This window comes from Sarcophilus harrisii, chromosome 1 (assembly GCF_902635505.1).
Source record: "Sarcophilus harrisii chromosome 1, mSarHar1.11, whole genome shotgun sequence".
NCBI classification, from domain to species: domain Eukaryota; kingdom Metazoa; phylum Chordata; class Mammalia; order Dasyuromorphia; family Dasyuridae; genus Sarcophilus; species Sarcophilus harrisii.
Window position 1 is genome coordinate 130,327,395 of NC_045426.1, and position 242,376 is coordinate 130,569,770.

The following is a 242,376-nucleotide window of genomic DNA, read 5'->3' on the forward strand; positions in this document are numbered from 1 at the left end:
TGTAGAAGGTCATCAGCCTCATTTTTTTCTTCTAGAGTCATCTGCAGAAGCTGAGTAAATTATAATAAAAGAAAGCTGTTGCTACCATTGTTCAATTTGATCTGACTCTGAGACCCCATTTGGGGTTTTCCTGGCAAAGAAACTGGAGTAGTTTGCCATATCCTCCTCCAGCTCATTTTACAGATGAGAAAACTTGAGGGGAAAAGGGTTCAGTGACTTGCTCAGGGTCATTCAGCTACTAAGTATCTGATGCTAAATTTGAACTCATAAAGGTAAGTCTTCCTGATAAAGAAGATGAAGAATTCAGAGAGACACAGAAATATCTGCATGAATTGATAGTTAAGAAAATAGAAAACAGAAAACAGTATGCACAGTGGCTACAAAAATATTACAGCTCCAAAATGCTACTGGACTAAATTAAAAGGCAAATGACTAATTTTAAGTCCAAAGAACAGATGATAAAACATACTTCTCTCCTTTCAAGGTGTTGAGTGTAGGAGTGGACTGGTGAAAGAAGAGAGAGGAAGTCAGACAGAAAGGGATCATGAGTGCAGGTTGTTGCATCTAGTGTCAAGATAGATTTGTTGGAATGAAGGTGGCCTGGCTGTACCAGATCTAAAATTATATTATAAAGCAGCAGTTACCAAAACCATTTGGTATTGGCTAAGAAATAGACTAGTTGATCAGTGGAATAGGTTAGGTTCAAAGGATAAAACAGTCAATAATTTTAATAATCTAGTGTTTGACAAACCCAAGGACCCCAGCTTTGGGGATAAGAACTCACTGTTTGGCAAAAATTGCTGGGAAAATTGGAAATTAATATGGCAGAAAATAGGCATTGACCCACACTTAACGCCATACGTGAAGATAAGGTCAAAATGGCTTCATGACCTAGGCATAAAGAATGAGATTATAAATAAATTAGAAGAACATAGGATAGTCTACCTCTCAGACCTGTGGAAGAGGAAGGAATTTGTGACCAAAGAGGAACTAGAGATCATTATTGATCACAAAATAGAAAATTTTGATTATATCAAATTGAAAAGTTTTTGTATAAACAAAACTAATGCAGACAAGATTAGAAGGGAAGAAATAAACTGGGAAAACATTTTACAGTCAAAGGTTCTGATAAAGGCCTCATTTCCAAAATATATAGAGACTTGACTCTAATTTATAAGAAATCAAGCCATTCTCCAATTGATAAATGGTCAAAGGATATGAACAGACAATTCTCAGACAAAGAAATTGAAACTATTTCTAGCCATGTGAAAAGATGCTCCAAGTCATTATTAATCAGAGAAATGCAAATTAAGTCAACTCTGAGATACTCCTACACACCTGTGGCTAGAATGACAGGGAAAGATAATGCAGAATGTTGGAGGGGATGTGGGAAAATTGGGACACTGATACATTGTTGGTGGAATTGTGAATACATCCAACTATTCTGGAGAGCAATTTGGAACTATGCTCAAAAAGTTATCAAACTGTGCATACCCTTTGATCCAGCAGTGTTTCTCCTGGGCTTATATCCCAAAGAGATCATAAAGAAGGGAAAGGGACCTGTATGTGCACGAATGTTTGTGGCAGCCCTCTTTGTAGTGGCTAGAAACTGGAAACTGAGTGGATGCCCATCAGTTGGAGAATGGCTGAATAAATTGTGGTATATGAATATTATGGAATATTATTATTGTTCTGTAAGAAATGACCAGCAGGAGGATTTCAGAAAGGCCTGGAGAGACTTACACGAACTGATGCTGAGTGAAATGAGCAGGACCAGGAGATCATTATATACTTCAACAACAATACTATATGATGATCAATTCTGATGGATGTGGCCCTCTTCAACAATGAGATGATCCAAATCAGTTCCAATAGAGCAGTAATGAATTGAACCAGCTACACTCAGCGAAAAAACTCTCGGAGATGACTATGAATCACTACATAGAATTCCCAATCCCTCTATTTTTGTCCGCCTGCATTTTTTATTTCCTTCACAGGCTAATTGTACAATATTTCAGAGTCAGATTCTTTTTGTACAGCAACATAACTGTATGGACATGTATACATATATTGTATTTAATTTATACTTTAACATATTTAACATGTATTGGTCAACCTGCCATCTGGGGTAAGGGGGGGAAAGTTGGAACAAAGGGTTTTGCATTTGTCAATGCTGAAAAATTACCCATGCATATATCTTGTAAATAAAAATCTATAATAAAAAAAAAAGATTTGTTGGTTTTATTAACTGTTTTTCTTGATTACAGGATTACAAGACAAAGTTAACCAGATAATGACTGGTATTAAAAACCACAAAAGAATAAATTAGACAAACAAAATCTTTGATGTTTCTTCATCTTTTCTCTTTGTGCAAGTGAATATGTGTGTTTTGTGTTTTAGAATATAAATAAATGCTTGCCCTGGCTCTGTTTCTACTGTTTGCTTTATTCCTATTGTTTGTTTTAAGATTATGGAAATTACCTGTACTTACTACTTAAGGGACTAATGTGATTGATTTTGGGGCATCTAACTTTCAATGGAGACTAAATGCATTTAAGTGTAACTGGAATCAAAAAAAATAAAAGGATAACGTCCTCTAATATAAAAGTTAGACATCAACATTTGACCCAAAGCTAAAAGATTAAATCCTGATATTTCTAGTCCTGATTTGATTACTTTTCTCTGTCTTATGTTATTATAACTATAGATAACCAACCTTTCCTTTAAACATTATGTTTAAGCTGAGGGTGGTGTGTTTGACCTTGGGAGTTTTGAGATATGATAGGAGAATTAAAATTGATCAGGTGTCTACACTGGCACCCCGGAAGTAAGCAGGGGCTATTAAAAGAGAAGTGAACTGGCCATTGTTGGAAATAGAAAAGGTCAAAACTTTTATGCTGATCATCTTCATAATAGTAATAATAATAACTGACATTTATATGCTGTTTACCATAAACCAGGAACTGTGCTAAGTATTTTGTAATTATTATCTTCTCTGAAATAGGTATTGTTATTATCACCATTTTATAGTTGAGGAAACTGAGGCAGACTGTGAAGATCGCGTATTTTAAAATCAGTCGGAGTCAGGAATTCAGGTTAGGGGAAAATCGTCAGTCTTTATTCTCAGTGAAGAAGGATCAGAGGTGTAAGAGAATTGGCAATAGCAATGTGTGCAGCTGAGTCAAGAAGCTAGCTCGACCAGCAGCCACACAACCAGCAGCTTGGAGTCTCGAACCCAGGCCCAATCTCTCCCAGCTTCTCTTCCTGTCTCTCTCTTTGCCTCTACCCACCAAAATCGTCATTTCCTATACAACACATCAGGACTTGCACGGAGAGTGGCCAGGGACCATTCTTTATCCAATCATGTATATTAATAGAGTATAGCCCAATTACTATTTAGCCTCACGTACTTGGGACCTCAGTGCATCAACTCAAACCTCAGCCCATTACATCTCCCACTTTCTTTTATTTTAGAACACAGCTGGTCATGCCATCCCTGACTCCTCAGGGAGGTCAGAGCCCCCAAAGAGAGGTGATCACACCCTCCCTAACTTCTCAGGGAAGGAGGTGAAAGCACTGAAAAGGAGGTGATCACAGCCTCCCTGACTTCTCAGGAAAGGCGGTGAAAGCACTAAAAAGGAGATGATCACGCCCTCCCTGATATCTCAGGAAGGGAGATGAAAAGCACCAAAGGGAAGTGGGGGTTGCTAGCGGGTTTCTGGGCTGAAGGGTCTTATTATGCACAAACCCATCAGCATGGGAGGTATTACACAAGCACATAGCAATAATGCAGAGGCTATTAGGGATGAGTCTCCCCACAATCAGTGCAGGCTCAATGTGGTGTAACAAACATGAATTGTACACGCAAGTAGCGGAATAGCAAACAATATGAATCAACATGGTGTTGGAAAAGATCACCAGAAGTCCTAGAAGGAGGGTATGTAAACAACAGTCACACATACACCTTCTTCAGCAGCCAAGAGATAGTCCAAATCCAATCTATTGTCCATTGCTTCACATGTCAGGGAATCCAATGATCCCCCTGAGTTTTTGAAGTCCTGCAAAAGTCTTTTTATGTGTTAGGGAATCCAATGATTCCAGCAGATTTTGAAGTGTTGTAACAGTCTTATCATTTCTCAGAGAATCCAATGATTCCTGAGAGTTTTCAAGTCCTATGTCTCAGAGAATCCAATGATTCCTGAGGGTTTTCAAATCCTATGTCTCAGGGAATCCAATGATTCCTGAGGGTTTTCAAGTCCAACAATCTTTGATGTCCATGAGTCAAACGCCATAACTGCCACGCTCTTTCAATGGTGAGCACAATCAGCAACAGAACCACCCGATATTTCTTGGGTCTTCTCCTTTGTTTCAAGGGTCTGCTCCGTCTCTCTGCGATGGACAAGGCGAATATGGCTCGTTGGCACCCATCTGATTCCTTCTCCACCTGTAGAGATACAAGCAAACCCTCTCCCCAAAGCAGTTAGCCTATCTGGTCCTTTCCATTCACCACTTTCTGGGTCTCTCCACATCACCTGGCGATTATCTAAAGATAGTGGAGCTGCTCGCACTGGACACTGACCTTCCGGTGGGTTATAAAACCTGTCTGCCGGAGCCAGTGCATCTTTGTCAAAAATCAAGAAGTTAATAGTATAAAGAGCTAGATTTAGAAGTTCTCTAGGGTTACCTGTGGCTCCCCCTTTCTTTTGTTTTTGGAGGAGCGTCTTAATATCTCTGTTTCTCCTCTCCACTATTGCCTGTCCTTGAGGATTAAAAGGTATGCCCGTGGTGTGTAAAATCTTATACTGTGCACAAAAGTGTGCAAAATGTTTTGAAGTATAAGCAGGACCATTGTCTGTTTTTATTGCTTGTGGCACACCCATAATGGCAAATGCTTGTGTGAGGAATTCAGTGACCACTCGGGCTGTCTCTTTTGCTGCTGGCATTGCAAAAGTGAATCCCGAAAAGGTGTCTACCACAACGTGGATGAAAGACAGACGACCAAAAGATTTATAATGGGTCACATCCATTTGCCAGATTTCATTGGGTCTCAAACCACGAGGGTTCTTCCCTGGAGGCAGTGTAGGAGCGTGGAAAGGAAGGCAAGCCGTACAGGCTTTTACTATGCTCCTAGCTTCCTCTCTTGTTATTCCAAATTGTAAACGTAAAGCTCAAGCAGCCTGATGATATTTAGAATGAGATGCCTGGGCTTCTTGGAACAAAGGGGTATTGACCAACATAGTTAGAAGGCTATCTGCCTTTGAATTGCCATCAAATATGGGACCTGGAAGTCCACTATGAGAATGGACATGTAATATATAGATCTTACCTGGATGTTTTCTCACTTGTTCTTGAAGTTTCTTAAAGAGCTGATATATATTAGAGGCTGCAAATTTTATTTGGGCTGTGGCAATTCTTTGTACCACACCTACTGAATAGGCCGAATCAGATATTATATTTATGTCTCCTGGATAATAAGTAAGAGCTAGAATGATCGCGTACAATTCATTCTGCTGAGTGGACTGAAAAGGAGTTCTGACTACTCTCTTTATAGTTAGATCATGAGAGTACAGCACATTTTAGCCAAAAAAAAAAAAAAAAAGATTACTGGTTTAGTTTTTAAGAAAATAAGTTCCTTGTTTGTCTATTAACAATACTCACCCAAGTTCCTGGTCACTGGAGACTTCTTCAGTCCTTGGTTCCCACTGTTGGGCGCCAAATGTGAAGATCGCGTATTTTTAAATCAGCAGGAGACAGGAATTCAGGTTAGGGGAAAATCGTAGTCTTTATTCTCAGTGAAGAAGGAATGGAGGTGGAAGAGAATCGGCGATAGCAATGTGTGTAGCTGAGTCAAGAAGCTAGCTAGACCAGCAGCCACAAGACCAGCAGCCAGGAGTATCAAACGCAGGCCCAATCTCCCCTGCTTCTCTTCCTGTCTCTCTCTGCCTCCACCCACCAAAATCGTCATTTCCTATACAACACATCAGGACTTGCACGGAGAGTGGGCAGGGACCATTCTTTATCCAATCATGTGTATTAATAGAGTATAGCCCAATTACTATTTAGCCTCATGTACTTGGGACCTCAGTGCATCAACTCAAACCTCAGCCCATTACATATATATATAAGTCCTGGTAAACTTTTAAAAATAAAAATTTTAAAAATAAAACTTTTTAGCCCTAAGCTGAAATTAGTAGAATTTGCTATTAGAGATAAAATCTCTTGGGATTGTAATTAATATTCTTTAGAGTTTTGAATTTGATTGCCTGATCATTGTCAGTAACCCACCATTTGAGAGAAATGCTGTAAGTTACTCAGAGGAATACCTTCCTGAACTGTCATGGGTGGACATCTTATCTAAGCAAGAGTTGGGAGAATAACTTTAGCCTCTGCTCAAGATGGGATCCTTCTGACTCAGTTTCCCGGTTCTGTTTCTATTTCCGACCTGGTTATTCCTGGGTCTGGCTCTGAGGTGGAATTGTTACTGCATGATTGATTGTTAAACAGAGCTAAAAATGCTTTATCCTGTCATGTATGTGCTCTCAAGCTGAAGCCTGAAAGACCTGTTTTGATGTTATTGTAATCATGACCCTGCTTTTTCCTCTTATAGCAAATTTCTATAATCAGAGCAAATGGTCAGTAGAAACTATGAGCTCTGTATCCCAGGGAATACAATGGTTTTCTACCTTAGATTTTAAAAATGTTTTCTTTTACATACCATTGCAAAAAGACTCACAATTTCTTTTTGTGCTATAAGGGGATAAATCAAGGGGAACATAACCCCTACCAATTAACATGGGCAATTTTGTCCATAACATGGAGGTAGCTCAGGGCTTCCAGGACAGCTTCCACATACTTAGACAAACACTGGTTATCCAGGATGTAAATGATGTCTTGATCTATAGTCCAACCTGAGAGGTTTCTTCCACTTCACGCATCAAAACTCTAAACTTCCATGCCTCCCCGCCCCAGGGCTATGAAGTTTCTTTGTTTATAGGCTCATATTGCCAATCAGTCTGTTAAGTATTTGGACCATGTAACTAATTACCACCTCCCTTTTGTTCACAGTGGAGAGGAAGCAATCCTCAAAGAAACAGCTGTACACTTTCCTGGACCTGGCTGGATTTTGTATACCTAACTTTGGCTATTGCCAAGCCCCTCTGATTTTATTCTAGGCCCTGACACAATTCCCCTCAAATGGAGGCTTTTAAGACTTTTTAAGACCCTGAAAGCTAAACCAGTCAATTCCCCAGCCTTAGCCCTACCTAAAGCTTTTTATTCTGAATGAAAGACAGGACCAGGTCCTAGGGCTCAAGATTCAGTCCCTGGGATTCTATCTTAGACTCCTTGCTTACTTCTCAAAGAAATGTGGTGTGCTACCTTAGAATAGTGGCTGCCACAGCCCTTATTCTAGGAGTTGGAGTTCCAACCTCCCACCAGGTTCAGAGCATTTTTGCCCTCACAGAATTTTAGAATTGGGGAAAGGAATGACAGTGAATATTTATGTGATTCCAAATATGCTTTTCATATTTTGCACATCATGGGGCTATATGAAAAGAAAGGGGACTTTTGAAAGAAAAAAAAAAACTCTTCTATTAAGTATGCAAGGGAAATTCTACAATTATTAGAAGCTGTTCATGGACCTAGAGAGGTTTCTGTGTGTTTTGTAAAGGACACCAGAAGAGGGATTCACTTCAGGCCAAGGCAAACAGGAAGCAGCACAGGTGGCTGAATCTGCAAGCCTGTTACTTTCTGCAAACAGGCTTGCAGATTCAGCCATGTGTGCTGCTGCCTGTTTGCCTCTGACCATGGCACCTTTAATTCCCCAGCTCCCCAACTCCTACACTCTTTCATAGCTCCCAGAAACAAGCCCTTGCTTAAAAAAAGGGCGGGGGGGAATATACCCTTTTCCCTTCCAGGTGGTTTCAAAAATCTTCAGACCAAGTTCCAATCCCAGAGGCCAGCCAGTGGAAACTTCTCCTTGGTCTATACCAAGCTCCTCACTTGGGAAAAAATGCTCTCCAAACCCTTGTGAAACCTATTTTCACTGTTCACAAGCTAGGAGTCTATCAGTTGTGCCCACTTTGTGCCCAAGTAAATCCTGAAAGGACTGTTAAACTCCACACCCCACCCCACTCTGCCCCAGTCCTGCAGCCTATCTGGAGGAAGGGTACATATTAGGGAAAGACTGGAAGATAGATTTTACACATGCCCCCTCTCAGGGACTTCAAACTGCTTTTGATTTCTGTTGACACCTTTATTAATTAGGTTAAAGCCTTCCCTTCTAAGACTGAAAAGGCTCAGAAGTTTTTGCAAAAGGAGATCAAATCAATTTAAGATTAATTACTATCTACACTTGCATGTCATTCCTCTCTAACCAATGTTTAATGCCTTTTAAACACTATGGTGCTTGCACCCTAGACCACCTGAGCATTCTTTTCACTGTGTATAATGCTACTATTCTACCCATTACCCCTACTCCTTTGAGGAGACAAAAGTAGTGATCTGGGGGAAATGTTCTTTGGTATTCATCCTAGGAAAAGCTGTCTAGATGAAAGACATTCATGATAGCCTTGTCTATTCCCCCAGTCTTCCTTGGGATGGGTTTCCTGGTTACTTGTACCTAATAACCCCCATACTAATTTCACTTTTAATTATTCTTTTGTTGCTCATATTTGGCTCCTGTATTTTTAACCTACTTGTGAGATTTGTTTCCTCCATACTCCAAGCTGTTAACTTCCAACTATTTGTTCATCCTGAATACCATCAGCTAATGGATTCTAACACTCAGCATCCCCCTGAATGCTGCTGCTGCCATCTTCAAGTTACGTGTTTCCCCTCCTCAGCTTAGATCCCACTAGGGAAGGACAGCTCTACACCCCTTATCAGCATGAAGCAGCTCCAGAAAATGAGATCTTCAACCCAAAATTAATTTGGGGTTCAAATGCTTGAGAGGGGAAAATGATGGAATATAGCTTCTAGGGGAGACAGCAGTATAGGAGATCCCCCTAAACTTAAGCTACTTCTGTTATAACAATTTGTCAATGATTTTAATGTCTTATGGCTTTAGAATCAGTAATCCCAATATCGTTCCCCCCCTCCCCCACCTTAGAGTGCTATTGTTTTAACAATCTGTCTGTCAGTGATTATAAAAGTCTTCTGGCCTAGGAATATAATAAGATTTCTTTCCTCAGGCTTTAGGGAAGATATATTATGAGCCTGAGACCCTCTAATCTTACAGTGTTACTGTTCTGACAATTTATTTATCAATGATTCTAAAGTCTTCCTAGATCTGCTAGTGAGTGATAACCAAATTCCTGAGACCACTCCTCAGTTCTGACTCTAGACCATAAAATTAACATACCAATGATGTGAAGTTCTGAATAAATTTGTCTCTATGCTCCTGGTTCCTTGTTAAATTCTTTTGGAACTTAGCCCCCTTCAATGGGTGTTACAATTACAATAAACTTTGCCCCTTGACTTGGATCTGGGTTCAAGCCTGCAAATTATTTTGAGACACATTGCAACACCAGTTTGTGACCCCAATCTTTTGGGGCCCCTTCTGAACCTTAACAGTTGGGGCCTTCCAATTTAAATGATCCAGATTTACGTGAGGCTTTGCTGAATCATCCACTATATTTTCTCAATTTCTACAACAGAATATTTAAGATGTAGCCCTACAATTCTCCACATTATTTCAATACATTGATGACCTTCTAGCATTACCAACCCATGCAGCATGTATACAAGAAACTATCATTTTATTCATAGCTTTAACAGTGAAAGAACACAAAATCTCTCTTATCAAATTTCAGTTTCGTCAACCACAGGTTGAATATTTTAACACTATTTTAAGGGAAGGATGTCTGAAACTTGCCTTTAAATATATTTAGGCTTTTTTGAAAATGCCAAAACTATTGGAAAAGTACAGTATTCCCTTTGGGTGCAGCTGGTTTCAGCCAACAGTAGATACCAGCTGGGGTGAATTTTTCCTTCCTTTTGTAATTCTCATTGCTGAAGACTGAATAACATTAAATAGACAAAGGACTTAAGTAATTCTGTCACTTTAAAAGTTTCCTACTCTTTGTGCCCATCTTTGGTCTTCCATACTACAAAGATTTTGTTATCATTTGTTCATGAATCCAAAGGTGTGTACTCAAGAGTTCTATGTCAACATTTTGGGTTGGTTTTCTATCCCCTAGCCTACTACACAATCTAGCTGAATACTGTTCTTTGAAAAGTTATGGGATGTGTTTGGGAAATTGCTGTAGCTGCTTTAGTTGAAAAGGTTCAGAATTTAATCTTAGAAGATAAACTCATAGGTAAGGTCCCATATAGAATAACTGTTTTTATTGTTTCAGAAAAATATTCAATATTTTTCTAATCAAAGGCTTCCACAGTATAAACTTGCTGTGGAAGTATAAACTTCCACAGTATAAACTATTACAAAGGGGGAATAGTATTTGAAAATGAGCAGTCTGAATGCTCTAACTCTCTCAACCCTGTAATGTCTTACACATTAGATGATAAAACCTCAGGACCAGCGTGATTGCAAACAAATCCCCTAAATTGAAACTATTAGACCTGATCTTTCTAGCATCCCCCTGACTTATATTTCTAGCATTCCCCTGTTATGTTTTCCATGTGAATGGCTCCTCAAGAATTATTGATGGACATCAAAAGAATAGTTATGGTGTGATTTTTGACTTTGAAGTAATAAAAGCTTTGCCCTAACAATCTTCAATTGGTACCCAAAGAACTGAATTGGTAGCCCTTCCTAGAGGTTGTAGTACCTTGGCTAAAGGCTCCTTTGCTAGCATTTATGTTGATTCTATACTTTTGGAAATTATCATACTTTTATGAAACAACTTTGGGAACAGTTTTCTAACCTCTAAAGGTTAGTAAATTGCTTTTAGGTCTTCATTTTTCTGATTCCTTGATAGTTTGTTGTTTCTTGAAGCTATTTTTTTGTCATGCTCTTTTATGTCCATAAAAGGGAGAGAAAGATACTGTATCAAAAGGGAATGCAATATTATATAGATGCTGTTGCCAGAGTAGCTGCCCTTCAAACATTACCCTGTTCCCTCAACCTGAATCAGTTAATCCCTAATCTTGTCTTCAATTCCGTAGATATCCCCTCTGAACTTACTTTTTGGACTAAAGTTGTTGAGCAGATATATCTTTCCACTCATTTATTGATGTTCAGATAGTTCAGCAATCACAGGGTATCCCAGCAATGATAGTTCATGCAAACCTCTGTTGGACACTTCACCTTCAGGTCTTCCAGTCCCTGTAACAATCTTAATCAGCCTTTCTTCTTACCCCTTACTCATTGACAGCCCATCTATAAAACTTCCATCATCAGATGATGAAAGTTGTCTCTCAAATGCCTATTTGAGATTATTGTGGGAAGTGGTCCCAGTCATTGAAGAGTACTGTTGATTGTATATGATGATCTCACTAACCACAAGAGAGGAACCCCTATGGTTGACCTATCCTTAATGATAGGGAGGCTGGCTAGTGTTAATTCTAAATACAGGAATTTGCCTACTTAACAATCATGCTTCCTACATTGTTATTAGAGAAGTGGAGGGTTCCTTGTACAGACTCCTCTTTGGAAGCAGGACTTCACTGGGGTATCTGTACTAATCAAGAATAGTCTCTTCATGGGGAGACTTTTTGCCAGTGGAACCCTGGAAATGTTGTGGGAAATTATGACGAATAGCATAAATATCCCCTTCCCACACTCTAACCAACAATTGTTCCAGACAGACATGGCTATGTGGACATAGAGCAATAGACCTACCTGATTCTCTCTATAGGTGGACTATGCAATCTGAGGAATAACCACACCCAACATTCATAAAGTTATATATCTAACACTTCTATGGAGACCAATCTAGAACTGAGCTTCAGTTAAATTATCCACAACCTTACCTTAAAGGATTCTTCCCTCATTATGAAGCAAAATTGACATCCTTCATGTTGCTGTTCAGTTATTTCAATAATGTCTGACCCTTTGTGACTCTATTTGATGCTTTATTGGCAAAGACACTGGTGTGGTTTGCCATTTCCTTCTCCAGCTCATTTCACAGATGAGCAAACTGAGATAAGCAGAGTCAAGTGACTTGCTCAGAGTCACAAAGCTAGGAAGAATCTGATTATGGATCTGAACTCAGATCTTCCTGAAACAAGACTTAGTACTACAAGCTCTATTCACTGAGCTATCAGCTACCTCGTGTTCAGTCATTTCAATCAGATCCAATCCTTCATTATCCCATTTACCCTATTGATCCTTCAACTTACTGATCTTTATTGAGATTCATGAATGAATACATCAGCAATATTGAATTATTATTAACAGAACTGACCGGTGGGACAATTAAGATTGCTAATGAATCATATGACCATTAAATATTTACTAGCCAGCCAAGGAAGTGTCTGTACCTTCACTGGGGCTGAATATTGCACCTTTTCATCTGATCAGACTTTGAATATTATCTACCATCTGAATGGAATTGAAAAGTTAGTGTCAGAATTTTTGTTTTTCAGTTGTATTCAACTCTTCTTGATCCCCTTTGGAGTTTTCTTGGTAAAAACACTGGGGTGGTTTGCTATTTCCTTCTCTGGCTTATTCTACAGATAAGGAAACTAAAACATATAGGGTTAAATCACTTATCCAGGGTCATACAGTTAGTGTCTGAGGCCAGATTTCAACTTAGGTCTTCTTGACTTTAGGCCCAACACGCTATTCACTGCATCATCCAGTCATCCCCAAAATCAGAAGTAGAATAAAATAAGCATGAAGGGATAATTCACTGGGACATATGGGTTTTGTTGCCAGGATCAGATTGGATTAAGGAAGCTTTGAAAACTCTGTTCCTCATGATGTTAATAATAGATATTGTATTAATTTTATTCTGCTATTATTTACAATGTTTCCCAATCTTTGCCTTTGGAAATTTCTTCCAAAAAATATAGGATGGATTCCCAAGAAGTAATTGATAAAATATATAAGAATACCATGGGTGTAATCTAATATCAAAATGAGGGGCGGTGATAAAAAAAAAAAGTCTGTGATGTGAAAGAAACTCTGACTCAGAGTCCTTGCCACAACTATGATAAGAACAGGACACAACCTCTGTCACAGTGACTGAGCACTGAGGTTGAGAAGCAAATCACAGCTCTCATTCTGACCATCTGGCAGGAGTCTTTATCTTCTTCTTTCAGATAAATGTGCAATACACACATATACATATTTAAATATATATAATACATATATATCCATATGTATGTCTTTATTTCCTGATTTCTGTAAAATTTCATTTCTCTATGTAGCTTATACATTCACATGCTTTGAGTTTGTTTATGGGGCTCTCTAATTTTTCATCCACATGGAAGAGTGTTCTGACACACAGACCTCGTCTCTTCTAGTTCCTATGACAACTTCAACCAACATTTATTCCCACTCCTTACCCACTCAGTAGCCCATCAGTAGAACCGCCATCATCAGAAGATGAAGGCAAGCTCTCAAATCTCTATTTGAGATTATTATGGGAAGTGGCCTCTATCATTTAAGAGAACTCGTGAGTGTGTACTATGTTCCCAATAACCAAAACAGGGGAACCTTTATGATTGCTTAATGATAGGGTCATTTGGCTAGAGATAACCTTAAATCCTGGAATTTAACCACTTACAATCACACTTTCTATACTGCCATTAGAGGAGAAGTGAAGGGCTCTTTGTGTCTACTCCTCTCTGGAAAAAAAGGATTTTACTGGGTTATCTTTGCTGAGTATAGAGCAGATTAATTGAGAGTAGTCCCTGCATGGGGAGACCTTTGCCAATAGAAACCTGGAAATGTTGTGGGAAATTATGAAAAATAACATTATAAATAGCCCCCTCTAATCTTATCTAGCAGCATTATCACATTTATATATGAATTTGGTGAAGATCAATGCTATGCAGAAACTGTATTAATAAATACAATTTCACTCTCCCCAGAACTCAAGTAGAGTGGTGAATGTGTGCATCCAAGATAAAGGAAGGAGGAAATGTTTGTCCTTTTTTTAAATTACCATATCTTCAAAAAAAAAAAGTTAATTGATGTCAATTGTTTAAATTGTGGTTAATGATAGGGAAAACATACTGAAATGGGGGCTTGAATTAATAACAGTATAGAAGGGAGTGTGATAAATTCATCCAAAGGTCCATTAACTAAGTGTTGCTACCAATCACTGAATCAATAATGAATAGATAGTTATTTGTGAATTTTGTTTGCATTCAGTGGATTTGTGACCAAATGAGACAGAAAGCATTACAGGATGTAAAATGGGTAATCTTGATTATATCAAATTGAAAGACTTTTACATAAATAGGACCAAGTGCTGCCAAGATTATAAGGAAATCAGGAAACTGGGGGAAATTTTTTTGTAGGAAGTTTTTCTGAAAAAGGCCTCATTTCTCAAATATGTAAAGAACTGAGTCAATTTTTTAGAAATAACTTTTTATTGACAGAACCCATGCCAAGGTAATTTTTTACAACATTATCCCTTGCACTCACTTCTGTTCCGATTTTTCCCCTCTCTCCCTCCATCCCCTCCCCCAGATCGCAAGTAGTCCTACACATGTTAAATAGGTTACAGTATATCTTAGATACAATATATGTGTGCAGAACCGAACAGTTCTCTTGTTGCTCAGGGAGAATTGGATTCAGAAGGTATAAATAACCCGGGAAGAAAAGCAAAAATGCAAGCAGTTTACATTCATTTTTTAGTGTTCTTTCTTTGGATGTAGCTGCTTCTGTCCATCCTTGATCAATTGAAACTGAGTTAGATCTTCTCTTTGTCAAAGAAATCCATTTCCATTAGAATGCATCCTCATACAGTATCGTTGTTGACGTATATAATGATCTCCTGGTTCTGCTCATTTCACTCAGCATCAGTTCATGTAAGTCTCACCAATCCTCTCTGTATTCATCCTGCTGGTCATTTCTTATAGAACAATGATATTCCATAACATTCATATACCACAATTTACTTAACCATTCTCCAATTGATAAATGGTCAAAGGATATGAACAGACAATTCTCAGATGAAGAAATTAAAACTATTTCTAGTCATATGAAAATATGCTCCAAATCATTATTAATCAGAGAAATGCAAATTAAGACAACTCTGAGATACCACTACACACCTGTCAGATTGGCTAGAATGACAGGGAAAGATAATGCAGAATGTTGGAGGGGATGTGGGAAAACAGGGACACTGATACATTGTTGGTGGAATTGTGAACACATCCAGCCATTCTGGAGAACGATTTGGAACTATGCTCAAAAAGTTATTAAACTGTGCATACCCTTTGATCCAGCAGTGTTTCTACTGGGCTTATACCCCAACGAGATAGTAAAGAAGGGAGAGGGACCTGTATATGCCAAAATGTTTGTGGCAGTCCTATTTGTAGTGGCTAGAAGCTGGAAAATGAATGGATGCCCATTAATTAGAGAATGGTTGAACTTAGTCAATTCTATGAGAATGTAAGTGATTCTCTAACTGATAAATAGTCAAATGATATGCACAGAAAGTTTTCAAAGAAATCAAAGCTCTCTATATAGAATTACATAAAAATGCTCTAAATCACTCTTGATTAGAGAAATGAAAATTAAAACAACTCTGAAGTACCACCTTGTACCTAGCAAATTAGCTAATATGATAGAAAAGAGTCAAAAAATGTTGGAGGAGATGTGAAAAAATCAGGACACTAATGCATTGTTAGTAGAATTGTGAACAAAAATTGTGCATACCCTTTGACCAGCAATGAAAATATTCATAGCAGCAATTTTTATGGTGGCAAAGAATTCAAAAATGAAGAGATACCCATTAATTGGGGAATAGTTGAACAAGTTGTAGTATAGGATTATACTATTGTGCTTTAAGAAATAATGAGGGTTTCTGAAAAATCTAGAAAGACACATATAAACTGATACAAAGTGAAGAGAGCAGAACCAGGAAAACATTTTACACAGTAACAGCAATATTTCTGAAAATTATCAACTGTGTAAGACTTAAACAGTCTGTTTAAAACAGTGATCTAAGACAATTCCAAAGAACCCATGATGAAAAATGCTATCCATCTCTAGAAAGAAAACTGGTTAAATCTGAATGCAGATTGAAGCATACTTTTAAAAACTTTATTATTTTATTTTGCTTGGGTTTTCTTTTGCAATATGGCTAATATGAAAATATGTTTTGCATGACTTCACATCTTGAGTCAAAACCAATTTTCTTGCCTTTTTCAAGGAAGAGGGAGTGACAGGAGGGGAAAATTTGGAACTCAAAAAAATTTTTTAAATGATTGTTAATATTTTTACCAATAATTAAGAAATACCTAATGAAATAAATAATAATATTTTAAAAAGTGGTTGGCTAAGTAATCCCCATAGGAAAAAACAAATCAATAAAAGGGCATAGTGCCCTCAGACTATAATATTATTATTTATTCTGAACAAGCACTTAAAATTGACAATCTGGAGGCTAGAATTGAATAGAAGGAAGTCATGTGGGTCTCATTTGGAAAATGGTGCATCACTATCAATAATCCTATGCTATTCCCTGCTAAGGGGATATTATTTTTCAACACCAATATTTTCTCGTGCTGTTCTATAGCAATGAGTCAGAGAATATCACAATCACAGAAAACTCAAAGCTGAGGGAGATACAAAGAGCAATGAAATAACATATTAAACCAATGATGACAAATGATATGGTAGATATCATTAAGGATGTCTGTATCTGGAAAGAACATGGTTCATTAATGTAGTGAGCACTGGGAAAAGAAAAGACAGCAATAATATAAGCCCAGTAGCCACAAAATGTTAAAAACAAAACAAAACCCTAACTAGGAATATTTAACATGTGGTCCATGAATATTGGATTGGGGAGGGGAGAAGAGTTACATCTTTATTTCCAGTAACATCTAACTAAAATTTAGCATGTCTTTCAATTATGAATATGTACAAGAAAACATTCTTCTATGAAGAGGTGCATAGGTTTCACCAGATTGCCAAAGGAGTCCATGACAGAAAAGAGATTGTTAAAGACCACATATGGAAGGAGGGATCCTGTACATTGGACAATTTGTCCACTCTGAATGGAAGAACATGAACAAGAATGTCCCTAGACAAGAAAACATACACAGATTGTATTTTTGTCATAGATTACATGGGAGAGAGTATATGCTTTATTGACATCACAGACACATCAAAATGTATTGCTTAAGAAAACTCCAAATGCCAGCAAGTCTTAAGTTAAATCACTATAGAGATTTATTTAAAGAATTTGGGGGAACTATATTACTATGTTATTCTGACCATTTTAGGAATACTCTCAACCCCCCCCCCCACACACACACACACTTTTTGCCTAGTTTGACAATACACAGGCAAGTATTTGTTGAGCATCTACAATAGTATTAAAACAAGAAAATACACCACTATTTTTCCTGTTTTCCCCAAAGATCTTACTTTTTGTTTAGAGGTCAAGACAGCTTCTTGATTCCAAAAAATTATAAGGATTGTGTTAAATAATTGAATTATTAAACTGAGGAAAGAATGAACAACACTACAGAATTCTTCAACTTCCTGGTTATTATTATTCCTGGCACCATATAGGTGCCAGACATGTCCCAACCAGCAATTTCACAACAGCCTCCTCCCGACTGCCAAGAAAAATTGGGCTTTGGGGATTTTAGCTTTATGTAATCGCTCCTCATCCTGCGTAAGGATAATATATAATCTGTGCAAATGCAATTGAGATGAAATGTCTTGAAACAAATAATAATTATAGTAATAAGGGAAATAAAAATACACAGATTCTTTTCTTAATACAATTCATCTCTAATTTTTGTTGGAGATTATCAAGAAAACAAAAATTATTAGAAATTTCTATAACTGCAAATCTTTTTCCAGAAAGCAACCAGATTGCTGGCTAGGAAGTTAGCATCAGAGTCAAGGATACCTAGACACAGTTCTTACCTTTTGACACAAACCTGGGACCTAGAGCAGGTGACAACTTTCTAAACAACTCTCTAATGTTATAAATTGAAGAACAGTTTTATATAGAAGAAAGATAGCATGAACAAAGAAATGAAGACAGGAGATGACAAACTATGATGAGTAATGGAGAGTAATCCAATTTTATTGAAGTACCAGAATAAGAGAAAGGAAGCAGCAGAATGAGTCAAAATTGATACATTGATAAAATTTGTGAATGCTTGAATTCCAGTCAGGTATTTGGGCTTTATTTTTTTGAATGGATGAAAAACATTATTATTTAAAACATATCATTATATAGTTATATGTTATATTAAACATAATATTATTATAAAAACTTAAATACTTACTACTTTGCTATAATTCCACTCATTGATCCAGATCTGCTCTTTGAAACCACATAAAATAGTCAATTTAATCTCTTCCCCATGATAGCCTTTCAAATATTTTTGGGGGAAAAAGTGATGATACCCTGTCAACTGCTTTTTTTTTTCTTTTGGAGGCATTTGGGGTTAAATAACTTGTCCAGGATCAGTAAATGTCTGAGATCAAATTTGAACTCAGGCCCTCCTGATTCCAGAATCAATGTTCCACTCACTGTTCCAACTTGGTGTCCCTCAACTGTTTCTTGAATAATACAGCTTTCAAATCCCTCACCATCCTTATTGTCTGATTCTCATGACACTCTTGCTCATCAATGTCCTTTAAAATTTTTTCAAAATTATTTTAATTGATTAATTAATTAATATTTTCCCCAGTTACATTCGAAACAATTTTTTACATTTGTTTTTAAGATTTTTGAGTTCTAAATTCTCTCCCTTATCCCCACCCACAATTAAGAAAACACATGTGAAGTTATGCAAAACAATTCCATAAAAATCAAGTTGTGAAAAAAATATTGATCACTCTAATGAAAATAAAAACCTTCAGGAAAAAATCAATTAAAAAGAAAGAGAATGCTTCAATCTGTATTCAAACACAATCTGGGCTTGGAGAAGATTTTTCATTATAAATCCTTCAGACTAGTTGTGAATGATTGTACTACCCAGAATAATAAAGTCATTTTACAGCTGGTCATCCCAGCCATTGCTATTACTTTATATACAACATATTTCACTTTTTTCATGGAGGACTTTTCATCCTTTTCAGTTTTTTTTCCCTGAGAGCATCCTGCTCATCATTTCCCAGAAAACAACCCTATTCCATCATAAGCATGTATCACAGTTTCTTAAGCCACTCCCCAATTGATGGGCATTCCCTCAATTTTTTTTTTTTTTTTTTTTGGTCCTCAGAAGAGAGCTGCTATGAATATTTTTTGTACATATAGGTCATTTTCCTTTTTTTCTTTTCTGTATTTTCCAAATCTCTTTTAGTATTCATGCCTAGTAGTGATGTTGTTAGGTCAAAGGACATGAATGAATTTGCAGCCCTTTAGGCACAGATCATATCTTTTAATCATTTATCAATTGGGGAACACTTATTTTTTATAAATTTGACTCAGTTCTCTTTATGTTTGAGCAATTAGGTCTTATCAGAGAAACCTGCATGAAATTTTTTTTTACAATTACTATTGCTGATTCTCCCCATTTATTCTTCCTCCTCTTACCTCGGCCCTCCTCAAAAGTGTTTTGCTACTGAGCACTCCCTTCCCAATACCCTCTCTTTTATCACCCTCTCTCTCTTTCCATATCCAATTCCCCTCAAATTTTCCTGCAGGGTAAGATAGATTTCTATACCCCTATTGACTATGTATGTTATTTCCTATTTAAGCCAGTTCTGATGAGAGTAAAAGTCACTCATTCACCATTTCCTCCCCCTCTTCCCCTCCATTGTAAAAGCTTTTTCTTGCCTCTTTTTTATGGCAGATAACTTGAACCATTCCACTTCTCCCTTTCCCTTTCTCCCAATACATTCCTCTCTTATCCCTTAATTTAATCATTTTTTTAAAAAGATATCTTTTCATATTCATCTCATACCTCTGTCTGTATATACTCATTTTAAGTGCCATAATAATGAGAATATTCTAATGAGCCATTTGTATCATCCTGTATTGGGGCTTTATTAAGAAGGAAGTAAAGAATTAGGGAGTGATGAAGATTTTTAAGCAAGTCATTTACATAATTAGAGGAAAATTAATCTGTCAGAAATGATTGATATGTACTGGGATAGTGACAAACTGAAGGTGGGGTCATTGCTTAAAAAGCTATTGCATTAATAGGGGAGAGGTAACGGGAATATGAACTACAAGTATTGAAAAGGCAGATGTTTTAAGGACTTGATCAACAGAAATTGAGAACTTAATGGATGTGGAAAAAAGAATAATGGGAAAAGAGGGGCCAAAGATGACTGTAGTTTGTAAGTATAGGGTAATTCAGAGAATTGTTACTAAAAATCTAGAAGTGAGGAACAGCAAGTTTTGTAAGGAAATGTTGAGTCCAGTTTTAACCATGTTAAGTTTGAAGTAAATATGTCAGGTAGACAGTTGGAAGTGTGGAAATGGAGAGCAGCTAAAAAATTGGGACTCCTATGCATGGAATGGGGAGGCAATAGAAATAGAGATTTCTAGGAGAGCCAGTACTGTTGCTGGTGGTGGTGGGTGGTGGTGATTGTTCACCCTTCATTCGAAGAGGACCAATGACAACATAAGGGTGATGTCTTTATGAATGCTTGAAAATTGTAGTTAAGGCAGAGCTTTGAAAAGTCAACAGCCTCATTTTCGCCTCAAATTATTTAATTTCAGTGGCAAGACAAAAATCAAGACAACTGGTGATAGCCCAGGTGATCTTGACCAGTTTAAATTAGGTCTTTCCCAGGTCTCAGTTTATCTGAAACAGTTCCTACTCAGTGACTGAGGTCTAGGTAAGAACTGAGACAAAAGATGTTCCAAAAGAAAAAGGAGAAAATATAACTCAGATTTCACACTTAGTGGATACCCACACTTATCAAACAATCAACTGCTTAAGTACAGAATAAGAAAGGTTATGGCACATAACAGTTCATTTCAAAAAGACTAGGGATAAATCACTACTGATTAGATGAACTGATGTTGATAAAACAAGCAGAACCAGGAATTGTACACAACAACAGCAAGAATGTGCGATGATCAACTATGAAAGATTTGGTTCTTCTCAGTAGTTCAGTGATCCAAAGCAATCCCAATAGGCTTTGGACAGAAAATGCCATCTGCGTCCAGAAAAAGAACTAAAGAGGCTGAAGGTACACCAACACATGCTATGCTTATTTCTTTTTTCTGTTTTTTTTTTTAATCTCTCCAATGGTTTTTCCTTTTGTTCTGATTTTTCTCTCCCAACATGATTCATAAAACAATGTGTATTAAGAATAAATTAATTCACTACAATGAAAAAAAAAAGAAAAGGAAAAGCTAAAAAAAAAAGGTTTTAAGATAGCACCTCTCTAGTATCGTAACTCTTCTATCTATATAGCTGTATTTGTCCTCTTTTAGATATCAAATAAATTTTCTGAGATCACTGTTCTACTCAAAAAAAAAGAGAAAAAGATGAAAAATATGTTCAATTTCAAAATTCATTTTGAGTTAAGAGTATGAAATGGCAGGCAAAAAAGTTTGCAAAAATAGTGTGTTAAGAGAGGAATAGTGTCCAGGACTAAAATGTTGATGGTAATCTGTTTTAGGTAAAACATTTCTAGAGGCTTATATTTAGTTTACGGGCTGGTAGGTGGGGCAGTGGCTAAAGTGCTGAGTTTGTAGTCAAGAAGATCTGAATTCAAATTTAGCTTTGCTAAGCACTTTACAAATATTATCTTATCCACACAGCAACTCTGGGAGGTATTTTTGTGTATTATGTGCAATCATATAAAGACATACTTTCATATTAATAATGTTCTGAAAAAGGAACATTCCAAAAGAAAAACAAGTTGTAATACATGAAAATAATGGGATGTTGCTTTTTTTTAAATGATGAAAAAAATGAAGTGAAAAATAGTATGGTTCATGTGCATTCAGACACCATCAATTCTTTCTCTGAAGGTGGATGGTATTTTTTAATCATGAGTCCTTTAGAATTACCTTGGATAAAGCTAAGTTATTCATAACTGAATTTCGTATAATATTACTGCTATTAAGTTCAAATACTGTTATTAAGTTTTCTCTCCTGGTTCTGCTCACTTCACTTTGCGTCAGTTCAGGTAAATCTTCCCAGACTTTTCTGAAATCAGGTAGCTCATCATTTCTTATAATACAATAGTATTGCATTACAATCATATACCACAACTTATTCAGTCATTCCCTATTAATGGGCATCCCTTCAGTTTCCCATTTTTTTGCCACCATGAAAAAAGTAGCTATAAATTTTGGGGGTAGGTAATATTATATTTATTTGTAGAATGAGAAAATTGAGGCAGATACTGCTCAAACAATAAACAGAGTCACACAGTTAGTAAGTTATTAGGTAGGGTTTGAATTCAGGTGTGCTTGACTCCAGGTTTAACATTCTACTAATCACCTGGGGGATGAGGAGAGTGCTGGAGAGCCCAGTCACAGAATTTCAGAGTAGAAAATTGACCTTACAAGCTATGTATCAATAGGAATTCCCTTGACAATATGCTCCCAGGATAATTCAATCTTTATTTAAGAGGAGATTCCTGTTCAGGTACTACTGAATCCAAAACAGTTTTTGAGGGACCTTCCAGATAAGGTTCTCAGATTCTGTGAAATGTTTGAGACATAGAAACAAGAGGACAATTGTTTCATAAAAGTTTGAGAAATGGAAGCTTCAAATACTTTTAAATATAACAAATTGTAAAGTTTCCTTTGGATGGAATATATAATCCATAAGTGTTTATGGAGTACCTAGCAAAGTGTTGTGCCTTAAAAAGCTCCTCTAAGCCGATTTCTGAAATGGCTGCAGTGTGAATATACATAAAGATTGCATTATTCTCCTGAAGGTAACATTTTAAGTTGGCTATTCAACAGGGATTGTTGTGAGAAGTGTTTTGTACATCTTCAAGCACCATGGCAATATTATTATATAATAGGTGGGAATGGATTTGGAGAGATTCTTCCTGTCTTTTTGTTGTTGTTGTTGTTGTTGTAATATCTCAAAGTCTGATCCTGTTCTTAAGTCCTCTTAGACTCTTAAGATTTGGAGTTAATGCTCATCCCCAGAGGCATGGAAATATGGCACAGTTGTGAACTGAAGATAGATGGGAAGGTGGGACTGAAAAAGATCCCAAAAAACAAGTAAAGAGGATACTCAGAAGAGACTATGCAGGGCTCCCTTCCCCAGAGGCCTGAGAGACAATGCTCACAGCGAGAAAAACCCAAATTCTAGCAGTCAATGTGAGTCCCAAGTTAATGTTATTCCTTATAAAAGAGTCTTAAACTATCAACAAAGATAATTAGGTCAGGTGAGAATCTGGCCCATCATTTAGGTATAATTGGCAGAAGGAACAAGCGAACTAATTGAAACCAGGAACTAGAATTATTCTCAGATGTCCCACTTGCTTAGCCTGCCACAAGTATGCCATTTAACTATTCTGAGCCTCGGTTTCCTCATAAATAACTTGAGGGAGTTAAACTAGATGAACTCTATTCAGATTCTTCATACTACTGAGTCTTTTAGACGAATATCCCTAAACTATCATTCAACGATTGGAAGGAAATTTGACTTTTCAGTTCTTGAAATTGCGCGTAGCTGAGCAAAGCGGTCCCTGAGATATAGAACAGTGGAATTTCCGTGCGTATGGGCTATTTCTAGCAATTTATCCAAGCCCATTTCTCATAATCTTAATTTAGAACAAGAAATCCTTTTTCTTGAGCTTCCCTAGCTACTGAGGATAATGGCTGGGAATTCTAAGATCCATCTCTCTTCTCCTTCCCGTCTCTTTCTCTTGTTACTCCTTAGAAGAGAGGAGGTTGTTCCAAAGGCGCACGTTTCTGTTTGAATTCTGTTAAGGGATTTCTGAAGTTTGCGTTTCAGTCCCCAAATTGTGGTGAGGAGACAACTTGTACAGAGAAAGCCACAAGAGGTCTAGGAGGTACTTATCCTGTCTTTTTTAGGTCCATTCCGGTCTCTAGAGTTATGAGAAAGGAGCTGGGGCAGAGAAGGACCCAAGAGGCGGGGAGGGTGGAGGGTGGGAGCCGGCTATTAGCTCAAGCTGTGAAAACATTTTCTAAGGGGCCTAGAAGTCTTAGATTTTAATTTTTCTTTCTCTTCTTCCTCCTCTTATCACGTACACCACCCACTTTTTCCTCCTTTTGCCAACCTTTCTTTCCCTCTATCCTTCGCTGGAATGGAAAACCCGAGAGGATAAATGCGCTTTCTGCGTAAGGGCCATTCCTCCCAGCTGTTCTCTCGAAGAGTGAAAGCGACCGAATTCCTTTGGGTTTCCAGGAGTACCAAGGGTCCGGGAGCGAGACGGGAAATTGCAAAAGTTCTCCCGCCTCTCTCCTCTTCCTATTCCCTCCCTTAATCCCCCCCCCCCCCCCCCCCCCCCCCCCCCCCCCCCCCCCCCTCACCTCCCCGACTTTTCCAGTAACTCCAGCCCCCGCCCCGGCCCTAAGTTTCTGACTGATTCATAGCCCGGACTCACAGTGGTGGGGGCTAGGGCAGCTTCCCAGAGCAAGCCTCTGGCCGTGCTATCTTGGCGCCTTTCACTGTCCGCTCCACTTGCTTCCTCCGGGAGACTAAGAGCGAATCTTCCTCCCAAGCCGCCGCGGCATCTCTGCCCCTTTTAGCAGCCGAGCTCCAGGACCGAGACGTAAGTGCTGTACTACTGGGATTGCTTCCTGGTCCTGGGACAGTAAGTCTTCCTCTTCCTCCTGCTCCTCTACCCTTTCTTTCATTTAATCTCAGTAGGGGATCCCCGCTTCTCCTGGCCGCAAGTTTTCTTCCCTTTCCCAGGTTGGGCCTGTAGCTCTCAAGGAGCCAAAGTCGGGGAAAAGATGACAACTTTTAATATATTTACCACTTCGAGTCTGACTGTTACTAAAGAGTACAACAGATCCTAGCAACCCTTCCAGGTGCTTTTTTCTGTGCATTGTTTCTTCCAAAGTTGACTAAAGAGTTTCAAGTTACAACCTGTTTTCACTTTGGAACTCTCAGAATTGGAAGAAACCTCAGAAGTCAGGTACATGCCGAGTAAAAATTCCTGCTAAACAAACCTGACGAAAGGCCATCTAACCTTGGCTTGTTGTGTTTTTCATTGGATGAGGATTCTAGGAAGAATTAACGATTGTAATTTATACTTTCATTTTGGAACCTCATCTTATCTCATTATTCCTACTCATCTGAGAAAGATCTTAGGGTGCATCTAGAGCTAACCCTCCCATTTTACAGGCGTGGAAGCTGAGAGTCACAAAAGTTCACAGTGGTTGGCCCAAGGATTACAAAGATAATAAAGAGAATTGGGACCTCATTCCAAATCCAGCGATCTTTGTACTCTTTTTCTGCTTAGTCTTTTCCCCTGTGGGACTTTTTGAAGTGCAGATGTCAAAATGATTTTTGTTTTGCTGTTGAGTTGTTTTTCTATCTTTCTTGTCCGACTCTTGCTTGACCCCATTTGGGATTTTCTTGGCAAAGATATAACCCTGTAGAAGTTCAATTATCAGAAACTACACCCCAGTTTCAATCTCTGCATTGACATCCATCCTTTCCCCTGCCTTCTGGGAAAGATCAGAAACTTGCAGATAGAATCCTAGATCGTTTGGGAATGAAAGGGAAGGTTATATATAAAATTCCCTCATTAAAGATGAAGAAACTACTACTTTAAAAGCTACTATATTGCATATTCATAAAATGAACTATAGTTCATATTAGTTTCTACTTTATTCATTTTGGATGCTTTAGTGTCTATCTGGAGAGGAATTTTTATTATGTGTGTTCCAAAGAGCACTTTCCATCTTGCTTGGATATCACACAAAGACTGTCTATTCTCTCTCCCTTTCTCTCTCTCTCTCTCTTTTCTCTCTTCTCTCTCTCTTTTCTCTCTCTCTCTCTCTCTCTCTATCTCACTCTCTCTCTCTTCTCTTCTCTCTCTCTCTTCTCTTCTCTCTTTCTCTCTCTCTCTTTTCTCTCTCTCACTCCTCTTCTCTCTCCTCTTTTCTCTCTCTGTTTCTCTCTGTTTCTCTTTCTCTCTCTGTCTTGTCTCTGTCTCTGTCTCTTTTTCTCTCTAGAATTAAATATGAATTGTAAATTTGCATTATATGTATATATATGCAGTTATGAATTTCTTATATGTAGAAAGGTTTTCATATGAATATAGGTTACATTTTCTCAATTTTTTTTTTAGATTTAATCAGCCCGTCCTTGCCACTCTTCCTAGTGGATTCCAAATTCCCAGACTTTGGAGCATCCTTTGGAGGCATCATCATTACATTTCTAACCTTGAAAGTATTGTGTGACTACTTTAATTTGGGAACAGCTGACCTAGAAACTTATTAGACTAGATAGTCTTATTTACTTTCCTAATTTTGATAGGCTCCACCCATAAAATCATCTAATCTTTTTCTTTTTTTCTCAAGTTGTAAATATAAAGCTGATGGATCCAGCATCCAAAGCTGTTTGTTTTTGTTTCTTGTTTGTTTGCTTTTAGGATCAGAGCACTATAAGACTACCTAAAAAAATACATTTGGTAACTTGAGTTGTTGGTTTGTTCTTCTAATCACTTTCTTCTTAGAGCTCATCAAATTCAATTCAAATTAATGTAATTGAACAAGCTTTATTAAATGTCCTCCATACATACTAGGTTCTTCTAATAGAAGTCAATTAGTCAATAAACATTTAACATACTAAATGTCAGATACTGGGATAAGCGCTAAGGAGATAAAGAAAAGCTTAAAAAAAAAAAAAAAAAAGATTTCTGCCCTCAAAGAGCTCACAATCTAAAGGAAGAAACAATATGCAGACAAATATATACAAACAAGTTATATACAAGATAAAAAAGGAAATAATTAATGGAAGGAATGTACTAGAATTAAGAAGATGAAGAAGGCTTCTTAATAAAAGGTAGAATTTTAATTGGACCTTAAAAGAAACTAGGAGGCAGAGATGAGGAGGGAGAATGCTCCAGGCATGGGGAATAGATAGAAGAAAATGTCTAGAAATGGAGGATCATGTTTGTGGAACTTTAGGGAAGCCAGTGTCTAGCTGAACAGTAAGATGTAAAATACTGAAAAGCTAAAGCTTTGAAGAGCTTTGAATGCCAAACAGGGTTTTGTAATTGATCCCAGAGATCATAAGATGCCGATGAAATTTATTTGAGGGAGAGGGATGATGATCAGACCTGTGCTTTAGGAAAATCACTTTGGTGGCTGAATGCTAGAGTGAGGGGAGATTTAAAGTATAATCAATCCAAAGGTTATTGCAATAGTACAGGCTTGAGGAGATGGAAGGTAGTGACAGTGAAATGGAAGAGAAGGAAACAATTTCAGCCCCATCAAAACCCACTGGGGCAAAGTAACATAAATACAAAATATATACAAAATAATTTGGTTTGGTGAGTGTATGAATAATAACCACCAGAGATCAAAAATTTAAGCAATAATCAGAAGGTCTACAGAGGGTACTCAGTCCCAATAGACTGAGTACCCTCTGTAGTAACCAGGAGAGGCAGATAGAAGTGTCAGAGAGGTTAGTGATACAGACCATAGAGTAGAATTAATTACTAGCTCTCAATCCACTGACCTGCATTCAAATTCTGCTTCTTGTGCTCACTGTGTGATCCTGGTAAAAATCACTTAACTTCCCTCAAGTTTAGTTTCCTCATGTGAAAAATGAGAATGTTAGATTAGAAGGTCTCAGTAACCCCTTCCTGTGGCTGATCTGTGTTCTCTGCTGTATGATTAAAAACCAAAACCAACCAAACAAAAATTTATAGCAATGTGCTAGTAAGTTTAACAACCGACTCTGGGGGAGAGCTATCTACATAACATGCTTATAATTTTAACCTGTATTATTAACATTTTCTCCATTTTTAAAGTCATGGTAATAATAATACCCAATAAATCACAGTCTACTATATAATGTTTACTGATTCCTGAGGTATAAATGCTCAAATTGAGCATTTAATAATTGGCTTTCACAAATCAATAGGAGCTAGTTTTAGCTTTCCTCTTCTATAGAATCTTTTGTATTTCATATTATATGTTTTACTTTTGTTTGTTCTTTAACCACAACCCAATTATCCTTATTTCATCATTATTTATTTTTCTCATTTTTTATTTCATTTATTTGTTTACTTAAAATTCATTTATTAATAACATTTATTTTTTATTTATTATTATCCTCATTTTATAATTTAGAAAACTGAAGCATAAAGATGTTAGGATGCCTAATCTAAAGTCTCAGATAGGTGATAGTGAAACTAGAACTCAGGATTCCTCAATTGATAATATGTTGATATTATGATTATATGATATATATACACACATAATACAATTGATAATATGTTTCCAGGCTTTTGTGTTTGTCCAATGATTCTCTTTTCATGGGTAAGGGGAGAAATGGAGAACATAATTATTTTGTAAGGGAACTTAGTGATAATTTGATTTGTCAAAGAGAAAGATTGGGAGATCTTTGCCTTATGAAAACAGGGCTAGGGGTGTCTTGACTACAAAGAGAAGGAAGTACAAGCTCTGGCCTTCTCCCTTCTTTACAGGAATTGTAAGCTTGGGCTTATCTCTTCCCAATAGGAGGAAGTGTTTCCTAGTATTAAAACCTTTTATCATGGGGGAAATGTGTGTTGAAACTATAAACCTGTTCCAAGTCATACCATGGGAACAAATTTCTACCAGTGCCAAGTTTTTTTTTTTTTTTTTTTTTTTTGTCATTCACTATTATTAGCTGAATATTCCATTGTCACAACAAGGTGATGAAAAAGAGAGAATTTGATTTCTTTCCCACTTCATAGGTGATTGTTTTTTTCATATCTTTTCATCTTATAAGAATGGAGTTGTTGAGATAAGAAAACTTTTCTATCCCACTAAGAGTGACAGAAGCCTTGTTACTTAAATTCAATTTCAATCAATGTTGATTTAGTTTCAATCAACTAGTTAGTAATAGACTTTAGTAAACTCAGTTTAAAAAAAAAAGTCCTGAAGCTGGAGTGATATATATTACACAACAATCCTGTTCAACTAGTTTGAGGAAAGTGCGTCATGTCACAGAGGTCTTCTATAGAGATGTCAGATTCACAGATTAAAAAGAATTGGGAAATGTTTAACAAAATAAAAATACAGTACAATGTAGATAATGCCAATTTATGATTTTCTGAGTCAATAGTCAGGGCTCTCTCACTGCTGGGTTTGCTGCACCACGTAAGATAGAAAACTAGTTAATACTCAAAATTATTTCAGAGATTGAAATAAGGGTGCCATTCTAGCAAAATCTCCAAAGAGAAATCATGTAGGAGGGAGGGGGAAGAAGTAAGCCCTGGCTTTGGCTTTGACCCAGGTTTCATTCCTTGGATGGAGAAGGATCTGTAAACTTCAGAAGGTCCAGCAGATTTTTGGACTTACTTCAGTGTCCTAGTGGCTTGTTTGGGTCAGCTGTTGGCACTGTCTAACACAGGCACTAAAGATAGACCATGTACCACTCTCCCCAAAGAACCCTGCAAAGAAGCTACCCCAAGAAGCTAAAGGAGAAAAGCATTTCTTAGCACTAGGAGCTAACTGTTATTGGTATTAGTATTATTTATGTTCTTGTTCATTTCTCAGGCTTAGATTGATCTCTGTCACTAACTGTTATGGTTCTAGAAGTGGTATCTTTTTGGCACTATGGCACAGTCTTTCTCTGTTTGGTTCACAAACTACCTCTTTCTTCCTTCTTCACCAATCAGCTCACTCTGCTCAGGTTGAGTGTTCTTTTGCATTCCTTGTAAGGGTCACCATGCCCCATTTTCAGTAATTCATTAGAACATGAATTGACATGTAAAAGATGTCTTGATGTGGGTGATTCATTATTACAGTTTAGATAAAAATAAAGACCTAAATATATTATGCACAAGATTTTTATTGTTCACTATGAATTTCCTGATTATTGCTGTCACTAAGAAACATAAGAAAAAAGCTAATGTCCTACTTGTATTCTGTAATTTACCTAAAGATATGAGCCCTTCAAAAATTCATTGTAAATTAGGGCTTCAGAAAGTGATTGAAATCTGATTGCCAACCCTCTCAGAGGATGAGAGAATACTTAATAGAGTTGAAGTGATGATAATTAAAGAGAAATTTTTGCAGATAAATAACTTAAAAGAAAAAGCAGTAAGAAATTCAAGAAACAGCTACAAATATTAATAGGCTTCTCTGAACCTTCGAGCATAATGTTACTGCATAGTAGAATCAGAGGTCCAAGTCAGGATTTTTCTTAGGGAAGTTTCCATGTTCCCTGGAAAACAAACATATAAAAGCAATAAAGCCTTAGAGCAGTGGCAAATGCCTGAAGTAGAGAAAAGAGCTAGATTTTATTAGGAAGTCTTAAAGGTTTAGCACCAGGAATCAGCCAAAGTTATAAAAGTTTAAATTACTCAGCAAGAATGACAGACAAGAAAAGTGTTTTTGGCAACAATGTTGGTGTTGACAGGACACCTCAATTGTGTACTTTGATTAAGTTTAGATTTAGAATAAAGAAGCCCCGAATTTAAATCCTTCTTCAGATGCTTCCTAGCTGTGTGATCCTGGACAAGTCACTTGGCTTCTCCAAATTTTGGTTTTGTCGCTTGCAAAATGGGGATGGCAATAGCACCTACCCTAGAGGATTATTGTGTGGACCAAATAAGATAATACATGTAAAGCACTTTGTAAGCATTGAAGTGCTGTATCATTGTTATTAAATATGTACCAATTTCATCTATAACTATCTAATTAAAGGGGGAAAGACCCTTAAAGTTTGTATTTGGTGGAGTCTCATTGAAAGACTAATAGGGAGAAGAACAGTAAAACTAAGGGAATAAGTAATTCAAATGGAGAAAAGTCTGCAGGGCAATAGTATCTTCCCAAGACCAAAGGAACCCTATTGGTTGTTATTCAGTCATGAATAGTTTTCATAACCCCATTTGGGGTTTTCTTGGTAGAGATTCTCTAGTGGTTTGCCATTTCCTTCTCCAGTTCATTTTACAGATGAGGAAACTGAGGCACACAGATTTAAGTGACTTTTCTAAGGCCATAAAAAGGCCTTGTCCAAGCAGCCCAAAAAAGAATGGAAAAAAAGAATAGTAAATAATCAACTCCGTCCAGTTTCTACATTTCACAACATTGAAAAGTTCAGGGTTTTTTGTATGGATCAAGAATTCAGGTGTGAACAGATAACCCATTGATGTATATTTTATTTTTATCAATGCTAAGTTGGATAATGCTTGGCAGAGTTGGGTAACAGTACTGGTGAATTATTAATTCAGTGTTGGCCAAGAAAGACCAATATAAATGTCCACAGATACCATGATACCCAAATTATATTCTTATCCATAAAAAAAATGAGAGCTATTTTGTGATTCTCAGAGAATTGATTTGTAATCATGTATAACGGAGACTTTGGGAATACCTATTATCTGAAGGTATAGCCTTAGTTTGTGTGTATATACACATACACATACAGCAAGATGTCTTTATCTCCTTTATATTTAGATGATTGGCAATTGAAGACAAATGCATTATGATGGAAGAGCTAAAATAATACAAACAATAAAGCAAGGAGTTGACTCTTAAGTGACATACCTGGGTCACACAGAAAGTGTCTGAAGCAGGATTTGAATTCAGTTCTTTCTGACTCAGTATCAAATTACCTCGTTACCTAGTCAGGAAGGTTTTCCTGACATCACATGGAAATGTAGCTCTTTGTAATTTCTTATGTTGTTCTTGATTCTGTTCCCTAGAGCCAAATAGAACTAATTTTCTTCTTGACATTCTTTTAAATATTTGAAGGCAGTTCTTTTCCCCAAAAAAAATATTGTCATCCCCAAGCTAAATAGCTCCATTTCCTTCAAATGCTTGTTATTTGACATGAATTAAAGATCCTTTACTTTTGGTTATCTTTGTATGGACATTTTCCTGTTGTACAGAGTTTAGAGAGGAGATATTACTTAAAGACAACATCAGTTTGGCTGGAATTTACATAAAGAAGAATAATTTGCAATGTTCCTGAAAAGAGACATTGGAATCAAATTGTGAAGGACTTTAAATTCCAAACAGAGGAGTTAATAATTCTAACCTAGAAGCAGTAGGGAGCACTGAAGCTTTATGAATAGGGGAGTGACCTGGTCAGATCTGAGTTTTAAGGAAATCTCTTTGGCATTCACTATTGTACTAAAAATACTAGCTATAGAAATAAGATAAGAAAAAGATATTGAAGGAATAAGCATAAGCAACAAGGAAACAAGACTATCATTTTTTGCAGATGAATAAAAAAACTAATCAAAATGGTAGGAATTTCAGTGATATAAAATAAACCTACCTGGATCAGCATCAGCATTTCTGTATGCATATTACTAACAAAAGCCAGCAGTAAGGGAAAAAAAGAGAAAATTCATTTAAAATAACTACAGACAATAGAAAATATATGGGACTCTATCTACCAAGTCTATAAAATGCTTTTCACATATCAAGGTGTATCTAAATAACTAGAGAAATATAAATTGTTCATAAGTAGACCACGATAGACATTATTAATTTACTTACTCAATATCATACTAATTAAATTACCAAATAATTTCTTGTAGAACTGGGAAATTAATATAGAGAAATAGAATATCAAAAGTTTCAATGAAAAAAATTGGGAAGGAAGGGTTGTTAGCAATAGCAGATTTCAAACCTCAAAGCTGTAATTGTGAAAACAACTTAATTAAGAAAGAAAGATTGAAATGAGACGATTCAGATTAGTTCCAATGATCTCGTGATGAAAAGAGAAATCTACAAGCAGAAAGAGGAGTGTGGGAACTGAGTGTGGACAACAATATAGTATTTTCATTCTTTTTATTATTTCTTTCTTTCTCATGTTTTTCCTTTTTGATCTGATTTTTTTCTTGTGCAGTATGATATTTGTGGAAATACATATAGAAGAAATGCACATGCTTAACATATATTGGATTATTTGCTATCTAGGGGAAGGGGTAAAGGGAAGGGAGGGAAAAAAAATTAGAACACAAGATTTTGTAAGAGTGAATGTTGAAAATTATCCATGCATATGTTTTGAAAATAAAAAGATTTAATAAAAAATATTAACTGCTCATGGAAAAGCCAAGCTAATGTAATAAAAATAAAAATTCTAAAAAAAATTTTTTTAAAGAAAGAAAGATTGATTAGTAGAACAGATTAAGCACACAGCTTTTCAGGAGCAAATGAACACAATAATTTGTGTTGTTAAACCCAGAGATCCCACTTATTGGGGCAAGATATCACTATTTGACAGAAACTATTGGGAAAACTGGGAAATAGTCTGTCAGAAACTAGGCATAGAGCAACATCTCACAGTGTAACTAGAAAAGCTGAAAATGAATACATGATTCGGAAATAAAGGGTGATATTATAAACCAATTAGTGGAGCATGGGAGAAATCACTTTTCAGATTCTGAGTGATGGATTAAAGTGGGGGTGGTTTGATCACCTGGCCTGTGATAGCACCAGTGCCATGCTGAGTCAGCTAGATTGCCACATTTTCCCTCATTGTGGTAGTTGGTGGGGATGTCTGCCCTCTATTCTACAAGATTCCTCTCTGAACAATGGCTATGAAGGTTGCCCCTGATGCAGAGCTGGTAGTCTGGGATTGGGGTTCTGTCACTTCCAGGCTTTCTGTGTCTATCTCCCTGTTGGTGGCAAGTGGACAGCAGTCATTGCTCAAGGTAATTAGGAAGGTGGCCCTTCCTCCAGCAGATTTCTCTGTTCCACAGTAGCATTAGGGGCTGAGCTGAAGCATTCTGGTGGATTCAGAAAGACTACTTAGCAGACTACTATAGTAGCCCATGTGATTTGTTGATAAAGATCTAAACTAGAATTGTTGTATGAGGTGGAGGAAAGGAAGATACAAAGGATGTTGAGACAGAATTGACAAGATTTGTCAATTAAATATGAACGGTTGTGATGCGAAAGTGTGAGAGCATAGAGTTATCAAATCAATTCAATTAAACTCAAGAGATTTTTTTCAATGCCTTCTATATGAGCACGTTAAACACTGGAGATGAAAAAATAAAATGAAAGACTGTTCACACAGAGTATCAGGAATGAGCTCCTCTAAGTACCTGAGTTGTATTTTGCAAGCAGTCAATATTTTATGAGATGACAATTAAAAGGGAGAACATTCCAGCCTTGGGTCATAGCCATATACTCTTAAGGTTAGACTAGACAGATTGTGAAAAGTCTCAGAGGAGTTTGTGTTTTGTTTTTAAAAAAAAAATAATAGAGAACCACTGAAGTTTCTTGAAAATGAGAGTGACCTAATAGGATCTATGTTGAACCATAGTAAATTGGCAGCTGGCCAATCTGGGTAAATGGCAGGATGGTGATACAGATAACATAAAGAGGGAAATTAAGAGGTGAAGTGGATTTAAGGGGAAAGATGAGAAAGAGAGAATATGGGAGGTGGAAAGAAGAAAAGGAGAGAAGGGGAAAGGAGTAGGGAAGCAGGAAGGGGAAGAAAAGGGAGAGAGAAACTGAGGCTTCAAGGTGAATTTCATTCATCAGGGATCAGTTCTACTAAGAAAGGCTAGATCAAAAGCATATGTCCTCGGAGAACAGCCCTGTTCTTTGGACTAGCATAATTTTAATGTATCAATGCTGTGTCATTGAACTGGTTTTGAAAAGTTTCATACCACACCTACTCTTTTGGAAGTAAGTGATTATCATCATTATATTCCTCATGGGAATGAGTTCAGAAAATTTGGGGAAAAAACATCTATTAGGACTGAATGCAAATGAAGATTTAGAAAAAGGCATTTAAAAATTTTATTACTTTTTTGTACTTGTTCTATAGATTATGCCTGGAGCTTTGTTTTTCATTAAATTAATTATGATATTATAATTAATTATATATGTAATTAATATTAAATTTAACATCTTCTGGAATTATTCTTTTTTGAGGGGAAGAGTATCTTTTATCATTACTCACTAAATTTCCACTTCCCCTTCTCTTCTCAAAGTTCTCAACTATAAAAAACAAATAGAATCAAGCAAAACAAATCCACATATTGATTATATTTAAAAATCAAAATCTAATTTTATACTTCTAGTCCATCTCCTATTCCTGAAGATGAGAAACATGATTCACTATCTGTCTTATGGTAATGTGATTGGTCACTATGTGATTGGTCACTATATGTCCAATCCCTCTCCCTGGGACTTCTTTGGAGCATATTCTATGTAGTGTTGTCATTGCTTCAGAACATATGTACAACATAGTGATTTCTTGAGTATAGTTCCAAACTGTTTTCCAAATGTTTGAATTATTTAGAGCTTCACCAATCATGCATCAGTATTCCTGCCCTCCACCATTTCTCCAATAATTTATATCTATCTGTCTGATGGGTATGGGTTGGAAACTTAGAATTACTTTAATTTTAATTTATATCATTATTAGTGATTTGAAAGATATTGTCAAACAATTGGTAGTTTGCATTTCTTCATAATGAGCCTCTGGGCACATAATCTAAACTTCTTTGGGGAGTGATAATTTCCAGTCCTCCCAGGACAACTGACTATTTTTCCCTTCAGGTTTCTTTCATATAGCCCTATGGGCAAGTCTAGTAGGTCTCACCTCAGGGTTGATTCCTTAATAGATTCAGCTATTATTTCTCCCATTTCCTCTGACCTCTGCTATGGACTACCTGCTGAGGACACCTCTGATGGCTCTTCCAATCTTTCAAGCTTACAAGGCCATAATCTAGTCCATTTCAATGGCTATTGATTCCTAAGCAACATTAGAATTTCTGGTGTGAGGACTTTCCAAGCCCTTTTCTAAGCTACTCAACCACTTTTCATGTCTACTTGTCATTTAACTCTCATTGTGACTCCAAGAAACTGTAGCATTTGTAGCAGCCACACCGAGTAAAACTAACTGGGCAGATGGGCTAAATCAGGTTGTAGGTGGGAGTATGTCTTCCCAAGCACATGAAGGCTTCCTCCAGTGTAATGAACCAATAAGAATAATATGTTCCAGCGACTATGAAGATAGCTGAAACAGGCTCTGTGAAGTGCTTAGAGATTTGTCATGCATTGAAGATGCCAAGGTCATCCACTGCCATCAACAGTCATCTTGACTTTGAGATTGATGCCTTTGTGGAATTCTGACTCACTTATATGCAATTCATCCTGGAATCCAGACATCACCCATGATGTCACGGGTCCTCTTAGGAAAAGAAGCAACAATTAACATTCACCTAAAATTTTTAAAAAGAGCAAAATCAAAGAAATAGAAACCATGTACTCAGGGACACATGGTAGCCAGGGGGAGATAAGGCAGCTTTGCTCCTCCCTCAACTGGAACCTTCCAACAGTTGTCCTCACTGGAAATCCACTAGGGGAAAAAAAAACGAGAGATAAGCTTGAATCTTTAGTATGCATAATAAATTCTTTCTGAATACCAGTTAAAAGATTGTACCACATGTGATACTTACACATGCTCGAAGTTGGAGGAAGGAATTGTCCTTTACAAATTCATGGAAGTAGGATCACTAGGCAGGAATCAGATGGCATAGTTCTTATGCTTCAAGGACTACCATCAATCATCGCTTTTTCATTTGAAAACTGTTCATATCCATTGACTTTTTACTTACCTATTGGAATAACACTTGCTTATACATACACATATACACACACATAGTAATTCCCTAGATGTTTTTAATATTAAACCTTTATCAGAAATATTTGCTGCAAAGATTTTTTTCTCAGTCAACTTCACTTCCATTTTGCTTGTGTAAAAGCATTTAAAATTTTTACATAATTGGAATTAGCCATTTAATCTATAATCATCTCTATTTCCTGTTTAGCTAAGAATCCTCCCCCTATTTATGGTTGTGAAAAGTATCCCCTTCCCTTCCTGCAATCTCCTTATTGAGACTTAGCTTATGTGATGTGGTACTTTTGAGGACATGAAAGTCTCAAGATTTGTAGTTTCTGCTCTGTGCCTAGAAATAGGAGGAAACAAAAAGATAGAGTGTGCAGGCAGTAGCTGGAGGTGAAGAACTCCCTCTCACCTTGTCCTTCTCCTGCAAATCACATAACTGCTCCAGGGTGAGAAAGAAATTTGAAGAAAGGATTAATCTTACTTTTATAAACCATGGGTAAAGGCTAGTTCTTTTAATAAGATTTAATAATACTCTTTTACTCTTAATTGTTATTTATCTCTCTGCCTATCACATGGAACCATGTATGTCTTAGTACTATCTAGAACTAGCTCCCAAGACATGATTGTTAAATTTTCAATAGGAGCATTTATATTTCAGAAATTGGCAAACTACAAATCAGGACTTGATTTGTTATTTTATTGATGGCCCAGACTTAAGAGAGTGATAGAAAAAATGTTAATAATGCATATTAAATTTTAAAAGTGCGTCAGGTTTATGTTTTTGTTTTTGTTTTGGAGAACTAATTGTTAAACATTTACCAGGACACTCCTACATAGTGCTCATCAGAGAGTAATTCTCTGCGTTCTCTCAGCAAGATGTCAATCTGGTAAAGGTACATGACCTATAATTTCATCAAGGGAAGTTATCAGTTAATTAGGAGCTCCTCTTGCACTAATAAATATAAGATCTATACCAAATAAATACAAAGCAATTGGAAATAGGGAGTTAACAACTAGGAAAATTAGGAAAGAGCTCTTATAGAGCTGACCCTTGAACTGAGCCTTGAAGAGTGCTAAGGGTCCCCAGAGCTGAAAGTGATTCTCACTCAGTGGGAAAGGGGAGTACAAGTCCTGGAATCAGAAAGTCTTCTTAGAAATTATTGTCTATAAAGTACTCCTTTCCCCATTTCCTACCTCTCCCCTCCCCCCGACCTTACCTTAAAAGACAAGAAACTAGGAATAACACAGTGTAATAGAGACAGGAATGGACTTGTAGCCAGGAGACCTGGGTTTGATTATTGTTCTACCACTTACTAGTTCTTTACCTCTCAAGACTTCCATCTCCTGCCTGTAGAATGGAAGAATTGAATTTGATGACCTACAAGGTCCCTTTTAGATGCTACATCTAAGTCTGTAATCTGTCTAAAATATAAAAAGTGGTCTTAAAGAATGGAAACCCTTGTTTTTTAGTAAACAATGCTTATTTGTTATATGTAATATCCTGAGGTATGGAGGGGACAAAAAGTCTTTTAACTTAGCCTTTTAAAATCCGTTGATTTTACATTTAACTTTTTTGAGGTTATTCTCCAATCCTTTCACATCAGTCACTCAATAAGAGTGTAAGCACCTATCACATGCTAGACACATTGTCTAGTGTTGGAATACAAAGAAAAATAAGGAGTTCACATTCTAATGGGGAAAAGAAAATGGAAACAATTATGTACAAACAAGCTATATCCAGAATAAAATGAAGAGTCAACAGTAGGCTAGCACTAGCATTAAGAGGGATCAAGAAAAGTTTCTTTTAAAAGGTAGGATTTTAGCTGGGTTTGGAAGGAAATTAGGGAGGCATAGGTTAGTGAAAATGCCTTTGAAGTGAAGTGTGTTTGAGTAACTGCAAGTTAGTCATGTCACTTGATTGAAGAATTTGATGGTGATGACAGTGAAAGATGGGGGAGAAGGATGAAAGAATACTGCTAAGAGTTCTCTCTATAGTAGCAAAGAATTGGAAAATGAAAAGATCATCAACTAAGGAAAGGCTGAACAAGTTATGGTATATGAATGTGATAGAATAATATTGTGTTATAAGAGAGGAAAAAAGGTTTTTTCAGAAAAACTGGGGAAGCTTGTTTGAACTGATGCAAAGTGAAGTGAGTAGAACCAGGAGAGCAATTTATTTGATAATGATATTGCAAAGACAATAAACTCTTAAAGACTTCGAAATTGTGGTCAACAAAATGGCCAATCATAATTCTAAAGGACTCGTGATGAAACAATTTACCACCAAACAGAGAAGGGATGAATTCAGAGTGCAAGTTTAAGCACCTCTCCTCTCCTCTCCCTCCCTCTCTCCCTCAGTTTCTCCCTTCCTCTTTCCCTTCCTTTGTTCCTTCCTTCCCTCCTTCCTTCCTTCCCTCTGTCTCTCTTGCTCCTCCCCCTCTTTTTCCCTGCTTCTATTTCTCCTTGCATAATGCAAGAAATTTTTTTGTTTTTTTAAAAATGCATTTTGTGTGTGTGTGTGTGTGAGAGAGAGAGAGAGAGAGAGAGAGAGAGAGAGAGAAAGAGAGAGAGAGAGAGAGAGAGAGAGAGAGAGAGAAAGAGAAAGGAAAAGAAAGAGAATAGTTAATAATAAAATAAAGTTGATTTTTTTTTTCAAAAAGCTGCAAAAGTAAGAAGGGAGCAGGTTTTGAAGAGGTTTTAATGACAAATAGGATTTTATATTTAATCTTAGAGGTATATGGAAGCCACTAGAGTTTCAAAATCTAAAATACTCCCTTTGCCTCTTTTTAAATCACTTCCCTTCACCAGCTTTGGCTCTTTTAGGACAAAAAGGTCAAGGAGGGGCAGTGTGTGTGGGGGAAGACTACTGGTTCTGGAGCCAGAAAACTAGGATTCAAATCCCACTTCTACTCAGGCTTGGGGTTGGTCACAACATTCCTGCCCACAGATTTCCTTATCTGTGGAATGAGGAGGTTGAATTAGATGGTCTGTGAGGTCCCTTCTAGATATGTAATCCTATGAAAATGCCTCTACTTTTATCCTTTCCACTAAAATAAAAGTTTTTCCTTTTTTCAAAATTTGTCTTTTTCAGGTAGAAAAATAACCAATGGCTCTCTTCCTGACTCTTTGGACAGTATTTCTGTTGGCACTGATGCATTTTAGTACATGTAAAAGTACAGGTAAGGACATGAAATGAAGATTTAACTTTAAAAAATGTGAAAGGTATTACGATCAAAAGGCAAATACAGGAAATTTGGTACCTAAAACAGATTGTTTATTGTAAATTTTTTTTCAGTTCTGTCACATTATTTTTGTTGGCTTTAAAAAAAAGTCTGAGATCATTATGGTTCACTTTCGAAATTCTCTCATGAGGATGGACAGATTCTATCACAGAGTTTGCTTCACCTTGAATCCATCTGCTTCTTACCTCTTTCTCTTCAATGATGTCATTCTATTGAGTTGCAACTTTTTTCATATATTACTCATTGGTATTGTCAGTAATCATAATTATTGTCCTTAGAGGTAATGTTTGTAATGAGCTTTATGTTTGTATGGAAAGTGTAGATAGATGATAGATAGATTTACATACATACACACATACACACAGAGAGAGGGGGAGAGGATGTGAGAGAGAGAGAGAGAGAGATGGAGGGAGGGAGGAAAAGAAGAGAAGGAGGAATGGAGGAAAGGAGGGAAAGAAGAAAGAAGGAAAAGAAGAAAAAAGCAAGGAAGGGAAAAGGAAATAAAGAAGAGGGAGAGAAGAAGAAAGGGAGAGGGAGGGAGGGAGGGAGAGTAGAAAGGAGGAAGAGAAAAAGGAAAGGAGGGAGGGAGAAAAAGAGGGAGGGAATGGGAGGGAGGGAGACAGGAAAGAACGAAAAGAGGGAGAGAAAGAGAGGGAGAAAGGGAAGGAGGGAGAGAGGAAAGAAGGGAGAGAGAGTGAGAGGAAAGAAGGGAGGGAGGGAGAGAGATCATTGTTTTGATCCTCACCATCCTAGGAGTTAAGATAAATAGTACAAATGGCATCAAAGTAAATTAGTTTTAGAGCTGGGAGAGAACTTAGAATTCATTTAGACCCATTCTTTTTTTTAATTTCATTTTCCCCAACCTCTTTTTTCCCCCCCCAACTTTCCTTTTTTTTAATTGATGCACTTCCAATTTTATTGCTGCGTTTCGTTTTTACATGACATTTACAGATTTCCTCACAATTCATGAGAGCTCGCTTGTAATAAATTAAAAATCATAAATAACACTAATAAAAATAGCTTTATCTGGAAATGCATGTAACATTTCAAATCTGCACCACTCCCCCAATTTCTCCATAAAAAAGGAAATGAACAGAATTTTCTCCTCCTCCCATTTTGTATCCCATTGAAGATGAAAACATCATATAACAAAAAATTGAGGCATACTCAAACAAAACAAAGTCCTTCAGTGATTACACACAAACATACACATATACACATACATATACATAAATGTGGGTCTCACCCTGCACCCTAAATCTAACACCTTTATATAAGGGATAGTATGTGTCATTGGTAGTTCTCTGGAATCAGGAATGGACATTGTGTTGAACAAGTTTTTACACTTTTCAAAGTCATCTTTTACAATGTTGTTACATAGATTGATCTAATTCTAGTCATTTCATTTTTCATACTTATATTGAAAATTTCCTCAGAATTGCTCATTTTCTTGTATTGGAATTATAAATAATTCTTCTAGTTCTGTGCGCTACACTTTGCATCCCTTCCCTTAAATCTTTCCAAATCCTTTTGAAGTCATCTTTTCCTCATTTTTTACAGCATAATTTCACAGAGGAAAAAAACTAGGCCCAGTGAGGTTTATAGTGAGTTGTCTGAGGTTACAGTCTTTCCACTATAGCAATTCTCATACTCATTTTATGGACGAGGAAACTAAGAATTAAGGAAGTAAAATTGAAGTAAAAAGAAAGGCACCATATGAAGTGATAATATAGAAATCTAAAGCAAATTTGAGAGCTGTGAAGCCTGAGATCATTGTTAATCCATCCACCCTGACTCCAATTTCTGAGACTATCTTGATTAGCAGATCTTTAGACAACTAAACTATTCCCTGGACCTAGCCCTAGTCCCTTCTCTTCCAAGAGACTTTAAAAGTCACCCCCCCAAAAAAAATCATATAGCTTAACTAATTAAGATTCTGCCTTATTTAGTCAATTTTTGTTGAGCCCATGAGCTATTTCACGTAATAAGTGGCAAACCTTTGTTACCTGTGATATACCTATGATATCTGACTTGATTGTTTCATGTCAAATGAATTATTATGTTCCCCCAAATCTGATTCAGAGCATTAGAGCATTGAAACGATTTCCTACCTCTAATCATATAGGCTTGGAAGGGCCAATTATCATCAAGTCTAGCAGTTTCCAATACAGAAGATTCTGAAAAAAAGAAAGGGAAGTTGGGAGAGGAAGGGTGTAGAGGTAAGGCAGACAGGTGAAAGGTGAAAAATGTGGGGGGGAGAAAAGAGGAGGAAGGTGAGTAGAATCAAGAGAGTTTGTCAAACAAACAAAAAAAAAAAAAAAAAGTTGGGTCCAGGAAACCTTATGTTGGACTGTAATCCAACATAATCCAGCATCCAAACAGTAATTGTGATCATCTATTTCTTTATTGAAGTTATCACTATCTAGTTTCCAATTCCTAAATGTAGCTGAAAAGTTCATATAAGAACTTTCTTGAATAGTTTTGATACCTGAAACATTCAAGAGGATCACATATTAGACCAATACTAATTATCAACTGTTAACATACATGTACAGTACTGCCCTGGCCATATATGCTACGACTAACTGTGAACATAGGAATCTAATCCAGGGTCCAGCTTGGGTATCTGTGTGATAATATTATGGGTGGAGAAAATGATTACTCCATGTTTGAGGTGTGGAGTTAAGTGTATCTCCTTTCTCAAACTCTCCCCAACTACTTAACATTTTTTCCTTAATAAGTTTATTATATTTTAGTTTATTTCTGATTGACCTGTGCAAATCATTCAATCATAAAACTATTAAAATACAAAAAAGTATCATTTTCTGAATGCAGCCCATCTTTAGATAAGCTATCTTTGCTCTAGAACAGAATTTTTTATTTATTTGTTTGTTTGAAATTTCACCTTTTCCATGCCTTCCTTCCTACTGGAAATTCTCAGCTTCAGTAATAATTGACACCTTCTATTCTGAGGGATCCTAAGTTAAAACCTAATTAGATGCTTCTGCTAGAGACCTCACATGTTTTTATTATCCTCTTGTCTTCATTATGTCTTCCTTCCATTAGGACTTAAAATGGGTATTTTCTCAGGACCAAATGATGAAATGTATTTATTCTAGAATACCTTCTTGCTTAAAATGCCCTTCTTAACTAATGCTTGCTGAATGAAAAACACTATGGAGAACGAAATGGGGTTGAACCCTCATTTCTAGTAGTTCTAGTAGTTCCTGAGACATCCCAGGGTTTAGCCCCTTGTCAGGAAGTCATTCTGTTATGTAAGCTTGAAAATACTTGTCTGCTAGCCTCTGATTAGCTTTAGGAGAAATTTGAGCACCACAGTATTCTGGCTTTATTTTTCACTGGTCATGCTGACCATGAAACTCTGAGGGGAGGGGAAATGTGGTTCTCCACTACTGCACAAGGGAAGAGTTTCTTCATTTTTGTAGAGAGGCCACTACTTGAATTTTAATTGCAATTTTGGTAGACAAGTTTTTTTTTGGCATGATGCCTGGGTTTTGTGAGAGGATGAGTGCTAGAATGTGGACTTAGCCAAAAAATTAGAGACTTCTTTCCAGTGAAAGCCCTCCTTTGTACTAACCAATCTCTTTCTTCAGCACCAGTCACAAGTCTGAGGATTCATAGATATTTGTCTGACTGAAAATTTTATAGGATAAAAGCATTTGGTTTTTAAAACATTAAGTTGGTATTTATGGTCAGATCATTGAAGTTTAGATAGGCTGCTTTTATAAAAATCATTAGCCTATCCAGTTACTGGTTTTCTTTAGGAAAAGAAATCTTTCTTTCAAGAAAGGGTAATATGTAACTGTACTACAGCATCTTGACTGATGGAGCTGTAAGGTTTTAAAGAATATTTTTGATCATGTTATTTTATAAGAAATTTTTTTTAATTTTTGCATTGCTTGGTATTGGACACATACCTGAAATAAATCTGATTGCTCAATGATTCAAGACAATTCCAAAAGATTCATCATGGAAAATGCTGTCCTCATCCAGAAGATGAATTATGGAGTCTAAATAGAGATGAAAAAAATTGTGTTTTCACTATTTGTTTTTTCTTCCTCATGGTTTTTCCCTTTTGCTCTTTTGGTTCTTTCATAACATGATTAATGTGGAAATATGGTTGAAATGATTGCACATGTATAACCTTTATCAGATTGCTTGCTGTCTTGGAAAGAGTAGAGGGAGGGAAAGGAAGGAGAAAAATTTGAAACTCAAAAACTTACAAAACTGAATGTTGAAGATTATCTTTATATGTGATTGGAGAAAAATAAAATACTATTTAGTGAAAAATAAATTTATTAAAAAGTAGTAGTAAAAAAGATAAATTTAATTGCTTTTTCTTCTTTTTTGAAAGTTTCAGTGCATTGTTTCCTTGATAGCCTTAAGCTGCACGTACACTCCACTAAATTTGTAAAGAAGAGAATACTAAATTTCTAAACAAGAAAACAAGTAAAATATTTTAAACAACTTTTATAAATGAGGTTTAACACAGTATACACTAGGCTGGGCTTAGCAGTTTCAGTTCAAATTTATTATACATACTATCAGTCACTGTTCCCTCCCCCTTTTCAATTTTCTTTCATATATTGTCTTCCTTCATTAGATTGCAAGTTCCTTAAGGTCAGGGACTGCCTTTTTTTTCTTTTCTTTTTTTTTTTTTTTTTTTTTTTTTTTTTTGTATTTCCAGGACTCAGCACAGTGTCTTCTAATACATGGTTGACACTCAATAAATATTTATTGATTAACTGATTGACTTAGCTTTTGCCAAATCACTGAATGAGTCTCCACCATGCTGTTCTTCTGATCCATTATAAATTCAATTATTATACTTCTGAAGTAAAAATTGGGACATGTGGTCTGCTAAAGGATATTAATGAAGGTATAGTGTAAAGATCATTAGGTTTGGGATCCAGGGACTTTAAATATTTGAAGATTTGTCTTAAGGTGGTAGTAGTTGTTTTTTGTCCTTTGTTCTCAAAGAGGACCATCGCATCAGGGAAGTGATACCATAAAATTCAAGGGAATTGGATTTAAATGAGGGAGGGCTATGTGAGGTCACCTGCCTCATTTTCCCCCTCAGAGCCATCTGGATCCAATGGGCAGATATAGATCAGGATGACCGGAGATGGCCCTAGAAGCAGTGAGAAGTCTCTTAAAGCTGAGGTTTTTAGGGGTTTCATTCTGACTGAGGTTGCATCCATCCAGTGATTAAGGATAGGTAACTATTAAGAGGCGTTAAGCTTATTCTTTTTGGTCCCAAGGGAAAGAGCTAGAAACAATAAGTGGAAGTAAGGAAAACTTATGGATAGGTTATCCTGATAGTGAGCTCTTCTTCATGCTATATCTTTAGGCAACAGCTAAATACCCACTTATTGGTGTTGCTGTAGAGGGAATTTCTATATAAGTACAGTTGAACTATGTGGAATGTCTCTTGTAGAGCTAAAATTCTGTGATACAATGGCTGATTGATGAGCCTGTCTTGAATGGATGTATGGAAAAGACATTGGTCAGCATTTGAAATCCAGCATTTCTGAAATAATCTTTCCTCCTAAACTTGCTCCTCCTTTAAAATTTCCTCATGTTGAAGATGACACTATCCACAATCTCAGATTCACCCTTGCCTCTTTTGTCTTCTTCACCTTTCCTATTCTTGTCAATTATATTTCTAGGATATGGCACAGTGCATAGAGTACTGGATCTGTAGTCAGTATGGGAAAGACTTGAGGCTGTTTTCTAGTCACTCTTCTATCCTACTAGATGGATGAGAAGAACACAATTTCAATCCCATTTTTAACATTTACTCCCTTAAGTAAGTTGCATAGCTTTCCAGGCTTCAGCTTCCTCAACAATAGAAACTGGATTGGATGAATTCTAAAATCCATTTCACCTAGGTCCTATGATTGCCTATAGCAATTATAATGGTGCCATACCTCTTGATCTTCCAGTCTTTTATGATTTTCTAGTGATTTTATATGCATTAGTTTCATTTCCCCAAGCAGAGCACTTTTTCTTATATCTCCCACAATCCTTAGATAAGTGCTGGATGCTTAGGAGATTATTAGTAACTTTTTCATTGATCAAAATGTTTAAGTCTGATGCAGTAATTTTGTTGACATTTAAAAGCTTCTTGGACTATTATAATTGGAAAGAGACATATTAGTCCAATCTAATCCAACCTCTTTGGCTTATAGATAAGGAAGTGGAAGGATTAGTGTTTAAAGAAGTTAGTAAGTTGCAGAACTGGGGTTCAAATCCAGTCCCTTTGACTACAAATCCCATGCTCTTTTCACCAAACTACCCATCTTGGAAAGTGTCATTTTTTTATAACCCCTTTTTTAAAAAACCTGTAAAGTACTAACTTTTAACAACAACAACAAAAGAATTTCCAATTTTTTTCTTCTTAAAGTATGATAGTATTAACAACTGCACTTTCCTAATAACTAGTTTTTCTTGCTCCAAATTTCCAAATCAACTGGAATTTGCCCCAAATATATCGTTTTGAGAAGTCTCACTGTTTTTCAGTTTTAAGAACTAAGCAATTATTTCTTGTAAGAAAGAATAATAACTAAAGTGAATAGTTTAATCTTGCAATAAATGGACAATTTAATTTGTGCAACTATTTATATATGCCTAACTAATGATATTTTCCATAATTCAATTCTGTCTTTCAGAATCATCTGATTATTTAGTATTTCCTATTGAATCTCTTAATACTTTTATTCGCTCTAATGAACAGTGCTTGGATATAGAATGGACTGTAAACCCGCATGCTTATACTTTGAATTTAAAAATGATTTTCCAAATAGATATCAGAAGAACTACATTTTCCAACATTGTTGAGAATGTAAGTATTTTTAAATGGTATTTTTTTTCTCTCAGGCGGGGGTGGGGGGGGAGAGGGGGAGAAACACTCCGATATGTTTTGTACAATTTCTATTTATGTTGATATTTTCACTATAAATAAAACCATGGAATGAAGGAAGTTTCAGCTAAATGGAAGGATGACTCAGATTCTCTTGACAGAAAAAAATTAAAGAGTTGGCAGATTTTATCTTATCTTATAGTACTTAAAGACAACAAGAACTGTCTCTTTAGATGCTTGATTATTTTCTCTTGCAGTGCTCATCACCAATATTTGTTCAAACAAACAAATCAAAAACCCTAACTAGTAAGAAGGGAATTGCAATTTAAATATCAACGTTTGTTACAGGTAATAAAGAAATAGAGAAATTCCAATAAGAACTTAAAAAGGGTGCTTCAGATAAATTCAACATGTGCATTGTTAAGAGATGGTTTATGGATAAGGGAAAAGATCTTTGGGAAAACACAGAGAAGAAGAAAAGATAGTAGGACAAACATTGTCTTGATTTTTATAAGAAGGGAGATGGTGGAGTTTGTAAGTTATGAACCTGTGATCTTGACTTCTGTTATGGCAAAATTCTTGAAGACTTAAAGTTCTATAAAGGCACAAAGGAATAGGTAGTGAATATTAAAAAGAAAGAAAGAAAGAAAGAAAAAGCACAGATAACAGAGATCTAGCATATAAATACTAATAACAAATTGTGACTTAATTTGCTTTTTTATGGCATAACTAAACTGGCAGAATTGGGGATGCAGTAGATATTATTTATTTATCTAAAATTTGGCAAACTATTTAAAAGGAATTTATATAATCTTATTGAGAATGAGGAAAGATATAGGTTCAGTGATAGTTCAGTTAACTGGGCTCAAAACTGATTGAATTGAATCAAGTCAGTATGCATTTTTTAAGTACCCATTATGTGCCAGGCACAATGTTAAGTGCCAAAAACATAAAGAACAGGAAAAGAAAGGGCTGTTGAAATAATACAGACTTGGGGAAGGATGAGAGCTGGCACCATTGTGATGGTCATCATTCTAATGATCCTTCTTTGGACATGCCCTTATTAAATCTTCCATCTTCTGACAGGATAGTGTCCCAACTTACATGTTGGCCCATCAGAAATCATCATTTCTATACATTTATCATAACACAACAGAAATGTTTCTGAAATTCTGAAACTGAATTTTAATGAATTTAATAATTTAGGTACATAAAAGAATCTTGCATATAAAGAAGTGCTGTGGCAAATCCCTTTAATTTACTTGTGTAAATCCTAGTTTATTTATTACATTTTCTTCAAGTGAGCTACACTTGATCCTGACTTAATCCCAGTGCAGTAAGGATTTTTGATGAAATTTGGGTAAATTTAATTTCCTAGAAATTGAATGCTTTTTTTTCTCAGCCTTTATTTTATCATCAGTAAATAACCATGAAATCAACTCCTACAGAGAAATTATTATTTTTCAAATTACTAGATGAGATGCTAAAGCACTTACCTGTTTACTTTCTGAATTTATTTCTTGGAAAATATTGGCCTTAAAAATAGATGTTATGCCAGAGATTGATTTGGGATTGCTAAAAAGCACTATGCAATTTCCCAGATGTGACCTAGCCCAATTTCTCCTATTATCTAATTCTGGCCTAACTCTATTGTCCCTTTATAGATATATATGCAACCTAAATTATTTTCATTAACTATTTAAGAATATTTTTAAAACTATTTTATTGTTTGAAATAAAGGGAAGAAATTATTTAGTAAACCAGGATTATCCATATGATTAATTCAGGTTATTCAAGCTGTCTTCCAACATTCTTCCTAAGTTACATAGACAATGTTGTTGTACAAGAAATGTTCTATTTTCATAGTTGACTTGACAGCAATGAGCTCTCCATACTTCCATTCCCACGTTATTAGTTTCAGCAAATCACATCATTTTAAAGCTGGAAGTGGCCTTGGTGGCCATCTATTGCAATCCTAAAAAAATAAATCTCCACTACAACATATCTACTAAGTGGTTATATAGCCCCTTCTTAGAAACCTCTAATGAAATGGAATCTACTACCTTTTCATTCCACTTTTGGACAAAATTAACTGTTGGAAAGTTTTTCCATAGATCATTTTAAAATTTTCCCCTTTGCAACTTTCATCCCTTACTCCTGGTTCTGCTGTAGGGAGCAAACAGAACAAATTTAAATCCTTTTTCTACAGGACAGTCCATCAAATATTTAAACATGGCTATGTGTCCCCTATCCATAATTTTCTTTCCTCTGAACAAAATGTTTCTGGTTTCTTCTCACCCATCTTTATGTGAAATGGACTCAAATCTCTTCACAATTCAGGTTGCTTTTTTCTCCAGAAACTCTTTAGCTTATTGATTTTGTTCCTAAATTATAGGATCCTTTATTTATCGTGCTATTAAAGCAAATCCTAAATTGTTGAGTGTTTTCTGGAGTTGAGAATTCAGGACTAATACAAGATCTCATTACTATATTCTTCTGAAATTTATTTTCCATGAAGAGAAGTTGTCATGTATTCTGATTTTCAAAAACAAAATTTTCAGACTTTGTATCCTACATAGGCAGCAGCATAACTTTATGAATAGAGAACTGGCTCCGAGTATGAATAGGACTTACCTACTATAGACAAGTTGTGATCTGTATTGATGGAGGAGTTTCTACCCTAATAGTTCTGTTATTTTAAAGTCACAGATTCTTTTGTGTTTTGTTTTCTTTTGTGGTTTTTTTTTTTATATGAAGGTTGACTTCCTTGGATCCTGTCACTTTGATATCTTGGATTCATTCTAAGACATTAATTTTAATGAAATGTATCTGAAACCCTTTATTATTTTTGAACAACCACAGTTATTTTCTAAAATATCCTACCCTTTCATATCCACATAATTGTAAATTAAAATTAAGAGAAGCAGGACCCATATGAAATCATTAGTTTTATTTCAGTTGAGGAAGTTCTACCTATACAGGAAGGCACTTGAGCTGTGGGATGATCAAATAGGCAGCTACTGCCACAGATAACCCTAATGAGAGTATTGGGTTCTCTCCCATTCTGAAGCAATGAATGGATAGTAGATAAAATCAGGGATAAATGAGATCTCTGTGCTAGTGTTCTTTTTAGTTTTTTTTTTATTCATTTTATTCCTTTTTAAAATGTTATTTTTCAATGAACAAATATTTAGTTTTTTCTCCTCATATCCTTCCCACTATAGCTTAAAAGAAAAAAAAAAAAGCCCTTATAACAAATATGCATAGTCAAGCAAAATAATTTCCTACACTGTCCATGTCCAAAAATAAATGTCGCATACTGAATCTTAAGTTTATTATCACTCTCAGAAAGCAAGTAACCTGCTTCATGTTGGTTCTTTGAAATGCCTATTGGCTATTACACTGATCAAAATTCTTAAGTCTTTCAAGGTCATTTGTCTTTTCAGTGGTGTTGTTGTAGTATAAATTGTTAGCCTGATTCTACTCATATTATTCTGCATCAATTCATACAAATCTTTTCTGGCAAGTAAACCCAATAAACTTAAATTGAGGTACATACGCTGAACAAAATCCATTTATTTACAGTGATATTTACAATTATTGACAAAGTGAGTCAGACTGGCTATCACAGTTTGGCCAGCAGCCCCAATGAGAACAGGAAGGATCCTTTTTATTAACATATAGGAGTAGGGAGGATCTGGGTAGTTGGAGAACATTATTATTGATTACACTGAAAAAAAAAAATAGGTTGGCATTCAGATGTGACTAATCACACTCCTCTCTGACAATTAAGACATGTTCATTGCTTTATGAGAGTCATCTGCCTCTTGTAATTTTTGTTAGGACTTCTGATGTAGGTTATATACATGCACAATCTTTTAAACATAAATCTAATTTGGACTAAGAAAGATGACATTTCTGAGTTTAGGCAGAAACTAACAATTATAAAATACATCATTAAATCAATTATGTTGCAAAATCAATACATTGAAAATCATTAGTAATATAAATTTTTATCTTTTCACACCCAGGTTTCTCTGAGACCATTCCTTTTATTATTTCTTACAGCCCCAAAGTATTCTATTACATTCCTATACTACCATATGTTTAGCCATTCCCCAACTGATGAGCATTCCTCTTAGTTTTCTGTTCTTTGCCCCTACAAAAAGAACTTCTAGGTTGATTTCAGAAATCCTGGAAAGACTTACATGAACTGATGCTAAGTGAAGTGAGTAGAATCAGAAAAAACACTGTACACAATAACAGCAAGATAATGTGGTGAACAACTACAACAGACTTATCTCTTCTCAGCAATTCGGTGATCCAAGACAATTCCAATAGACTTTGAAAGGAAAATGCTATCTATATCCAGAGAAAGAAATATGGAGACTAAATGCAGATCATACTATTTTCATCAATTTTTTTGTTTTTTTTTCTCGTTAATATCCCCTTTTGTTCTGATTTTTCTTTTACAATATCACTAATATGGAAATATGTTTAAAAGATTGTACATGCTATGGCTTATGTCAGATTGCTTGCTGTCTTGGGGAGGGGGAGGTCAGGAAGGGAAAAAGAAAAATATTTAGAAGTCAAAATTGAATGTTGAAAACTATATTTACATCTTTACTAATTGGAAAAAGTCAAATGTTGTTAAGTAGCAGTGGAGGACAGAACTGCTATAATTATTTTGGTTCATAAGGTTCTTTTTTCTCTCTCTTGACTCTCAATGGTGTGTAGACTTAGTAGCAATATCACTGGCCCAAAGGGTATATAGTTTAATAGTGCCTAATAGTGCCTACTCTGTACTATGCTAAGTTATGAGAACTAAAAAAAAAATAGCACAAGGTAGTCTCAGCTCTTAAGGAGCTCATAACTTCACAAGGAAGACAACATTCAAACAGCAGTGCATGTATGAATATGTTCAGTATGTATATGTATGTGGCTGTGTCAGGTGTCCTGTGGAAATGACTTGTACCTTGACCTGCTCTGTAATCTGTCAAAGATCCCTACCATGAAAGTACTTTATATATTGGGAGATGATAACTCTCACAAATTCAGCAAACATCTATGTCCTGTATAGCACTTTCTTAGATTCTTAAGCATATTTGTGTTAGAAAGACAATCAGTAGCCACAGGATTCTGACTGTTAACAAATTGGAATGGATTTAGAATGAGATAGCCTAAATTGTTTTTTAACCTGTCATAATATTCTTATAGACTGGATTGGCTGACATCCTGCTAGTGTCAATCTTGGATTTGTGATTTCTCTCAGCTCTGAATTTTTCCTCCTCACAATCAAGAAGGGAACTAGTCAGTCCTCCAGTGGCTGAATAAATTGTTATATGAATATTATGGAATATTATTGTTCTGTAAGAAATGACCAGCAAGATGATTTCAGAAAGACCTGGAGAGACTTACATGAACTGATGCTGAGTTTGCTAAGATGATCAACAAAAGCTTTTATATGTATTTTCCAATCCAGCAGTATTTTGTAGTGGTTAAGATATTTTGTCATTCAGTATAGATTTTTTTATTCCAGCTCAGGTTTGGTTCAGAAGTCTACTGTTTTGACATTCATTCTCTATTTCTTTATTTTTCAGAAAAATTATACCACAACTTTGATACCTAATGAAACTCTGCAATGGTGTTGGCATTCAGCACTACCTTTAGAATGTACTTCCCATTTGGTGAGAATCAGAAGTATGGTAGATGATGAAAGATTCCCAGAGTTTAAGTTTTGGAGTTCCTGGAGCTCATGGTGGAAATCTGAAGGTAAGAAGAAAAAGGCTTTTAAAACATGTCTCTTGATATTAAATGATCCATAGCCAGATGAGTGTACAAACTAATAACTCTAGAGGTTTCCATGAATCAAAGATCTAGAGCTAGAAGGGATCTCTCTCTCTCTCTTTTTTTTTTTTTTTTTTTGATGAGTATAACTGAGGACAACGGAAAATAATTAATTTGTCCAAATTCATATATATAGGAAACATAAAAAATACGATGTGAACCCAATTAATCACTTAAGCCCTCTAATCCTCAGTTACCTCATGAAGTCGTTAGGAAAACACTTTATAAGCTGTACCACATAAAAGTGGATTGTTAGCTTTGATATTTCTGTTTTAATTTTTGCCATTATTACTATTCTTTCTGTGCTGTTAGTAAGAAGGCTCCAAAAGCTTACCTATATCCATATCTTTCATCCACCAATAAAACCATTTCTTTAGATTATGGTCATTGATTTCTAGGAGAATTAAAATTTGAGTGCTTTCTGGGAAGAACAAAGCACTAATCCATTAATACTCCATCAGGATTAGTTTATCAAATGAACTCATTTCAGAAAATAAGATCTTTAAGGAACAGAAGTCCAGTCATATACACATTGAAAGGACAACGTGTTTGGAGTTTTTGAAAAAGTCTGATAGATAGGCTAATCGTCTAGAAGTATAGGAAACTCAGCCAGGAGCAGGCTAGAAAGAGGGCTTGAGCAGCATGAAGATATCAGTTCTGATTATTCAGAGCCAGAGACATGCTTAACCTTCTTCACACTTTCCTAGAGCCCAGCCCTCCACAGTTGTGTCCCAGTAGCCACAGTAGAAACTTGAGATTTTTTTTTTGTCATTATAATGACACTAGTATAATTAATGCAATTATGTAATAGCTTTCATAACTTAGTTTTCCAGGGTTTTTTCCCTTCACACAATTTAAATAAACACCATCCTTTCCCCTAAAGAGTAGCTTGCTTCTTATAAATAGGAAATAGCTGGACTAGAAAGGAAATGATAGTTTTAGGTTGCTATGTCATTTTTTGAGGAATATCTAGTTAATGAGGGCAATTATCATATAGTTTCAAAAATCTTTTTAAAAAAATTATGGTTTTTCATTTGTCTTTTTCCCAACCTCTATTTCTTTGCAGAGGTGTGTTGTTCATGGATATAGAACAGCATATATATCACATTTTTGATATATCAAGTAATAATTTTGCTGATTCCCTCTCCTCCCCAAAAATCCTTTTTTGTAAGGTATAGTTCTTTGACAAGGAAAAAGGACAGGAATACAGTGGGAAATCTAGATGATGATGTAACAACAAAAGATAAAATAAACATCTATTGAAAGTTATACTAAACTTATTTGATTCAAATAAACTGATATTTTAAAGCTATGGGATCCTGGGACTTCCTTTAAAGTATTGTACTGAAGTGCCCCTACAGCTATAGCTTCAAGTTATCTTTGTCCAACTCTTCTTGTCTCAGTTATGTGCCTTTAAAAATAGTGAACATCAACTTCTCCAGATTTCTTTAGGGATTCTGGCAGGCTGGATTATAGTTGGATGCTTGGTGCTGCTTGCTATTTCATCTCCATGACATATAGTAAAGCATCATAACCAGACTTGGGATCTCAGAGGGTTTGGGTTTGAGTCCTGGCTTTGACATTTTACTAGTGGTAATGCTGGACAAGTTATTTTTCCTCTCTGAGTCTCATACTGAGAATGGAAGTAATAATTTGTACTCTCTACCCCACGGGGTGGTCGTGGGGACAACATCCGTATTGCAATTTTAAAGAGTTTTAGAAAGAAATGTGGACTATCATTATTATTACACAATATGCATGAGATTCTGACTTGATTTTTTGCTGTGTCTTGTAGGGAAGGACTCCTCGGGCCAATATCACATTTTTCCTGTTGATAAAATATATGTTGAAGAAGATTCCAATGTCACCTTTTGCTGCATTTCCAGGACAGATAATGAGAAAGTAGACTTTTCATATGAAGAAAGATATAGTCAGAGAACAAAACTGAGCCCCCGTACAACAATGTTTGAAGTGAATAATGTTTCCTTTGTTAGGAGGGGAGGATCAAATGCCTTCTGTAAGTTTAATTCTGACAATTCAAACATTCAAGGAGTTGTCGTATATATAACAGGTAAGGACTTGGACTTTAATTGTATTTCTTTTTTTTTTTCCTGAGGCAATTGGGGGTAAGTGACTTGCCTGGGGTCACAAGCTAGGACATGTTAAGTGTCTGAGGCCAGATTTGAATTCAGATCCTCCTGACTTCAGGGCAGGTACTATTCCACCTATCTGCCTCTTTTCAATGAAATGTATTTATTACCTCTATTTTTCCAAAGAGAAAAGCATATGTGTGTGTGTGTTTCTGTATATACATTTGTACATACCTATATTATATGTGTATGTCATATCATCCATGTGAAGAACTCACTTGTAGTTGAGCAGACTTGTATGTCCGTCCCTCCCCAGCTTGCAAGACAAAATCAGAATATGGTATAAAATCCAGAGGTACAACATTCCAATTCTTAATGATTTTCTTTAGCTGACAAAAACATTTACATCCTTATATAGAAACCCACAGAAAATAAACTAAGTGAACTTAATCTTAAGAAATGCTTACCTCCTCCTCCTCCTTCTCTTCCTCTTCCTCATTCTTCTCCTCCTCTTCCTCACCATCACCACCATCATCTTCCTCTTTCTCCTTCTCCTGCTGCTGTCACTACTGCTTCTATTCCCGTCCCCCTTCCCTTGGAGCAATCTATCCTGATACCTCTTTTGTGGAGTGGTGACTGAGGATACTTCTGGACTTGCCATGACCAATGAAAAGTCTAAGGAAAGAGTCAAGACTGAAAATAATAACCACATTAATTTGAAGGTGATAGGGCAACTTGAATCAGTGTGCAATTTAAAATTAAGAGACACATACCATTGAGTAAACTACTGAAAACATATCGTGAATGACAGGCTTTGTCAATGAGGCAGATCAGATTCCATTTGATGGACAACCAATCAATGAAACAGACACCCCTGCACAATTGGAAATGGAGGATGAAGATACAGTTGATGTATTCCCTAATCAGACAAGGGGCATTTACTAAAAAGACAACCTGCAACTCTTCTCCAGAACTGTGCTCCCAAGGAAAACAATACATTCGTAATTAGAAAACCAAGATTTGGTTCATCCACATCCTGGATACTGCAGTATAGTTTTCTCTCTTCTTTGATTCCCTTCCCCTATTCTTTTATCATACATAAAGTAACTGGTGTATGTGCACAGGCATAATGCATATTTTTTTAAACTAAATGGCCAAAGGTTTGTTTTGGTCAACATCAAATAGAGATGGGGAGGGAAAAACAAACTGATTCTGTGAAAATATCCCTTTCATTCAACTTTTATCTTTATATTCCAGTAAGTTATTTTGCTCTCACTGTTTAACAATAACAAAAAAAGACTCACCCAAAAATCCTTGCATACCTTATTTGATTGGATAATTTCAATGTTTTTCTTTTATCATTCAGTTGCACCATACTCGCTCCTTTCAATAAAGATCCTGTCCCCACCTTCACTAGCCAATATGATAAAAAGAATTGGGGTTGAAGTTGGGTCTTCAGCACTATCTTCCCCAAAAACCATATGGTATACAAGGCTTGATGAGAGGGCTGGGAAGGTATGACTTGGAAAAGGGTCCAGAATTCACTTAGAGGCTTTGCTGAAAAGAGAGGAAGAGAGTGAATGCTTTCTATATTTGTTCTGTTTATGCATTTTCTTATAAGCCTTCTTCATCTTTTCTTAGTTTCTTGTCTTTTACTATACCTGCTTCCATTGCTACTGGAAGAAAAGAATTCATAGATAGTACATCAGGCCAGGAAGTAGATAGCATGAGTACCCTGGCTGCTGCCCAGGCTCAAGAGCATTACCAGGAAGATAAACTGAATTCCCTGAGAAACTCCCTGGTGAATTATGGAAGGTACAAGAGGATATATAGGATTAATTAATGTTGGGTGGACGGAGTTAGTTCCCTTAGGCTTCCTAGGGGTATATGGAAACCTCAACAGAATATATCCCTGGCTGCCCTGCCTTGAGTGTCTGACATGCTCCTGCTATTCTGTTGCTGCATCTACTCCCACGGCCAGAATCCTTCTTCTTCCCCCACCCCTCTTTCCAGTACTACTTCCTAGTCCCATCCCTCTATACACCAATATTCTTACTTTAAAAACACTATGGGAAATGAATTATGTTATGACATCATTTTGAACAGTATTCCATGAAAATTTTCATTTCAAACCTCATATTTATTTCTTTCCTAATAGACACATTAAAAAATTCTTTATTGGTTTTACAGACACATTATCAATCTGTCATTAACATCTGTTGCTCATGGCTACCCTTATACATTTTTATTGTTTTGTTCCTTCATTCTGCTATTCCTTGCTGGAAGACCTTCATTTCCTAGGACCCACATGTGGCTTTATGTTGGGTTGCTGGACTACATTCAACTTTTATAACTCTTTTCAATTCCTTACCTGACAAGGGACTGTTATCAGCCCTGGGGTTGTGTGTTTCCTGGAACAGGTGAGGAAATGTGCCTCACCATCACAACTGAAAAAACCTAGATAGATACACATCTGTATCTATGGAGATATATATCCATAGATACAGATGTGTATCTATATATGTGTGTGTGTATGTATGTATGTATGTATATCTATATCTATCAAGATCTAGATCTATATCTATCTATATCTATATCTATATCTATATCTATATCTATATATATATATATATACACACACACACACACACAGAAGCCCATAGAAATATGTATAGAGAGACAGAGAGAGACAGAGACAGAGACAGAGAAATAGATTAAATCAGTGAAGAATCATAAAGTTCTCTTCCAAAGTTTCACAGTCTATGGAGGTAGCATGTGTTTGTTTTGGGATTTCACCAAGGTTATTTAGATTCAGCCATACTAGAAAGATTAAAAACATGCCTGTTTTCTGGGAACCAGCCTAACCAAATGTAGAGAGGTCTGTCATCAGTGGGCTGGCTCCTTAGGGATGAATTTTTTGGCCATGGTAGAGAAAGAAAGGAAGGAAAAATACATAGTATTTTTATTATTAACTGTATACTTATATACTAATTCTATAATGTGTTTATTAATATATATTTATTATATCTCTACAACATAAATATATATTATTATAATATTAATTGCCTAATATAGTATTCATTTACCAAATGCAATGCCTGTATGATCTCCTTTGTTCTTCATAACAACTGTGTGAGGTAGATAAGACAGATGATATCTTCCCATTTTACAGAGGACAAAACTGAGGGCTAGAGAAATTAAATGATACGCCTAAGATCATGTACCCATGAGAGCACAGAGCTAGGACTCTAAGGCAGGTCTTAGTGGCTGCTTCTTGTCACAGCTCAGGATAGTCATCCCTATTTTCTACCTAGAGAGTTGTCATAGGAATATGATAGTGATTGGAACTGGAAGGGCAGGTGATATGAATAAATACCTAATCACCCTGAATTCCAAGAGGCTGATCTGTTGTTATTCAACTTCAGGGAAACTTAGTGCCTAAATCTGTAGATACTGTATCATTACTAACACAATGTTTATATCCTCTGTGTTTAAACTTCGTTTTGTCAACAGCTTTTGTTTGTGCTCATAGGAGTAATAGAAGAGCCCAAGAATTTTTCTTGTCAAACTCGGGATTTACAGACCTTGAACTGTACGTGGGATCCAGGAAGAGATACATTTTTCCCAGAGAAATTTATTCCAACCAACTACAGCTTATTTGAATGGCAAGTCATGTCTTCTGATCGAAGTTTGGTAGTATTCTAGCCTTCTCTATACAGGATGCAGAGCTAAGCGGAGAGCTTCCCTGAGATGTTACAGAAAGCTGACACAAATATGCCAAATTGCCAGCCTCTGAAGGGTTACTGGTTTGTTCTGGCAAAGTTTATTAAAAGTTTTATTAAATCTAATGAATAGAAAGAAAAGCTGCAAATCCAAGGGAGAATCCAATCTAATTCACGACTTGGGTCTACCTAATTTCCTACTTTTCTTATACTGGCATGATATTTATAATTAATTATAGAACCCTCTAAAATCTATGAAGTACTTTGTAACTATGTCTCATTTGATTCTCAAAAGAATCTTGTGGGATTAGTACCACACACATTTCCATTTTTGCTAATGATAAAAATGGGATTGTAGAAATTAAGTCATTTTCCCAAGGTCACAATTGTGTGATCTGGAACTCAAATCCAGGTCTTATTCCAAGTCTGGTGATCTTTATGAAAGTTACAAAATTCTTTGGCCAACAGAAATTAATGGAAATTCTAACAAACCACAAAGAAGAAATGGGAGCACCTTATTGTAAAATAACTATTAGTTATATCGTGCTTTAAGATTTACAAGCTGCTTTACAATGATCTTATTTGATCCTCACAACAGCCAAGTGCTATTATTATCCTTATTTTATAGAAGAGGAAACTGAGACAGAGGTTAAGAGATTTAAATCCAGACCTTCCTGACTCCAGACTCCAGTGCTCTATCTAGTGTACCACATCATGGTTTCTGTAAAAAAAAAAATATATAAAATGTACCCAAAAATTGTTTAAAATTTTATTTTTATTCTCATAATTTTCGGTGGGGGAACAACTGGACATCAGCCCTTGTTCAATTTGGAACATTCTGGATATGCTCCTTAGGCAGGAACAGGTCTGCTTCAACCAAAATTATATTATTGTAATTATTTGTTTGTTTGTTTGTTTTAAAGGTTTTCCCAGAAAAAGGTCAACTGTGTTCACAGAAATTGGTGTACTTGGCAACTAACCTCTGACATACAGGACATGTATAACTTCACACTGACAGCTGAAAATGAAGTAAGAAAGAGAAGAGTGGACATTCTCTTTAATGTAACCCAACAAGGTAAAAATATGAATACAGCAAAGTCAACTGTATAATTTCTCTCCCCAAATCTTTATCCAACATGTAACATGTTCTTGCTCATACTCTTACTGCATTGTATACAAACACACACATATACATATCCAACATGTAACATGTTCTTACTCATACTCTTACTGCATTGTATACAAACACACACATATACATAGATACATACACATTCACACACACATATACCCATGTACTCATACAATACATGCACACATATATACACAATACACACATATATACACATGTACAATACACAAGGACACACATACTGCTCATATACATCTATGAATATACACATACACATACAAATATATGTACAATGTATGCATGCACACAAGGCATGCCTATGAATACATGCATTGTATGCAGACATACATGCACATATTCTCATACACATATATTCATGCACATATACACAATACATATATACACATACACATTTAAGTATATATACACATATCTATATATACACATATACATACATATACATGTATAGTCATAAATCTGCAAAATACATATATGCACACCTATATATACATACATATATATTTGTGTACAACTATCCACATTACATATAATACATATGCACACATATACACAGAGGCATATATATAACACATATTAACATACATATACACAGTACATATGCATATATATATATATATACATACACTATATAAGCATACATATATATACTAATACACATACATGTATATCTAAATATAGACATATATACACACACATACAAACCACATGCTGATATATGAACACATACATATATAGTCATATACCTATACACATAGATACATACACATATATGTTCATGTACACACATACCTATATGTACATATACACACTGTGCACATATACATAATACATTTAAACACACAAATATACATACTGCACACAATGCACCATGCACATATACACAAATACATGTATATACACACATATTTAATTAAGCACTTGTATAAACATATACACAGTATGCATATATAATACATGTAAGTATACACATGCATATATACATATATATACACACACATCCATGCATAAACACACATATACAACATTTATATACTCAAATAGATTTCTTTACATACACACACACACACACACACACATTCATTTCTCCAGGACCTAAGGCAAGGTGAAAGAGGCATTGACTCTACCATTAGAGGTGTAGAAGGTCACAGTCAGTGGGAGAACTCTGGGTGAAGTATAAGACCCTTCAGCCCAGAGGGAATCTGCTAACAATGTCTGATTTGGCTCCCCATCTCCCCTAAGAGCTCTCACCCTTCCTGAGAAGTCAAGGGGCAGTGATAAATGTTGTGATTGAAGCAGAGTGATACCAGGTGGAAGAGTGATACCAGGAGGCAATCTACATACAAAAGCAAGTTGTTTATGTGGCCCCACATATGCAGTACATGCTTAGCGCATGCCCAGTGTTGTTTTGGTTACATGAGGGCATTAGGGTATATAAAGGGGGAAGACCTTGGAATAAACAGACTCCATATTTCACCATCCTTGGGAGTCTCATCTCATCACTCCTCCACTGAGGGTATGTTTTGCCATCCCAACTTGGGGGTCCAGAGAGCAGGACACAACAAGAGCACCTATTTTTCATCTATTCCGTTCTGTTTTTTACTTATGTAGTTCTGGACAAATCATTTAATTTTTCTGGACTACTGTTCATTCCCTCAAATTTAAAATGAGAAAGGAGTTTGAACTAGACTGTGAGATATGCCTTCCAGCTCTAGTGCTATGAATGATTCTATGATAAGGTTTCTCTTAAATCAAGTTTTAATGTTAGCAATCCTCCATTACTTAATAACATTTTCCTCTCACTGGAGAATTAGAAGCAACAATCCTCCCCTACTTACAATCTTCTCTTCCTGCTCAGTTATCATGTTATTTTGATTTGCCAAATGACTTCCCTATATGTATTGTACCTTAATCATGCCATAGTTATTATGGAAAACTTATTTTTTTAGGGAGGAGAGAAGGGAAGATGTTTTCCAAAAAGAAGATATTACATACCTAGTGTCATTTTCTTATTTGGATGGAGATATTTGACTAGTTTTTGTGCTAAAATAACCAAAAGTTAAGTCAGTCAAGTCAAGAAATATTTGCTGAATACTTTGTGTGAGGAACAGCTCTTATTGCTAATTTAGAGAATTTTTTTAAAATATGGCTATTAATATCTTCAATTTCTTCCTCTGAAAATTGCCTGTTTATATCCTTTGACCAATTAGAGAATGGATCTTTTTCCTGTAAATTTGATTTAGTTCTTTATAAATAAAACCTTTGTCGAGAAACTTGTAAAGATTTTTTTTATCCAAATTTCCTGCTTTTCTTCTAGCATTGATTTTGTTTGTGCAAAATCTGTCTAATCAAAATTACCTATTTTACCTCCCATGAACCTTTCAGCTCTTGTTTGGTCATTAATCCTTCCCTTTTCCATTGATCTAACAGATAATTTTTTCATGTGTCTCTAATCTGGCTATATTGGTCACCTTCATGTCCAAATCATCTACCCATTTTGAGCTTATATTGGTCTCCATATGAGATATTGGTCTCTACCTAATTTCTGTCATACTACTTTCTAATTTTCTCAAGAATTTTTATTGAATAGAGAATTCTTGCCCCAATAGTTAAAATTTTTGGGTTTATCAGCATTAACCTACTTTGCTCATTTATTTGCTTTTTAAAAATTGTATGTCTAATCTATTCCACTGATCAGCACCTTTATTTCTTACCCAGTATCAAATTGTCTTGATGATTACAGCTTTGTCCTATACTCTGATACTGCTATATACACTTCCTTCTGATTTTTCTTAAGATAGCTTTCTAGCCACTATATCAAATGAATGTTTTAATCTACTTTTACCAGAATTTGTAGGAATTTGTTTTTTTATTTAAAGAACACATTTTTGATCTATATTCGTTTTTTTTACTCCCTTAACAGTTCAACCACAGCTTGTTGGTGAAATATCTATTAAACATGTAAGTGAAACAGAGGCAACACTGAAATGGAAAATTATTCCCAATCAAAAAAGACTCAGTTTTTTGTGTCAGATTGAAGTCTATCATGATGGAAAAGTAATACAGGTAAAAAAAATGGTCCTTGGCTTATGGAATTGAGCTGTTGAAAGTTATTTAGATTTTTCTTCTTGACTTCTGGCATCAAAGGGCATATGATGTATTGGGATCTCCACATTAATTTCTTATTGTTGAGAGATTTCAGTTCAAATCAAGATAGGTCTGGTCAGAATTAAATGGGAATTTTTGCGTCAAGGTCATGGATCAGAAAATGTCTATGGGCCAAAGGGAATAAAAAAAAAGGCACTTCATTTCTTTACAGATGTACAGGGCAAGATATTGATCTATGGAAAAAAGATTGAGATTTTGGAAACTTTGGGGGATGGTGAAGACAAGGTGAAGGGGAAACTCACTCCAAGATGACATCTGGAAGCTTTCTATTATAATAGTTATGATGCCTGTGGCTGTGGGAAGCTGAATGTTTATCACAGAAACTCTTTATCATTTCTTCTTTGATTCTCCAGTACAACACTTCCAGGTCTCAATTTACTTTAAGAGAACTACAACCTTATACAGCATATTCAACTCAAGTACGTTGCTGCACTGCCAACCACTTTTGGAAATGGAGCGAATGGAAAAGCAAAAACTTCACCACAAAAGAAGATGGTAAGTTTGATCCACTGCATGCAGCCCCAAGACATTTGTTGTTTGAGACTTGTCTGCAGGCTCATGGTACTGCCTAAAACTTGAGTAATTAGTGGAAATCATCAGGGTTTTGTGTTCCACTTGGCATACTTCTAAAAACATTTCCTGTATCAAATACATAATTTTTTAAACTTGGGGGGAGGAAGGTGTTAGTGTATGGACCTGTAATTCCATTGGTGAAAGGAATCCCCCAATGAGAAAATATCTTCAATCAATTCAGATCTATTAATTCAGAGCTATTGAAAACGGGGATAGCAAAGTAAACTGTACAATCTTTCTCTTCAAATCTTTACCAATATGTAATATGTTTGCACTCTTTCTCTGTCTCTGTCCTCCTCCCATTTCTCTGTCTTTTTTAATCTGTCTCCATCCTTTTCTCTCTCTTTCCCTCCTTCTCTCTCTCCTTCCTCTCTCCCTCTTTCCTTCCTCCCCCCATCTCTTCCTCAATCTCTCTCTGCCTCTGTCCTCCCTCCTTTGTCTGTCTTCCTCAATCTCTCTCTGTCTTTCTCTATGTGTTAGGATTATTACAAGGTGCTAAGTAAGTGGAATTGAGGAGTCAGTGGTTAAATCTAGTTTAGCATTGATTTAATCCTACAACAAATAATGGTTTCCTAGTGATATAATGATTGGTATATACTCAGTGTACAGCATATAAGCAAGAAGCTCTCACAGCCAGACGTACAAGCCCACTAGAAGCTCTCAGAGCCTCACCTAGGATTCAGTTGAGGAGATTCAAAAGCCAGAGAAGACAGCTTAAGCTCTCGGAAACAAGACTGCAGAAGGCCTCTAAGAAAAACTAGCCGAGCCCCAAGTGAAGGAGATAAGACTTTGAAGGAGACAATAAAGGATTTGGACTTTAACTCTTGGCTACATTTGGGGTGATTACTCTGAACTGAAATGAAGGCTGCCTACAGAAGCCTCCCAAGAAACCTGTCCCAGAGAACATTACATTTTAGAGAAGAATATTACATCTATGTCTCTATGTAGTTGTGCCTATCTGTCTGTCTCTGCCATTTCTGTTGCCAAAAGATGCCTGTGGCTTTGAGAAGTTGAATCATATCCTGGGTCACATAGTCAGCATGAGTCAGGCAGGACTTGAAGCCAGGTCTTGACTGTGTGGATGGTTCTCTAGGCATTGTGCAAGGTGAATTATTAATTCATCTTTATATAACATTTTGAGGCTTACAAAACTTTTGCCTTATAACAGAGATAAGCAGCATGAACTTATTCTACCCAAATAATCATAGAATCAAAGATCTTACATCTTGATCTTGACCTTAGCCTCTCAGATAAGGCAGAGTATTTCCATTTTACAGATGTGGCTTAGAAAAAAGTAATTAGTGGCTTACTTAAGGTCATGCAGGTTAGTCTGTATCCTAAAGGGGAAGCAAATCTTGAAAATCCTTTCTCCTAGTGCCATATATTAGAAACATTGACAGAAGAAAGAAGATTATTTTTTCAGGCTGATGGATCTCTTGATTTTCTGTCACAGGAGATCATTTTATGAGAGGATCCAAATCAATTCCAATTGATCATTAATGAATAGAACCAGCTACACCCAGCAAAAGAACACTGGGAAATGAGTGTGGACCATAACATAGCATTTACACTCTGTTATTGTTTGCTTTCATTTTTGTTTTTCTTTCCAGGTTATTTTCATATTCTTCCTAAATCCAACAAGATAATTGTATAAATATATATACATATAGTATTTAACATATATTTTAACATATTTAATATGTATGGGACAACCTGCCATCTAGAGGAGGGGGTGGAGGGAAGGAGGGGAAAAGTTGGAACAGAAGTTTTTGTAAGGGTCAATGTTGAAAAATTACCCATGCATATGTTTTGTCAAAAAGAAAACTATATCAAAAAAGATATCATTTTATTAGAAGATTATTGAGCCGCTTACAAAGTACTAAGCAAAATAAAGAACTTATAATTGAATGTTTTTTTCTTTCATTTAATTTTTTTAAAATTTCAAATGGACATAGATTTCATTTTTGTTTTCTGAGTACTTTACAGATGTATGCTCTGAGGGTTATAAGTTCAAAAGTGAAACCCAAACTGGAGATTTTGTTTGGAGTTAAAAGAATTTATTTCTCATGTTTAAGTGGTCAGTCACAGATAAAGTAGTTTTTGTTTTTTAATGCCAATTTAACTGGGAATTTTGGGCAATTTGGACAGGGATTCAGATAACAAGAGAGGGAAACTTTTCAGCTCTGACATCTCCTAGCTCACCATCAAGTATCTGTATAGCATCTTTCAGGTTAATAGGTACCTTTTGTACTTTTAGAAATCAGGCAAAAGAATCATGGTGGCCTCCTACCCTTGGAAATTCTGGAATTAAGAGAATTTACCTGGCTTACTTTCTATAGATTATCCTATCCAACAAATGTAATTTCATTCAATAAATATTAAGAATCTACTGTGATCAAAGCATTGTGCAGGGTTCTAGGAATACAAAAGCAAAAACAAAGCAGTCCTTACTTTAATAGAATTTACATCCTTTCTTCTAAAGAAAAAAAAATTATTGATGTCTTTTGTTTTTACCCCACTATCTTTCCAGATATACACACCCTCATATCTCATCACTTCTCCCTCCACCCCAATTGAATCCTTTCTCATAAGAAAAAAAAATACAAAATAAAAAAATATTCTGCCCTCCTCTCTTCCCTCTTTTTGAGGAGAAGGAAGTGTTTAGGACGCTAGGACCATTATTGGTTTTCCATTCATTCATCATGAGTTCATCTTTTTCTAGTGATTTTTTTCATTTTCATTGTTGTAGTCAATATTTATGTTCTCCCATTTCTTTTTATTTCACTCTGTGTTACTTGATATACATCTTCCCCTGTTTCTATGAATTCTATATATTTGTTAATTCTCGCTACACTTAATATTTCATTACAGTGATTTCTCTACTTTGTTTTGACATTACCTAATGTCAGTTGAGATTATATAGTATAAATTTCTATAGTTATATAGTATAGCATAGTTATATAATATAAATTTTAATGAATTCATTTAGAATGTTGTTGTTTATTTTCCCTTCCTCCTTCAGTGTTCAGCGACACACATAGATGAACAGAGAAATTGGTTGGTAAGAGGTTGGGCAAAAGTTTCTTTTCTGAACTGGAGACAACTGAATGTCTTGCTATGAGTTCTTGGCATGGCCTGAAACCTTTTCTTTGGTTCATTTTAGTGCCCTCAGGGGCTCTTGATGTCTGGAGAATTGTGGAACCAGTTTCAATGGGATATAATGTGAAAATATTCTGGAAGGTGAGTTTTTTTGGACTCAGGTTTCCAAATGCTTTCTGTATAGCTTCCCCTAAATGTTCCATGACTACTCTAAGATTTGCATATCTGAAATTTATTTCATCATTTCTCCCTAAAACCTGTTCCTTTTCCCAACTTTTCTATTTATTATTAAAAGCATCCCCATTTCCCCCCAAATGCTTATAATTCCAGTGACTTCTTTGATTTCCTACTTCATCTTCACCCCTGCAACATTCAATCACTTACCAAGTTCTTTTTCCTCAGTATCCTTCACATTTGTTCCCTCCTTACTATTTTCACTGCTTCTACTCTAGATATCCTCCTAATATGCCTGGACTGTTGCAATAGTTTCCTGACAGTTCTCTCATTCTAGTTATTTGTCTCCTTCATGTCATCCTAGATTAAGCTTCCAGATGCCCAGTTTTGATTGTTTCATTTTCCCAATTCATTGTGGTCCAGGGGAAAGAGTGCAGAATGTGGGACAGTTGTCCTGGGGTCAAATCTCAGCTCTATTCCTTACTACCTTTATGATCTTGGGCAACTCATTCTCCTTTGTGAGCCTTAGTTACTCATTCACAAAATGAGGGCATTAGACAAGATGATCTCTAACAAATCTCCTCCACCTCTAGATCTATGATCCTATTTATAATATTTCCTTGCTAAAAGCAGCATATTTAAGGTTTTTTATTTTAAATATGATTTTAAATTTAAATATCAAATTTTTTTATAAGGACAAGATATTTAAAGATATGTTGGGGGTAAGAAGATCAAAGAAGGTTAACCTTATTGTTTAAGAGTAGATGAAATGATAATAGACAGTGAAAAAAGACAAAACCATTCAATAATGATTTCTTTGTCAAGGAGGATGACATCAGAAAGGAAAGATAAATGAAGAGATAAGAGGACATAACTAAACTTTCAATAAGTTTAAATCCTTCAGTTCATATAAACTACATGCCAGAGTTCTGAAAGAACTGGGAGATATGGCAGCTGAATTGCGACTGGTAATCTTTGAAAAGTCTTGGAAGAGGGAGAAAATGGAAAAGATGTTGTTGTTTTTAAAAGAGAGAGAGAGAAGAAATGTTTACAATATTGGCAAGTGAACTTGATTTTAAATGCTGGCAAAATTAAACAAAAGTAGAATTTGTGAATATTTAGAAAAAAGAACATCAATCAGTAAGAGTCAGAGTATCTTTTTTTTCCCTTCCAAATGCAAGTTGAATGATAGAAAAGAATAAGTCCATAGTGCAGAAGAATAATGATTAATTATCAGAAGAATCTTATAAAGAGAATAAAGCAAAATCTTCTTTATCTTTTGCTTTAATTAATGTATATTGCTTTCATTGACAATAAGGATGGCTATAAAGGAGTGAATATGTATTCAAATTGTTGTGTGAATTTTCAAAATGTGCTGTGAATTTACCAAAAAAAAAAAAAAAATCCACACAACTAAGTAAGTTCCTGAAAAGGCAAAAATAACTCAGACGATTTTAAGCTAGGAATCTTATTCAAACTCATTCATACCTATAATTTATAAGAAAGAGATATATTTTGTGAACCTGGAACAGAGAAATCCAATCCAAGATTATCTAAATATCTATCTTTATTCTTTTTAATAATATTTTACTTTCTCCAATTACATGTTAAAACAATTTTTAACATTTTAAAAATAGTTTTGAATTCCAAATTATATCCTTCTCTTTCTTCCCTCCTCCCCCTTCCCTGAAATAGTAAACAATCTAATATATATAGATATACCTATGCAATCATGTGAAATATTTCTATTTTTATCATTTTGTACAAGAAGATTCAGACATAAAAAATGAAAGAAATAAAGTGAAAATAGTATATTTTTGTCTGTATTCAGACAATATCAATTCTTTCTCTGGAGGGAGATAGTTTGTTTCAACATGAATCCTTTGGGATTATCTTGGATCATTATATTGCTGAGTATAGCTAAGTCATTCACAATTCTTTATAGTATAATATTGTTGTTATTGTATATAATGTTTTCCTGATTCTGCTCATTTCATTTTGCTTCAGTTCATATGTCTTTCCAGATTTTTCTGAAATCGTCCTTTTTTTCATTTCTTGTAGCACAATAATATTTCATCACAATTATATACCACAGCCTGTTCAGCCATTCTCCAACTGATGGATATCCCCTCAATTTCTGATTCTTAATCACCACAAAAAGAACTGCTATAAATATTTTTGTTTAAGTATATCCTTTCCTTTTTAAAAAAAATCTCTTTGAGATATAAACTTAGCGGTGATATTGCTGTATGAAAGGGTATGCAGAGTTTCATAGCCCTTTGGACATAGCTCCCATATTGCACTCCAGAATGGTTGGATCAGTTTACAACTCCAACAAATTAGTATCCCAATTTTCTCAACATTCTCTCCAAAATTTATTATTTTCCTTTTTTGTCATAGTAGTCTGATAGGTATAAGATGGTACAGAGTTGTTTTAATTTGCATTTCTCTAATAAGTGTTATTTTAGAAGATTTTTTCATATAACTATAGATAGTTGTGGTTTCTTTGTACAAAAACTGCCTGTTCATATCTTTTGACCATTTGTCAGCTGGGGAATCATTTGTATTTTTATAAATTTGACTCAGTTCTCTACATATTTAAGAAATGAGATCTTTATCAGAAATACTTGCTCAAAAAATTTTTCCCCAATTTTCTGCTCTCCTAATTTTGGTTATATTTGGTTTTGTTTATGAAAAAACTTTTTAATTTTATATAATCAAAATTTCTCCTTTATATTTCATAATAATATCTATCTCTTGTTTGATCCTAAATTCTTAACTTATTCATAAATCTAACAGGTATACTATTCCATGCTGTTCTAATTTGTTTATGTGTCATCTTTTATATGTAAATCATATACCTATTTTGATCTTATTTTGGTATATGATATGAAATGTTGGTCTATACCTAGTTTCTCTAGTTTTTCCAGAAGTTTTTGTCAGATAATGAGTTTTTGTCCCCAAAGCTTGAATCTTTGAGTTTATCATATACTATTACTATGGTCATTTAGTACTGTGTGTTGATACTTAATCTATTCCACTGATCCACTATTCCATCTCTTAGCCAATACCAGATTGTTTTGATAATTATATCTTGTATATAATGATACAGTTTGAGATCTGGTACAGCTAGATTACCTTTCTTCAAGGTAATCTTGACGATTTTTTTCCACTGAGATTGCCTTGATATTCTTGTCCTTTTGTTCTTCCAAGTGAATTTTATTGTTATTTTTAGAGTCAGAGCATCTTAATCAAGAGTAAGTCATGACAAACTAATTTCATTTCCTTTTTTGACAGGGATGCTATCATGGAAAGATTGCAGAAGTAGTTTACCTGGGTTTTAGCCAAGGATTTCTCATATTCTTTTATATTAGTTTTGTGGATGATATTGAAAGATGTAAGCTAAATGTCCACTTGGATAGAGTGGAATACCCAGGAATCAATTTTCTTTGAACTCCTGTGCTGTTAAACATTTCTATCAGTGACTTGGTTGGAGACATAGATTATATTCTTATCAAATTTGCAGATGAAGGATAGTTGGCAGGGCTAGTGAACATAGTAGATGGCAATTAAAACTTTTTTTGATAAGATAGAATGGGGGGATATGACTAATAAGATGAAATAAAATGGGGATAAATTTGAAGACCTACACAGTTCCAATTTCAGGATAGGAGGGAATAGTCAACTAGAGAGCAGTTTTGCTAAAAAGTTTAAAGTCTATAGTAATCTGCAATTTCAATAGGAGTAAATAAAGGAAATGGTATCCCCAAAGCCCAAAATCTTAGTCTACATTGAGGGAGAATCATGTACAAAATAAAAGACGTAATAGTCTCACTTCTGAAAGCTTCCTCTTAGTAAAGACATTAACAAACTGGAACACTCTCAGAAGACAGTGACCTAAATAGTGACTAGGAAGCCATGTAGAATTGATTGAGAACTTAGAATCTTTAACCTACTAAAAAGAGAGTTTGGGAAAGGGCTGATATGGAGAGGAAGGGAGGTGGTGGTAAAGAGACAGGAGAGCTGTCTTCAAGTACTTGAAAGGCTGCCACAAAAAGGAAAAATTAGGAAATGATTAAGGGGCTGAAATTAAAAAAAAAAATGAATAAGGAACTATAGAGTCAATTAAGTTCAATGTAAGGAAATACTTCCCAGCAATTAGAATTATTTTGAAGTAAAATGGGCCATCTTGGGTGGTATGGTGAATTTTCCTTTCCTTTTTTAAAGTCTAGTACAAACCTTAGGGTACCATCTCTAGTCATCTTGATCTATATTTGGCCACTAGACCCAGATGGCTCTGGAGGGGGAAGGGAAGATGGTGATTTTGCACAGCCTTCTCTCTCTTAAATCCAATTCACTTGCAAGTCATGACATCTCCTTTCTGATGTAATGGTCCTCTTCTGGAGCAAAGGACAAATAACAATAAATCTTAATAATTGGAGCTTCCAAGAAGTATAAATTTCTATTGGTGAAAAAAAGAAATTCTCAATAACTCCTGCCAGCATTTTCTGTTACAATAAAAAATTGGAAATAAGGTGGGTATACATCAACTAAAGAATGTGTGAAAAGTTATGAAACAGGAATGCAATAGAATAGTCATGGGTAGTAAAAAAAAAAAAAAAAAAAAAGCCAGAATTCAGAGAATCATGGGAAGATATATATGAACTAAAGGAAAATAAAATAAGTAGGACCAGATGAACAATATATACAACAGTGAAAATGAAAAGTTCATAAAAGAATTTAAACTCTGAGTTTTCAGTTGCTCAGATGATGGTAATGGAGACTAGATAATGAAATGTTTCATGGGGAACCAGGAAGGCAGAAGGCTGCACATATTTTTAGAATGTGGTCAGTGACAAGGGATGTTTTGGGTGTGGATGGGTATATTCAGAAATGAGAGGATTATAAAAAAAACATTTAATCACTTATGGAAAAGCAAAAATGTGCCTTATTTTCTCCAGGGCCAGGTCTGCTGTGCCTAGGACTATAAGGATAGGATGTTTGAGGTTTTTATTTACATTGGAGTATCCAGAATTCTGCTTTAGGTACCTGAAGTTTAGAGGTCAGAAGGTACTGGTCACTTTTGTATTCCTTCAACAGTACAAGAGTCAGCATCTAGTCAGCAATAATTTGTAATTATTCTTTTTTCTAGGTCAATATAATACTTAATTTTTTCTGGATACATTTTAGCCTCAACTCTAGCTCTTTTGATTGTTGATAGTATTCCAGAACTTGCAGTTTTTTATTATAGTCACTGATAGGTCCTGTGCAATTCTAATTGTACCTCCAACATATTTGAATTTGCTTTATTGTTGTTGTGGTGGTGGTAGTGGTTATTGTTGTGGTTTGTAAAATTTTCTCTTTGAACTGGGGGTTTCAAAATTTGGCAATATTGTTCCTTTATGTTTTACTTATAAGATCTCTTTGAGGTGGTGATTGGTAGATTTTTTTTTTCTATTTATACTTTTTCCTCTTGTTTGATCACTTCAGGACTGTTGTGTTTTGTTTTTATTTTTGGCAAGGCAATTGGGATTGAGTAACTTGCCCAAGATCATACAGCTATTATTGTCAAGTGTCTGCGGCTAGTTTTGAATTCAGGTCCTTTTGACTTTGGGGCTAATGGTCTATCCATTACACCACTTAACTGTCTCAGGACTATTTTCTTTATTATCTTTTTTCTTGCATTATTGTGTCAAGTATTTTGGGGGGGATCATAAATTTCAGATAGATCACTTATTCTTATGTTTTGCTCTTGGTCTGTTCTTCATATCTGTTGTTTTTCTTATAATCTCACATTCTATTCTATTTTTTCATTCTTTATATTTTGTTTTATTGTATCTTGGTCTCTAAAACTTCACTGGCTTCTCTTTGCCCAACTCTAATTTAAAAAAAAAGTCATTTTTATTCTTTAAGACTTGGGATCTCCTTTTGAAATGGAAGGGATAACAGAGACCCACTAATCCAATTCCCTCATTTTGAAGATTAAGAAACCAAGGCCTCCCCCCCCCAAAAAAAAAAGGTGAAACTATGTTCCAGGATTATAGTGTGCCAGGACACAAATTACCTTTTTTGATTCCAAGTCCAGTACTCCCAGTTCTCCTGGTTTTTACTTGACTGCCCATTCTCAGATCAAAATAAGTGACATGATTAATTTAGAAAATCATGCTCTCAATAGTCACAATAACCATGACAATATAAATAGAAAGAACAACGAAAGAGCAAAACTAAACACTATGACTGAGTTAGACCATGGAATATAAGTGAGAGAATATATCTTTATTCATTGCAGAGATGGGGAATGATCAATATGGAGTATTGTATTGCATGTACTGTCAGGTTCTGTCAATATATTGATTAGTTTTGCTATACTGATTCTTTTCCCTATTTAAAAAAAACAAACTTTGTTTATAAGATATACTTGCTAGGTAGATAGGAGAAGATATTTTCAAAAACAATGTAAAGTAAAAACATAAGTATCAATAAAAATCATAATCACACACATATGTATGTATATATGTGATTTGGAAATATTAGAAATCTCTAGGGAGGAAAAAAAATCTTAGGCATGGCCTATAGAGTGAAGACTATTCTAAAATGTTTCTCAATATTTCTTTTCAGCCTCTACCAACATTTCAAGCTAATGGAAAAATCCAAAATTATATCATAGTTATGAAAACACTGGGGGAAGTGCATAGGGAGGACATTTTCTTTTCTGAATCAGACAGTAATAGCACTGAAAAAATTATTGACCAACAGTCCTATGAGATTAGTGTTGCAGCCTTCAATAGTGTTGGATCTTCTACCCCTTCAGTCATCGTGGTCTCTGGAGATACTGAAAACAGTAAGTATATATCCTTTAAAAAAAAATCTCACAGGAAATTATGATGCTATCCTCTGTCTTTTGATTTTTACATAAAATGTTCTTTCCAACTTAAGAGATAAAAGAAACTGTTGTTAGTTGCTTCTCTAACAACAATAAAAAGTTGTTAATTGCTTCTTATCTTGGGGAATCTTTTTATGGGTAGCGGGTTCAATTTTAATTTCATTTGGAAGCCATACAAAGCACTGTGTAAGGCCCTGGAATGGAATAGCACAAAGTCTTTGCCCTCAAAGGACTTTTACTTTAGTAAAACATATACATATACAAACATATATATATAGCAACTCTCATACTTATTGCCAGTGCTCCCTCCTCTTCTTCTCCTCCCCTCCCACGCTTCATCACTGGCTCTGCTGTAACTCTTTTCCCCTCAACCTCCATCAAACATGCTGATCAAAGTTGGAATAGGGGGAGAAGGCTACTCTAAATCACAACCCTCGGGATCCTTGAAAATAACTATATCTACAAATGCTATAGTTCATGAGCCTCCAGTGGTATATTTCCTGTTTAAAAAATATAGTCACAAGTACTCAGTTAACCTTTATCAAAACATTTGTTGAAAATGAAAAGATATAACATTAATATAATCTTGTGCCTATAATTCCAATCCCATTTTTCTATCTGTTGACAGTGTCCTTCAGGAGAGTGGGCACACATTAAAAACATCAGAGTAGTAAAGCACACATGTAAGAAATATATCTAGCCAGCATAATTTAAAATTATGGTAAACTTCAGTATCCACTTTTTATCTTGGGAAGTATCCATAAAAGTTCCTCAGTGGATGTGATTTCAGCATGAAACAGATAGTTCCACTGTTGAGCTGGACTTAATTTACAAGTTGATCCACTGGACTATTTCTCTGATATTCTAAATTTAGACTGTCACTTCCAGTTTCAAACTTAGGTGATATCTTTTGCTGAAGTAGTATTATATTCTTTTAGGAAAAGGTAGTGACCCTCACCCTAAACTTGACAAAATCCTCCTCAATTCTGTGCCTTTGACAAAATACTTCTCTTCTCAGCAATAATAGGTAGAAAATAAGGAAAGTATCTTCTGTTCTTCACTTCTCAGCAGATGACAATAAAATGGAAAAATTTAGCATTTATTGGGTGATTACAAAGTGCCAGAAACCGTACTTTAACATAGCTTACAAATACAAGGGGGAAAAAAGATCTTACTTTTTTTTTTTTTAAGATCTTACTTTTAAGGAATTTATAATGATGAAAGACAATACATAAAAGAGATCTGGGAAGGGGACGGTACGTATACAAGGAAATGCAAAAGTTCAGAATCATTAATGAACAAAAAGTAGAAGCAAACATGGTTGGTCTAGTGTTTCCTGAAATGATGATTCTGGGCAAGAAAGAACTTATCAATCAGAAGGAGGTGTCTGTAGGGGAAGAGACCTCAGCAAGTTATGAAGACTATGGGTTTAGGGGGAAAAAAAGTCCAGAGGATTAGGAGGAGAGCAGAGAAAAGAGTAAACATAGATAGCCTGAACATTTCCTGAAAGAGAGAACATTAGCCTTACTTTGAAAGTCAATTGGAATCTACTTGGCCCCAAATGACAGTGTGACGAGATAGTTACAACAATTCTTTGATAGATTCTAAAGTCTGTTGTTTTGTTTTTTGTTTTTTTAAATCTTTCTATCTCCCTACTTTATCAACTGGGTTTCTTATGCCCAAGACCTCAATAGATATAATTAATAACCAAATTTTCATTTTCTGATTTTGTCTTCAGAGCCAAGCACAACAAATCTAATCTTTCAAAGGGGCCCACTGTTGATTCTTTTTTATGGGAAATTAATTCTGGCTCTGTCCTCAATCTTTCTAGCTTGAGGAAAACCAATTATAAAACTTCTTCCTCATCACATAACACCAATCCTTCAGTCTCTCATAGTCAGAAGGAAGCTCACCAAACCTTCACATTTTGAATTAGCAATAGAAAGAAATATTACATGTGCTCAACTGACTGAGCCCGTCAGTGCCTCATTGTCTATTACATTATAACTAAGGGGTTATAAAGATGCCTTCTGGTCCTTTACAGTTTTAGAGCTTTAAATCCAGCTTTGAGTGCTTATTAGCTGTGTGATCTTGAGCAAGTCACTTAACTGATATTTGTTAATTTTTCTCCAATAAAAAAATGGAGAGTTAGTTAATTAGAGTTAGGAAGGGTTGTTGAAAGGGTCAAATAGGATAATATTTGTAAAATACTTAGCACAGTGCCTGGCACATAATACATATTATATAAATGCTAGCCCTCTGTATACGTTTATAATCTTCATATATAAACATTTAGCTTCAAATATGGACATATATCACAATAGTCTCTAATTCACTGTACTACCTATACATTAATTTGTAAAATGGCATATAGATATCTGATGCCATAAATATCAGTTCTGCCCTTCTTCCTAGTTATCTTTTGTGAATTACCAAATATAGCTATTGTTCTTCTTTCCATGTCATGCCTTTCTTACCTGACTTGGTAACTTTCCCCTTTCAATTTGAAGCTCCTCCTGATCGGATTAGCAAATCTCTCTGGCAGGTATATTCTCACCCCCAAAGTCTATATTCTTGTATTTTAAACCATGGTCCAGAATACCACATCCTCTCCTCCACTGAGTTCAAATTTAGCCTCAAACACTTAGCACTTACTGGCTGTGTGACCCTCAGCAAATCAATTATGAAGAAGAAGAAGGAGAAAGAGGGGATGGAGAAAGGAAAGAGAAAAGGGAGGTTTTACACATGAGACCTAGAGAGGTTAAGTGATCTTCTGTTAGTCAATCAATATTTATTAAGTACTTATTATGTACTATTATGTGCTAAATGCTGAGGATACATCATGAGGCAAAATACAATCTTGGTCCTCAGGGAACTCGTGACTTAATTGGGGAAAAAACAAGCAAATGAATATGTACAAATTATATATATATATATATATATAAAAAATATGAAAATTTGTAGAGGGCCACAGATAGTAGGGGAACTCTGGGGAAGGAATAAGACCCTTCAGCCCAGAGGGAACCTGCTAATAATATCTGGTTCCACTCCCCATCTTCCCTAAGGTCTCTCAGCCTTCCTGAGAAGTCAGGGGATGGTGACAACCTGTGTTGTGATTAAAGCAGAGGGATACCAGGTGGAAGAGTGATACCAGGTGGCAAACTACATACAATAGCAAGTAGTTTATGTGGTCCCATGTGTACAGTATATACTTAGTGCATGTGCAGTATTGTTTGGTTACATAAGGGTATAAGGGTATATAAGGGTGAAAGAACTTGGAATAAATGGACTCCATATTTTAATCATCCTTGAGAGTCTCACCTCATCACTCCTCCACTAAAATGGTATGTTTTTTCACCCCGGCATGGGGACTCTAGAAAGCACAGTATGTTTTGTCACCCCAACTTGGGGGCTCTAGAAAGCAGGGCACAACAAAGATTAGGAAATGATTAAGAGATTAGGAAATGATTAAGAGAGGGAAACCACTAGTTAAGAGAAATTGAGATGATTTCCTAAAAGATGAGGTTTTAGATGGGACTTTTGGAAAAGAATGGTAGAGATGAAGATCTTTTCCCAAGATCATCATTATCATCATCTTCAACATTGTATCATCTTCATTAATATAGCAATTTGAAGTTTGTAAAACACTTTACAAAGGTCTCATTTTACTTCACATGATCCTGAGAGATGTGTCATTATTATCTCCATTTTACAGATGAGGAAATTAAAGAAACGAAGTTACGTAACTTGCCTAGAGTCATAAAGCTGATAAGTGTCTAAGGCTTAATTTGAATTCAGCTCTTTCTGATTCCAGGTTCAGAGCTCTACCATTAACTTCCCACATTCCTCACATAGTTAGGAAGGAGAAAGGTGGCATTCAGCCTCAGTTACTTTTTTTTTTATTATTATAGCTTTTTATTGACAGAACATATGCATGGGTAGTTTTTCAACATTGTTCCCTGCAATCACTTCTGTTCCAGCTTTTCCTTTCCTTCCCTCCACCCCCTTCCCTAGATGGCAGGCAGTCTCATAAATGTTAAACATGTTAAAGTATATCTTAAATACAATATATGTCTACATATTTATACAGTTCTCTTGTTGCACAAGAAAAATCGGACTTAGAAAAGTAAAAATAACTTGGGGAGAAAAACAAAAATGCAAGCAGTCCACATTCATTTCCCAGTGTTCTTTCTCTGGGTGTAGATCAATTCATCACTGATCAGTTGGAACTGACTTGGATCTTCTCTTTGTCGAAGAGGTCCACTTCCATCAGAATACATCCTCATATAGTATTGTTGTTGAAGTATGTAATGATCTCCTGGTCATGCTCATTTCACTCAGCATCAGTTCGTGTAAGTCTCTCCAGGCCTCTCTGTATTCATCCTGCTGGTCATTTCTTACAGAACAATATTTCATAACATTCATATACCACAATTTACTCAACCATTCTCCAATTGGTGGGCATCCATTCATTTTCCAGTTTCTAGTCACTACAAAAAGCAGCTTCAGATACTTTAATTCCAAATCCACTCTTTTCATTACATCTTCTAAGTCACCAGTTCACTTCCCAAACTTTCCTCTCTTCTGAACTCCATCTGCAGTTGTAGAAGTGAAAAGGGATATCTGAAGATCGTTAATGACTCTCTATGGGTAAGCTATTCAGTAAGGGAAAGAAGTACCCAAAAGTTGAGGAAGTCATTACTAACCCTCTTAATACACCCTGCCCACAATACATCTCTATACTAGGGCCTTTGTCTACATTAGAAACTCCTCTCCCTTCTTACATGTTCCTAGAACTTTTTTAGGCAAATTACTTTACTTCTCTAGGTCTAATTACCTCATCTTCTTCCCTTTACTTTAGCCCCATCACATTTTACCTTATTGTTGTGTTAGAATTTGTTGTTATCATCATTCAATCATGTCTGATTCTTTGTGAAACCATTTGGAGTTTTCTTGGCAAAGATATTAAAATGATTTGTCATTTATTTCTCTAGCTCACTTTTTACAGATGAGGAAACTGAGTCAAACAAGGTCAAGTGACTTGCTGATGGTCTATACAGCTTGTGAGAGTTGGAGGCCAAATTTGAGTTCAAGAATCTTTGTGACTCTAGGCCCAGGGCTTTGTCCACTGTGCCACCTACCTGCTCCCATTTTATCTTATATTGTGCTTTTTGTGTATACATGCCATGTTTTCCTATTCCCACTGTATTTATAAGCTTGAAGGGAAAGACTTTTGTCATTTTCCATCTTTGTATCCCCACTACCATCTCAGTGCCTTACACAAAATTAACACTGAATGTTTGTTAAATTGAGTATTTCTACTTGGAGATGAAATTATATTTTAAAAGTTCATTTTCTGGAGGTTAAAATGTACAGTTCATTTAAATCGAGCAATGTTTTCTTCTAGGTGCACAAAACATAACAGAAGAGAGAGTTAATGGCACAAATGATGGAATATATCTGTCTTGGAAACCTGACCCAGCAAAAGCTGAAGGCTATATTGTAGATTGGTGTAACTATCCCCAGGATGCAGTCTGTGATTTCCAGTGGAGAAAATTCGGTCCCAATACCACCAGTGCAATCATCAGATCCGGTAAAGACAACCTTAAGATTAATTAATGTCTTGACTAGATGACCTTCCCTTGCTAAGCCCATTAGACCAGAACTTCTGAACTGCATTCTAGGCACCTTGGTTTGGCTTTCAGCTCAGTGAATGATGAGAGTTTGATGTTCACAATATCTTATTTTAGGGAATTGCATATATTTTCACTTCTCTGAAAGTGGACCTCTCATTGGAAACACTTGGGCTGAATCTTGGGCTTTGTTTCTATAGAACCCCATGAGATTCCTCAGGTAGAATATAGTATATGTAGATCCTATTTAAAATACACTTAATTCTTTATAATGAGGTGTGTCCATCTATATAGATTTAAGGGGGCACTGGTGTTGCTACTGTCCTGCTTTAGGTATATTATTTTGAGTTGCCTCTTTGGAATGGCAATCATATTAGATTGTAAATTCTTCTTCAATATGACCCATTTAATATATATAAGTATCTGTCATTTGATTTCTGTAAATCCGATGTTGAAAAATTGTCCTATATCAACTTTAAATTCCCTTCTTTCCTTCCTTTTTTCCTGTAGGGAAATAAGGTACCATTGCAAGTAGTTATAATGCACAATATTATTTCATGAGTACATTACAGTTACAAGAACAAAATGCCCTGTGTGGTTGAGAGAATGGGGTGATAACCAACTGAGGGATCAAGGTTTTTTTTTTCTTGGAGTAGGTTTTGAGGAATGGGTCAGAACTTAATAGGAAGAAAGGAGAAAATTCCAGGCAATAGGAACAGCCCAAGCAAAGGCATAATCAGGAAAAAAAAATAAATTAGGGAGGGGTTATTTGCTTGATAAAACAATCCAACATAGAATGAATTAAAAGAGAAAATTATTTTAGTGTATTTTAACTATGATTCCATTTTCAAAAGAATCTCATTACACACTTTTTAGGAACATTTATTGTTTAAAGCAAAATACACTTATGTAACATTTACTTGTTATAAGTGCTTTGTGCTTGCTTGGGATTGATTTCACATTAATTTTCACAATGCCTTCTCACTTCCAGCTCCATGAACACAATGTCTGGAAACTTATTCTAAAGGCTAGTAGGACAGATGGGGGAAAAAAAACTTAGTATATGTCCTCAAGGAATGTGGAGGGATACCTCTGTGTGTGTGTGTGTGTGTGTGTGTGTGTGTGTGTGTGTGTGAGAGAGAGAGAGAGAGAGAGAGAGAGAGAGAGACAGAGAGAGAGAGAGAGAGAGAGAGAGAGAGAGAGAGAGAGAGAAGAGACAGAGAAACAGAGAAAGACAAGGACAGAGACAGAGACACAGAAAGAGCGGTACCCTGTGCCCTGTGCTAAACAGTCAGATGCGAAAGGCTTGGTACTTGGATAAGATGCTCCTCTGGTCCAGGAGAAGATATGAAGGAAGGCCTAATTACCTTGGAAATGGAGGGCCTGAGAGCATATCTAGATAAAGGACACTGAAAGAGGTAAACCACAAAGTATGAAAACTAAATGCTTTACCAAACTGGACTAAAATACCCTAAACTAAACCAAACTAAAATAAATATCTCTATTAATTTTTCAGTAATAATGAAAATGCTATGACTATCATTAACAAATCTCCCTCTGCATCCACAGCTGCCTTTCAGCCTGGAGTGAGATACAATTTTAGAATTTATGGACTGTCCACAAAACATGAAGCTTATTTACTAGAGAAAAAAACAGGATATACTCAGGAGCTGGGTAAGTTAATATTGCTTGTGTGATTAACATATTCAGAATGGATCATCTGGAAATGAAAGATTTCAACCTTTAAACCATCCTTGTCTCATTTCCCCAGCAACCCAATAATATTATTTTTCAAAGTGTTGCCAGTTCATATTGGTAAGATCCTAACTGTCATGGGTCCACATTTTACAGCTATTAAAATCAGCCATGTTAACTGGTTACATTAATTTCATAGAACAGTTAGGTGGTACAGTGAAAATAGAGCCCTGAGTCTGTAATCAGGAAGTTAAATCCAAAACCAGCCTCAGATAATTCGTAACTGCATGACTAGACAAGTCACTTATCTGTAAATTGGGGATAATAGTATAGCACTTATAGGTGGCTAATTGGTACAGTGGATAGAGCACTGGGCCTAGAGTCAGGAAGACCTGAGTTCAAATCCATTCTCAGACACTTACTTATATACATGACCCTAGGTCACTCTATTTGCCTCAGTTTACTCATCTGTAAAATGAGCTGAACAATGAAATGGTAAATCAATTCAGTTTTTTTGTTGTTGTTGTTTTTTGCCAAGAAAATTCCAAATGCGATCATGAGGAGTAGATTATAACTGAAGAAACTGAGCAACAACAATCACTGCCAGACCAAAAGACCCTCATCCTTTCCACATCCATTGTCTAATTTCATACTGTTACTTCCTAGAATATTCCTTCCCTCCTATATGAGCAATATCACCTCCACAAAACAATATGATATAGTGAGGAAAACACTAGACTTGAGCTTATTAAGTTGATGTGGTTACCAACTGAAGGATCAGGGAGCCATTCCTGGAGTAGGCAATTTCTTCATTTTCCTATTTGTAAAATGAAGAGGTTGAACCAGAAGAAGAATCTCTTAAGGAGCCTCTTCTACCTCTAAATCCTGTTTGTAATTCCTCTTCTCTACAGCTGCCTCTCACTTATTTTTGGCATAGATTCTTACATATAGATGCATCAAGGTCTAGTTGTCGGTAGAAACAGTATAGTAGATAGACTTCTGAAACAAAAGCATCAACAAGACTTGGTTTCAAATCCTGACTCAGATACTTATTAGCTGCAAAACTGTGGCCAAGTCATTTCACTTCTTTCAGCCTCAGCTTCTTCATCAGTAAAGTGGAGGTAAATAGCACAACTTCACAAGAAAGGATGTGCATATAGGAGTTAACAACCTTTGAAGTATTATTTATTTTAATTTTGTTTAAAACTTCATTAAGTTTGGTCATGTAAGATTTTCTTTATTTTAATTTCATTTTGTTCACAATTTTGTTTTTGTTCATTTAAGATGAGTAGAATGAAAGCATTCTGGAAATTAAAAACAAAAAGAAAGAAACTTTTTCCCCCAATTTCTTTTCCTAGCACTTGATTGCAAACCAATTGTGACTGTTGAGAATTTGGCTTCTACGTCATTGACCTTGAATTGGAAGGATAATTGCATTGATGAACCCCAGTATGGCTTCTTTAATGGGTACCACATTTATATGAAATCTGAAGTGGGAGGATCCTGTGACCAAGAGACAGAAAAGCAAAATTTTTCAGGTAACACTTACTTAGACATGGAAAAGTTATCTCTTCCTTTTTAAATATATGAAAGATATTTGTCAATTTAGAATGTGATTTTTGACAGGTAGTTTATCTTTGTTCTTGAGTAAATTAAGTAAATTGTCTTTACAATGTTTGTTTTTCTCTTTCTGCTTACTTCATTCTGTATCACTTTGTACACATTTCCCCACTTTTCTCTGAAACCATCCTGTACATCATTTCTTACATGCAATAGCATCTCATTACCATATTTTGTTCTGTTCTAATCCAACTGAGAGACACTAAGTTTCCAGTTCTTTGCCACCACCTGCTTTAACCATGATTTCAGAGACCATGATGAGAAAGATACAATAGATTCAACATGCAGAATGGAAAATCAATTTTTAGACATGGGATTTTTTTTTTTTGCTTAACTATGCATATTTGATTATAAAGTTGCTTTTGATAGGGGGAAAGAGAAAATGAATTCTTCTTAATTGAAAAGAAATACAAAGGATAAAAAAAAATTGTTAAATTATAGTGTAAACAAAGTTACACTGAGGATGTTTAATTAATTTTAAAAAACAACTAGTTTCTACTTTTAGAACCATTTGTACATTATCTCCGTATGCACACAAATAAAATAGTAGTAAGTGAACCTCATCTACTCACTAAAGCAGATCAAAGCAGGAATAGTGCTGACCTTATTAATGGGAAAGTAGAGGGAAAGTATACAAATCCCTTTTTGTGAAATTAATCAAAATCCTGTCAAAAACCACGTCTGAAGTAAAAACTATTTTAGCTCTTCAGACTCCTTCCTATTCCCAGAATCATATTGGACACACTAAACTCATTCTTTTTTTTTTTCTCCTGGGGATGATAATAGCCTCTGATTGAGAGAGTTGTTGTGAAGATCAAAGAGATATTTATAAAACAAAACAAAACAAAAAACCAAAAACCTACTTAACACAGTAGGGAGCTAGAAAATGAAGTAGATTGAGTGCCTGATATGAAATCAGGAAGACTCAGATACCTAGTTGTGTAACCTTGGACAAGTCACTTAACCCTGCTTGCCTCAGTTTCCCCATCTGTAAAATCAGCTGGAGAAGGAAGTGGCAAACCACTCCAGTATTTTATCAAGAAAACTCAAAAATGGAGTCATGAAGAGTCAGGCTTGCTTGAAAAGTGATTGAACAACAACAAACCTTAACATGGGGCTTGTCACAAAGGAAGCAGTATATAAATTCTTATTTCTTTCCCTTCCCTTTCTGAAGCTGCCAGATGCTTGTGTGTGTGTGTGTGTGTGTGTGTGTGTGGTGTGTGTGTGTGTGTGTGTCTGCCTGTCTGTTTGTTATATCCTTTACCTGAAATAATAAAAATCTGACCTGTGGGAGGGAGTTAGAGGGGAATGGTGAAAGAATGACTTTTAGGAAAATCCTAAGGGAAATATAAATTTTAAGAATGAAAAAAAATTTAAGACACATGTGAGATTGTTAACTGCCTAGGCCATTCCTTCAAATCATGAAAAACAATGCACAAGTTAACTCTTATCTCTTATTTTTTTTTACAAAATAATTTTTAATTGATGTCTTCTGTTTTCTCCTTAGTTTATAGAGAACTGATAATTTTCTTTTCTTTTTCAAGATAATATAATAGTCTGTAAATACACAGTTCCGGATACAAAACAAAAGACTTTCAATGTGAAAAAATTACAGCCAAAGTCAACATACAACTTTGAAGTTAAAGCTTACACGGGCGGTGGAGATAGCCTTGGAAGTTTTATAAAGGTCACAACCGGAACCCCTGAAAACTGTGAGTTAGAAAAATCAAAAACTCAGTAAAGAAGGGAGTTGGTCCTTCCTCTGTTTATTCCTCAGTACTTGATATGGATTTCTCCTTTGCCTCCATCAGTTCTTTTCTTTGAATTATCCCTTTTGGGTATGTGTTGTTCCTCTTCCTTATTCAACCCCATTTCCTCTTTTCCTCCTCTTTAACTTTTCTTCTTCCTCCACCTCTGCCTCCTTCTAATATATACTCCCACATAGCAGAAACTATTTTATGGGTTTTGTTGTCTTTTTTGTTTGTTTGTTTGTTTATTTTTGTATCCCTAGCCTTAAACATAGTATCTTGAAATGGGTTAGGAGCTTAAATATTCATTGAAGTTAATTTCCATTTAACATTCAACTATTCATTCAAACATTTTTAGACAGTAAGTACAAATCACTGAGAATACAAAGCTGAAAAATTATACAATCTTTGCCCTTAAAGAATTTATAATCTAGTAGGACAATCCCACATGCATGGAAATATATTTCAAGGAAGAGTGTGTAAGGAAGGTCAGAGTAGCTCAAGAAATAGAATAAATCATGAAAAGCTTGACAGAGGAGGTGAGATGTGAAGTAGGCCTTGAAAGAAGAGAAAGATTTCCACATGGGAAGATAGGGTTGTAAGGTCACTGAGGGTGGTGTGGAGTAGGGATGGGGATTTTCTTTCAGGCATGAAAAAGGGGAATAAGAATAGGGGATAAATTAAGCAGAGAGAATTGAAAGAAGGCAAAATAAAAACAGGTAAGCATTTTTTTAAAATCTCCATCCAAGTTTCCAGTGACATAAGGAAAAAAAAAAAAAACACTTGTCTAGAGTCTAGCAAATTGAATAAGAAAATGAGCAGAGGATTATCTGTCCACTTGTCTGATAACTGGATCATTGGATATGAACAATTCGCTTACTTTTCTAGAATAATTCTAAATTATTTTCTAGAACAAATGAACCAAACTGCAGTTTTATTAAGTATATTAATATGCTGATCTTTCTATAGTCTTTCCAACACTCTTACTTCCCATTTTTTTCCTAATTTAAGGGGCTATTTAATTTTCATTTCTCTTATTATTAGCAATTTGGTATATTTTAAAAAATATAGCTGCCCAGGGTTTATAAGTTTATTATATTATTCATATCCTTTGACCTCTTATCTCTCTATTGAATAAAGTGGTGTTTTTTTAAAGGTAATGTGTAAAGAATATCAATATTGATGAAGAAAATATTGGAAAGGGAAAAAATTAAATTTCTGCCATGGATAAAGTCTGAGGATTAATAAACTTTATTTTCCACATGCAGATTTATTTTTAATATTGAGCTTATGGTAGAAGTAAAAGTTATTCACTGAAAAATTATTCTTCTTTCTTTAGCCAATTTAATAATGACTATACTATTTCCAATGGCCTTCTTTTCTCTGCTGCTCATCATCGGATTGAACTTGAAAATTCAGTGGTAAGTGTTATGAAACTTTTAGAGAGGGGTATGCCTTATTAAAACAAGAAAAAGTCAGTTAGAATTCAATTGAAAACCATTGAATTTTCTAGGAGGAAAAAACAGAAGAGGAAAGAGAGAAAGAAGCTACAGACTTGATTATTCAACTAAGTTTTTAGTACTATTTTTAGTATACATGAATGAAGAGAAAAAGATAATTTTTTTGTTTAAAATTATTTCATATGGAAATGTTTTTATATATTGATAATTTAATGTCACTTTTATTGTTTTTCTAGGGTGAAGGAGAAATGCTTCCCTGATATTCCAGATCCTTACAAGAGCAGTGTCTTGTCACTGATGAAATTCAAGGTGAAAAACAGTGAAAAAGTACTACATAATGAATGTGGAAGAAGGGAGCCTAGCAATACTAGATACTGCAAAACAATAATCATATCAAAACAATTTTATGTAGGCTAATAAATAGAGGGGGAGCTCAGTGGAACAGTTAGATATACATTTTACAGATGAGCAAATGAATTTAGTGATTGATAAAACAAAGATTAAGTTTTGGGATAGGGCCATGCTATTCAACAAAAACTATTGGGAAAACTGGGAAGCAGATTGAAAGGAATTACCTTATAAATCAACATTTCATACTGTTTACCAAGAAAAGCTCTAAATGGGGAGCTGGATTAGACATAAGGGTCATATCACAGACATTTGTGAGAAAAAGGAAATTAACTGTCAGAGCTATCTATGGATAGTGGGGAGAATTCATGACCTAACAAAATATATACACATATATAATTACACATACATAGTTCCATTCTGAAATATATTATGTAGACATATATCCATATATGCACATATATACATGCATGGCATGTATACATACATATATTTATATTTGACATGACCAATGCAAAATTTGTTTTATTTATTATTATATATTTGTATGTTTTGATTTTTTTTTGTTACTTTCTCAAAGGAAAGGGGGAGAAAGCAAATTTTTGTTCATTGAAAAAATTAATTTTAAAAATGTTAAAAATAGACTTTTGAGAGGGACAAATATCAAGAATAGTAAAATGGTACTGTCCATCTTTACTCCCAAGTAGGAAACTAAAAATGAACAGTTTAAAGTAGTTTGAATTCTTTGCTTTTAAACCATCATCTTCAGTTGGTTACATTTGCCTTCTTTAGCAGTTATTTTCTTAATTTTTTTCCCCAGGGAAATATTCACCAGGCCACACTGAACACCAGTGACTGTATTCCTGACGCCATTGAAGTTGTGAACAAGTCAGAAATAAGTAAAATGCAGGGATCGAGGACATTACTTATGGGGAATGAGATCACCAAACCTGCCTATCTCTACCTCCTTCCAACAGGAAAAGATGCCTTGGACTCTCAAACCTGCATCTGTTTTGAGAATTTCACTTATCGTCAAGATGCATCTGACTCTGATTCTTCTAGACAAATTCAGATGATACCCACTGACCCCACGAGATCTGTGGGGCCTGCTGAGCATTTACTAAATGCAGAAAAAGACTACATTGGATCATTGGACAATATTCCTGCTGGAGAAGCCAGTTTGAATTATGTATCCCAGTTGGCTCCAACTGGGGCCATATCTGGAGACAAAGGCAGTACTTCATCTAATCTTGAAGCAGCACCCTGCTCAGAATATAAAATGCAAATGGTGATGTCCACAGGCTTGGCCCTGTCTCTTCTTCCAGAAGACGACAGACCCATCTCAGTTACCTCTTTAGATCAGCTTGAAAAACCATGCTAACCAGTATACAAATTTTATATCTTCATGCTGCATGATATTAAGAGTTTCAAATTCTCAGTGTTTATGGGCTGGAAGCATGTTTGTTACTGAAATCATTGTTCAGTCAGGCACAGGGGCCTAGGACTGCATGCAAAAGGACTCCAATAGGGCCATGGAAATCCTATTGAGCTTTTTGGCCAGAAGGACATTTTGAACATTCTTCTGCTTACCTTGGAAAAAAGGCTGAACTTAGAAACAATATACAAGGGAGGTTATTTACTATGCTGTCTCTTCATATAATAAAACTAATTTTCAAATAGGTACTTTATCTTTCAATTTTTAAAAAGGTTGATTTTAAGATTGGCATTTCAGAACCTTCAAACTTCATTTCTGAGAGAAACTTTTTCCACTGAGTGAGCCCTACACTTAGTACTTTAGAAACAAAAGGATTATACTTGGATGCTCATTTTATAAATTGAATCTCAAGGCAAAAAATTTTAGCATACAACTTGGTGGGCATTCATTCTGGCTAGGTACTTTGGGAAGAGTTTTTGAGGAATCTTGGAATTGATGTTTTGGAACATGTATTGAAGTGATCTGAAGATGATGTGGCTGCATGTACACCTGAAGGGAATGAAAACTAAAGTGACTATAACAAGCTGTAGGACATTGACACTTTCTACCATCAGAGGCCCTTCTACTTTCTTTCAATAATTTGGCTTTATTTTTTCCTACTGAGTTTTTTCCCTAAAATATGCCATTCTTCATCACTAACTATTCTTTTTCCATCAAGAATATCTCATTATATGAGATAATTTGTCTTATATTTCTTCCCCCTTTTCCTCTCCCAAGTGTATCCTGCTTCTCTTTCCATTTCCTTCTTTAAGATCATCAAGCTTTAATACAACTATTTCCTGAGCTCATCTAATTGGACTCCTTTTAGGCTCCATAAAAGATCATCATATATAATTTTCTTGTATCTGAATCTGAGTACTTTATCATTTAGTCCTTTATCATTGTTCATTCATGTTCATTTTAAATGTTTCTCATCAAGAATGCTTAGCAGATCTCTATTTCATTGAAGATCCATTTCTTCCCTGTAAAATTATACTCATTTTTCCTGGTTGTTATTCTTGATTGTAAGCCCATATCCTCTTACTTCTTTATATACTTTTCCACTTCTAGCATAGATAATCCACTTTATGCTGATAGCTAAATAATGTGTGATCTTGACTACAGCTGCTTGGTACTTGAATTACTTCTTCCAGCTGCTTGCAACACTTTTTTTTAATTTGCACTAAAGGCTTTTCATTTTGGTTATATTTCCCAGATATTTTCATTTTAAGGTTTCTTTCAGAAGGTAAATTCTTCCAATTTCTACTTTGTCCTCAGGTTTTAAGAGATCTGGACAATTTTAAGTTTCTTAAAATAGGATGTCTAGGTCCTTTGGTCATGGCATTGAAAAGCCAGTAATTCTTAATTTTTTTCACTAATCTGTTGTAAACAACATTTGGTTTTGGGATGAGATGCCTTATATTTCTTTTATTATTTCCCCCCAACTTTTTGTCTTTTGAGTATTTCTTATTGCCTCATGAAATCAATGATTTCTGTTTAAGTTTTCAGAGAGTTTGTTGTTTGGGAAAGGTTTTGTAATTCATATCAAGTTGTCAAATAGTTTTCCAACTCTTTCATTAATTCTCATTTCCTCCAATTTTTTAAGTACTTCCCCTTTATACAAAGATTTATTTTTAAGATTTTGCTTCTGTTTTTCTAGGAATTCTAGTTGCATCTACACTTAAGCTGTATTTTTTCTGACACATTGCTTAAGGATGTTCTGGAGTCATTCTCTTCTGCATCTGGGTGTTGGAGAATCTGTGTTACCAAAAATAGCCAGTTAGGGTAGGATTCTTTTTGTTTTTCCATTCTTCCTGACTTCAGATTTGATATTAGGGCTGAGCTTGGCCACATTTCTTGAGGGAAGATGATCCTATTGCTTTCTTGATATATTGTGTATTGTTATTCCAGATCTCAGGGACAGGCTAGTGACCTGCAAACTTTCAGCATTCCACAAGTGGCCTGATTACAGATGTCTGATTGTCAACCCTTTAGTCTGAGCTCTGCAAGTTTCTGTCCTGGGTTTGTATCTATGCAAAAGTAAACTTCCAGACTCTGCCCATTTTAATGCCAGCTGGAAAGTTCTGTTGACTCAGAGAAGCAGAAGGCTTCCCTTTAATCTAGGGATTTCCCATTATTCTTCCACAGGCTGGGCTAGACACTGCTAGAGGATTTCATTGTCTCCTAGTAAACTACACTATTTCTTTGTATAAACTACCCTTTCTTCTTTTTAAATGTGATTTTCAAAAGGCTAGCTACATTATCATGATTTTTCACACAAAGTGGCATCTTAATTGCAACACACTTTCAACTTTGTGTTGGAATTCAATATAAAAATGATTTGATCCACAGAAGTTTGCTTCATGGTGAACTTTTCCATATATATTAAAGCAACAAACCAGTATTGGAACAGTACTGAAATGTTAAATCACCAGCCTCCCTTTCCCCAAATTGTTAAATCAAGTTATTTATACATAATCACAAAGCTAATTCTTCTATTAAAATTTTTTGTTTGGATTTACACTATAAAATTGGAACATAACTTATGCTATAAAGTTGTTACAATTAGTCTTAAAAATAATATTGCAATATTTTATTGATCAAAATGAGTTGAATTCCAGGCAGTTTTTCTTGTAATATTTTCACCAAAAAAGCCATCCAAGAACAAAAAGGAATGATAAAATTTTCAAAAGGAAAAAACACTAGGAATATTACTTGTTTTTAAAAGAGAGTGTTGCTTCATCCAAAAGGTGAAGTTCCTGCAGTTCCCATGCCCAAGTGATCACAGATATCTAGGAAAGACTGAGTTTTTTTCAAAATTATTACCAAAAAAAAAAAAAAAAAAAGCTTTCGGGAGAAAAATGCTAAATGTCACAACTACATGTTACTGATACCTATTACTGACGTAGATATCAATTTGTGGCTTGGGAAAAAATACTTTTGTCTGGTAGTAGTTGTTTAAGAAGCATTATAATCCAATTCAATTCTTTTAAGTTATACCTATAGTCATTTCCATTTCTTAAATTAAAAGAAAACAGTACCACTTTAAAAATTTTAAGTACATTTTATTAACAACATATCCCTTTGATAAGATTACGTTTCAGGAGGCTTTTAATGCCCAGAGACATAAACTGTACACACTATACAAAAACCACCAAAAAAAAATCAAGGTGGGCAAAACCATTTGGGAACAAACCTCTTTGTTTAAATTATACACAGCTCAATGAAATATTCTTACAGAAAATATATAAATACTTTTTCTTTCTATGTTACAGGTATACAATATAAATCAGATTTCAATGTCTGTTCAGTGACCTACAAACACTAGAACCTCCAAATATGTAGCAGCGTATTACTAAATTAAAAAACAAGGAAAAAAAAAAAAAAAAAAAAAAAAAAAAGAAAAACCGCATGGGGAGGGAGAATAAGTCTGAGATTTTCACAATCCCTTCCCACTCTTTAAAACAATTAATTTACACCAATCTCTTACAATAGAGCTTTAGGGTTACTGACAGACCAGTATTGCAACATTTTTTCAACTACATAGATGAAATGTTTTTCCTTCCCCCCACTTCGCCAGACTTTGCATTTTGTGCTAAATCAACCTATTCAGTGGCAAAATTGCAAGTTAAACTTTTTGGCATAAATTACATTTCTCAAATTAAATAGGTATTTTACAAAGGAAGTCAAGCAAAATGTGCAATTTATGCATGCTGTGGCATAGCTATCAATCTATCTACTTTATAAAAATAGTCCAAAGGAAAAAAGTCCATGTTTCACAAACAGACTTATTGTGAATGAATAGAATTCCCTGGAAACCAGGAATTTAAAAACAAAGGAAATTATTTGTGGCAATGTTTAAATGTTCCAATTATTTGTTTTCATAAGCCTAACTATTTGATTTCTCTGGTATATACTAATAAGGAAACCTCACTGTAGTGAAATCAAAGTGTTTATTTAACAATGCATTTTGTATATATGGAAAGATGGGAGTGAAATTCATATGACTGGAGATCATCTAACTTACATCATGGAAGATCTTTTCAATAACAAATATTCTTTCATTCCAAAAAGCTAATTTTCATTAAAATTTCTCTCATACAATTGATTTAAGAAATTCACTTTTTCCATGTTCATGTAATAACGGATTGTGCATCAAAAACAGAATTGGAAGCATTCAATACTTCACATTATCTCTCAGGGAAAAACCTTTTCCAAGGAAGTTTCCTAAGGCTATTCTTAAAGCAGGCTAATTTACAAAGCTTTTGTTATATAAATTAGCATGCAACAACTGCAGATCTGTTAGATTAAAAAAAAAAGTGTTAAATTTGTATTTATTGCTTAATGATATGTGCTTTAAGGTATGCAAAATGTATCTTTTGAATGTTACTGAACAAAATTTTGCATTAAGTAGCAGTAGGTAATTCTACATATGTTTCCCCATCATAGCTGAACACTTTGCTATAATTACCCCGCCCTGAAAAATTAGTCAAGCTAAAGAAATGTAAATTAATAAAGCTTTTGCTTGTCAAGAATTGATCCATTTATCTGGTATACACATCTTTCTTTCTGAGGGTATTTTATTTAACAGTGCATAAGTGGCCTACAAACCTATTTTTAATGCATATATTCTTTTTATCTTAGAGAATTTTACTGCACAAACAATATTTATAAGAACTTTGGGGGTGGAGACTAGAGATGGGGTTTATCTCTGCCTCTTGTATCCACCTAAACATAGATAACAAAAATGTCAATGTTAAGAACTTTCAGATTATTATGAAAGCTCTGTATCTGATTTCCTTATTTATAACTATCTAAATAGGATCTAATTACAAGACGTTGATTAATTGCTCTTGAAACAAATTTTGCAATTGGAAATGACAATTCACTTTACAATATTAGAAATTCACAGTTTATAACCTGCCAAAATTCCTCCCAATTTTTTCAACAATTCGTTCTATTAGTGAGCAATACAATTTTATCTGAACTAAAATTTATTCTAAAAATTCCATATCTTGAAAAACTAGAGTACTGACATTATTCTTGTAATCTATATTCTGTTAATATCAACTAAGTGATTTTCTCAAATATTATTTATTACCACTGACACCACTCCTAACCTTTTCAACTACGATTTTATTTTTTTAAACATCTACATCAAGCACTTGGCATATGCATTTTCCATCATAAAAGGCTACCTTTGATATCAGTTCTCAAAGTTCTCAAATTAAAAGCCCACCAATGAATCCAAGTGTTAACCAAAGAGCACAGTGATTTTTCTAAGTACAGACAGTTTATTCCCTTAGAACCTCAACGATAACCAGAGAACTACATGGTTTTCTCCAAACTAAATGCTATAGATAAAAACGACAGTTTAAATTTCTTATCGAATACTGGTCAAAAACTGTTTAGGTCACTAAATTATGCTTTAACTTCTGGGAAGAAAAAACAAACATGAGTTAATGGTTTAATTCATGAGGGCTTAAACCACAAATTTTATAGTCTATTCTAACTGAGGTAGTTTGAAACTACTGTCTAAAGCATATGAATCCCATTTTGGGGAGGATCACTACATTATTTCCTTTGGAGTTTTTAACCACTATTTGGTCTAATATTTCTGACAATTGGTTCTTTGGAGAATTAAATTTAATCTTTCAAGCCCAAAGACCAAGTCAACAGGCAAGTTTTTAAAGTACTGTCAAATATGTTACAGAAACTCTTCGGGCTAGTGATAAATGAAAAGTTGAACCAAATTATTTCTGCTTTTCCTTCAATTGGATTTTATGAGAGAAACTCAAGCCAAATTCTAGAAGAAGCAGTTGTAATCCTGCAGCTTTTCTGTTCTGATGTAAGTTGCTATACAGTGCACACAAAAACAATTCATTGAAGTGCAGTCCAAGAAGTGTTATATAGTGAGATGAAGTATTTCATCCCAACAAAACTTTCAGTGCCAGTAAATAAAATAAAATAGTTGTCCAACTGGGAAATTACAGGTGGGATTTACTTTCTAGTTCAAAGGGCTATTTACATACATCTCAAAGAACAAATCGCTTAAAATCAGGATCTTCAATATATGAGGCAGCCATGAATTAATGTCACAACTGTCAAAGCTGACAGTTATTTTAAAAAAATGATAAAAACTGAATGGTCTTCAAAAAAAAGTGTCCTAATTCAGTCCAGCTGGATATTTTTTATATAACATATGTATATGTGTGTGTGTGTGTGTATATACATATATATATATATATATATATATATCAAAAATGATAATTCCTTTCAATCACAAGCATTCTAATGAAGATTTTCGTGCTATTTTATATACAAATTTGCATATATGTAGTTAATTCCTGTAAAGACTTCCAGGTATCTTTAGATACATTAAAAAGTTTTTTTTTTTTTTTTTAAGGAAAAAAAAAAAAAAACCCTGCCCTCATCAACTTAGCAAGATCACTAATAATGTAATAAAGTCAATTACTTTATTCTTAACTCATCTATCACTGCATTTAATTGTGCAAAAAAATTTCAGAAAGAATACTGGTATAAAAATTAAAGTACTGCTGCTTCAAAATTTGGTATTTAAGGCTTTTCACTACAATTTTTATTGTAAGTCTCATTAATTAAAGCAACATTTAAGGAAATATGGCTCTGCTTTTCCCATGGAATGTGGAAATATTCTACAAACCCAGTCTTCTCACAAGATTCAGAAATAATTTTCTTACATTTTTACACTGAAGTCAAATGTCAATAAATAATACTTGTTCAATTTCCCACTGAGAAAAATGGCATGTTAAGAATATGAAAATGAACAGAAATATGTAAAGACCAAATGACTTTATTTCAACTTAATTAAAATTAACTCTTGATTTAATTGGGAATTGTAGTGAAAAACCTTAACTGATTCATATAACCTATAATACATTGCAACGAAATCTGAGAGACTGAAAATCAAAATAACCATTTGCAATTATAGTAATATTAAAATAAGTTAAAAGTCCCAGGTCTCTGAGGCTCTTCTTTCAGTCTGAGGTTACAAACCTCTCAAGTAGTGTTACAAACATTAAGAAAAATGTAGAAGGTCCAAAGTTAACTCCCAAACACCAGCTGTTATAGCACATCCCAGTGTGGAAGATGTAGCCTTGAGAATTGTGGATTCCTGGTATATATGAGTTAGTTAACAAACAAGGCATCTTTCTATTTACTCTAAGAAGAATTCAGAATCACCCCTGTAAAAGGGTGATTCTTCATACTATCTTATTATTGTTCAACTCTCATTATGTTTTTAAAAATTAAAAAAAAAAATCTGTATAGGTGTTCAGTGCTTGGCTCTCGCATACATTTGGTTGGTAAATTTAATTCATAAAACTGGTAATGAATGATATCCCCAAAAGATATATATGGGGAAGAAAGTTTCTGCTGGGGAAAAAGAATCTGCAGTTCATACTGTTCATGTACCAGGAACTACTGGAACAAGCTACAGGAGATGCTCCTGTCTTTGTTGTCCAGTTAGTGAGGTTTTTCTGAGGATTTCAGTAAGTCCAAAGAGATACACCATATTAAGATGAGGTCAGGATTCAGCTGATGTATCAATTATAGGTTGCTTTGGTGGAGTTGATAAGACAGCCTCTGCTTCTTCATGCATCTAGAAACAAAATAATAAACCATTAATAATTTCTGGTGTAATATTGCCAGACGGGGAATTTGTATACTGGGGGGAAGCCTGAAGGGTCCCACATGTAGAAGGAAAATGATGCAATGACAGCTGACTACACATTTTTAAGCACCTGATGTGAAAAAAAAAAATCTAATAACCCCTGTGGTATGTACATCCTAGGCATGACTGATACATTCAAAAGGTCACTGTTCAAAAAAAGAACAGTGCATATCAAAAAGGTTCTAGTTCCTTTTATCCTCCTGAGTGTAAAACAGTGGTACCTGTCATTCTCTGGACAGAAAAGTTAAAACTATTTATCATGTCTGATGTTTTGCCTCTTAGGGACCAAAACCACTAGCTGAAAAATTGTGAGGATGGTAACACTAATTAACAGATGTACTTTTTGTGCATATTACTGATGATTTGTATTATTATCAATAAACCTTACAAGCTTTGTTTCTATTCCTTGAGATCAAATAGTGGACTACCAGCTTCCAAGTTTGCATCTAGAAAGAAAGTGAAAAAAAAATCCCTATTTTCAGTACTTCCCCAAATTACTTTGTATTATCTTATCTATTAACAAACTGTATCCCTTTCCCCAAATATAAGTTCCCTGAGAATAAGAACTATTTTGTTTTGGTCTTTGCCCAGTGTTTAGCACAGTATTTTACAACAGCAGGCAATTAATAAATGCCCAGTTTATTTAATTGAACATTTAAGAACTTTTATTCATTGTCAGCACTGATAAAGTACAACTTCTACTTCTCCTTACTTGTAAAAACTGTACATCTTGAAATAACTCCTGTATAAATCTGCGAGATGGCAGTCGAAAAGTACAGTGTGATAACAAATAGGAGACCTCAGAGTAGAGACATATGTCATCAAATGCTTGAGGAAACTTCTCTTTAATTCTAAAATGAAAGAAAAGATTTGTTAAAAGAGAAAAATATCAATTTATCATGACACCTTTTAAAATAAATAGTTCCTAATTATAAAGAATTTTTCAAATATAAATACCAGTCATTGATTAAATACTGACTATGGGATTAATTTTTTAAATTAATTAATTTTAACAGGAAAAGAGACCTCTCAGATTTTTTTAATGAGGAAAAAAATTACATTCAAACTTAACATTGTTCTTAAACCACTTTAGTTATCTTCTTAAATAGACTAACATCCTAAAAGAAAAAATTAAACATAATGATGAAACTTCTTTGAATTTCCTACTTTTCATGCAGCATGAGGTGATTTTGCCTTGGATAAAAGTTTTCTAAAAGTTTTACAAACAAGTGGAAGGGGAATTAAATTTAATCTATCAAAAATTTTGTAAAGCAATTAAATTTTTTTATTACTTCTTCTTGAAGCCAGGAAAAATTGTAAAAGCAGAACAAATACTATAGGTGAATTTAGTTTGCATTTTAATTTACTCACGTCAAAAGTCCTGTTTCATGACCTTTAGTTCCTACTGAACTACTCAAGTTGATAACTAATCTTAGCACTTCTTTTCGAAGAAGTATACGGCACATCGGTGTATCATCTGGAATTGACTTGACTCCTGAAATAAAAATTATTTTTTTAAGGGTAAAGTTTAATGTATTTTCCCCTTTGGGAAAAGTAAGCTATTATGAATCACAGTTGTATTCAGAATCATTTAATTGCCTCAGAGTGTTTCTTAATACTAATAAATTCTACAAAATCAATTAATATTCATCTGGCACAAAAATCTTTATAATTATGCAACCCTCTTCCCCCCCAAAAAAGAGTGAAAATATAATGGCTGCAAAAGTTTAGTATACTCATCAACAATTCAAACATTTAAATATCTATCATGTAAAAAGCACCACCAGGTGGTGGAAGTATAAAGAATTTTTTAAATTGATAATTCTTGATCTCAAAGAGAAATGCTAATATACAAGAAAGAAAGAGCTTTAAAGGATAGGCTCATGAAAGCATCATAACCAAGAAGCAATGAAGTTTTTTTTAAACTAGGAAGTAATATAGTTAGCTTTCTACTTTAGGAAGATTATTTTGGCTACTATATGAAGAATGGATAAAGTGGAGAAAGACTAAAGATAGTGAGAGCAGTTAGTTTATCATATTACATTACATTACATTATATTATATTATATTATATTACATTACATTATATTAAAATATTACAAGAGATCTTAAAGGTTTGAACCAGTGTGATACATCAAGAGGAGATTGAATAAAAAACATCTTACAGATGTAGAATGAACTGGACATGTCAAATGATCAGATGTAAGGAAGAGTTACCTCAAAGGAATAACCATAAAGTAACTTAAGTAACTCAAAAAACCTGACATCAAGAATGAAGACAGATTTAAAATTTTGCATAGTACTTCTCATACAAATGCTGTATATAATTACTTATTAAAATATAAAGTTGCTTTAATGCTTTTTTTTCTCCTCATGGCTCTGCAACTTACCTAGTACCAGTTCTGTACTCTTGGTGCTACTGGCTGAACCCTGGGATACAGCATCACTGCATCCTGAAATCCCAGAAAACTTTGAAGAAACGACATCAAGGTGATTGTGGATGCTCTGCCCACACCAATCAGAATATGGGATGTCTGAAAAGTCTGAAGAAAACAAACTACTAATTTAATTGAAGAAACTTTAGGATTTAGTCACTAAATCAAAGTTGACTAAAAGGCATAGTTCTTGATCTAAAGCAGCTTATAATTGAATGAAGGAAAAAGGAAACAAATATTCAAATCATGAATATTAGAACATCAGGTGACATATAATTTATATACCAATTACCTCTTAAAAAATTTAACTAAATCCAAATTTTGAAAAGTAAGTTGTTTCATCATGGATGTATATTAAAATGCTCTATGACTGTATGTCTAACTTTTTACTACATGGTAGCCACAAACACTACTCATAGCTAATTTACACAAGAAATTTATCTTTTCCATAAGATTATTTCTAAGGGTTTGGTTTGCTTTTAGTTCTTTCCATTTTTAACAAACACACTCTGAAGATCTGAAGAGCAAATGTAGATGATATAACTTACTTATCGAAAACTTACTTCTCAGATATTAAATGTTTAATAATTTACAAACTCCATTTCATGATAAATATACTTTAAGACAATTGGTATAAGGTTTTGCAAAAGTGAATGTTGAAAACTATCTTTGGATGTATTTGGAAAAATAAAATACTCTTAATTTAAAAGAAAAAAAGACAATTAGTGTAAATGTGAGCTAAATGAACTGAGGGAGTATCATTTTTTTAGATATGCATTATTGTACTGCATAAGCATTTTCCTGAGCTATTATTTGATTGAAGGCAAACTTTCTCTGCTCCTCCCTCCCAATAAAAATCAATTAAAAGCCATGAATGTCATTTATCCATTTCCTACTATCAACAAGGCACTTAGGAAATGAGAGGCCTTATGGAGTAGTAGATAATTAGCATAAGCTCTAGGAAAACCTGGATTTCATTATGATCCCCTCTCTAAAATGAAATATTTCAGAAAGTTGCTTTATCACATCCCCCATGTCCTGTAGAAAAGGAAATTTTAAACTGAGAGTTTCCTACACGGTGAAAGCATAAGTTAAAATGAAACAAAACCAAATTCATACAAGACAATGTGTTAGCTAGGAATACAAAGTTGACTAAAAGGCATAGTTCTTGATCTAAAGCAGCTTATAATTGAATGAAGGAAAAAGGAAACATAAATATTCAAATCATGAATATTAGAACATTAGGTGACATGTAATTTATATACCAATTACCTCTTAAAAAATTTAACTAAATCCAAATTTTGAAAAGTAAGTTGTTTCATCATGGATGTATATTAAAATGCTCTATGACTGTATGCCTAACTTTTTACTACATGGTAGCCATGAACACTTTAGTTTTAAGTTCTACCTTACTTTTTGGGAATACCTCTATATGGCTTCTGAGACTATTCAATCACTATAGAGAGTTTTAAGATTTGAAAACAGAGATCTCATTTCCCAAATGTATACTAAAGATCTTGCCAAATTTTTATTACGCTATTTTTTATGAAATGATTCCCTTTCTTCCTTAGTTCTGTTGTGAATGACAAGATTAACACAAATTTGTAAGTTTACAGTAATATTAAGAGGGAGTTTAAAAGTATGGATACCACCATTTAAAAATAATGTGATTTATTGAATTATGAGAGAAAAAGTCATTGAAAAACTTGTTCCTATTTCATGTCTTAGAGAAATAGCTTTTACTTCAGAGAGCTCCCGAACCTGAACAGAAACTAACCTGTGTGAGTATAGGTTGAGTCCACTTGGTTATTGTGTTGGTAACCCAGAATCTGGATACAGACACAATAAAGACAATTATCATCTGTGTGCTCTTGTAGTCCTGTGTCTTCTGTATTTTCTAAAAATTGAGAAGCATCTGAATGGCTTGTATTCATTATTTCGGTGAGACTAATCTGCTGTCGGAGCATCTGAAATGGACTTTTTATAAGGTCTCCAGTACCAGATGGAAGACCTACTCAGAGGCAAAAATAAAACACAAGGAAAAAATGACATGAGAACTAAAAAGCATTTTGGTACAAACAAAGCTTCTTTCCAAGTATCAATATTTCCAAGGCATTTCAAGTATTACTTTTTAAAGAAGGAAACTGACTTGTTTGCTTCAACATATTTGTTTGCAAATATACAGAATATTTGTTTACAAAACTCTGTGAATAAGCATTATAAATTTGCAATTAAGGTGACATAGAAAGAAAAATTCCTAAAATTATCAAAAGCTTATCCCTCAAAAAAATTTTACATTTGAAACATGTGATTATAAATTATAATATGATATCTATCAAAAGTTATGAATAGAATAAATAATACTTATTACCTCCTGAATCAGGTAATACTCTCACAACACGATCATCACATGGAGGTACAGTTTTCTTCTGAAAATAAGGAATATCCTTTACCTAAAATTTTGAAATAAAATCATGGGAACTGTCTCCAGAAAGAAAATAACTTCTCAAAACAAATGATACTTTAAAAAGTTGCTTATTAGCACACAAGTCTACAATGTAAACATTTAAAAGAATATCATTCATAGTTATAGCTTTTCAAATTTAAAAGGGACCTCCACTATCATCTAGTTTTAATTAGTATAGAACAAAATTTCCCTCAACTTCATACATGAAATCTGGCCATCAAGCTTCTATTTGAATAGCTCTTTAATTCCCAAAGTATCCTATTCCAAGCAAGAATGGATCTAATGGGTAAGAGTATAGTGTTAAAATTGCAAAGTATTTTAGAGAACATCAAATTCAATTTCCTCACTTTCCAGAACTTGAGTTCCAAAGAGACAAAGGTATTTGACTAAGTGCTCAAAGGCTGTAAAGTGCAGATCAAAAATGCTAATTCTAGTCCTCTCACATCTGAAGCTATGTTCTTTCTGGGTGTCATTCTACTTCCTCTATTCATAAAGCTGACAATAGCAACCAAAATTCTTACATTCTATGAATTTTGACTGGCTACTGGAAAAAAATTATGCCTGCTCTAATATGAGAAGGCGCAGGTAAGATGATAGAATTCATGGCACTTGTGAAATCCTTAACCCAGTGTTACCCAAAGAAGCACTGGGAACTTCTGGATGTCTTAATAATAATAAAAAAAATAAACAAACACACAACTCCCCCAAAACAGTAAAGAATTTACATCAGACTAAAAAGCAGTAAGAATACAAAAGGAAAAAGAATATGCTATGGTTTGAGAGGATAAGTAAAAAGATATCCCAGAGGCACGGTGAAAGTATATTATAATGTATATGTGTGTATGTGTGTGTATGTATGTATGTATATATATTTTATATATATATTTATTTATATATATATATATATATATATATATATATATATATATATATATATATACATACATACATATATATATATATAAAATAGGACTTTTACCTGAAAATTCCTTTCATCATATAATTTAAAATGATAATTACAAAAAAATCAATATTATACTTCAACAACAATACTAGATGATGACCAGTTCTGATGGATCAGGCCATCCTCAGCAACGAGATCAACCAAATCATTTCTAATGGAGCAGTAATGAACTGAGCTAGCTATGCCCAGAAAAATAACTCTGGGAGATGACTAAAAACCATTACATTAAATTCCCAATCCCTATATTTATGCACACATGCATTTTTGATTTCCTTCACAAGCTAATTGTACAATAATTCAGAGTCTGATTCTTTTTGTACAGCAAAATAATGTTTTGGTCATGTATACTTATTGTGTATCTAAGTTATATTTTAATATATTTAACATCTACTGGTCATCCTGCCATCTAGGGGAGGGGGTGGGGGGAGGTAAGAGGTGAAAAATTGGAACAAGAGGTTTGGCAATTGTTAATGCTGTAAAGTTACCCATGTATAAATCCTGTAAATAAAAGGCTATTAAAAAAAAAAAATCAATATTGATTGCAGTGCTATTTCTTAAAGGAAAAAAATACATTTATGAATATACCTGGAATATTTCGTTGATGTCCACGGGAAGAGCAAGTCCAATGTAATCATCTGAGCTACCATAAGTAGCATTGGACACCATGGACCTAACTGAGGAGGAGCGTTGCAGTGTGTTTTGATTAATAGGACTTAATAGATCTTCTTTATCTAATGAAGCATAACTTAAAGCTTTCATGAACCTAAAATACCATGAAGAATAAAAAACCACTGAATTAGTCTATCATCTTAAATACACAAAGGAATTTGTACTTTTGTCCAAGTTTAACAAAAGATGTAAGAGGAAATGTAAAAATCTATCAATCAAACTACTTGAGGTAGTTAAACAACACTAGATATTTCTAGTGTTTTATTTTTACAGATTAGCTACTTTATGATACGCTTATTTATAGTATTATTAGTATTTATTAAATATCCCAATAAGCTACCTAAAATAGCCTTAAGTGATATCAAAACATAGGTAATCATATTTCATGACAATAAAGTTTTTACAAGTGCAGAGAACTAGATAATTCCCAGCTGCCAAATACTACTTTTACCTTTAATTCTTGAAACCTCTCAAAAGTCAGAATTGTAGTCTGGGGCCACACATCACTAGCACATAAAACAAAGTAATTTAAGAGACTGTTTGGGGGTTCATAGATCTAAGGACACTTCTACCAATAACTGTATAAAACACAACATTTATGAATAAGAACAATTACTTTCTAATAACTATCATTGTTATACCACTTTAAGGTTTTCAAAGTTTTACAAACATTATCCTATCCTCACAACAATCTTGAGAAGTAGTATTATTCTCATTTTTTCAATAAAGTAATTGAAACAGACAAAGGTTGAATGAATGATTTTTCCAGGATCATTCAACTACTAAGTGTTTTGAATCTGGATTTCTCAGGTCTTCTTTACACTAGGCGTAGTGCTCTATTCACTGAATTACCTGGGTGTCTTAAAATCTTTTAATTATTTTCTCACAAAATTTCTAGCATAGTAGAAGTCAATTAAAATTTTTCATGATTTATAAGAGCTAGTTCATTAATAATACAATTAAAAGTCCAATTCAATAAACATATATTAAGAACCAACTATATGAAAGGTACCATAACAGGTGCTAAGAATAAATGAGCAAATTTTAAAAACAGTCCCTACTCTCAAAGAGCTTACAGTCTAACAGAGGCAAATGATGTCTGCAAAGACAAGTCTGAGTAAAGTTGTCCAGAACCTCAAAATACGGAAAGATCTTCCAATCTCAGTGATCTTCCACTTAATTCAACCTACATCCAAACAATATTCTTTACCACATATGTAATAAATCTTCTGGATACCAAAATGGAAAGAAAGCAAATCAAAGCAATTGGTTATATTTATATTTTTTCTGCCTTTGCAAGGGGCTCAAAACTCTAACACTAAGTTTATTTTGCAACATCATTATAGCTCATATTTATATAGCATTTTATATTGTTGACTCAGAGTTTTAGATTTTCATAACAACTCTGAGAAATAGTATTACTCCTCACAAACAGAAAACAGAGGCTGAGATGTAACATGATGTGCAAAATCTACCATTTACAAAATAGCAGAACTAGGATTTAAATCTAAAGTTTTCTGAATCAAGGAATAAAAAGATGCTTTCTCTTACCCTACTCTAACCTCTAAACCAAGGTTTCTTTCACACATGATCCCTTTTAGCTTGAGAAATTTTTATGGGACCCCGGGTATACAAGTATATATAAAACAGGTATACAAATTGGTATACACATAATTTTTTTTTTACCACTTCTTAAAGATTAAAGCAAATTTGCATACTAATGAGATGGATATAATTATTTATTTTTACATTAAAAAATCAAATCTTGGCAGACTATTTGATCCCTTTTACTGTTGCCAAATTTTTTGATACCCACAGTCAGTTATGTAACCATCCATGGGGTTATGACCTACAGTTTAAGAAGCTTTGCTCTAGTTTACTTCTTACTCTGATACTTCAAAAGATCATTGATTTCAACTAATTGGATATTCCCCTCCATTTATCTTAAAATAAGTTGGATTAATCAGAATATTTTATCACCTGGTAGCCTACATTCTATCACTTATTTAAGCTAATAAACTAGGACAATGCTCAAATTTGGTGGGATCAGAGCTTATGATCTACTGGGAGAGTCTCCAAAATATTCATGCCACAATGAAGCACTGGTATGAGACATCATTGCAGGCATCTATGATTTTATCTAATAATGCAGACTAAATCTTTCCATGCCTTAGTAAAAAAGCAACTGAGACAGAGGAAAAATTCAAACAAGGTACTCTGGGAGAATATATATACTCTTAGTTAGGTGAATCCACGACAGCTACATAGAGGGGCTGGCATTTGAGGTAAGCCTTCAAGGAAGATAAGAAAACTGCAAGGCAAAGAGGAGGACAAATTACATTAAAGGGTTAGGACTATGGCTTACAAAAATTTATGTAGGCATTAAGTTCAAGAAGAACTAGAAGATTAGTTTGCTGGAATGTATAATAGACAGAGGATATATACAAAATAAAACTGGTTAAGTAGGTAAGAGGAACTAGAAAGCGAAGGACCTTCAGTGTGAAACTAAGGATTTCATTCCTCCCCCACCCCCCAAGGTTTAACAAGTTAGTGATCATTTTTTTTAAAATGGGAAGATAACTATGGATTGGCAAGGCTTCATCAAAAATAAGTCTTGCCAGACTTACCTTTTTTTTTTTTTGAGAGGCTTGTTAAACTGTCATAACAGGGAAATGCAGTAGATATAATACTTTCATTTTTATAAAGCATTTGATAAAGTATTGTATGCTATTTTTGTAGAAAAAAATAGGAAAATATTACAATTAGGGAGACTAAGAACTAAATAGCTTAGACCCAAAAGTATATATCCAAGGTCAAATAAAAATTTCTTGGGCTAAAAAAGGTAATGAGTAGAAAAAGTTTAAATAGCCCTGGCCTAGAGATTAGAGTGGGGAAAGAGAAAAGACCTTTCTTGATGCCAGCAAATGTGTAGTTTTAAGTCCTAGTTCAGTTGTTTTTAAGTGGCACAAGTCATGTTACCTCTTCTCAATAAAGTTCATCAAAAGTTGAGGCTCGAAACTTTCCTTCCTGTGGTCTGTAATGCCTCATTATATTGTATGATATTTTTTAATCAATGATTTAGATAAAGATATAATTGGCATGCTTATCAAATTTGCAGGTGATGCAAAATGGCAGAGAGGGACTACTTATACAATTCATGTCAGATACAACATGCAAATATTTTGATAGATTAAAATATTGAGGTGCATCTAGTGAGACGGAAGTTAATAATCTTACATTTGGATTTAAAAGATTAGATTTCACAAGTACAGTATGAGGAGTGTGTGACTAGATAGCAATTAGTTGGGAAAAAATGTGAGAGATTATAAGTGGTCTACTAAGTTTAATTATGAGCCAACTATGTGATATGGCAGAAAGGAAAAGGAAAAGGAAGGGAGGGAGGGAAGAAGGAAAAAATATGTACTGAGAGGCATAGTGTCTAGGATTAAGGAGTGAAAGTCTTACTATATTCTACCCTGATCATTACTGAATTTCATTCATTTTTAAGAAAAACACTAAGTGACAAAATATATAAATACATATTAGGAGGCTGAACATTTTTTTCAAAAAATAATTTATCATTTATATATAATACTGTAAAGGTTTGCAAAGTGCTTTACAAGCATCTCATTCCCATTTTGTAGATAATGAAACAGAGGCAGAGAGAAGGTAAGTGTAATTTGCTCAGGTCACATGGCTAGCATCTGAGAATGGATCTGATCTTGGGTATTCCTGACTCAAGGCCCAGAACATTACTCACTGTGCCATATAGTTGGTATAATTTATAATTTGTCACCTTTAGTGAATTGTACATTGATACCACTTGCCCATTTACCTATTAGGAACTAAAAGATGCCTTTGTAAAATTTTAACAGTTTTTCATATACTTTAGATGTCAAGATTAATCTGCCATACTTATAGTCTTATTTCAATCTATTATTTTCCTTTGATTATATTATGTAGATTTTTTTCTTTTAAAATAAGCATATTTACATTGTTTCTAATGATTTCTTCTATTTAAGAGTAAAGTTCTTCATTTCCCCTACAAAACTAAACTAACATTATTCCATTTTCTCTCGTTTTTGATATAGTTTCATTTAGATGAAGTTCACTGATTATGAATCGAAATCCATTTTCTACTATACTACAGATTTGCTTAAAAAACAACAAGAAAAACCTCCTCCCTGGTTATTTTAATAGGTTTATCAACATCAAAAGTATATATACATACTTGGTTGGATATCTGTTATCTTTATTCTGTTAACATATTTTTTTTGGTAGCCCAAAACCACATAGTTTTGATGCATATCACTTTGTAACATTTTTAATTCTAGAAGTACAAATCCACTTTCATCAAAAAACATTTTTTTCCTATACCATCTGTATGTCATTTAAATAACTAAATTAATTTAGGAAGCAGGATCCTTTCATCCAATCCATTTAAACATTATGTCCTTACAATTATTTACATCTTCCTTCATTTAATCATTATAGTTTTACAATAAACTTATAAATGTCATATATATGTATATACTAACATGTGTATGTGTGTGTGTATATATATATGCATATGTACACACACACATATACACATACACATAGGTTAATTGGCTGAGTATCTGATGATTTTTGTTGTCAATATACTTTCATTTATATTATGTCATCTTGGTCTTTATTTCTAGTATGTAAGAATAAGCCTAATTTTTGTGGGTTCATCTTGTATCCAGAAACCTTTCTGGATTCATCTACTGCTTTCAACTTATAATTTTCAACCAACTAATAATCAGATAATTTAAGACAGCATTTAATATGACAGTACCAACACTGTTCTCTTATCTGTGTCCCTTTATGAATGTCCTTTTGTTTTTGATATTTGAATTTTCTAGATATGCTATCAAGAAATCTGCAAAGAATAATCTGACCTATTTTCAATCAATATAATTCACCTGTTGTCTTTTTATTGTTTTATTCTGCTTAATAGTACTCCTAACATGATGGTAAAAAGAAATGGTGAATGTGAGGAACATTTATAAGAATGTTTCTACTATATATCATATAAGCTATTAACTTTAAGATAGATGATTTGCAATGGATTGAGATAAAATCCTTCCATTTTTATTCCTTTTACTGTTTTTTGATACAAATCAATGTTGGAAAAGTCTTTCCCCACTTTAAACATATTGTAAAATTTTTAGTTTATTTATATATTATAACATCGATTTCCCAACATTAAAGCTGCACACCTGCTATAAATTATATTTTGCTTGATTAATTTTTCCCACTTATAATACTTTTTTAATAATTATATGTATAATTTTCATTGATTTCATTAATTTTAATTAAAAATTAATTTTATTAATGATTTTAAAAATATATTGCTGTACTGTTAATACTAAAATTTTTTAAAAGTATTTTTGTACTTACAAATCAGGGAAAGGAATCTATAATTATTTTATGTTATCTTTTGCCAAGTTTAAAATAAACATTATGCATTTCTTATGAGAAGCAGAATCAAACAGCAGATACAATAAAAGCTTTCAGATCAGTAAGATATGGTTCAAATAGCTACATGTGATAGAGTGGCTGATTTTCTTAACTTTTGAATGCTTCAGCCAATTTTTCAACAACCTAAATTAGATCTAGGTGTAAGGAAATGCATAATAGGATTTCCTTAAACCAACAAAATCACAAGTTCAGAGCTCTTTCCCTTTCCACATTAAGATATATATTTTACAAAAGTATTTATTGTATATTATTGATCCTTATTTTATAGTTGAGAAAAACCAAGGCAAACAGTGCTTAAGTGACTTGCCTAAAGTCACCCAACCGCCTGAGGATACATTTGAATTCAAATCTTGATTCCAAGCCTAGGAATACTTGCCTATTATGAATATATAACTAACTACTATGCCATCTAGCTGCTTCTTTCTTTATATCTAAGCATTATTTCTTCCTGGAAAGTATTAATTCATTTTGAAATTGTCCCTTTGCTTGTATTTTTTACCGTAAGTTAAATCACTTACATTTTGCTCTACTTTTACTGATGCAGTCATTTGATGATGTAACTCTAGTTCTAAGCACTACTTTGGTTGTATCTCGTAGGTTTTTAAAATACAGCATTATTGTTATGTTTTAAATATTTTGATTTTTTTCATTAATCAACTATGGGGGTATGGTAGACTAAGTCTCCCTATTTCACTTAGGTTAAATTTACTACAACAGCCATTATAGGTGTAATCCAAATACTGACTGAAATGGGAGCTTTCGTTTGTCCATTCTTAGGCTGCCTAGTGGCATCCTGCCCTGGGTTTCCCACATTGGTACAGGGCTTATTACAAATATCTAATAGACTTTAGTCCTATTGCAATGATCTACCAAACTTATTATCTAATTAGAGAGATGCACCACCATCTCCAGCCACTTCTAATTTTATTTTAAGGATTTATTTTATTTATTAATTAATTGATTTTTAAAATGGAAAATGCCTAGAATCCCAATATGAGATAAGATAAAGAGATAAAGTGTAATTCTCTTATTTATGCAAAATTATTTAGTGAATGAATTTTGTGACATCTATTTTGGCTACTCAAAGACCTTTTTCACTTGGCTCCCAGCATTAAGTTCTATGTAAACACAAGGTATGTCACAATTATTAATATTTGAACAGTGCCTTAGAGCTTACAAAATATTTTCATCTACTTAGTTCTATTGTGTAGATGAATAAACAGAGACTAATAACTTTTAACATTCATATAATTAACTGTGTTAAGAAACAAAGTTTTCTTAAACTCTGTAGTCTTTTCACTTTTGTGATACTGCTTATCTAATTATGGCTTTATTGAAAGTGAACTATTTGGTATTAAAGGAGGAAAATTACCAAAAACAAAACAAAACTAGTGATGTCAATATCAGAATGAGACACGTTTCAGTAAAAAATATAAAGCCATATAGAAAAGGGTTTATAATTAAAAACCATTTGATTCCCCAAACAAAAAAGCAGCCAGAGCCAAAGACATCATGTTATTAAATTTAAAGCAACATTTATTAAGCATTTATTATATGTAAGTCAGTGCTAGGTCTGAGGATAAAAAGTCTATGACTTCAAGAATTTAACAGCCCACTGGCAGGCATATATTATATAAAAAGATATGTATAATACAAGGAGGAAGTAAAGAGAACAAAAGTGAGTTCAGATAAAAATGTTCTAAAAAAATTTAAAGAGGAAAAGAAAACTAACAAGCAGGGGGGAAATCAGGAAAAGTTCCCAGAAAAAAAGTAAAGCCTGAAGTATCATTGTGGAGAAAGACAAAGAATATGAAATTCTGTGTATGTGCGTGCGTGCGTGTGTGTATGTGTGTGTGTGTGTATAATTAAATTCTAATTAGGACACTTAAATTTCAACTAACTTGATATAAATGCTAAGTATTATCAATATCTTAAATTTATTCTTAAGATGAATATACTACAAAGAGAAGGGGCAATTTCTTCAATTTTCATTGTTTCTCCTGAATAACTACAGGTGCTTAAAACAAATAGAAAATACCACTAATATTCCTACTGAAACTATTTTTTTTTTTTTAAAAAGAGGTCAACTTTTTGGGCCTTAAAATTGACCTACCTGAAAAGGTTGTTTGTTATTGTAGGTCTTAAGCTCCTGATTCCCCCGACATGCTTCTTTTTAAAATCGATCCTTGCAGAAGCGAGAAATAAATAAAAAAAAAAAAGCTTGTGACTTATGTGTCCTAGCAAAGTATGTATGTTTATTTTCAGGGCCTACAAGGAGTTTCTCTCCCCCCCTTGCAGCTGCAAGAATCAATTTCAAATCATATCAGACAATCAGGAGCTTATAACCTATCACAATAAATAATAATTCATTTATGGGCCTAAGTAGATATAAAACCTTTCCAAAACATCAAACTATAGTTTAAATATCTTAACCTGAACTATAATTGTTAACTTAAAAAATGTTTTCTTACCTGCTTGGTGTTAACCTTGAATCCAGGCTACCAGTCTTCATGGTAATGGTGTCAGTAAAAAGCACATCTTTAGCTGGAGATGCCAAAGCTTCAGAGTGAGATAAAGATGGATGCATTCTTTGCTGTTGCAATCTTTTCAATGTAGCATAACCAAAGGCATCTCTAGAACTTGTATAGCTAAAGTTATAATCTGCTAGACTTTTGATTGTAGCAACAGAAGGGGCTTTAAGGGACTGTGCTCTACGAGGAAGTGTATGAGAAGAACCTGGTGGCACCAGGGACACAGAGTTTGATTTTGAAAGAGGCAGATGATTGGACTGTGGTGTTGAACAGTGGCTCGTTTTAACAGTTTTGGTACTTACCACCGTACTCAAACTTCCACAGTCTGTGTCCATTGTTGTAGCATCCACACCTACTGTCTCTCTTGAAGGACTTGAGCTCATTGAACTTATACCACTTGTTGTAGTATCTGTATTGAAACTTTGGCTACGTATCTTCATATGTGAGCTTGTAGAGTTGTCAACAACTAATCTTTCTCTGCTTGTGTTTTCCCTATGATTTTCTGTACCAAGACTTTTTGTAAATTTTAGATCATTTTCTCCAATACTAGGTGTGCTACCAGCATCTTCAATCTGCTTTGTTCCAACAAAAGAAGTTTCTAATCTTAATGTTTTCTGAACTTTAGAAATGGATGAGAAATCGTCACTATGATTAAAGTCAATACTGGACGGCTCTGTAACTGTTCGGTTTCGCCTAATGCCAGATTTATTTTCAGATGTCAGTTTGCCCCCTTTTGGATCACTGCTACTACGATGTTTTTTATTAGGTAGAGTAAGGGAATTTAAGATGCGATTTTTCACAAGTCTACTAGAGGCAAAAAAGGGGAATGGATTTTTATCCTTTATGGGTCCAGTGCGATCATAAAATGTTTGCTCTGCATCCTCATTGATATCAAGGAAAAACGTACTAGTAGAGCTGCTGCCAAATCGGTCGTCCTCCATAATAAACATACCTAAAATGAAAAGTTCCATATTATTAAATACATCTAAAAATAAAAAAATATTCACTCTGTAAATTTTAATGATCTAAAAGGCTGGTGTGTCTCATGAAGAATTTACAACAGTTAGTAGTGCTTCTGTATATCAGTAATATTTTCACAAGACAAGATGACACTAGGGAGGAACAGATTAATATGACACAAAATATAACACACACCAGAGCTGAAACCGGAACTAGATTTTCCTGATCCTATGCTCAGAAAACATACAGATCATAAAAAGAATAGAAGATTGGTGATTGAGGGATCTGTGCCATGTGTGAACCTTTAGCAAACTTGCACATTGTAAATTTTAACATTAATGTCACTCAGGAATTTGTAGCTAAATTGTAGGGGTGCCTTTACTTAATCCTAATTACACTTTACTCCCCAGACTAATAGGAACTACCATAATACATAAAGTCCATCTGTTTTGTAGGTGGAAGTAGGAAGTAACAGAGGAAGAAAACAACAAAATAATGTGCCAAAAAAGCAGAAGCTAGAAAGGTATTCAAACCAGCTCCATACTATATCCTATAATGCTTCACCCAATTAAGCCCAAAGCAGTAGCAACAGCAACCAAGTAAAGGAAAAGATGTGAGAGGGCAGTGAAAACAATAATTGATGCTAAATTCCTATAGTGTATAGGCAGAATACTAAAAAAGCTTACCCCATGATAGTCAAGACTCTACAGTTTACTCTTGAAACAATAATGGTGGGGAATATGCAGATAGATTTTCACACGGACTATGGATAAAAACCTATGGAATGAATTCCTTGAATACTTTCCTTTGTGCTCAAATAACCCTGACTTGTAGGCAACTTAAAGAATTCATTTCTTATCATTCTCTATGCCCAAGTTCTCAACTTGGAAGGAAGCACAGGTTAAAAGCAAAATATATTATGATTTAAGAGGAAGGGAAAGGAAAATGGGGTATGCGCTCTTTTGGAAAATGCTATTAAAAAATTCTGGAGGAATTTGAAGATATTCCCAGAGTAATGAGAAAACGCCTGGTTATTGTGTTTGCATTGTCTAGAGTAGAGTTTCTTGGTGTGTCACGAAATCCAATGGTTTCATAAGATACTATAAGATACTTTCTCAGAATAATATTTTTAATAGATTAAACAAAATACATAGGGTTATGAAAGCAACCAATTATGTTGAAATATAGTTATTTTAAAAATGTTTTTTAAAGTTCATGGACTACATGCTAAAAACCCCGGTTCTGTAGTAAGGGGATGTGAAATTTTTAATAAGATGTTGCTGCTAATAAGAAATTACATATCTCAGAAAGATTACACCAGTTGCCTTAAAATGAAAATATTTTCATGATTAAGAACAAAACTATCAAAAAAAGTTAAAAATTTTGCGTGCAAATGATAATTTTAACTTTATTTAATTGAACCATAATGATGCTTACTTGATGGTGCAGATTCACTTTCACTATTATGTCTAGAACTGGTGGACTCAGAATTTAGACTTAGAGTGCTTGGAATAGAAGAAAGTTCATTGCAGAGTTGCTCCATGTCATCTGGAACTACCGGCCATGGTTGTTTTCGACTGTGTCTCACAGCATCCCAATTGTGATATTTTAGAATATCACATCCTTGTTTAGTTTTGGCTATCAGACCAAGCACATAGACACAGGTTCTGTATAGATTATGATGCAAAAATACGAAATATTTTTTTAGAACCAACAATTTAAATGAAAAAGGAATTTTCCATAAATAAACAATTATTCTGTTTATATCTCCCTTTAAAAAGCCATTGGACATAAAAGTCCTGAAATAAGCTATATTTTAGAGCTACTTGAATTTTCCCATCCCTTTACTAGATATCAGGACCAATCCTATGTTGCTTCTTCTATTTTGGCTTATGTGATCATGCGAGGAAAAAGGAAAATGTTTCATGAATCATTACATTCCTGGCTACATGCATGTGTGTATGCATATATGCATGTATGCGTGCGTGTGTGTGTGTATGCATGTGCATGCATGCTTTTGCTATCACCCATAAAGATTTTCTAGTTCTAAAATCGTTTTAGAGATGTGAACTATTGTTGAAGATGATCAAGGGAAAAATAACGTTAAAGATGTATGCAAAAGTACAAAAAAAAATCAAACTACTCAAAAATTACAAATGGTGGTACTATCTAAAGCTACTTTCATCTTGAATCTTGGATAAGAATAGGTCCAGGCACTGCACTAATAGTATGTGAGAAATCTCTTTAAATTTTGAGACTCTTGTTTAATCTCTCTTCCGTCTTGCCCCTAACAAGTTATGTACCAGCACCTCTTCTAGAAGAATTACCAACTCTCACTACAATATTCTTAACATACTTATCCCCATCATTCAAGAGATAACAAGGATTTAAATATGTGTATCACAGGTATTAGAGTTCTACTGTTAATTACCTAGGTCACACAATTCTACCAAAAATACATTGAAAATATAATTTCATAAAGAAAATTTATATTAAAGGGGTAGCTAGATGGTGCAGTGGATAGAGCACCAGCCCTGGAGCCAGGAGGACCTGAGTTCAAATCTGACCTCAGACATTTGACACTTTCTACCTGTGTGACCCTGGACAAGTCACTTAACCCCAATTGCCTCAGCAAAACAAAATAAAGAAAAGGAAAAAGAAATTTTATACTAAAGCTACTTAAATCAATAAATAAGTAGATGTATTTTTATATAAGTAAAATATAAAATTGTATAATTTACATAATAGTTATATATATATATATGTGATAAACATAAAATAATTTTAAAATATATAATTTTATAAAACATAAAAACAGATCCATCAAAAATGACTTGAGATGAAAAATAAGGAATAAAAAAATCAGTATCTCCCAAACAAGTTAAGATTTCATTTCTTGCATAAAAAAATCACAAACATATTTATTTAAAATATACCTACATATGTGTAACTTAAATAATTCTAGGATCACAATAATAAAATCAAAATATTTCTTAGAAAAGTCTATTATATTTAAGCATTGATACATTTACAATAAATTTTTAAAATTTTATTCAACTGTTGTTGAATAATATATAAATATATGAAGCCCTCTTAAATAAGTTAAAATTTAACATAGAAATATATAACATATAAATAAGTTAAAATTTTAAAAATAGACATTAGAACTCAGTTACTAACATCTGTATCTGAAGTTAATTTTAATGTAATAAGCTATTCTTTAAAAAGACTGAATAATACTCAATAAGTAGGACTTGTACTTGATTACTAAAGTTTACAATGAGTTAACCAAACCTCTAATTTGGTCACTTCTATTATGGGGTTGAGACCAAGGATACAGAGATTGATACAAAACAAATTTGGGGAAAATGTAACTCCCCCAACTAGATCAGTTTGATTCAACATTTTCTCTACTATATTAAAAGTACTGCTATAAACTGGGGAATATGACAACAAATGTCAGTTTAAGGAGTTATCTTAAAATACCTCTACCTATTATGACAATAGAGAGAAACAGAAAGATATAAAGGTAGAGTATGATGAGGGCAGGGCATAGGTTCAGACAAAGAGCTCCTGGAAAATCTGAGGAAGCAGGGAACATTTTTATCTATATCTGTGAAAGGAAGAGTGAACATATCATCAAGGTCAGCTTCTAGAAAAAAGCAGCACCTGAACTGAGTCTTAAAAAAGAGAAAAACTTCAAAGATAGAGATGTGGGAAAAGGACATTCAAGACATGGAAGCAAGTGAGCAAATGTAGGAGATAGGAAAGTTTGAGGTAGTAGTCTTCAAACATTTTTGATCATGCACTAGTATTAGTTTAAAAAAAAAAAGGCTGAGAATGTATCCACAATCTGTAAGTATTTATAAATTACATATATGTGTGTGTATATATGTATTACCATACACATTAATTTTAGAATGAAGACAAAAGAAAATTTAAAATACTTTAGAAATAATTTTTTAATTTTATTTCTTCCCATGTCCCCAAAATCCTCATAAATATATTCTACTTTGGAGATGACTATTTTAGAGGCCAGTTAATAGCCCTGTTTTGCTGGAATGATAAATGTATGAAGTAATGTGAAGAAAGGTTAGAAAGTTAGACTAGAGTTATGTTATAGAGGGCTTGATATACCAAGCAAAGAAGTTTTTACCCTAGAAGATTGATTCAATGAATCACTACTGAACATGGCAGAATAAGTTCCTTTATTGATCCAGTAAGCATTTATTAAGGGATTATTATATGCCAACGATGTCATTTTAGTCATCTTTGAAAATGAAGGATGACAACAACAACAATTATATGCCAGGCACTATTCTAAGTGCCTAAGATATAAAATAGTCACTACCCTTAAAGAAAAATCAAGTATTGGGGGGAGAGGGGGAAAGGGAGTAGAGAGAAGGTGTGAGGAATTTAGGGGGAAGAAAAGTAACAGGAAAGGAACAGTACACAACAGAAACACAGATAAATGAATACAAGATATACTTATATACATAGAATGAATTTAAAGTTGAGGGGCAAAGGGAGTAGAATAGTAACTGGGGGAATAAGAATGAGTCTTGAAAAAAAGTACTTTAAGAAGTGGAAGAAAGAAATATATTCTAAGTATGACCAAAACTTTTACTAAAGCATAGAGTCTAAAGTTGGAACATCACATAAGAGGAGGATGGTCAATGTGCTGAAACTACAGAACATGTAAAGGCAAGTCATAATGAATGATAAAAATGAGAAAAGAGATTTGAGACAAGCTATTGAAATAATGTATTTTTTAAAAATAATAAGATGGTAGTTGTGGGAATGGAGAGAATGGAATTAAACAGAACTAGTGGAAATAGAATTGACAAAACCTAGCAAATAATTTGATATGAGGTATAGGAAAGAGGGAAGACAATGGATTAACTGCTAAATTGTAAACCAAGACTAGAAGCCCTTCATGAAATTATGGTCAAACCTGTATTGACCATAGGTCAATCTTTCTTTTACTTCGATACTTTACTTGTATCTGTGTAAAAAATGAATTGGACTAGGAAGAGACCAGAATGGAATTAAATTTGTGATTTCTCTTAAGCAAGTTTCTTTATTTATTTGACGTCAATTTGTTGAGATTTATAGTAATTCTTAGGAATCAAGAGACAGAAATATTGGTCCCTGGCAAGTCTATTCCCTGTGAGACCTGAAGCAAGCCATTTCATTTCACTGGGTCTCAGTTTCCTTATTATTAAACAAGAAAGTTAGAATAAATATTTTCTAATGAAAGTCATAATCTAAACTGTTCTTTTTATCACAAAAGATCTGTAAGACAGAGAGTAACTTCTTGGTCAACATTTTAGTTATAGTAGTTATGAAATTATGGGTCAAATATTTTTGAGGTTTATAATCTAATGATCAAAGTATTTTATGCTAAAGAAACACAAGAATTGCTGTTAAAAAAAATACATACCCTCTAATAGAGAGAACCTCACAATGCTGTGCTAATGCCATTATATCTGGAATTACATTCTCTTCCTGAAGCAAGTTAAGACCCCAGTTTGATGAGCCGATATTACCCTAGAATTAAAAAAATTACAATAAATTCTTTTACTATTAGATAAAATTACAAAACATAGAGGCTTTTCAATAAATTTGGGGAAACAGAAAGATATAAAATAAATCCTTTTCTATAAGATAAGTGCAACAAACTCCTGATGACAAAGGAATTAAAACAAACATAAAAAAGTTTTTCCCGGGCAAAACCAGTCTTCAAAAAAGATTATTGTGAAAGGGTCTGCTTTTCAGAATGAACATAACAATTAAATTAATGGAGGCAGTTTGTCTTGAAAAATTAAGCCTGATAACAGAAATTCCACTGAGATCTATAAGAAAACATACTATTAAAAGAAAAAGGTAAAGAATTTAGAAAATGGCAAAGCTATCATATATTTATCACATTCTAATTAAGTACTAACCAAGGCCCAAAGGGCTGCTTTCAGCTGCTTTACTCCTTCCCACTTATCCAACATTGGTGAACGAATAGTGTAACTGAGATCTGGAACAACACTCTAGATAAGGAAATAAGGAAAAACACTTAATAACAATATATTCAACTTCCTTTATTGCTCTTAACTCCCAATTTTAAATTATGAGCTAGATTACATAAACAATATTAATAAAAAATAAGTTTTTCAAATTCCAAATATCAAAGTTTAAAAGCTTGTATTTATGAATTCTTTTTAATTTGTAGTGTTCTTTTTCACAACTACTTCACAAATTCCTCTTACTTTCATCCCATTCTCTTCCCTTTTCTTGTGTTGTCTCTTTATGGCCTAGTATTTCAAAACAGCCTTGTTATGCACGCATGCTGTCATATATTTTACTATTAATCTATAAAGCACAAACAATCATCTAAACAGAGGTTGGCCTAGTCATGAAAGAAATCACATGTGCCTAACTCTATATATTCATATAAATTTGTGTATATACATAAACACATACACATACACGATAAATTTCTGCACGATACACTCATATTTCTGTTTTGTTCTTAAGTTTAGGCAATGTATTTATCTTGTAAAGACTGAAAATTGTTATTATAATGTATGCATATACAAAATATGTCTATACATGTATGTACACATGTACATACATACATATTTAAAGAGATGCAGGGGGAATTTGTAGGGGTAGGACAATGGACAGGATTAGGCCTTGGAATCAAGAAAGTACACTCTGCTCTCAGAGACTATATGGCTGTGTCATCCTGGGAAAATTTAACTATTTAATTAAGGGCTCCCAGGAAACTCTACAAGATTATATGATGTAGAGGATAGAGATGCCTATATTGGCAGAATGAATTACTCAGGGATTCTGTACATTCCAATGAAAACTCCGAACCTAACTTTATCTGTATCTATTACTATATCTATATTAAGACTGAGATAAGTATACTGCAAACAGTGAAATGTAGAAATGTATTAAAACCCATACTATCAATGTTTTTCATCAATCATGAAAGATCTAACTATACCACTGGGTTTACTGCTACTTTATGTTCTTTTCTAAATACATCTTCACAAATCCATGTTTTAAAATTCAGCCATGCTCCATAAACTAATCTGAAAGATAATTAAAATTTTACTGTACCTCCAACAAATGACAGCCTGTTTTGTGATGCACCAGTTGTCCATAAAGGTGTATGGGCAGGTAGACATGTGGTCGCTGTAATCTAATACAAAAATGTTTTTGGGAAACCTATGTGATTCATTCTAAGTATGTTCAAATTAAAAATATTACTGATATTATTAGTCAAAGAAAATCAGACATTTGCTTAATAATTTTTACATTTAATGCACAATTAAACAAGATTAGATGGATAGAAATATAATCAGAACAAAATGTAGCTTATTACTATTTAAATTTAGCTATTGATGCATGAATTATTTCTATAAGTACCTTTGGTTACTTCGACGAACATAATTATCACCATCTACTGGTTTGCGATAGGTTGTAAGTGCTTCATTAAGCTGTTCCTCAATTAATTCAACATATTTTGAATTGTATTCCTAAAGGATAACACAGTATTAGTACTCCACAATGTCAACAGAAAAGACTACAGGAAGTCAAGTACTTAAAACACTTGAAAAATTCATACAAATATGTAAAAAATTTCCCATTTGTTCATGATTTTTAAATGCCTATATGCTTCTGTGTGGTGCTCATTTGTAAATTTTTAAAGATATTGTAAAGGGTTCCTGTGCAACAAAAGAATTGTTTGGTTCTGCACACATATATTGTATCTAGGATACACTGTGACATATTTAACATGTATATAACTGTTTGCCATCTGGGGGAGAGGATGGAGGGGAGGAATGGAAAAGCTGGAACAGAAGTGAGTGCAAGGGATAATGTTGTAAAAAATTACTCTGGCATGGGTTCTGTCAATAAAAAGTTATAATTATTAAGATAAAATACTCAATACATAAAAAAAAAAAGATATTCTAAAGGGAAAACAGAAAAAGTAAATTAACTGACCCTAGAAGAAATCCAAAATTTTAAAAATTTCTTCAATCTGCTGCACAAAAATCTCTATCCTATTTTTCATGCCTAAGTAAAAATTTCTTTATCATAAGAGCCTTATGTAAATTTTGTCAACATTGCTGTATTTGCTTTATTGGGTTTCTCACTTCCTTAGTTTAGAGGAGGTATTTATGTATTTTTGGCATAAAACAGCCATATAATGCTACAGAATGCAAAAATCCATAAAAAAACCCCTCTAGAATATAATGATTTTAATATTCAATAAGACCTGAAGTTTTTATGAGGAATGTCTACATCCCTGCTGACTATAAAGAACAAGAAAAATTATCTCTGTAAGAATATGTATTTTTGCACCTCATTCAGAAAACTGGAGTTATGGAAATTTAATATCAATTTCATAGATAAGTATAAAATAATTTATTGTGGCATGAAATGCAATGTTAATAGTAACACATGACACAGATTGTTTAAAGCCTTCTAACTATATCTAAATTTGTAACTTCCTACCTCCAAAATTCTCAACTGTTTATCTTCTCATTTAATTAAACATTACCTTTTGCCATTTTTCCATTTGCTTTGTTACATAACCCCTCTCATTTAGATAAGAAAACCCCTTCGGAATGGATAGAAATCTATAAAATAGAAGAAATTAAAAATTCAATACCCAGAATCTGTAAAGTGCTACCTTTAATGGATATGTCTTCCATAACTAAGAAACGGAGGATTCTTCCATTTTTACAGTACCTTTAATCATAAGATACTTTAAAAATTCTTTACACACAGATAAATAAAACTATAGTCATATTATTTAACAGTTGGAATTGACCTTGGAAATTAATTAATTAAATCATATCATTTTCCAGATGAGGTCATTGATATTTAAAGCATCTAAATGATTCATTTAAAAGCATACAGGTACAGTCATAAAACCAAATTTCCTACCTAGAATTCTATTTAGTACAATCTAACAAAACCTTCTTTGATATATATGAGACTACATAATAAGAAAAATAAAATATAAGAAAGTAAAAATAAAAAATAAAAATAAGGAATACATGAAGATAGAAAGCATTTTAAAACTTAAAGAGTATCCAAAATCTTGAAATATGTTCTCTTTGCAAAATATGGAGGACAACTTGCTAAGGGAAATGGCATATTTTATTATACACATTCTATAAGGAGCAATAGAGTTGATGAAAGTGAGAAAAGCAAACCAATAAAAACAAGAAAAAACCCCAAATCCAAGAAAATAAAACCTTTGCTTAATGTTTACCTAAGAAGGAGAAGCAGACCTTTGTCTCCAAGATGAGATAAAGCTGGTTTCATCTGGATGAGAGCATGAAGATTGGCCTAAAAAGATACAGAAAAATTATCAATTGGTCAAAAACTCCAATTACCAATAATTAGCTTAATCAATCATTCACTCAAATTGAAAAATAAATTTAGTTATAAAATAATCTCATTATTTTAAAAGTGAAGAATTTTTTTTTCATTCACACCAAAGTATTTCATAACTAAAAGAAAATATATTCACCTTGTCTTCACATGCTTCATCTAAGATATCAAGAGCTTCCGAGGAAATAGTTTTATTTTTATCATGAAGTTGAGTCACTAATAATTCAATGCCCCAGTTACTGAAGAACTCTACATTAGCTCTTAACAGTACCCTTAAATGTTTTGTTGCATACAGCCTACAGCCCTGTAAAAAAAGAAAAAAACCGAAGAATTTATTAAATATGCTTGTCTTTCTTCAAGATTCCAACTTTTCATATCATTTTAATAAGAAGTACCTTATCCCTTTGTCACTGTGCTCATCTCCTACGCTGAAATATTTTTGTTGTGGCATGAAACACAATGTTAATTATAGGAATCATGTCAAGACAAAAAAACCACACACACAAAAAGTGTCAAGAATGATTATCATTTGTTAAGAAGATATTTTATCCTCCATATCATGTGTCAAATGAAGTAAATTAAGACCTCTTTGGATATAGGTCTTATTATTGCTTCATCCAGGTATAATAGTAAATGCAGAAGATACAAAGTCAAATAAAGAAGTCCATGTGCTTAGAGAACTTAAGATTTTATTCAATGACAAAATGTGTGTAAACACACACAAATACAAAATAATTTGAGGAGGGAGGGCATTAAGAGTTGAATCAGGAAAAGAAACTTCTTGTAAAAGGAAGCACTTGAGCTGAACTCTAAAAATAAGTTAGAATTTTTAAAAGACAGAAGAGAGGAATGAGTACATTCTAGACATAGAGGGTAGCTATTGAAAAGAGAAGAAAACAGGAACTGAAGTATTCATTACATATTAGGAACTATAGTGCAGATATTGGTTCAGATGTGTTAGAAGTACGAAAAAGGAATGTACAAGTTACTAAGGTGACCATAACTACTAACCAGTATTTCCAAATTATTTCAAATTTATTGTTTTAGGCTGGTCATAAAATGTATGTTTCTTTGCTATGTTACACTCACATCAGTAGCTGCAGTTAGGATTTTGGAAAGGATAACTCTGGCCAATCCATCTCTGCTATAGTCCAAACTTGAAACTGTCAGTTTCAATAAGTGATCTTGGTTTTTCAAGGAACAAAGATTAAGAAGACTAGGGAGAAAGTAAGAAAAATAAAGATGTTAGCATCGATTTTGTATATGAAAAAGAATAATGCACAACAGGAAACTGAAATATCAAAGAATCATTATTTCTATTTAATTTTTGTATTTTTTAAATGTTTAAGTGACCAGATATACATTTTAACCAAACACAAAAGCAAAAGTTTTTTTTTAAACTTAGAATAAAAACCAAGTTTGATTATAAGAAAAAATAAACTGTAGGATACTTACCACTGAAATACACTGCATTTTTCTAGCATTTTAACTCCATGAGGATGACAGGAAAGTGTTCCAATAAATAAAAAGTAGTGTTGACTAAGGGTACTCAGTAAACCATTATTCTGAAGGCTTCGTTCAGGTTTCATTCCAGATGAGGAACTAAGCCACTGAACAATATCTTTTACTAGTTCTTCTAAGTATCCTTGCCCATCCTAAAGAAAAGAGAAATAATGAAAAGGGAAAATTTTAGTAAGTTAAATAAGGCTCTTTGATACTAATGTAGATGATAAGATCAAGGGTATGAGGTGGGGTAGAGGAGGTCCTAGAAAGTAGAAGACAAGGGTCCTTGAGAAAGTATCAAAATGTACACTGAAGTCCCCCTATTATGACCTGGGAAAAAAAGCAAAACTATGTACAAGCCAGGGTTTGAAGAAATAAGTAGATAACAGCTACCAGAACCATGTCTGCATGATAAATATGGATAGAATGAACCTCAAATGAGAGCCTAGAAGCCTAAGTGGGAAAGCAATGACTCTTCCAACTCTCTCAGTGCTATAAATGAATCAGTTTTGGGGAGAAAGAGAAGCTGAAAGTATAACCTGTGTTGGAATAAGTGGCCCAGTCTCAGTGTAAGAAGATAGAAAGAATGAGAAAAGAAAAGATTTAAGATAAAAGCAAGTTTGTTCTCATGAAGCAGACACTGAAGAAAGCACAGTGGAAGGGGTAGGAAACTTTAGAAGAGTACATGGGGTGGGATGGGGTGGGGTGGGTTACTTAGTTAAAGGAAAAGGGAATAAAAAAAGCCAGGTATTAAGGGACAGAGAATGGAGTGAGGATGGGCAAGCTGTTTAGAATTACGGGCATAGGGTAGGTATGTTTATCATGGAGGATTGAGTTCTTGTGGGAATGATGATAATCCTAGAGGTTCAGTCTCTGGATGGAGGACTCCCAGGGTATGTGTAGCTAGAAGCTGAGGGGAGAAGAGGAAAGGATTAGATAACTGGTGAAGATGGACCTACAAGGAACTACAGAGAGTGCTGAGAGGGATCAATGGTCAGTGCAAGAAGACTAGAACACTAAGAAGCTACCTTCTCAGGAAGGCATTCACCTTACTGGAAAGATTCATGCTTAGGTTAAACACTCTAAAACTAAAAACAATCCCTGACCATAAGGAGTTAATATTTAAATGGGGAGAAGAACAAAAGTCATTTCCATTTCTAATCAAGAATGAAAAGATTATTTACTACATAAAAAAATGATTTTATAGTAATGCCGTATTACTGAAAAGAAGAAGAAATCAGAGTGCCAGAGGTGAATCCAATAGGTATTATCTTTTCAATGAGAGTTAATGGGGGAATCTACATTACCTCTGTCAATATGCATAGTTATAAAACTTTCTCTACTCCTGCCTTTAGATTGTTTCCCTGGCTTCTGGTGATATGAGAAGACAAGCAGGAATGAAAATTAATAAAGGACAAAGTGATGGAAGATATTTCATGTAGGGGAAGTACCAGAAAATTCTTCACAAACAGGCTCCAGATTTCAAAGCAAGTTAAAAGTTGGCAAATTGAATGCTATAGCCACAGAATCCAGCCACTGTACAAAATCTTGTAGGAATCATCAGATTTTGGTTTATACAGAAAACAGAAATTTTTATAGTTTATATTTTTCTAATATTCCCTAAACTTGATTCTGAATAACTATATTAAAACCAATGTTTTCCTTATTCTTGCAAAGCATAATCATTTGATTTGATGAATATTGATAAGAAAAATATTTCTCACCTCTTCAGACTCAAGAAGAAATTCTGTAAACTGGCAACCCACAACTGTGAGTTGCTTGGCCTTGGCAAAATCCAGATCCAAATTGGCATATAGTTTGCTGCTGGGCTTGTAAAAATAGAGTAATCGTCGTACAAACCTAAGATTAAGATTAGAAAGTTAGAATTTTCTCACAATAGAATAATCATTCTAAATCTAAAATAATTTGTAGTGCATAAAAAGGCCATGTTGATAGAAGATATGAGACCAAATCCTATTTTTACACTACTTACTGGGAAAAATCATTGAGTTCTCTTAGCTTACTCCTTTCCTTTCCTTTCACTGTAGAGGGTGAAGAACAGGGATTCCCAATTATAGCCATGAGGGCCAAATCTGGCCTGTCTCCTATTTTGTATGGCCCATGAACTAAAAATGGACCACTATGAATAAAATCTTGAGAAGGGAATACACTGGATCAATATTTCTACTTTACTAAGATACCTTTGGTATAATTCCTAAAAAGTAATTTACAAAATCAGACACTTCAGTGGCCAATCACTAACCTTTACATGAAGACCTGAAAAAGAGGGAAAATTTAGCAAAGAAATAATTCTACTCTTGGATATAGAGCTATTATTATGTATTATTGGGAATTTTTTCCTTACATCAAGCCTAAAAAGTCTTCCTAAAATTTCTAACCAGTACTAGTTTTGCCATCCAGACTAGAATAAATTAAGACACTCTTTCATAAAACAATCCCTTTAAATACTTAAGGATAGTCATCACCTGTTCCTTGAAATCTTTTTTTAAACTAAATAAAGACACTCAGTTCTTTCAAATATACTTTATAAAGTTTCAGGACCTTCTTGATTACCCTACCATGGACAACTTTTAGCTCATAAGTATATACCAACATCTTTTCTAATTTATAGCACCTTCAACTAGGGCAATGTAAAACTGAATTCATTTTGTGAACTGCCAAATAAAACTGTGTTCACAGTACACCACCTCCCTACCTCTATATACCTTTTGCCCTTATGATCGTCATTTCTAAATTAGGCAAGTCTTTCTCATTTTGTATTTGTGAAAATGATTTTCTGAACCCAAGTGTAAAGAGATTTATCCCTAATTCATCAGATAAATATCAGCTCAATATTCTAAAGTCTGTCAATATCTTTTAAAATCCTTACTGTTGACCAATATCAATTATTCCTATGCGCTTTTTTGGTCCAGCTGCAATTTGATGGATGCAACATCTATTTACTTATTCGGGTTATTGATAAAAACGTTAAGTAGTATAGTTCAGGCTAAATCAGAATTGGAGTATGTCTAGGTTGTAGAAGACCTGTAAAATCATTTGGTCTTGACCCTGGCAAGGCAACTGCAGGCGCAACAACCTCCTACTGCTTGAAGTCTTTAAGTTGACAATTTTTTTTATGGCCTGTGAATAATCATAAATACCTAAATGATCCTTGGCACCATAAAGGCTCCCACCCTGCTCTAACCAGTAGTACTGTAACCTAAGAATTTTATGACAAAATACATGAAAGAAACTACAAAGTTGAAAAGGACTTGGCTAGGGGGAAAAAAAAAAAAAAAAAAACAGGCGTTATAAAACAGTGGATGAGGCTAGATAGATGAGGGAGCAATTACTGGGGGTCTTAGATGTCAATATTCCTATCTAGTATAAAAGATGTTTTTCCTATGATTCTATAAAATCATGTCATGTGTAACACTAAGCAAGTTTCAAAATTCTGATTTCTTAGTTTCCATGATTAACAAATTAGCAAAACACAAAACAAAACAAAAGAAGTGAATTTGAAATAATTCAATTTGATGATTACTATAATTTATTTTATCAAAGATAAGCACAAAGGTCATAATGCTTGACTTAAAGAGTCATTAAGACCTGAGTTCGCAACTCATCTCTGAAACTCATCATCTGTGTGACCCTGGGAAAATCACTTAATCTTAAGCAATTTCTTAGAGCTTACCTAAATTATAGAGGTTGTGACACTCACTGATAAGAATTTCAATACTGAGAATTCCCTACACAAAAAATTACAGATGCTTAAAATATTTTGTTAATGCTACATCTTGTTGTCAGCTTGTCATCAAATGTCACTTTTTTTTTACAGAAGAGAGATCAATGTCTTAGTTTATAGGACAGGATTCTGAATTGAAGTACATGTATGTGCATGTTTTGTGTATATACAAATTTTTTTTAAATCATTGTTTTGTCAGTACAATGTTATTACACATATTTCTCAGATTTAACTATCATCAGAACCATAGGGAGTGTTTGTTAAGTGAAGTAATGGATAAATAAAGCTAGGAGTCAGGGAGAATCAAGAACAAATGCTCCCTCTGACACTTCCTATTCGTGTTACCCTGTCAAAGCCACTATACCTCTCTCTCAAACTCTCACTTGTAGAAAGAAAATAATACCAGCACCTAGCTTCTAGAGAATAAATAAAAAGCTTTGCAAATTTTAAAGAAATGTTAACTCATATTATTTTTATTATAATTAACCAAAAATGTAAATGACATGGATGTCTCATATATATCAATCATCACTAAAACAGGGTAGAAAATCTAAATTATTAAAAAAAAAGTTTTTCTATGAAAGAAAACCTTACAAATATCAAATTTTCCCTATACCAAAATGACTTAAATTAACTGAATTTTAGCATTTCTCATGAGAAAAATTTTATGTTCTGTCAATGGAATGATTTAGATGAGGGGCTCCTAACCTCTGTCCTGAAAATCTAAGACTTCCCACAATTACCAGGCTTGTTCTTTAGGAAATAAGGAGATTGGCCCTTGGGCTTAGGGGCAGGGAAGAAGGATAGAGCAAAGGACTAGGTGGTTAAGGATTGCCTACAAAACACTTAAGGGGAGAATAAAATGAAATTCCTGGGGCAGGTTAAAAACCATCACCAGCTTTGATAGAATAGAGGAAATCAGGCTGAAAATAATCTAGCAAATCATTATAAAAATTAATAATAGACACTGAGTGCCTGTTATCATTGTGTCATGCCAGTCTACACTACTCTGTGAGCATGAGAAATTCAGAATTAGTGAATTATTAAACTGATTAATCTGCAGCAAAACTGAAATAAAAATCATATATTTTCAAAAGATAAGAAATTTCCTGAATTTTAAAAAAGTTTACATGAAGCATATACATCACAGCCTATTTATGAACTTAAAAACACACAAAAAACCCCAACCCACTATGTCCAAATTAATGAATTTATCTATTCCAATTAAAATATTATTTTCATCAGTGTGGAGAACTTCTACATAATGATACTACAAAAAAGAGATTTGTCTGTAAATTAATTTTAGAGAGTTGCCTGGAGCATTCAGACATTGACTTACCCATGGCCACACAGACCTACACATTTCCTAATATTAAAAAATATATATATAAGTTGTATATGACATTCAATGACTAATTTTAACAACTATATGGTAATATTTCCTAAGTAGTGAATTTATGTAATTCTTACATACCTGTGTAACTGTTCATCCTTATAGTTTCTTAGATTTATATTTGGCCACTAGAAAAAAGATAATCGATTATGTAGAAACTGTCTTTCAAACCAGCAATTCCTAAATATTTATGGAGGCATTAAAAACCAACAATCAAAAATAGGATGTGAAGCAATAAGAAATATGTACTTAAACCCATTTCATCAAATCATAAAGTACTTGTCCTACCTTAAGAATGGTGCCTATGAGATTCCAATTCCATTCAAGATTCTCTTTATGATGAAGAACTTGGCTGTCTCTAAGATTAGTCATGAGAGCTTCCTCTGTATCCTGAACCATTATTTTAAAAAATGGCAAGAAAAATTATTTTGCAGTAAATTAGATACACACAAAATTAAAAACCAAATTTGCAATGCATCCTCCCCACCAAAAAAAGTTTATCATTTAAGAATATAAATCAATAATAGATATCAAAGTGGCATCTAAAACTATTAAAGTTGAAAATAACATTAAGAAAATGACAATTATGCAAATGAAAATATTTTAAAAATAAAATTACATATGTCATTTGAATCAAGAAATATCACAAGTCAAAATCACTTAAATTTAGGCTTCACATAAATACCTTCAAAACAAAAATATCTTTCTGAACTCGGAGGTATTGATCCCTTTTTTGGTGTGATGCCATCGCTTTCTGAACAATATGATCTAAATGAAGACTATAAGGCTTAGGCCCTCGTTTCTTCATCTCATGAAAGCGTTTTAAGCAGTTCAGAGCAGCACTGGCTCGTCTAGTAAAGAAAAAAAAATCTGTAGTTATTACTATGACAAAGCATAAATTTAGTTTAAGTTGTTACTATGGTAAATCAGACTACAGCTTATAGAATTCTAATTCAAGAAATAGTGATGGGGCCACATTTTACTTTGGATTTCTATTCAAAAGTCACTAATATTAACTCTATAGATTTTTCCAAAAAAAGTAATGCAATTGGGCTACAAAATTTATTAGCAATCTGGCTAACACTTTCAGTCCTAAAAATGTAAAATACTCTTGGAAGAGTAAGAGGTGATAGATGTGAAACTAAACAAGAAAGGAGACATAAAAGTGCAATACTGATTGCCAGAGCACAGTCATTTAAAATTTTTAAAATATGGATGAGGAGAGGATAAATGAAGCTAAATTGAAATGACTCTTAATTCCCTATGGTGAATCTATACCAAACCAAGAAAAAGCCCACTTTCCCCCCTTTTAACCTTAACTCTTTCTCTCCTCCTGATCCAAGTTTTAAGCATTATAACTGTAGTGATAGTGCAACTTTCTTTTTAATTTTTTCTCAGTTTTGCAAACTTTCTATGCCTATTTAGATACTGAAAATTTACAGAGCTGTGTGTATCTATAATACAATTTTGATTTCATGTTTACAATGTTTAAAATGATATACTTAAAAAAAATCAAATTCTCCACTATTACTTATTTTTTAAAAATTATGATTGTTGAAAATAAATTCTTTTTTTTTCAAGAATGCCCCCTAAACAACTCATAGCAAAAGAATAATAAAGAATCCTGATGTGATTTTACTGTCATATCAATTATATAATCTACAAGAGAAATACTGTTTTTGTATTTTGTCAAGGCTTTTTTCTTATACGCACTAAAAATTGTCATAAATACTGTATTTGTGAACTTAAAATAATTATAATGAAATTTACATGTGCTAAATATCTTTGAAGGTCTTGTACAGCTAATACTTACAGTCTTTTTTCCTTAGGTATGTCAAAGGATGCTGCCATATTCATTAGCGTTGGTAAACAGTGCAAATGATGGCTATGTGAATGAGGAAGGATTGTATTTGCCTAAAAACAAATACCACATGAATATACCATAAATTCCTAAATTCTGAAATGCTGATTTCAATTCTTAAATGATCTGTAACTTTATCAGTGTTGGGGTAATTCCCTCTACTAATGCAGATTGCAACGCTTCTATACCTTAAAATAATATTTTATCATCTAATGTGGCTGAAAAATAAAATTACCTCGCAGCCAGGCGTTTAAAGAAGAGCTTCTACAAAACCATCGAAGCTAGTTTTCAGACAATAGACATAATCAGGCAAGAAGCACCTGTATCTGAAACCTTTCCTGCTTGGGAAGACCTGCCAAAGTTGTGCTTAAGAATCCAAGGTTATTTCCATGCCAAGATGAGATATCTTGAGTAGGATTTCAGTGGAGGATATGTGTATATACAAATATGCATATGAAAAATAAATATATTTATACCTATATTACATCAAATAAGTCGTGTATAGCTCAATATTCATAGGTCTAATTTAATGTAGTTTTAAAAGTGACATTCAATTGAATTCAAATTTTTTATCTTCTTTAAAAACTTCTTACCTGAGTACGTATGAGTCTGATATCATTGGCCCTAACTTATTCTAAATCATACTCTCTAAATAAAAATTTTAAACAATTCTTAAAGTTTGAATAGAAATCTAAATATACATTTAATGAGAATTTGATTTGGCTTGTCTTTTGGAAATACCCACTGGGGAAATAAGACAAAATAATAAAAGTTTAAGGGTGTATTCTTACTATAGGAAGTCCTAGGTCAGATTTCAAATCAAAGTCAGACTTCAAAGCCTACAACTCCTTAGTGAAGTAGCAAAAATATCTAATCAATAATTACAGGGGATAAAGGAAGTCAAAATGAGTTATTCTTTAGTTGTTCATTAATTTGCAATTACTCATATTTTACTTGCCAATATATTACAAAAAGACTCTTGGCCTATTTTATCTTCACCCATAAAGTATGCCTTTTTTTGCTTTTACTTATCCCTTCCAGGTATACTAATCTTATTCATTTTTACCCTTTCCCTCCCCTATTATCTTAGTTAATTTGAGCAAGTTCTATTAGTTTATCACTTTTGTATCCTGAACACTCAACAGAGAACTTACATAGTATATGTTGAACTACTATTGACTTTAAATGTCAGTCTGTTAAACTAAATTTAAACTCTAATAACAGACATCAATAGTAGAGAGAATCAGTCTTCATGGGAGAAATAGAGCTTACATAAAACAGTCCCCCAGTTATAGATGTTGCTAACACAGCAAGAAAGGCAAAACAAAAATTTTCCCAAACATAAAATATACATATATTTCTAAGTAAAACAAGATAATTTTGTATGAATTTCTTTACACACAGTAGTAGTCTGACCACAAGAGTTTTCTGCTACATTTTAACTAGGTAACTGCTACATGTGATTTCTTAGCTTTGGGAATGGGAAGTTAGGAGAAAAGTAAAGATTTGAATGGCTATGATATTGAATGGCTAGGGAATATCAATCTATACAATGAGTATAAGACTAACATCCAAATGTTTGTTAATCTAAAAAGTATGGACCATAATAATTTGTGAATTATTGGTGCAAGTCACCAATGCAACATGTAACTGATGTCGAAGAATGTTTTTAAGAACTGTTAAGGCTGAAAAATCCAACACCTTTCCAGTCAATGATGACCCTCTCTGAATTTATGTAATGAAGTCTTCTGAAGGCAAACAAATCTAAGTCTGTCCCTGATTCCACTCTTGCAAGGGGGGGGGGGGGGGGGGTTTCCAGCTTGATAGGCTCTGCCAGAATTTATGCTCTGCTGGCATTATGTTTGAGAACCCAGGGATACTTCCACGATAAAAGAAGAAATAAGAAAGACTTCAGTTAAGCATATGTAGTAGGTCACTACACAGTGACATATAAAGTATCAAGAGATGTCCCTCCCTCCAATAATTATAAGGAAAATTCATTCTAAATACAGTTATTAATAAAGTCATGAACGTAATTAAATAATATACTGAATTCATAAGACACTAAACTCACCATATGTAAAAGTTCTCCTAACAGGATTGTAGCTCTAATTGAGACATGGTCATCACTGCTTGTTATTACTTCAACCAAACCCTTTAGGGAAAAAAAAAATGCTGTAATATCTCAGGCTAATTTTACCTAATATAATTTGATGGTACATAATCTTAATTGGTCTTTTTAGTCACTCTTGAGAAATCCTTCTCTCATATTCTTACTGGTCTTCAGTAAGTCATGAGCAGCACATTTCATCAGTGTAAATAAACCCAGGGAAATTTTTTTTAAGGCAAACTTATTGAATAAAGCAATTATTTTTATTTAAAAATTAAGGAACTAAAATTTAACTTACCTTAAAAAAAAAAAACTAAATTTTCTAATAAAAACATGAGCTTTAAAATGAAACACAGTATTACAAGTCATAGGAAAACTGACTGTAGGACTTTAAGCCTTTAATCTCCTTTGTTACTTCAGTCTAAAAAAAGCTATCAGACTATAGAATCCTTCTGTGTAAATATGACTATATTATTACTCATTTTAAATTTCAAACTCTTTTCCTAGAATTAAAGACTCTCACTATTTGTTATCATTAGGTTGCTTTCTCATTATTTTCTTATACATATGTCAATTACCAAATCAAAAAATTTCATAAGAGGTCCTACACGTTGCATCTTTTGTATTCTTTCATCTAAAATATCCTCCTTCTCAGTTCCTCTGTACCCTTTTACAATTTTTACATTCTTTTACAGTTCATCTCAAATGACACTCCTTCACAAAACTTATCTTGATCTCCCACAGTCTATGATGATTTCTCACCTTCTCGGACTTCACAAGGTAATTTGTTTGCAATTCCTTAGGATGTTATTAAGGAAAATTCTGTATTGTAGTTATTTGTGTTTTGCAGATCCCTACCAACACGATAAGTTCTTTGAAGGTAGAATTGTATATCATATCTAGCACAGTGTTGTACACAAAATAAGTATTTAATGAATATGTTTTCAATTGAATTAATTTTTATGTAATTTATAGAGTTCTTTTAGCCCATTTGATACTTCCTTATAACAATTTTATGAGTTAAACTAAGAAAGAATTATTTAATTCTTACTATCTAGAAAATGAAAATGAGTCTTTTCACTCCTAATCCAGTGTTCTAATATTGACTCTCATTTTTATACATCAAGTAAATTTTGCTGTTTTGAAGAAATCATCTAAAAAAAAAGATGAATCCTGAAATATAATTTGTAATAGTTTTACTTACCTCTAAAAGTCCATTAGTAATGAAAGCAGAAAGTACCAGTGCCAAATAATTATCCATGAGGTCTGGTCTAGAAACAAATTAACACAAAAAAATTTTTAATGGATTTTCATTGTTATTGTTTTAGGGAAAAACACTAATTCTAATAAAAACATAACAATCTCCTGTCACTAAATTCTACCTGGATCTGGCTCGATGGGGGAGAATAGTTTTAGCTTCAGCTGCTACAAAGCCATCTGAAAGTCTCCAACAATCTTGGAATCTACTTGGATCTAAAAACAATGAAAATTAATTAAGAATAAAGAAATATACCAACCACAGCTTAAAAAAAAACGACTACCACAAAACTCATCCTCACTTTTGGTAATATTCTATTATATTCAAAAGAAATCTGGAAGATTATCAGAAAAAATAGAGTCAGAGAAAAGCTAAAAAAAAAAAATATATATATATATATATATATATGTATTTATATCACTTGTTAAAAACAGACATTTGATGAATACTTAAATAAAAAAGTATTTATAATGGATATGTTTAGATAAATATTGATTATTTAGAGTTTAATAATACAGTTTGAAAACTCTGAACTTAGATCTCTTATGTTTCTCCACTGCCTCCTTTAATCAGGATTTTATAATTAGAAAGTACCTTAGATAATATCAATTTTAAATCCAACTTCAGGACAAAATTCCTTTATAGAATTCATCTAAGAGTTATTAAGTAACTGTCTGAATATCTTAATTGCTTAGAATTCTACCTCACAAAGCAGGTCATACCTTTGGGGATGTTGTTAATTGTTAGGAAGCTCTTCTTTATATTAAACTTCAATCTCTCTCTCTCTCTCTCTCCCTCTCCCTCTCCCTCTCTTTCTCTCTCCTCTCTCTCTCTTCTCTCTCTCCTCTCTCTTTCTCTGTAATTTGTAGCTAAGACCCTGTTTTGCCTTTTCAAGTTAAATAAAATGAAATAAAGTATCTCTTCCTATTTAAAATGTTTAATCTTCTCACTTATGCCTCCTTGCTTTTCCAGCTTCCTGCAAGTATAAACTAAATACCACCTTATCCAGAAAGCTTTTCCTGATACCTTAATGCATTCCCACTGTCAACTATTTCTCCTTTAGTCTGCAGATAGCTTGTTTGTACCTAGTTGTTTACATATTGTCTTCCTATTATCAGACTGTGAGCCCACTGAGAGCAAAAGCTATCTTCTTCTTTAGTACTTAGCACAGAATCAGGCACTCAAAAGATAACTTGTTTCATTCTAAATTCCCTCAAAGCTAAATATTCAGTTTTTTCAATATGATAGGATATAACAACACACAAATAACATTGTTTCAAGTTTTTCTCTCCAGAGAATACATAGAGAAAGCTGGGCACACTATGGTTTGTCAAATTCACAATAAAGATAGTATTCAGAACTGAAAACAACATTCCAACACTGTACTCTCTAGAAATACTATTACAAAGTATTCCAACACTAAATGAATTTAACCTAAAAGCCAGATGGCCTGTAGTTACCTAAGTCGTGTGTGTGTGTGTGTGTGTGTGTGTGTGTTCATTTAAAAAAAAAATCTGAGCTATTTTTTAAAATTTTATTTTCAATTCCAAATTTTCGCCTCTTCTCCCTAACCTCTACTCATTGGAAAGAATGGATTAACAAAAAATCAACTTATATATGTACAGTTTTGCTCTTCAGACATCTCCTCACCTCACTCCCCATTCCAAATAAAACAAGAAAAAAATGAAGAAATAAATGTTTCAATCTGCACTGACTTCAATTGCTCCGTCTAGAGAAAGTAGTTTTCACAAGTCCTTTAGAATTGTGACTGGTCAGTGAACTGATTAGTTACTAAGTCCTTTAAAGTTGATTATCTTTACATCTCCTGGTTCTGCTCACTTTAATTTTGCATCAGTTTATCTAAGTATTCTTTGTTTTCCTGAAATCAAACCCTTTATCAATTCAGCATAATAGTATTTCATCATATTAACTTATAATAAGTTTTTTAGCCATTCCCCAATTGAAAATGCTTTCACTGTCCAACTGTTGTTGCCTTCACAAAAAAAGCTGCTACAAATAGTTTTATACACATGGCTCTTTCTCTACTTTCTTTGATCTCTTTGGAATATAGATCTAGTATCAAAGGATCAAAGAATATGCACAATTTAATACATTTTGGGATATATTTCAAAATTATTTCTTGGTAATTTTTCATATGAATTTTTTCCAGCCACATCTTTCCCTATTTTGATTTATAAAATAGAAGTGGTAAGACTTGATTTTTCCTTTCTTTATCTTTTTTCATTTCAAAAGTCAATTAAAACAAGTGTGTTAAGAAAATATACAGAGAAAATTAAAATTCCTTAATCTCAGGTACTGATTGATGGTGCTATTAAAAAGTTTTCTCTCTACAGTGAAATATTTAGACATTATTTCTGGATTTCTAGAAAAACAAAAGTAATTAAAAGTTTTAAAATGAATTACAGTTTTTCATTTCAATCTGATCATTCTTTCTCTTCCTAACTATAAAAAGGAATAAATCGGACATCATTATGTCCCCTCCCACCTGTGTGGGAAATAGTCATCCTCATACACATGGGGTTAATCTGGGTTCTGGAAATCAATAATTAAGAGATCTTAAGTTTTTCTGGCTCCTAGGGAATTTTGAAGGGAACCCTAACTATATCCGAAGCAATTATAATTTAAAATTAATAATGATAATACCACAAAGCAACTGCAATTTTTGTCATGTACAAATTTTGAAAGACTTCATATAAAACATTTAGATATTTAAGTAAAAATTTTTAGAATAGAATTTATCTGCTTATCTGAGATATGTAATATAATGAGATATGTAATGAAAATAATAGAACATATTATGATGTTTTTTGTTAGGAAGATTAATATTTTCAAAAAGAAAAAGAATTTAAACTATAGTTATCTCTATATTTTTTCCCATCTTGATTTTGCTTTATCATGTACCAGCATTTAAAACTTAATAATTTTTTTAAAGATATAGTTTTGATATGTCATGTGGCAACATAAGAAATTAAATGGGAGTTTTACAGAAGCTGCAGATGACACGCAAAGTTCAGTAGACAACACAGAAAGTTGAGAAACTTAGAAATGCATAAAATGTATATATAATATTGTGTAATATCAACATATCTTTTTAAAATAATATTTTTAATACCACAATAATTCAGATTTTTTTCCCTGGTATTAAGTGAGAGTCAAAAAATTTTAGGTGTACTTTCCAGATCAGGGAGGCATTGCACCCTATGATGTGGAATTGATAACATAAAATGACAGTTTCTAGCAGGAAAAAGATGAGTCAATCAATGAATGCATCTTGTTCTCAATACCTACCTACACTGAGCAGTGCTTCAATGAACTCTTCAGTCACAACAGGTAGAGGCAGACGAAATATATCATAAAGAACTTCAAGCAGACCCCGCTGTAAGTATTAAAAGACAATGTCACATTTATGTAGCTTTTCATTTCATTCCAATAGTCTCGTGATGTAGATGGTAGAACTATTTTCCAGAAGAGGAAAATGAGGCTTAGAAGAGTTAAATTCCTATGCCCAGTTAGAAAGCATAAAACCTGGGACCCAAGACATCTGATTTCAAGTCTAATGCCCTCTCTCCAATACTATGTGTAAAACCTTCATTTAACAAGAAATGTGTACCTTTATTGATTTTTAAATCTCTGGTATATTCTTGCTAAAAGGAAATTATAAAAACCATTGGGCCTATATATAGTTTTTATTTGAGAGGAAAAGCAGACACAGGGAAACCAAGGGGAGAGGGGATAATAGAAAAACTGGAGTACAGCATAATAGCTACAATGAAAGCCTGATTATTCTCTCCTATAGTTATGAAGCTTGGAAAGAATCAAAGAAGGATTTAGTAATAAGCTATATAGTAGTGAGCTGATTTTGTAAGCAAGAGGACATAATACAGCTTTGGTACATTATAGGTGAGGCTGCCTTTTTTCCTGTAGGATGATTACAGACAAATTAGTAAGAATGAGAGACTTTGAAAATGAGTGTCAAGGAAATAAAACAAATGAAATTTCCTACCTGACCAAAACTATCAGACATCTTGATCTCAATGGAGCCTAACCAATCTATCAGTCAATATATATAATGTTATAATCTATAGCAATAAAGAATGCAGGACCATTACCAGTAGAGTTCCTCTAAATCTTGATTTTTTTCCACTAAAACTTACTAAAGCACAAAGTAAAGAGAAGGCTAGTCTCCAAAAGAATACTGAAAACACAATGTACTTTCAGTGATCAATCTTTTGTTCACAATCTTTTTCTTTCTTTAAAATAAAACTAGAGATTTCATTTCATCTGTGTGAGGTGATCCCATTGAGAAGCTTCTTCCTCTTCTAATGTAGACCAAAGCCTTCAGTACAAGATCCAGTCTTAGAGAATTGGTTGGGCACTGAGAATAATCTGATGATGAAAATGATGAAAAAACTACTGTGTCAGATATAGAATTTAAGCCTTCCTTAAATCCAAGGTTACCTCTCTTTCTATCATGCTATACTCTCTTGAACTCACTCTTCCTTTCTATTTGCCTATCTTCTTTTGTCTCAGTTTTTTTGTTCTTTGTACAGTTACTATTTCTACTTCTATTCATCTCCAACCCAACATGCTTTTTGCTCTTTCTTGCTTCAATCAAAAGAATAAGAAGGAAAACATATCTAAAATATTTACAAAATTTGTAAATAAAAAAATTGAGAGGGGGAAGGGCACAACAGGTCTAGACTTGTCTTTTCCTTGCTCTAAAGATTTCTTACCATTTTAGAAATCTATCTGAGGGTTCTGACAGGCAAAGTAATTGTCCATCTTCTTACAGAGCTGGAATGAATCAGTGGCAAAAACATTAACTGAGTGGTCCCTAATGCCTCTCATTATGTTTCTAAGTGTGTCCTGTGATTTGAGTGTGCCTTGTAATTCAGTATATTTTTATTAATCTTAATTTAAAAAAAAATCATAAACACTAATAGTATTTTTGAGAATGGCACTTTACAATAGGACATTTTTCTTTAAAGGAAAAAGCAAGCAAATAAAACTGGATGGCACAGTGAATAAAGTGCCAGACTTGTAATCAAGAAGACCTGAGTTCAAATCAGGCCTTAGACTCTAGGTGTGACCCTGAGCAAGTTATTTAACCCTATTTGCCCCAATTTTTTTCTTATCTGTAAAACTGAACTAGAGAAGGATATGACAAACCACTCCTGTATCTTTGCCAAGAAAACCCAAAATGGGTCATAACGAGATGGACATGACTGAAAAAAATAATAGCAACAAAAGTGTTGATGCATATTACAAAATACTAACTATATATATATATATATATATATATAGAAGTACAAAATGTATAAACACAAAACCATAGAATCTTAGCAGTGGGAAGGACCTAAGCAATGATCAAGTTCTACCCCATCGTTTTAAAGATGAGGAAAGTAGGTCTATCATGATCATTTGCTTTCTCAGGGTCATGTAACTAGTAAATACAGCCTAAAACTGGAAAGCAGCTATCCTGATTTCCATCCTTCTGTTTTCTACTACACTAAAATGTGTTAAGAAATACTATCTTTCTTATTTTCAAAGTCTCTATTTTGACTGAAGGGGGCAGCAAGGAACCACGTATTTGATTTAGAATCAGAAGACTTGAGTTTGTATCCTAATTCTTGTCTTTTAATACCAGGTTGGCCTTTAGCAGGAGCTCAGAAAAGAGCTCTTGTTTCCCTGTCTGAAAGAGGCAGTTATATTAGATGACTTCTAAAAATCCTTCATAAATTTACGGTACTATCCTCGATCCTTGTCAAGAAGAGAGGTGTGGCTAAAATGTCAAGAAAAAACAACCACTCAAAGTATTTTACCTACCCGTATTTCCATATTTGGTATACAAAGTACCCCAATTAGAGACTGGATCCCAGAGTTGCCAGGCTTACATAAACTAATTATACCTGTAAGAAAAACATTAATACTTACTGCAATCAAATACTTCAATGAACAAGTAAGACCTGTAAAAATTTGGCTGTAGTCAAAATTTTAAAATTTAAATATCATAGTGGTATAAAGATTAACATTTTTCACTGATTACAAATAACTTCTGTATTGATAAGGTTATAAAATTATTTTAATTTTTTTATTGTTTTCAAACTCAAATTATATATATGTTATTTTAAATACTTAATCATTATGGCTACTATTAAATGATTTTCTGAGGGAATAAAAATCCCAAAGAGAACAGAAAGCTTCTCTCCTTTTTTTTTAAGTGTACATTTATTTTTGTTGAGCAATTCCCAATTAAATTTTTAACTTTATAAAATAGGTTTTTGATATTTTCAGTTTCTTCTATCACCAGAGTACCCTATATAGTCTTAAAAGACCCTTACGTATCTCAGACAGTCGTCATATGACATAGATTATTTGTAAGAAGAGCCCCTCCCCCCCAAAAAAAAGGTAAGCACAATTGATCAGTACATTGAAAAAGTCTGAAAATGTGCAATATCTAAGATCTGTGGACTTTCCACCTCCCAAAGGGTAGAGTTCAGGGAGTTCTCCTATTTCTTTATTAAAGTCCCACTTGATCTTAATACTTTTCTTACATTTACTTTTGATTTTTTGGTCTCATTGTTCTTTTCATTTCCATTTCTATTGACTTCACTTTGCACCTATTTAAATAGATCTTTCCATGCTTTACGGTATTCATCACATATCAAATTTCTTACAGCACAGTAATATTCTATTACTTTGTTTACTGCCACAATTTGCTTAGCCATTCACTAATTGAAGGGCATCTATTTTGTTTCCAATTCTTAACTGACAAAATTTGCTGCTATAAATATTTTGAATGTCTGGAGATTTTTTTTTTTCTTATCAATGGCTTCTTTGGGGTATATATATATTAATGGACTCTTTGGTTCAAAGGGCATGGACATTTTAATAACTTTATTTATTTGTTTGTTTTTTATTTATTATGTTCCAAACTACTTTCCAAAATGGTTATACCATTTCACAGCTCCACCAATAATGTATTATTATTTTGCCTAAATTTCTACAACCTTTCCAATATAGTTGTCATTTTTGCATGTGAAGAGAAACCTTAGGGATTGTTTTGATTTGTGAATACTTTGCATTTCCTTTATTGAGAAGTTTGTTCATTTCTTTTGACCATTTATATACTGGGGATTGGCTGTTTGTCATACATATATACATTGTTTAAGTATCTCCTATCATTGAAATATGATTCGAAGATCTTCCCCCCCATTCATTCACTTCCATTCTTGTCCTAAATGCCACCAGTCTCCTTTTAATAGACCCAAAATACTAAATATTAATGCTATCTGGAATCTGAATGAGAAAATTAAGCTCAGCACTTGTCTTTAAATGGGGAAGGAAAAGAAGGAGTTATATGTAACAAGAAGATTCTGAAATTTGAAAGGAATTTTTAAGTCATAATTCTTGAGGGGAGAAAGAAGGAACTTACCTGCCCATGATCGGAATGTTGCTACTATTCCCATTTTACTAGCTAGGAACCGTGCTTCTCGGTCTTCTCTATTAAGAAACAGAGTATTTAGGAATCAAAGTGGTGAAAATGGTAAAGTTTAAAGCTCTTGAGTATGACATATAGAAATGTATATATACATTTTTTAGGGGGGGGGGAAGGGAAGTACCCAGACTTGTGATTCTATCAGTCTCCTCTGTACATTTATCTTCCATACAGTACTCCCTTTATGTAGAGTACTCATGACTCTGTTCTGGGCTCTCCCTTCTTTTTATCAAGGTGATCTTATGACTTCTTATTGATTCAGTGATCATCTGTATGCAAACTATCACCTGATGCCAAAATCTAAATGTCTGTAGAATATCTCTTTTGAAACTCATTTCCATAACACTAACTTCCTAGATATTTCACATACATCACAAACTCAACCTATATAAACTTACCTTTTTCTCTTGTTTCTCTATTTCTGTTGAGAGTATCACCCGTTTTCTGGTCACCCAGATTCCCTACTTAGGGATCATCTTCAACTCTTTCTTTCCTTTTGCCCCTCATATCTAATAAGTTGCCAAGTTTTACTGATTCTACTTTTTTAACATCTCCTAAATCCATCACTTTTTCTCTCCTTCCACAACCATCCTGTTCCTCAACCCTCATCACCCACCATCCAGAATTCATAGCTTCCTAATAAGCATTTCGGTATAGTCTATCTCTACTCTAATCCATCCTCATAGTGCTATGTTTGTTTAGCTCACTTTTACTACTTGAACCTGAGATCTCCATTCCAAGCTCAACTCACTGCCTGCTCCAAAAAAAGCTTATTCCCAGGCTGTCAGTGAATTTTCACCCAGTAACAGGGTAGATATATACTGCATGTATCTGTGAACATATTGCATCCCTCCAGTAATACTTAAGTGCCCTTATAATGGTGATTTTTTCACTTTTGTATTGCTATCACATGTATGTCGAAAAGAAACTCATTTTGAGAAAATTAACACACTCTCATCTTTAAAGAGTTCCCAGAGCACTGAAAGGTTAAGGGGCTTGCTGAAGTCACATATGTCACTGAGTGACTGTCACATTTATAGGAGGCCTTTCCTGGTCCCCTATACCTTTCCCATAAGGTGACCTCACACATGCTTTGTACTGCTTTTGTACATTGTTCCATATGTACATGCCATCCCCCTTGATGGAAAATAAGCTTTTTAAAGGACAGGAACTGTTTCACTTTTGTCTTTGGATTTGCAGGGTCTAAACAGTTCCTAGCATAGGTAAGTACATAATAAATGTCTGCTAATTAAGGGAGGTATTTGAACCTAAGTCTTCCTGACTTGAAACAAGTATTTACTCTGTAAAAGCAATTTTCATTTGCTTTCCCAACCCTAGTTTTTCTTTTACTCTCAATCCTTTATTTTTTAAAATAAATTGTACAAATCAAATACTGTAAAGTTATTCCCATTTTACCCCATATTCATTAATAAAAAAAAGAAACTTAAAATCTTAAATCTTAATTTATAATTCCTGAAGTTTTAATGCCCTCAATTAGAGATCTAATATTTGAATGTCTTATCAAGAATAAGTTCATGTTACATTTCTATTAAAAAAAAAATTAGTTAAAAAAAGGGTACACAGTCCATTATATCCCTTTTAAATTTCAGGAGAATCCAAGAGACTCCTGACAATATGAATTTTGAAAATTTAAAAATAAAATAAAAAAACATGCTGTGAGACATCTGGCACTTACTTGAGCTGTCCTTCTGCTGTGTCTGGATTATGCCTATAGTGAAAATCTGTATATGGTGCTAAGATTCTCTAAAAATGAAGAAGAGTATTTGTTATGGTCATGTTATATTTATAACCAATAAGCTACATTCACTTTCACTTCTTCAATTATATTCCAAGAGAATTTGTTTAAATATTTAAACTAGGGTAATATTAATAAATTAAAACCACTGCTAAACAAAGAATAATCCTGGGGGAAAGTTTAGTTTATTTATTTATTTTTTTTAATTTTAAAACAGGACTTTTTTATTTAAGTGGGAACACAAAAAGTATAGGTAGCAACATTCAAGACAGGTTGAACAGACAGAAGTCCAGATAAAATGAATGTATATGCTAATCAAGTTTGTGTCTACCAAGATTAAAAACACACCTTTGACCAAAAGGAGACCAAATGTTTTGAATAAAACAATGAGTCAGTATTACTGAAGTTTTAGGATCACAAAACTATTGATATAGAAGGAACATTCAGAGTCATGAAATCTAAGATTATTACTTTGTAAATGAGAAAACTGAGGTCGAGTCAAATGACTCGATAAAAGATCATATAGGTAAATAAAAATAACAGGGCCAAGTTTTGAACCCAAATCTTTTCATTCAGATAAGAACACTCTTTCCACTTAGTACACTGTTAATATGTAAGGAAAGAAGTGAATTTTTGTAAATAGTGAGACTCATTTATGTGTTAGGGTAAATTATTCTGGTTTCAGCAGTGATAAGAAATAGAACTCATATATACTCATTTTTATTTCCATATTTTCCTCCCTTTGGAAGGGGATGAATTTATTACTTCTTTCTTCATTACTATTCTTCTCTACTTCAGATTCACACGATCTCATAAGAACCTTCCACTTTCCTCCCAAAATATAAGCAAATCTAACCAAAGGTAAAAAATTTACTGTAAACTTTAACACACTGATAACCTGTGGCCTGACTATGTGCAAAAATAATTAAACAGTTTACTATCTCTCCAATTTCAAAATTAAAATCTTGTTCCAAATAAGATTTTTTTTTTAAATTTCACTTGTAAAACATCACAGATTTTAGTTTATACCCAGAGGATTCTTTTAAACAATGAATGCAGAATTTATTTTTAAGGAGAATGGCTGTGATTCAGCAGATACGAGTGGGGAATCAAAGGGTCTTGGGTTTAAATACTGGTTCTGCTACTTCCTGCATGTGGAAAACTTGGGCTAGCAACAGACCAAGTTCTTTGTAGATCTAAATCTATGATTTTGTAATCCTATTAATTCATGATAAAAAGCTAATAACATCAGTTTCATAAAAATCAAAATATCCAAAGATATCCAATAGTCATAATGAATTAATAAATTTAATATAATCAGGATATCAGATTAATCCAACAATATTCTCATATATAAGATCCTTCATTAGGGCTAAGGATCACCACTGATTATTTGAAAATTTATCAACACTGTTGTTATTTATCACTTTAACCATCCTCTACTAATCACTAAGTCACTCTTTGATTGTGTCTCTAATTTAAAGTAAAGAATCTAAAATATAGTAAATGATAAAAAATATGTATATACAAAAGTCTATTTTGTTTCACCTTTGCTTTAACTTTATCTACTTGAACTCAGGACTTGGAGTAAATACTCCACATAATTGACCTCACTGTTTCAGATGAACTGGGAGAAAGCCTCACTAAATTAATGAAAAACATAAATACCACTAATAAAAAATTTACAGCTTTAGCTGCTAACAAAGGATTTCATAGAGGAGGACTTCTTAATCTGCCTTAATAAATTTATAAATGGGATTATTTAGTCCTTTTTTCATTGAAAGAATCGTGTTAACCTTCAGATCAACACAAATAATATAAATCCCTAAGAAAACAAAATGAACAGGGTTTAATTATACAATAAATATTAGTGAGTGTGACAAAGATATTGTGTTCTGAAAAATTTCAAATTAATAACATCAATGTATAAAATTGAAAAAAAGGAAAAAAGTGTACCTCTAATTCTACATCTGCTCGAACATACTGTCGGGTCTTTGGATGATTTAAAAGGTGCAAAACTGTAGTAATAAGGGCCTCATTTATTCGACTTAATTGGCAATCAATCACATTTTTTAGGATGGTACTTAGTCCACCTCGGAGAGCTACCACCTCCGGATTCTGAAGAGCTAAAGGAAAAGAAATAAAACTTTTAAGTAAAATAAAAAATAAATTGTACTAGAAAAAAAAACAAACTCTCAAAGGATGTAATTAATAAAAAAAGCAATTATAATTACACAGAGTATGTAACAAGATGGGTGATTTAAAAACAAAGACCTTTTTGCTGCTCGGTGATACTAAAGTGGATTGCACATAAATTTATAAAGATTATTTGAAACTTGTAAATTACAATTTGAATATTCAATAATAATATTAATATTTATGTGAGACAACAAAAGAGACATTTTAGACAAAAATGGAAATTATTTTCCTTCAATACATGATCTAAGATTTAATAAATCATTACATATGAGGTGTGACTATAAAGTAATGCTAGTGATTTAACATACCAGAGGTTTGTTACAAATCAAAGAGGTTTGTCCCCTTCAAAGTCATTACCTTGGAAGGCTATACATTTATTCCAATGCTGCAGGCCACTGCTCAAAGCATTTTTAACTCCTCTTTTGGAATTGCCTTCAGAGCCTTCATCACATTCTTTTGAATATTTTCAATGGTGACAAATTTTCATCCTTTTGGGGTGGATTTGATTTTTGGAAACAGCCAAGAGTCACTTGGAGCCATGTCTGGTAAATAAGGTGGGTGGATTAAGCTGAGTAATACTATTTGGGGGTCAAAATCTTTTTTCACAGAAAATTTGCTGTAAATCAGAATATAGTCATGGTGAAGAGGCCAAACACTGTGCCACAATTCACCCCTTATACACTGCAAAGAATTTGTGAAAAGTTTCAATGTTTCTCTACATGAAACTTTCAATAACTGATGCTGTCATCATGAACAATGCTTTATAATATGTCTCAAGAATTTTCCAAAATATAGTAATATTTGTTCTAGGTTATATTACATTAGCCCTTCCATTTTTCTGTGAATTTCCACATTTGTGACTAAAGGGAGTAAAAAGTATTCAGATTAAGATGACAATTAAATATACCTTAGACACATTTATACTTGCACAGAAGGCAGCAAACTTTTAGAAAAAACAGATAAAATAAAATATTTTAGCCACTTAATTCTAGTTGTGAAAAGTTCATAAGGGCAGAAGGGAAGAAGGAAAAAGAAAAATTTATCCTGTTTTAATTTCAATTTAATCTGGAAAAGCATGGTATTAGAATACATAGTTCTGGAAAATTTCCTCAAAAAAGGAGGAAACTTAGTTGCCTCTAGTTCTAATAACTTATGTAAGTGACCAAGTCCCAGCAATGCTTAATCATCAATATGAATTTCAACAGAAAAAAAGAGACTAATGTACAAAATAAGCATTAAATCAGACCTGTACGAGTTCTATAAAAGATTCAACTGACAAAAATTGTAAGATCAGAGATCTAGAGTTCAAAGGGACCAGTGAAGCAGTCTAATCTTCTATTTAAACTCAGAAAGGTTTGAATTTAAGTCATCTGACTCCAAAATCAATTTTCTCTCTACTGTACCTCACAACCTCCTTAGACATCCTTCAGAAGGATTACCATGTAAATAAATATGAAATAATACCACTTAGAATTTATATCTTCTTATACAGCTTTCAATGGGATTTCACACAGATCATCTCATTCTATCTTTATAAGAATTCTTATGATGAAGGCAAGATAGTATAGTCTACATTTTTTAATAAATGAGGAAATCCAGATTGAGAGGTTATCATTTGACCCAGGTGATTTAGATGATTTAGTAACAGTAATCAGAACTAATACCTAGATACTCTGGTCTTCTGCTTGAGATGCCATTACCTTTTTAAAAAATGATCAAGAGCAAACAATTTCTATTGGATAAAAGAGTTAATATTTTGAACTTTATGTCTGAAAGTTGTTTCTATGAATTGGTCACCAAACTCTCCTGACACTGATTAGAAAAAGTGGCATATCATTCCCTTACCTCTTGAAATACTAAGAGTTACAAGTGATTTGTTATTCAAAAAAGTGGAGCTAAGGTTTATAGGAGCTCACTTGTCATTGAAAGAACTATAAATAACAAATTGAGCAAATGGTTTTAGATATAAGCCTAAGAACATATAAATTCATTTGTCAAAATGAGCAAAATCAATATTTTCATATATGTATGATCCTGTAATTTAGCATAATAGGACACACTTATAACATATAGCAAGGTTATACAAGGGAAGCAATACACAGCAATGCAAAAAAAAAATCAAAATTTTCATTCATGGCTATGATATGCTGACAAGCTTGGATCCCAGGAAAATTGGTTATTTTCACAGTAGATTTTGATGCTTTGTTTCTGGGTCATACCAAAAAGACATATGATCAGCAGTTATTAATTTTAAAATGTTATTTTATTTAACTTTCCTTAAAAGAATAAAGTGAGTCCACTCTTGCAGTGCCTGTTGTCTTCCAAACTGAATGGCACAATCTTCACAGAAATTTTCCTTGTTTCCTGATGTGTGAATCTTTTTCTTCACTGAATTTTAACTCTTCAGCCATAATTCTCACAGTTTAATCCTCAGTATCAATCAGGCTTTTCTTGGTATTTTTTAACATTTTCATTTAATTCTGTGGGTTAACTGATGACCAAGTCAGGCATTATTATTATTATCTTCACTACCTTCTTTGAATATTCTGGGTAAGTCAAGAACTCTTGATCTTGATCTTATTTTATTTCAGGTTTTTTTTTAAGTATCAAATGTCTTACAAAATTTTTAATACCATACAAAATTTTACATTTATTCTTTGCTTCATATAATTAGCACTCGTTCTATGTTCTTCACAACCAAGCAGCTCAAGATCAATGGATTTTTGAAATGTTACTAGTTCAAGATCAAACAAAAGTCCTTGTCGTGATAATTCCTTTTTTTTGCTTCCACTAATAATATCATAAGCCATCTTCATTACTTTATAGTCACCCTTCATAAGACAATGCAAAGAACTAGTAATTATTTTCCCCCATTCCTTTAATCTTACTTCTCTGTTTCCTATTTTTATCAATTTATGGGTATATTAAATATTATTAGTTTTCTCTTTTAACTTAGCCAACTGAGTGTTCATCATCATATTGCAAGTCAATAGAATTTATTTAATATTGAAATTAAATATGAGCTTGGATATATTTATCAATATCTTACTTCAGGAAAAGTACCTGATCTACTGATGAATAACTATTCTATTTCATCAATCACAGCCTCTTACCATTACTTTTTATATATTATTAGTGCAATGACTAAAGAATTTATTTTTTAAATGACTGAGAAATATGAAATACTTTAGAAAGAATTACACTTGTATTTTCTTTGTAGATAATTCTTACCTAGTTCACAGATAATGGCAATACATGCTCGAACCATTCTATCTCTTTCCTGAAGGCCATCATTTCCAACAGCTATCAATGAATTGGCAACAGAGCTGGGAAACAGGGAAGCATTCACAGTAATCATCTGCACAGACGATAGAGGACAGGGAGGAAAGAAAGTCAGAAAATGGAATTAATTCCTCATTATCATATTTTAAGATTTAAGTAATAACACACTCAAATCTTATTGCAATCCTTCAAAGATGCATGTTAAGAATATGTTTGTGTCCTCTGTCTCAACAAGGACTTCAAAAAAGGATAAAAATGGTAACTAGTGAATGCTTTAACAATGTAGAACTGAACAGAATCTTTTCCTTAGATAAAATGTCTCAATTCTTCATTTCAATTTTTTTTCTTTTCTTTTTTATTAATAGCCTTTTATTTACAGGTTATATGTATGGGTAACTTTACAGCATTGACAATTGCCAAACCTCTTGTTCCAATTTTCCCCCACCATTCTCCCACCCCCTCTCCCAGATGGCAGGATGACCAGTAGATGTTAAATATATTAAAACATAAATTAGATACACAATAAGTATACATGACCAAACTGTTATTTTGCTGTACAAAAAGAATCAGACTCTGAAATATTGTACAATTAGCCTGTGAAGGAAATCAAAAATGCAGGTGGGCAAAAATATAGGGATTGGGAATTCAATGTAATGGTTTTTAGTCATCTCCCAGAATTCTTTCGCAAGGCATAGCTGGTTCAGTTCATTACTGCTCCACTGGAACTGATTTGGTTCATCTCATTGCTGAGGATAGCCAGGTCCATCAGAACTGGTCATCATATAGTATTGTTGTTGAAGTATATAATGATCTCCTGGTCTTGCTCATTTCACTCAACATGAGTTCATGTATGTCTCTCTAGGCCTTTCTGAAATCATCCTGCTGGTCATTTCTTACTGAACAATAATAATATTCCATAATATTCATATACCACAATTTATTCAGCCATTCTCCAATTGATGGGCATCCACTCAGTTTCCAGTTTCTGGCCACTACAAAGAGGGCTGCCACAAACACTCATGCACATACAAGTCCCTTTCCCTTCTTAATGATCTCTTTGGGATATAAGCCCAGTACTAACACTGTTGGATCAAAGAGTTTGATAATTTTTTGAGCATAGTTCCAAACTGCTCTCCAGAATGGTTGGATGTATTCACAATTCCACCAACAATGTATTAGTGTCCCTGTTTTCCCACATCCCCTCCAACATTCCGCATTGTCTTTCCCTGTCATTCTAGCCAGTCTGACAGGTATGTAGTGGTATCTCAGAGTTGTCTTAATTTGCATTTCTCTGATTAATAATGACTTGGAGAATCTTTTCATATGACTAGAAATAGTTTCAATTTCTTCATCTGAGAATTGTCTGTTCATATCCTTTGACTATTTATCAATTGGAGAATGGCTTGATTTCTTATAAATTAGAGTCAATTCTCTATATATTTTGGAAATGAGGCCTTTATCAGAACCTTTAACTGTAAAAATATTTTCCCAGTTTATTGCTTTTTTTTTTCTTTTCAAAAAGAATTTCTTCAGCTCTACTATATGTCTAGAACTATATTTGGCTTAAGTACATACATATACATAATATTTGTTTATATAAATACTATTCATGGATGGACTACAGGAAGAAATTTTCCAAGATTATGTATTTAAGGGGATTTATTTTATACTGAGCATATTGTTATACAGCAGAAAATTTAACATAGCTTTGTAGGACTTATAGCGAAGGTTTCCTTAGAGACAATTTAATATAATTTCCTCATTCTTTTAATAGATGACAAAATCAAAATCAGGATAGGTAAAGGAACTTGCTCAAGATTATAGAGATGAGGCAGGATTTTGTTGATTCCTTTTTCTTCTTATCCACTAAAAACTGTTGCTTCTTATTTATGCTTTCTCCATTGTTAATTAGTCTGTTTCCACAAATTTAACTACCAGGCAGCATACAATATAATTTCTTTTAAATCACATTTACCACCTATTGGATATTTCCTCCTAGATAGCTCACCAGCACCTTAAATAAATATCACAAGTACCTCCTGTCACCCCCAACCCAAATCCCAATCCCATTTGGATTCTCATTTTGTGTTAATAGGATAATCATCTTCACTTATTCAAGCTTGAAACATTGTTTTGACATTTCCCTTCTTTCCTGATTGAACTGCCATTCAATTAGTTGTTAAGATCTATTGATTCTAACTCCATAATATTTCTTAAAACTATGTCCTATTTTGTTTCTACTGCCAAGACCTTAATTCAAGCTTTTTATTATTTTTTTAAAATCTCTTTTCTGGACTATTTCAATAGTCTTCAAACTAAATACTTGGTAAAGTTTGTTTCTATGAAATCTATTCTACAAATTATTGCCAGAATATTTTCTTAAAACAGATCTCTGACTAATAACCAACATAAAACTAGAACTTAATGTAATCTAACTACATTAGTGTAGCCAGTCAAAAAAACTTCTGCACTTCTCTTTTTTGTTGCATATCAATTCCTTTATCCTTTATGACTCTCATTCCCCATCTTTATTCTAATCTCTTAAGATTCCTAACCTATTCCCTCCTTCCACGTGAGAAAGCCTTATTAAATATTTTACTGAAAAAGCCAAGACCACTTCTTGTGAGTCCTGTTTTATCCATAATTTTACATTCCACATAACTACACCACCTCATTTTATATTCTCTTTACATGTACTCTAATCTCAGAGTAAGAAGTAGCAATTATCCTTGCAAATGAAAACCTTTCTAATTGAACCAAGCATTGTCAAATTTATTTTATCCTTTTAAAATCTGACTTGACCCTACCATTTCTGAAAGGTACTCTTCTATATCTCTCTTTCCTTTTACAGTCAAATTCCCAGAAAAAAAAAAAAAAACAGAGTTTATATATAGATTGATATATAAAAATATACTTTCTATATAAACTATCTCCATTTTCCACTCATCAATATCTTCCATTCTTCAATAACTTGAAATCTGGATTACAATATATCAATTAATTCAAGGTTAGCAATGATCTATTAATTACTGATTTCTAAGATTTTATTTCAGTCTTTATCCTCTTTGACCTTGCTGTAACATTTATGACCTTTTCTCAATCCTTGTTCTTCTTGACTTCTCTGAAAGTTCTGACCCAGACTTGTCCTTAATATTCACTTTCTCTCCAGATTTTTTGAGAGACAGCTCTTTCCTGGTTTTCTTTCCTACTTCCTAGTTATATCTTAGTTTCCTTTAATTGGATCACTTCTTCTAAGTTTGATTCACTCATTAAGATGATGGGAGACAGCTAGACATAGTAAAATAAGCACTGAATTTAAAGTCAGAGGCCTTTGATTCAAATTCCAGTTTCACAATTAATTGTGTAACCTTGGGCAAGTCATTTAATTTTTCTGGGCCTTAATTCTCTCCTGCAAAATTGGGGAGTTGGCCAAGAAAACATTTTGATTTTAAATCTACAGTCCTATGTCTATTCAGAAATCTCTTGCTCCTTCTTAGTAAGTTTATTTCACTTGTCTATACCACTCTATATGATTTATTACTAAAAACTTAAGCCTCCATTCTTTCTTTCTTTTTTTTTTTTAAAAGGCACCTGGCTCAGGCTTCTTCTCCACCCCTACTACCACATTAAATCTTAGAGATTTTACATGATGTCCCCTCAAATACTGTGGCCTCCTAATTCCATCAATATCCTTAACTCCTGTGAACCACGTCATTCCATCTCAGCTATCTGACTGCTGATTTCTTCCTGTTCTCCTTTAATATCATTATAATCTTTTTAAAAAATCTCAACTAATCCTTCCATTTTTTCTCAAACTTTTAAAAATTGATTTTTCTCTTTTACTACTATGCGTTCTTTTAAGGTTCATGCTATTCATATCTACCATCCAATCAAAATTTTGGTGGCTGTTATTCAATAGACCCCAAGGTCCTTCTTTTTCCTCACTGAATTTGCTCACTTGATCCATGCTAGAAGAATTCAACATATATATTGATTCTCTCTCAAATACGCTAACCATTCAGTTCTCCAAACCTAGTTACCATGCCTGCTCTACCTTACCTCAGTCTCAGACATAAAGATACTCATACCCCTTTATCTTGTTATCACCCACAAATACACCATTCATGTGCAGGAATTCTGAAATTCTCTTTTAGACCATAATATATTGAATTTTCATCTTTCCTTAGCTCACACTATTCTTTATCTGTATTGTGACTTCCAACCTCTTAATCTCTTCCAGACTATCTCTCCTCTCCTTACCATCGTCACTCTCTGGTGAAATATTTCAACTATAAACAGTTCTCTCTCTTTAGTTCCTAGCCCCCCTCAACTTTTTTCAGTTATACCTAGAGTCTTAGCTTTGAATCACTCCCACCACTCGCCCTCTCATTATTATACACATGCAGCTGAATGAAGGTGAAGAAAATAAAATCTGAGTGGGTACACCATAAATTTATATTATATAACCTCAAATGGGTTCTTAATGCTGCCAGGCAATTCTACCATACCTCCCTTATCAACTAAATAACCCAATCTCCACAACAGCTTTTTTTTTAATTAAAGCTTTTTTATTTTCAAAACATATGCATGGATAATTTTTCAACATTGACCCTGGCAAAACCTTATGTTCCAAATTCCCCCCCTCCCCTAGAAGTCAAGTAATCCAATATATGTTAAACATATTAAAAATGTATGTTAAATCCAATATATGCATACATTATTTATACAATTATCTTGCACAAGAAAAATCAGATCAAAAAGGGAAAGAAAATAAGAAAATAAAATGCAAACAAACAATAACAAAGAGTGAAAATGCTATTTTGTGATCCACAAGCAGTTCCTACAGTCTTTTCTCTGGGTGTAGATGACTCCCTTCATCACAAGATCATTGAGATTGGCCTGAATCATCTCATTTTTGAAAAGAGCCACATCCTTTAGAACTGATTACTGTATAATGCTGTTGCCATGTACAGTGCCCTCCTGCTTCTGCTTATTTCACTTAGTATCAGTTCATATAAGTCTCTCCAGGCCTCTCTGAAATCATCCTCCTGATTGTTTCTTATAGAACAATAATATTCCATAACATTCATATACCATAATTTATTCAGCCATTCCCCAGTTGATGGGCATCATCCACCCAGTTTCTTGCTACTACAAAAAGGGCTACCACAAACATTTTTGCACATGTGGGTCTCTTTCTCTCCTTTAAGATCACAATTTCTTTTCTAAATCTTTTCATCCTTTATCAAACTTCCTATGGCTCCTGCTCTCTGCAATTCTCTCTTCTCATCTCCTATCATTCAGGTGCCTTCTGCTAACTCTTTCCTCTAGTCATTTCACATTTGAAGTAGCTTTATTCTTTACCAAGGCTAATCTTAATCCCTCTACTTGTTCAAGTGATCCCATTCCAGTTCTCATTCCAATATTACCCATTCAATCATAGGCATTATTATTTTCAATCTCTCCTACTGCTTACAAACATGCCCATGTCTCCCCTATCTTAAAACAAAAACAAAGAAACAAACCCTTCTTTGACTCACACCTGGTAACTATCACTCTATATCTCTTCATGCCTTTGTAGCTAAATTCAAAGGAGTCAGGTATCTCCACTTTCCACCTGTCATTCTCCTCTCAATCTCTTACAATTTGGTTTCTGACCTTGTCATTTCACTGAAACTGTTCTCTACAAAGTTAGTTGCCACTATGTTGCCACATACAGTGGCCTTTTCTCAATCTTCATTCTCTTTGACCTCTTTGCAGTCTTTGACAATGATGATCATTTTTTTCCTCCTAGATATTCTCTTATCTCTAGGATTTCAAGTTACCATTTCCTTTGGGTTTTCCTCATACCTATTTGAACCCTCCTTTGTCCCTTTGCTAGATCCTCCTCCAGAGCACAACTTCTATCCACAGGTATACCTCAGAGTTATGTTCCAGATCTTCTCTTTTCCTTTTATACTACTTCATCCAGTGATTTTTATCAGCTTCCAGGGATTTAATTACCATCTCTATTCTGACGACTCTCAATCTACTGTTCTTGCTTCAGTCTCTCAACTGGCCTGCTATTGGAATCTTTACAAACTGTTAAGCCATTGGAGTTGATAGAGACAATAATTATCTAATTTGGCATGGTTCAATATGATTGATTTGATCTTAGAAGGAGATATTTTGGCCCAGAACTTGAAACAAGGTACTAAGTACAACTGATAGAAACGATGCTTGTGTTCACACCTTTAGAGAGCTCATAAGTAAGTACTCAATGGAGTTCACCCGTTTGGGAGATTTCAGGGTTTAGAAAGAGATATCTGAATTCACACCTCCCTTAGGGCTAGAGAGCATGCTGGGAGATATCCCATAATCTCACTCTCGGAGAAGTAGCATAAATACAGCTCCAGTGAGCCACTCAAGAGTTACTTGGGAACATTGACTGGGGTCGGAGAGGAGCACTCTGGGAGGAAGTCCACAAGCCCTATCTTCGAGCCAAGAGATTCACTGCATCTTCCAACTTGGTGCTGGCTGGAGGCTGAAGAAAGCAGAGGCAGAAGCCAAGGACAAAGCTGCAAGATCTCTTGGAACCAAGCATTCAGATAGGCCTGAGATAACTGGGCTATATTGAAGGATACAATAAAAGCTCTGAACTTTTATCACCTGGCTGTGTTTTGGAAAAGAAACACCAACAAGCCTGCAATCTTGAATTTCCAACTGTTTAACATTTTAAAATGGATGCCCAGTAGACACCATAAACTCAATGTACCCAAAACACAACTCATTATCTTTGTCTCTGAACCCTTTCTCACTCCTACCTTCTAGGTAGAGGATAACACAATCCTCCTCACAGTCTTTCAGGCTCAAACAATCTAGAATCATCTTAGATTCATCATATCTCTCACTTCCCACACTTACGTCTCTCAATTCACCTTTGAAACATCTCTTTAATCCTCCCCCCTTGTCTCCTCTGACATTGCCATCATCTAGTGCAAGCCCTCATCACTTCACAGACTTGATTATTGCAACAGTCTATTGGTGAGTCGTCCTACCTCCAGTCTCTCCCCACTCCAATCCATTCATTCTCCATTAAACCATTAAAGTGATTTTTCATAAAACACAGATCTGATCACATCCCATATTCATATCCTTTTGTCTCCAAGAGTAAATATAAAATGCTCTGCTTGTCCTTCAAAGTCTTTCAGGACTTGGATACTTCCTACTTCTTATGATTCCCCAATATATACTCTCTGATACAGAGGCACTGGCCTCCTGGCTATTCCATGAATAACAAACTCCATCTTTTGGTTCTGGGCATTTTTTCTCATCGGGCCCCATTACTTGAACACTCTCCCCTACTTAGGTCCAATTTCTCTAGCCTCATTAAGTTCTTGTTAAAATCTGATCTTTTATAAGAAGTCTTTTCAGTTAATTATTTCTTATTTCTCCTGTACATAATGTACTTTGTATATATCTGTTTGCATGTTATCAAATTTCCTTCCTTGCCCCCACATTAGACTATAAGCTCCTTAAGGAGAATGACTCTCTTTTGCTTCTTTTGTCTTATCATAGGACTTTATCATAGTGCCTGGAACATAGCATGCAGGTAATAAATTTATTTTGATTGATCGACTATTAAACTCCTAGAAATAATGCTCTCTACTCTTTATTGTTTTCAGGTCTTCAGACTTCCAATCACACACACATTCTACAGATGGTACCTAAAAATACCTTAAATGCTAAATCTAAAGACTCTTTCTCAGTTCTCATCTTTTTTGAACCTCAACAGCTTTTGACACAATTGATTTATTTCCTCCTCCTAGATACTCTATCCTACCTGTCTGAAAACTCAAGTATCTTTTGCTGCTCTTCCAAGGCTCTTCTCTCTCTCTGTTCTACCCCTCAATGTCATCTGTGAATACAGACAGTCCTCAAATTTGGACCTCATTTTTCTCTTCAGCCATAACCCAAAAGAATTCATTGCTTGTAGGACATGATCACCTATTCTTTCCATTTTTCATTCTTGGTATGGCCTCACTTTGTCTCTCTATAATCCTAAACCTACCTCTGGTCATTCCAAATATAACTGCCATTTACCCTGGCATCTGTTTCCCTCTCCAATTGTTGTTCCTGCCTTAACAGTTCTCATGGCTCACCCATACAGCTGCTGTCTCGGCTCTTACTTGTGTGAACAAAGGGATCTCCAACTCAACAACCCCAAAGCAAAGATCATCACTTCTGCCCTTCTCCCTTCCCCTCCCCGCACCCCCCCTCTCCCCCGCCTCCGCCCATTCTTCCCTTCCATACTTTTCGCTTAGACACTACAATCTTTCTGGTTGCCCATGGCTGTAACGTTAGAATCATCCTTAATCCTTCCTTCTCTATTAACAACTACATCTTGTCTGTTTTTCTCCTGCTACAGTGTTTTTCACACTCTCCATCTCCTGATGTATTATAACCTTGTAATTGGGTCTCTCTGCTTTCAGTTTCTCTCCTCTCCAAAGCATTCTAAACAGTTGCCAAAATAATCTTCATTAAGTACAGATCAGATCATGTTACTCTATGAAAAAAAACTTTCAATGGTTTCCTATTACCTCTTGGCTCTAATAAAGTTTTCCAGCATGACAGACACAGCTTTTATATTATCATAAAAATATAATGATTTGGTTAGTAGTGGGAGAAGGTAGGAGTGGGAAAGCAGTATAGCACTATGATCCCATCAATGTAGAGAACAAGTGTGGAAATTCCTGTCACATTTTAGTACGAGAGAAAACTATTTTAATGAAAAAGTGAGGAAATAAAAATGCACCAACACTAATGCACTGTTTGGTGAAGCTGTGAACTGATCCAACCATTTTGTAGAGCAATCCAACTCCACGTATTCTTTGATCCAGCAATATGATTGCCAGATCTGTATCTTAAAGAGATTCTAAACAGGGAAAAGAACCTTTTTACACAAAAATGCAATTGTTTTGTAGGGGTAAAAAATTAGAAATTGAAGGGATAACTCTCAATTGGGGAATAGCTCAACAAGTTGTGTCATATAATTATAATGAAATACTGTTGTGCTATAAGAAATGAAAAACAGAATGATTTCAGAAAAGCCTAGAAAGGCTTACATGAACTGATAGAGTGAAGTGAACAGAATCAGGAGAACAATGCACATAGTAATAGAAATGTTATATAATGAACAACTTAACTGTTCTCAGCATTACAGCAATCTAAGGCAAAACCAAAAATGCTATCCACCTTCAGAGAAAGAATTAGTAGAATCTGAATAAACTGAAACACATTATTTTTTACTTTCTTTTGTTTTCTTGCTTTGTTCAAGTTTTGTTCCACAAAATGACTAACAGGGAAATGTTTTATATGACCAAAGACATATAATCTGTATCAGTTTGCTTGTTATCTCAGGGAGAAGGAAGAGGACAGAGACAGAATTTGGAACTCAAAACTAAAAAAACACAGTGCATGTTAAAATTTGTTTTATATGTAATTTGGAAAAAATATTTTTAAAAAACTCTATAAAAAAGAAAGCATGATATGACTAGGTGGATTAAGTGAGATAAATTTCTGATTTATACTTATGATTTCATTGATATTTTTATAAACAGATTAATATTGAAGATATATTTATCATTAAAAATGCATTGGAAAATTAATGAACTTTAAATAAGGAAGCAGTAATTATAAAAAAAATTCTTACCTTCATCAAAAATGGATAATTAATTATCCCCAAACTACTCTATGTTTAATATAAGACATATGAGACATACTTTCATTATTTCCTAAAAGGGATGTGAGTATCTTAAAGGCAAGGACCGGTTTTGCCTTCCTATGTATCCCCAAAACTTAGCACACTGTCTGGTACTTTGCTTATATGCTTAATAAATGCTTAATGCTTAATAATATGCTGTGTTGGGGAAAAAATGCATCAAGACAGTTGTCATACCTTTCTGACTAATCGAAGTGCTTGCGTCCTCTCTACCTCGTTGCTCTGCTGTATGTCAATGCACCTATGCAGGATATTAATAAGCAAAATTCCGATTAGATAATATTCTTTTTTTATATGCAAACTAGTTTTATAATGAAATTGCTATAAATACAATGTCAATATGGTATTTACCCAAAGGAAAAGAATATTTTTTTAACTGAGCTTTTAGGTATCCAAGAAATATTTTCATAATGTTTAATTGGTTAATATTTATATCTCCAATGAAAAATATTTATTTTGAAATATATATTTTCTTATGAAAAAAAAAAACAACAGAAAAAGACAAAAAATTCATAGAAACACAATTACAGACATGTCAACAGAATTAGTTGTGAAATGAAATTGGGTGTTAACAGAAACTTTTCCAACCTGGTCCAACTTCAAGGTCATAGAATGCTACATTTGAAATATTCTAAAATTAAAAAAAAATACTTTGTTTCCCTGAAGTAGTTTGCTCTAGAATATTAATGTAGACCAAGTTTAATAAAAGGGAGTATATATATTCTGGCCATTAGAACTGTCTATCCCTATGTGATGCAAACCCTAAATTTTAATTTAGTTTATCTACCTTGACATAATTTGGAAAATCTTACTCAAATAAATTATTTCTTCAACCCAATTTCAGTTAAACTATTTTTACACATTTTAAAGCTTCTTATATGAAAGCAAAATGCTGCCTTATAAAGAATATAAAATGTAAATAATCTAAAACTATATATATATATATATATATATAAACATTCTTACATGACAGTCTAAGTATATTTGCTGTATGTAAACATGCTTTTATAGTTTTTTATTATTTCAAATGAACAATTAATGGATTTTTCGAACCAAGAAATAATTTCTCTAAAAGTTTCTTTGTGTACATATTCTATTGTTAAAGAAGTACAAAACAAAAAAGGCAACTATAGAAAATTACCTAGCTATTAAATAATCCACTTTCAACTTTAGCACCTTCTGCAGAATACTTGAGTCTCGGATGAGATATCGAAGGGCTCGTAATCCTGCTGCTCGTACTTCTTTTGCTTCATTCAGTAAAGCTAATCGCAAACTGATGAAAACAAAACAAAACAAAATCCACATTCTTATCTATATTTAGCATATATAAAATACCACATTGATACTTTGAATTAACTTTCATTTCTCATAATCTGGAAAAGAAATTTTCAAATCTCAAAACTCCAAATATATGTCAAATATCAGATAAGGTGCTTGATTTTTATACATAACCATAACCTATTTTTGAATTTCATACTTCATCTACATGTATAAAATAAAATTATTTAATTTTTAAATAAATTTAATTTATTTAATTATTTAATTTAAATTTAATTTAATTAAATTTATTTAATTTTATATTTAATCAATTCAATATCTTAATATGTTAAGTTTATAATGTCAGTACTTTAAAAATGCATAAACTTCAAAATGTTTAATTATAATTCAGAAAAGATTTCAAGGAACTTACCATATTATGATATGCTCATAATTAAAACCTAGCTTTTCTTCACTGTGGCCAATATTACAAAGAAGCTGTCAAGAAAAAAAATCCTTTAAATATTAGGTCATATTCATATAGCATTTTAATCTTTATATTATACTTTTCTTAAAATAATCCAATAGGACAGACTGTTTTGGAAAGAATACCCCTTTTCAAAGGTGATTAAATTGAGGTTCAGGAAATTCATATCACTTTGTAAGAAACATACAGCTCTCTGTAAGAGAGCTATTTGAACCCAGCCTTTCTAAATTCAATTCTCTGTGTCTCAAAGAGACCCACAACAAAACATACAAAATAAAAAGTTAGTTGTATCTACATTCAGGATAAATACATAAAATTTAGTGAAATTCATTTGGTTTAAATTTAATCTACAAAAGGGTTTAGTTTAAAAATCTACAAAAGCCAAATATTTTAATGCAATTAACATTTTTCCTTCATAAAATTTTAGGGAAATAACAACTTTACAAATGTACTCTAATGTTCTCATAACTAAACTATCATCATTACCAAAAAAAAAAAAAAAAATCTTTTTCAAAGTTTTAATTTAATCTGAATTTTGTAGTATTTCATTAAATAAGAATTTCAAGTGCCTACTACATGTGAGGCACATATGAGACAGATAAAATACAAAAAGTTCATGCCCTCAAAAGACATATTCTTTTACCAATGATTATTTTATTTTGTAAGCATAGAAGTTCCTTGAATTGTTACTAGTACCTTATTGCAACAGAATTAGAAGAAATATATTTTATTCAATAACATTTATTAAATATATTTGGTAAGGTATCATAATGATTTAATGCCAAAAAGTAATTTTTGCCTCTGTAAGTTCATAAATTGTATCAATACTAGATAATCTAACAATAGACAACTACAACCTATATAGCAAGATAAGAAAATGATTGAGTGAGGTGTCGTTAAGCAAAGCAATCAGGAACTACAAGTTCACTATCATTTGTGAAGAATTTGAAGATCTATTATTTAAGGACAAGGGGATGGAGTACTGGGTTCAGAGTAGAAAGGCCTTGGTCCTTCATGATAATGAAGAATCAAATGTAATCTTATGAAGCATAATATAGTTTATGCTAAGCAGATAAATAGATATGGTGCTTTTAAATGTCTGAGAAAATCAGAACCACAATCTAATTTATGACTTGCAGAATTTTCCTTCATAAACTTCTTTCCAGATAAACCCCATCTGGTAAAAAAGAAAAGTTTTTTTGACAGAATAAAATTTAGTGGAGTTATGACATAGTTATGACTATGACAACACATATCACTCAATATCAAAAGAGTCCATGAAATGTTATCAGATTTTCATCATAGGAAAACTTGTAGAAATTAAAACTATCCTCTAACTTTATAAGTAAGGTTTAGATGTTTCACAAGGTCAATATATCCCATACTTTTTAGTTGACACTACTTAATTTTTGTGAATGTGTGAATGAAACGTCTTATAAATCAGCCATGTAGAATTCTTAAAACTTCATGATGAATAAATTAAACTAAAGATTTAGAGAGATTACATTTTATATTGGGGTAAACATTTGTCAGCAAAAGTTGGTGACTAAACGCTAGACACGAATAAGTGGAGTATAAAGTTTGTTTAAAATTTTTTCTGTTCCCTTTTCCCCTTCGTTATATCTAGTCTCTTCCTTGGGGATATTTTTCTTCCCACAAAACAACAAAAAAACGGTAGCAGCATTTTATCTGGAGAACCACAGTGCAGCTACACAGGATTAAAAGTAATGATTAAATTTTTAAAAAAAAGATATTTTAGTTTTTCTAGAACTTTAGAGGTTAACTCTGGTTAACTGAAAGGTCCTGGTTGACTGAAATTTACTCTACTACTAGTAGTAGAATTCTACTACTACTAGTTTTCAAAGAATAGAAACATAACAAGGCAAAAGAAATATTAAATAAATTAAATTGAATTTTTATCTTAAGTAATTAAGACAATTAAGAATTTTAACAACACTCCAGGATCATATATTAGAGAAAGAAGAACAGCAAAGATTGTTGCACATGACAAGCAATTTTGTGAGGAAAGACTTTTTTCTGGAGTGAAGCATACAAATAAGATTGGGATACAATGGTTTTCCCATGTCATAAAATCACTTTAAATCTCTTAAAATATCTTTCAAATCTATTCAAATGTTATGTCTTGGATAAAAGATACTAATACTAGCATTTTTTTTTCCTATAAGGCACTGAATCTAGATCTGTAGCAACTGTTAAAATGAACAGTAGAAAAATCAATGTATATGAAATTAAACAAGTCATACCAAGCTCTAGCTTAAAATGAAAATTGAGGAAAAAAATTTCTCAAAGAAAAGTTACAACTTTAGATGCAAAAACAAAAAGCTAACTTCTCTAAATGACGCTAATTCATGGGATTTTATATATTCAAGGTAAGAAAACTAATCTCTCTTTCTCAGCCCTTCTTATTTCATTTGCTTGATATAGAGAAATGCTTCCTGTCATTAACAGAAAGCAAATATATAAAAGGACACGCCCATAGTAAAGCAAAATTACTTTTTTTTTTTTAGTAGGGAAAGGGGAAGTTGAAATAAGTTTTTAGGAACTTAATTTTAAAAATTTATATTTGTGAATAATACCAAATTCTGTCTGTGTGTTTGATTTTGAAAGTTTGTTCCATATAAGATAGACTTTCTTTGCTGTTTATCATTTGCTACCTTTATGAATTGTTAGGTACAGAAAATTTATGCTTAATATGGATTTCAATACAAGGTTCCTAGTGCCACCTGGTGGTAATATACTACAATCATAGGAAAGGTTTCTAAGTGAAAATACTCAAAATCTGAAGTAAAAAACAAAAATCAACTGTTTTATTATTCAAATGCACTATGTGGGACATATATACAAACTTTGGTATTTATTTATAAATTTCTCTAACAGACAAGTGTAATTCTCTAAAATTGTGTCTGTACTATTTTAATAATCTTATAATGTCTTTTATGGCATGAGTTTTTAATATAAAAATGATTTAAAAATAAGATTCTTTTGGATGCACTTAAAATGAAAACAAGTGATTGAAAGATTTCAAAGAAAATAGAACATGTTAACAAAGTGAAAAGTTTCACAAGATTAAAAAATTGTTCTAACATAGAGAATTTAAAATATTTTAATAGAGTATGAAAGACTATTTCTACCAACAGTTACACATTACTTTATCTATAAAAATGATGTCAGAAGACAGTTATGGGTGTGTGACATTCATGTGATTAAAGAATCAGATCATTAGACTCTTCTAGCTATACCTTAGAAGAAACCTTAATTCTTAAGATATAATTCATTAAATTTTAACTGTAAGGATCAAGTATGTTAACTCCATTAACTAAATGTATACACAATAAAAGTGGAGATTTTCTCCACTTGTCATTTCTATTACTTATTTATATTAATGTGTGGGGAAAAAAAGTTAGCTAAAACAAATCTTAGTTTTAATATTATTTTTAAATTTCCTACATAATTTAAATTCCCTACATAAAGTTGCTCCATTAAAAGCATCCCATTTATGCAATAACATACTTAATTCATTATCATAAAGTCCTACTTTATTGTCAGAGATCCTTCCAATAACATGGAACCCCAAAATCAGCCAAGGTCCCAATCTTGATACCCAATTTAAACCTGTTTCTCAAGTGAGTTGCTAAACATCAGAGACATTTAAATATTTAAACAGTTCATTTATAAAAAGCATATAACTGCTTAATTTCAAGGCAAAAGAAAACTGAGGGGAAGAAAATTCTCAAGTTAAAAAAAAACTTTTGTTTTAGTATGACTTCTACAAATCCAAAGTCTTTTAAACTCTTTCCATGTACAATAGGGATAGAAGGAGCACAATGGTAGTGCTTTCACTCTCAAGCTCTAGTTAAAAGTTTTCTCTTGTCTTCAGATTGCACTAACATCCTCTTGCTCTGGGAAGACAGATTATAACTTCCAAGTTCTGGTCTTTAAACACACCACACACACACACACACACACACACATACATGCACGTGTGCAGAAATATCCAAAGCCACCTGGGAAATATTTTTGTAGCATTCCAAATAAAAGTGAGGCCAACCTATTGACTGTCAGAACTCTCTTTCTTGATATTATCCGCTCTTAAGACTTGAATTATCTCTATGCAAATGACTCCTGGATATATATCCAGTTTTGTATGGCCAGCTTCCTACCAGACATTTCCAAGCATTGACCCAAAAATCTTGACAATCTAAAAAAAGAACTTATCTTCCCCCTCCCTCTCAAAACCCACTTCACTTTCTAATTTCCCTATTTCTGTAAAAGGTACCACTAGTGTTTTAGTCACTCAGGTTTGTAACCCCTCTCTATAGTCAATTAGTTGCCACATCTCAAATCTGCCATATTTCTCTCATCAGTTTTTTCCACTCACAGAGCCCAATCCAAGCTGACATCCATCACCTTTCATTAAAACAACATCCTCCAAAACAGTCTTCAGGTCTTCAAACTCCATCCTCAATCTAAAGAACTATTCCTAAGCAATATTCCTAAAGTAAAGCTTGACCATTTCACTTTCCTATTCAACAACTCCCTAATTCCCTCTACAATCAAATATAAACTCCTTGTTTTGGCATATAAAATCCTTTTACACTGGCCCCAATTTACCTTTTAAGACAAAATACACAGTACCTCCTTTTATATACCCTATGTTCTAGTCAAATAGGTCTTAGACACAACATTCTATCTCCCAACTCAGTCTTTATGCCAAATCTGCTCCACTAGCTAGAGAACCCTCATTCATTTCCACCTCTTAGAACCCCTAGTTTCTCAAAATAAAGTGACACCTACTCCTCTGATCACTAGTGTGTTGCTCCCTTAAAAAAAGCTACCTTATATATTTTGTATAGATTTTAGATATATGCATGTACATGTATACACACTATAATATTCATTCTCTCTCCCGACTTCTACAAAAGAATATAACCTTAAAAGGTTTAAAGTTTCTGTTTTTGCATATCTAGCATCCAACCTGTTGGCACACAGAATGTACTTAATAATGCTTATTGGCTGACTTATAAGTCAGCTTTACAAACTTATAATACAGTATCCTGGTTATTAAACCTAGTTATTTTCTTGGTTTCCTTTTTAAAATAATTATTTATTTTCAAATGTGTGCTTTAAGATCTTGTCAACTTGGTAACAAATTGTTATGTGACATAGCAACTTAAGTCTCACCCACAAGGCCCAACTTTTAAAAATATCATATATGGAAGTTGAAAGAGGTTGTGTGACTTCCCAGTGAATTTTGGTTAAACATATATATTTAGAAAGGTTTCATCTCTTCAAATTATGCTAGCTTCTCAAAGTATATTTACAAGGAAAAGCCCTTAAATTCATTTTACTTTTCTTGGAGATTATCTCAAGTACCGAGTACCGGCCTAATAAGATCCCTTAAGGGATCCACATGGGTACTAGAATATGGTTTCTGGAACATTTCTGTATTTGGCATTACATTTTCCTAAGGTTCCTCAAAATTATCCTAGATCGCAGGATTTAGGGTAAAAGACTAAGCCCTATAGTTAGGCAAACCATTTCACTGTCAATCTAACAAAATTAGGGGCAGCCCAGCATTCTGAAATCACCAAGTTTCATTATCAGTATTTAGCCTCTTTATAGAATGTGATATAGAGATGAAATTAAACAACTATTCCAACAACTGACTAATAGAATTTTAAGATGGTCAATAGCAAAAAAAAAAAAAAAAAAAGGTTAGAAAATGTTTCATAAGTATCACTAACAAATCAGACAAGGAATAAATTCCAAGGGTCTTACCTTAGTAAAGTTATTCAGATGACCTAGCTTTCTCATATTTGATACTCCTTGCAATTTGGCCACATTTTGAAGAATTTCCCTTAAGTTATCATAAGGCTCTGTACAAAAGAAGAAGCAATTGAAAAAAATTTTATATATTTTCCTAGTTACAAAATACAGTATTTGCATTATCTATAAAACAACTTCTATACAACATTTTCCTAATCACAAATCCTTTGAAATCCAGCCAAAATGGCCTCCTCTCTGTTTCTCATATGTGATCTTCCATTTCTAATCTGTCTTTTATGCTAAAATGCCCAACCACATCATTAAGTTTTTTTCCTATCTCCAAATAAACAATTGCTACTGCTCTGCTTTGGAATTAACCATCTTATATTTAATTGCATTGTTCTTTATTTTTAATATACTTACATATGTACTTTTTGTGTCCTCTATTCAAACGCAAATACTCTAAAAGAAGGGACTTTCATTTTTTGCACATATGGCACATAATAGATGCTCAATGAATAGTGAAATGATATCTACACCTATACCACAATTTGTTAAATCACTTTTCAGTACACAGATAACCATTTTGCATTCAGTTCTTGGTAATCACACAAAGTGCTGTGACCAGTATTTTAACCTTTCTTTTTGTGACATATACCAAGTAATGGGGTATTATCTAGGTCAAATGATGTGAAGAGTATTATACAACTAATTCACAATTCCAAACTGTTTTACAGAATGGCTAGATTCCTAGATCCACCATTTTATTACTGATTGTTTCTTCCTTTTGTTCTATTTGCCAATATTTTACAAGTATAAAGTAATAACCTCAAAATTCTTTTAATTTGGATTTCTTTTGGATATTTGGAGAATTCTCCATATTGTTGCTATAGTTTGTAATTCTTTTAAAAACTGTTCATATTTTAACCACTTATTCATGAGAAGAGGTCTAGGAAACTTTTTTTTTTTTGGGTCAAAGGCCATTTGGATATTTATAACATGATTCCTGAATCATGAAAAATTATCAACTTATAGAATTTAAGTAGTAGGGAACAGTTGTTATATCATCACTGCCTGTGGTTGCCTTAGCAAATGTTTTCATAGGCTTCATACAGCCTGCTGGCCATGTTCCCCACCTCTGCACTAACATTCTAGTTAACCTTTTGCACTAACAAGCTAGTATTATATGTTAAGTATTGTAGGTAAAAAACAGTATCATTGATGTAGGAAAATTTGAGGCAGGAAAAAAAAAACTTTCTAGAGGGATGGGATCAAGGAACTTCAGAGAGATAATTCTAAGGAAATTTTTCTATTTTCTCTTCTAGAAACTCTTAAACTCTTTAGATTTCTGCTTAAAATGTAGAAACCCACGCCCTGTCACTGAAGTTTACAACAGTTAAATTACTAAGGTTTTAGATAATCACACCTTAAGGGCATTACAGACATTTACTCTATTATTTACAAATGAATTCATAATAAAGTTCATTTAAAACATAACTAATGAGCATATGTAATCTAAGAGGGTGTACTGATTCTAAGTACAGAATGATTACATCATGATTTCTATAACCTCTATTAATAACACAGTATCATGTATTACTTAAAACAAAAACACACTAAAATGTTACTCACACAACTTGCAGATGATTTAATTACAAGTCTTTTCATTTCATATTTTACATTTTTTCCACCTCAGATGAACCATCTAGCATTATTCCTTTTTATTTGCTGATTCAATTTCATCCATCCTCAATCTGTCCCTCCCAAAATATGTGGCTTGTACAAAATAAGACTAAGACTACAGCCTAGCTTATAATCAAAATCTTTGTACAATTGACAAGCAAAGTTGTGAATAATAACAATAGATCCCAGGAAATAGGAAGACAGGAAGCATATACTTCAGTATTTTTCCTAAAACGATCAATGCCCATCTTGATAGCCAGCATTAGTTATTATTGTGAGACAAGTCCAGAGATTACATGTGTTTTTTAGATTATATAAATATGTAAGTGAGCATTTGGAGGCAAAAATCTATCAGTGGTTGAAATATTTTAAATTTAAAAACAGCCACTTGGAACTGCTGAAATTATAAACAATAGAGAAGCAGGAAGGAAATAATGGTACACACTTCCTACATGCTGTAAAGATTGAGGAGGCAAGCAATAAAGGAGGCAATGGTGATAAAAATGAACAAAATTTTAGTTATTTAAAAAATTGGTCAAAGTAATTAAAAGCAATATATAAACATCAGCTATAATACTATAATTTTGTATACCTATTTTTTTTAAAGATAGTTTACTTTAGGGGTGTTAGCCTATGCTATAGACATTCTCAGTTAATACTGACAGCTTTCCTTAATTCTTGTGATTGTTATAATCAAATCTATTCCAGCATTTGAAGTCAATAAATTTAACAAACATACTTTTTATCCTAGTGATTCCTAACCACTTTATATTTGTAACATTTCCTTTAAAAAAAAAAAAAAGGAAATGAAAAAAGGTGGCACAATGAATAAAGTGCTGGACTTGAAATAATGAAGACACATTCTAATTGTACCATAGATACTTAATAACTCAAGGACCCTGGGCAAGTCACTTAACTTCTGTTTGGACCTCACTTTCCTTATTTGTAAAGTGAGGATAAATAGTACTTGCCTTCCAGAGTGGTTGTGAGGATGAAGAAATATGTGCTTTGCAAACCTTATAACTCATTCATTTTCATTGTCATTTTCTCTCTCTCCCCCATATATATGATACCTATTATAGTTGTTGTTAATATTACCAAAATTGAAAGGAATTCAAATTACTTTTTTGGACTTTAATAACTGCTAATATATCCCATCAATTAGGCTATTATCAAAAAGTCCAAGTGTATTTAAAGGTGAAGCAATATGATACGAGAAGGAAAAAGATTCAAGAGATGAGAACAGGGCAAAGTTACAATGATTCACCAAATAGTCAAGAAGGGAAAGGGAAGAGGAGAATGGAGGTTACTGCAGAGGTGACAGCCTGAGAGAAAATTAAAGGGTCTGGGGATTGGAAATGTGAAAAAAAAAAAAAGTGTATGGAGTTGCAATCAGAGGAAGAGGTGGAATGAAAATAAATTGTGGCCAGAGAAGGGCATTTTAGAGGTCATGTAAAAGGAATTGGTGTTTTGGGATGGTGATAAGATCAAGGGTAGGATAATCATTGTTGTTTTTTTGAAATGGGCTGGACAAATAGGTCATGGGAAATTAGTGAACTGAGAAACTGAAGGTAAGGGTGTATGAGGAACTATCAATATGTATGCTGAAGTCTCCTACTATGAAGATAGAAATTGAGGAGAGAAACTAAGTCAAGCACTGAACTCATTGAGGGAAGAAAGGAAGTGCCATATAGGTCAGTAAACAACAGCTACCAGGATTTTGACTGAGTGACAAATAGAGGCTGAGTGAACCACAAAAGAGGAAAGACTGCTGCTAAGTATTGGTAGAAAAAGAAATTCAAAGTGGCAATGAGAAGTAAGGAGTATCCAACTTCTCCATCTCAATTAGAGTTACTGATCAGGCAGAAATGAGTGAAAGTGTATGTACTCACTATTTCAAAGTCAGACTCTTTATACAGCAAAATAACTGTTTGGACATGTATACATATATTGCATTTAACTTACACTTTAACATATTTAACATGTATTGGTCAACCTACCATATGGGGAAGGGGTGGGGGGAAGGAGGGAAAAAGTTGGAACAAAAGGATTTGCAATTGTTAATGATGAAAAATTACCTATGCATATATCTTGTAAAAAGAAGAAAGAAAGAAAGATGCATGTGCACAATGCTGGAAAGGGAGTCTATGTCATCCAGGTGGAAACCAGTTCTAAGTGACAGGAAAAAGTGAGAAAGTTAACAATTTAAGATGATAGTAAGTTTATAACTTAGAATAAGCATTCCAAAAAGCAGTTTTTGAGATGAGTTAGCTTTAGTGTAGGTCACTAGGAGGGTGGTTGAGGGGAATGGTACTAAGAAATTGGGCAGTGAGAAATAAAAAACATGATTTGAACAATGATAGCCAGGGTTCAGAATAAGCATGATGGAGAGGGTATAACTAGAATGGGGAGATCAGGATGGGGAGGGTATAATTGGACAGAATTTATAAATCATTAAAGAAAGATTATATTGCATCTCTTGTCATACCAATTGTCAGTTTTCAAACTAGTTGATAATAAAGAGTGTGTATGACTGACACAATACAAAGAAAATAAAAAATGAAATGTGCTCATCCTTTTTTTTTTTTTGGCTGATGCAATTGGGGTTAAATGACTTGCTCAGGGTCACACAGCTAGGAAGTGTTAAGTGTTTGAGGCCAAATTTGAACTCAGGTCCTCCTGACTTCAGGGCTGGTGTTCTATCCACTGCCCCATCCAGCTGCCCCTGTGCTCTTGTCTTTTGTTACAATTTTTTTTTTTAGGGACCTCTGTATTTTTTCATGGGAGAGTATTTCTGAAATGTTGGTATACAAGGAATTACCCTGTTACATCATATTATCACACATGATAGTAAAATCCATTAACACAAGAGTTTGAATAGTTACTTAGAATATAAAAGATAATTCTTACCAGTTCACATTACAAAATGCTGTATTGTTTATGTATATCTTAAAAGTATTAGCATTTTAAACTTATAAAAATGTCAACATATGTTACAAAGTTTTTCAAATTAATTATTCTATAATTTCTGTAAAACCTAAGACATTTATCAGACGATCTCTGTAACATCAACAGCTATAAGCAAACAATTTCTATAGAAAAAGTACATATAATGTTAAATGTCAGATTCTTGTCATGATCATAAATACACTAGGAAAAAATGGATTTTAAAATGGAGATTCTTCTTTAACCCCGGTAAACATAACCATAATATTCTATATTCATGTAGCATATAGAAAAAAAAAGAAGTGTAAAACTAATAAGGCAGTACGGTACTGAGCAAATTTGGGAGAACAAAGAGTAGAAAAAACATGGGAGAATCAGCCCCAGTATCAAACAGGTTCTGAATATTAGCTTAATGGAATACAACTTTTTTTACATATTGTATTCTATTACAAAGTAAAGAATCACATTACCATTCTCCATCAACTGCAAAAATAGTAGAATTTTTAATGCTTTATCTCACATCTTTCCTCTAGGCCTTTGGATCTTTTTTGTAAATTGCTTTAATATAGTAGTTTAGATACTCATATCAAATGTTATGGATAATAAATAAATAATAAACAAATATTTATAGTTGAAAAGGGATATGCAAGTTGAAAAATAATACTATTTGACAGAAGCAAAAGAAAAATAAATAGAAGAACTTACAGATGGTTCTTCCATCTCTTCCATACCATTCTCCCACTTAAGCTATTAATAATTAATAGCAGATAGGAACTTAAGAAAGGACTTATTTATATTAGTCTACGCAGAGAACTGTGTAGAAATTTACAAAATATGTTATCATAGGACATCCATCAAGCCACAGAAAATTTTTTATCACACAGTTCATTGTTTTTTGATGACACAATAGGATTTTCCAACAGTGAAACATTATTAGAAATACAGCACCAAAGCTTAAAGACATTTTTAGAAGATCATGAAATAACTATTAGGAACTATTACTTTACAAAACTTACAATCACTGGTTGTACTACAATTTCTTATGTCTTAATCTATTATATTTTATAACTGTACTTGCATAACCATTAAGTTTCCACAGTTCCCTAATTAGGAGTCTATTATTACAAGTGGAAAAGGTTGTTCATATTTAAAGACAAAGGAACTCGACAAAATAACTCAGTAGCTGTGTTTTGGAATATTTAGGCTATTAGTTCTGGTGTATTTATATTAATAATACTATTTAAAAGCTTTTTGTATAATTTATGTAGCATTTTTTGTCACTTAAATGCTTTTCTGAAGGGTTAACAATGACAATCAACATTTATATAATACTCTAAGATTTGTAAAGTTCTTTATATACTTCATCTCAATTAACCCCACAACAACTTTCCAAAAAGGATTCTACAAGTGTCATTGATTATATTTTACAAAAGAAACCCTATGCTGCTGCTGCTGCTGCTGAAATCATTATCTAATTCAAATCTCTCTGCTCCCCTCCAGTCCTATACCTCCAATTGTCTATTAGGTGTAACAGACTGATGTCTCCTAGAAGTCTTAAATACCAAGTATGCATGTAGAGTTTAAGATATCTATGGAATTATCTAGTTTAAGATGTCCAATGGAGATAGATCAAAGGTTAGGATAAGATATCTTCACAGTCATCTGCATAGTGATAATGAGTCCATGGGAGTTGATGAGATCATTAAAAAATGAGAAAGAAAAAGAAAAAAGTATAGATAGAAAAGAGAACTAAAGACAAAGCATTGTGGAACACCCCCACAACAACAGGAACTTTTAAAACCAGGAAAGAACAATGTCTTAAAAATCTTGAGAGAAGAGAGTATCAATGACAAAACGGTGATTGACTGCAGTGAAGTCAAAAAGGATGAGGTTGGAGAAAAGACCATAAGATTTAGCAATGAAGAGAACATTTAGAGAAAGTGAGAAGAGGGTGAGAGAAAAAGAAGTGGAGGTACCAATTGCTGGCAGTCTTCTCAAGGGATTTAGCCACAAAAGGTGGGAGAGAAAGATAATAAATCAAGTGAGTATTATTTGAGGATGAGATGAAAGGAAGACATGGGCGTGTTTACAGACAGCAGAGAAGCAGATAAAATAGGGATGACAGAAGGGCCAGTATGCTGGAAAAGATGAATTAGAATATGATCACCTGTGCATGCAGAGGACTTTCCCTTAGCAAGAAGGGAAGCACCTCTTAATGTGAGAGGGTAAAAAAAGAGATAGTTCAATAATAAGAGGGAGGGGAGAAGGGAGGACGCGCCCAAGAGCATGGTTTCTTGGCAAATGGCCTCAATTTTTTCAGTAAAATCTAAGATAAAGTTCTGTGAAAGGCTTGATTGAGAAGGGATGAAAAATTTGAAAAAGCAATTATTCTTCTCAGTAGGATAATTAATCAGAGATTTGTAAAAGAACTGCTTTGCTATAATGATACAGCAATGAAATTATGTAACATATTTGTAGTGGAGGCAGTCAGCATGATTTCATGATTTATTAGTTTCAACTTTGGAAGAAGTATCCACATCAATGAAATCATTGAGCCACTGAAATTAAGACATTTGGGTATCTTGGGAGGATAATATTTTATAAAATGAAAGTTAAAATATAATTTTTGCAACAACAAATAATGAAAGAGGCATAGGTTTTAAAATTCTGGTACTTTCCTGGACAATAAGATGGCTAATACCTAAACAATTACACTAGTAATATCTGCAGAATGAGACTAGAGGGCAAAAGGCTCAGTGTCATTTTAGAAAATAACAATTACGGAATAGTGAACAACAACAACCTGAATTCCAATTTCCTACAGTTCAAAACACAAAAAAATACAAACCGATGAAAAAAAGTTGTAAATTAATAGCATCAATTTGAACTGCTACTGAAATGCAGCATGGGATCAGTGCAGAATAAAGTTTTACAACAAAAATAAATAATTTTTATATTCTTGAATAAGGACTATTATAGTTAGCTCAGCATAAATCAGGGAAATAAGGGGGAAAGAACTACAGAGGCCTCAAAAAACTACAATGTGCCATCAAATAACTATTTTGTGAAGCTGACAATTTAACTTCATAATTAAACATAATTAACTTCAATAATTAAATGGATAATTGAAACAAGTGGCATTTCAATCTAAAATGTTTTAAACCCTCAAACAGGTGAAAAATTCAAATATTCTACACTACCACCTCATTTGTTTTTGAATTTAGTTTTATCTCTCATTACAAAAGATTGTTAGTTAACTGACTTACGTTTACATGTTAAAAACAAAAATATGATATAAAACATTTCAAGAAAGATGGTAAGAAATTATTTTCTCCTTGAAATAGGCAACACTCACTTGACATACCAAAATTAACTTAAAACATGCTCCATTTACATCACTCCCTGAAGAGTGAGGTATTTCAAAAAGCAGAACAAAAAGGGGAAGGTCAAATAAATTTAGTTTAGGTGTAGGAGAAATCACTCAAATTCCCAAATCAGAATTTTGACTTTTTTATGCAAACTTCACATGAAATTTAAACTCCTTTAGAAGAGGGATTATCTTTTGACTCCTTTCATGTCCCCAAAGCTTAGTACCATTTTTGACACATAAGAGGAACTTAATAAAAAAATAAAATAAAATAAAAAATTAAATTAAAAAAATGATGATTATTTGTTTCAATATTACACAGGCAGGTAGGTGGAACAGAAGAGAAGGGATCTGGAATTCAGGAAGAAGAGATTTCTCTTCCTGAATGCAAATTTGGCCTTTTATTAGCAATGTGATCCTGGGCAAGTCACTTAACTTTGTTAGCCTAGATTTTCTTATCTATAAGTTAGAGGAGAAAATGGCAAAACACACAATTATCTCCTCCAAGAAAGCCAATTGAGGTCACTGGGAATCAGACATAATTGAAATGACTGAATATTAACAGTACATAGCACAGTGCCTCAAGCTCTTAATAAATGACTTCAGATAACAATATGCATGTATGCCTGAATAAAAATAACAGGTAGAGTAGTCTGACCCTACACTAAATGACTCCACACTAGGAATGATTTTCCTTCTTTTAAGTGTCAGCCTCTTTTCAAGGATTCTAAATTATTGTTCAACTGTAATAAAGAGTAAATCTGTTTTTTTGTTTTGTTTTTCTTAAAAAACTGAAGCAGAAGCTCACAACAAAGAATTCTACTTCTTGAGAGAGGATTCTAAGAGCATAGTGGAACAGGTCAGAAAATTCCAAGGTCTCCAGATCTCTCCCACAAACAAGATAAAACAGCACCCCAGAGCAAACATAAAAGTGTAAAAATAAACAAGAGTTGGGGAAGAACAGTGGTCCTTGGATAATTACAGAAGATCTAAAGAAAGACACAAGGATGAGGTCTGGACCATGCAAAGTATGACTAGCTCCCCTGAAACAGTGGGCAGATAACCTTGGAGCTGGCTGGATTGGGAGGTGCCTTGACTCCAGCAGAAGGAATTTTCACATTCAGGACAGTATGGTAAGTCTATGTCTATGTCTGGGCAAAAGTTGGACCCCTGCTGACAAGGGACACTGGCCCAGCTGTGCGGTAGAGACATGGCTCTGGGTGAGAAGAAACCATCACATGTCCAATAATGCAGAAGCATTCGGGCAGGGACACTGTTGGCTGTAAGATCTTAGAAGAGAGCTCAAGAGTTCCCTAAGGCGAGAAGCACCATCCTGCTCTACCTCAGGACCAGAGGCGATTACAATAACAAAACTTGCTATGAGAGAAAGAGAGAGAGAACACACAGGCAAAGGAGAAAAAAATCCTACCAATGAAAATTATTATGGGAATAGAGAAGACTGTGGTTTGTCTTCAGAGGAGCATACTGCAGCAAAAAAAGCCTCTCCTACCCCAAAGAGTAATGTCAAATGGTTACTTGCCCAAAAAGAATTCACAAAACTCAAAAAAGACTTTAAAAATCAAATGAGAGAAATTGAGGAAAAATTAAGGAAATATATAAGAACATTAAGAAAAACAAGATTATGAAAAGAAGTCAACAAACTGGAAAAGAAGATCCAGAATCTTAAAAGAAGAAAAAAAACTTAAAAATTAAAATTGGCCAAGCAAAGCCAGCAAAGACTTGAGACTAAGAAATAATAAAATAAAATGTGAGGTAGGAAAAGATTTGATGAAGTTAGAAAAATATAAGACATGAACTTAAGATGGCAAACAAGCATTTTACATAGATGTAGTTATGTATATATGTATATATGATTATAGATATCTATGTGTATTTATATGTATATGCAAACATATACATATATGTGTGTATATTTCCTTACTTCATTTAAGCTTGGAGGGCAGGGAAGCAAATAGAATAAAATGTGTATAGCTGATGAATGGGACCACGTGAAGATTTCTCAAAAAATCTACGAAATGGAGCAGATCAGACCCTAGGTCTAAGTTTCAGGAAGTTGCGTGACCCACAGGAAATAGAGAGCATTGCTATTATTGGTCAATGGTTACTTCATTTCAGTCACCTAATGAACCCAAGTCTTTTGCTATTTAACGTATTCAACATTTCTGGCTCACCAGGTCAGGTACAATGCTGAGATGGGAGCTGAAAGACTGTGTCTGCCCAGTTAGTGTGCTTGGACCTCTCCTTGCAAAGACTGAATAAATACTGCCTGTTTGTATCAGAAGATGCCTCAGAATAGTCAGTTTGGGTAAGGTCTAGCACCCTTCCCACATACACAATATGTAGTATTTATTATATAGGCTTTCTTGAAATGGAAATTTATTGCTTTGCATTTTGAATCCTCATGTTCTGCTATATATAATTTTTTTCCTACTTTGTATTTAAGTTTTAAATAAGGAGAAACAAACAAAAAAAAAAGAATTCTACTTCCTCTTCTGTGTATATTAAAATGTTTGATTGTTAATAAAAATAATTTAAGATGAAGGTTATAAAAATAATTTTAAAAATTATATTCCCCCCATCAAAAGAGGAAACCAGATAACCACAGTAGCTTAATTTTATAAACAATTATAAGCCATCTTATGATCTAAAGATAGCCAAAAAAATAAACTTCCTCCTACTGTGGAGCATTGGCAAAGAACACTGAGCAAGAGAAGAACACTGAGCAAGAGACCTGCATTCCAATCCTAGCTCTGTCAATACCTGGCTATTCATCTTGCACAAATCATTTATTTAATCTATATGAGTCTTCAGTTTCTTCCTCTGTAGGAGTTTCCTTTGCCAAGGAAATCACCTCTTTATGTAAGACAGGTGAAGACAGTTATATAAAATGAGTAAGGAATGAAATAGTTTGACTAAATTACCTTTAAGGTCACTTTCAACTCTAAAATGTATGAAATGGTAAAACAAACAAAACAAAAGAAAACAAAAACAACACTTCTTTCTTTTTAGGAGATAGATGTGGGACTACAGGTACTTTATGTCAAATACATTGTCTAAAATGAATGTTAAATGCACTATCAACCCCTAACTTTATATCTGAGATTTTAAGGATAAGCTTTTGAACGTCCTGACCTGACCGCCCAGTTGTTTATAAAGAGCAGATGTTGAAAATGACTAATGAAAAAAACAAAAATTATCAATAAAAATTTTCAAGCAAAAAATTAAAAGTTCTATGATTACAAGGTTGTTTTTAAGTCATCCATTCAATGAGCCTCAGACATACTATAGCCATTAACCAACATTAAGTTTAGTTGCAGGAGTCTGATACCCCACCCTAAAGGCAAAGAAACTTAAATGTATGACCATCAATAAGAATATAGGCAAACCTTTGTTACTTTGACTCCATAAATAAGATTTTTTTTTTCTTAAATCAGGACCAGTGATTTCATAGTTACAGTGAGGAATTTCCCTCCAGTAATGCAAATTTACAACAGTTCTCTGAAGTATAGTCTGGGACTTTGCCTGGGGCACAATGAGGTTAAATTGACAAAGTAAATCAAAAGTAAAATGTAAACCCAGGTCATCTGGATTAAGAGAGTACTTTTCTATCCATTTTCCCCACACTGTTTCAGGAATAATAAAAATTATAAATCTAACAGCCAAAATCTTAAGATTTAGAGACTAACAAGGTTCTCTGAGAAGCCAGACTTTATTTCTTCGGTTGTTTGAGTCATGTCTGACTCTGTGATCCCAGTTAGGGTTTTCTTAGTAAAGGTACTAGAGTGGTTTGCCATTTCCTTTTCCAGCTCAATTTACAGATGAAAAAACTAAGGCTACCGGTTAAACTAATAGTTAAGTGACTTACCCATGGTCACACAGTTATTATTTGTCAGAGGTCAGATTTTGAACTTAGGAAGACAAGTCTTCCTGACTCCAGGCCCCATGCTTTATCCGCTGAACCACAAAGCTCTCTCATTGAGCGCTAATACTGTCATTTGTAGTTCTATATAGTAACTATTGACTTGGTGGGGCTGACGTTTTGTTGCATTCAATATTGCTGGAAATAAAGTCAATTATCTACAATAATTGGAACATCTATAGCAGAAATTGATAGTTATCTTTCTTTTGTAAAGGAATTTGCCCAATTCTTATATAAAGGAGGAAAGGGAAATTAATGAATGACCACTCAATAATGCCATGAAGTTTATTCATTTTAAATATTTATGACCCAAGATTTTAGTCAGCATGGATATAAAAGGTCACACAACCATACATCTCCAGATTACTCTTTATCCTTTTAAAATTTTATTAGCTTTATAAAGGCAAAGGAAATAGACTGTTGGATAGTGATAGTCATGGGGGGTGGGGAAAGAGTCTCAATCATTGCTGGCAAGGTTCTTCCCAGAGTCGTCCTTAATAGGCCGATCCTATACCTACACACTTGCCTGAGAGCCAGTGTGGCTTCAGAGGGGGTGGAGAACAGTTGAAATATAATGTTTATTGCCTAACAATTCCAGAAGAAATGACAGGAGCAGAATGGAAGTCTGTGTACAACAATTGTAGATTTGACCAAGGCCTTTGATACTTTCAGTACTAATTATGGGTTCTGGACAATGGATAATACTCTTGAGTTTTCTCAGTCACCAATGTTGTGAAACAAGGCTGTGTGCTTGCTCCCATGTTTTTTAGCATGATGTTGTCAAAGGCGTTCAATGAGGACAAACATGGAATCAAAATCAAATACCACACTGATGGTAAATTCTTCAACTTGAAAAGGCTATAAGCCAAAACTAAAATGGAGTGTTAGTGCCCGATTTTTTGTTTGCAGATGATTGTACATGTAATGCAGCCTCCAAAACTGAGATGCAATAAACTAAAGATTGCTTCTCTGCTGTTTGTGATAATTTTGGCCTAACAATCAACACCAAGAAAACAGGTTTTCCATCAGCCAGCAGGACACCATACATATGTGGGATCATCAGTTACAGTAAATGGTGAAGTTTTGAATGCTGTGGATAAGTTCACTTATGTTGCAATATACTTTCCAGAGATAACCACATTGATAATAAGACTGACACACGCATTGCCAAAACTAGCTCAGTGTTTGGGAGGCTCCAAAATAAAGTACAGGAGAGGAGAGATGTTAGACTGACTAACAAACTGAAGTTTACAGATCCATTGTATTGCTCTCATTGCTGTATGCCTGTGAAACCTGGCCATGTTCCAGGGCCATGCCAGGAAACTGAAATACTTCCATTTGAATTGTCTTAGGAAGATTCTGAAGATCACCTGACAGGATAAGAGACCAGACACACTGAGGTACTTTCTCAAACTAAACTGCCAAGCATTCCAATAATACACATAAACAATTTATAAAGAGTTGTGGAGAACAAAAAATTTGAGAATTCCTGTTTTAATACATAACTTGGCTAGTCACAAAATGTATTATTGTCACTGCACAGAGTTTTATTTGTTGTACCCTCATGCATGTTTGCTCTAGATGGCTGCATACTTGACCTATTTCTCCTCTTTTTTGACTCATATACAAGGCTACTTACAACGTAATATCCCATTAATGCAACATTCATTTGGCATTTCATCTTCTCAGAAGACAAAGTAAGGATCTTTTCTACTTCGTGTACCTTTTGGAAGTAGTTAGTACTCTACTGTCTTGTTTTCTGATACACAAAGGTATCAAAATTCTGAGAGCTTCTTATAGTCTCTTATTAATGAGGTTTCTCTTTAATTCCATAGCTAATCTTTTACTTGGTGGCACACATTGATGGCTTTCAACTCTTCCTAATTACAATATGAATGATCTATATTACACTCTCCTTATGAGCTTAAAAGTATTTCTACTTTACATCTGTGTATAAATTTAAGCCTAAAATTACTGATGATTTCTCTCTAACTTTAGCAAACCTGAATAAGACATATTAACATTTTGAACAATGCAAAAAAGAAATAGGGCATAGTATTGGAAGTCAGTAATACAGTCCAAAATCTAACCTTTTAGCTATGTGACCCTGGGCAAGTCACTTACCCTCCTTGTGCCTCTGTAAAACAAAGGGGTTGGACTGAAGTCCTCTAAGATTCATTCTGGAGCTAAACCCTGATCCTATGTAAATGTACAATAGTAATAGAAATGTGATATTATTTCAGTGGTTCTAAGACGAATGTTCCTGATAAGATTAGAAATACAATGGAAGGAGCATTAACTCTGAAGCCACAGGACTTGAATTCAAATCCTACCTCTGAAGCTATTTATGTGACCTTGGATGACCTCCTAAGCCTCAGTTTCCATATCTGTAAAATTATGGAGTTGGACTAGCTAGCCCAAAAAGTTCTTTCTAAATCTGTGATCCTGTTCTTCTCAGTGAGTATGATTATCATCTCAGTGATTAGTCATTTGCTGTAATTGTAAGTGTAAGGATGACTGGATAGTAAGATCTGCATTTTGAGATAAAAGATTTCCAATTGTCAATATAGGAAAAGAAACATAGAATTCATAGGGATAAAAAGCAAATGTGCTGTCAATAGTAAAGGCTCAGCCTACATTACACATCACTAAATCAGGGGGTAAAATCACCTTGATTTTACATCATTCTGAAGTGACTTGGCAGTCTTAAAGAGAGCAATAGCACAGTATATAGGAGAAGGGGACAGGGAGAGGTAAGGATTAGCAGTCTAAAGTCAAGCAGACAAGAAATTTTAAGATAGCTTTTAATGACTCATTATAGTAGTTTAGGAAGGGCCAAGAATGGCACAGGAAACCAAGTGAAACCAGAATCAAAGAAACAAATGGAAAAGGGTTAAGGCAAAAGCACTTACAAAGGTAAGAATGGAACACATGGAAAGTTAGGGTATTGTGAAAAGAGAGGGGAAAAGTTAAAGATATTGTTATTATTCACAATAACAGTAATAATAATAATGTGAAAGGCTTAGTAACTGATCAATATGATGATCTATCATAACTCCAAAGGTTCCAAAGTGATATAAAGTACTATCTACTTGTAAAGAGAGAACTGATGGACTCAGGGTATAGGCTGAAGTTTCTCCCCCTCTCCCCATTTCTTTACTTTTCATGCTTTGGGGGGAATGAAAAGAGGGAGAACATGGCTTATGAAGAAATGTTTTGCATGATTTCATATGTATAATGAGTACCATTTTTCTTGTCTTCTCAATAGGTGGGGAAGAAAATGCAGGGAAAGGATGTGAAACTGAAAAAAATAAAGAAAAACAATAATGATAATAATCATTTTATATGACACTTTTAATGTATGCAAATCCTTTACATATGTTATCTCATTTGAGCCTCATAAAACAACTCTGGGAGAGTAGGACTTATTATTAATCTCATTTTACATATGAGGAAACTGAAGCATTCTTCTAGAGGCAATATCGAATATCATCCATAAGATGGTGAGATTGTTTACTTATATTTGTGGATGATCTTAAACAAGAAGAAAGGGAAAGCTCACTACAGATAACAGAAAACCAGTCTAGTATTCACAGAATATAGAAGAATATCCTTAAAATAGTTGAAGAATAGTAGATTGGGAGACCCCAATTCTAATCCAGTTTATACTATAATTAGTGGTTTAAATTTAGGCAAATCATTAATTCCCTCTGGATCTCAGTTTCCTCATCTCTAAAATAAACTGAACTAGATGAGCTCTAAGGTTCTTCTGTTCTAAAATCCTATGGTTACAATCAGAAATTAAAGAAGAGAATGGAAAAAAGAATCAGTGCTAAAGATAACAGTCTGACTTTCAGAATTTAAATGGAACTAATTATATCTATAATAGTAACAAGTCAAGGAACACTCACAGAGAATTCACAAGAGAGAAAAACACAAATAAGGAAACAACAAAATTTACTACTAATAATTAATGTTCTGCCTAAAAATTATTACTCATTTTACTGGTAAAAATTAAGTAAAAACAACAAAATTCAATGCTGGCAGAGCTTAGACTAAATCAATATGCATATATTACTGCTGCAAAATAAAACGTGTAGTCTTACAGAAAGAAATCAAGACATGCAAAGAGACAAAACTAAGTCTTAATAATCCCATTGTTAGAAACAGAAACTACCAAAATCAACTTAATTACTCAAAAGAGTCTGGGCACAACCAGACATGTGATTTGTCAAAATATACAATTAGCCACCCCCCTCCCCCCAAAAAAAATAACAAGTGCAGGTTAGATACAGAAATATGGAAAGATTTATTAAAAATAAAACAAAAACTAAGGGGAAAAATCAGGACAGGAATACCATACCTATTCTACTCACATTCATGAGAAGTTTTGGAATTGGAAGACCAAAATTAAAGTCCTATCTCTCACACTCACTAGTAGACCATGGGGGCAATCACTTAACCTTTTAGTGCCCAAATAGCTCATGCACATTAGGTGATGTAGAAATACCTGTCCATCTTCCCCCTAGTTTTCACCCTAAGAGTATACCAATCAAGAAATTACAGGTCTAGCCAGAGACATAAAATTGAAAGGTTCAAGAAAAAAATATAGAGTTCATTATTGGCAAGATGGCAATGCCATGTAAACTTTATCTTAAAGTTGATTAAGAACAATTTTTAAAAATTAATTGAAGACTCTAAAGCTGGTTTACCTAAAACAGAAGAATAAAAGTAAATTTGGAGATAAAGAAAACACAAAAATAAGTAGGCTACCAAAGAGCTTTGATCCAAGAGGAAGAGGTTTAATCTGAAAAGTTTACATAAAGTGAACAATATGTGCCTGTATGTTGGGTGGGAGGGGGAAAGAGACCATAAGTTTTTTAACAGAGAAGCTATGTGGTCCAAATGCCAATAAAGGAAGATCATTTTACATTAGCTTTTTGGATTAATACTTTAATAATCCTGCTATCTAACTAATGCTGGTACTCATACTAGTTATGTAGATGAAAACACATCTAAGACCATTCTTTTTATTCAAATATTATCAATATAGTCTCATCAAATCTTTGCAAGGGGCTGGACACTCACCTGCAGGATAATGTTCCTCTATTTCTCTAGACACTGTTTGGATACCAATGAAACACAAAGATGGTCTAACAATTATCCATCTCAACCTTCTTTTTTTGATCATACCTCTAGGATATCCTTAATGACATTTCTTTATGTGGTCCTTGGTTGATAATTGTGTTGCAGACTACTCATACCTATTACAGACATCTTTGGAGTAACCCACAATTTTAGTTCTCTGGCTACAACAAAAATATTCAACAACTTATGGTCATATTGTATCACCAGAAGTACATAATTGTTTTAAAAAAAAATGGCTTTTTTTTTTCAGGGAGATGCTTAACACTACATCATGTAATTTCCCAAAGGCCTTCTGCCTTCTCTTACTTCTATTATTTGTGCTTGGATATACACATGATATACTAACTCAATGGATAGCTCATTAAATTTTTCTGTGAGGATTTGCAGATCAAACTTTTTAGGAAACAAAGGGTCTCTTAAGGAAATCGCTTAAAACAATTGAGTTACTTTTAAAACATTTTGGGCTTGATGCAATCAATATAATATCATCCAAAAACATGATAGAGTACCTCTTCACTGAGAATAAATCCCCTTCCATTTGTATTATATAAATATACCATGATAATGGAGAACACCTTTGGCATATATTTCTCCTTTATTTATGTTTTGGTTGCTATTAATGACTAAACAGTTGAACAAAAAACCTCTCTGTGAGAACTTTCAAGGAATGTTATATAATTCTAGCTTATGTATGGAAGAAATCCCATTTGGCACAAAGTTCTAATAAGACAGCATTGTGCTCTACCAAATCAAATAATTGCTTATACTCAGAAAAAAAAAAAAGCAGTGAGAGCATGCTCAGTTGTCTGACTGTCCAGATGTAATTAACTGTAGTTTTACTTACAAAAAGCTACCTGTTCTCTTTTCACACCTTTATCTCATCTAATACAATCCCTTAATTATTCTTATAAAAACCGAAGAAATGGAATAGGAGGCCATTAAGTCAAGTTATTAATAATTCTTCATTTACCTTTTTTCTTTAAGTTTAAAGTCCATTATTTTTTTTTAAACATTTAATATTCTCTTCCCTTTTAAGAGACCCACTTCCTCAATTCTTTCAAAATTCTGTCATCTTGATGATACCAAGACAACAGTATAACTAATTAAATTAGAAGAAAGGAAAGAAGTCAAGGACGACTCACAAGTTATGGGCCTAGATACCACAAATGGACATATATAATAAGTGTTGTATAAATGTTTGTTGACCAATAGAGCTGATATTCATTTCTTTATATACATTCAGATAAAACTTTCATTAGGTGACAATTAATTAGTTTTGACATAATGATCCTTTCACTGTTCAGTAGTGTCAGCTTTTCTGAAGTTCATAGATGTTTGAATAAAAAAGCAATTTAAACAAAGCTGGAATCTTTATAATAGTGAATTAAGTTAGGTGGAAGAAAAGAATTGATTTTCATCCTCTTGACTATCATATTTGAGAGAGTAAAGCAAACCTAAAGGACAGAGATTTGTTAATGCTTTTGTTCAAAACTCAAAATGTATTTTTTTAAGAGTTAAAAATAAAAATTTGGGGGGGAAAAAAAACAAAAAACAAAAACTGTCTTCTAAATCATTGACCTCTGATGCTTTTCCCATCTTTTGTTTTCTTTGATGTCATTTCTACTTCTTGGAATAGCAAATCTGAGATTCTGAGGTTGAGTCTTAAATGTAGTAGATTCATAGAAAGTGATAATGAAAAGAGATTATCAAATTCTTTAGAGATCCTTTCCTTTTACCTGATTTTTCCTTCACTGCTTCTTGGTGTTTACAAAACAAAGCTGCTCAGAATCTTCCTATTTTGTACAAAATAAATTTTGTACAAAAAAATCTTTTGTACAAAAGATAATAGGAGGGAGACCACAAACAAACTTAAACATAACATAACGTAACAAACTACTCAGACAACTTGAATATGAATTTGCATGTATGTGAAGATATTTTTTTAAAAGGTGATAGAAATTTGGTGACTTCTTTAATGTGTGGTGAGAACAACAACAAAAAAAAAGGATAGTATGGTGGCTATATTATCTCTGTGGTAATGATGGAAAAAAGAAGATTATTTAAGAAAAATGAGAAGTTTAATTTAATTACATAAACTTTGGCATACTGATAAGACGCTCAGAACACAGAAATTATTGAAATTTTTTTATTCTAGAAATAGATTTTTAGAACTTGTTGAATGAATAGGATATATGTGTGAAAAACAACTTAGGTGATCCAGCTATCCTCATTAAATAATTACATGTTTTGTTCATCTTACCCAAAGTAGTAAGAGAAAGCTGGTTAGGTCAGGACTTATACAAATATCTGCTAATTCCCTTGTTCTCTCTTACTTTTCATTTCCTATATAATTCCACCAAAAGTTTTTTTTGTTAATTTTATTCTCCCACTTTTATTTTTTCCTTTTTAGCAGCTTGTGTCATAAAACGACTGTGCCTAATAGCCAGAAAATTTTTATTTTTTCAGAAAAGCTTTTTAAATTAACATGGTAATAAATTTTCTTTTCTCCACCATTAGATTGTAAATAATAGAATAACATAATGTATATAACTGAAAGAGGCCTTAGTTACGATTCAAAAATTAAGGAACTGAAGCCCTGAGCCATTAAATAACTAGGAACAGTCACTTCCCTTAATATCACAACAAAATTTCTCTCTTCACATTAACTGTGGTCACCTTTTCCAAGGTTAAGATTTAACCCAAAAAAGTTCCCAAGGTAGTACAATAGATGGAGCACTAGCCTGGAACCAAGAAGATCAGTCCAAATCTGACCTTAATCTCTTTATCTCGATTTGCCTGTTTCATCATCTGTAAAATGGTACCTCCCTCCCTAAGAATGTTACGAGGATCAAATGAAATTTGCAAAGTGCTTAGCACACAGCCTGGCACACTATAAACATTATTATTTAATCTCAATGATGTTGGGTCACTGAGGAATAGAGCAAGCCTGATTTTCTGAATTATAAAATATTTTTTAAATAAATACAATTACCAAACATATAAGGTAACCCACATGAAATTTAACATTTTGCTGTGTACGAGATGTCTTTAGAGAAAATATTTTAGTGAAAACATAAAAATAAGCAGAATGATTGCTCATAATATAAAAAGAAACAAAACTCTTTTAAAAGAATAAAGGTACACTGAGCATGAATGATCAGTATATTCATGTAGATACACATTCCCAATGATATAAAAAGCAATCCATCTGACTTGGCTCTTTTCAACAATGAGGTGATTCAAGGCAATTCCAATAGACTTATACTGGAAAGAGCCATCCACATCCAGAAAGAGAACTATGGAGACTGAATGTGAATTAAAACATAGTATTTTCATCTTTTTTGTTGATGGTGATTTGCTTGTTGCTTTTTCCTATTTTTTTTTCTTTTGAGCTAATTTTTCTTACACAGCCATGACGAATATAGAAATATGTTTAGAAGAACTGCACACATTTAACCTACATTGGATTGCTTGCTGTCTAGGAGACAGAGAAGGAGGGAGCAGGGAGGAAAATCTGGAAGGTTTTACATAGCTAAATGTTGAAAATTATTTTTGCATGTATTTGGAAAAATAAAAAGCTGCTTTAAAAAAAAAAAAAAAAAAGCAATCCATCTATGTATGATTCTTGCCCATCTCTGGTCCAACCCACTGAAACTCTTGTCCTTGTCTTCTTATAAATCATGAATAGATGCCTACTCAGTATGCTGTGGCTCTTCCTTTCAATCTCTTGACATCATAGGAATACCAACAACAGACTGTCCATCTATTATCCTTCATCATGGCTCCATGACAGGCACACCTCCTTTTTCCATTAAACATCTCCTTACTGATACCTCTCATACTCCTTTCTGAACATAATCAGCTATTTGTGATAATCTTTGGTCTATCTATACTCAATATATCTCTCCATTATGCTCTGCCCCTGTCATTCAACAAGTGAACCAAGAGTTTTATTGAATATAGACAGCAATAGACATCATTTGCAGTCAAAATGCATCACACAAAACTAGTAGCATTAAAGAGAATTTTATTTCAAGGAGAATCTTAATAATAATTGAAAACTTTGTGTACTTTCCCATTTTTCTACAAATCAAAACAGTATCTATCTCCAAGGTCTGTCCAAGATATATTTTCTGATGATACCCTTATATGGTATCCATCCAATTACATACCACAGTTTAGTCAACAGCATTCTTCGTGTGCTTAGTTTTCCCTGTGTAGACAGTTAAACTTAAATATAGAAACAGCACATCATTCACAGGATCTCAGTACACATAGACCCTCTTTCATCAGGATTCTACTATAAACATCATTCAAGACAATGGCAAATATCTTTGATAAGCATACAAATTACTTTTTATTGTCTCTTTTGATTATAATAATCAGGATTATTGAATGAAGTCAACTCTATTGTTTTATTTCTTAAGATATCTCATAATTTAACCATAAGCATGAAAGAGACCCTTTGTTGAGAACAGTAAGGCTGAATTTTGTTCTATTTGATAATATATTTTTTAATAAACAATAAGTACAAAAGGAATTATGTTCTCTGATTCTTTAAATCAACTGTTTAACTTTAAAGATGTGATGAGATACATGGTTATTATCAGAGAAAATCTGCTTATTCCTCTCACATTTTTCAAAGACATCTTTGTTATTTCTATAAAAAATTCACAGAAACAAAAAAGCAATCATGTGGATCAGTAGTTATTAATAGTTTCTTCAACTTTAAAAACTAATTAGTAATAATGTCTGATCTTTCAGATACAAGTTTATCCCTCCAATGAACTAAAAATTGTAGTACCCCTAGAACACAGCCTCCTCTGTTTATACTTCAGCTGGTCCAGATGCTTTTTCCATTTTTTTGTGCCATTTCTATTTCTATATACATTATTGCAACAAAGAATATGAAGTTAATAGTACTATAAATCATAGTTCCATTATCAGTGATAGAAGAAATCATTAATTAAAGAAATCTTGACATATCTTTTCTTTTTTACATGTCCTCCTTTCAATTTTATCCTTACTTTCATGATGATCCAAATATAATTGAGTCTCACACCAAATTTCCCACAATTTTATTCCCTCCAATATTCTTGCTGTTTTATAAGGCAAAGCAGATCATAATCTTCCATCATCCTCCAATATAAGATTTTACAGGTGATTTTATATTTTGAACAGAATCACAGGATTTTTAGAGTTGGAAGAGACCTGATGGGACCAAAGTAACCTATGCCTAAAAAAGAAATCCCCACTATAATATACAAAACAAGTGGTTATCAAGCCTCTGCTTGAAAGACCTCAAAATAGGGGGGAAACCTACAATCACTTGGGATAGTTCATTCAACTTCTGGACATTATTTGTTAGGAAATTTTTCTTGATAGTAAACCTTAATTTGCCTCTGCATTTCCTACTCTTGGTTCTGTCTTCTGAAGACACTTAAGAGTCAAGTCTAATTTCACTTCTGAATGACAGCCTTTCAAATTCTCAAAGAAAGAATTCTGGGAAAATGGTACAACAGGTCAGAAAATTGCAAGCTCTCCAGATTTCCTTCACCTCAGGATGAACATCAAGTGGTAAAAATAAACAAGAGTTAGGACAGAATAGTAGTCCTCCTGGGACAACTGGAGAAGATCTGAAGAAAGACACCAAAGACCACAGTTTGGTTTGAGTGATGCATAAACATCTGCAGGCTAGCTCACCTGAAAAACAGCAAGCTTAAGCACAGGAGATAGCTGGCTTAGGAGGTAGTTTCTGCCTTAGCCACAGAACTTTCAAATTTCGGGGGAGGGGGGAAGGGGGAGAGGAGGAGAAAGGGGGAGAGATTAAATACTATGAGAACAAGGTAGTGGGTAGAAATAACATAGAAGACTCAGGAGGCTTAGGAATAGGGTGAGAAGAATGAGGAAAATAAACAAGTGATTATAACTTAGAATGTGAATTGGTTTATCTCAAAAAATGGAAACATAAGATTGAAAATTGTAGTGTGTGTGTGTGTGTGTGCGTGCACTATGGCAAAGGAAATGATGAGCTGGTACAGTTAGAAAAATATGGGAAAACAATACAAATAGAAATAAGCATAGCATGGCCTTACATATATGCATGTATATATGTATGCATGTTATAGATATCTATGTACATGTTTGTGTATATCCTTGCTTAAATAAATTGCATTCCTTGAGGGATGGGGAACAAAAGGGGAAAAATATAAAGTAAAAAGGGCACAGAAGTTAGCAGAACTAGATTATTTATACAGTAACAAGATTACTTGATGATCAATTGTAATGAACTTGGCTCTTCCCAACAATGTGGTGATTCAAGGCAATTTAATAAAACTTGGGATGGAAAATGCCAATCACATCCAGAGATCAAATATGGATCAAAGCAAAGTATTTTCATCTTTTTGTTTGTTTTCTTTCTCGTGTTTTCAGGGGAGGGAAAGTGCGTAGAAAGGAATAACAATAACAAAAAAAAAAAAAAAAAAAAGCCCTACAAGGAAGTAAAGATGGACAGTTATAAACACAATGTATAGTATTCATTAAATAATATATATGTATTTATATATATATAACATGTAGTATATAATACATATAATATACACATTTATTATATAAATGGCATATATATATATATTCCATTTCTTGAAATGGAAATTTATTGCTTTATATTTTGAATCATCTCATGTGCTGCTATGCACATGGCAATTCTATTTCCCTTTTCTTATTTTGTATTTCAGTTTTAAATTAATTAAAAAAGTTAAAAAAATTTAAAAAATTAAAAATTTTTTTTTTTTTTTGAAATTTGAAGATAGCAATCAAGTCAAGACATTTATTAAGGGCTTGCTGTGTAACAGGCCCTCAAGCTAAAATTTTAAGGAGATAAGTAAAAAACTATGTACAAACAAAATAAACATTTCTCAACATTTGTACACACATATATAATTTTCAAGCATTCTTGATTTTATTAGTGACTTTATTTTCATTACTTGTTGGCAATAGGTTATTTGCAGCAATACATAGTAAAGGGGGGAAAAAATGATCTTGTTTACTCTACCTTTTAATGCGTTCTCTGAAAAATAAAGAAGCAAAGAAAGAAAGAAAGAAAGTTCCCTGTACTTGAATTGCATATTTTCATTTTTTATTTTTTTATTTTTTTTATTTAATAGCCTTTTATTTACAGGATATATACATGGGTAACTTTACAGCAAGAATTGCATATTTTCACTGTTTGCCTTTAAAAATCAAGTTCCATGTTGCAATTATTTCCCCAAAGAGTAGTGCATAAATCTCATGGGATCCTTTGAACAAGAACATTATAAAAATATATCTCACTGTCACACTGAACTTTTATAAAAGTGGATTAAGACACAGAAATTACAATTATATTTTTTAAAAGGCAAAGTCTAAATAGAATCTTTACAAATTGTAATACAATAAGATTATAATCAATACTGGGATCATAAGACTATAATTTAGAAAAGATATTTGTTAAGCACCTAGTAAATATGTCAGATATAATTATGTGTTAGGAATAAAATATAAGAAAAAGGAAAGAGCCCCTGACCTCATGGCAAAGAGAAAACAGAGAGAAAAAGATACTTAAAAAGGAGCCAAAAAGGAGTAAGGGAAGGTATAAATTTGGGGGACATGGCAGAAAATTAGTCTAGAAAGCAGGAGGCTAAACTGAGTTAAAAAAGTATTTCAGCAATTTAAAGTTTACCGGTTTTGATGGTTACAAAAACCTAACCCCATATTTCCCATAGATTTAATATATCAACCTTTGTATTTCTGACTTCCACAAGTTTTCCAGGAATTTTACCCCCAAGAAAAGTGAGGATTGACTGGATATATTCAGAATAAATGGGAGATAATAAAAATTTTAGTCTTCTTTTTTTCTGGTCTCAAGTCTTTTATTTTTCTAATGAAGCCCTTACTCCTTCTGTACTTTGTCTAAAATTCTAATCCTCAAGCCTTTTGTCTCCTGAAATAGTACCTAACTTGAACTAAGTCCATCTTAGTAAAAGTAATTGGAATTTATGCTTGCATTTAAGATTTGCAAAACACTTTAAATACATTCTCATTTAATTCTGTGAGAGATATTATACAGGCATTATCCCCATTTTACAGATGAAAAATTTCAGTAGAGAGGAGAAGACTCTCATTAAGTGAGAAAAAGCCTCGGACTCTGGGACAGGTAAACTAAAATAAGTTGTCAGGAAAGAGAAACCAGTATTAGCATTATACATTTTAAATGTCTCAGATGTCTGAGAAAACTAAGTTTTTATAGCCTACCCATTCTACTATTACTACTCCTCCAACTCATTGATGGTACGTACCTTCCACTGTGCCCTCTTAGAATACCTTAAAAATGTCCTTCCTTCATTTTGAACCTCAAGCTCTCATTGTTCCTTTCATCTTCTAGCCACCTTTCATCTTTGGGTTCCCCCACATTACACTACATTCTGACCATCCTCTCAAGTACTGGCTTCATTTCCTTTCATACCACTTCTCTTCTCCATCTTCATCCTCTCTTACCCCACCCCCCAAAACATTCATACAACGAACCTATAAAGAATAGTCAGAATATTCGCTTCCCAGTGCCCACTAATTGTTACTAGGGTATGATCCCTGAACAACCTCTTATTTTTTCAAGTTGACTATTAAAAATACATCACCCAAATCAGATTATAGTAACTACTGTCTGTTAGCACTCCAATCACCCAAACTCTCTCAAGAAATTCAGGACCTGGGCTTACTATCTTCCCCAATACTCGATCTCTGACCTTTATATTAAAGGACTTCAATATTCATGCTGATGTTCCTTCAAACAGCCTAATCTCCTGAATCTCAATTTCCACAAGTTTCATGATATATTACTCCAATGAACTTCAGCCATACATAATGATAAGTCTTGCCCTGCTTAGATCCTGTCATCATCCATAAATAACCCCTTTCTATGACAGTATTGTCCAGGCCCTGCTATTAGCATCTGCCATGGGCAGCTCTTTCCCAACACAGGCTATGGTGCACAGGGCTGTCAGGTTGCAGGGCAGTTCCCACAAGCCGATGTGGCTGTGACATATAATCTCCTGGTTCCCAAAATAGGAGCACTGGAAGGTGCTCCTATTGAGCACCAATGTGTTGAGAGAGCCCTGAGCAGTGGAGGAAATGAGATCATAGCTTCCACCTCCATATCCAGCCTCCCCACCCCACTCAAGCTTAGCTATGGGGGGTGGGGGTGGGGGGGTGGAGGGAGAAGAGTATAAAGGTGGTGGTTCCTCTCAGAAAGTGAAGGTCAAAAAGCAGCTGGGATGACTTGTTTCTCCACAGCTGAAAGCCCCATTTGCTTGCTCCTTTGGACAACTGGGTGGAGAGAAATGGTTAGGCTATAAACTGGAGATATACTCCTTATGAGAAAAATTCATTTTATATTCATTTTCTCCACTTGTGCCTTCTGAAACCAATTAACAATGAGTAGCAAGATATCACTAACTCTTTTTGTGGTGACAGAGAATTGGAATGTAATTGTGCTATAAGAATGACAAGCAGGTATATATTAAAAAAAAAAAAAACCCTGAAAAAACTTATATGAACTGATGAAAGTGGAGTAGAACCAGGAGAACACTGTTCATAGTCATAAAAATACTTTACTATGATCAACTGTGAATGACTTAGTTAACTTTAGCAACACAATTCCAAAGGACTCATCATGATGAAAAATTCTATCCACCTCCTGACAATGAACTTATGGAATCTGAATGCAGACCAAAGCATACTATTTTTCACTTTCTGTTTTTTGCAGGTTTTTTTTATCCTTTGGGTCTGTATACTCACATTCACAATATGACTAATATAAATCTGTTCTGCAGGATGAACATGTATAATCAATAATAAATTGTTTACTGTCTCAGGGAAGGAGATAAGGGAAGGAGAGAGAAAATTTGAAACTCAAATTTTCTTTAAAAAATGAATGTTAAAAAATATCTTTATGTAACTGAGGAAAAAATAAAAATTCTATTAAAAATATAAAGCATCATTAAAAAGTTTAAGCATGTACAAATTTTTTTAAAGTTAGATGAAGATAAAGTATCAAACATGAGTAGCCAGCAATGTCTAGAAGAATAAAAGCATCAGCAAGAAGAATAAAAAATAAATCATCCATGCTAATTACTATAATTAAGGCCTAGAAAATATTTATTCCAATAGTCACTAAACACAATAAAACAACAACAAAAATCATTTAAAGTAAAATTATATCGATCATTACATTGCCTACATTTGTTTATTCAAACATCAATTAAGTCTGTTCCATTCACTACCCAATGTGGTTGGTCTCTGGCAAGTATCATCACAATGCCTCAGCTTCTTTATCTTTAAAAAGACAGTAGGGGGGCAGCTAGGTGGTGCAGTGGATAGAGCACCGGCCCTGAAGTCAGGAGTACCTAAGTTCAAATCTGGCCTCAGACACTTAACATTGCCTAGCTATGTGACCCCGGACAAGTCACTTAACCCCAATTGCCTCAGCCAAAAAAAAAAAAAAAAAAAATACAGTAGGATTACAAAACCCCTAATGTTCTTTCTAGCTATGAATCTACTACACAGACACAAAAGAATTATTATTCGAGGATTATAAAAAAACTATAAATGAATGCAACTGTAATATTGTATTAAAATACGGGGAAAAAAAGCAGGTCAGCCATGTGGTAAAGTGAAAATAGTATAAAATGTTCCTAATCTATAAAATCACAGTATGTACGATTGTTCCTAGAAGGGATCTAGAAATTATTTGATATAACCCTTTCACTTGTGCACTGGACACAGAGAAAGAATTTAAACACAAGTATCCTTATATCCAGCTCAGTATTCTTTCTGTTGTACCATACTGCCCAACAAGTTTAGCAAAATTTAGGGTTACAGCAACATTTCAAACCATTCACTACAGTAAGTTCCAAAAAGATATATTCTCCAAGATATAAAATGTCATGTCATATAAATTAGAAACAAGAGATCCTTTTCCCAACCAAAAATGTGAGAATATTTTTTTTTAACAAAGCCAGGATCACAGTATAACAAGAATAAGAAAACAAAAACAGATGAGTTCAATTACATAAAATGAAAAGCTTTTGCACACTCAATGCAATATGAATTAAAAAACAAAGTTAAATGGAAAAAAAATTTAACTATGGGGAATATTTGCAGCAGTTTTCTGATAAAGTAGGATTCAAGATAATCTTGAATTGATATAAATAAGAGCAATCCCCCAGATAAATGTTCAATTATGAAAAAATGATTTTCAAAAGAAACAAAAGTTGTCAACAATTATATTCAAAAAATGCTCCAAAATGACTGAAAAATTAAAGTTAAATTAACTTTGAAGTTCCACTTTGTACTCATCAGATTGACACATTTATTGAAAGATGAAAATGGCATTGTTGGGAGGAGTTATGAGAAGAATGCCACACTAATGCACTGTTGGGGAGCTGTGAATTTTTCCAACCATTCTGGAAAGCAATTTAAAATTTTATCTTGCCAATGCCACTACCAAGCACATAGCCCAAAGAGGAAAAAAAATGAAGGAGAGAATGCTCTTGTAGTGGCAGTTGTTACTGTACTAAAGAAGTAGCCACTAAGTGAATGTCTTTCGACTGAAAATTATCTAAATAAATCATAGCACCTAAATATAATAGAATATTACTGTGTCATAAGAAATGATGGTTTAGAGAAACTTGTAAACACGTGTACAAACTTCTTTAATAGTAATTTTGTAAGGCTGATCAGTGCAATGATCAATTATAATTTCAGAAAATTGATGAAGCATGCTTGTCTTGATAGAGAAGTGATGGACTAGAAGTGAAGAATAACACATTCATTTCCAAACACAGACAATATGTTTGTTTATTTTGTTCAAGTATAATTACCTACTTTTATATAAGGGAAAGCTTCAATTTGAAGAAATAAAGGTAGTTAGTAGGTTGTGATGGTGCAAAAAGGGAAGGAAGAACAGAAAGAAAAAAATACCAAACATTAAGACATATACAGAAGAGAGCAGACGGAAGTTGAAAGAAGATACAAGATCAGGGCAGTTTATTCTACTCGATTAAATGTAATAAATAATGTTTTAAATTGCATATAAAAGAAATTTAGAGTTTCATATATAAACACTATCTTCTTTATTGAAATATTTGTTGATATTAAGCTTATAAAAAGAAAATAAGCTATTAAACAGGTATGGGATGCTTTTCCAATAATGTATGTGTCTATTGTCTATTTTTTTTCAAGAGATAGCTCTTAGAGAACATTTAGTAAAACAAATCCTTTTATTTTTAAAATGAGAAAGCTCTTTTTCATACTATGACAATTCAATTCAGCAAATACTTATTAAGGGACTATTTTGTGACAAACACTGAGAACACAAAGATAAAAACTAAACACTCCCTGTTCTCAAGATTTTATTCTATTGGGGGAAACATTAAAAATAAAATATGAGGTATTTACAAACAGGGACAAAGCAAGAGAAGCTAATCCATATAAGCTTCTAAAAAAGTAGCATTTCAGTTTAACTCTGAAGGAAAAGAAGATTATCTGAAGAGATGAGGGGAGGGAAGAAATATACTGCAAACATAAGAGAAAACTTGTGCAAAGGCACAGAAATGAAAAATGAACTATCATGTAAAAAGAATGGAGAGCTCTATGTAACCACTCTTAAGTTCTACCTTGGCTAGAACATAGTCCTAGTGAATAACCACCTCTTAGACCTTTAAGCTTTGGGATTGCAAGCATGTCTTGTCCTCCAACCAATAAATCAATAAGAGACAGACTTCTGGTGCCATCTGGGACTATTTGTTGGGCAACTGCTAAAACCCACAGCCCTACAGCGGGCTTTGACTTGGGGTATTGACTCTTTCTCTGCCCAGCCTCTAGCCCCAGGGTAGTCGCTTATCCACACAGCTGGGTTCTTTACTAGGCACTTCTGCAGCTCAGCCCATTGGCAGGACAGCTACTGTCCATACACCTATCCCTGCTCTGCAGAGGAAGCTGATTACCTCCTTGCCCTGAAGGCAGACCCTACAGGCTTTAAAAAAAAAAAAAAAAAAAAAAAAAAAAAAAAAAAAATCAAAATGACTATCAACAGCTTCTATACAAAAAAGAGAGCAGGTTTTCAACCCCAAGGAGACTAATAGCAGACAATCTCCAGACAATACCCCAAAGGGGGATCTAACCTGGTCTCCATTACACAAGGCTCTCTTAGAAGAGACTATTAAAAATCTTAAAAGAGAGCTCAAAGCAAAATGGGGAAAGGAAAGAGAAGCTATGCAAGAAAGTAACAACTTCCTGAAATGTGAATTGGAAAAGGTAAAGAATTCCCAGGAAAGTAGGATTTGTGAATTGGAAAAAATAAAGAACTCCCAAGAAAGTAGGATTTGTGAGTTGGAAAAGATAAAGAACTCCCAAGAAAGTAGGATTTGTGAATTGGAAAAAGAAAATAATTCAGTAAAAAAAAATTTAGTGAAATGGAAAAAATTCCATAGAGCAAAACAACTCATCTAAAAACTCAATTGGACATATACAAAAAGAAGTAAAAAAAGCCAATGAAGAAAATAACTCATTAAAAATCAGAAGTGAACAAACAGAAATGAATGATTCATTGAGACATCAAGAATCAATCAAACAAAACCAAAAAAATGAAAAATTAGGGAAAAAAAAGTTAAATACTTGGAAAAACAACAGACCTGGAAAATAGATCTAGGAGAGATAATCTGAGGATTATTGGACTTCTCAAAAATTATGATGAAAAAAAGAGCCCAGATACTATTTTACAGGAAATCATCAAAGAGAACTGCTCAGATGTAATAGAACCAGAAGGTAAAATAGGCATTGAAAGAATTCATCGAACACTTCTGAAAAAGACCCTAAAATCAATAAGGGGCAGCCCTGAAGTCAGGAGGACCTGAGTTTCAATCTGGCCTCAGATACCTAATACTTCCTAGTTGTGTGACCCTGGGCTTAAACTCACTTGCCTCAGGAAAAAAGAAAAGAAATCAATAAGCAAAGTACCAGGGACTGTGTTAAACACTGGGAATACAAAAAAGAGACAAAAGACAGCTTCTGCCCTCATGGAGCTCACAAGCTAATGGAGGAGTTCACAAATGTGGTAACTCAACTGTCCTTAATGTTTGTATATCACACTGAATTCCATTTAATGATCTCCCTTTCCAGAAAATACTCAAGCATATAGAAATTTTTTAAAATGACATGAACAAGTCAAAACAACTGCTATAAATTCCATGCAGCAAAGTTCTTCCATTAAAAAACAAAAAAAAAAAAAACCCTATGTCTCAGGATCAGGGTTTCCTATGAAAATTTATTGCTATCATAAATGCAACTTTAATAAACTTGGTTATGAGGTTTTCCAGTTAACAACAGATCCATAAATGCAAATCAGAAGTAGGGAGAAGACAACTACTTGCAGACAATGATAAAAGGGAGAAATGAGGTCAACAAGGAGGGCAGAAAAAAAAATACATAAAACGCATATGGGGTTATAAGTCCTTTTACCATGGAAGGCAAGCCACTAACTCATACTGAATGTAAATAGCAGTCATTTCTGCTTGGCTAGAAACCCTGAGAATATTCCCCTCCCAGATTCATTCATTCATTTAGATGTTTTTTGGACTAGGTAAAAGAGTTGTGGTTGCCTTTGTTGCCACTGTTGCCTCTCAATGGCTATCTAGCCTTAATCACTGAATGGGTATGGCTCTCAGTCAAACTGAGACCTGTTGAAGACCTTAGCTTAAAAAGGCTGAGGTCTCCCACTTCATTCAGGGCTATTTCCTGTTGTCTTCATCTATATCTAGCCACTGGACCCACAAGGCTCTGGAGAGGAAAGTGAGGCAGGTGATGTGCACAGCCCTCCTGCACTTCAGTCCAATTCACTTGCGTGTCATGGCATCACCTCCCTGATGTCATGGTTTTATTTGACAACAAGAACACAATAACAAGTGAGAATTAAGGTTGCCAAGAGAAACATTAACAATCTCAGCCAGACTGACAATATCACTCTGATGGCAGAAAGTGAAGAAGAATTAAGAAGCTTCTTGATGGGGGTGAAAAAGCAGAGTATAAAGCCGACTTGAAACTCAACATTAAAAAAAGTAAGATCATGGCAAATAGAGAAGGAAGAAATAGAAGCTATATCAAATTTTATATTCTTGGATTCAAAGATCACTGCATCAACTGAAGCAATGAAATTAAAAAATGCATGCTTCTTAGGAGAAAAACTATTGGCAAATCTGTATAGCATACTAAAAAGCAAACACATGACAACAAAAGTCCATATAGTCAAAGTTATGGTTTTTCCTGTGGCAATATAAGACTTGACTGTAAGAGCTGCACTATCAGGAAAACTGACACTTTTAAATTGTGGTGTTGGAGAAGACTTTTGAGAGGAACAAATAAGATATTTGTAAAACCTACTATTGTCTGGTACTGGGACTATATAGAGAGATGATCCCCAATTTCAAGATAAGAGGGTAACAACTATGTACAAACAAGGTACAGACAAAAGAAATTGGAGATAACTACACAGAGAAGGGTTCAGAATTAAAGGGGAATAGGAAAAGCTTCTTAAAGACAGTGAGATTTTAGCTGAGGCTTGACAGAAATCAGTAGGCAGAGATGAAAAAGAATTCTAGGCATGGGGGGAAGCCAGTTTTTAAACAACAAAGAATCCAGTGTCATAGAACTACAGAGTATGGGGTAGTTGAAATATAAGGTATAAGATTGGAGAGGGGGGTGAAGGGAAGCTACATTGGCAAGCTTTGAAAACCAAACCAAGGATTTAATTTAGAGATAATAGGAAAAAATTGGAGTTTATGGAGTAGAGTAGACCATGTCAGAGCAGAGCCTTAGGAATATTACTTTGACAAACAAATGGAAGGTAGAGGACTATTGAAACAGCCCCAAGTTTAGGTTAGGAGAGCAGTGACAGTATCAAATAGAAAGGGTATTTTAAGTTAGAAGCTGTAGGACTTGGCAGCAAATTAGATAGGGGATGGGGGATGGGGGGGGAAGAATCCAGTGGGGAAGATAGTGAAGAGTCAAGTTAGCTAGGGTTGTAATCCAGGACAACTCAAAAGATGATGCTTTCAACAATAAAGAATGTTAGAAAGAGTGGAGGACTTTGGGAGGAAAAGATAATAAACTTAGTTTTAGATATGTCAAGTTAAAGATGACTATAAGACATGTCAAATAGGCATTTGGAATAGCAGCAAGGATGGCTAAGGAGGAACTTAGTGGAAAATGGATAAAGCGCTATACCTGCAGTCTTGAAAGTATGAATTCAAATTGAGTCTCAGACACTACCTGTGTGGCCCTAAACTTAACCTGTTTGCCTGGGTTTCCTCATCTGTAAAATGAGGATAAAACTAGCACCTATCTCTAAGGATTGTTGTAAGGATTAAATGAGATAATTGTAAAATGCTTGGCACAGTGCCTGGCACACAATGAGTTCTATACAAATGTGAGCTAGTACAGACCTGTGGAAGGGGAAGGACTTTATGACCAAAGCAGAACTAGAGATCATTACTGATCACAAAATAGAAAATTTCGATTATACCAAACTGAAAAGTTTTTGTACAAACAAAACTAATGCAGACAAGATTAGAAGGGAAGCAATAAACTGGGAAAATATTTTTACAGTCAAAGGTTCTGATAAAGGCCTCATTTCCAAAATATATAGAGAATTAACTCTAATTTATAAAAAATCAAGCCATTCTCCAATTGAAAAATGGTCAAAGGATATGAACAGACAATTCTCAGATGAAGAAATTGAAACTATTTCTAGTCAATATGAAAAGATGCTCCAAGTCATTATTAATCAGAGAAATGCAAATTAAGGCAACTCTAAGATACCATTACACACCTGTCAGATTGGCTAAGATGACAGGAAAAAATAATGATGATTGTTGGAGGGGATGCAGGAAAACTGGGACACTGATGCATTGTTGGTGGAGTTGTGAACGAATCCAACCATTTTGGAGAGTAGTTTGGAACTATGCTCAAAAAGTTATCAAACTGTGCATACCCTTTGATCCAGCAGTGTTACTATTGGGATTATATCCCAAAGAGATTATAAAGAAGGAAAAGGGATCTGTATGTGCACGAATGTTTGTGGCAGCCCTTTTTGTAGTGGCTAGAAACTGGAAACTGAATGGATGTCCATCAGTTGGAGAATGGCTGAATAAATTGTGGTATATGAATATTATGGAATATTACTGTTCTATAAGAAATGACCAACAGGATGATTTCAGAAAGGCCTGGAGAGACTTACATGAACTGATGCTGAGTGAAATGAGCAGGACCAGGAGATCATTATATACTTCAACAACAATACTATATGATGACCAGTTCTGATGGACCAGGCCATCCTCAGCAACGAGATCAACCAAATCATTTCTAATGGAGCAGTAATGAACTGAACTAGCTATGCCCAGAAAAAGAACTCTGGGAGATAACTAAAAACCATTACATTGAATTCCCAATCCCTATATTTATGCACACCTGCATTTTTGATTTCCTTCACAAGCTAATTGTACAATATTTCAGAGTCTGATTCTTTTTCTACAGCAAAATAACGTTTTGGTCAGGTATACTTAATTGTGTATCTAATTTATATTTTAATATATTTAACATCTACTGGTCATCCTGCCATCTAGGGGAGGGGGTGGGGGGGTGGAGTAAAAGGTGAAAAATTGGAACAAGAGGTTTGGCAATTGTTAATGCTGTAAAGTTACCCATGTATATAATCCTGTAAATAAAAGGCTATTAAAAAAAAAAAAAAAAAAAAAAGAAAGAAATGACCAACAGAATGATTTCAGAAAGGCCTGGAGAGACTTACACGAACTGATGCTGAGTGAAATGAGCAGGACCAGGAGATCATTATATACTTCAACAACAATATTATATGATGACCAGTTCTGATGGACCCGGCCATCTTCAGCAACGAGATCAACCAAATCATTTCCAATGGAGCAGTAATGAACTGAACTAGCAGCTCAGAGAAAGAACTCTGGAGATGACTAAAACCATTACATTGAATTCCCAATCCCTATATTTATGCCCACCTGCATTTTTGATTTTCTTCACAAGCTAATTGTACAATATTTCAAAGTCTGATTCTTTTTGTACAGCAAAATAACGTTTTGGTCATGTATACTTATTGTGTATCTAATTTATATTTTAATGTATTTAACATCTACTAGTCATCCTGCCATCTAGAGGAGGGGGAGGGGGGTAAGAGGTGAAAAACTGGAACAAGAGGTTTGGCAATTGTTAATGCTGTAAAGTTACCCATGCATAAATAAATATGCATGTAATTAAATAAACCTGTAAATAAAAGGCTATTAAATAAAAATAAAATTTAAAAAAAAAAAAAAAAAGCAAATGTGAGCTAGTAGTAGTCATTGTGGTAACAGACCACATTGTAGTAGTAGCAGCAACAACAGTAGTAGTAGTAAAAAGAGGAGGAGGAAGAAAAGTGAAACAATAGAAAGTGATGAGATCTCCAAGTCAAGTAGTATAGAGGGAGAAAAGGGACTAGTTAGTAGGTGTGACATAGATGAAGATCCAACAAAAGGACAAGAATTGGACAGATAGGTGGGAAAACCAAGAAAAAATAATGTCATGAAAACCTAAAGAGAAGAATTATAAGGAGATGAGACTGACATTGTCAAAGGGTACAAAGAAATCAAGGATGAGTATCAAGAAAAGGGTATCGATTTGGAAATTAAAAGACAATTGTTAGTAACTGTGGAAAAAAACCACTGATGCCAAAATAAAGAAAATGGATCAAGGAGAAAAAATGAACACTCTTAATACTATAAAATGTTTTACTGAAGTTTAAATGATATAAGGTAATCCTTATAGCATTATATAAGGAACTCTTCATTGTGAGTTCAACAAAACCTAGAAACTGACTGGCCCAGCAAATATTTGATATCCTTACCTACAGAGGGCTACAGTCAGTGAAGGAACTTTGGGTGAGGTATAAGACCCTTCAGCCCAGAGGGAACCTGCTAACAATGTCTACTTCAGCTCCCCATTTTCCCCCTGAGGTCTCTTGGCCTTCCTGAGAAGTCAGGGGGCAGTGACAACCTGCATTGAGATTGAGCCAGAGTGTGTTACCAAGTGGAAGAGTGATAACAAATGGCAAACTACGTACAATAGCAAGTTGTTTATGTGGTTCCCATGTGCGCAGTGTTGTTTTTGTTACATTATATAAAGGAGAAAGTCCTTGAAATAAACAGACTCAATTTTTCCACCATCCTCAGGAGTCCCGCCTAATCACTTCTTCACTAGTATAAGGTATATTTTAATCACCCTGATGTGGGGGCTCTAGAAAGCAAGACACAACACTTACCAAATAGAAAAATGGTACCAAAGTATGCATTGATTAGCATGGCAACTCTTCAGCATATAAAATCCTATAAAAGGTAGTGTAAAGACTATGAATAGTACTGCTTTATTAAACAATGAAAAACAATAGAGGGAAGGATGAGTTTGCAAAAAACTGTTTTTTGGTAACTTAGATGATCCCAAGAAATATCTAAAGATGAAATTAGGAGTTCAAGATATGAAAAATGGAAATCTATCAAGGTTTCTATAACAATTATGTTTTTCATCAATGAATAATATAAGCACTTAATGTGTGCTTATCTCACAGTGGAATGAGAACATGTGCACAATCTCTACAGATCAATTCCTGATTTATTACATGAGTAATGGGTCAGAAGTCAGGGGTAGAATTAGCACTGCAATAAGGGTATCAAGAACAGAGGAAAAAAAAAAATCAGAGGGTCACATCTGAGGCAATAAAACTTAGAACACGCAAGACTTGACAGTCAAGAAACAATAGAAGAAACCTGATAGTAGGGAGTATACTAAATTGGGAAGAGGGAGAGAATGAGATGAAAGTGGGGGTGGGGGGGAAGGGAGGAAGAATTCTGAAGGTTATCAAGTACTACCAACCATTCTATTTACTCTTTTCTATAAAAATCAATAACAAGAAAAATTTTATGATTATTTATATATGTATTGATAATATCTCTAGTGACTATAAAAGCAGACGTCTACAAAGATAGACGACCACTTCTTTATAGAATTGGAGGAAAGGGGCAGAAAATACAAGATTCTATTGTACTTGTCTATTAGCTATTAAAAGGTATTTGAACCAACTGAGCAAAATGCAATACTAAAGATCTTTTCCAAAAAATTACCTCTCATCTCAAACTCCAATGGCTTCCTATTGCCTCCAGGAGCAAATATAGGAAGGACAATCAATTTGACATTCAAAACCCTTTAAATCTAGTCCCTCTCCTACCTTTCCAGGTTTCTGACACCTTCCTCACTCACCCATCCAGTAACACTGGCCTTCTGAAATAAGATATTGCATCTATCAACTCCTAGTATCACACCTGGAATGACCCTCCACTGCCCTGATTACTGACTTTTTAAGTCCTAATGGAAACGTTCCCCAATTTTTCTTAATTCCAGTGCCTTCTTTATTTTAATTATTACATATATATGAAATCAATCAAAATAAATTTTGATATTGGCCACATCTAAAAGAATTGATTTCATTCTGCACTCAGTTCTTCACCTATCAGGATGTAAATAGCATCATTAATCCTCTGGAAAAGTGATTGGATAGCACAAGGGTTTTCTATAACATTTATAAACCATAACTTGTTTATTGATTCCTCAAGTTATGGGGATTGCTACACTTTGCCAGTTCAAAAAATTAAAATATTTTTGCACATCCTTGTGAGATCTGTTTTGTTGTTTTTTGCTTGGGACTAATCAGTCACTCAATCTACCCTTCATATAATACTTCTTAACCCTGTTCTGCCTTTTCCCTCCAATTTTGTTACATGAAATGGATTTCTGTACCCAAATTTGAGCATTCCTCCTCCTTTTGACAAATTTAGATGGAGGTTTATTGTCAGCCCTTCCTCCTCTAGATCTTCCTCCTTGTTTATTTAAATAACTACTTGATGAAATTTGATTATGAGAGTTCATTTTCCCTAATTTTCCCTTCCCCTTTGCTGCCTTCTGTCCTGCATTTGTCTTCTCTCTTTCCATTTTTTTCTTAAGATCAACAAGACATAATACAACTACTCTCAGGCCTTTTCTAATTGGATTCCCTCTATGAAATCTGATAATGCTAAGGTTTAGAAGGAATTAGCCTCATTTCCCCCCCCCCCCCCATACTTGAATATAAACAGTTCATCCTTGTTAAGTTTTTTACCTTTTTTTTCACTTCTGTGTTTGAATTTCAAAGTTTGTCTACAAGTCTAATCTTTTCATCAGGAATGCTAGGTTCTATCACATTAAAAACCCATTTTTTCAAACCCTGTAGGATTACACCAAATTTTACTGGGTAAGTTATTAACAATAATCCTACATCTTTTTCCTTTTAAAATACTGTACTCCAGCTTCTCCATTACTTTATTATGGTGGCTGCTAAATCATGAGTGATGCTAACTATGGAATCTCAATACTTGAATACTTTCTTTCGGGCTGCTTGAAGTACTTTTTTCTTTGACCTGAAGTTCTGGGTTTTTGCTATTACCTTCCTGAGAGTTTTCATTTGGGGGATTCTAAATCTCTGAGAAGTTTTTTTTAGAATTTCTTATAATAGGATGACTAGGTTCTTTTTGGTCATATTTTTCAGTAACTTCAACGACTCTTGACTTTTTTCCCCCTCACTAGTCTTTTTTTCCAAGTCAGTTGTTTTTTGCATGATACACTTCATATTTTCTTCTATTTTTCCCCCAAGCTTTTTGATTTTATTATTTCTTGTTTCCTCAAGAAGTCACTGACTGCTGTTTGGTGCACTTTTTCTTTTTTTCAGGAAGTTTGCTGTTTGGGCAAAGTTTTGTATTTCTTGTACCAAACTGTTAATTCTCCTTTCCAACTCTTGCACTCTCATTTCATTTACAAAAAGATTTTTTAACTCTTTTTCAAACTTTTGCTTCATCTTTTTCAGAAATTCTAGTTTAGTCTGTGCCCAAGATGATAAGTACTACCTGAGGATAGTTCTGGAGACATTTTTTTCTTGCATTTGACTTGGGCATCTTTGCTACTATAAAAGCTCACTACAGGGGGCTGTTTTGTTCATTTTTCCAGGTTACTCTCTAACTTCAGATTTCATGCGAGGGCTGGACTGCCACCTTCTGGAAGAAAGTTCTGGGCAAGTCTGTTGCTACTTTCATGGAATTGAATACTGTCTTACTGTAAATTCTCAGAAACTGGATACTAATTTAAAAACTTTCAATGTTTCCAAAGGAGTCTGACCAAGACAAAGTGTGATTTGCTATTGCTTCCTTCTACCAAAGCTTTGGATTTCTGAAAACAGGGCAAAGCCAGAAGAGACTTGGGAGTAGAAAAAGCAAAGAATGGACTATTTGCATGTTTATCAATTGACTACATGCTAGAGTGAAATGTAAACACAGTTTTATTTCCTACAACAGAAATACAGATATCCTCCAGATAGGCTTTATAATTTTCTTTGAAACATATGGATCTTTTTGTTTCTTCTCACGTTCCTTCCCTTCAGATTAACTTTTCCAACTATCTTTCAGTAATGTAAATTAGTGAAATTGATTGAAATTAATTTTAACAGGATCATCTTCCTGTGATTTTAGTAGGTAATCCATATGTGTGTGTGTGTGATTACATATACAGACAGACAACTGAAAGGTAACATTCAATAAATATAGTACATAAAAGGTACTGTATTTGGGGCTAGAGCTGTACAAATAAAAAAATGGCATCTATCTTCAAATTTACAATTTAGTAAGGGAGATAATGAAGGCATAGAAATAACATTAGATTATAAATGAACATACAGGAGAATTTCAAAAATTAGGAGATAAACAAGTACAGATCACCTCAAACTGGAAAAAGGTGGGAAGACTTCAAGGAGTACAAGATGCTACATCAGTTTATGAATAAGAAGGAAGATTAGGTCATTCCAGACTTTTAAAGAGGGAGCAGGGACAAAGGCCCAGATGTGATAATGCAAAAGTGGTCTAGTTTGGCTAGTGGGCAACACTGGATATAACACAATTAATACTTTTTGGATTTTTCACTATTTCACATTATCTGTGCCATTTCTCTTTTATGATTAAGTAAAAGCTGATTAAGGTCAAGTAAACAAGCATTTATTTAAGGACTTACTGTGCCAAATACTGTGTTAAGTAGACACAGGAAGTCTGTGCTGAAGGCAACTTAGTTGAGAACACTGAAAGTCAAGACAGGCTCTAAAGTTTGGTGAATTTTCAATTCCGTTTATACCCTTAATCACCAGTTCCACATTGTAATATGCTGAAAAAATTACTACATCTAAAATTATGTTATATTTTTGATGTGTTACTTAGTATTTTGAATATTACATATTTTAAAAAGGCTTTTTTTTCAAATCTTACTTAAGATTTTAAATCACTTAGAATTTTAACAATTTATTGAAGAGTGTAGACTCTCTAATATCTCTAATTTTCCAAGTGAAAGGTACTAAAACCTTATATTCACATCAACTTGTGTCATCATTGTTATTACACATTTAATTATGATTTAAGAGAATTTTTATTAGTAGTTATATGTTAAAAATAATTAACAAGTATTTGAGTGCTTGTTATGAACTCAGTACTGAATTTAATGTCATAACAATTATAGGAAAAGTATATAATATGTAGGATCATAGATTTAGAGTGTGTAAGGGATCTTTCCAAGTATCTGTCTGTGTCCCTCCCTCAACCCCACTGTACAGCTGAGGAAACTGAGAACCAAAGAAGTAAAGTGACTTGCCCCCCAGGGTCACAGGTGAAGTAGCAGAGCCAAAATTCGATCAGGTCTTCTTACTTCAAAAATCCAGTTTGGAGCCTTCCAATTGAAAAAGTGAGGCTGACACACTTGAAACAGTGAAAATATATAACGTTATTTGAGTGCTAATTAATTTGCTAGTAGTCAGAGAAATGATCTTGAAGGAATAGGTAGGGATAAGCACATTCCAAATCACTAGAACAAATATAGCCAAAATGGGGGGAAACAAATGAGCAAAATATTAAATATCTTTTTTTCCTCTTTTAAATATAGAAAATAAAAACCATTCGCAAATTTTATTATTTAAATCATTTTTATTGTCATTTTGTAGCATCATAATTTTTCCCAATATTTTTCTTCTCTCACTCCCAGAGAATCATCCCACATAACAAGTATTATTTTAGAAAAAGGAAAAAAAAAAATCCAGCACAACTGGGCAATACATTGAAAAAGTCCAAAAACATATGCAATGGATACTTGTTTGACCTCTTACCTCCACACAAAGGGATGGGGGAAGGTATGGTTTTTATATTTATTCATTCAAATCACACTTGATCTTTAAAACTGTTATATTCACCTTGACTTTTTGGTATGTGATTCTTTTCCATGTACACTGTAATAGTTATTTTGCATATTATTTTATTGACTTTGTTTACTTACTCTGCATTAGTCCATGTAACTCTTCCCAAGCTTCTCTATTCACCACATATATCATTTCTTACAATACAGTAATAAGCCAATATATGCATTTAGGGACTTTCTTCTTACTGATGGCTTCCTTGGGATATATGCCAAGTAATGAATCATCTGGTTTAAAGGACAATTTAGATGATTTATTTGCATAATGGCAGAATGCTTTCCAAAATGGTCACACTGTTTTACACCTCAACCAACATTACTAATATACCTATAAGTACACATTCCCTCCAACACTGAATACTGCCATTTTTAAAAATCTTTACCAGTTTGTAATATGAGTTAATTAAAACTCAAACTAAAAGTGCTGTCTTACACATTTTTACACACACACACACACACACACACACACACACACACACACACACACTCACTTATTTATAAAGACTGGCTTAAAAGGATCTAATGGAGTTATAAAAGCTTTCCCTTACCTTGTTTATGGTTCATAGAAAGTAACATAATCGGAAAATGATAAAGCTGAGACTTTAGTGATCACAGTAGAACTTATTCATCTGACAAATGAAAAAAGATGAAGATCCACAAAAGTAATTTATTCAAATTACTACTTCTCAGGGAATTGAGAATGAAGCTAAATTCTCCTGCCTTCTAAGTCCAGTGTCCTTGTTCTCATACACCCCTACCTCTTATTTCCTCCTTTAATGATCCCCACTCTTCTACAAAACTGTACTGTTGTTTTTCTCTCCTATTGCTGACTACTTTTTGATTCTCTTTTGCTAAGTTCTCCTCTTACTGCCCCTTAACTGTGTTCTCCAAAGTTAATACTGATCCTCCTTTATTTACTTCTTTAAGCACACCTCTATGCTGATGTCTCCAAGATCTCTATGTATAAATTGACTAATGTCTGTTCTTTAGTGCCCTATATCTCCAGTCGAATGAGTATTAATTGCATCATGAACTTAATACTATAGTGACTCAAGATTAATATATAGTCAGTTCTTTATAAGTCAATATATTCATTCCTAATAATCAATTATGCAAAATCAAGGAATAAAAAGACAAAGAATTTATAAGGAAAGAGGGGTTAAGAATACAGCCCTCAAAAACTTCATCAGTGATGCATTAAAAAAAAAAAGGGGGGGGGGGAGGGAAGACCAAATAAAAATAGCAGCGCAGTGATGTACATGTTAAATAGTTAAATACATAAATACTACACTAAAGAGTGGTGGCCTCAGTCTACTACTTAGCATGCTCCAAGGTTCTCACAGGGCAGGGACTGGTAAAATTGAATGGCAAAAGGGGTGTAACTCAACCATGGTTGGGGAGAGAAGGGATAAAAATGAATCCCATGGATCCCAGTGTACCAAAAGATATTCAATAAATATGGTACTTCACCTTGAAAAAGACCTAAAGTATGTGTAGAATGGAAAGCTGGAAGGGTTGCAGTTTGTAAATAATTATGAAATGGAGCATTTTTTGGTTTTCTCATTTCTCAAAGATAAAAATCTCACATAAGCAAACACAAAATTCAAGTTGTGCTCAAATTGTTTCTTAAATGTATCACTTGTGGGAACAGATTCACTTTTTTAAACAAGTGCTAGAGCAAAAAGCAGATTTTTTTTTGGTAGTTCCTTAAAGCTGACAAAGTATTTCATTTATAGATATCTCATTTACCTACCCAGGGAGATAGTATCCCCATTTTACAAAGAAACTGAAGCTCACTGAAATTAAGTGATATGTCCATGGTCAAACAGCTATTAAGTGCGAAAGGCAGAATTCAAAACCTAGTTTTGCCTAACTATAAATCCAAAAAACCCAATCTATTGTCAAAGGCAGTAATAGTACAATGGAAAAGGTACTGGATTTTTAATCAAGAACCTCAGCTCAAATCCTATTAACTTTGAAACCTCAGGCAAGTCACTTAGTTTCACACCTACAAAATGGGACTGAGAGCAAGTGTGTATGTGTTGAACCATACAAACTTCTTTAGTCTTTTCTATCTTTACATCTATAATCCTAATATATTCCCTCTCAAAGATACAGCTTTTCCAGTTTTTTCCATGACTGGCTCAGGCCTGCAAATTTGGAATTATCTTTGCATTTTTGTTTGCTTTACATCACTCCCCAAAGTCCAATGCCACCTCTCCATGTTCAATCTCATCAATCCTTCTAGTGCACTGCCTCTTAATTTCAATATGGTTCATTTCCACAGCCAAAAGCCTAAGTCATTCTGTTATAAGTTTCATGTTTTGGTTATTTTGATAACCTCTAAATGGCCTACATGCAGCTAATTATTCTCCTATTCTTCTATACTGTGAGGGTGTAATTCCCACAGATATAGCTGCTTTTCAGAGAAATAAATACAAGTTAAATAATGAAGCAACACATACAACAACAGGGAAAAAAAAACAAAAAAAAACAGTTATTATAAGATTGAGACCTGAAAGGCATCAAAGGAATGATCTGCTTATTTAACAGAAAAAAAAGCCACAACACAGAAGGCCAGAAGTGACTTAATCAAAGTCACCAAAGTAGGAAATAGTGGGGACAGAATTCTAATCCAGATCTTCCAACTCGAAATTCATATCCCCTTTCTCTCAGAAGCAACCTTGGGTGCCACATTTCAAAAGGATATTTAAGAAGAAACAGCCTGCCCAAAAGAGAACAAGAAGAATCATAAGGAGACTTGAGATAATGATATACAAGTTGAAGAAAGTAGCAATATAGAGTCTTTGGTGGACCATATTTTTTTCAATTATATGAAAGATTGCCATGCTGAAGCAAGATTGAAAATTACTGAGACAGATTTCAACTTGATAGATATAAAGAAAAACTTTCTAACAAATCAAGCATCTTCAAGTAAAAGGGGTTACCTCTAAAGAAAACTGAGTTCCTTTATCTAAAGGCTTCATTTGTCTTGAGAGCTACAGAATGCATTCTTTTTATAGTTTAGGTCTCTCCATAATTTTCCCTTTCTTAATTATTGACAATCAAATAATTAGAACTGACAAGATAATAAAAGAGAAATGTGATTTTAAAAAAAAATTGTATTTCATTTTGTAATTTAGTTGATATTTAAAAATAGAGGTATATCTAATATTCTGGGAATTCACTGCAAACTAATATCATCATACAATAAGGGTTTGACTCAAAGACCTGAAGAGTAGCTTAGTGTTCCTATCCTCTTCATTCATTACATGTCAGACCAAGGACATTCAGACCACAATAAAGCCAGGGCACATTTTTGTTAACTCCTTTAGCAACTGTGAAATCTATGGACCCTTTTCATAATAAAGTTTTTAAATAAACAAAAAGTTTAGGATTTCAAAGGAAACTAAAGGAAACTAGTCATGTTGCAATAGTTATTTAATTTTTTTTTTAATTTGATAGAACCCAGATTAAAACCTTTTCTTTTTTTCTTTTTTGCTGAGGCAAATGGGGTTAAGTGACTTGCCCAAAGTCACACAGCTAGGAAGTGTGAAGTGTCTAAGGCCAGATTTGAACTCAGGTCCCCATGTCTTCAGGGCTGGAGAGCTGGTGCTCCACCCACTGCACTACCAAAACCTTTTCTAAAAAAAGTTCAGGGACTCTTCACTAAAGTCTGTCATCTGAAAAGTTCCCTGAAATAGTAGTAGTAGTAGTTAGGGGATCTGGGTTTCAATGCATTAAAAATACAGGGAAAGATATTAAAACTATAAACAGATTTAATGCTGTAAATACTAAATGCCTGGAAAGTCAACAAATAATCAATCTGAATGGCAAGATTTGACAATGAGGAGGTGAGAGATAGGGATTATGGCATGATTTACACAGTACAGAGAACATTTCATGAAAATACCCCACAAGTCTTGGAAAGTGATTTAGAGCAGTGAGGTTAAGTGAACTTCCAAGCATCAGCCAGTGTGTGTCAGAAGCAGGATTTCAACCTAGCCAAATCTATCCACTTTGCAAATCAGCCTTTCAGATAACAGAAAGCAATTTTAACAGAAAGCAATATTACCAATACAAATAACTAATTAGAATAATGTCTATTACAGACATTTAATGAATATCAGCTCTAAGTAATTATCATTATTACTAATAAATGAGAGGTACTATACTAAATACTGGAGAAAGTAGTAGACAAAGTAAAAGACAAGTTTTTTTCTCTCTTAAATGATTAAAACAATATTTTAATGGACTGATCCAAGTACTATTGACTTACTATTTTTCACATACATCTTCAGTGTATACAAATTATGGTTTTCTGATTATATTCAAGGGGTAATATATTCCAGATATTCATATATGGCAGGGTATCTAGTAGGAATAGCAATTAGTAGAAGATGTCAAAGTAATTAAGAGTGCTGGGCCTGAAGTAAGAAAGATTCATCTTACTGAGTGGAAATCCAGCTTCAGACACTTACTAGATAATAGGCAAGTCACTTATCCCTGTTTGCCTCAGTTTCCTCATCTGTAAAATGAGCTGGAGAAGGAAACAGCACACCACTCCAGTATCTCCAAGAAAATCTAAAATGGGGTCACAAAGAGTCAAACAAGACTGAACAACATCACCTAGAGGAAAGATTACTGAACTCAGAATTAGAAATACTCAAATTGGAAATCACCTCAGACACTTGTGACCATGATCAAGTAACTTATATCCAGTAAGTCTTGACTTTCTCACAAGTAAAATGGGGATAATAACTATAGTACCTATTCTACAGGATTCAAATGAGATGTGTGTAAATCATTTTACAAACTTTAAAGAATAATATATGTCACTTATTTTCATATCTAACTGGCTAAAAAACTCAAATTTAACCTTAGTAACATAATTTCTTAGTGTTAAGTATATAATTCAAATTCTTCCCCGTTTCCTTTTTAAATGTAGTTTATATAATACTCATTTTACATAACATATAAACTAAATTTTTTTGTATTAAGAATATCATTAACTATAACTTCTATTTCATAGAGGTATATGATTTCAGTTAAAATATACAAATAAGTGAAATTACAACATATTTGCTATAGCATTTACAATGTTGAAGCCCAACCTAATGTTTTTACAGAAAGCAATCCATTTCACACACAGCTGATTCATCTACCCAGACTGCCCTATTGTTCTGTTGACTCAGAAAGGAATGATTCAGGTCACTACTAATTTTCTTCAAATTGGGTCCACAAATCCTCTTTACCCAATGAAACAGTCATATCATGGTTTAAAAAATATTTTCACTATAAAAGTAACAATAAATCGTATCAACCTGTTAAAGCTAAGTTCTTTTGTAATAATATTACATGCTCACATTTTATGTTAGTTTTTTTAAATTATTTTTCATTTATTCTCATGATTTACATTTTGTTCTAACTATATAAAGTCCTTTAGGAGACAGAAATTATCTACTACTTATTTTGTATTATCCTCCACCCCAACACAAGACTGTATATACTGCAGGATGCTTACTTCTTCCCTACACACTTGGTCCTTTGTCCCATCTTCCCATTTGCCATGCCTTCTTTGTACAAACTTCCCCTATCTATCTCCTCTTACCACTTTTCAGCTTCCTTTTATAATTTGTCTTCTTGTCACTGGAATGTAAGCTCCTTGAGGACAAGGAATGTATATTTTTGTTTATGTTTTTATTTTCCAGGCACACATTAAGCACTTAGTAAATGTTTGCCAAGTTAACATGACAACAAGCATTTAATAAATGTTTGCTGGAAAAGAAACGTATATGAAATTTTAAAACCCAGGTTTGATCCGTAAGAAGACAAATCTCAATAAATCAAGCCTAACAGATCATATTTGAATTTTCAACACATAGGTCACTTGTTGACTAGTCATATACCAAATATTCAGTCAATATCTCAGTAAACTCACTATAATAAATAAGCTGAATTTAAAGCACAATTTCATTTGGAGTCTACCTAACTTACCTCTAAGAAAATCTGCTTCAGATATTAAAAAAAATGCTAATAAAGTACCTCCCTCAAGACCAACATGCCAAATTTCAGTTTTGTAGGAACTAAATTTATTTTGTTAGAAAAGTTTTGAAGATGGAGGTAACAAACAATATTTATTTGATTATATATTTTCCCAATTACTGCAATCTGGATACTGTTTACTTTCATTACATTCAGAAGCCAAAAAAGTTTTGTAATTATTATGTCCAAAATTTTACTAAAAAGTATTTTTCCACTTAAAAAGATTAAATCGTTTTACTTCTCAAATACTACTTCAAACCTACAATTCCTATGAATCCAGATTCTTACTTAAGAATAAACCATTATTTGGCAATTGTCAATGCTGTAAAGTTACCCATACATATAACCTGTAAATAAAAGGCTATTAAATAAAAAAAAAGAATAAACCATTAAATATAAAATAGTTCCATTGTAGCTAGATTGCTACATGACAGCTCAGACTTCCTATCACTATCAAGATTTGAAAAGAATATAAAAAATGTTTAAAAAAATTGTTATACTTACTAGACTTTCAAGTCATAAATAACCTCAATGGCCAACAAGCAATATAAAACAGAATTTGCTTTGGACTTTTCTCAACATTAAAACAGCAAAATCGAGACTAAAATTGTGTCTTTAGATAGTTCTGTAGTTTTTAAACTTCAAACTTTAAATTTCTGGGCTTCGACAATCACGTAGAAAAGACTACAGGAGAAGAAAAATGTCTAAGTGAAACTGATCCTAGTCTGAACTAGCAGACCACATCACGCTTATCCGCCCCCCCCCCCCCAAAAAAAAAAGAAAAAAGAAAAGAAGATGAGAAGGAAAATCGCTTCTACCAATCGCTAAATCTTAAAGCAGAATGGTGAACGCATTCCAACACAGCCACCGGTGGAAGGAATGTCGGGCAATGTCTTTCAAAAATATAGCTGAGGTTTTTTTTTTTTTTTTTTTTTTTTTTTCCCCAGTTCAGACGGTGTAAACAAACCTTTCTAGCTGCAGCCGACGGTAAACAATGAACCTGCAGCAGGGTGAGGGGGCGGTCTCTGCCAACTACACTCTCAGCGGCCCGGGAAAAGGAGAGGAGGGGGGTGTGTGTGGGAGGGGGATCCAGCTGTACCAGACACCTCGCAGTAACCAGCCGGTTCCGAGGCTCACCGCAGAAAAATATATCGATCCCCTGCACTTCCCCCGAGGGGGTGAATAAAGAAGCAATCACGAATTCTGCAAGTAGTTTGGGGGCGGGGGGAGGCGGCAAGAGAAGAGAGGGCAGGATGTGGTCGCTCTTCCCCTAGACATCCTCTTGCAACCTAAATAACAGCTTCTACTCCCCCCTGTCCAGGCCGCCCCCAGAATGGAGCTGCACAAGGTTCCAGGGGAGAGTGCATCATCCCCCCCCCCCTCCCAAGTCCTCAAGAACCGAATAGTCCGGGAGTTGGTCTCCCCGCTCGCTGCCACCCATCCGGGCCGATGAGAAGGCTCGCGGAGTGGGGACCGGCCGGGGAAGGTGTCCGGGCCGCAATACGGTGAGAAGCCGGGGCACAGGCGGCCCAGAGAGAGGAGACGGAGAGAAGGGGGATGGGTCCCGCAGGGTAGTCCCAGGGCCCGAATCCCGGCGGACCGCCCGCCGGTCAGACCCAGCACCCCGCCCCTCCCCCTCCTCCGCGGGCCCAAGCCCTAGGGCCGCGCGAGCCCGCCCCCGCCCCCGCCCCCCGTTAGTTACCTCGGGTGAGATCCAGCGGGACGTTCTCCTCGCCGCTGTCATTCCGCCCTGCGCGAAACACAGAGAGACCCAGTTAGGACTCGCAGGCCGGCGGCGGCCCCGGCCACAGCCGGAGCCCCGGGTGTAGTCCCGACGTCCGCCCCGCGGCCCCGGGGGGCGAGAAGGAAAGAAACGACCCTGAGAGGGTGGCGCACGCGAAGCGGAGGGGAAAGGGGGAAAGGAGAGTTACCTCGTATCCTGAGGTGCTTCAGCGAGCGGCCGCGGACACTCGCCGCCATGTTGACGGGCTTCAGTCACAACACCGGAAACCTCGCCCAATCGCGCGAGAGCCCCCTTTCCCTCTCCCCCGCCCTCCGCTTCCTTTCCTTCTCCCTCCCCTCCCCTATCTCCCCACCCAGCTCTCGCCTTGCCTGGCCTCAGCATCCTCGCTCCTCCTCCCTCCCCCTCTCCCTCCCTTAGCGCGAGCCAGACCGGGGGGCGGGGCCGAGGGGCTCAGAGCGGGAACCCCGGGGCTGTCGTTCGCGCGTGCTTGCGGGAGCGGAGGCGAGGCTGGCCTAGGAAAGAGCCCCCCATCCCCCACTCAGCCTCAGACCTGGAGTGGACCTTTCTCACCCCTCCTCCCCAAATTCCTAATGGGAACTCCCCGGGAGTCTCGCGGTGTTATCGGCCCACCTTGCGGACCCGGGATGATGCCCTCCACACGGACGGGACCCGGCGCTCCATTACGCGGGGCGAAGCCGCCCGCTCGTGTCCTCGCCACTTTCTGACCTTATGCGGAAAGCTACCTCCTCACTCTTTATTTGTCCTTGAAGCACTGCCCGGGTTCCTTCCAACCGCACTCACCTGCCCATAACACATCCTCTTTTTGCCACGGAGCAACTCCTCAGACTCCCCCATCCACCCATAGAGCAACTTCGTCTTCCGCCCCCACCCCTGCTAATTTAAGGCATGACAGGGAGGGAGGGGGCTCAATCAGGTGGAAATGGAAGGGAAAGCCCCCCCTCCCATTCACTGGGCCCTGGTAGGATTTTGAGAAGCTCATTCAACGTTCTCGAATTGAACTTTACCAGGGCAACCCCATAGGGTCCCGAGTGAAGTTGTCGGTGAATATAAAGATAAATATTTGACTATAGAAGACAGAAATTTTCTTAACGGTTTCTCCTTTGAGATTCTTAATATCGGTGAATTTTCATACCCATAATGCCCATCGTGGCTTGTCCCCATCCTTGGATAAATTTTAACCTATATTAGAGTTGGATTATGCGACAAGAATTCTCTTGGACTTTAATAATAATTTGCTAGATTTCTTATACTGAAAGGACAGAAAGAATACGTTTTCTTTTGTTTTCCTTTGTATTTGCTAGATTTATTATACTGAAAGGACAGAAAGAATACGTTTTCTTTTGTTTTCCTTTGTATTTGCTAGATTTCTTATACTGAAAGGACAGAAAGAATACGTTTTCTTTTGTTTTCCTTTGTATTTGCTAGATTTCTTATACTGAAAGGACAGAAAGAATACGTTTTCTTTTGTAATTCTAGACATTTTTAAAAATACATTTAAAAGTATTACTCTGAGAAATGGTCCATGTTTGGCAATTGTTGATGCTGTAAAGTTACCCATGCATATATCCTGTAAATAAAAGGTTATTAAATTAAAAAAAAAAAAAAGAAAAGAAATGGTCCATGGGCTTCATGGTATTGTTAAAACATTGGAATAAAAACTTATTTTCAAATGTAAAGAAAAAATAATTTTCTTTTAAAAGAGATGATTTGCTTCACTTAGGGAAAATGTCAGACTTGTTATACAGCTATGGAAAACTCGGAGAGAGAGAATATGACTTTTGGATACTATGGTCTTATTTAAATTGTCTCGTCTTAATATTATTTCTCATGAGATTAGCCTAATGTTGGAGATATCATAAGGGCAAGCAAAAAGGTGGATTTAAGACTTAATATAGTACATTGGAAATGATAGACATTCAAAAACATCCCCTGCCTACAATGCTTTATCAATTCCAAGATTTGGACAAGTATATTCCCATGATCATCTTCCCAGAACCCTACCAATAGCTGGAGGAGGTAGGGTAAGAAGCAGGAAACTCCTTCCCCTCTCCATTCCTCTCTACTAATATATTTACTTTGTATATATTTTTTATTCATGTATTGGGAGAATTGTACAAGGAAGACCTGGTTTTTAGGACACTCTGCCAACTGTCAGTCTTTTTTTTTTTTTTTTTTTCATAATTATGACTTTTTATTGATAGAACCCATGCCTGGGTAATTTTTTACAACATTATCCCTTGCACTCACTTCTGTTCCGATTTTTCCCCTCCCTCCCTCCCTCCACCCCCTCCCCCAGATGACAAGCAATCCTATACATGTTAAATATGTTATAGTATATCCTAGATACAATATATGTGTGCAGAACCGAACAGTTCTCTTGTGCACAGGAAGAATTGGATTCAGAAAGTAAAAATAACCCGGGAAGAAAAACAAAAATGCAAGCAGTTTACACTTCTTTCCCAATGTTTTTTTCTTTGGGTGTAACTGCTTCTGTCCATCCTTGATCAATTGAAACTGAGTTAGATCTTCTCTTTGTTGAAGAAATCCACTTCCATCAGAATACATCCTCATATTGTATCATTGTTGAAGTATATAATGATCTCCTGGTTCTGTTCATTTCACTTAGCATCAGTTCATGTAAGTCTCTCCAAACCTCTCTGTATTCATCCTGCTGGTCATTTCTTACAGAACAATAATATTCCATAACATTCATATACCACAATTTACTTACTGAGAAAGACTTACTGAGATTTTAGCTAGGACTTGAAGCCAGGAAGTAGAGATGACCAGGGAGAAAATAATAATTGCAAGCCCAATTCATTGATCTTCTCTTTACCTATGTGTAAAGGGATGAAACTATTGAGTCAATGCACTGAGGTCGGATAACCAAGTACTTAAGGCTAATTACCAATTAGACAATACTCTGTAAGTATATGTTTGGAAAATGGCCCTTCCCACTATCCTGTACTGGTTCAATAATTGGTGTATACATAGATTTTTAGGAGGGACTAAGGGTTGGAGTAAGAATAGCCAGGATCACTTCTGTGCAGGAGACGAAGAAGGAAGGTCCCAGAGATTCTGCTTCCATCCAATTCAATCCTACCTATGGACAGAAGCAGTTATACCCAAAGAAAAAACACTGGGAAATGAATGTAAGCTGTTTTACCAAGAAGACCAAGAACTTTTGCTTATCCTGACTCCAGCTGATTCTAAGGTATCTAGGGTGCTAACACAGTCATCACAACTATGTTATGCAAGTAAGTATCTAGAGATATAAAATTTCCTCTAATAACTGCTTTGGCTGCATCCCACAAATTTTGGTATGTTGTCTCATTGTTGTCATTCTCTTGGATAAAATTATCGATTGTGTCTATGATTTATTGTTTCACCCACTCATTCTTTAAGATTAGATTATTTAGTTTCCAATTAATTTTTGGTCTATTTTCCCTTAGCTTTTTATTGCATTATGATCTGAAAAAAAATGCGTTTACTATTTCTGCCTTTCTGCATTTTATTTTAAGGTTTTTATGTCCTAATACATGGTCAATTTTTGTATAGGTTCCATGTACTGTCAAGAATAAGATATATTCCTTTTTGTCTCCTTTCAATTTTCTCTAAAGGGCTATCATCCCTAACTTTTTTTATTAAAGCTTTTTATTTTCAAAACACTTGCATGGATAATTGTTCAACACTGACCCCTGTGATACCTTGTGTTCCAAAAGTTTCCCTACTTCCCCTCACTCCCTCCCCTAGATGATAAATAATCCAATATATGTTCTATGTGTTAAAATATATTTTAAATCCAATATATATAAACATAGTTATACAATTATCTTGCTGCACAAGAAAAATAAGATCAAAAGGGAAAGAAAACAAGTAAGAAAACAAAATGCAAGTGACCAACAACAAAAAGAATGAAAATGCTATGTTGTGATCCACCCTCAGTTCTCACAATCCTCTCTCTGGGTGTAGATGACTCTCTTCCTTCCAAGATCATTGGAACTGTCCTGAATCAACTCATTGTAGATAAATGTCACATCCATCCGACTTGATCATCTTAAAATCTTGCTGTTGCCGGGTACAATGATCTCCTGGTTTGTAATGTCCATGCTAGCTCTCTGGAGATCCTTGGGATCAGCTAGAGTCCTTGATCTTTAGGTGGAGAAGTGAAGGAGGCAGGAGAGCCACCATGTGGTTTGTCAAAGATGGAATCTGGACTCTGGAGTTTCCAGCTGAAGTTTTCTCTGTCTGAGAGCGCTTCAGCCTAGAGAGCTTCCTGTCCCTCCCCCAGCCCTTAAATCCTTCAGTGCGATTACCTCACTACATCACATTGAGCATGTGCAGCCATAAGCATCATGCTGTGATTCAAGCATACCTTTCAGAGTTCTGGCCCACTACACTGGTTCTGTTCACTTCACTTAGCATCAGTTCATGTAAATCTCACCAGGTTTCTCTAAATCCATCCTGCTAATTGTTTCTTATAGTAAAATAATATTCCTTAACATTCATATACCATAACTTATTTAGCCATTCTCCAACTGATGGGCATCCACTCAGTTTCTATTTTCTAGCCACTACATAAAGAGCTGACACAAACATTTTTGCACATGTAGGTCTCTTTCCCTCCTTTAAGATCTCTTTACTATATAGGCCCTGTAGAAACATTGCTGGGTCAAAGGGTATGCACAGTTTGATAACTTTTTGAGCCTACTTCCAAATTGCTCTCCAGAATGGTTGGATCCATTCACAATTTCACCAACAATGTATTAGTGTCCCAGTTTTCCCACATTCCCTCCAACATTCATCATTATTTTTTTCTGCCATTTTAGCCAATCTGAGAAATGTGTTAGTGGTATCTCAAGTTGTCTTAATTTGGATTTCTCTGATCAATAGTTATTTAGAGCAGCTTTTCCTACAACTAGAAATGGTTTCAATTTCTTCATCTGAAATTGTCTGCTCATATCCTTTGAACATTTATCAATTGAAGAATGGCTTGAATTCTTATAAATTTGAGTCAATTCTTTACATATTTTAGAAATATTATTATTTTATAGAAATATATATTTTAGAAATGAGGTCTTTATCAGAACATTTAAATGTAGAAATGTTTTTCCAATTTATTTTTCCCTTCTAATCTTGTCTGCATTAGTTTTGTTTGTAAAAACCTTTTTAACTTAATAGAATCAAAATTATCTATTTGGTGTTCAATAATGAATTCCAGTTCTTCTTTGATTACAAATTCCTTCCTTCTCCACTGATCTGAGAAGTAAACTATCCTATATTCTTCTAATTTGCTTATATCACTCTTTTTTTCTAAATCATGAACTATTTGGACCAAATCATGAACTATTTTGACCTTATCTTAGCATGTGGTGTTAGGTATGGGTCAATGCCTACTTTCTGCCATATTAGTTTCCAATTTTCCCAGCAGTTTTTGTCAAATAGTGAGTTCTTGTCCCCAAAGCTGGGATCTTTGGGTTTGTCAAACACTAGATTACTATACTTATTGGCTATTTTGTTCTGTGAACCTAACCTATTTCACTAATTGAGTACTCTATTTCTTAGCTAGTACCAAGTTGTTTTGATGATTACTGCTTTATAATGTAGTTTTAGGTCTGGCACAGCTAGGCCACCTTCATTGGCAATTTTTTTTCATTAATTTCCTTAAAATTCTTGACCTTTTATTCTTCCAGATGAACTTTGCTATTTTTTCTAGATCTGTAAAATAATTTCTTGGGAGTTTCATTGCTGTAGCACTAAATAAGTAAATTAATTTAAGTAGTATTTTCATTTTTATTATATTAACTCAAGCTATCCATGAACACTTGATATTTTTCCAACTTATTAGATCTGACTTCATTTGTGTGGAAAATATTTTTAGTTGTCTTCATATAGTTCCTGACTTTCCCTTGACAGATTCCTAAATATTTTATATAATCGACAGTTAGTTTAAATGGAATTTCTCTTTGTATCTCTTGCTGTTGGACTTTATTGGTAATATATAAAAATGCTGATGATTTTTGTGGATTTATTTTGTATCCTGCAACTTTGCTACAGTTATGAATTGTTTCTAGTAATGTTTTAGTTGATTCTCTCAGATTCTTCTCCAAATATATCATTATATCATCTATAAAGAGTGATAATTTGATTTCTAATTGCTATAATCTCTTTTTCTTCTCTTATTGCCAAAGTTAACATTTCTAATACAATATTGAATAGTGAAGTGATAGTGCCAACTTTGTTTCACCCCTGATCTTATTGGAAATGGTTCAAGTTTGTCCCTATTATGTATGATGCTTGCTGGTGGTTTAAAATAGATGCTACTGATTGTTTTAAGAAAAAGATGATTTATTCCTATACTCTCTAATGCTTTTAACAGGAATGAATGTTGGATGTTATCAAATGTTTTTTCGCATCTATTGATATAATCATATGATTTTTGTTAGTTTGGTTATTGTTATAGTCAATTATACTAATATTTTCCTAATATTGAACCAGCCCTGCATTCCTGGTATAAATCCTACTTGATCATAGTATATTATCATGGGGATGACTTTCTGTAATCTCTTTGATAATATTTTATTTAAGATTTTTGCATCAATATTCATTTTCTTTCTCTGTTTTCACCCTATCTCATTTAGGTATCAGCACCATATCTGTGTCATAAAAGGAATTTGATGGGAATCCTTCTTTCCCTATTTTTTCAAATATTTTATATAGTATAGAATTAATTGTTCTTTAAATGTTTGATAGAATTCACATGTAAATTCATCTGGCCCCAGAGATTTTTTCTTAAGGAGGTAATTAATAGCTTGTTCTATTTCTTTTTCTAAAATGGGATAGAAAGTTCTCCATTTTCATTTTTGAGACTAATGATTTGATTTTCTTCTTTCCTTTTGCTAATCAATTAGCAATAAAGGTTTTCTGTTTTGTTGGGGTTTTTTCATAAAACCAATTCTTAGTTTTATTTATTAATTTAATAGTTTTCTTATTTTCAATTTTATTAATCTCCCTTTTTATTTTCAGAATTCCAAATTTAGTATTTAATTAAGGGTTTTTAATTTGTCCTTTTTCTAGCTTTTTTAGTTGCAAGCCCAATTTGTTGATCTTCTCTTTCTCTATTTTATGCAAGTAAGCATCTAGAGGTAAAATTTCTCCTAATAATCGCTTTGGCTGCATCCCACAAATTTTGGTATGTTGTCTTATTATGGATGAAGTTATTAATTGTGTCTATGATTTGTTGTTTTAGCCATTCATTCTTTAGGATTGGATTATTTAGTTTCCAATTAAATTTTGGTCTATTTTCCCCTGGGCTTTTATTGCATGTGATTTATATTGCATCAAGATTTGAAAAAAATGCATTTACTATTTCTACCTTTCTGCATTTGACTTTGAGGTTTTTATGCCCTGATACACGGTCAGTTTTTGTATAAGTTCCATGAACCACTGAGAAAAAATAAACTCCTTAATTTTTCCATTCAATTTTCTCCAAAGATCTATCATACCTAACTTTTCTAACATTTTGTTTACCTCTTTAACTTCTTTCTTATTTAATTTATGGTTCAATTTATCTAATTCTGAGAGAGCAAGGTTGAGATCCCCCACTAGTATAGTTTTGCTGTCTAATTCTTCTTGTAGCTCTCTTAACTTTTCTAGGAATTTAGATGCTATACTACTTGGTACATATGTGTTTAGTATTGATATTACTTTGTTATCTATGGTACTTTTAAGTAGGATGTAGTTTCCTCGCTTATCTCTTTTAATTAGATCTGTTTTTGCTTTTGCTTGATCTGAGATCTGAGATCTGAGGATTGCTACCCCTGTTTTGTTTTGTTTTGTTTTGTTTTGTTTTTATCTCAGCTGAAGCATAATAGATTCTGCTCCAGTCTTTTACCTTTACTATGTATGTATCACTCTGTTTAAATGAGTTTCTTGTAAACAACAAATTGTAGAATTCTGGCTTTTGATCCAGTCTGCTGTCCACTTCTGTTTTATGGAAGTGTTCATCCCATTTACATTCACAGATAAAATTACTAACTCTCTATTTCCTGCCATCTTGTTTACCTCCAGTTATAGTTTTCTCTTCCCTTTCCCCTTTCCCTTCTTCCCCAATATTTTGTCACTGATCATCCCCTCCCTCAAACAGCCCTCCCCTTTTGCAGCCCCTTCCCTCTTTTTACCTTCCCCCTTCTACTTCTCTTCTCCCTTCTATTGGCCTCTCCCCTTTCTTTCCACCTTCCCCTCCTACTTCCCTGTAAGGTGAAACAAGCCTCTCTGTAAAGCTAAATGTGTCTGATATTCTCTTTGTGAGCCAAATCTGATGAGTAAGATTGTACAATGCCCATCCCCCTCCCCTCTTTCCTTCAATTGCAATAGGTCTTTTTTTGCTCCTCATGAGATGTAATTTACCCCATTTTAACTCTATTTTCCTCTTCATCCAGTAGAATCACTGTTTCTCCTCTAATTTTTTTTAAGTCATCACTATGAAATCAAATTATACCTACACCCTTTAAGTATATCTATAACAGAGATACAGATCTCAAGAGTTAAACATATCATTTTCCCATAGAGGGGTGTAAGCTTTTTAACTTTTAAAACAAAATTATTTTTCTTTCCTTTTTATCTTTTTATGCTTCTCTTGAGTTCTGTATTTGAAGATCAGATTTTCTATTCTAGATGAAATTCACCTATTTCATTAAATATCCATCTTTTTCCCTGACAGATGATACTCAATCTTTCTGGATAATTGATTCTTATCTGAAATCCAAGTTCCTTTGCCTTTCAGAATATCAGATTCTATGTCCTTCAATCTTTTAAAGTGGAAGTTACTAGGTCCTGAGTAATCCTGATTTTGACTCTGTTGGAATCTTTACAAACTGTTATGGGCCAGAAGAAATAAGGTACTAAGTAGAACTGAGAAACAATGCTTATGTTCACACCTTTAGAGAGGTCTTATAAGCAAGAAGTATTTAAGTACTCATTGGAGTTCACACATTTGGGAGATTTCAGGGTTTAGTATGAGATATCTGAATTCACACCTCCCTTGAAGCTCTTAGGGCCAGAGAGCACACTGGAAGATATCCCACAATCCCACTCTCAGAGAAGCAGCATAGATAGAGCTTCAATGAGCCACTCGGAAGTTTTTACTTGGGGAACATTCCCAGGGGTTGGAGATTCAGCACTCTGGGAGATTGAGAGCCAGAATCCCTCTCTTGGAGGAGAAATTCGTTCTATCTGGAGGCTGAAGGAAGCAGAGGCAAAGGACAACGCTGCAAGAACTCTAGAACCAAGGAGAGAGAGCAGAGGTAGAAACAAGGGACAATCTTCAAGAGCTCTTGGAACCAAGCAGAGAGATAGGCCTCTGAGCTAACCGGGCCCAAGGAAAGAGACAAGACTTAGAAGGAGAAAATAAATGTTTGCATTTTATCAGCTGGCTGCATTTTGGATGATTATTTACTCAATATTTGTCAAGGAGTTTCCTTCTGACTTCTTGCAATATTTTCTCCTTGATTTGATAATTCTAAAATTTAGCTATGATGTTCCTTGGAGTTTTCATTTTGGGGGTCTCTTTCAGGAAGTGATCGTTGAATTCTTTTAATGGCTATTTTACCCTTTAGTTCTAAGACAGCCAGGCAGTTATCCTTGATGATTTCCTGAAAGATGATGTCTACATCCTTTTTTCATCATGGTTTTCAGGAAATTCAATAATTCTTAAATTGTCTCTCCTAAATCTATTTTCTAGGTCAGTTGTTTTTCCAATGAGGTATTTTACATTTTCTTTTATTTTTCCTTTTTTTTTTTGGTTTTCTTTGATTGATTCTTATACTCTCATTGATTCATTCATTTCCATTTGTTCAGTTCAAATTTTTAGTGAATTATTTCCTTCAGTTAGCTTTTTTATCTCCTTTTGCATTTGGCAAATTGAACTTTTTTATGAAGTGTTTTGTTCATTGCATTTTTTTTCCATTTCATAGATTTTGTTTTTCAATGAATTGGTTTCTTTTTCATATCTATTTTGTAAGGAGTTATATGCTTTTCCATTTTAAGTAGTTTTCTTCTGATAATTTGTGGTTCCCCTTTTCCATACCCTCTTGCAAAGATCCCATTTTGTTTCCCCATTTTTCTTCTCTCTTTTAACATCTTTTTTCCCCCTGAGGCAATTGGAGTTAAGTGACTTGCCAAGGGTCACACAGCTAGGAAATGTTAAGTATCTGAGGCCAGATTTGAACTTAGGTCCTCCTGATTTCAGGGCTGGTACTCTACTGCACTACCTAGTTGCCCTCTTTTAACATCTTTTTTGAATTCTTCCAAAAGAACTTTGTGAAATGGTGACCAACTCATATCATCTTTTAGGGCTTCATCTGGAGCTGATTTGCCTTTAGGATCTTCAGGGTTTGAGGTTTATTCTTTTTCTTCATAAAAGCTGCCTATGGTCAGAGTTCTTTTTGCCTTTTTGCTCATTTTTTAAAGGTTGAGGTCTGTTCTTAAGGCAAAAGGAGGACAGCTGCTTTAGTTTGCACTGGGGCAGTTCTAACGCTGACTAACTTCCAGTGCTGGGTAAGCATGGCCAAGTCCCGAAATCTTCTGGCCCTCAGAGCTCACAATTTGCCTTTTGTATTTGCTTTTGAGTGTCTTACAGAAAATCTGCTTAACCACCAGCTTACAACCAGGACAGAGTAGCCTTAGAGTCTCACAATAGATTCCCCCGTGGGGAGTCAGTAATCCCCTGGCTGCCCAGCCTCAAGTCCTATCCCAGGATCCCTGTGCTACAGTCAAGGCTCGGCAGCCTGTCCCCCTGCCTGATTGAAACAGACCTTTCCTGAAATTCTTCCAAAGTATCTTCTTCTAGAAATTTCTTGTACTCCAAATTTTGTGGGTTCTGTCACTCCAAAACCAGTGTAGATGTTTAATCTGCTATTGATTTGAGGGACACTTGGAGGAGGTCACAGTCATAGAGAGCTCTGCCTCCCCAAGAAAATACATGAAAAAAGAACCTTTTTTGTCTCTGCTCATGTTCATGCCTCATGGTTGCCCCATCTTCAAAAAACCCTCCCTAGATATATCCATCTCCATTATTATCTAGTAACTCTCCTTCCTTTAGTAGATAAACTTGAATAGGTAAACTATCTACAAGTGACTCTCTTTTTAATTCTTTGTAGTATGGCTTCTGAGTTCATCATTCAATTAAGAATACAGTTTTAGTTCATTCAACTGAAATTCTTCTTTCCAAAGTTATTATGATTCCTTAATTGCCAAATTCCATGGCCTTTTTCTGAAAAATCATTCTTCTTGAGTTCTCTGCAGCCTTTGACACCTCCTTAATATTGTCTCCTTTCTAGATTTTTGTGACACTACTCTTTTGGTTCACCTCATTTCTCCTCTGTTTCCTTGGCTGGATTTTTATCCAGATCCCACCTGTAAAATTCTTCAAAGATTTAGGCTGCCCTCTTCTCCTCTTTACTATTTCACTTGGTGATCTAAGCCACTCCAAAGGATCCAATTTCTATCTCTAAGTAGATGATTCCCAGATCTACTTGGTTTTTCCTAATCTCTCTTCTGATCTTGAGTCTCACATCTCCAAGTATTAGTTGGACATGTCATGAATGTCTCATAAATGCTCTTCATACAACATATCTAAAACTGAAGTCATTACCTTTTCCCCCAAACCCTTCCTTCTTCCTAACTTTCCTATTACTATTGAGGGTACTGCCCTCTTCCTAGTATCCCAGATTCATATCCTCTGTTCAAGGTATCATCTTCAACTTGTCACTCTTCTCTCTCCCTATATCCAATTTGTTGCTAAGAATTGTCTGTTTTATTTTTGTAGCATTTCTTACTTAAGCCTTCTTCTTTCCTCTGACATTGCTAAAACCCTAATATAGTTTCTTATCACCTCGTACTTGGACTACAGCAGTAGTCTGCTGGCTGGGCCTCAGCTCAAGTCACTCCCCATTTCAATTCATCCTCTTCTTAGCTGTGAAATTGATATCCCTAATGTACCAGTCTGATTTTATCACTTCCTTATTTATAAATTCCAGTGGTTCTCTATCACCTCTATGATCAAATATAAAATCTTCTAGTTTGCTTTTTTAAAAAGCCTTCTATGGGCCCCTTTCTACCTTTCCAGTTTTCTCACACCTTATGCTGTTCTTCTTCCATGTGTTCTTTGATCAAGTGACAGTGGCCTCCTTGCTGTTCCTCACAGAAGACACTTCATCATCTGATTTAGGGTATTTTCACTGACTGTCCTCCATATCTTATTCCTCTTATTCCTCTTTATTCCACTTTACTGCCTCTTGGTTTCTCTAATTTTTTTTTTTTCCAAATCTCAGCTAAAGTTCCATCTTCTGAGAGAAGCTTTTCTCCTTAACATTAGGGCTTTGTCTCTGAGACTATCTTCTTTTTTTTTTTTTTTTTTAATTTTTATTTTTATTTAATAGCCTTTTATTTACAGGATATATGCATGGGTAACTTTACAGCATTAACAATTGCCAAACTTCTTGTTCCAATTTTTCACCTCTTACCCTCCCATCCCCTCCCCCAGATGGCAGGATGACCAGTAGATGTTAAGTACATTAAAATATAAATTAGATACACAATAAGTATACATGACCAAAACGTTATTTTGCTGTACAAAAAGAATCAGACTCTGAAATATTGTATAATTAGCTTGTGAAGGAAATCAAAAATGCATGTGGGCATAAATATAGGGATTGGGAATTCAATGTAATGGTTTTTATTCATCTCCCAGAGTTCTTTCTCTGGGCATAGCTGGTTCAGTTCATTACTGCTCCATTGGAAATGATTTGGTTGATCTCATTGCTGAGGATGGCCAGGTCCATCAGAACTGGTCATCATATAGTATTGTTGTTGAAGTATATAATGATCTCCTGGTCCTGCTCATTTCACTCAGCATCAGTTCGTGTAAGTCTCTGAGAGTATCTTCAATTTGACTTGTATATAGCTTGTTTGGACAGAGTTCTTTACACAATGAGAGCAGGGAATGTCTTTCACCTTTCTTGGTATACCTTGTACATAATACATAATGCAGTACCTTATTTATAATAAATAGTTAATACATACTAGTTGAGTAATTGATTGGCTTCAGAGAGCAGTCCCAGATATTTTCTTTTCCTATCCTCTTATGTATGGTGACAAAAAACCTTTTAATCGGCTGCTGAGGTGGAATTGAGTGTGCACAGGAAAGTATGAAACAGACCAATTCTCACTCTCTTTCCTGGTGACCATTGAGAGTCAAAGACTGCTGTGGGCTTTTGCTTGGGGAAGCAGTCTCAGACCCTTTCTCCCTACCTGGTCATGTTGTGGCCCTGAATACATATTGGCGTTTCTTCTGTCTTCCCCAAATTTCTTTTTTCATGACTTTAGGTGACTGAGTATCAGAAACTGAATGGACAAAATTATGCTTGTGAGCTTTAAAAGGTCAGAAGTACCACTGAGTTCATTACAGAGTCTGCTGGGTAGCCAGAGTACCTAATCTCAGTGAGGAGACAATTCTCTCTACTGAAGAAATACCTGCTTGACCCGATGAATTAATCCATCTGGCACCTATGCCAGATGTCCTTCAAACTAGAAAATAAACCATCCTTCTATTATACTATATTGAGAGCTATTAAAGACCTTAACTTAAAAAGCCCAAGGGGCTTCTACTGCAGCTAGAGCCATCTCCAGTCATTCTGATCTATATCTTTCCATTGGATTCAGATGACTTCAGAAGAGAGAGGCTGGTGACTTTGCACTGCCCTCCCTCACTCAAATCCAATTCACTTGTGTGTCATGGTGTCAGCTTCCTAATGTCATGATTCTCTTAGAGTGTGAAGGACAAACAGCAACCCAGAAGTAAATGAACGAGATGAGGGGAGATTTTTCAAGACATTTGTGAAAATCGAATAAGGCTTCATCTATTTCAAAGTTTGAGTAGGCCTGAAGGACTTTAAGCATTAAGTCAAGGGTATACTTAAGTCCCCTCCCTGCTATCCTTCTAAGGGCATACTTAAGTCCCCTTCTTGTTATCCTCCTATGACATCAGTGTCTCTCTGTTTCAGTCAAATATGGGCAACTATGTACTTATTGGTCAAGTTCAATTTCTTGGGTAGTTCCCTCGTTTAGAATGTAAGATCCTCAGCCAATAAGAATGAGGGTCAGTGGTGGGAGGGGGTATTTGCATTAGGGATTAAAAGTGTTGACCCTGTCCCCTACGGGGCTTCCTCCCTTTGATTGTCTGCTCCATGGGTGGGACGCCCGATTCTCGTGAGAACGTATAATAAACTTTGCTTTGCTTCTACAGATCTCTCCAATTTTTTTATTAAATGGTGTCTGAAACACACATAAATATGCCTGAAGGAATGTTCTGTAAAAACCACATTAAATTTAGAACAGGAATAATAGAAGGTGTTCCTGGTTTAGGTTGTACTTAGATCTTTGAACTACATTTTTAAAAAATATCCCTTTGTAAAAGCTAATTGCTGATAATGGGGATATCACCTGGCTACTCATATTGGGGGAAATATACCAGATGAAAGTTCATATAGGACAGTACTAGAGAAAAGCACCCAACCCTCAGTGTCATCTAGGCTGTGGAAATGCTATTTGCTAAAGGAGTGAAGGTTCAGAGGCTGAGCCCCAAAACACAAGTTCCTTTTTTCATGTTCTTCCTTGCCTTCTCTTCCCTCCTCCCCGCCCTTTTCATAGAATCTAAGTTCCTCAAGGACAGAAATTTTATTTGTCTTTGTATCTCCAGTATGAATATGCACATATATCCGTATTGTAATGGGATGAGCATTTTAGTAAAGCAAATTTCTTTGACCCCAGTTTGCCTGATGCAGCTTCCTCCCCCTGTCCTACCCCTTACAATCAATACAGAATATAATCCGGAAAAAACTGATTCTGGATCCCAATATCTCTTCTTCAACCCACCATACCTTCCATAATGCAGCTTTCTGATCATTTGAGGACACAGAAAGCCTTATCTTTGATGCATTTTCTTGTTGCTTTAGAGCAAAGTAAATCTACTATTAAATGTCCAGTGACTTGTCCATGTTTTGTTTCATCCCAGTCTCAAACTTGAACTAATAATATGCAGGCATTAACAGAGTGACTCTAGCATTTGATGTAGTTTTGGTAGTTTAGGACTAGATGAAAAGAGCTGATAGCTCAAATAGTGTTTGAGTTGGGGAAGAACTCTGCAAATGTGGAGGAGGATCAGATGTCAGGACATTGCCTGGCTCCTTGTTGACAGAACTCTCCTGATTGTGTATGGAGAATCCTCTCTGTGGGCAGAGAACTTAGGTTATTGGGTGCTGGGGGAGGCTGGGGAAAGGATAAAGAAAATGTCAAGGCCAGTACTCCCTGGATGTTGTTGACTGCTCTGCCTAAGTTGGACTGCCTCTGCAGTCAGATAGAATAAATTTGTCTGGCACAATTAGCAGCTAAAAACGGAGATCTCCATTTTCAGGGACCATTCAATGAAAATCAAGAGACAGAATGAGAACTAATGACTGCACAGGGGAAGAGATCTCTCTCTAGGAGCTCCTGCCAAGAATCAGCTAGGTGGTCTCTGATCCAGAGCTGTAGGTTCCTGCTGAGATAGGAACTTTGGGACTGCAGGAGAGCTGACTTGAGGCTGAGGCTGGGGATCTCCTGCCCCAACTAAGAAAGATTCAGGCTTTTCTGGATCACTACATTCAGAGAGCAACTAGGTGGTGTGGTATATAGAACTCTTATCCTGTAGTAAGAGGAACCTGACCTCAGGTACTTCCTAGTTGTATGACCTGGGGAAATCACAGTTTCCTCCTCTGTAAAATGAGCTGGAAAAGGAAATGGCAAACCAGTAACTTTGCCAAGGAAAACCCAAAATGGGGTCACAAATTGTTGGACACAACTGAAACTATTTAATAGCAGCTCTCAGGAAGATAGTATTGACATGCTACACTGAAGGCTCAGGAACTGGTTTCCTGTCCTTTGGGAGATCCTACAGGGAGAGAGTTTGGGTCCTAGCTGGAGATATTCAAACAGATACCAGAGGAGTCCCTGGAACAATGGCTTCTGAGGGTGTGGTTCAGTGGAAGCAACTGTGAGAGTATTTCCAGTGGAATTCCTTAGGGAATTCTCTGAACTCTCCTTTTAAAATTAAATTTGCTTCTAGGACCATATTCTTTGTTTCTTTTTAGGTGGCTGATAAAGTTATTCTGGCTTAGTAAAGATGGCAGCCAGCTTATAGATGAGGTTCTGCTAGGGAGTTGATAATGTTGCCAAGTCGATGATAGTCCGGATTTATGCATTCTCCCCAAGAACAGATGTTCTGTGTAAAGCTCTGTCCAAATGACTTCAGACTTTAGCTACAGTTGTTCGTTACTACGCAACCATACAGGTGTTCACTACTACACAACCATACAGGTGTAGACTAACTTCACTCAGTATCTTTCCAGGCTTTTCTGAAATCAGTCTGCTTATTAATTCTTATAGAATAATAATATTCTATTACATTCATATACCATAACTTATTCAGGCATTCCCCAGCTGATGGGCATCTACTCAATTTTTAGTTTGTTACCACTACAAAAAGAGCTGCTACAAACATTTTTGCACATGTGGGTCCTTTCTCTTTTTTTTATGATCTCTTTGGGATATTCAATAGAGATACTTCTGAATAAAAGGATATGCACAGTTTTATAGCCTTCATGACATAATTCCAAACTGCTCTCCAGAAAGGTTGGATCACTTCACAATTCCACCAACAATGAATTGGCATTCCAGTTTTCTCACATTCTCTAATATTTATCATTGTCTTTTCCTGTCATTTTAGCAAATCCAAAAGGTATTAAGTAGTACCTCAGAGTTGTCTTAATCTGCATTTCTCTAATAGTGATTTAAAACACTTTTTCATATGCCTAGAAATGGCTTTAATTTCTTCATCTGAAAATTGTTTGTTCATATCCTTTGACCATTTCTCAAATGGGGAATGGCTTGTATTCTTATAAATTTGAGTCAATTCTCTCTATATTTGAGAAACAAGTCTTTATCAGAAACATTGGATGTAAAATTTTTTTCCATTTTCTACTTCCCTTCCAATCTTGGCTGCATTGATTTTGTTTGTGCAAAACCCTTGTTAATTTAATGTAATCAAAATCATCCATTTTGCATTTTATAATGTTCTCTAGTTTTTTGTCCATAAATTCCTCCCTTTTCCATAGGCTAAGAGGTAGACTTTCCTTTTCTCTACTAATTTGCTTATAGTATCACCTTTGACCCTATTTCAGCCTTATTTTGGTATAAGGTATTAGATGTTGGTCAATGCTAGTTTCTGCCATACTATTTTCCAATTTTCCCAGCAATTTTTGTCACATAGTAAATTCTTATCCTAGAAGCTAGAGTTTTGGGGTTTATCAAACACTAGATTACTATAATCATAGACTATTGTGTCTTGTGTATCTAACCTATTCCACTAATCCCATTACTCTATTTCTTAGCCACTATCAAATTGTTTTGATGACCACTGCTTTATGATATTATTTTAGGTATGGTACAGCTAGGTTACCTTCCTTTGCTTTTTTTCCCCCACTAACTCCCTTGAAATTCTTGACTTTTTGTTCTTCCAGATGAATTTTGTTATTATTTTTTCTAGTTCTATCATTTTTTGGCAGTTTGATTGTTATGGCACTGAATAACTACATTAATTTAGGTAGAATTGTCATTTTTAATATATTAGTTTGGTTTACTGATGAACATTTGATATTCTTCTAATGGTTTAGATCTAGTTTTAGTTGTAGATCAGGTAGACCAGGCCCAGGATAAATGGTATAGAACTATTCCTGAGGATGAAACTACTTAGGAGCACTCTGTTTTTCACCTGAAGAGTCTACTTGCTTTCATCATTCTTTCTCAAGGGTCCCTGAACTCTTGCTATATTACCATAGGCATACATCTAAAGAACTTTTCCTTCTAGAGGGCATTGGGGAATACATAACATGATATGGATAATATTATCTTCATCAGACCAGATGAAGTCATAGTAGTGGACACCCTAGATCACATAGTGGTCCATATGAGAGATAAGGGGTAGGAAATTAGGCCTAAGAAAATCCAGGATTCAGATTACTTAATCAAAATTTGAGGAATATTGTAGTCAGGGAAAACTCAGGGAATTCCAAGCATAGTCAAGAATAATATACTGACTTTTGCTCTCTCACAATCAAAGAAGAAGCTCAGAAACTTATTGAACTCTTAAAATTCTTTGAGAACCCACATTCCCCAACTAGATATTCTCATGGCCCCCACTTACCAAGTCACTTACAAGTCAATATCTTTTAAGTGGAGCCCAGGACAGGTGACAATCCTAGAAGTTATAAAGCAAGCTCTCTAGCAGTCTCTATTGTTGAGTCTTTATAACCTTGCAAGACTAATATTTCTGGATGCTCTGTCTATGAAGACTAGGCTAAGGGAAGCCTGTGGCTGGCACCTAATGGGGCCTAGAATAAGCCATTATTAGGAGTCTGGAATTTCAAGTTCCCCAGAACAACCAGTCACTATACCACTTTTGAAAAGCAGTCAAGCTTACTGGATCCTAGTTACTAGTGAATAGATGATATATAAGTTCATAATATCCCCCTTTGTTGCAAATTGTCTATTACGAGTAGGGTGAGGCAAAATGGTCTTTCCAACAAGCTGAGTAGAGTACAGGAAGCTAATTGGTACATTAGAAATCATGCTTGTATGGGTCCCTCTAGTATTAGTGCCCTTAACAAACAGCTGAGGACTAGGCCAAAGCATTGAAGCCTCCAGTGCAGACCTTGGATCCCTGCCTTTTTTTAGTATCCTAATGGACTCTTATTTATAAGAACCTGCTTCCTAAAAAATGTCATTTTTCCTGGATAACTGATGATGCCAGGCATTGAAAAAGGGTAGTACAACTGGAATTCAGAAGCTACTACTCTGGTAACAGGAGATACCCTAGAAATTAGAGTACTGGCAAGTCTTTCCATTTGTCTGAGCTCTAAGTTACAGAGCTGACATATGAGAGAACATTAAGGGATGGGACAGAGAATCATCTATACTAAGTCCTGGGCAGTGGCTATGGATCTGGACAATCCAGAAAGTGCTAGATTGGACAATCAAAAATTTTCCGTCTTTAGGATCAAGACTAATGGAGGAGTTTTATTGATGCTTTTCATTGCAAACAACTTCCCAGTTCTTTCATCAGTTCAGTTCCCAGTACCTTCCCTAGGGCTCCACCCTGTTTCAGCATTACCCAGAGATATCCATACCCTTGTTCTTAATCATCATTCATAAATGTTCTGCTTCCATGGTTGAGAATTCTGAAATTCCTTTATGAGGTTATAATCTTATATCATGTCTTCTATGCCTTATAACCCTTAACCATATTATTGTTCCTTTCGGTGACCTTTATTCCCCACCACTTCTCATTTCTTTTAAAGGCCATCCTTTCCTGAACTGGGCACAATCTTTATTCATCTTTGTTTAGATCCTTGGTAAATTAGTCCAATTCAATCCAATCATCTATACTGAAATTACTTTTCCCCTTGTCATGATCATGCTGTGCCAGACCTCAACCTTGGATCACTGTTATCATCTACCTTTTTTTCCTTTTATTTATGAAATATCAAATGAAACTGGAGAAAAATCACAAAATCATGATTACACATCTGCTAGTAATTTATGTTACATAAACTAAAACAGAATGTATCACTGTTTTACTTCTTCCTGATTGATTCACTATCCCACTCACAATAGTGGCTAACCCAAACTATCATCTTTCTTTACTCTTTTCCCTTCTCCCTATTCTCTGATCTGTGTATCTCCCTTCATATATCATCAAAACAATTGAGACCATTAACCAAGAGCTTTTTCTTTTCTTCTTTTCATTCCATATTATTCAGATCTTGTGTTCACTATGATAGTACATTGAGGACTCATGGTCATCTTGTTATCTATCTTAGGCACTAATCATTTTATGCTATATTTTCACAAAACAAATCTTAATTTTCTTCTTGCAATTTGTTTCCCCTCCTCATCTCCTATCCCCTTACTATCCCTTACCCTACCCTACAATTGGGACATTAGCCTGTTCTTTCCTATCCTTGTTTGGTTACTTCAGACTAACAACTCCAGTTTTTCCAGGTCATTTAAATTTTAAATACTGTTGTCATAGTGTTTTCCCTTTCATTCTCTTTTTTTCCATTTTGGAATCATCTATCAATGCAAGGAATACGATTTCTCTGTTAGTACAAAATATTAATACAATATTATATGAGAACTCAAAGAATGTAACAAAGAGGGTATTATACAAGAAACTAGGAATGGGGAAATTTAGGCAAATTACTTGAAACAAGTCAGAATTATGTAAGAAAAATTACTAAACTACTTGTACCCTTCGATATAGTTATTTCATCACCAATTTTTTTATATGCAAGAAATCAATTATGACAACATAAGACCCATATGTACAACAGTTTTCATAGCAGCCCCATTTGGGTCGTACTTACCTCATAGAGCTTTGTGAGGACTAAAGGTTATACATCTAAAGCACTTAACACATAGTAGGAATCATATCAATGCTAGTTATAATATATGATACATGGGGCCAAGAATTGGGGAATGGCCTAACAAATTGTGGATTGGATGTAGCAGGATATTATTAAGTTGAAAAAAAAATAGGAATTCAGATAAATGAGGGAAGATTTGTTTGAAAAGAGATAGTATGGTACAGTGGAAAAGAATGATGGAATTGGAATCAGAGGACTTAAATTTATTTATTTTTTTTTCCAGAGGACTTAAATTTAAATCTTAATTTTGCCACTTATTAACCTATGTGACTTTGAGTCTCAGTTTCCTAATTTGTAAAAAAATGAGAGGGTCAGACCAAATGGCTTCTGATGTCTCAACTTTCCATTCATGATCCTATGAAGTGTGGTACCCAAAAGAAAAACTGAAAGACCATACAATGACTATAATCATATATTTTAAGAAAAAACTTAAAAGGCAATTTAACCTATTCACTGAAAGATCAAATATTAAAGCTGAAGCTTAAACACTATGTATGGCCACATAATGAGAAGCCAGGACTCATTGAAAAAGATTCGAATGCTTGGAAAGATTGAAGGCAAAAGGAAAAGGGGACAGAAGAGGATAAGATGGGCAAAACTGTCATGGAAGCCATAAACACAACAGAGCTGGGTATGACTAAAAGACTGAGCAACAATAAAAAAAACAAATTCAGGACAAATACAATGGATGATGTTATTAAATTATGAAAGTATAAATTCTTCCACTTTGTTGGCAACTGAGAGTATTCTAAAATAGAAAGTAACTTCCCTAATACTCTCAAACATTTGATATAAGTAGTTAGTGAAATGGAAAGAGGGCTAGATTTGGAGTTAGTGGACCTGGATTGAATCTAGAGTCAGTCATTGAATTATTTCTGTTGTTTTGTGTGAGTCAATTAACCTTTCTCAGATAGCAATCTATTCATCTATAAAATGAGGATGGTTAAAAAAGTTTCTTCCATTTCTAAATCTATGACCTTTGATCTCTAAGATCATTCATTTTGGTCATGCCATTTTGTGAAGATTCATACATTTAGAATGACATGCAACAAAATAATTCGAATATATTTTATAATCCTATATCTGGTTTATAATCTTATAACTCTACTGATTACTAGAATTAGTATTTGAATTAACCTCACACAGAAGAATATTAATAATACTTGCTGATTCTCACATTATTTTAATGTTTATAAAATACTTTATCTCATTTGACCTTTACATCAATCACCCTTTAGGACAGAGAGATTGTCTTGTTCAAGATTATAGACCTATTAAGTTTTAGAGACATCTAGACAGCTATGTAGCATAGTGGAGATTAGTCATCAAGAAGATCTAAATTCACAGTCAACCTCAGACAAGCTGTGTGACCGTGGACAAGTCATTTAAATTCTGTATTTGACCCAGTTTCCTCATCTGTAAAATGGAGATGATAACCTACATCTCAGAGTTGTTGTGAGGATTAAATAAGATAATAATTATTGAATGTTTGTAACATAGTAAGCACTACATGAATATTAGCTATTCTACAAGATTCAAATCCAAATATCTACTAACCTCAGGTTCTTGTGAGGACTAAGGATAGGCATTCTATTCTAGCTTTAATTTTTGGTTGGTATTACTTATGAAAGATAATTTATTATTTTGATTTAAGGATGTGATTGTGGCAAGCACTTGTTATTCTTATGTTTTGCTCTCAGGAATTTTTAGAAATCTGAAAGTAGCTAGACATTTTTTCTAAATTCAGTAAAGCTTAGTATGAATCAAATAAAGGCAAACATTGTGAACTAACAGGTAGCAAGTAACACTAAAAAAAGAAAGAATCCTCTAGGAATCATATGTGGTAAATGTTAAATATTAAATAAGTCTGTTTTGTTCTAAATAGTTTTGTTGTCATTCAGTTGTATCTAATTGTGACCCATTTGGGATTTTCTTGGCAAAGATATTGGAATGGTTTACCATTTCCTTCTCCAGCTCATTTTACAGATGGGTAAACTAAGGCAAGCAGGTTTAAATGACTTGCCAAGAGTCACACAGCTAGTAAGTATCTGAGGCCTGATTTGAACTGAAGGACAGAAGTCTTATTGATTTCAGGCCTGATACTCTACTCACTGTCCCATCTAGCTAGTCCCATTAAGAAGAAATGTCCTTCTTAATGAAGCCCAAGAAGATTTAGGCTTTTTAGTTGCAGTGTTACACTGCTGATTCATATTAAGCTTGCATTGTAATCCACTAAAAAAAAACTCACAAATTTTGCAGACAAACTGTATGCTAACTGTATCTTGTACTTATGAAGATAATTTTTTTCAATACAAGTGTAAGATTATACAATTTCCTATTTCATTTCATCTCATTAGATTTAGCCCCTCTATTCTAGCCTTTCAAGGTCTTTTGGGATATTGATTCCTCTGTAATTTGTGGTAGTTAGCCCTCCCAGATTTATGTCATTTGCAAATTTTATAAGGACTCCGTCTATGCTTTTATCTGTCGTTATGAAAGTTAGAATGGCATAGTTCTGAGGGCATTCCAACATTTCTGTTTGCTCCTTGACTATAGCTATGTAACCAAATACAAATATATTTACAAACACAAAACACACAAAACAAATTCATATGATTATATTAACCTCTAAACTGTAGTTTCCAAAATGATGAACTTGGAATGGCCCCAAGGAGTATGTAATTAACCAATTGGTAAGTGAAAAAAATGGGTCCCCTCCTCCTAAATAGCCAGTCACAACTAATCTTCACCATTTATTACCCAAACTCATTCCATGCCCTTCCGCTACTGCGTAAGCTCCAGACTTCCCCTGTTTTCTACCAGGGAGGTTATAATTTAACTAATCTTGATTATGGGACTGGAACAGCCATTATAAAAATACTAACACTGTCCATTCCAGCTCCACACCTTCTACTTACATCTACCCCCAGCATACTTAATCCCTCTCCCTGATTGCCTCATACTTGTAGTAGGTGCTTTTTTGTTGGGGAGTGGGGAAGGTGTCTCAGTGCTCCCAGTTCTGTTGCCCAGTGAGTAGAGGCTCTGCCTTTCCCTCCTTTTTCATTTTATGTGTGACATAAGATAAACAGGCATGAAATGTTTGTGATGTACATGACAGATAAAATTAAGCTATTTCACCCTCCTGCCATTTCTTCTTTGAATTTTCCTGTTTTTATGGCAATACCACCATGCTGTCATTTATCAAGATTTGCTGTGTATCATCCTGGACTCTTTATTCTCACCTCATGTATCTAAAAAGTTGCCAAATTTTGTTGTTTCTACTCTCACCACAACTATGAGATAGCTAGAAAGTACAATGGATAGAGAGCTAGGCCTAGAGTTAGGAAGACCTGAATTCAAATATGTCTTTATATACTTACTAACTATATGAGCCTAGGCAAGTCATAATCTCTATTTATCTCAGTTTCCTCAATTGCAAAATGCGTACAAAGCATCTGCCTTGCAGGTTGTTGGGAGATTCTGATGAGATAATATTTAATAACTGCTTAAGCATACTGTCTAAATTGTAGTAGGTACTATATAAATTCTTATTCCCTTCCTTTCTTCCCTATTGCATCTATCTCTTTCACTCCATTCACTTAGTCACTATCCTGTTATTGGGATATATGGGATGTTTATGAAAGATAAGCACCTCTAGTTTGGGCACTTATCCTGCCCTTTTCAGGTGCTCATCCACCTTTGGGTTCTACTTGGCCCCAACTCCCATTCTGGCACCCAGAAGCTGTAGTATGCACAGTGGCCACACCTTGGTAAAACCATCTCAAGTAGGTTAAAGCAGATTGAGGGTAAGCAATAGGTGAATTAGAGGGGATGTCTACCTCAAGCTTGGGAAGGCTTTCTCAGGCAAAATGGGCAGATGAGAACAATTTGTTCTAGCAGCCATGAAGGCAGCCTAAACCAGTGCTATGGAGCACTTAAGAGTTTTGGTCAGTCATCAAGATACCAAGGCCATCCACTGGACTTCGATGACTCTGGAAGAGACTCTGAGACTAATGGCTTTGTTCAACTCTGCCTCACTTAGAACTGATTGAAATACAAGACATTGATGATCCATCATCTCTTTTACCCTAGCATCATGAAGGATAAACAACAACCTAATACCTCTCCTCTTAAGGTGGTCTCCTAATTGCTTTCTCTGAATTCATTTTCTACATAGCTGATCAAATATCTCTCCTAAAGTATAGTTCTCATCATGTTCAACCCCCTTCTTAAGGAACTCTAGTATTTTTTAATTATCTCTAATCTCAAATGTAAACCTCTCTATTTGACATTTAAAGTCCTTCACAACCTGGGTGAAATGTTTCATTGCCTATTCAGCTGTTGTACAAACACCTCTATATTCTGATGAGGTTTAAATATCCACTTCATCAAAGAGTACAACAGTAAATATAAGTTGTTACTGAATCTTGTTTTAAGTATTTCTGTCAATACATTCCAGACTTATTCTTCATTATTTCCTTTCCTGTACTCTATGGACCTTCAAACTGACCTCTTTGTTTTTTTTCTTACACTCATACAAAAACAAAAATAATAAATGCAAACATGAATAGTTTAACATAAAGGCTACCACTGGACCAAAGGAAGCTAAGGTATTAAGGAGTTTCCCTCCTCTTTACTCCTAAAGGATTCACTGTGTAGTCAGAACTAGGTTCAGTCCTGGGGACTGAGGGAATTGGTTCCTTTTTTCCATATTCCTCTCAACATACTCCATACTGGTAGCCCTAGGGGCCATTTGCTTATAGCTTAAATTTGAGATCATATCTACTTTCCCCAAATGGGGAGGAGCAGAAAGGGACTCGATATACAACATAAATCAGTTATGAGACAAGTATTTCTTTTTTTTTTTTTACACAAAAGAAATGTTAAATACAAAAACTTTTAGAAACATGTAATGACAAATACTTAAAACAAGATTCAGGAATGACTTATATTTACTATTGTACTCTTTAAGGAAGTGGCTTTTTAAACCTAGTCAGAATATAGAGTAGTTTGTACAACATCTGAATAGGCAATGAAACATTTCACCCAGATTCTGTATTGTCTGTCCCCTCAAAATCTTTTGTCTACTGACCAGCCAAACCAGAGCTTGAGCTCTTCCTCTTGTTATTCTTGTTATTGTTGAAGTCGATGTCTATGTTGTTTTCCTATATTGTTCTATTTATTTTACATTAGTTCATATAAGTCTTCCTATGCTTCTCAGTATTCATTATATTTATCATTTTTAGCATAGTAATATCCCATTACATTCATGTACCACAACTTCTTTAGCCATTGACATCTATTTTGTTTCCTGTTCTTTGCTACTATCAAAAGTACAAGTATAAGAATTAAATTTTGCTTGTGGTTTTTGAATTGTATATTGAATATTATACATAACAACTAAATACTACCCTCTAATTAAATTTTTAAAAAATCATCTTGAACTTAAATACAACCCTCCCCCCAAATTTCCATTTATATAACACAACACAAAAAGAGGATTAAATATGAAATCATGAATCTCCATTTCACACTTTATTTTAAAAAACTATATAATAAATATTACACATTTTCAAAGCTATCCTTGTAAAGGGCTGAAACTTTGAATATGTGCACTTGAATCAGACAACCGAGCACTTAAGGCTAATTACCTATTTGACAATGACTATTAGCATATGTTTGGAATTGCTCTTCTCACAGTTAATGCTGGCTTAGTGTTTGGGGTTAAGAGAATTGTAGGTAAGGATTAGAGGGTGGGGTGAGAGAGGCGGGAGAACTTCACTTGGCCACAGGACGAGGAGGAGAAAAGTGTGGAGATTTTGGACTCTAGAATCAAGAAAGAATCCTTGACAAAACTCCTGGCAGTTTTGCCCATCTCCTTCATTTCTCCCCCTAAAGACCAAGGACTTTTGCTTATCCTGACTGGCTGGATCCTGAGACCTCCAGGGAGCTAGGTTGGACTTTACACTAGCCTGCTTTTTTGTGCTTTCTTTTGAGTTTTCTTTTGTTCTCTGATGTGTATTTTTTATATTTTTTCTCCCTTCCTACCTCACAGTAGAAAAGGCCATCATTAAATATATATATATATGTATGTAAAAACCACAATATATAGGTACTTCTATTTATTCTTTCTTTGGAGGTGGATAGCATCTTTCTTCATAAGTTCCTTGTAGTTTATTTGAATATTTGTAATATTCAAAATGACAGTTGTTTCAGTTGTTCTTACAACAACATTGCTTTATTGTATACAAGATTCTTTTAGTTTTGCTCATTTCACCCATCAGTATTTCATTCAAGTCTTTCCATGTTTGTCTAAAATCATTCAGTTCATCATTTTATATATCACAGTAGTATTCCATCACAATCATATACCACCACTTGTTGAGCCATCTTCCAACTGATGGGCAGCCCCTTGGTTTACAATTCTTTACCACCACAATAAGAGATGCTATAAATATTTTAGAATATATATATTCATTTCTTTTTCTCCTGATCACCTACAGAACAGACCTAATAGAAGTATTACTGGGTTAATGGGTATACATAGTTTTATAATTCTTTGGCATAGTTCTTTGGGCATAGTTCTAGATTGCTCTCCAAAATGGCTGCATCTGTTCACAGTTGCCCAACAATGTATTTGTGTCCCAATTTTTCCATATTTCTTCAATATTGTGAAATATATCAACGTTTTAATTTGTGTTTTTCTAATCAATAATGATTTAGACCATTTTAAAATATGACATCCTCTTTTTTATCATTTTTAACACAGTAAATAATTCTGCCTTATTAGTGAGAATTTTTACTTCTGGTTTCTAGTTTCAGAATAGACTTTCTCCTGGTTTGTTCCTCCAACTTTGCAAAGATTATATTATAAAGAAAACAAGGCAAGCCTAGCATAGTAATTATCAATTGCTTTTCTTTTGGTTCTAGCTAATATCTACATCATGGAAGTCCTCCAGCTTTACAATGATTGCACCAGGCTTGTAATCTGTTTTTTGAAAAAGAAATTTCCTCTCTCTATTCAGTTGGACTGTAATATAATCCAATGAAAAAAACTTATTTTTGTTCCTTTTTCCATTTGGTCTTTGTTTAGATGCTAGTTATCATTATGCTGTCTCTATTGGTTCCTGAATTTCCTCACGTGGATATCTTTTTGATGTACAATTCAACCTTTCTTCACCCCTCTCTACTTGCTAAACGTGTTTCTTTTTTAAAAAACAATGTAACAGTACTGAACTATATTCCTGTCATGGATTTCATTCCATCAAGTTTATCAGTAATAAAAAGAAACATTTGAACACAAATAAATGAAATAACATCTATTTCGTTGAATTAAAATTTCTAGCATATTTAATTTATTGCCTGATTTTTGTGTATTTCTGTATAAAACATCTTTGAGAGCTGGATTTTAGTATTTATTCAATTTTAACATTTTGTTTCCTGTGAACTTATGGGTATCTCAACAGAAATCCTTCCTTCATTATCTCTATTATAGTTTATATCTATTTTAAAGGATATACAAAAATACTTTTTTCTATCTTTCATTCTTTTAGTTTAAAAGCTTTGATTTTGCTTTCAAGACACTTGACATCTATTAGACACATGCCTGGTCAAGTGCCTATCATTTTTATATTTTAAGTCATGGTCCAGAAACACAAATTCTATACTAATCTCTCTCTCCCTCCCTTTCTCTCCTTCCCTATTCCCTTTCCACCCTCAGTCTCTCTCAATATTAACTTTCTGATTAAATTTCCAAGACACCAGGGAAATATATTTCTTACCAGCTTTTGTTAGGCATACACCATCCCTGGCCAGAAGCCTGTCATTCTTATATTTTAAGCCAGAATCTAAAAATATAAATTCTATGCTCATGTACCCTCCTTCTTCTTTCTCCCTCAGCTGTTCATTTCCCAAATCAGTTTTTTTTTTCTTTTGAATTCCTTCCTTTCAATGAGAAGCAGTGATAAAAAACACCATGTCCTTATGATCTTCAGTTTCTTATACAAGACTTCAATCTTTGGCAATGCTTTCTAGGTTCCTTCTGGCAGTATCATCTGTGCTCATGTCAATCACCAAAAGTGGGTAGTAGTCATCTGTTTTGACAAGCCTTGGGAGGTTCTCTATTATGGCTTGGATGCTTGCCCTGAGAAGACAACAGTTCTCTCTATTGTTATAATCAGATTGATTTTGTCAGTACCTCTGTACTCCTCCTGAGCAGTGTGTTTTTAACTACCATGCTTTTCTTCTTCCTCTGACTCCTATTGGGTGATCTCTTA

General features: G+C 34.2%; 2 protein-coding genes and 1 pseudogene across 6 annotated transcripts; 2 read left to right on the top strand and 1 right to left on the bottom strand.

The window, feature by feature from the left end:
* Positions 1 to 24,539: 24,539 nt before the first annotated feature.
* OSMR (oncostatin M receptor) lies at positions 24,540 to 90,543 on the top strand. Of its 2 annotated transcripts, none has more exons than XM_023496124.2 (18): positions 24,540 to 24,826; positions 39,881 to 39,968; positions 46,724 to 46,896; positions 52,515 to 52,686; positions 54,557 to 54,832; positions 58,384 to 58,516; positions 59,497 to 59,648; positions 62,647 to 62,789; positions 63,245 to 63,386; positions 66,628 to 66,704; positions 73,356 to 73,578; positions 79,028 to 79,213; positions 80,823 to 80,927; positions 82,307 to 82,486; positions 84,113 to 84,280; positions 85,656 to 85,737; positions 86,013 to 86,085; positions 86,945 to 90,543. In XM_023496124.2, the coding sequence occupies exons 2-18, from the start codon at positions 39,896 to 39,898 to the stop codon at positions 87,503 to 87,505; spliced, it is 2,919 nt and encodes a 972-aa protein (XP_023351892.1). In that variant the 5' UTR covers positions 24,540 to 24,826; positions 39,881 to 39,895; the 3' UTR covers positions 87,506 to 90,543. The 2 variants fall into 2 exon arrangements, with proteins under 2 accessions (XP_023351892.1, XP_012396883.1); XM_012541429.3 differs by having other exon boundaries at positions 24,541 to 24,784.
* On the top strand, positions 54,902 to 56,137 carry LOC111719060 (annotated as a pseudogene).
* Positions 90,544 to 91,144: 601 nt separating the features above from the next.
* RICTOR (RPTOR independent companion of MTOR complex 2) lies at positions 91,145 to 213,777 on the bottom strand. 4 transcript variants are annotated; one of them, XM_031964333.1, is made up of 40 exons: positions 213,688 to 213,777; positions 213,459 to 213,506; positions 164,181 to 164,278; positions 158,328 to 158,392; positions 157,779 to 157,910; positions 156,815 to 156,878; positions 146,827 to 146,953; positions 143,353 to 143,522; positions 141,337 to 141,404; positions 139,578 to 139,645; positions 137,969 to 138,051; positions 135,431 to 135,518; positions 132,246 to 132,336; positions 132,068 to 132,134; positions 130,828 to 130,908; positions 128,706 to 128,806; positions 127,578 to 127,743; positions 127,181 to 127,282; positions 126,974 to 127,020; positions 123,479 to 123,614; positions 121,707 to 121,906; positions 121,341 to 121,467; positions 120,391 to 120,555; positions 120,130 to 120,206; positions 119,410 to 119,488; positions 118,272 to 118,381; positions 117,963 to 118,044; positions 116,789 to 116,881; positions 116,284 to 116,390; positions 112,278 to 112,507; positions 109,821 to 110,832; positions 109,463 to 109,534; positions 101,761 to 101,938; positions 100,116 to 100,197; positions 99,522 to 99,755; positions 97,700 to 97,852; positions 96,681 to 96,804; positions 96,022 to 96,160; positions 95,698 to 95,755; positions 95,149 to 95,237 (listed from the first exon to the last, which is right to left on the bottom strand). In XM_031964333.1, exons 1-40 carry the CDS (start codon positions 213,734 to 213,736, stop codon positions 95,230 to 95,232), a joined length of 5,181 nt encoding a protein of 1,726 aa, XP_031820193.1. In that variant the 5' UTR covers positions 213,737 to 213,777; the 3' UTR covers positions 95,149 to 95,229. The 4 variants fall into 4 exon arrangements, with proteins under 4 accessions (XP_031820184.1, XP_031820196.1, XP_023351891.1 ...); XM_031964324.1 differs by lacking the exon at positions 95,698 to 95,755 and having other exon boundaries at positions 91,145 to 95,237; XM_031964336.1 differs by lacking the exons at positions 95,698 to 95,755; positions 109,463 to 109,534 and having other exon boundaries at positions 91,145 to 95,237.
* Positions 213,778 to 242,376: the final 28,599 nt, after the last annotated feature.

Bases quoted from the DNA above. Each gene is read 5' to 3' on its own strand.
- RICTOR (XM_031964324.1), bottom strand. From the start codon at position 213,736: ATGGCGGCGAGTGTCCGCGGCCGCTCGCTGAAGCACCTCAGGATACGA. The intron at 128,807-130,827 runs GTGAGTTTAGTG...ATTTGTTTTTAG, and splicing joins TAGGAGAACTTTTACATATG to GCAAATACAATCCTTCCTCA. The intron at 123,615-126,973 runs GTATGTAAGAAT...TCTTAATCTTAG, and splicing joins AAGGATGAACAGTTACACAG to GTTTGTACGACGATTACTCT.
- OSMR (XM_023496124.2), top strand. From the start codon at position 39,896: ATGGCTCTCTTCCTGACTCTTTGGACAGTATTTCTGTTGGCACTGATG. The intron at 46,897-52,514 runs GTAAGTATTTTT...TTTATTTTTCAG, and splicing joins TTTCCAACATTGTTGAGAAT to AAAAATTATACCACAACTTT. The intron at 79,214-80,822 runs GTAAAGACAACC...CTGCATCCACAG, and splicing joins CAGTGCAATCATCAGATCCG to CTGCCTTTCAGCCTGGAGTG.